Source organism: Sebastes umbrosus, chromosome 5 (assembly GCF_015220745.1).
Source record: "Sebastes umbrosus isolate fSebUmb1 chromosome 5, fSebUmb1.pri, whole genome shotgun sequence".
NCBI lineage: Eukaryota > Metazoa > Chordata > Actinopteri > Perciformes > Sebastidae > Sebastes > Sebastes umbrosus.
The window spans coordinates 19,161,197-19,449,554 of record NC_051273.1 but is presented as its reverse complement, the minus strand read 5'-3'; the positions used below and the strand labels follow the sequence as shown (position 1 = coordinate 19,449,554).

General features: G+C 40.2%; 9 protein-coding genes across 26 annotated transcripts in view; 6 read left to right on the top strand and 3 right to left on the bottom strand.

Annotated features, from left to right (window-relative positions):
- Positions 1 to 16,965, top strand: part of ncanb (neurocan b) — a 217,655-nt gene extending 200,690 nt beyond the window's left edge. For all 4 annotated transcript variants that reach the window (XM_037768872.1, XM_037768870.1, XM_037768871.1 and 1 more), the window contains 4 exons: positions 278 to 360; positions 803 to 947; positions 9,746 to 9,928; positions 14,092 to 16,965. In XM_037768872.1, coding sequence (XP_037624800.1) covers positions 278 to 360; positions 803 to 947; positions 9,746 to 9,928; positions 14,092 to 14,219 — 539 coding nt within the window. In that variant the 3' untranslated portion in view covers positions 14,220 to 16,965. The remainder of the gene's footprint in view (positions 1 to 277; positions 361 to 802; positions 948 to 9,745; positions 9,929 to 14,091) is intronic.
- Positions 16,966 to 32,878: 15,913 nt separating this feature from the next.
- On the bottom strand, positions 32,879 to 45,211 carry hapln4 (hyaluronan and proteoglycan link protein 4). The gene is given in 8 exon segments (XM_037768862.1): positions 32,879 to 34,142; positions 36,840 to 37,026; positions 38,189 to 38,304; positions 38,484 to 38,619; positions 38,621 to 38,657; positions 38,937 to 39,126; positions 43,561 to 43,693; positions 45,009 to 45,211. Coding segments are annotated over 8 exon segments (1,188 nt in total). The 5' UTR covers positions 45,012 to 45,211; the 3' UTR covers positions 32,879 to 33,756.
- A 7,027-nt stretch (positions 45,212 to 52,238) lies between these two features.
- Positions 52,239 to 66,974, bottom strand: tm6sf2 (transmembrane 6 superfamily member 2). The gene is made up of 11 exons (XM_037770443.1): positions 66,903 to 66,974; positions 66,551 to 66,671; positions 63,324 to 63,427; positions 60,334 to 60,431; positions 60,134 to 60,237; positions 59,368 to 59,450; positions 58,829 to 58,953; positions 58,249 to 58,350; positions 56,577 to 56,669; positions 53,985 to 54,104; positions 52,239 to 52,599 (listed from the first exon to the last, which is right to left on the bottom strand). The coding sequence occupies exons 2-11, from the start codon at positions 66,628 to 66,630 to the stop codon at positions 52,363 to 52,365; spliced, it is 1,146 nt and encodes a 381-aa protein (XP_037626371.1). The 5' UTR covers positions 66,631 to 66,671; positions 66,903 to 66,974; the 3' UTR covers positions 52,239 to 52,362.
- A 5,763-nt stretch (positions 66,975 to 72,737) lies between these two features.
- si:ch73-63e15.2 (protein strawberry notch homolog 2) lies at positions 72,738 to 155,204 on the top strand. Of its 4 annotated transcripts, XM_037768897.1 has the most exons (32): positions 72,738 to 72,904; positions 93,426 to 93,656; positions 96,237 to 96,325; positions 104,741 to 104,864; positions 127,537 to 127,710; positions 130,215 to 130,301; positions 131,741 to 131,846; positions 131,955 to 132,115; positions 132,230 to 132,363; positions 132,996 to 133,086; positions 133,261 to 133,404; positions 133,515 to 133,632; positions 133,726 to 133,831; positions 134,022 to 134,175; positions 134,285 to 134,461; positions 135,803 to 135,900; positions 136,519 to 136,601; positions 136,905 to 137,087; positions 138,112 to 138,233; positions 138,423 to 138,554; positions 138,681 to 138,816; positions 141,158 to 141,270; positions 143,509 to 143,580; positions 143,757 to 143,865; positions 143,966 to 144,037; positions 144,985 to 145,128; positions 145,571 to 145,665; positions 147,262 to 147,354; positions 147,526 to 147,657; positions 149,568 to 149,644; positions 149,982 to 150,172; positions 150,796 to 155,204. In XM_037768897.1, the coding sequence occupies exons 2-32, from the start codon at positions 93,549 to 93,551 to the stop codon at positions 152,013 to 152,015; spliced, it is 4,845 nt and encodes a 1,614-aa protein (XP_037624825.1). In that variant the 5' UTR covers positions 72,738 to 72,904; positions 93,426 to 93,548; the 3' UTR covers positions 152,016 to 155,204. The 4 variants fall into 4 exon arrangements, with proteins under 4 accessions (XP_037624825.1, XP_037624828.1, XP_037624826.1 ...); XM_037768900.1 differs by lacking the exon at positions 130,215 to 130,301; XM_037768898.1 differs by lacking the exons at positions 72,738 to 72,904; positions 93,426 to 93,656; positions 96,237 to 96,325 and adding an exon at positions 103,988 to 104,104.
- Positions 155,205 to 157,406: 2,202 nt separating this feature from the next.
- Positions 157,407 to 189,845, top strand: tjp3 (tight junction protein 3). 4 transcript variants are annotated; one of them, XM_037770702.1, is made up of 30 exons: positions 157,407 to 157,627; positions 170,804 to 170,860; positions 171,438 to 171,556; positions 172,753 to 172,855; positions 172,958 to 173,243; positions 173,331 to 173,434; positions 173,540 to 173,729; positions 173,934 to 174,009; positions 174,931 to 175,028; positions 175,219 to 175,309; positions 175,581 to 175,763; positions 175,888 to 175,991; positions 177,849 to 177,933; positions 178,632 to 178,720; positions 178,950 to 179,046; positions 181,532 to 181,620; positions 181,727 to 181,799; positions 182,887 to 182,960; positions 183,161 to 183,224; positions 183,310 to 183,466; positions 183,843 to 183,951; positions 184,047 to 184,266; positions 185,183 to 185,388; positions 185,504 to 185,599; positions 185,719 to 185,801; positions 185,976 to 186,186; positions 186,308 to 186,408; positions 187,446 to 188,042; positions 188,969 to 189,030; positions 189,126 to 189,845. In XM_037770702.1, exons 2-30 carry the CDS (start codon positions 170,813 to 170,815, stop codon positions 189,250 to 189,252), a joined length of 3,942 nt encoding a protein of 1,313 aa, XP_037626630.1. In that variant the 5' UTR covers positions 157,407 to 157,627; positions 170,804 to 170,812; the 3' UTR covers positions 189,253 to 189,845. The 4 variants fall into 4 exon arrangements, with proteins under 4 accessions (XP_037626630.1, XP_037626628.1, XP_037626629.1 ...); XM_037770700.1 differs by lacking the exon at positions 157,407 to 157,627 and adding an exon at positions 163,855 to 164,244; XM_037770701.1 differs by lacking the exon at positions 157,407 to 157,627 and adding an exon at positions 166,214 to 166,506.
- Positions 189,846 to 193,591: 3,746 nt separating this feature from the next.
- arhgap45b (Rho GTPase activating protein 45b) lies at positions 193,592 to 219,254 on the top strand. Of its 2 annotated transcripts, none has more exons than XM_037770208.1 (24): positions 193,592 to 194,270; positions 195,763 to 196,015; positions 197,531 to 197,713; positions 202,416 to 202,559; positions 202,854 to 202,938; positions 204,676 to 204,748; positions 206,668 to 206,743; positions 207,231 to 207,362; positions 207,985 to 208,046; positions 208,978 to 209,088; positions 209,238 to 209,318; positions 209,431 to 209,598; positions 209,859 to 209,996; positions 210,146 to 210,342; positions 211,348 to 211,469; positions 212,189 to 212,275; positions 212,438 to 212,539; positions 213,395 to 213,558; positions 213,674 to 213,862; positions 213,957 to 214,094; positions 215,177 to 215,448; positions 215,541 to 215,778; positions 217,220 to 217,325; positions 218,243 to 219,254. In XM_037770208.1, the coding sequence occupies exons 1-24, from the start codon at positions 193,926 to 193,928 to the stop codon at positions 218,773 to 218,775; spliced, it is 3,999 nt and encodes a 1,332-aa protein (XP_037626136.1). In that variant the 5' UTR covers positions 193,592 to 193,925; the 3' UTR covers positions 218,776 to 219,254. The 2 variants fall into 2 exon arrangements, with proteins under 2 accessions (XP_037626136.1, XP_037626137.1); XM_037770209.1 differs by lacking the exon at positions 193,592 to 194,270 and adding an exon at positions 194,384 to 195,303.
- Positions 219,255 to 220,218: 964 nt separating this feature from the next.
- polr2eb (RNA polymerase II, I and III subunit E, b) lies at positions 220,219 to 224,425 on the bottom strand. Its single transcript, XM_037770382.1, has 8 exons — positions 224,132 to 224,425; positions 223,082 to 223,256; positions 222,774 to 222,889; positions 222,528 to 222,608; positions 222,381 to 222,439; positions 222,078 to 222,156; positions 221,510 to 221,582; positions 220,219 to 220,384 (listed from the first exon to the last, which is right to left on the bottom strand). Exons 1-7 carry the CDS (start codon positions 224,186 to 224,188, stop codon positions 221,517 to 221,519), a joined length of 633 nt encoding a protein of 210 aa, XP_037626310.1. The 5' UTR covers positions 224,189 to 224,425; the 3' UTR covers positions 220,219 to 220,384; positions 221,510 to 221,516.
- Positions 224,426 to 225,117: 692 nt separating this feature from the next.
- Positions 225,118 to 231,326, top strand: gpx4a (glutathione peroxidase 4a). 3 transcript variants are annotated; one of them, XM_037770383.1, is made up of 7 exons: positions 225,118 to 225,304; positions 228,732 to 228,826; positions 229,004 to 229,148; positions 230,062 to 230,213; positions 230,362 to 230,386; positions 230,810 to 230,869; positions 230,989 to 231,326. In XM_037770383.1, the coding sequence occupies exons 1-7, from the start codon at positions 225,212 to 225,214 to the stop codon at positions 231,019 to 231,021; spliced, it is 603 nt and encodes a 200-aa protein (XP_037626311.1). In that variant the 5' UTR covers positions 225,118 to 225,211; the 3' UTR covers positions 231,022 to 231,326. The 3 variants fall into 3 exon arrangements, with proteins under 3 accessions (XP_037626311.1, XP_037626312.1, XP_037626313.1); XM_037770384.1 differs by having other exon boundaries at positions 225,120 to 225,277; XM_037770385.1 differs by lacking the exon at positions 225,118 to 225,304 and adding an exon at positions 228,216 to 228,385.
- Positions 231,327 to 234,536: 3,210 nt separating this feature from the next.
- pip5k1ca (phosphatidylinositol-4-phosphate 5-kinase, type I, gamma a) lies at positions 234,537 to 287,357 on the top strand. 6 transcript variants are annotated; one of them, XR_005207026.1, is made up of 20 exons: positions 234,537 to 234,977; positions 256,240 to 256,271; positions 257,434 to 257,520; positions 257,769 to 257,899; positions 258,082 to 258,199; positions 261,315 to 261,467; positions 266,528 to 266,827; positions 268,672 to 268,880; positions 270,343 to 270,426; positions 271,002 to 271,050; positions 273,857 to 273,941; positions 275,343 to 275,504; positions 276,207 to 276,348; positions 276,801 to 276,833; positions 277,122 to 277,241; positions 280,504 to 280,780; positions 284,066 to 284,134; positions 284,313 to 284,338; positions 285,230 to 285,319; positions 287,087 to 287,357. XR_005207026.1 is itself a non-coding variant. In XM_037770601.1 (18 exons), the coding sequence occupies exons 1-18, from the start codon at positions 234,842 to 234,844 to the stop codon at positions 287,087 to 287,089; spliced, it is 2,211 nt and encodes a 736-aa protein (XP_037626529.1). In that variant the 5' UTR covers positions 234,537 to 234,841; the 3' UTR covers positions 287,090 to 287,357. The 6 variants fall into 6 exon arrangements, 5 of the variants coding, with proteins under 5 accessions (XP_037626529.1, XP_037626532.1, XP_037626533.1 ...); XM_037770601.1 differs by lacking the exons at positions 284,066 to 284,134; positions 284,313 to 284,338; XM_037770604.1 differs by lacking the exons at positions 284,313 to 284,338; positions 285,230 to 285,319.
- The last annotated feature ends 1,001 nt before the right edge of the window (positions 287,358 to 288,358 follow it).

Genomic DNA, 288,358 nt, shown 5'->3' with positions numbered 1-288,358 from the left:
GCATTTTCAATTCGCACTTAAAAAACCCAAAGAGGAAACGCTGTAGATATGAAAAAAAAAAAAAGTTGGAAAAAAGTTTTAAAACTTGGCTGAGGTGGAAAAGTTGTGGTATCGATAAAAACGAAATGTGCTCAACTCCCATATTTTTTTCTGTGTTCGTAATAGATTGTATTATGTTTATATTTGTTTTAGATGCTATTTCTTGGACTACCTTATGTACTGTATGTCCATGCCTGCTTTCTTTCTCTGTATTGATTTCCTCTGTTACTTCCTGCAGGTCTGAGCCATGACAACACCTGGATCGGGTTAAATGATCGTACAGTGGAGGACGACTTTCAGTGGACCGACAAGATGGACCTGGTAAGGAACCGGCTGTGTCTGTTGTGTCTCTTACTCAGCTGTTGATCCCGGTGGAGTTTAAGGCTCTAGAGAAACTGAATACATTTGGAGGCGCTCAGCCTGTGTTCCATTGTGATCCCAACAACCTCTGACTTCTTTGCAATACAGCTTTATCTACTGATAGTCACAACATACCTTCAGCGTGCACTTAGAAAACACACAGCATGCACTTTGTTGTATTCTCATTTTCCATCATCACATACAAAAACATCACAATATCAAAAAGAGAACATGAAATTAGGGGAGATAAATAAATAATGTTCTGCACATAATTGATTATTGTGAAAACATAAGTAGACGTTTGATCAGTAATTAATGTCCGATGTCAAGAAAATTATGTTTAATTTGAGTTTAAAAAAGACAACAGTTATTTGTCTAACTGTGTGTCTTGTTTTTTGTTCAGCAATATGAGAACTGGCGTGAAAACCAGCCAGACAACTTCTTCGCCGGAGGAGAAGACTGCGTGGTTATGATTGCTCACGAGAACGGCAAGTGGAATGACGTGCCCTGCAACTACAATCTGCCCTACGTCTGCAAGAAGGGAACAGGTGAGAACAGCGAGGTGGATGGAGGGAGACGGGAGGAGAGAGTGGCACGGAGTATGATGCAACTTCAACAGGTGATTAAGATGATTGACAGAGAGGCGAGGAGGCAGGCTGAGAGTAGCAGGATGTAAAAGAGGAAGAGGCTGTGAGGAGACATCGGATTTAAAGAGTGAGACGGTGAGGAATCGGACAGGAGGAGGCAGAGTGAGACGGAGAAAAAAGGGCAAAGGAGAAACAACCTCGCAGCGCTGTCGGTTCTTTAGTTATACATCCTACAAATTAGAATCATAAGTGAGAAAAAGATGACAAAATGTTCTTAAAACTGTTTTACTCACAAGCTCACAAGTGTTGCAGCCTATTTCTGACAGCACATGAACCTCCGGGGGGATTGTGAACCCCGGCTATGTCATACTTAACATTATACACGTCTCTGTGCAGCGGAGGAGATTAGCACCGAACCTCTTCAATCAGTACACGTACTTCAGATTCACACTCATTACTGCTCACCAGCACTCCTCCTTCTATCTCTCATCGTCCTCCAGCACGACTTTAAAAAGTCCTCCGCGTACCCCTCATATCACGGCTCCATTTCCTCTGCCAAATGTTCTGTTTTAGTAAGCTGAAGCACATCCTGGGGCAGAACGTACTTTCTGCTTTATGTTCAGGAAACTTAAACTCAGCAAAACGAGGTGAGCAAACTTGTTGGTTGGTTAACTTCCTTATATACGCCTGCTACCTCCGCTTTATGTCCCCTGTTGCAGCTGGCCCTCCTTGGCGCTGGAGTGAAGCCACTACATGCTCCTCTGAGAGCCCATCAGAGCTTATTTTTGCCACACATTTGCATACAGGTCAAACTTACGACCGATGAAAGACCTAAATGTAGCTGGGTGGAGTTTAGCAGGAAGGTTTAGAGAAATACTGGGACAAAGGAAGCCACTAGTGGCTGTATCTCTAAAGCTTCCCCTGGAGCTTTGGATGGGAAAAGCTTTCTGTTTCAGCTGTAGGCGTGTGGACGTATCCTTCACTTTTACTCACAAGCTTTTGAAGAAAAGCTATTTATCATAGATCACAGATGACTGCAGTATAGTGTATAGTGTTTTGGAGTGACTGTACAAAACATCATTGGTTATGATGTATAATATGTTAGCTGAAACAATATGTGTGTAAGTTTCATCCCACTATTTGCATTAGATTTGAGTGGATTTTTTTTATTACATTTATCAGGCATTCAAAAACTAAGAAAAAGTCAGCATTTATTTTATTTAGGATCTCTTCCCATGGGGTAAATCCTTGTGTCTGATTGGTTAGTCCTGCTCTGAGCATACACATCAGCAATTATGCGATTACTTGAGAGCTGCTCTTAAAGGTTTCTCTTACACTTTGCTGTAAGTAGGTGCAAAGTTGCTTGATATATGTTGTTATTCTTCACTTCTTTCTTTCTTTCTTCATGTTGACAGTAGATTGAGGGTATTAGTCAGCTAATAAAATCAATCTTTACAGGGTAAGTTTAACCTCTGAGGGTCCGATGACCGACTTTACTGTCTTTCAGAGGCTTGCTGTAGGTTCAGGGTTTATAGCTAGAACTAAAAAAACCGAAGGAATCCACTGGTACCAACCATGTCATGATAGATTGTTGGAAAGGAGGCTAAATAACGCTCCAAAGTTAGGCTAAATTTTGGCGAGGAAAAACTGGCATGGCCATTTTCAAAGGGTCTCCTTGACCTTTGACCTCAAGATATGTGAATGAAAATGGGTTCTATGGGTACCCACAGGTCTCCCCTTTACTGACATGCCCACTTTATGATAATCACATGCTGTTTTTTGAATGCAGTATAAATGTGTTATATTACTAAACAGTCTTGAATTACATAAATTGTGTATCACTGTAAAGCTGAGACTCTTGTGGAACCACTGAGCCTAACTGTATTCATGTGTGATGATGTTAGTCCCCATAGTAGCCATTTCATATAGTGAGACCATTTTTTTAAACTTGACCTCACTGTATAAAATGACCTGTGGTGACCTCTAGGATAATCACAGCCTCATGAAACTTTACAACCACAAACTAGAGACCTAGAGCATTCAGAGGATGGATGACTTTCTTAGGTAGACTGACAATAAGGGGGTTTCTGAGCAGTTTCCAGAACAGAAGTGCTCGCCATCCAATCGCCGAAAAATGCAATTCTTGCAGAAATCTCCAAATGTCAAAAGTTTTTGACACCAAATCACAGCATTGCTTTATGACTAGAAAAAATATGGTGGGTCTCTTAGGGTTAAAGTATTTCCGGGAACATTTCCGACATTTTGGTTCTTGGTTGTCAATATGGTTTTCATCTTAACCCCTGAGCTATGGGCTGCTGAGTTTGACCTATACTTGTAGAACTAATAAAATAGCTCCCCTAATCGTCCCTTGTCATCACCGAATATTGGATGAGCCTTAACATAAAAGCCTTAAAGGCTTTACTGATGGTCATTATGTTAATTTGAACTAGTTATTTGTGCTTTAATAGATGGTTTTCAGGTCATCAGAGGCCACATGCCTAGAGAACGTACAGTCCTTCTAAAGCCTCAGGCGACGAGCTCGTCTCCTGAACCACCCGGCTCTATTCCTCTATGAAAGGAACGGTATTTCCCTCACAAGCAAAGTGTTGCACCACCTCTGACGCACACTGTCACAAGTCCCCAAGCACCCAGCCCACCTCTGACCTTAATCAGTCGGTTACAATCACCAGCGTCTTTTCATCTCCCCCGCCGCCTCCCCCGTCAGCCTCTTCTCCCACTCTAAGTAACCCCCATGTAATGTCTTGTCTTATCAGTGGAGTTCGTCAGCTCCGTGCTGAGTATTCTCCACCCCGATTTCAAACGCTCGCACCTCATGTGATCCGTTTTTGTCTGCTCACCCTGGGATGGATTCGGCGATAACGACACCATGTGAGCCTATCGGACACCTCAATCAGTCGCCCAGGGGGCCAGTCAGGGCGATGTGTCATGCAGATGGTGACGATATTTTTTGTCATATAACGTAAAAGAGGTGAGACCGCCATCTGATGAGACGTGATCAGATCTCGGGGAAAGAGAGCCAAACTCATCACACATATTATTTGTACAACCCACTCGCACAAGCCTCTAATCATTAATCACACATATATTGAACCGTGTTAAACCCGCTGCCTCTGATTTCCTACAAAAATCTTTACCTTGAGATATCTAGCCATCTAAATATCTGCATAAACTGTGTTGCTGTGGTTTCCTCTTCTGTTGTACAAATATCTTTCAGCTCATTAAAACATCTCGTGAGGTCTATAGGCCATATTTTCATCATCGTTTCATCATTCCGGATCAACATTGTATAACGAAAAAAAATAGATTTAATGGAAAACAGTAGCACAGATGAAGCTTTACACGTACAGTACATTTGGATTCAAGCAACAAGAGAGTCACGCACTCTTCTGCCTCGGAGCTCTTCCAGCGAGGACAAGAGGGAATTTACCCACAACAGGACATGTAAGTATTATGAAATTGTTCCATTATTCTGATGGGTTATTATGTACAGAGACAGAAAATCTAATTTTGCATGACATACCCAGCGCGCTCTCAGAGTGCTTTGGGAGATGATAGGCTGTCGTCACTCACTGCCTTTAGCAGTTGATGTGTCCAATGGTGTGTAATGTAATCATTGTTGGGGAAATGTATTTTGAAAGTAAGGAGGAAAATTTGTATTTCTATATGAATTACCCAACTAGCTACAGTGCATGTTTGCAGTTATATGTCTGTTTTAGCTAGTGTAGTGCACAATCCCCTCAAGCAATTGACATTTTAGTTCAGAAGGGACTTGGGGGGAGGAAAGGTTCACTGGTGTGTGAGGACGCCACAGGGGAAGGATGCTATATGTGTGTTTGTGCTGAAAAAGTATACGCACTCCCCTTGTGTTTAATTGAGGCAGACATGTTATATACTGTATATTTTCAATGTATTAATAATCCTTATGTTTAGTTGTGTTTAGTGCTGAGGATGAATCTGTCACAGACAGGAAGGAAATGAAGGAGGAAGGAGGAGATAAAGATCCTCTTCACCAACCCCACCTGAGCAGCCACAGACTTCCCCACAGGGACCCTGTCTTGTCATTTTGCAGACATCGCTGCTACAGATAGTTACATCCTCCACAGGGAGACGTGTGCAAGGACCCAGCAGAAGTCCACGACCCGGGAGACCTCCAAGGAGCTGCTCTCTCACCACATTACTCTGCTCACTGGCTCACATACATCTCCCGTCTCCAAAATTGTAATTCTTTACATAGGAGGACATTTTAACTTCACAGATGCAACTAATAAAATCAAAGGAATAGTTTTGTGGAATACACTTCGCTTTTTTTTTGCAGAGGATTAGATGAGAGTAGGAAGCTGTCCTCACCGGAAAAACGTCCGTACACGTCGTCTGTGCATCAGCTTATCACGACCCATATGCTTAGTGACGTATTTAATTGAAAATGAGCCATTGATAATGTTAATAGTGACACATGTGCTTTTGTTGTTATGTCAAAATGTGTGATGTGAAAAGAGCTAAAAGAGTTAGTTTGCTCTGTGATTTGAATAAAGTTTGGAAGAATCCTAAATATATTTTTTTTGTTTTTCTCTTTAATAAATTCCTATATTTACAACAAGCTGCGTGATATCCCTTGTTTGCCGATGTACTTCAGAAGGTAAAGACACACTGTGGTCTATGCAGTATTTTTGTACTGCATGGTATACAGTAATCCAATACAGCGCCATTTTCTGCCTTTCCTGTCTGTCAGGTGGTCTGGGCTGTAGGTGGCACCGTCAGCAAACATCCACACAAACAACTCCTGCAGTTTGTTATTTAATAAACAAGACTGAATCCGTCCACATCTACTGTTTCCATGCGAGACTCGCTCCAGTAGTGTTTCAGTACCAATGCACACACGCTTTGATGTCTCTCTGATTCATCCTAACAGGATTGCCAGTAGGTGTGCGGATGCTTTGAGGCCACGGAGGAGTGCTGAGAGGAACCAGCATCTAACTGTTTGCAGCTCTCCCCATGCCGCTAACACACACTGACTACCCCCTGCAACACAGACAGAAGCACACAGCGACAGAAAATACCTCTAGAAACATGCTGCGTTCAAGGATACAGCTAAAGCACCCACCTGCATGCAGGAGTACCTTCCTCCTATAGCTTCTAATGTCGGCTAAACTAAAGCTGTATAACACCTACGCCATCTGTAAGCTTAGTGCACAATTCTTTATTCTACATTTCTCTCCATCTTCAGTCTTCCTTCAGCCACCCTTCTTCATTTTTTTATCTTTTTATGCCTCCGTGCTGGCAACAGCTGTGGCCGGAGGCATTACGTTTTCGGGTTGTCCGTCCGTACGTACGTGCATACAGCTGTACGTACGGTCCATTCTTGTGAAATCTCAGAAAAGCCTGGAGGGAATTTCTTCAAATTTGGCACAAGTGTCCACTTGGACTCAAGGATGAACTTATTAGATTTGGAGGTCAAAGGTCAAAGTCATTCCAGTTTATTACTTGATTTTCTTCCAAGTTATGAACCAGACACTTTAAATGAGCGTCATTTTTGGCTTCCTGCTTTCTAATACCTAGTTCACACTACACAACTTTAGCCCTGATTTTCCACTCGCCGACAGTTTTTGGAGCTCCCAGAAAAAAGCCCCAGATCAGACGGAAATCTGCGCTCGCAAATCGTCATTGGCTCGACGCTCGCAAATCAGCGCTTGAGTGCTATGTGTGAACTGTTCAAAGACGGAAGCTCGCCGATGCATCGCAGACGCATCCAAGATATCTAGCATTCTAAATATCTGGACTTGTCGGGGACTCTGGCCACGAGCTACAGCCAATGAGAGCGCAAGATACTGGTTGACTGTAACAATAGGAACTTTACTGTATGTGTTGCATTTGCAACACGGACTAAAGTTATTGTTGCACCTTGAGGACACAGGCTGTAAATACTAAAGAAGTGGGGGAGCAGGCTATTTTGTGATTAAGCATGATCAACAAGCATTGACTACAAGGAAAGTTTCGCAGATTGCTTGAGCGAAAAATCCTATCTCGTGCATGGTATTTTGTCATTTACCGTGTCTCATGTGTGTTTTGGTGACAAAACGTAGTTTGGGGACCTCATCGGGGATTCCTCCTGGTGAAAGATCTTTTAGACCTCCTGTCGCCGGGCCGCCATGTAGGGTGAAAACCACAACAACTTCAGTGTGAATCTGTCTTAAGCTGGAACATTTGGAACATTTTTATGTGTACGTGTGTGAGAGTATCGGGAACTTAGTCTGCCTTTTCAAAATCTGCCTGTACACAGAAAGCAACCCACAGCAGGAGAGAGTGTAGATATTATAAGCCAATCTAATCATGTAAACAAAAATATTGTCTGACAGTGTGTGTGACTCATCTGCTATCAGACACATACAGAGATGCCAGGAGTGGCTGACTGTTTAGTCTTAAACAAAAAGTGGTTTACCAAAAATCCTCACTTGTATCTCAACGGTTTAAGTCACAGCTTAAAAGATTGAGAAGCAGCGTTGGAGTATTTTGAAAAGTACATTTTTCACAGTTTTTTTTTTTTTAAAGAAACCCAGTTCCTCTCTCGATGGCAGCCCCGTACGTCCTTCAGGCTTTATTCTACAAAAGACCTTTTCTGACTTAAAGCGTCGCCCATAAAATCACAGCTCCATTTGCTTTTTCTGAGTTTAGTGACATTTTCTTTTATCCCTACTTCAATACATTGTGGCTTCGCTTGCCCCCGCTGCAAGAAATCATTCAACAGTGTACATAGGTGAGGGCTAATGGAAAACTACCTTTTAGCCTTCCATTTGTGTTGAGTGTGTGATCGTCTCAAGTGAGGAGGAAAGTGCTTTTTGCCCCATTCCTTCCACAACACATTAAACTGTAAATGTGGCATTAAACCTTTCATCAGAGTTAATGACATTGCTTTCCCATATTAAGAATTTAAGAGGTATTAGGACAAGGACAAGGGAATTAAGAGGGTTTGTAAACATTTTGTGATTGCTGATTAAGTCCTCTCGTGACCGATTTTAGCACTGAAGTGTGTAAATCACATTCAAGGGTGGAATCAATGGTAGTTACCGTTGTTGGCAAATTGGAAGTTTTTCCGCCTCAAACTAATTTCCACAACCTTTAACCCATCAGACTATTAGCCAGCTCTTAGTTTTCTCTCTGAAAGGAGTTCAAGCTGGGACTTAAAAAGTATGTGAATTGTTTCTGGACGTCATAACCGACCCGTTTACACTCCAAACCCGTCAAATACTGACGCTTGGACAGTGCCCCTCAGCATCCGAGGCATCCTTTAGCATCTATATGGGACACACCGGGCTTTCAACCAACTCCAATGTAAACGCATCCGCATCATTATTAGACTCTCAGAGCAACTGACGTATATAAAGAGCGAGAAAGTCCGTGAAGGGCTGGAGGGGAGGTTGGATGTGTCAAATAAACACAGGACTATCACACAAGAGGCCGCTGTTCGTGTTAAACCAAAGTCAGCGTTGACTTATTTCACCGTAGTTTTGTTACGTAACTCACGTACTTAAGTAACACAGGTTATGTTACAAATCTACTTTTTTTTTTTTACATAACAAACATTCTTATTTTAACCAAAATCACAATCTTTTCGTTACGCAAATAAACCTAGGAAGTTTATTTTGAATTGAGACTGTATGTATGTTACGAGTGGAAACTGACACGCCGTCCCTGACACGTCCAAAACTGATGCTAGAGGGGCACCTAGAGCGTCATAGTTTGAAGCGTAGGGCCACTGACATGTAGGGCATTTGACTAGTTGGGAGTGAGAACATGTTGTCATAACTATTAAAACCCAGATGATACACATTTAGTGGATAGTTGAGTGTGATAATCAATGTGAATACTTGGTGATGATATACAGTATCTCATACACAAAGCCTAATCTTGTTGCTGCTAATTGCTTTGTTCCTAATTGTTCTTCCCCCCAAATAAAGTTTGATAAAAAGGGACTGACAAATAATAGACACGGGAACTTTAATCCAATGGCGTAATGAATTAACGGCCCTGCAGGAGCCTTGATAAACTGTCACTCACCGACGGCGGGCTTGGTGTGTCAGGGCCTTTAGAGCTTCTTCCACCTCTGACTATTTGATAAAAGGTTTAGCAGTCGTGCTCTGCTGCCTGATATGTCTAAAAGAAATGACTAATAACAGCTATATCTCATTTTAAATCAAAGATTATCATGGATGAAATGGCAATTCAACGTGGTGACTAAAAACTTTCCCATGATTTTGGTGCACATTGTGTTTGAAGTTCCAGCACATTCACCTGCTGCCTCCGCTGGAGAGACTGGCACCCTCTGACAGCAGAGTTAGAATATCTGTGAAGTTGTTTGAGTGCATCCCTGAGGCTTGTCCATCCTGTCAGTCTCTGACCAGAGTGTCAATCCTCTCTCCATCTCAGCTTGTGAAAACATTTTTCTGACTCTCCTCTTTCTGAAACGCTGTGTTACTTTGACAGCCGCCCACTCACTCTCAGACACGCTGTCCTGAGGACACTAAATCCACATTTTGATGTTTGTGCTGTGGGTGGTTTTCTAAGAGCAGTGGATGTGTATTCCTTCAGGACATGTAACTGTTTTAATCACGATATCACCGATAAAGGTGAACCCAGGTAAAAGCCATTATTATTAGGTATATATTCATCACACAAGAGGATATAAAACAGAAGTGGACTGATTAATATTCTGTGTTGTTCCGTCTCTTTCCTCTCCCCTGCAGTGCTTTGCGGAGCCCCACCCACTGTGGATAATGCCTTCCTGATTGGTCGTAAGCGTTCCCACTATGACATCCACTCTGTGGCACGCTACCAGTGCGCCGACGGCTTCCTGCAGCGCCACGTGCCCACTGCTAAGTGTCGTGCCAACGGCAAGTGGGACCGACCTAAAATCATCTGCATAAAATGTAAGTTTTACACGACAGGATTTTCACACAGCGGGACGGCAGACAACAAGACTTAAAGCAGTATTTCCATTTGTTAGGTCATTTTCACATTTACATGTTCTTATTTTTAGCACGCACAACCACCGTAGGTGCGTAAGACGAAACCTCCTACAGTAACTGCCCCCCGGGAGCTGCTGTCACCGCGCACATTCAGCCTCTCCATCCCTGCTCATTAATAATAATTGCGAGCGAAAAGATTACTGTGGTTGCACACTAAATGAAATCCCCTGGGCTTACTTAGAAGTGGTAGGGTCTCCTTTGAAGTGCTTTATGCTTGAGGTAGAGGTTTTTTTTTTTCAGACTGTTCAAAACAACTCTTTTGCAACTGGTTGACCGTTTATTAGATACAAAGGATGTGCATAAAAAACGTTCAACCAAAGTGAAATCCGACCTTTATACTCTCTATCATGCATGAGCTTTTGTGCATAAAGAATAAAACACTTGAAAGTGCAGCACATGTTCTCATATTCATCCTCATAGAGGTTTTTATGGAGGATGGAGTGAAATTATGAGACGGGTCTGGTTGCAGAGCTCCAGGCTCGGGCGCACCTCCGCCGTCAGACCCTCTCCGACTCTGAGCTTGGAGAAGGAAGTGACGTCTGAAATTTTCTTCGCCAGAGTCGATCATCAGGATACTTTAGCATTTGTTCATTAGTTTGAATAAGCCACACAGCCACGGTAAACAATACTACCAAAATAATCATGTAAAGTTCAGAAGTGAGGTTAATCTACCTCTGTGGTTTTATCAACATTTACCTCAGTCTAAGTCCTCCTAGCTACTGATTGGTTAATTCAGTCACATGTGAGTTTGGAACAAGGAAGTGTTGTTGTTGTGAAGCTGATGAAGTGTGAGGAACAGTAAAGTGCTGCTTGAGAAAGTTATCCGTCTCCATTCGGCTGTTTCTCCTGAATAAGAGTGATCCAACCACCACATATTGAACACTCACATTACACTCTATAAGGCTAGTAGGCTACACGTTACAGTATTTGCTGCTTAATGCTACGTTAGCTAACTTTATAAGATGCAGTTATATCGAAATATTAAGGTTTTATTGTGTATTATTGGTGGGTGTCGTGTGACATGGAGTGATACAATGGACGTGATACAATGTATTAAATATACGCTCAGTAGGCTACTTTAACACACATCATTTTCGACCTTAACACACGTGATACCATACTTGATTTTCCACCTTAACACGTGTGATCTAACACATTATTTTCGACCTTAACAGGTGATAACACATGATTTTCCAACTTAACACACGCGATAAACACGTGATTTTCCACATCAACACACCTGATTTTCCACCTTAAAGGGACTGTTTGTAACTTTTTAATCGTATAAATGTAGCGGGTCGCCACACATGCGCGTTCGCATATGCGCGCTCGCTTGTGGCCGGAGCCTCGTCTCCGCTGCCTGCTTACCTTCACTCAGACAGAGCGCGCGTGCTCGCGTACTCGCTCCACCTCTACTAGACGTGAACGCGCGCTCACTCCACACTGCAGAAGAGTTAGTTTAGCTCTGAGATTATCTAGTGAATGTAGAGTGGACGTTTGTGCAGAAATAAATGCTGCAGCTCCTCCAGACCAACAGAGGTTTTCCGTGTCTTGTGAATTGAAGGGGCTCCTCCACGTGTTACGTTGTCGTCTCGTTACCGACCGGGTGCCGGTGTCTCCCTGCGGCTGCCGGCTGCGGTCGGGAGGCGATAACATAGCTCGTTGAGGAGCCCCGCTGCCCGAGCCTGCGCTGAGGCAGGAAAAGCCAACACTAGGATCAGCAGTGATTCATGGAGAGACCTTCGTCTGGTCAGCTAACATTACTGCCAAGCAGCTGAAATATAGAGTGATATTGTGCTTTTAGCTGACGTGTGTCGCCTCACTGTTTTGAGCGATGCTCGTCCATGTCTATGTAGAGCGAGCAAGCGCGAGCTTGACGCTGACTTTCGTTGACTTCAAGGCCACAGGTGTCGCTGTTAACAAGCATTTCTGAAAGTTACAAATAGTCCCTTTAACACATATAATAACATATATGATTTTCCACCTCAACACGCGTGATAACACACATGGTTTTCTACCTCAACACATATGATTTTTCCAACTCAACACGCGTGATAACACACGTGATTTTCAACCTTAACAGGTGATAACACACATGATTTCCCACCTTAACATGCATGATAACACACGTGATTTTCCACTATGGGTCCTGGTGATGGAGTTGGGTCCCAGCGCCAGAGGTGCCTGAGCCTGGAGCTCTGCAGCGGGACGCTATTGGAAATAATGACATCGCAGTTTTTCATTCATTCATTCATTCATTCATTTTTGAAGCCACCTTATTTTAACCCAGTTAAGCATCTAAAATCTATAATAACCATCCGTTATTATGCAACTTTCCCACGCCTTATCTCCTTTGAGCCTTAAAATAAACTTTATTTTTCCTACACTGATTTTAAAGGACTCACTCCGACTACGACAGAATAAATGTCTGAACTTTTCAGCATAATTTCTTGCTTCTTCAGAGGCGATATAAAGGGTTGATATATATATAAATATTCAACAAACTGTGCCTTGTATTCCATTTCACTCAGCTCACAATGTGACAGTAATGATGAAATACTGAAATAATGTAGCTTCTGTTGAAAGTGATAAAAATGATTTTCCTTTCGACTCTTTAATCTTTGGACAGAGTTGTTTTTATGGCCCAGAGTTATAGTGTCATTATCACTCATTGCAGATGACATGCCTTCGTTGGCAAAAAATCCAGAGAGGGACAGAGCAACCTAATTTGGCAGTACACCCCAGGAACGAGCGTATATACTGAGGCTGTGAGTGGGTGGCTAGCTCAGTGTGCTCTCGCTAAAGGCGCCCGGTCGACTAAATGTGAGATAAAACAGATTCCCTCAGTGTGGTGGAAACAAGCTAAACCTTCTACAGAGAACGTGGTTTTGACCTTCCTGCTTTTTGATCTTTTTCCCTCGTCTCTCACCTGTTTTCACCTCCCTCCGACTATCCGTCTGAATGCTTCTGATGCTTGTCAGTGATTCATCTCCCTCTTACATCAGTTTTCCACTCTTTCTGACTCTTTAATAAATCGCCTGCTCATTTATACGGAAGCCCTGAAAGGCAAGCGTGACTTTCTTTGTTCTGGTGATCCATTTTTTCCAAGTCTGATCTAAATTATTTTCTCTCTCTTGTGTTTATGACTTAAAGTGGCAGTAGGCAACAATATTTTGGCATAATTTGGCAAAAATTCCATAATAACCTTTCAGCATATTGTAATTCAAGTGATCTGAGAGAAAACTACACCTCTGCACCTCCTCATGGCTCTGTTTACAGGCTTTAGAAAATCTTGCCCGTGACGGCAGACTTTGACCAATCACAGGGCATTTCAGAGAGAGCGTTCCTATTGGCTGTTCCACAAAAGGAGATGCGCGTTCACGTCTGGTCTCTGCAGATAGTGAAAGCCTCGGTCAATGGCGGAACAACCTACTGGAAAGCTTGCTATTCCAGCATTGGCAGCAACTGCCTACACCTCAAAACAACCCAAAAAAAGAAAGACAGACTTTCAAAAAGACAGTCCAAACTGTTGATGTCGTTAGAAGGTAATGCGTAGCTCGCTGCGGTAGCCTCCTCAGATGTAGCGAGCACGTATGAAGCGCGTGCATATGCCCGTTCTCGTGTGGGGGGAGGGGCTTCGGACAGAGAGGGGAGAGCGGAGAGAGGAGAGAGAGGAGAGAGCAGCTCGAGGGGATGCAGGATTTTGCGTTTTCCGGATTTCTACGCACTGCAGCTTTAAGAACAGGTGGAAAGAATGTTTTGCCAGGATCATTTTTCTAAGTTAGTCAATTTTATTTGTATAGCACAAAATCACAAAGCACAAATTCGCCTCATGGGGGCTTTACAATCTGTACAGGATACGACATCCTCTGTCCGTAAAAAAACGTTTTTTTCTGTGAAACAGGTGGAAAAATAAATTTAGGCAGATTCTTCGAAGTTACTTTTTTTTCATTAGTTCCCCAAAAAACAAACACTAAATCACAAAAAATTCTCACTTGCCTTTCAGTGCTTCCGTACCTTCCTTTTAACTCACTCTCTCTGTTTCGCTCTGTTTGCCCCACCAGCCCGACGAGCCCACCGCTACCGGCGCCACCACCACAAGGGCAGGAGGGAGCGCAGGAAGCATAAGAGGCACGGCCACAGAGAGGGAGGACACCACGGGGGAGACAACCACAACCACGCCCACGTCTGAACCAAAAAAAAACACCCCTTTCCGTTTCTCCTCTGCTGCCAACTTGCCTGTCTCCCTGTCGTCCCCTTCCTCTCGCCCCCGTTTCCCCCAAACTTCACACCTTACCGCTCAAAAACTCTCCGCCCAAGCCCCCCTCCCTGCACCGCACCGCCCCGCCCTTAGCTCAACCCCCTGGCTCTCTCCGAGTCAGCCTGTATCATAGTCAACTCTGAGGCCTGCCGAAATGCTGCCAGGCGTCACCGGGACAATAACAAATCCCTTTGTACTCTTTTTACTTTCTCTGTTTTCCTTTCTCGTCCTAACTTGTCTGTCTCCCAGCTATCCTCTAACTCGACCCAGTTACTCTCCCTCCGAGCTCAACGATGACCTGAAACATGGGGCTACGCTGACCTGTTTTTGAAAAAAAAAGAAAAAAATACCTTTGAGATCCACGCCGAACATTCTTCGGAGAGAAGTGGTTTAGTACAAACTATAAATAGGGACGACATCACTGAAAATGTCGTATCAAAATCAGACGAGTCAAGGAAGACGTCCGTGTTGTTGACTTGAGCCTTTTTTGTCTGTTGAACACACATTATTTTTTACAGTGTTTATTTCTTGACTCTGCTGCTTTTGGTTTGCTCTTTGGAAGACATTGTACTTGACTTAAAGCGACTTATTCTGAAACAGATTTAATTGATTTTCTTTGAATCAGAGGCAGTTGTAATTGAATTATTTGATTGTTAGCGTTGTATCTTCTTGTCAGTGTGAGACAGTTACTTTAGATCAGATGCTTAAACCCCCAGAGGAAAATGGAAAACGCATCTCAATTCAGTTTCATCACATCACGTCACACATCAGTCACTTTTCAGAAGTGTCGAACGATCTCAAACAGCTCGCGTTGTGTCAGACATCCATCCCCGTCTTTTTCAAGGGTTAATCGGCATCCTTTGATGTCAGTTTGTCTCAACTCACCTCAGCAATCCCACATCTGCTTTGCCTTTTCTTCTAGTCTGTGTGTCGCTGTGAGAATGTCTGCTGTGAATTAATGAAGGTGATGCAGCAGGGCGAAGTTCCTCTCACTCATCAACAGTTTTGCGTCTTCGGTCTGATGAGGAGAAATTATTCCGTCAGCCGGAGAGAGACGGAGCACGTTATCTATCCAGCAGCGCCCTCATATGTCAAAGTCCATGAGCAGAGTTTGGATACACAAAGAAATATGTCATTACAAAAACAACTCTTAAATTTTATATTCAGCCTTTCAAAACCTTTTCTTAAAGGGGACATATCATGAAAAACTCTCTTTTTCAGTGCTTGCGCTCATACATTTGGATATCTGGAGTACCTACCAACCCACAAACTGTGAAATAAGACAACCCAGTCAGTTTTTGTGGGCTGCCTAGTTCAGAAAACTCGTATGAACCTAAAAAGAGCATGATATGTCCCCTCTAAAACAAAACTGATTCTGCAATCGGGGTGAGATCTTTGCCTGCTTTTAGTGCATTTTCAATCGTGTTAAAATTTTTCTAGGAAGCAGGACAGAATCCCTGTATTAGTATAAAGAGTAAAAGTAAGATTCTTGAAGAAAACAGCAGCATTGGTGTTTTGTTAAATGTGTGTGGATAGAACCAGCTCTGTAAACCAGGATGAGTTGGGGAACAGGCATGAAAACTAGCAGAGACTAATGTTGATGGCTGTTGGATCATGAATCAAAGCTGTGTACACGGGGTATGAAAATATGAATATGAGGCACATTGGGATACGTTGAGCTCTCGTGTATGTACAGTATGTGTGTGTGTGTGTTTATGATTGAGGATGTTGACAGTGGCTGAGGTCCCAGAGGACGATGATCGAGAGGGTCAGCAGAGATTAAGGCTTCCCATTTCTGGGGCAGACCGAGTCCCTCAGCTGCTCACACCTGTGCTCGCTGCTGCTGCCGCCGCGCGTCCTGCTTTAAAGAGGGGATTGAGACGGATAGAACAAGCGATTTGCTCCCTTTCCCTTCCCTTTTACTGCCAGGTTAAAATGGTGTTTTTTTAAAGCCAGCACTTGAGGTTGGAGCTTCTGGGATTATGTCCCAAACACTGACTCCAGCATTTTTATCCTTTATGTTTCTCCCTCTTGTTCTGGCTTTCACTCTCACTTTTCATTTATCTTCCTCGCTCGTCATTCTTTTCACCGTCACTGTCTTTTTACAATAGAAACATATTGGAGGACCTAAATTCAGTTTAACCAGCTCTGTTTTCCAGCAGCCTATCTCATAAAAAGAACACTAAAGCACGAAACAGGTTATAAAAAGTCACCTGAGGTAGGAAAATCCATCCTGTGCACATTAATTCTCTGCCTTTGTTTGTCTCTTCTCACCTTGGCAATGACAACACCTCCGCACGGAGGAGAAAAGTGAACCTACACCTCTGTATCAGTTTAATTAATCTACTGCATGCCTAATTAACAAGTTGCATTATCTGCAGAACAGCAGAGCTGTGATGACAAGGGAGGGGTTAGGTTGACGGACAGCCAGTGGAAGGTTTAGGGTGACGGACAGGAGACCCAGAGAACTGTGACAGCCGTCAAACCGCTGTCGTATCTTAGATGTCAGGCTGCAACGGGCCTCTTTTTTCTATCTGTCTGGGAAAATGGATTGAGCACGGGTGGTTGAATGAAAGGGCAGACAGAAGCCCCTCACACAGTAGTACAGATCAGTCGATGTCCAGAGACAGTGTAATTACAGCTGTGTTCAGCTGTGTGACAGGAGTTGAAAACTTTCTAAAAAATGATGAAGCGAGGAACTTCATTTGGGCCGTAGAACAGAGAGCATGACGGGATGTGATTAGACAAAATTTAATTAATTGAGGGGCGCGTTCACACCAGCCTTGTTTAGTCCGGTTGAATAGAACGCTGTAGCGTGTTGTACACCCTCGGTGCAGTTCGTTTGGGTTGGTGTGGACGTCGGACTCAAACTCTGGTGTGGACCAAACAACCGCATTCTGGTCCGCCTCGAAGGGCTTGGTCTGGGACCCCTGTCAAGTGAACTCTGGGGCGGTTCGTTTCTAATGTGAACACCATTCGACCCAATCACAAGAAGCGTATCATTTATGTGTCATTTCATTGGATAAAAAAACATATTTTTTCCTGTTAGGTGAACTAGTAGCCTATTGGCACGTTTGCTACCACTGAATAAATGAGACAATAATTAGCCAGCTAGTGCTCCCCGCGTCCCTCCGCATCACTCCCCGCCACTAGCAGACTAGTTTGCCGGTAAGAGAGCGGTCGGCAGCTCCGAATCAAAGAATGTACAGTATATTGCTAAGAAGTGAAAGTCAATTCCATTGCAACGTCAGCGCCCAGCAGCAAAGCTACGCTTCTGCCATTTTGGACTGAAAGCGACTACCGGACGCCAGTAAAACGTCCACCTGTAAAGAGCCGTACAAAAGGAAAACTGAATTATTTATATACTATTGTCATATTTAATGTCTTTACTGAAATTACCTGTGTTGAACAATAAAATATCATAAATATAATAAGCGTTTTCAGTCCAAAATGGTTGCAGCGGCTGTTGTCGAAAAAACACTGGAGTTTCGTCTCTTTGCTTCTATACTCTTTGTCCGTAGTCTCCTGGCGGCGGCTGGACAGACGGACTGTTCAGACCCAGCTCTACCGCGGGCCAACAGCCAACTGTTCGGCTCATTTTCTGTAACCAGTGTAGCATGAAAGCATGGTGGAATTAGCAAGTAGCCAGCCGCCAAATGAATAATATTTAACAACTTAATGCTTCATCCACACTCTCTGGTCACAGCGTAGGAAAGCACATTGATGTGAGAGTGACAACTTTTTTGAGCTCATTTTCTGTACGTTAAGCAGTGTAACATGAAAGCACGGTGGAATTAGCAAGCTACCAGCCAGCCGCTAGACGAGTAACATTTAACAACTTTGCTTCCACACACTCTTGTCACAGTGTAAGAGTAAGTTAAATTACATATTAACAAATTATCTATGTTAAGGTTAGAAAAAAAATAATCCGTCGAACTGTTTAATCTGCCGTCTTGTCTTCTTCACCTCTGCAGAGATTTTTAGGCCCACCACAAAAACACCACAGATTTATGTTGAACCTTGAAGTTTAACATAAATCGTTGAAGTTTGAGAAGTCTGACTTCTTTCACTAAGCAAGTGTGAGTGTTTGTGTGCGTGTTGTGTATGTAAGTGGACAGCTTGCTTTTGGCCCGTCCTCTGGGACTGGCCAGTTTTTGCTCTCTGTCGCTCCTTTTTGAAGGTGCCAAACTTCCTCACAGCTCCTCTCCGACACTCTCACATAACGCTTTTAGTATAAAATTCATGCAAAAAAACACATTTTCACACATTTTTTTCCTCTTCAAATTTCAAACACATTGACCCTCGCTCTCAGAAGTGTCTGTCTCTCTTTGCTTTTGACTCCCCCCTTTTCATCTCCTCGGCTCACACCCGTCTCTCCTCCCCTCGCTGCTCTTTCTAGTGGAAGCCCTGAGGGCAGGCAGATAGATGGAGGCGAAGCTTTATAATTGTGAACCTTAATTGTGAAGATGAGTGACTTAACAGAGGTTGCTGCCAACTGTATCTTGGCTCAGCAGCCTGAGGGGAGAGCAGCAGGCTGAATGTCTTCAGAGCCAGCAGGCCTCTTCTCATAACTCAGCCACCTATCGTAACGGTGACCGAGTCATTCACCTCAGTCACAGCTCGCAGCTCAAGTCTTCAGCAGAGATCAGATGAGATAAGAGTGCATCTCTTGTAGCTGTGGCTGATTGCATTCTGTCTAAACAGTAACGGCGGAGCACAACTTGTTTGAATTAGTTGTTTATGTTGTGAGGAAGAGTGTCTCTGGTTGAATCAGCGTGACAGAAGTGATACAAACAAGTCAGAGGAAATTGACTTTGGGCGCTTGTGTTTCAAAGGCAACAGGTGATTGCATCCAACACGTTCTCACTCCCACTTTGTCAAATACCGCAGCTTGATTAGTGGCCCTACACTTAAAACTATGATGCTCTAGGTATTCCTCTAGCTTCAGTTTTTGATGTCAGGGACGGTGTGTCAGTTTCTACTTGTTACATGCATACAGTCTCTTTTCAAAATAGACTTAGGTTTACCTAGTTTTTAGGTTTACTTACGTAACAAAACTACTTGTTTAGGCTGAAGAAAAGATCACGGTTGGGGTTAACATAAGTACGTTTGTTACGTAAAATAGCTACACTTGTTATGAAACTGGCGTAAGTAAAGTACAGAAGTTGTGTAGCAAAACTACACTGAAAATAAGTCAAACATATTTCCCGTGTAAAACTTCTTTCACACGGGACACGAACACCGGCCTCCTCGGTGAAAATCCTGTGTTTGTTTGACACGTCCTAACCTCGCATCCCCGCCGCCCTACACAGACTATTACGCTGTTTATACTACATCAGTTGCTCTGATCGTCTAATAATGACACAGATGGGTTTACATTGGAGTTACTTCAAAGCCCGGTGTGTCTCATGCAGATGCTACAGGCGTGCATAGGTATCAGACGCCGAGGGGCACTGATCAAGCTTTGCTATTTGACAAATTGGGAGTGACACCGGGTTGCTACATACATGCTGTCATGCTACAAGGCTAAAGCTGCATGCCCCAGGCAAAACGTTAGCATCCTCACTAGTTGATGATAAGACATGGAGATAAACAAACTGCATTGCTCTTAGCCTTAGTATTTATTAAGAGTAAGGAAACATATAAGACCAGACTTTTATTTCTTTCTGACATGACCCTGTTTGGCTGCTTAGCTTACACACTTTGACAAGCAAGACAGAAGTTAGATTTATGCGTTATCGTTTGCATTTTGCAACAGCATGTTTCACTTTTACCATTATAAGAGAAATGGCTTTTAAGAAGAGGACTAATGTGTTTGGAGAACGTAACGCCGGGGTTGCTGGGATATAAACTGTCTCAAATCCAATAAAACAGGACAGAGCAATATAGTTATCCATAATATTACACGGTCAATGTGCCGTTCAGGAACACTCAAATAATGTGGTTTAAAATGCCTCTGGCCTTGGAAGGAACGCTAGGTTACTACTGCTGGTGTGAGATAGCGTGACATGTTAGCGAATGCATCTCATGTTCGAGAAAACACATTGTTTAATCAATTTCTGACATTGTGTTTTTCATTTTGAAACTATTCCATATTTCTTTGTGAAGAGAGTCAAGTGACAGATGAACAGTTCTGTGTGTGTCTGTGTGTGTGTGTGTGTGGGCGTGTTTGCAACCAGTGTGACAGCAAACTGAGAATCTCTGCTCCTTACATGTACTGTAACAACTGTCACTGTAAAACTGATGCATTTAAACGCAGCGTTCGTCAGCAATGACAACCTGATAAGAGCGGTAGAGGCTGTTGTCGTCAGTCGCACACAGACAGACTATTGATTTGGTGATTAGGCTGTCTGTCTTGGGTTCCTATTAGGTCTGTCGATGGCATTGACGGCACAATGACCGCTGGATGTTTTCTAATTGACATGGAAAACGGACTGCTGTTTTTTTGCATAATCTGCATCATTATCTTCTCCTCATTGGACTTTTTAAAACTCTTTTTCCAGCTGTGGACTTCTTCTGCATCGCTTCTTCTTCACGGTTCGGCATCTAATGCACAGGTACAGCCCGGGTGGTGTTTGCGTGACATTGCGTTTCTGTCTGATATTGAGTTGAGACAATTCATCATCGTCGAGAAAAAACTGGCTGTTGGGATGGATGAATGGAAAGATGTTACAGTGAGAGGATGAGAAATGAAAGAGACAAACGCAGAGCAGAAATCAATGACAAACACTTCTCCTCCTCTGTGATGTAAATACTCTGAGGTTTTTCGTTTCCTTTTTCTAAAATCCATTTAGACTCTGGGTGTGTTTGTCGCTTAGCCTCTCTGGACCATATTCATACAGCCTCAATGGATCCAAAAAAACCCATCTCCCTCTTTCAGTTTCCCCTTTCTGCTCACGCTCACTTTTAAACTGCTGCATCAGAAAAACAGAGACGCTCTCCGGTCTGCAGACACTCTGCAGGAGAGCCAGAAGCGAGGTGATACTTCACCCTACAGAGAAAATCACTCCTGTGGCTCTGTTCCCTGCACAGCACTTCAGTTTGCAGCTACCTGTGTGTTCATGGTGATACAATATAACTGAGCCCGTCTCCGGCTGTGTGAATGTGGTCCACAAGTATTTATCCATATTTATTGATGTATGTTCTTATGAATTCCAGTCCTGTCATTGTATTATATTCTTTACAAGACAAATGATCATTAAAGGAAACCCTTGTTTGGATCCGTTAAGTGTCTTTGTTGGAGTGATTATTTGTGTTCATTTAGTTAATTTAAAATGTAGAATTTTGTATGTGATTAAACCTTCCTGTAAATTATACTGATGGCATACAGTTGTTTTTCTTTTTTGGTAGAAAAATTATATTAAATATTTGTATGGTACTTTTCTTAACAAAGTGCTTCAACGAAAAACGAGAGACCGTAATTAAAATATAAAATATATATAAAACTGGATATAAAATATACAGTAAAAAATCAAACCAGACAAAGAAGATAAAATAATAAAATATTGTCCGGGAGGTAAAAAAAAAATTATATAACTCACTTAAAAGCCTTTCAAAAAAAAGAAAAGAAAAGAAAGAAAATTCAAGTGCACTATATAATGTCTTGTTATGACCTTACCAGAAGTACGTATATGACATAATATTTACTGATAAATGTCAGCAATCATAAAACATTCCACCCTCTAAGCACTTAGTAAAGCAATAATTTGACATTTAGGGAAATACACTTATTTGCTTTCTTACCGAGAGATAGATGAGAAGATTCATACCACTCTCTAATGTCTGGAGCCAGCAGATGGTTAGCTTAACTAAGCATAAAGACTGGAAACAACTAGCCAACAATCCACCAACACCTCTAAAGCTTGTTAAATATCACTTTATATCTTGTTTGTTTGATCTGTACAACAACAAAAAAAACATGAAAACAACAATTTGCCATGCAACAAGCGGGGACTCCAGGAAGTTACTGGTACCAGTCAAGACAACCCGTTCTCACTCCCAACTCCTCGAATACCGCCACTTGGTCATTACCCCTGTGCATCAGATACCAAAGCATGCATACGGGCACCCTTTAGCGTCTGTATGAGACGCACCGGCCTTTCAACTAACTCTAATGTAAACCCACCCACGGCGTTAGACCGTCAGAGCGACTGATGTAGTATAAAGAGTGTTGGTGGGTTTCTGTCGTTAGTGTCGTGAGTTGTTAGTCACGTGAGTCGTTAGTCTCTCGGTAGTCACGTGAGTCGTTAGTGTCGTGAGTTGTTAGTCACGTGAGTCGTTAGTCTCTCGGTAGTCACGTGAGTCGTTAGTGTCGTGAGTTGTTAGTCATGTGAGTCGTCAGTCTCTCGGTAGTCACGTGAGTCGTTAGTGTCGTGAGTTGTTAGTCATGTGAGTCGTTAGTCTCTCGGTAGTCACGTGTGTCGTTAGTGTCGTGAGTTGTTAGTCATGTGAGTCGTTAGTCTCTCGGTAGTCACGTGAGTAGTTAGTGTCGTGAGTTGTTAGTCACGTGAGTCGTCAGTCTCTCGGTAGTCACGTGAGTCGTTAGTGTCGTGAGTTGTTAGTCACGTGAGTCGTTAGTCTCTCGGTAGTCATGTGAGTCGTTAGTCTCTCGGTAGTCACGTGTGTCGTTAGTGTCGTGAGTTGTTAGTCACGTGAGTCGTTAGTCACTCTTTAGTCACGTGAGTCGTCAGTCTCTCGGTAGTCACGTGAGTAGTTAGTGTCGTGAGTTGTTAGTCACGTGAGTCGTTAGTCTCTCGGTAGTCACGTGAGTCGTTAGTGTCGTGAGTTGTTAGTCACGTGAGTCACTAGTCAGGGAAGTTAACATGATCATTTCTTAACCCTGACTAAGTGGTTGTGTTGCCTAAACCTAACTTCCTGTGAAAACAGAAGTTTATTTTGAAAGGACACTATGCATGTAATGAGCATTTATCGACACGTCGTCCCTGACACATCTAAAAGTAACATAAGAGGGGTACTTAGTGCATCATTAGCCGACGCCAAGGGGCACTGACTTAAGGGCGGTGTTTGACGAGTTGAGAGTGAGAATATCAGGACCATGTAAACCCCTGTAAAACAGCGAATTGTCATTTTTATACTTTGTTTTTTGTACAGATTAAACAAACAAGATATAAGATATACTTAATTAGTGAGCTTTAAAGCTGCTGTTGGCAGATTTTGTTAACTTTTGGACAGAGCCAGGCTAGTTGTTTCCCCTGTTTCTAGCCTTTATGCTAAGCTAAGATAACCGTCTTCTTCCTATGAGATAACATTTACATACTACACCCTTGAACAATCCTACTTAAAGCTACAGCTATCCGTACAGGAGGATGAATCTTTATGAAATGTGCTGCTTTCAATCGTAAAAGAAAAATCCTTGAAAGTTCTCAAACCTTTTCAAACTCAACAACATAAACATCCTAAATGGGCCTCTTTGTATTTGCTGTTGCAATGTTTGTTAATGACAGGAAATAATCTTGGAGCGAAGCTGTTGCCCTAGCAACAGCATGGCAATGAAAAGGCCTATTCAGTTTACTGATCCAAGTTTAAAACCCGGGGCAACTAGAAGGCCTACCGTTTCAAATTAATAAGTGCTGAAAAAGGAACACAGTGATCTCGCCAAAGGCAGTAACTCATCCACACTCATCTATTTGCGTAGAATGATTGTTTCGACCAAATTGTTATTCTTTCCTGGAAATGTTCTCTCCGCCATTCAAAAGTGTCCTCTCTCGCTATCATCCTGATCCTCGGCACATTCAGTTTTTGCTCTAAGCTATAGCCGGAGAACAATCTGCGCCTCTCTGACCTTCACGTGTTGAGGAGATGCATTTCCAAATCTCTTTGGATTAGGTAAAACATTTCTCCACAGCCACGATATCAATAACACAAAAAAGAATTTTGCTTTAATACTTCAAAATCTGCTGCATAGAGTTTAAACTACAGAGTAGGTCGCCAAGGGCAAATCCCTCAGCGGCACGAGTGAGAAAGAGTAGGAGGCAGCGAGGGAGAGGAAGGAGGAGACAGAATAAGTGAGAGGGATCAAAGGTGAGAGGAAGGAGTGAAAGGGGAAGGAGAAAGAAAGAGAGAGATTGTGTTTTGGCAGCAAATAGTTAGTGAATACGCCTACTGTTGTACCGTCTCACCTCAGAGACCTTCACTTCACCTGAACTTCCTCTGATGAGCTGAATATGAGAGTCCTCTCTTATCAATGAATGGTTTCATTGCCTCACAGCTCTGTCTCCTGTAAAAACACAACTTCCCCTCTCTCTCTCTCTCTCTCTCTCTCTCTCTCTCTCTCTCTCTCTGCCTCTCTCTTTCTCCTTTGATATGTGACTCACTCATTTCATTATTATTCCGAAACACCGGAAGAAGCCACACTAGCTGGTTCTGCTCTCCGTCGACAATCAATCACACTGAATATAGCATCTCTTTTACATCCTCTTGCTCTGTTCTGGCTGGCTGAGTGATGTTTTCGCTCAGCTCGCTGAGTTCCAAGGACAGCGCTCATTAGTTTCTCTTAAATTCACGGCTGAAAATGACCTTCAGCTCTCCTCTGTAGCTGTGCGGAAGTTTACAGATTTGTTACAGACACTTGGAGCAAACCTTCAAATGATCACAGACCAAACATTTACGGGGACTCCGTGAGAGGAGCTGCCCCCTGGGGAGCTCCCCGAGAACTACATACCTCAAGGGCGTTTTTTTCTGTTTGCATTTGCACCGCCGCCGCCGCTCGCACATATCTCCAGCTGGGAGATCGGCCAGTGGCGAATTTCTCTTTCTCTTAGCTTTTTAGTAATATAAGAATGAAAAAACAACTCTGTTACACGGCACGCCACAATCATATAACCACAAGCAAAATAGCCATCATGAAAGTACCTTTTGTGATTTCAGTTGGAATCGGCTATCGTTCTTAGGTGAGTGAGTGAGTGTGCTTTGTGCTACTGATTAAGGTTTTTGGTACCTTCAAATGAAACTCGTGAGCTTGTGTTTACAACATGGGAAGTCGTGTACACGATATGCTTGGCGTTGTGAAGAACACCGTTGCTCAGCAACGGCAATATTAACGTTACTGTCGGTGTCTAGAAGCCACAGAGGATAACAGCTTAGAAAGCTAGCAAGTGGGTAACATAATGCAGTAAATGCAAGGGCATAATGACAACATTTTTTTTTCCTCAAACCTATTATAAAACTATGAAGAAAAACAATATACGACTAATATTACAATATATTAACTTACTATGCACCAAAAAATTAACTTCCATGACCTCTGCCATTTCTGACAACGTCAACAAACACGTCACAACTCGTGAACTCGGAGCTTTCAGAAACTTTACACTTACGAGGTTGTGAATACCACAAGAAAGAGGGGGGCGTTCATATGGACTCTTCTCGTGAACACGGTAAACACAACCCACATTTGAATGCACCATTTGTGCCACTGTGTTAGTTTTTGCGGCTACCGAGTTAACCTCTGACCTGCCTGACGACCTATCCTAACTATAACTATTCAAGGTCAATGCCTAACCTTAATATCTCGCGAGAGTTTCCCAACTCATGGGTTACCTTGCATGCTCTTGTGCCCTCATAGTGGAGTGTCCATGAAGCTTACATAAGCATACCCAAGCATCTTTCTTGCAGAACTTTCTCATGATAACCGATGAAACGGCTTAAAAACAAACTATTTATACTCCAGATCTGTCCTGATTCCTGTAACTTTGAGATAAGCAGATAAATTAGAGGCGTGAAAAGACTGCTCATCATAACCTTGTTCTTGGGTCGATATCAGGCTCATCTGGCAGGCATGGCCAATCGATGGGGATCTCTGGTATTATCCTGCATTATCTCTTAATGACGCTGTCAAAGTTCAAGAAGATTATGAAAAGCAACAAGAGGTTTAGCATCATCTTACGGCTGACAGTCTCTTACTTAACCCTGAAGCCGCTCTGCCTCTTCTCCTTCCAGAAATCCTTCCAGTCTTTATCTCACACATAAACATAAGAGGCTGCAGGCCAAAGCACACTTGTTTTTTTTCTTTGTCTCCACACAGGCACGCCTATGCCGCTTATCCAAATGAAAAAAAAAAGATTAATGTGCATCTTAACCCCGTTTATCTTCCGCATCTTTATTGCAGCCAGGTTGTTGAATAGCTTCACCCATGAATCTGCATTCACGTCCGTCCTAATGACGGCTGCAGATGGCGCCGCCTCGGCTCACTAACAGCTTCTTTTACAGTCGTCTGTGAGTGTGTGTGTGTCTTTGTGTGTGTGTGTGTGTGTGCGTGTGTGCGCGTGTGTGTGTCAGACCTGAGGAGCAAAGCCAGCACAAACATCAGCCTGAGCCAGGTCTTTCATACACCGTCGCTCTCACATTCTGCTCTGCCAGCTGTGTGTATACTGTGCAGTGTTTTGTTACATGACCCCGACTGACTATCTGAAAATCTGGCTTAAGCTGCTTTTAGTACAAGTAACTTGAGTACATGTACTCAAGTACTGTACAATTTTGAGGTACTTATACTTTACTTGAGTACTTCCCAGGCGGCAACCTCCGGGTCTGAAAAGTGAAGCTTCTTATATACAGTTTATGGTATTTAATTTTTACATGACTTTATACTTCTACTGCGCCACATATTTAGAGTGACATACTGTACTTTTAACTCCACTACATTTATCTGACAGTGGTTCCCAATCTGGGGGTCAGGTCCCTCCAAAGGGTCACAAAATAAATCTGAAGGGTCGTGAGATGATTTACATAAATTTATATTCATTTTTTAAAAACGTTTCTCTAATCTTTAGTTTTTGTGAAAAATTGGATGATGTATATACATATATAAAAAAAAATATATATATATATATATATATATATTTATAAATATATATATATAATATATATGTGACACAAAAAGGAAATTTTTTATTTTGGCCAGTAAAAAATATTGCTTGGCATCTACCAGTCCCCTTGGCCAGTGAGTCAAAAAGTTAATTTCGGACACTTCCTTCATGAACTGAAAACACTGAAAGCGTTAAAGTTGTGAGATGAAAACTTGGACAACTCCCAGACCGGACAATGCCATGGTATAGCGAACTGTCAATCAAAAGGTAGCCACGGCTTAGCCAGCGTTACCGTATCCACACAACAACACAGTATTATCTCAACAGTTTTAAAGGTCAGCCTCTTTACCGCGGCGTCCTCTGAGACGTCACTCAAAGTCCCTTAAAAGATGAAAGTGCACACAAACCATTAAGTGAATTGTAGGCGTTGTGGGACGATGGGTTTTGTGACCGAGGTGAGGAAAGATTCAGCAGTTTGTGTACTTCTGGAGCCACTCAAGTCCTTCTCTCCACTGCAGGACGACAATAGCTCACTGACCAGTTAATTTCCACATGCCGGTGCAGAGACAGATACCCTTGAGTCTTCCTGCATTCCCCAGCACTCTACATTCCAGCTGTTTTCCTGCCTTTCCCTCCATTTTCCTCTTATCTCTCTGCCTTCATTTTATTCCCTCACACCCTTTTCTCCCACCTATCTCTCTTCCACACATCTTATTCTCTGTGTCGCTTTCCCTGCCTGCCTTTCAATCTGTCCTTCCCTGTGACTTTGTGTTTCTGCTGAGGCTGTTTCCTTCCCTTCATCTCTTCCACACACACACAAACACACACACACACACACACACACACACACTCGCAGAAAGGTTTTTCATTTACCTCCCACTATTCTCTTTCCACCAAATCGGGGATTGTTGAAAGAGCCCAGCGAGTAAACCAGTGTGACGGCTACCAAAGAGGAGAGCTAATGGGAAAGATGGAGGCCGGACTGTGGTAAAAACTAAAGCGAACTTTTTCCTTTCGAGGCATCTATAGATGACAGGGCAGACTCTCTCATTCATTAGCCACAGTGCACTCCATTAGATGGTTAACACTTTCAATTACCGCAACACTGCTGCCTGTTTAATATGCCCCGCACTCTGGGGGAAACCTCTCACAATTTGGCCAATTACCCGTCTCCACAATCCGACCGCTCTCAATGCATAATATGTATCGGCAGCAGCATGCTCCGGCTGAATTACACACAGAATGCATGAGGCATTAAGGGAGATCATTTAGGGAGATGGGGTAATTTCAGAAGCTATTTCCCATGGGCTAATGCTGTATGGATATGCCGTCTGTTTGTGTGTTCAATCATAACAATGCTGAGGTCTGATGCAAAGTAAAACTTAATTCCCGCGGGGATAATCTCCAGGCGTTGCATTGCTCCAATGCTGCAATGTACACAGTCAACACATGAATCGTGTGCTTAGACATTTGTGGAGGAGAATGGAGGAAGGAGGATATTATTTATTAAAACATTAATGTGCTATGAATCAATAAATTATTTGCAATGATGTGACAAGTCTTACATTTCTATATACATAGTATTACTCTTGGCGCTAGTGAGGTTATTTAGATACTGAAATGTGCCTGTGGCTTAATGTATGTTAAAATAACAAGACAACAACTGGAAATTCAGCCTTCAGATGAAGTGCGGTCAGGAGACAGGACTTTTCCTTATAGCAAAACATTTGCTGGAGCAAAACCATTTTTGTTTTCAAGGCTTATAAAAAGTGAACCACCATAAATGAGGTGGCAATCTGGAGTAATAGCTTTCCAAGCGGGAAGCATTTTAGATACATAAACAAAGAGCTACATCTCAGGGTAAGTTTGGTTTCATTTTGGCGTAACACACTTTTATTCTCTATCGGCTTCTCTTTTGATTTACAATGAAATGCACCAGAAGCACATGTCACCGTGTGGCTATAAAATAGACCACAAGATGGTGCTGATACGGAGAAAAACAAAGTGAGGACAGGCACAGGTGAAACTAGTCTGATTACTGAATGATGCAGTTCACCTATTGGATGCTTTGTAGAAATGTATATAAAGTAGCTTCCGGCCCATCCCTTCTGTTTACCCATAATGCAGACCTGGGCTGAAACACTGGGCTTTGATATGAAGTTAATATAGAAAGAGTGAAGTCTTGTGTTGTAGGTCACCTTCTCCAGTTACTGTTGTTCAGTTCAAAAAACACCGGCGGCAGCATAAATCTGTTTGGGTTGAGGAAATCAATGTTTACTCTTTATTCTCCCAGATGTCTGACATTATTGACTCAAGGCTAATAAAGATGCCTGTCAGACAAGTTGTGGGACAAGAAATTTTGATTTACAAGTGAAGTCAGATGTGCTCATTATTACCTTCTTTTACCCAGTAAACCTAATATGTGAGAATCTACCCCTCGGGCATGTTGCATAGCTGGACTTGGGAAATCTAGGATGGGTACCCCGCAAAGAAAAATATACATACATTTTATTTAGGGCAGTCGACTGATTAAAATATTTAATCGCGATTAATCGCAAATTAATCGCACATTTTTTTATCTCTTCAAAATGTACCTTAAAGGGAGATTTGTCAAGTATTTAATACTCTTATCAACATGGGAGTGGGCAAATATGCTTGCTTTATGCAAATGTATGTATATATTTATTATTTTAAATCAATTAACAACACAAAACAATGACTAATATTGTCCAGAAACCCTCACAGGTACTGCATTTAGCATAAAAATATATGCTCAAATCATAACATGGCAAACTGCAGCCCAACAGGCAACAACAGCTGTCAGTGTGTCAGTGTGCTGACTTGACTATGACTTGCCCTAAAACTGCATGTGATTATCATAAAGTGGGCATGTCAGTAAAGGGGAGACTCGTGGGTACCCATAGAACCCATTTACATTCACATATCTTGAGGTCAGATGTCAAGAAGGGACCCCTTTGAAAATGGCCATGCCAGTTTTTCCTCTCCAAAATTTAGCTTAACTTTGGAACGTTTTATTTATCCTCTTTTCCGACAAGCTAGTATGACATGGTTGGTACCGATGGATTCAGTACCTTCACTCTAGCTCTAAAACCGATCCTGCTACAGCCTCTGAAAACTTCTCCTCTTTGCGTCCGGCCTGTTTTGAGGCCCTGACCTCTGTCACAAGCTGATAAATGAGAGCCAAGCGAAAGCCACCGTGATCACATCTTTTTGTATTTACTGTGGCAGCTCTCTGTTGTTATAGGGTCATCTAATTTCATTTCATGCTCAGACGAAAAGGCGACGAGGAGGCCTGATGAAATGAAGACAGCACTGTCATCTTCTGAGCAAACTAGTTTAAAGGGTTCAATCACATTTCTGCAGTGTGTCTTTGCACCTGTCTGTCTCTTCTCTCTCTCTGTGTCTTTACGTCGCATGTTGTTTCTCTTGTCATTAAGTAAAGGGAGTGTGGAGAAGCTTTAATCAAGGCCAGTGCCTCTCTAATGTTCTGCCTCATGAGGATTTTCTACTGCCTGGCCTGTTGAGCTCACCATCTGTGGAGCGTGTGCTTTCTTTGAGCTCTCACTTGGTCCAATATGTAGCTATATTACCGTTATTATTCTTGTTAACAAAAGCATACCGCGTACAGATCTGTCATTTCTGTTTGCCAGTCAAAATGGGAATCAGAGGCTGCTATTTATGATGACCTCGCTGTTACATAAGATGCATGCAAAGTGAATTTTAAATGGGTTAGCATCACAATCCTGAGCACATAAAAAACAAATAAATGACTTCCAATGCGGAATACATAATCCTTTATAAATTATAAATGTCATAGTGCATCAAGCGGGACTTTGCTTATTAATTTAGTGGCTGTGACTCCAAATTCGCACAGTAGCACAGACTAATGGGGCTGGTGAGAGTACACATCGAATCATTAAAAACATCAACTTTGATCATCGAGGTCATTTCAGAAACGCTTTTTGCTGAAAATGAAAAGAACAAAAATCACAAAGCTGTCAATAAAATCACAGACGTGATTTTTTTTAGAAACAGATCAATTCCGTCACTTACGGCTATTATTTCATGATGTTGGACTTGCGATGAACCTGACTTTAATGACATGCTGCCGGTTGCTATGACGATGACATGGTTTGTTCTGCCGTGTTGGCACAACACCAACATGCTCCCACTCAGAGCCGGGTTCAGCGCTCAGCAGTTTCTCTCGCTGGCAAACACTCGAGCACACGAGGCAGAGCGAAGCACATAAACTCCAGAATGAAATATTCATCACTGTGATTTCTACACACACAATTGATTCATAACTATTAATAATGATTGTTACATGTAGCCTAACACAATGGTAAAAGTGTCATGAAGCTCATTCAGTATCTTAAGTGTGCAAAATTATATTTCCAGAGCAGTAATATAGCAGCAAACAACTATTTGCTATGTAAAAAGATATAGTGAATCAACCAAAGGGTTAAATGCAGAAGTCAAATTTCATGTATGTACCTGCATGTACAGTATATGACGTATCTAATAGTAAGTAATAAACTTTAAGTTTTAAGTAGCGCTGTCAAAGTTAACACGATAACGCATTAATGCAAATTCATTTTAAGCCACTAATTTCTTTAACGCAACTTGCGATTTTTCGATCTCAGCTCAGTTTAAAGCTAGAATGAAGATACTGCTATCATATGAAACTAGGAAACCTAAAGAATCCATTGGTACCAACCATGTCATACTAGCTTGTTCCAAACTTACGCCAAAGGAAAAACTGGCATGGCCATTTTCAAAGGGGTCCCTTGACCTCTGACCTCAAGATATGTGAATGAAAATGGGTTCTATGGGTACCCACGAGTCTCCCCTTTACAGACATGCCCACTTTATGATAATCACATGCAGTTTGGGGCAAGTCATAGTCAAGTCAGCACACTGACACACTGACAGCTGTTGTTGCCTGTTGGGCTTCAGTTTGCCATGTCATGATTTGAGCATATTTTTTATGCTAAATGCAGTACCTGTGAGGGTTTCTGGACAATATTTGTCATTGTTTTGTTTTGTTAATTGATTTACAATAATAAATATATACATACATTTGCATAAAGCAAGCATATTTGTCCACTCCCATGTTGATAAGAGTATTAAATACTTGACAAATCTCCCTTTAAGGTTCATTCTGAACAGATAAAAAATGTGCAATTTATTAACAATTAAGCGTGATTAACTATGGACAATCATGCAAGTAATCCCGATTAGATATTTTAATTGATTGACAGCCCTAGCTTTAAGTGACTGTGGGGATGTTAGCATTTAGCACAAAGCACCACTTACTGAGCCTGTTGCATGGCTGTAGACTCTACAGTCCTCTACATGAACTTTTTAGAGACACTGCACTGCAGGATGATGGTCCGGGCGGCTGTGGCTCAGCAGGTAGAGCGGGTTTTCCATTAAACTCCGGGTCAGCGAGTCGATTCGTTGATCTGTCCTGCAGTGGGAAGATACTGAACCTCCGATTTCTCACCGCGGTTAGGCCTGCGCCTTGCATGGTTGCTCTCTGCCATTAATGTGTGTGAAAACTGCAAAGTGCTCTGGATAAAAGCACTGTATAAATGCAGTCCGTGTCCATTAAACTCATCCGACCATTTAGTGAACGTTCGTATCCCGTATGGAAGTGCATTTGCTAGATTTCTCCGCTCATTTAATCAAGCTTTTTGTCCCCCATCAGTCTCTTGATATAGGAAAAAACTGCATCAAAACACAACAATTTCAAGACTTTTATTTTTTTCCCAGAACATTCATCCATAGTGGTAAACATACTCTCTAATAAAGGTTGTTGCATGTAACATTTATTGGTGGCCCAGGTAGCTCAGAAGAAGTGCAGTATGTGAGGTAAATAGCAATTATTGTAGCTTTGTATTTGTGCTTATTCAGCCTCAGCAGCTACTCAGCCAAGCAATACATGCTCGCTTTAGTCTAAGCTAAGATGCTATCATAAAATAAAGCTCTATGTATTTAAAGTGCAAATATTTTAGTGCTAGTGCAATATTTACTACTTGTTCAGCTCCGACGATGAGATTGCCAGGTCTTGGTTAATGAGAAAAATGACTCCCATTGTGCCAGAGGGTTACTAACTAAGCATGGCACCCGGATACAGGCAATTACACTCGGCACAATCAAAACGTACAGGATTTTTATTTTCCCCATACAGTTGAGCAGATGATCCCGTCTCACCCAGTAATGAATGTGTTCACCCTGCCACTGGGTTTCTGGCTCAGACTGGAGAGCTCAGGAGCCACAGCGGGGGCCAAAATATGATCCGCACACACTCACGTAAACATGGATACTCATGACAGACTCTCTGATCTGATGTGTGCCTGATGAGTGATGATCAAGCTGCTGTTTAACCTCCGACAGATGTGCTACGCTCCTTAAGAAGATTGACTGACTGGAGAGACGATAGGAAAATCATCCTAATAAAGATGTCACCCTTAATTTTACACAGCCTCGCTTCTTCTCTCTGGCAAATGAGCACATCTTGTCTGTGAGTGTTTTACTTTAAAAGCGATGAATTGGCTGCCATGGCGACAGTTGTTGCTGTCAAATCTAAAGTTGCATCCCCCCCTCTCTTGCTCTCCACTTTAAATCACCCTCGTAGCGTTCACAGGGATGTCGTTGCTGCTCTTCCTCCTTGTCAGACTATTTGCGGTGCTTTTTGTCGTCTCACCTGCCGTCTCGTCCTTGTTCTTGCGGAAACAGTAGACGCCATAGAGGCGGAATTTTTTATCAGGGAAGCCTAGGTGTCGGATGCCTGGCTGGGATCCTCCGCAGCGAGAGCGGGGGTTGACTATGGGGTAACGGATGCTGCCGTCCTCCAGCCAGCCGGCTTCGCAGCGGTCCAGGAGCTGGAACTTCCACGCAGAGTACAGCTGACCCACTTTGGCCACCGCTGAGCCGTCTCGAATGCAAGCCTTCATCGCCTCCGCATAGTTCACCTTCTTAAAGCGTTTGAGGAAGTACACTTTGCCTGAGGGGATATAGAGGGAGAGAGGATGCTTGTTGTAAGAACAACTGAAAAGGTGACAGAAAACAGAGCATTGTTCAGGAGGGCAAAAGGAAAGGAAGAGAGAGGAGTGAACGAGAGAGCGAAGCCCCCAGAGACAAGTCGAGCCCTGAGGGAAGATATTCTCAGTTTTCCCGGCTCCGCTGTCTGACTGTGTTCAGAATATCAAATGGTTCCAACAACCGTCCGGGCAGCTGCTCAAAATCGAAAAGGCAATGCTCAAAATTACTCTTAAAACGCTTCCATTTTTGCTTTCATCTCACCTCTGGGGAGACTTCCTCGCCTGGCAGTATTAAAGAAATTGGTGTCCTGATTGGCTGAGTTGTTTCAACTGAACTGAATTACAAGTTCTCCAAAGAAAGAAGCGAAGGATAAAGAAACCTAACCAAGAATAAAGAGGTTGACGGTTTCTCCAAACAGCAACATCATGAAAATCACGTCCGCAACCTGAGGTTCGCACTTGGCTCAGCTATTGATTTTATGCTTGCTTGTGTGACTGCTGGCTATTAGAGAGGCAGAATATTGTCTCATATTTCCCCAGGGGACGCTCAGTAAATACCTTCCAGCTGGACTGAGCAACAGTATCGGTCACGACCACTGCTGAAGCCTCCTGCCCACAACAGACTGTCCGCAATAATTAACACACAGGGGAAGCCATGAGCAATCGTTTAAGGTTTCTGTCATAGCCTACTACCTTTTTTCCCTCACGGAGGAAAAGCACTGATTCTTTGCTCCAGTTTAGACTATCCCATAAATTGTTTATGATTCATTGAAGAGCGTTTTCTTTTATCTAGATAATAAAAAACTATTTAGTTTTTACAATGCATGAGAAGTTTTCAATTCTCTTTCAAACTACAAAGAGGGACAGGCAGGATGGAAGTTATCCAAAATGAATTTTTTAAATTCCCTGTTAACCAATGGTGTACTATGTGTTTCACTAATATGGACAATGATTGAAAGGAGTATTTAGACACTTCTTGCCAAGAATTAGATGAGAAGGTCACTACCACTCTCACAGTGGTATCAATCTTCTCATCTAACTCTTGGCAAAAAAGCAGATAAAAGTATATGTTTTTACTAGGGCTGTCAATCTATTAAAATATTTAATCGTGATTAATCACACATTTTTTTTCTGTTCAAAATGTACCTTAAAGGGAGATTTGTCAAGAATTTAATACTCTTATCGACATGGGAGTGGGCAAATATGCTTGCTTTATGCAAATTAATGTATATATTTATTACTGGAAATCAATTAACAACCCAAAAGAATGAAAAATATTGTCCAGAAACCCTCACAGGTACTGCATTTAGCATTAAAAAAAATGCTCAAATCATAACATGGCAAACTCAAGCCTAACAGGCAACAACAGCTGTCAGTGTGTCAGTGTGCTGACTTGACTATGACTTGCCGCAAACTGCATGTGGTGGCAAGAGAACCCTAGTATGACATGGTTGGTACCAATGGATTCTTTAGGTTTTCTAGTTTCATATGATGTCAGTATCAGTTCACTCTAGCTTTAAAACTGAGCCCGCTACAACCTAAAAATCGCAAGTTGCGTTAATGTGTTAAAGAAATTAGTGGCGCTAAAACAAATTTGCGTTAACGTGTTATCATGTTAACTTTGACAGCCCTAGTATTTACCAATATAACAAACTATTCCTTTCATAACCAATGGTTTAATATTGATTATCAAAACACTGATTGCTGGTATCTTTCAACAGTAATCAAGTGATGGAGTAAAACCTTTTATTACACCTCAACGTCTCCTCAAACAACGGTTCGTATGATATCTTACGAAAAGTTTTTCCTCAGTTTTACGGAAGTCACATGACAAAAACTATTATTTAGGTTTAGGAAAAGATCATGGTTTGGGTTAAAATAACTCCGGAAGTGTTACGTGACAAACAAATCTACGTTGACTTCTGGTTTCACACGGGGTACGAACAGCGCTCTCCTGGGCAAAAGTCCTATGTTTTTTTTACCCACCTATACCCCCCTGACCTTCTTCCCATGTGGCCTTTGACACTCTTTATATTTACTGGTTCATGATTATGTAGATTACGTAGTAATTGATTTTGTGGGATATATACGAATTACAGTGCATTACTTTTTGTAGGTATAGCTACGAACGGTGTATGAGAACAGCCTGACATGTTTGACTACACCGATACTACAGATAAGTTTCATGATGCAAGAAACAAACCCAGCGTCTGACTTCCCCAAGTTTTGAGTCTGTGAACCTGGAGGTGTGTGACGGAGACACTAGCACACTCCCTGTGGGGATGATGTAAATCAAAAGAACTGGGAGATGAAAGGCGATGCTTGGCACCCAGAGGACACTGTGGCACCTAGCAGGGCCGAATCGACACACGCTGATCTAAATCCAATGGCCTTAGGCTGGCGAGATCACAGGCAGAGATCAGAGACATGGGCCTATTATTTCCCCACGGTCCAACACTCATGATGTATCCTCTTTCTATACAGTAGCACAACAATCCAGCTCCACCACCGTCTCGTTCTCTTCCAATCAGATTGTGCATGTTTGTATTTATTTGTATGATCATGTAGATGGACTACAAAGTGCTTCTGATCTTCAGATACACACAAGCCTGTGCACACAACTATGTACGCCATCCCACGTCTCTCCCTCTGTTTCTCACCATTGAGCTTGGAAGTGAAGCAGAAAGCATCATAGCGCTCATCCTCCTTGTGCCTGTAGCCATAGTTACGCACGCCAGCGGGGTTGTCCTTGCGGCCGCACTGGTCTCTGGGATGAGAGATAGGGTACTGGACTGAGCCGTCCTCCAGCCAACCAGCATTGCACCAGTCTAGTCCCTCCAGCCAGGCCTGTGGAGGGAGATAATGTACGTCAGCGGGTCATACTGAAGGATTAAATACATTATTAAGAGGTTTATCTCTTCTGACATAACTCCATTACTCTGAACTTTAATGCATATGTTTTTTTTAAATAAGAGGATGGGCCTGCAGTAAAATGTCTGGACTGGTCATATACATATTCTTAATTTCAGATTTACTGCTGCTATAAAGCAGTTTATGACTGAGGGTTGTAGCCAGTAGGTGCATTATTACAACTAAAGCCCCATTTCCACCGCAGGAACTTTCCCCCAGAAATAAGAACCTTTTGAGGAACTCATTGCGTTTCGACTGCAGGGACCAGGGTCTAAATTAAGTTGGAGTTGGAGTTTGCAGGGATAACCGTCACTGATTAAAAGTCGGGCTGTCAAAGTTAACGCAAATTTGTTTTAACGCCACAAATTTCTTTCACTCATTAACGCAATTTGCAATCTTTAGGTTGTAGCGGGCAGTTTTAAAGCTAGAATGAAGATACTGGCATCATATGAAACTAAAAAACCTAAAGAATCCATTGGTACCAATCATCCCATAATAGCTTGTCGTGAAGGAGGCTAAATAACGCTCCAAACTTGCACCAAATTTTGGCAAGATAAAACTGGCATGGCCATTTACAAAGGGGTCCCTTGACCTCTGATGTGAATGAAAATTGGTTCTATGGTTACCCACGAGTCTCCTCTTTACAGACATGCCCACTTTATGATAATCACATGCAGTTAGGGGGCAAGTCATAGTCAAGTCAGCACACTGACACACTGACGTCTGTTGTTGTCTGTTGGGCTGCAGTTTGTCATGTTATGATTTGAACATATTTTTTATGCTAAATGCAGTACCTGTGAGGGTTACTGAACAATACTTGTCATTGTTTTGTGTTGTTAATTAATTTCCAATAATAAATATATACATACATTTGCATAAAGCAGCATATTTCCCCACTCCCATGTTGATAAGAGTATTAAATACTTGACAAATCTCCCTTTAAGGTACATTTTGAACAGAAAAGAAATTTGTGATTAATTTGTGATTAACTGCGATTAACTATGGACATGTCTCCTTGGTAGTGATCTGTGCCTTCTACCCTTGTCATGTCTCTCATGACATGACAAACATTTGAACCACAGGAAAGGCATGAACTCACCTTGTGCAGTTGAGAGTGAGAGGCCAGAATGGCGTCCTGTTGTTTGCAGGCATCCTCCCCCTGATGGTAGTTGAGCTTATAGCGCCCCTCACGGGGGTAGTAGGGAAACACCACTCCTACAGGTGACAGAAAACAGACCTCAGACAGTGTGAGCCTATAATGTTATGAATTTCACTTGAATCTCATGTGAACTGGTCTATCTCTCTGGCCAACACTTTATACAAGAGCCAGTCGAGCGTTAGAAATGTCTAAAGCTTGAACAAAATCCCTTCTGGTTGCATCTTTAATTCCTGACCTTCAAGGTCAAGGTTCACGAATCCCGTATCATCTTCCATGTCGTTTGTGACTTCACACTCAAAGCGCCCGTAGTCCTCCAGTGTGACATTTTGGATGATCACTGAGGCGTCACCTGGTCCCGCCTGCTCCAAAAAACACACGGCCTTTGTACGATCCAAACACACGCTGCTGCCTGGGGAGATTTGACAGAAATGTAGAAGTATGTATTATTGGCCTTAAAAAAGGTGGACTTTATGTGGCACCCCTTACTTTACAGCCTGCTGAAAAGAGCAATGTATGTTTTTATGATATATGAGTGGGTTCGTGAAAATGAAATACTACATTGTGAATGTGTGATGAGCATCTATAGTATGTAGCAGTGATGTAAATCGAAAATCATTCAGTCAAATCAACATTTGTTGGACTGGGCCCTCTAACTAACAATAGATACAAATCGATTGAAACATTTTACCTTCCAAGTGCCACAAAGACGTCCTCAAACTGCAGTGCATCAGTCACTTTGGTCCATTTAATCCGAATGCGATCAGGATCGATGTTCTCCGGCTCATGGTGGAACCTGCAGGGCAGAGTGATGGAGCCACCGCGATGTGTCACCACTTTACCAGGAGCCGTCTGCACAATCACCGCTCCGGTGTCATCCTCTGTGGGAAGAAAAGCACTAAATGATAATTATCTAACATTTTCTGTAATCTTGCTCGTCTGCTTTCTCACTGTTTTTATACTTTGCAAATGATTGATGTTTTATAACTCTTATGATTGTCATTGATACAGCACTACCGTCATGGACAGAAATCTATGTTTTGAATCATGACGGTGAAAGAGGACCTATTATTCTCATTTTTAGGTTCATACTTGTATTTTGGGTTTCTACTAGAACATGTTTACATGCTTTAATGTTCAAAAACCCTTTATTTTTCTCACACTTGTTGTGATATCACGGGCTGTACTCTTACACCGTTTGTAGCTATACCTACGAAAAGTAGGCACTGCATTTCGTATGTGTCCCAGGAAATCAATTTAATCAACGTCATTGTGAATCAGGAAGTATAAAGGGCGAGAAACGCTGTGTAGGGAGGAGGTCAGGGTGGATGGGTGGCTCCAAAAAACACCAGACTCTCCCAGGAGACCGGTCACGTAAGTTGGGCTACGCACTCCCGTATTTGAACCAAAAGGTTGACTTATTTGTCACGTAACGTCCGTATTTAAGTAACGCCCCTTCAACGATCTCTACCTAAACCTAACCAAGTAGTTTCCTGTGAACACGGAAGTTTATTTTGAAAAGACTGTGTGTTTGTAACGAGCGGAAATTTTTACATGTTGCTGGACATTCGTAGGAAAACGCACGAAAAATGAGGACTATCTTTTTGCAAGGTATCAACTGTTGGACATTACAACCTTACAGAAGTCCTGCCTGCACACATAAAGGCACAGTTTCTGAATGCTGTATGCATTTTTACTGTTGATTGAGTGTTTTGACACTTTTATGAATAATCAAAAAAGACATGACAATCTCACTTTCTACAATATGGGACCTTTAAATTAAGGGTAAATAATTATAAAGTGGTGGATACAAGCGAACGCATAAGGAATTCTCCATTGCCATGCGGTTCGCAATCACCCTCGACACAGCCAATACTTGTAACTCTTATTTTAATTGTAAAATCTTTCCATCTCTTTGTGAGGGAAACGACACGCAGTGAGGCGCCCGCAAAATAGAATAAAGCGTGTGCTGTTTATTTGTGCTGTCACATTAGTGACTCAACATCCAGCATATCAATAGTGGGGGGAAAGTGTTGGTCGCTCCTCTGCCCAGATCTATCACCAGATTACCCCTCTCCAAATTTAAAACCTCAACCTCTCTCAAGAGCAATTCACCAAAATGACCCCAGACTAATGGTAACCAGAGGCCTCTTCTCCTAATGGGCATTAACAAGACCTATTTGCATTTTTGGCAGACATTTGCTCAGACGCTGTTTTTGTGTGTGTGTGTGTGTGTGTGCCGACTAGCCAAACACTACACACACACACAGATGTGGTGTAAACATTAATGAGCGGCTGCAAGAGGTTTTCTGCTATGTTGTGACCAGATAAAGGCACCAACTATTATCAATGCCAGCCAGCAATTAGTCATGTCACTGCTTACCGCTCTCTGCAAAGTTGTTTACCACCAGCAGCCATGAAAGCAGAGTGGTGTTTAATCAAAACTTTAAGAACCATTATTTCCCAACGCATTAACAGGCTGATGTTAAGACAAAGAACACCATGTTAACTGGTGACTCCTGCTGTTTAGTCAGAGTGCCTGTGTGAAGGGGGGATCTTTTTAACGCATTAGCGCAACTTGCAATTTTTAGGTAATGTTCCAAGCTTGCACTAAATTTTAGAGAGGAAAAACTGTCATGGCCATTTTCAAAGGGGTCCCTTGACCTCTGACCTCAAGATATGTGAATGAAAATGGGTTCAATAGGTACCCAGGAGTCTCCCCTTTACAGACATGCCCACTTTATGATAATCACATGCAGTTTGGGGCAAGTCATAGTCAAGTCAGCACACTGACACACTGACAGCTGTTGTTGCCTGTTGGAGTTGAGTTTGCCATGTTATCATTTGAGCATATTTTTTATGCTAAATGCAGTACCTGTGAGGGTTTCTGGACAATATGTGTCATTGTTTTGTGTTGTTAATTGATTTCCTATAATAAATATATATATACATTTGCATAAAGCAAGCATATTTGCCCACTCCCACGTTGATAAGAGTATTAAATACTTGACAAATCTCCCTTTACGGTACATTTTGAACAGATAAAAAAATGTATAATTCATTTGCGATTACCTATGGACAACCATGTAATTAATCGCAATAAAGAAATTTAATCAATTGACAGCCCTAATTATAACCTTTTTGGTCTCCTAAAAATGTCTTATTCAGCGTTTGGTTGTACTTAACTCCACCCTCTTGTGACACGCTTCAAAATGGCAGTCCACAAACCAATGGGTGACAACACGGTGACTACGTCCACTGCTTATATACAGCCTATGATGCTACCTGCCAACCACCTAAGCATCAAAAAGAAATGTATTTTGAGGTACTTTACCTAACTTTTTCCATTTTATGCAACTTTATACCTGCAATCCTCTACATCTCAGAGGGAAATACACTTTTCCACTCCACTATATCATTGTTGGAGCCATGTTTGTATTGTGTTTATTATATGTGTCTGTATATGAAGTAGTATGTAGCCACTAGTGGTAATTCCCCTTTTGCACAGTAGGTGGTATGTAGAGTACATGGAAAGTATGAATAGGTGAATCAGTAATCACAGACCAGGTGTGTTGTTTATCGGAAGAGACACACAGTTTTTGACCGTCATGTGTAGCATCCCATTGAGACATTTTTTCGTTTGCATGCAAACTCGCCGTCAACGCTGTGGATGGACCTGATGGTGTACAAATAAATACACTTGAGTTACTTGGCTGTATGGACGTTTGGGAATGTGGATTATTCAACCGATATGCTACATAAAGGCGACGCGTCAATTAGGCAAGTACCGGTATAGCATCTCCTCAATGACTTGTAGGTTTCTTGTTTTTTATCCAATGGCTGTTGTTACTAGTTGCAAAGTATCTGTAAGAATGTATACAAAGATTACATATAATGCATACTAGGAGTTCAGTCATTGGAGAATATCTTCTAATACCAGAGCAGATGTCTATTAACCTCTACATTGCAGATGAAATGGACAGCCAGGTCTCATGCAGTCGATTAATTTAATCCCTAATGTCATTAATTTTCTGAGTAGGTAAAATGTTAGGAATGTATTACAGTCCTCAAGTGAATACTTGGTAGTAGTGCTATGGGATATTAACATCTTTGATAATGTATTAATATTCTAGAGTTACAGCAGCGTTCGCTCCCAGAATACTGTTGGAAATACTGTGCGTGTTTCTGTGCATATTCCTAAATACAGTTTAAAAATCCTTCATTGGATTCTTTTGAAGGCTGGAGCTGGTTTTGCTCCTTTCTTTCTTTCTTTCTTTGGATCGTTAACGAAAGCGGTTTTCCTGGTGTCATCTCAATAACTCTAAGGTGACCTCTGCAGACTGTGTATCCTCCATATTTTCTAGCATATGCTGTAACAGCAGATCAGTGCATAATGAAGAGCTCCTGACTTTGCTTCTCTGAGCTATAAAAAAAACCATAAACTATATAATATACGAAGTATATAATAGAAGTCAGCAGACCTGATACGGCACCCACCTGTCACTCAAAGCAGCCACGCCCTCATTAGGCTTAACTCTAAAGGTACATGTCCACAGGGGGGGTTTTTATCACGAGGGATTACCTCACTTCCCAGCATTGGACGCTTGATGGGCTGCTACTAGACACAAGACACTGGGCACCTGATTTGAACGAACGCTTTCCATCGTGGGCTGCTGCTCCCAGCTTTCAAACCGGAAGCACCATGGCGGCTCGTTTGGAAACTTTCTTCTCTTATAACACGAAAATAGTTCACCAAAATGTTTCTGAAAACATTTTATGTGAGAAATAAGCCATGCAGTTACTGAATCAGTAATCAATACAGTCTTTATTTTGGATCGACAACGCTTAGTTTAAAGTTTCTAGGGAGTTTCCAGAGGCGGCGAGTCGCGCCGGACGCCCCTGATTTGCATAAAGAAGCCTAGACCTCAACTTTATGTGACACCCCGTCTCTCGAATCATGCCTCCACGCTACCAGAATGCATTGCATGGCTGTTTACATAGACAATTAATGGGAAGCTTTGAAAGGATGGAGGTACTGGACACGTACCATTAGCCTTAATTAATTTAAGCAAGTGAGTTCTATGAACAAATCCTCCCCGACCCCCCCGGTTGTTATGAATGGAGGCTGTAAACATGTTTATTTCTGCTGTAGAGTTGGACATTTTAACCGTCTATGGGGATTGACTCGCTTTTGGAGCCAGCCTCAAGTGGCCATTTGAGGACCTCTAGTTTTTGGCACTTTAGCGTTGGCTTCATTCCTCAGCACCGGAGGTTGCCGCTTGTAGGACACAGGAAAGAAATATATTTTTCCTTACCGAGCACATGCACCACCTTCCTCCTTCCCTTGTCGATGTCAGCAGGCAGGGAAGTCACTGAGAGGGCAGAAGTCAGGATGAAAAGCACAAAGGACATTTTCCCAAAGGCCAGAGGCCGCAGCTGCTTTAAGAACTGTAGGAAGGGACACAACAGAGGATTGTGGTTATCACAGGTTAAACGGAAATGGAGAAACCAGACAGTTGCCTTCCAGGGGCACAATCGAGACCTAAAAATACATAGGAGAAGAGTACCAGGGACAATAGCTTCACATCTTCAGTGTTAGAGACTGGGGGCTTAACTTAACGGTAGTGACAACATTGGTTTGAAAATTCTGGTAGAACTTACTGCACATACATACTGATTATAGACTGTAACCACACATATAATATATCCCATGCAACTTGGGGGGGAAAAAAACATATATGTGTCCTGCCTCTCAGTCATGCTGAACCTCTACCAGAGAACTCATACTTTAGGTGTTTAAATGTTAGCAAGCAAAACAAAGAGCAGCAGATAATTGATTGGTTCAGTTTTCTCAAAACAAGAAAATAAGGTTAGCCGACTGTGACTTGACTGTGTTCGGTTTGAGAGTCGTGCTTTCAAGTCACAGTCTGCCGTTTTAAACTGCCTGCTGTGTAGCTCACAGTCACAGTATGAAAAGAGGAGATAGTCCTCACTGGGAACTTAAAGCTTGTTTGGCACTTTTTTTTTTTATCTTTTCTGCCAAGTGGCGGTTGACGGAAAAGGAAGTATTTGGAAAGTTTTGAGTGAAACAGGCTTGTCTCAGAGGAGGCCAACAGTAAACAAAGGAATATATGCAGACATGGAGCCATCACAATTACTGAAAGAGACTACAACACTTTCTGAAACTCTCATCAGAGTATGTGAACAATCTCCCCTGGCAGTGACCAATGGAGGATAAAATACTCCTGAAGCCACTGCTGCTTATTCTGGTCAAGTGCTAATTATCTTTACAAGCTCTCTCTGGTTTATGGATGAGTGTGCAGTGGTTGCTCAGAGCACTGCAGTTGCGGACGTGTGTGCATTTTGACCCATGATGGATTGCAAAGCCTTGTGCAAAATGCAAACTTTCAGCACATAGGTACATGCTTAGATTGGGCTTCATTGTGGATGAAATAATGTCATCATAACAAAATACAGGAGTCAGTCTGTGCAGTATGCTGCAGCTGTGTGCACTGCTATCTGCATTGTTAGACCTGTGAATAATCGTTTATATGTAACAGCACTGCTGCTGTACATAACGTGAACAGGCCCCGGTGAAGCAGAGTTACTAAAGCAGCCACTTTACATGCACATTGCACACTATAAACAGCCCATGCTGCATCATTTTTCTCAAGGTTAGTCCAATGAACATCCCCACAGTTCCCACGCAGCACAGAGAACTGCAGAGCAGAGCCGCACTAATGGAGCACAGAAGTGAACTTACCATGGCTATCACAACAGGATTAATGCCTGGATGGAGCAGATGTGCCGCTGCGCGCCGTTTAACTCCTCAGCCAGGCTAAATGTTGTTCTGCAGCAGCACTCACCTCTCTCCCTCCCTCCCTCCCTCCCTCTCTCTCTCTGTTCCCGGTCCCATCGCTGATCTCTCGCACTGCAGGGGAACCATCGGTGTTTGTGGGTCCCGCAGTCCTCCGATGACGCAGCACACATTTGACTGTGCAGGCTGTGTGGAGAAGTCAATCACAGCAAAGATTTCACACTGATTTAATGTTTGCGATTGTCTTATTGAAGCCCATTAGAGTGTCACTTATTGGTGTGAGTGTCACACAGTTTGCAGCAGTTAATGCAGTGAAATCTCATTAACTTTCAGGCGGAACATTCTTGCTATTAAAGACCAATTGAAATAATGGAAGTATTGAGACTACGACTGCCGATTAAGACTAATTCATGTCATCAAGACAAATCAAATTCACCCAAACAACTTTATGGCTGAAGAAGAGTAATAAAGAATAGACTTTATCTCAGATGTTCTTCTTGTTACACATTATAATAATGGCACAGTAATTCACATTAATAAACAACTAGAGATGTTCCAAAACCATTTTTTCCTTCCCGATAGCTATTACCTGAACTTGCGGTATCGGCCAATACCAAGTATCAATCCGATTCCAGCATAATAAAAATATATATATATATACATACATATAAATATATATATATGTATATATATATATAATAACAACTATATTTTTTATTATGCTGGTATATATATGTTATGGTATGCTGGTATATATATATATATGTTACCGTTACACTCTCCATTAGCACCGCACTGTTGTTGTTTGCAATTGTCATGTGACAAACTGCAATCAGTTCTTCTTCACTGCTCTGAAACAGTAGTTGCCAGTGGCAGCCATGATACATCCAAGTAACTGTATTTAAAGGCATATTTGAGGTATTACTTGCTTCTACTCCACTACAGTTCAGAAGGAACTAATATTTTTGCTTGTGCTGGCCTTTCATCAAATTTTGGCAAGTCTGTTTATGGGTTTCTGTAACCCTTAGGGATGTTACTAATTAACTGTTTACCGAATTTTATTAAAAATTAAATAAAAAACATGAGCAAAACTCAGCAGAGCAACTTGTCACTTAAAGGAGAATAGCTGGTCCACCTTAACAGCCCACCTTAAGAGCGTCTGAGCCGTTGCTGTAGGTAACTGAGGCTAGCCCCCCTCACTTTAATCAGCAGCTGGCTGGCAAGACACAGCAGCTTGGCTTGGGTCTTGAGGAGTTGTAGCATTTACTCACCGACAAATAAACTGTACACACAATGCACTGCTATGTTCACAGCTATAATGTTACTGCTAACTTCATATTCATCGTCGTCACACACACACACACACACACACACACAGAGTCTATCCGACACTCGCTAACATTACACCGGTGCTGACAGAGTACGCCAGGCAGACACACAGCTGACAACCTCACAGCTAAACTAAATGATGCGATGGAGACGTACTGGGAAAGTAGCTGCATGTGTCCATGACAATACACGCAGCATCGTGGCTGCTACAGTAACTCTCCAGGACGGGTGAACTGAGGACTCAGTTGTCTGTTTTGCTCAGACACTGCAGCTGGTGATAAATGATGGATTTAACCTGTTTGTGCATCGGCTTATCATTGCAGCTGGGCGGCTTGTTAAGCACTTCAACCACAGCACCGCTGGATGCAACGCACTAATCTTGACGGTTAACGGTTAATGATCGGTTAATGAGGGTCGGCTATCGGTCCGAAAAAAATGTCAAAATTAGCATCCCTAGTAGCCCTACACTCTCTTTTTGCTCATCATGCACTCACCAATGGAATAGAGTATTTACGACAAGCATCACTGATCCGTCTGACACTGAAGTCTCTCTGAAGCACCATATGGGGATGTGGCGGCGCAGACTCATGGAGCCTTCCATGAGAATGGCGGCGGAATAAGAGAGGCCCTTGAGATGATAGCAGCCAGCCGACAATGAGAGGATACAGGACACTCAGCATCAGGCAGCTGCACTTTGTGTTAAACTTTAAAAAGAAAATGAAACTGCGCTGATGGCTTCATTATTGCATACTGTGCTGCTGAGATTCAACTTGACTAGCAGCGTCTTGTAGAACAAGGAGGTGGACCTGTCAGCTGCTGTGCAGCTGCTCGACTTACTGCAGTCCTGTGTGGCGTCAGTGTGAGTTTCCAGAGTTTGAGGGGGCTCTCCCTGGAGCATCCCAGACCTATAAGCATGAGACGCAGCACCAAAGGAAAAAGGAGGGACACTGTTGACAATTAAGTGATGCTTTGTCGGAGTGAGAAACTCAAGGTCAACGTTAACACTGACAGCTTGCTTTCAGGCTTTAGCCAACAGCTTGATCATGCTTCCAAAGACATTAACAAGTTAGTTAACGTCATCTTAAATGATGCATTGGTTACTCTAAAATGAGCTAAGCTACTCTCTGCCCTGCTTCTACAGGATTTAGACAAGGTCTTTGCAGAAGACTTGCTCCAGTTCAGGGACCTTAAGAGCTCAGCAGAGAAAGATTATCCTCCTACAAATCTTGTATAAGTGGAGGAATACCCTCCAGGCAACTTTCTGCTAATATTGTTGTAGTGCTGAGGGTTTTTCTAAGATTACCTGCTACCTCGGAGGGAGGTAATTTTCTCTAATGAAATGCACAAAAAAAGAACTGGCCAGAGATGTCTATCAGCAGTGATTCAGTGGGCTGGATATTAATGATGTAAAAGCAGTTTTCCAAACAAAATTAAGAAGAAGGATTGCTAAAGTTAGGGATCAATTATTTAGTGTTTGTGCATTGGTGTATAAAAGTGTCCAGTATAGATTGGTAGAGTTTAGTTTTTCCCTGGAGATGCATGGATGGACAGAGCTGGTTATGTTGGCTAAAAATCAATGAATGGAGCGTCAAGTGGTTCAGTGTTAAACAGATTTTCACTGCCTACGGATGTATGCTGATGTGTTGCCTACCACAACATTGTAAGATACAGGTAATTACATGTCAACATGCATGTATAACCATAGATGTATATACATAGATACTGTATATGGGCCGCTTCAGCCCATTGCTGCAATGCGTCAGTATTGCCATCATATTGAGGAGGTCAAGACTGGCCTGAAAACACATACAAGTGAACAGGGGAGCATGTGAGAAGTGCCAGTGCGCAAGACAAAGTCACGGTACACCAAGGAGAAAAATGTAGTGCCGGCAAGTGCCGGCATTGCATACCGGTGAGTACCGGCCCGCTTCGAGCGCTGAATGAGACATGAAGTCGTTGGATACGGTTAGCGATGTCAACGTTGCGCGGCGCTTCTCTCCCCAATGCTCAGGCACTGTGCATTCATGTGTTTTGGGTGAGCGGCTTTGGAGGGGAGCTTGAAGGGAAGGGCTGGGGTTTTTACTGGGGTTGGATACTTTCAAAATCTAGCTTACTTTTCCTGGTTTCTCCAAAGTCGCCTTCCCCAGATTTAAATTATGAAAATGTTAAAACTACTTTTCTAAAAGACAAGGCCTCAAGATTAAGTCATAATGCTGGAGCTTTAGTTGTCACTTCAGTTGCTTTCGTAATACTGTGGTGCATATTCACAAAAAATACCACAAACCAAACACACAGTGAACCTGGGGATTTGGGGCTTTTTACAAGTGGTTTGGAGCTAATTGGATCCCACAGGTTAGTAAATAATTACATACAATGATCAATGTGTTTTTATGTAGTACATGAGAGGCCAATACATTACACCTAATAGCTACTTAGATACTACTAGATAGATAGATAGATAGAATAGATACTACTCATACATTAATGTGGACCCTCGTGACTTCATGATATGTCATGCATTAATACTTTAAATGAAGACGATGTAATGCACAAGACATTTCATGATAAAGCTCTACCTCTTCCATCACTGCAGCGTGAATAGTTTAGCTGTATTTTTCAGAGCCACAGCTCTCCGGGGCCCGTCTGCACAGCCGAGCAGACATCTGCAGCAGAGATCCCCCTGTGACTCCCATCATGGGATTACGGAGCCGTTTGGAGCGGCCACATTTGATTTAAAGCCTCTGTCACACACACAGACTGCACTGCTAGCATGTGCAAGCAGGGGCGATGCCACACTTCAGCATGAAAAAGCTGCTGAGTGAGAGTGAATTAAATGAGTCTGCCTCTCTGTGTCTGTCGGTTGGCCTATTGCTCAGCGAAGTACGAGGGATAATTACTTATGAGAGGGCTGCTGTTATTGATGGGGTGGGGATGGAGACAAGGGCTACAATGCTGTTTTAAAATGCTTTATCTAACCACGTAAATAACCCCCTTTATCTCTGTCAAGAAAACACTCTGTGTTCATTTAAATGCATCCAAAGCAGCATATTATTGAAAAGGCTTGGCAGATAGATTCAGTATTTGTCGACACGTTACATTGTGTGCTGATAATCTTCTTTTTTACTTTGCCTTTCATACTGAGAATAGTCCTCTCAGTACTGACAATAGTCGCGGCCGTCTTTATTCTAATTAAAAGCGAAAGAAACCTCTTACACACTGCCTGGTGGTCATTTCAGTTTGTGCAAACAAACAAAAGCCTAAGTCATTCATTTGATGTCTTTGTAAAAGACAATGATGAGAGCGGCGGCAGACTATTTACCGGGCCGCCCACACAGAGCGAGCACGGCATGCAGCATCACTCTGCAGAAAAAGAAACAAACAGGATCAAGGAATGTAAAGTGGAGAAGGGATGAAACACTCGCAATTTGGGCACACAGGATCAGACAGAATGCAGAATGGCAGGGACTCGTCTTGTTTTCCTGCTTAAACCCAGAAAGAGAAGCTGTCTTTTTTAAAACTGAGATAGGCTGGCAGCCGACAGCAGCGGCGCGTGTTCGCCAGAGTGAGTGAGTGACAAGAGCTGCTGTTGAAGTATACATTACCTTCTGCAGCGCATGTTGGCACATCCTTGCCACTCAGCAATGAGTAATGATCTGTGGTAGCTCCAGTAAGAAATGGCAAGCATATTGTGGATTTATCAAGTCCCCCTCCTCCGTACTCAAACCTTCACAATGTCAGTTTCACACGTGTGTGGGCTACCTGGACATATTCAAATATTACAGTTATATAACATACTGCAAGATATCTTCCTGTTCTCGTAGCTATACCTACGAAAAGTAATGCATTCTAATTTGTATATAACCCATGTAATAAATTCGTATGTAATCATGAACCAGAACATGTGACGTAGTTTAAAGAGCGACAAAGTCTGCGTAAGGAGGTCAGTGAATCCAAAAGCACCAGACTTTCACCCAGGAGGCCGCTGTTTGTGTCCCTTGTGAAACCGGAAGTCAATGTTGACATATTTGTCACATAACTTCCATACTTAAGTAGTACCTCTAGCATAGTCATTTTTAGGTCATGGCTAGAAGGTGACCAATTCCTTAACCAAACTCTTGCGAGATGATGAAGGTTAAGCATTGACCTTGAATTAGTTAAAGGAACAATATGTAGTACTGACAACTAGCGTTTTAAAATGGGTCAACAGCAGTCCAAAGTCAAGACATTGGAGCTTGCACAGTTGCACTTATTACTTATGTTGTTGGACATTTGTAGGAAAACGCACAACCTTCCCCCGGTGCTCCGACCGTCTAATAATGATGCGGATGGGTTTACATTGGAGTTAGTTGAAAGCCTGGTGCGTCTCGTGCAGACTCTAAAGGGTGCATCTGTGCATAGTCATCAGACGCTGAGAGGCACTGATCAAGCTGCGGTAGGCCTGCTTGATGTGTTGGGAGTGAGAACGGGTTGCAACCACACACACTGAATAAATAGAGGCCTTGTTATGTCATTCACTGGTTTGTGTTGATGCATTAAAGTAAAGAGTCACATCCCATTTCATTCATGCTCACGAACTTCAGCACAGAAAATTGCCACATGCTTTCCTGTTGGGTTGAATGCACAGAGGATGCTTTGCAGTGTTTTCATTAGCTCCCCTTGAGACTGTTCATGTTGTTAAAGCTCCTCTGGTTCAGTCATATATATGGCTGTGGGATTTATTCTGTTACCTTCATGGCTGTATGCCATACAGTATAGCCAGCCACTGCTACCCAGCATACTCCAAACTCAACCATGTGCATTTATTTTGTGTTTTTGTGGAGCAAAACAGAGGTGTAGGAACAAGTGTAAGGGGGGAAACTTGGCATATGTGCACATTGTCTCTGAGTACAAGTCTAAATAATAAATTGTAAATTGAAATGGTTCCAATGTCAGGTTAGATATTTTAAATATTTATTATGAATCAACGTTAACTTGCAAATAGTGAGAAAACTGAAGCCTCAGATTTGCACACAGAGCAAAGTGGTTGTATATATATTATATAATATACAGAATATTCAGCACTAACCTTGGAAACACAATTCCTGCTATTGGCTTTTATATTTCTTTTATTATTAGTATTCTGCTCTGTGTGCACTTTTGTTGATTTGTGTACATCATAATAAGACATTTGTACTGTTTTCTAATTGTCTTGATGATGTTTTTCTTATGGTGCAATCTGCCCACTTTTTAAAGCTCCCATCCACACGCCGTCTCAACCATCAACATGCAATATGCTAGAGTCCTTGAGGCACAAGGTTGTGGAGGGGTCCAATAACTGATGTTATATAATGCTCATTCATCTCCTTTTTCTAACTGATTGGCTGAAAGGAACAAGAAATAAGACTAAGAGTCTACATCCAAGTTAGTGTCTCTAAGCTAAATAATGACGTCAGCATGCTAAAATGCTCACAATGACAGTGCTTACATGCTGATTTTATAATGTTTACCATGTTCACCATTTAAATTTAGCTTGTTAGCATGCTAACATTTGCCAAGTATCATAAACCAAAGGACAAATTATTATTGGATGAATTCAATTTTGGACCTGATGGTGGCGCTAGAGGAAAAGTCAGAGGATCACCAACATAAGTAGGATTCGTCCTCTGGGGACCATGAATGTCTGTACAAAATTGTATGGCAATCCATAAAATAGTTTCAGTCTGGGCCACATTACCAACAGACTGACAGACTGGCCGAAATCGCCATTGCTACAAACATTGCTATACAAACCAACTACACTGACCAATCAGCTGTTTCAGTGTTAATGCATGACATAAGGAATCAAAGTGTTGTAGGCAAACATTTAAATAACCATTAAATCCAAAGATGTTGAGCAAAATAATATTGTATTTTGGCATTTTGAAATAAAACAGCTCTTCATGAATCATCAGATAAGTATTTAACTCCAAAGGTCAGAGAAGATGAAGAATGACTATTTGTCTTTGTACTTGGTATCTTTCTCCTCGCTGTTTGGCAAACCTGTCTGCCCAGGAAAGGGGGCGATCTTCAGGAAGAAATAGGGATTACTGTGAACCCGCAAGGCCACCAGGATTGGAGTAACTGCGTAGAGCAAGTTAGCCGCCAGCACAGACCAGAAAACTTCATTTGGGATACGAAACGGAGCCGTGGTACGAGGGTGGAGGGACGCCCCGATGTGGGTCCACTGGCACTGGAAGAAGACACAGACAGCAAGACAGACGTTAGACTACATTGTCATATACTAATACTGCATATTGTACCTGATACTTCCACTTCTTTGTTCTATAGGCCTATTCCAACACATTCTCACTCCCAACATGTCAAATACGGCCGCTTGGTCAGTGCCCCTTGGCATCGGAGACTGACGCATGTGGTACTCCTCTTGCGTTACTTTTGGACGAACCAGGGACGGCGTGTCGATATATGCTCATAACATGCATAGTGTCCTTTCAAAATAAACTTCCGTTATCATAGGAAGTTAGGTTTAGGCAACACAATCTCTTAGTTAGAGTAAGGAAACGGTCGTGGTTGACGTTAACTTCACTGACTAACGACTCGCGTGACAAACAACTCACGGGACTGACGATACCGACGAGTTATGTGACTAACCACTGACGTGACAAAATAAGTCAACATTACTTTCAGTCTCAGACGGGATACGAACACCAGTCTCCTGGTTGAAAGTCTTGTTTGTTTGACCCATCCACCACCACTCTCGCACGCCCTTAGTAGACGCTCACGCTATTAATACTACGTCGCTTGCTCTGACCGTCAAATAACGCTGCGGGTGGATTTACATTGGAGTTAATTAAACGCCTGGTTTGTCACATGCTGTCACCAAAGGGTGCCTCCATGCTTCAGTTTCCGATGCCAAAGGCGCTGCCCAATCGGTGCTGCCCAATCGGTGCTGCCCAATCGGCGCTGCCCAGATGGCCAGTCGGCGGTATTTGATGAGCTGGGAGTGAGACCGGGTTGTATATTCACCCTCATTTGAAGCCTCAATGTTTCTTTCCACAAACCCTCCAGCGGAAGAACTTGGAGGTAATGAGTTACCTCGAGTCTCTCTTCCACATTCATTAGTCCACTGTTAAAATATACAGAAAAGGATCCTAAAAGGAAAGATAAGCCGCTGCACAGGAGATGCACAGACTTAAGAAGTAGGCTGTTTCGAAAACACATTATCTGCAACCTCTTATAAACAGTAAAACAGGGCTTTAATCAAGTGCTTCCTCATGGTTCATGGCTCCAATCTTTCTGTCGGGTTAGTATGGGAGAGAGCACGAGCAGCTTGTTTATTAGAGAAAATATGCTTCAACGGATAAATGTGGTCCAGGAGGTTATTAGCAGAATGAGAGCTCACTACAAGGAGTTTAATTGCAGTGACACGTGTCAGACCTTTTTGTGCTGAACGTAAACTTTACTTTAATTTGACTTTCATCAATCAGAGGCAGTAATTATCCCAATGACTTAACAAACTGTCAGCGCAACCCACTTCGGTATGCAATCCCTGTGCGATCCTAAACTATGTATTCAGCACCAGTTTCACATATTGACTGTTTGTCTTTGTGGTGTTACCTGGATCATGGCTCCAGCTAAGAACACAGTCCAGTCTGACATCCATGCGCACCCGGGCTTGAGGAGGCCGTAAACGAATGCACCCAACAGAGGTAGTCCGTAGAAGAACAAGTGCAGCATCTGTAAAAACAAAAGTTGATTATTTCTTGCAAAAGTGAAAAACTCTGTGTTGTCCGTGTTTTCTTCTTAGAACTTTAACTCTTTCACAGTGTGTTTTCCAGTTCATGAAAGTTGAAACACATGTGTCACCTAAAAATGTCCTATTCAGCGTTCGGTTTAACTTAGCTCCACCCTCTCATGTCACTTCTGGTTGCAAAAAAACAAGATGGCGATGGCAAAAATGACAAACTCGAGGCTTCAAAACAGCACTCCACAAACCAATGGGTGACGTCACGGGGACTACGTCCACTTCTTAAATACAGTCTACAGTTACATACAATTGTTGGTGTATATATTCCAGCCAATAGAGATTCTGGAACCACTGAAAAGTGCCTCCCATAGTTCAGAAAGACTTTCCCCTCCATTACTGTCAGTCTATGTTGTTGTTGTTGTGGTTATTGGGGTGGCTCTGGCCCAGAGGTAGAGTGGGTCACCCACCAATCGGAAGGTTGGCGGTCCTCCAGTCCACATGTCGAAGTGTCCTTGAGCAAGATACTTAACCCCGAAGGCTGTGCCATCGGTGTGTGAATAAGCATTTAGATTAGATCCTGATGGGCAGGTTGGCACCTTGCATGGCAGCCTCTGCCATCAGTGTATGAATGTATGTGTGAATGGGTGAGTGCTGCCAAGTAAAGCGCATTGAGTGGTCGGAAAACTAGAAAGGCGCTATATAAATACAAGTCCATTTACCATTTGTTGGGCCTTGACCGACAATCCAGCAGACAATTAATGCAGTACATCCTCCTTCTCCTCTGGCCTACACTGCACCCCAGCTACTCTTACTGAACACAGAAAAGAGTTGCTCATCCTCAGAATAAAAGTTACACTACAAGTGTGGAAAAATACTTAAAAGCAAACATGTAACAGCAGTAAAATGTAGGTAAGTATCAAAAGTAAATGTAGTCAGCTTTTTCCTCCATCATTAAATTGTTAAAATTTTATGAGAATTTGTATAGTACTTTGATGCTGTATATGGTCCAGGTGTTCCTCAGTCCGGCTATGTCCAACTAACATTTTATCACCTTAATGTAATCTCATGTTGAATGTAACATTTTATTCTGCAGTGCGCCGACAAGAAACTGCAGTCATAAGATAAATGTAATGTGAAATGTAAAGAAGTAAAATGAGCTCTCATAAAATGGAAACACTCAAAGTCTCAGTTATTCTAAATTGTTCTTAAAGGACCAGTGTGTAGCATTTAGAGTGCAACTTAACAAGACAAAGGCGACGTGAGGCGACGCAACTGGTGTGTCTGGGCCTTAACATTTTATTCTGTAGTGTGACTCGTAACTGCCATAAGATAAATGTAATGTGAAATGTAAAGAAGTAAAATGAGCTCTCATAAAATGGAAACACTCAACTAAAGTCTCAGTTGTTCTAAATTGATCGTAAGTGCAGTGCTGGAGTATTTCGCCACATCTCAGCTCTTGAGTCTTTCAAACACAAATTTGCACCCTCAGCACAAATTACTGTTCCCACACAACGGTCATTACACAGGCTGTCCTGACCTTCAACTTAAAATATTTGGCGCATGAAAGCCAGTTTCGCACTTAAAAAAAACCCCTCAAATTATACCACTGAACAGTTTCTTTTCATTCTCGGTCTGAGGTCTAGATGAATTCTAATGAATTCAGCCCAAGGCCTGAAAGCCAATCATATATGCCCTTCAGTCTTTTGTTCAAATGTCTTTTTAGTGCTGCCACGGTAATCTGTCACATATCGTTCATCAACATAAATGAATAAAGAGGTCGGTCAGTGCAGAAACAGTGCAACCCTGTGCAACAAACCAAACTTCATTTCATTTCCTCGCCCCCGCACATACACACAAGCGCCCATGAGCCAATGCTACACACACACAAACACAGATTTTCAAAGGCCGCTACCCGAGACATACTTTCACATGCTGCACACACACACTCCCTCCTCCCACCCAGTGAGATGCTGATGGGGGGCTTTGGGAGAGGGATTAGCTTATCAAGTTCTCAGCATGCGGTTCGTCTGTCTGATCAATGACTTGCAATTGTGACTGGACTGCAGCCCCGACAAGGTCTTTGGATAACCTATTGACAAAGCTGTGTACGCCGAACAAAACACAACAAAACCCGCAGTCGTGTAGGGTCAGGAGGAGAGGGAAAATAAAAGAGAAGCAGACCCACCGCCAGTCACGGTAATAATCTGTTATCCATCTTACGCAAATGAAAGAGCGAGACAAAGATGCGCCGGCCTCTCAACCCTCGCTCATTGTTGCTGTAATGATGAAAAATGGCTCTGTAATCAGCCGCGAGCTCAAAGAGTGGAGGAGATAAGGGCAAGCCTCCAGCACGCTCCAGAGTGATATCCATGAAAGCAGAGGTCCATTATGTGGCTGGTTATTTAAAACGGGTTGGAGAGGAGCATTCAGGTGCTGCTGACACACAGGCATAAAGTACTCACCATCACTCTGGGGTAGCCCACAGGATCCTTCAGGTAGGGCTCATAGTGCCTCAGGTAGACGGAGCAGGCCTCTAGTGGAGAGTCCAGAGCCACCTAGAGGGGGTGGACAAAATAACAGGAACACCTCATAATATAATGCAGTTCAGTCTGACAAAACCACAAACTACAACTGCAAAGTACCATAGATTTGAACATCTTGTCTGAGTAAGAAATGTCCACGTAGTCACAAAGATTTTCAGTATCAGTGTTGGTATTTAAACACACTGAACATGGTCAAAGGAATATGGTACCTTCAAATGGGGTCGTGTTTACCGTGTTCACAAGAAGAGTCCATATGAACGCCCCCCTTTTGTGGTATTCAAGACCTCGGAAGTGGAAAGTTTGTGAAAGCTCAGAGTTTACGAGTTGTGATGTGTTTGTTGATGTTGTCAGAAATGGCGGAGGCCATGGAAGTAAATTTTTCAGTGCAAAATAAGTTAATATATTGTAATTTTAGTCGTATATTGTTTTTCTTCGTAATTTTATAATAGGTCTGAGGAAAATGTTGATATTCCCAACGGCCTCATCTTTTTCCTCTGTCATTATGCCTTTGCATTTACTGCATTATGTTAACCGCTTGTTAGCTTGCTAAACTGTTATCCTCTGCAGTTTCTAGATGGCGACAGTTACGTTAATATTGACGTTGCTTAGCAGCGGTGTTCTCACGACTTGAACGCCAAGCGTATTGTGTACACGACTTCCCATGTTGTAAATATGAGCTCATGAGTTTCATTTGAAGGCACCAACAGTTTGACATTTTGGGAAACATGCTTATCTGCTTTCTTGCTGAGAGTTGGATGAAAAGATTGAACTTTCATATCTGTACAGTAAATGTGAAGCCAGCAGCTTAAAGACACAGAGGTAAACAGCTAGTCTAACTCTGTCCAAAGCATAGACTGTATATAAGAAGTGGACGTAGTCACCATGATGTCACCCATTGGTTTATGGACTGCAGTTTTCAGTTGCCCCCTGCTGGCTATTAGAAAGAATGCAAGTTCAAGGCACTTCTTTGGCTTCACTTTTCACACCCAGAGGTAGACAACAAACAAACAAAATCCGCTTACCGCCTCTTCTAAAACTCACTAATTAAACTACAACATGTCTTTTTCACACTTTGGCTTTTATACAGTACGTATTAAAGAAACCAGATACAACATGTTTAATTGGTGAGCTTTAGAGGTGTTGGAAGGCAGATTTGTATGTTTGAACAGAGCCCCGCTAGCTGTTTCTCCCTGTTTCCAGTCTGAGCTAAGGCTGGAGGTAGCTTCATTTACTATACAGGCACATTAATCCTCTCATCCAACTCTTGGCAAGGTTGCGAAAAAAGTTTCCCAAAACGTCAAACTATTCCTTTTCATTTAATAATATCCGTACTATAGTAATTATGTTGAATAGACAATTCATATACCATTGCTCATTAAAACCAGATTGGAGAATAAATACATAGCGCTCCTATATAGCTCATTAGTTGAACGTATTGCTTGTTAAAGCAATACAAAGCAAGGTCCTCAACATCCCTAGAACAACCACTCTGTATGAGCAAGATTGCAGGCTACATTAAACATGATTTCTTTTAAAACTACCATTACAGCCTTCCCCTATATCTGTCCATATAGATGTGATGTACACTCACCAAGCCTCTGAGGGTGGTGAAGGCCATGGCAGCTAACAGGATCAGCACCAAGATGAGATCCAGGGGACGCCAGATCAGCTTCATGCTCTGAGCGTGCTGGGCCTGTCGGGAGAAGCCACAATAATGTATAGAGCTGGTTAGTCAAGGTCAGTGTTTCAGAGCAGAATGATTGTATGTCTCTACAGGTTTTCATAAACCTACATGAACTAATTTTTTTGCCACTTTGGGGAACAGCAAACAATCTATAAAAATATTGACATATGACGAAGCCTCGGTATTCGACCGATGGTGAACATATTGAAATTCGGTAAAACATTGTAGCTTCACAAACTCCGATGATGTTGCAGATTCAGGTGAGTACACCACAATATGCTAATATCACACTGACTACTACACCACTGGAACTTACCACTACTAATAAATATAAATGACTAAATTGGCTGCCCTTTGTCATCTTTCATGGCCTGGATCATATTCAGCTGGACTGTACTGTTATTGATTAAATACATACAGCAAACACTACTGCTCTAAACCTCCCCACGTTTATTCCAAGGTCTAACCATTCATGCGTTAGACTTACATTGTATCCACCGATTAGTGGTCTGTCCTTGGGCCTCGTGAATAGTGTGACAGCGCCCCATACAGGCATCAAAAGGAAAAGAAAGTTGAGCCAGAAAGCTGGACGGATCTCTGACCCGTATTTACCTGCCACAAAGAAAAATAACTTTTATCAGTTTTTGCTCAACCCGTAGAAAGACACGCTGTAAACATGTCAATGTAAATCTGTAATTAAGCTTCCAAATAAAACGTCTACAGGGTACGTCAGGCATACGGTGCAGGATGTCTATGATAACACAACAGAGAACAACACATTGCCTGTAGACGAGTTTGATCTTGTGACACTCGTGTATGCAGTTTGAAATGCCAACAACAGATGCTTTAAGTCTGTTTCCTGCTTTGTTCTGTGGGTTCGTGATGGCAGGCGATGCATGGAGCGGGTGTGTATGCTGTTGGCAGGCTGAACTGTGACACTGATGGTACACGGCAGTGCAGATGTTCACTTGATTAACGCTTGTCATCACAGGACTGGTAGAGGAGGGAATAGGAGATGAGGCTCACCTGCCACGATACCGGCGATGAACACACTCATGTTGGCACACAAAGAGCCAGCCCAGAACAAGCCCAGGGTACGGTAGGCTTTCCTGGAAGGGAAACCAAAAAACAAGGGTGATTATACTAATGAAGAGATAGCGATATAGGAGGTACACAAAGTTTGATAAGGTCAGTTGAGATAACATACACTCTTAGAAAAAAAACGTTGCCATTGCAACCGTTGTAGCGGGCTAACTTCCCTGTAAACCGACTTGCGGCAAGTCGCGGACTCACTCATGCCGGCGTGACGTGTAAAACAACAGCGTCGGCGTCTAGTGTGCGTGTGTGTGTGCAGGTAGGCCATGTAGAATGTCCCTTTTACAAGTAAGTAAGAAAGAAATTATGAATTGGCCTTAACAGACGTTGAATCGGCACAATTCGGCAATTCACGGCCCCACTGATGTGTGTTGTCACCACAACAACTAACAGCATTCGCCATTTTCATGGTTCACAATCACAGTTTTATCAGGAATTTTATGTGATAAATGCAACTTGTGAATCTCTATTTCTTTAAGAAAATCAAATATATGAAAATAACAGGTCGGAATTTTTATCTTGGTGCTGAAATGTTCTGTATTCCTGCTACATTCAGACATGCAGCTTCCACAAGTAGTTGTTTGCTCCGTTAGATATAGGGCACTAATAAATCTCTGTCATTTGATGCAGGCATTTTGTGATAGAGAGCAAGATGAATGAGCTTGACGTGATTTGAACTGACTTGACCATCACCTACCTGTCTGTTATCCTGCTGATCATCACCAGGTACATGATAAAGTGCGCTATTCCATCCCAGTAACACATCATGATGGCATAGGCTGTTCCCAGATAGGGCTCTCCCTAAAACACAGACAGACAGTGGGTTAAAATGGAGCTGTCGTTTTACTTGTTGTATTATTAACATTAGCATTTTAGATATGAGGATAGGAAACCTACCGTTTTTTGGTAGAACTCCATGAAGCCGGAGATAATGCCGTCATATTCCAAGGCACTCGTCAGGTCAATGACACAAGTAAAGGAAAATTCAGCAAAAACTGCAAAAGCAAGTAACAATACAGGGAAATTAAAAACATCTACCTGATACTGGACATGAAAAAAATGCCTCTTTTTAAAATTAATTTAGTTTCAAGTGCCACTGTACAATATGAGCTTCAGACCAAAAAGGAAAATTTGCAGGACCCAGGAAACCTTGACATATTAAGCAGCTTTTTCAGCTTTGAACAAACGTCATTCAGAAGCCACTGTGATTTTGAAAGTTTTGTTTAATTACTCAATCTGCTTTGACTCTGAAAATAACAAATACATACAGAGTATGTGGTGTAACAGTTCAACACACCCACAGTTCGTATTATATTGAGGTTTTTGGGTCACAGTTTCGGTTTCAGTTCGTATTACACAGAGAAGAAAAACATAATAATTTCCAATGTGTGTGAACATAGTCTTAGTCTTAAAGTGAAAATACTTATTAGTTTTAGTTACATTTAAGTCATTTTTATCTTTCAGCGTTATCCATCTAGTTTTAGTCGACGACAACTCAAAACGTTTTAGTTCAGTTTTAGTCACCAAAAAGTCATTAGATTTTTTTATTATTTAATCTTAGTCATGTTTAGTCATCAGATTATATTGAACATTTCTGTATTTTTAGTTAAACTTATTTCACATACAATTTAATCTTATTATCTGATGAAAAACGCAGGTTAAATGATTTAGAAGCAGCTTTGCAGTTAGTTTGAGTCCTCCTGACAGCGTTCATTAATGATGCGCGGTCCAATCTGCCCACCCAACATGTAAAGATATGCGTTTCTCAACCACCCGACCCGAATCCGACCCACAAACTGCCAAATTTATGCATTATAGTAGTACAATTGTTAGGATTGAGGCGTGAGACAAGAAGGACCGAGACAGACTTTTTATGTTTTTAAACTACATTTTAGTCTTGTCTTTTTTCGTCAACGATATTGCATGTTTGATATCGTCACTGTTAGTGTTCAATGACGTCGGTGCCGTCTCGTCATCGTCTTAGTCATGGAAAAAAAGGTCGTTGTTGAACATATTTTGTCATAGTTTTAGTTAATGAAATTAACAGATACCAAAATATATAGAGATTGATTGATAGTAATAAATGATATTTCTATATTCTATGAAGCCATAACATTGATTTTATACCTGAAATAAGGCAGGCTATTTAAGTAGGCCTATGTTCATATAACTGCCTCTTCTATGTCTCTGGTACATCATCAAATCATTAGCAGGCCTGTATTTAATAGTGGTGCAACGGTTCAACAAGCCCACGTTTTGTTTTGGGTTTTTTTTACGTCATTGGATGGTTCGTGTTTTTACGGTTCGGTTTTGCATCCCTAGTGTTTTAGCAAAGAATTCAAGCCTGAATTGGCAGAAAACCTCATGTCTCCTAAACTTCTGTCTTTTACTCCCAGTCTTTTTACCAGCTTTTTAATTCACTATTTTTGAGTGCAAGCTATTTCCCTTCAACTGGCTAGTCAGTGATTTATGGGACAGCGTGGGGAGAAAATTAAGTCCTGAGCAGTGAGGTGGGCTGGTTGCATATTTATATCGAGTCCGTGAACAGCCTTCCTCTATCCTCAGGTTAAGAGCCCAGCGGAGCTGAAAGGCCATGTCTACAAGACCGAATTTAAAGTGTGGAGCTGTACACACACACGAGTGGCATATGGGTCCTACTAATACTCTAAACTAAAAACCCCTGACTACGCTGCAACAATGGCTGTAATAGACTGTTTTATCAATAGTTCTACTCCCTGTGGGCTGTCTGCAAGACATTTTGAGAGCTACAAATTTAACTTTATACCCACAGACTTTTCTTTTTTCCCAGATTGTCATTATAAAGGGAACAACTGTGTGTTGTGACACGGGCATCTCTCTGCAGATACGGCTTAAACCGCTGTATCACATCCTTCCTATCTGTCCTTCACACACTCTTTGCACACACACACACACACACATACGAGTGTCTCTGTAATCCTCAGGACAACCAGGTTTATCTCTGGCATCTAACAGGTGAGATAGCAGGGGGGATTATGGCTCTCTATCATTGAGTAGAGCCTGCCACAGCTTTTGTCCTCATTGTTGTGGTTCTACAACACCAGCATCGCTCATGGGTACCGACTACCCATATATCACCATCTTGTTTCTGTCTCACTAGCGTAGCCCCTGGCTTCAGCTGCAGGCAGGGGTGTGTTTGCTTGGGGGGGAAACCCCTTGGCTGGAAATGGAGAACATATTTGACCGATAGCTATACACATAACGAGGAACTCTATAACACAAATCACTGCAGAAAAGCCATTAGTGTATGAATGTGTGTGTGAATAGGTGAATGCTGACATGTAGTTGGAGGACTAGAAAAGGCACTGTATAAATAGAAATGCAAGTCCATCTGCAAGAAGCTAAGTGATGAGTGAGAGTGTGGTGAAATTGGGCCGGCAAACGCTGCTTTATTTCATGTACGTATCATAACAACAGCTTGTATATCCGCCGTCCTCGGTCTTCCGGTTTCCTTTTTTGAACGACGTTTCAGACAGAGGGTGAATACAGGTATATTCAGGCAGACAATATGAGAAAAATAATGTGTTTTTTGAGCATTAAAGCATGTGAACATGTCCCAGTAGAAACCCAAAATACAAGTATGAACCTGAAAATGATCACATGATGTCCCCTTTAAGTGTTTACAAGTGCCGTGACGGTCCTCAGCTTGTGGGGGGTTTGGGTCAGTCATGCCTCACAAAAGTGCGGCTAAGCTTTGAGCTCTGAGCCTGATCAGTCTAAGCAGCTTTCGACATATCATGATGAAATCACATTGAATGCAATTCATGTTACATACAATTCACCCTTTGTAAAACTCAGTTATTTGGAAATAATATTGCATGTGAGTTGCACACAGTCGTGTTAATTACCAAAGAATAAGGCGTCTTTAGGCGGGTTGCCACGAGTGATGAGGAAGTAGAACAGAAACACGACCACCAGCACAGCAACGCCGATCGCCAAGATCACATAGGGCCTGTGAAAGAAGAGGAATTAGACTGTTATCTATAAGAAGAATAACAATCTCACTGCTTACACTCTGCACTTTGAGACACCAATCTCTGATTTTCTGCTTCGTTCCCTTTACTAATTAGTTTCTCCCGTGGACGTTGTGCCGGTCCTCTCCGCAGTGCTAAATTAGTAAATGATGATGAATGGGAAGTCAGAGAGAATGATAATCACACAGCAACCCAGAGTTAGCAGAAATAATGCAGAAGTGGGGGAGATTTGTGTGATAGATGCACTGCACCCAGAGGCAGCAGAGGGACTGCTGGTGGTGTGGTGGGTAGTTCGTGTGCCTGCTGAGATAATAACGTGTTAACGCAAATTCGTTTTAATGCCACTAATTTCTTTAATGCATTAATGCAACTTGTGATTTTTATCTTGTGAAAAACTGTCATGGCCATTTTCAAAGGGGTCCCTTGACCTCTGACCTCAAGATAATTTGCGATTAATCGCGATTAACTGTGGACAATCATGCGATTAATCACGATTAAATATTTTTATTGATTGACAGGCCTAATACTTGCGCTTTGTCACGGCCGTCAGCGTCACCTTTCGATCGCAGTAAACACGTCCTTAATGTTGCAAATTAAACAAAAACACTTGTTTTGGATTAGTTAACAAACCCACTTAGTTAGGTTTAGGAAAAAACGACATGGTTGAGCTTTAAATTACTACATTTGTACAGCGAAAATGTGACTGAACGCACGAACGCTCAGCTGATTGTAAAATGAAAGTGACGCGTGACGCACGGGACACTAACAGCCTGGATGAAAGCCTTGTGTTAGTAGGACCCATCCATCTCCCCTTTCGCCCACTCTGTGTCTCTTTCCTTCTTTAAACTACGCCACCACAGCACTTTCTCTGAGTGTTTACTGTTGTCGCGGATGGGTTTACATTGTAGTTAATGGAAAGTCCGGTGTGTCACAAAATGTAATCTATTTGATTCGTGTACACAGACACAAATTTTCTTTTTTTTCGTGACTTTCAACAACGTATTTTCCATGCTTTTTCCTACGAATGTCCAGCAACATGTGATGCACGTGTCAATTGCTGCTCTACTTAAAATAAAACTACTTAGTTTTAGGAAAAGATTGCGGTTTGGGTTAAAATAACACCAGAAGTGCTATAATTTAATTCTCCCACCCATCCACCGTGACCTCCTCCCTACATGGCGTTTGCCGCTCTTTATACTCTCAGTTCACAATCACGTGAAGTACATACAAATTGATTTCGTGACCATCACGAAAAAAATGTGAAATCGTCTCTATGTACAGGAATCAATATATAAAATTTCGTCACTATTTCACAAACTGCTGTGCGACTGGGCTGGGTATTAATCCATATTGTATACTTTCCTTTGTTAAACTCTAGATCTGCAATATTCCACCCGTCATACTGCCGTGGTGGTTTGACCACCAGTGGCTTAAATGCACAGCTTTACAAAGGTTTAATCAATCATATAGGCGGAGGTGTGGGAAGCAGCAAGCTAAGGCCATGTTAGTTCAGCTCTGCCCTCCATGTTTACTGGTCAAAGGGGCCGCTGCCTCGCACTGGAAAAGATTAATGTGCTCAAGGTATCTCCTGGTAAACAACATTACATCCTCGGAAAACTCACAATGTGCGCTCACAGACGGAAAACAAATGCTGTGAGAGCAAAGGGAAGCTCCCTCGCTACCTCTCCGATTCAACCGTACAGGAAGATTTATGCACACGATACTGTTTGTTTGCAGGGGGGAAGAGCACGAGGCATATTGTATGTCAAGTGCAATTTATCAAACTCTTCTGTGCAGTCTGTATTGATTGTCAACGTCCACACGCTGGAAAAAGAGCCAGCAGAGATATTCACACAGGAGGTGTGTAAAAGTCTGTCGGAAATGAGAAATATGTTGCAGTAAAAAAGTGTGAAGGAGGAGTGGAGCTATACTGGCTCTGTTTATTTAGCCTATAGGGATGCAGTACTCACTGAGGACAACACTATAAAGGCAGTATCCCAATAAATAGGCAAAACAGATAACCATTGAATAATAAAATGATCCCTTACAACTTAGAAAAGTAATTATGTCCAACATCACATCAGATTATCTCCACAAATTCTGCTCACATTCTTTTCTTTTTGCTCCCTATTCATTCTCTTGACCCTCCAAGAAATGCCAAGTTTAATCATTTAAAGAGTTTACACAACTAAAGACGCAATTGGCTCTGAAAATCATGGAATTAGTTGTGCTCAACATGGTCCAGGATTTATGAGCTAGTCACAGTCAAACCTTGAGTTGTAAGCTTACAGTGTGCTCTAGTGGTGGTAAAGTATACGGTCTGTCCTCCCATGATAGAGGAAGGATCACCTGCACTATTAAACATTTATATTAGAGTTGTCAATCGATTAAAATATTGAATCGCTATAAATCGCATAATTTTCCACAGTTAATCGTGATTAATTGCAAATTAATCGCACATTTTTTATCTGTTGAAAATGTACCTAAAAGGGAGATTTGTAAAGTATTTAATACTCTTATCAACATGGGAGTGGGCAAATATGCTTGCTTAATGTAAATGTATGTATATATTTATTATTGGAAATGAATTAACAAAACAAAACAATGACAAATATTGTCATTAGCCTCCTTGGCAATACACTAGTATGACATGATTGGTACCAATGGATTCCTTAGGTATCTTCACTCTAGCTTTAAAACTGAGCCTGCTACAACCTCCTAAAGATTGATTGTGTTCATGAGTTAAAGAAGTTAGTGACTTAGACAGCCCTAATTTATATTTTTGTAATTCTATAAATGGAACAGTTTTGATTGCATATCAATAAATGTTAAGTTATTAAGTGTATGTGTTGTGGTTGTATAAAATGTGTTGCTGTAATTTTATAGGAATAATTCACATTATTTCCACATTATATTACATTTCTGCCAGTAGATCCCCCTAAATGTTACACACTGGTCCTTTAAGAAGTTGTCTTACACCCCTTGAAATCAAGAAGTCCTCCCGACCTCTGTGAAGCTTTTGTGACCCCTAGTTGGGAACTAGTGACCAAGACTGTATGTAGAAACTGAGCAATAAAAACACATTAAATGTTATGACTTACTCTTGAAACTCAGGGATGGTGTTCATGGCGTAAAGAACGCTGAGGGCAGAAAATGAAAACAAAAAGACGAGGGTCTCCATCTCTTCTAAAGCTGTTCAGCCTCCCTGCAGAATCCACAGCACTGCGAAAAACACAATTCGGTGATCAGTTTTAAGTCAATCTGCTCCAGCACACTAATATTTGATCAAATCCATATTGAAATGATGCCAAAACATCAATATGTTTATAGGAACTGGAACAAATGAAATAAATCTTTTAAGTCAAATTAAATGATATGAATGTCATGAAATAAAATCCCAATATGACATCTGCGATTTTGAATAGAATGGAAAAGAAGCAGAGCAGCTCTTACCGTCTGGCTACCCTTTCGGCGGATTAATCAAATTACTGCTGGCCTGAGGCAGACATGACCTTTACTGGGAAAATAATGAAGTGGAGACAAAGAAGCTTTTGGGGGGGAAAGTTATGCAATTTGGTTTTGTCAGAGATTTACATAAGTCGTATTAGTGAATAGGCCGACATTCCACTTTATGCAGCAACACACTCTCTCAAGTGATACTGATTCCTGTTCTGCAGAGAACTTCATGTTGTGTTCTATGAAATGTTTGCGTTGTGTGCCGTCTATGATATACTCACAAATGGAGATACACAATAAGGTTAAACTGAAGCACTCGTTTGTGCACTAGTCAATCCTAAAATTAAAATGTGGAGCTGAATCCCAGATCAAATATACGTTGAAGGGTCTTGAATATATTATCTTCTGTGATATTGTGTTAAATGTATTTATCCTTGTTTCTTGTCTCAGTTTTTTAGTCTTTGTTGATGTTGCAAATGGAGCTGCTGTGATGCAAGAAAAAAATCTGACTTGATCTAACAATAAAAGTATCATCATCATCATCAAATACTAACTAACTACTAATAGTAATATATCTTTAGAGGGTCAAGCACCAAAGGTGAATTCTTTCTCCTTCCAATTATTCAATCCAGCCAAAGTTATGGACACTGTGGCCTAAAACAGGTGAATCCTAACCTGGGGACCGGATGCCAAAGATCACAGGGGGTGCACCAGGATTTGTCTGCTCTGAGGTTGTCAAAATTAGATTTGCTCATGCAGAACTAAAATCATAATAACACGCTTACTGGATAATTTATGCAAAACTCTGTAAAACTATTTAAAAAGATATATTTCTTGTTTCTTAGTAGGCCACATTCAGTTTAAACCCGGTATTTGTGCACAGTTGCACACAAAGGGAGGCAAGCACCTGTATTAACAGGCGGTCTAGCAACAACCTTACAACACCATAAATTACATTTATTTAACCACAATAACAAAAAAGTTGTTATTATAGGAAATTAATTAAGACGATACAAAAAAAAGATCCTCACGTCATCACTTTATTTATGTTGATGAAACTGACAAGTTATATTCATTAAAGACAAAAGACTAACTCATTTAATACACTGAATCAAGGATTCATCATTTTTATTTTAGGGATGATGACATCAGAAAATATTGGGGGTTGGGGGGCTCTGCATTTTTTAGATACTAGGAGGGGGGCTTCAAGGAAAATATATGAAGTAGCTTACCATAACTGAAATTAAACACTTGTTTGAGTTTTGTAACAAACACTGTTTTGCTTCTTCTGCAAAGTTGATTCCAACAAAGAAAGTGTCTTTGACGACCTCTGAACTGAGAGTCAAGTACCGCACTATTTACAGTAACTAACTTGCGTAAGAGTCACAGTGAGAAGCTGCTGAATAGGCACAAAATGTGAAGGAGTAGTTCTGCAGTTCTGTCAGGAACACGGTTTTTACAGGGCATGTTGGCTGTGACATAGCGGCGGTCAGTGACAGTAACAGGAAGTGAAATATTCCTGCAGTGCTTTCCCAATCACGAGCTAAAAGGCTCAGTGGAGGCAAATCTTCATTGTTTCCGTGTATGTGTAATGGTTCTTCTGTATGTGCCTTTTGTTCAGCCCCTAGAATTACCATTTGCTACTTAAATTCTTGAATGACTGTGCTCAGTCATGACTTGAAAATCCAGTTCACTTCAAACCAAGTGTTTGCAGTATGTTTCCAGCAGAGTGCACCAAATTCAAACTAAAAGAGCAGACTCCTTAAGGAGAGACACTCCAGGTGAATAGGGTAAAATATTTTAACTAAAAGATATCACCATGAAACTTCTCAAGTTTATTACTTTCATTAAGGCATTTTTGTATTACAAGTTTTCTGAAATGTAATGTTTAAATATGCAAATGAGGCATTATCTTATTAAATATGTGCTACATTTCCAGAACATACATCTGAACGTTGGATAAAGTCAGGTTCAAAATTATTGTTTCATTTTGTTGACATATTAGAGTCAAATGTTTTTACAGAGGGGAATTTTGGATATCTCTTTGTACCATTCCATAAATCAGAAAATACTGTCAACAGCCATTAAAAATATCCATTTTCGCCATGTATTTAGGAATAAAGTGTTGTATAAATCAGGCTATAAATGATATATGAACAAACCTCTTTGTAAAAACCTTCAGAATATAGATTGGAATTAAACTGGGAAGTTTGGTGTATTAAGTATTAAGTGCTACTGAAGTGGAGATTTCTGGCTCAGAGTACAAGAAAAAAACGGCCTTAAAATATACTTCAGGTGAATGGGGTGGAATTGTTAACTAATAGATATCACCATGAAACTTCCCCAGTTTATAACTTACATTAAGACAATTATTTTTTGTATTACAAGTTTTTTCTGAAATGTTATGTTTAGAAATGAGGCATTATCTAATGCTAGCTTTTGGTGAATTTAGGAGAGATCTACAGACACAAATAGACCACGTGTAGTAAAATAAACACCTAAATGTGTATTTTGGATGTCTCATTCTCACTAGTCTGAAAGAAGACATGTTATGGAAGCAAATTAGCCCAAAATCTAAAATTGATCAGTGCATTAAAAAACAATGTCTTCGCCTGTGGTCTCTCACCTTTACGAATGAATTAGTTACTTTTGAGATATAACATCAGATATGCTTTTTATTCAAAATATAAAAATTATATCAGAATTGTCTCTGAACATGTTTTAGGGATTGATGCATCACAGGTTTGTGCTTTTATTGTGTTGAACCTATTCTGATACAGTGACGCTACTAAAGATCAAGAGCAATGTTAGTCTGCACTGCAATGATCCTCATTGATAAGTTAACCTGCATTATAAAGATGTCCCTAAAATGTAGCAGGATGCTGCTTTAACATCCTGTATCATCAACCACCACCTTGCTGACATGAGAGACAATATCAGACAAGGAAGACAAAGCACTGCCCTGCCAGTATCTTTCACAAACAGTACCTTAAATGTGAACACACAAACATGCACAGACACGCACTCACACACACACTCCGCCCTTTGCTTCCCACCATCCTCCATTGTTGGGAAAAGGGGGGACTGTTATACCAGGAAAGCAGCGGCTGTGTTTGTTTGCTGGAAACAACTGGAGCTCTTCCAGCTTCTATCGTTCAATAACGTGGAATGGACGGATGGGTGCCAAAGTGAGACAGCGACCTGCAGGAGGAAGATGAACATGTACTCCGTTTAACAGAAATACGCTTCTATACAATAACTGTCTGCAGGGATGTAGTCCAGGTGATTTGCTAAAATGAAAATACCATGTATAAAACAATAACGAAACATATTTGGTTTCAGTTGCACAGAACATTCACCAAAAAAAATACAGAAAGGCTAACATGAGTGAAATCCATGGGTCTTTTTTATTATTATTCTCCTTTTTTTTATAATTTATTCTATTGTGCAATGGTATTACTTTGTCCAAATGCTATTTTATGCAGTTGTGTAATGCTTTTTCTCTGTTAGTTAGTCATTAGCTTTGATTATTACTATCATTAGCAGTGGGAGTGATAGTAATGGTCGTAACAGCAGCCGTGGTGTTGTGGGCTAAATATAGGCCCATGGTCTCTTAAAGTGTGAGAGAGAACAATTGCTAAACCTTGCAATTCCAGATATGATTAGTGAAAGAAAGAATGTAATAATTTGTTCATGAAAATTAAGGTTTTTATTTGTATTAAACTTCGTTCTAAAATATCTGTTTTATCAGGATTTGTTTTTTTACTGAAGGAAACTGAGGAAAGGTTGTCTGTGAAGGAAAAAAATAGAGTAAAAAATAAATGGATTCTCAACTTGAATAGCAAATGGAAAGTGTTTCAGCCGTAGTAGCTCTATAAATAAGTACGAGCATATCAATAATAGTTAATGTCTAGTGAAGGAACATTTATTTATAGGCCTCTTTCCTTGAAAGGTCGCCGGTCCAATCCCCTGAACCAGCAGGATAAATCTGTGTGAGGAAAATGAAGAAGCAGTGCTTGCCCTCCCCTCATTACCACCACTGAGGTGCCCTTGAGCAAGGCCTTTAACTCTAACCGCTCCAGTGGAGCTGCTTAGTGGCCAGCCGATCAAACTGTGGTTGTACTGAGCAGCTTCCAGGTGTGAATGTGTAACTGTATGAACGTGATCAGGGTGTTCCTGAAAAAGAGAGCATTGCTCTCAGTGAACTCCCCCTGAATAAAAGGGGGAAAAGGTCAAATTAACTGTTATAGGTAGAGCTGCAACGATTAATGGATTAATTGTCAACTATTAAATTAAACGCTAACTATTTTCATATCTGATTAATCAGTCTGAGTAATTTTTTTTTAGGGGAAAAAAAGGTCAAAATTCTCAGATTCCAGCTTCTTGAATGTGAATATTTTCTGGTTTCTTTACTCCTCTATGACAGTAAACTGAATATCTTTGAGTTGTGGACAAAACAAGACATTTGAGGGCGTCGTCTTGGGCTTTGGGAAACAACGATAGACATTTTTCCACCATTTTCTAATATTTTATAGACCAAACAACTAATCGATTAATGGAAAAAATAATCGACAATGAAATGAATTGTTAGTGGCAGCCCTAGTTATAGATTATGCAAACTTACACATATACAGTATTGTATAAACCATACCATATGGTGTAAATCAACCGAAACACTGTTTGCCTATTATTTTCATTTGCAGAATAGAGTTTAACTCATATTTTAGTCTTACAGATATGTCAATTAATAAATAAGTAATATCAAGTAGCATCAAGTATTGTATTTTACTAGTCTAATTCTGAACATTAGGCTACATCTAATCATGTTATATGATGTATATATATATATTTTTTTTTATTAATATTATTATTTAAGGTTAAAGGAATACATACACATACTTGTAAAGGGACATACAGAGAGCAGCAACAACAACATATAAACAAAAAAAAAGAAACCTAAGAAAAGGAAAAGAAAAACTACCCGTACTACCCGTTGTAATAGTGCAGTGTCAAGAGATAAGTTAATATTCATATACATACATATTCATATTCATATACATACAACCAACCTCATATATAGATATATATACATATGTCTATATCTACCCGCGCATCCATATACATATCCACTTAGACACATTCGGTTACACAATTATCTATTCTATTATACAGACAAAAAAAGGGACATATTTAAATCCCTTTAGTTGACCTCTATCGACATTATTTATTTATTAATTTTGTTAACTCCAATCCTCACCCTGACTCAAAAGTATCCCACCCACGCTCAAAAATGATATTCTGTTCTTTATTTCTATTAACATCCTTCTCCAGAACCCACTGCTGTTTCAAAAACATTTTGAAACGTTCACTGTTTAATTGCTTTATTTTTATAGCTTTAAATATAAATGCTTTCCCCATCATAATGATGATGTTGTTCAGTTTTTTTTTCTTTTTCATCATCCCTGTAAATACTACTTGTTTCTGACTGTCCACTTGTTGGCTTTTTCATTTTTTTTTTTGTATTCTACATGTTCTGAAACTAAATGTTTTTTTCTGTTCTTATTATTATTATTAGGTCATTATTTAATGCGTTTACAATAACAGAGCTGTAACTGGTTATTTTTCTTCTGCTATCACTTTGTATGTATGTATTCTAAGTCGCAGCATATTGGTTCAGGTGTGACAAACATCTCAGTGATGATGAACTATTTATGGCTCCTGGCTGCTCTGGCTGTTCTGTTCTCTCTCTCTCTGCTCGCTCTCTCTGCTCGCGACAGAGTCGAGCGGCACCGCGCGTGCGTGACGACGACAGCAGCAGCGGCGGAAATATTTTGTTCGCTATTCAAAATGGCGTCGTCTCAATCAGGAAGTGGAGAAAACAACTAAGAAGAATAAGTTGGATAAAACCCCTCTTCTTTCTCGTACTTTGACGCGAGTCTCGGTTCAAAAACAACCCGTGTGCTCGGGGATTGGATTGAGAACAAGAAACATATTAAACGGTAAGTGTAATTTGAGGATATTGTGGGGAAATGAAAGACGAAGCGACACATCGGCAGTTGCCTTTTTTTACAACAAGACGCGTTCAGTGGAAGCCTCTCCTAGGAGCGCACGTTTTTAACCACGGGATACGCCGGCTCTCTTCAGCTTTGGACTTCAGGTAGAATGAGTTGAGACCGAAAGGGAAGTTTAGCGGATTAAAAGAGACGCAGTGTTACGAAACGATAATACTTTAGTGTCAGATAGGTCTAAAAATTGGTTTTGCGTCACATTTACAACATCACAGAAAGGACAAAGACAAGAAAACAAGGATACGTACATTTCAACATTACAATCACAAGAAGACGATATTCAGGGCCCTTCGACCTACATTTGATGTGGGATTATTAGGCTGTAGAAAAGAGTGCTTTAGTCTAACCTTATTAAATTGTGGAACACTGTGTTTCTGATTTGATGGTAACAATTCATATATTCACTGTTCAAAACATGTTGGGATCAGAGATGATGGTGTGTTTGCCAGCCTTAAGATGTTATCATGATAGGCTGATTCAGAGATTTCTCAAGGACCTACAGTCTTTCTTCAGATTTTCATTTGTTTGAGCAGTTTTGACTTTAAAGTAGTGGACAAACTCTTGTACCATGTAGTATAACAATACTGTAGAACAATCATAATAACAGAAGTAAAAAATAAAAAGTTGAATTTGTTTACTCGCCCCAAAATACCTGAGAAAGTCAGGAGGAAGTAAATTCTTTGTTTTGTCTTTTTACAGACAAATTCAATGTGGTCTTTCCAAGATAACAGGTCTATCATTACTCCCACATATTTATATGGAAATACCCGCTGGATTTTTTAGTTACGAATAACAATAGGAACTTTATGAGAGTCAGATGGTGAACCAAATACATGTTTCTTTGTGTTAATCTTTAGAGCGTTACTGTTATTGATACATCTGCTGTTACTTATGCCACCAACACATTAAAGGCCAGGAGCTAACCAACCAAGCTTAGCTACTACGTATCTAGCTAGTAATAAGCTTTGACATTAGTTAACCAAGCAATGTATTGTGGCATTTAAAGATTCAAGAGTTTTATTTGCCATTTGCATTGGAATTCATTGGAGCAGTTTAGTCAGCTTTAAGAAAAAGAAAAAAGGTAGAAAAGGTACAAGTTATAGTACAAAATAAGTAGCACATTCAACTCAACACAATAAATAAACTAAACTACCCTCTGCATAGGAACAATACCCCCAGAATACAAATATACAGTAAATATATGCTTCATTACCATGTTAGAAGAACTTGTAACTCAAAAATATTAAAAAAAATAAATAATTAATATATTTCATAAACATCCCCTGCTATTTCATAACATGCTTGAGTGCTTGCTACACAAACTATTTATCACAGTGTCAGTAAATCATGTTTTTATCAAGCAAACTAACTAGTTAGATAGAAACGTTAATCCAATAACAACGTACAAAACGAACATACCCCAAACTCAGAAAACGGCTATGCTAACCTAGCTAGCACAATCGGCTAGCCGAAGTATGCCGAGTATTATAACAAACTAGTGTATTATCTTGCAGTATTTCTTTCCCGTCCGTGATTGAAGATGAAGTAAACATTTCATAGATGATTCGTAGCTAACGTTAGCTTTCTGTGTGGTGTGAAATGTAACGTTTGGGTTTGTCGAACAGCGAGCTAAAGCTAACAGTAGTGGCTTTAACACTGGTAACGTTGAGCCATGTAGGCTGCCTTTCTTTGTGCTGTGTGCGGAGACACCAACCTGCCTCGGTACCTTTCTTTCTTTAGAAGAAGAAGCCACATTTCGGGTTTACTACTTGTATTGGTTGTGTTGGAAACGTTGCATTAAAGACCACGTAAATGTATGCAGACTTTTAAAGCGTAAACAACACGAGGAGATATTAGCTAGTTGAATTGCAGGAAAGGCAATGTAATGTTTAGTATAAAGCTCAGCACTCCTCCAGTTTGTTGGAAATGAATGTAGTTCTCACAAAGCTTTCAGAGATCTAGTTTCAAGTTTCAAGTTTATTTGTCAAATGCATTTAAAAGTACAGTGAAATGCATTTTACCCTGACTCTCTCTCAGCCCTTAAAATCTATAAATAGTACACTTTTAAAGCGTAAACAATGTACACACGAGGAGATATTAGCTGGTTGAATTGCAGGAAAGGCAATGTAATGTTCAGTATAAAGCCCAGCACTCCTCCAGTTTGTTGGAAATGAATGTAGTTCTCACAAAGCTTTCGGAGATCTAGTTTCAAGTTTATTTGTCAAATGCATTTAAAAGTACAGTGTACAGTGAAATGCATTTTACCCTGGCTCTCTCTCAGCCCTTAAAATCTATAAATAGTACACTAGATAAATACTGCAATAAATAAGACAATACCTGAGAATAAAAATGATAAAACAACCTAAAAACATCCATAAAACAATCCACTAGCATAGCATCATAGATCTAGAATAGCAGTTTCTGCCTGCATGTATTATCATTGCATTTATAAATGAGCTAGGGAAAATCAGCATAATAGTTGTAGGTTAGTAGTACTGTACTTTTTGGTCGCAATAAGTGGTGTAACTTTCATGGTAGTTAACTGTAAACACTGTATGTAACTTATGTATGTAACCCCCACATGTTTTACTTGTACCATGTTGGAGCTGCGTGTGCATCAGCTTAAGAATTAGGCCAAATGCCAAGAAAGAAGTGGCAGTACCTTGTGTAATTAATTGTACCCTGCATTATACCACTGTACCACTATGATGAGACTAATACCAGTGCTTGAAGTGGAAAAAAATAAGTGCCAGTACTCTCTTTATCACATGTTGGTGTGTGTATCTGCCGGTATCAGCAATCTCTAGCGATTAGTCCTATTAATTCATTATTTCTTTTTAAGCAAGTTATACTGTGTCAGTCATAATCAGCTGTGGTTGCTACCATTATACATGGGCTATGAATCTTCTATAGTAGGCCTATAATACTCCAATAATTTTCCAACTGGAACATTACAGGGTTAAGCTGGTGTGTTTAGTGTTAATAGTTAAAGTGCTTTCCTATGTTATTTGTAGCCTGTAGTCGGGTATCATACAGGTTTTTGGAGCAGAGTCCCAGTCAGGATGCTCCTACATATTATACAGCACGATAAAGAGACACATTATACATTTCTACAGTAAATAAAAGTTACTAGGAGATATTGGATTTGAGGGTCCTCCCCCAAGACAATTTGAAGGTTTTTGACTTAAAGCTATGCAATTTAGCTAATGTTCATTCGTCTGAACATTTAATTCTTCTGGAAATGTTAGACTCAAAAGATTCGGAAAACTTTTAAATAATGTTTCATTCATTATATTTGTTCACATATCAAATATAAAGAAAGCTATGACGAACAGTTCACTATTTATTTTACCAAAAGGACGAGAACATTGTATTGATAGTCCAGATGCACGCCACATTGTTTTTATTTTCATACTGCTTATGAGGGGCGGCGCGAATACGCTGGAGCTGCATTGTTACGAATCGCAATTATGAATCTCCCAGAGAAAAGTACGGGCAGCTTGTGAGAAGTGCAGTACGCAAGTAAAAGTCACTATATGCCATGGAGTAAACAGTAGAAGTGCCGGCACTGCGTACCGGTGAGTACCGGCCAACTTCGAGCACTAGTCAGTGCTCGAAGTTGGCCGGTTACGCACTGTGAGTTAAGGGTAAACACGTCACTGATGTTTTCTTGAATTTCATAGCTTCTGTGTTTTAAGATAAAAATAAATATCTGACCTTAAAATATTGTCTTAATATCTGACAGAAACCATACATACTGGGATATTTGGGGTTGACTCAGAAAACTGGAGGAGAGACTTAGAGGAAATGAAAATAGCTCTCACTAAGCTGTCCCCTCTAGTTCTTATTCTTTTCTGCAATTTTCACTCTTTAGTTTCCAATGTGCCTGCAGCCAAGGCTAGACAGCCCTCATGCAAGCCTTGACATAGTGGGTTGCTATGGTGGCTGGCTATTTTTCTAATTATGTAATTTACCCCTAGGATACTATTTGTTAACTAGAAAGTGAATGACATGCTAGGTTCCTGCGTTTTACTCGAGTGCCCTTAACCCCAGTGACACGTTCATTGGCCTTGGTGTCACTTGCTGTCAAATCCCCCTTGCAGCCAGGTATGTGTCTCCCTCCAAATATAGGTTTAAATAGCAACAGGCAGGCTGCGTAACTATTGTATTGTCAAACAGAAATACAGGCTGAAAACCACAACTCACTCCTCCTCGTTTGTTTCACCTGTTCACAACCTAGACTACTAAAAGTTATTAGACAGCTGTCCTGATACATGCAGGAAAATGGCTTCATCACATGGTGCTCTTTTTGTTTTGTCTTTTGTAACCAAAATAATTGTAATTCACAAAATAGTTGACATATTTATTTCACACATGTCATGTAATATTTTAAGGATTTGTGCAAATGCCTGCCCCTGCAGGGCTGCAAGAGTGGTAGTATAGGTCAGTGACTCTCAAAGTGGGATCCGTGGCACTCTGTCAAGGGGTCCGCAAAATAATTGGCTATAAATTATAAAATTGTGCTGTATCATTAAAAGTACAGATGGGGACCATTTGCGCCGATAAAACAAGCATATTTTGTCCATTACTCCCGCCCTCGAAACTCAATCATCAATCCGTCATAAATCAGTCACTTTAATTGAATTTATTTTTATACAGCATTAAATCATAACAGAAGTTATCTCAAGACGCTTTTCATATAGAATAGGTCTAGACCATACTTTATTCTTCACTCACTCTGGCTGCCTGTGCTGCAGGGACTCTGAGGGACACAATACACCGGATCTGTTGATACTGTGTTTACAGGAAGTGTAAGGATGATACACAGAGAACGTGGGGATATTTCACAAAGCAGGATTAGCAAGTTGATCCCATAACTTTGAAAAGTTTTACGACATATCCTCTCAGATATTTAGTTTCATAAATGTTATTAAATGTAATGTCCCTGTCTTGTTAAATGCATTCAGATAATTATCACCAGGAAATAGCATTCTCTGTTTTTGTTTGGGATATTAGCTTTTGAAACACTCATTGGTGGTGTGACCTCAAGCAGCTGTGATCCATGGCTCAATGTGGCTCATGCCCCCTACTCTTTGTGACTTGGCCTCCATTCTCCCTCTGCCTTCGTCTTTGCTAGCCCTTTTTTCTCCCCTCTCCCAATTGGTGCCAGTGATAAATCTAATTTATGGCCCGTGGGCTGATTAGAGTGAGAGTGAAAAATGTTGAGTGGAGGAGGGGAATCGGGGCTAGGTAATACGTTTGATTCAGTTCCTGCTTTCCCGGAATCTGGCCTTCATAAGATAATAGTTCATGTTTAAACATAACATTGGTCAGAAGAGAATGAAAGAACAAGCGGCGGTTGTTGGGAAAATGTGGCCATAGTGTTCACTTCTACGCTGTGACAAGAAACAAACAGGTCCTTTACAATGGGCTATTTGAGTATCCCATGTCCCAACTAGCCTCTAGACCTGGAGGCTATGTGGATTTCTCCCAAGCCACATAAGAGCTCTGTAGGAGATGACTGAAATGCAGGGGAGCATGCCACACTCTGGCATTCCTCACCGCTTTGCCTTATGGTTTTCTGTGGAAAAAATGTGTCCACATCCTTCTTAAAAAAAGCAAACAATGATTTCAAAATGGGGCTCATCCAGGAAGGAAATATGAGAGAAATATTAGTGTCCACATTGATGGATGACTGAATATCTTGTGTGTCATTGTTTCAGTTATCAGCTTGGATTTATAACCAGCCTGTGATGAACAGGGAAGTAAAAAACAATGTTTGAAGGCTGACATACAACCTGGACTGTAAATTGTTTAAAGTAGCATGTGTGATAGAGTGATTAGGGCTGTCGCGGGGGAAGGAATTACCCCTTCGGTGATGATTGGTTCAACAGCGCGATATGTCGTATTATTGCCCTTTTTGTTTTTGCAAGTGATTTAATTTATCCTGATTTTAGTGCTTTATAAATAAGCTTTATTGTTAGGCTTTTTTTAAGTATATTGTTGATTTTTACATGACAAAGATGACAGCAGTAAAACTTGCCTGAGTACTTGCTTTGGATGAAGAGAAGGCCTAAGCATGTAGGGAGAGAGGATGGACTTGCCGGTCTATGTGTATTAATATCTCCTCCGTTGTTGTTGTTGTTGTTGTTGTTTAGCACTTGTACATGCAGGATGTGATGGTTGGTTTTTGTGGTATGTTGTTGGACAGCTGGGTAAAAAGTGACAGTACCTAAAGCTGAACATTTTTCAACTCTTGGTGACCAGAAAAAACACCAAACAAGCAGCGCTCAGCACAGAAGAGATGCTCAGCGCCTTGTCACGTTGCTGGCGTTTATAGTATAGTGTAAATACACGGCACTCCCATTGCAGAGAATAAAAAAAAAAGAAAAATCGTGAACATGGCGGTTGCTTGCCATACCCTGCGGTTGGCTTGTCAATAGCACGGTATTGCAATATTGTGGTTATTGCAACAGACTTAAGAGTGATCATATATGCCACATCCAAAGTTGTGATCGACTAATATTTCCCTACATATGGCTGTCCTGACTACATGGGAGTATTATAGCAGACTTCATGACCCACGATATTCTTGTGTTGCGCCTTTGACACAAGATAAACACATCAAATGTGTATTATCCTAGTTTGACCCTATTTAACAGGACAACCTGTTACACATGCCGGTTCAACCCTGATCTCAGGGTGGGTTGTTGATAGAGGACACTGGACATGGGACCCTTTTCCCCTGATGTTTGGCCTGCAATGAATGTAAAAGTACTAGCGGTATTTGCATGTATGATAGAGGATACGTTTTGATGTAGATATATTGCAAATTAGCAAGCTTTCATCTTTTATTTTTTGTCTCATCACTTCTTAGTGCAAACTTGATTGCAAAGGCCATTTCAGCATTCTCAAAAAAGCTTTTTTACACATCATAGATCATTATTGTTGTGAATACGGTGGGTTAAACTTAGTTTAATGTAAAATCTGTTATGAAATTCGCAACCTAACTGTAGAGTTTCATTACGATACATGCACCTTTCTCTGCTCTGAGCAGTCATGATCAGAGTGGAACAAAACAAGTAGCAAAGCTAATTCTTTATGTGGGTGCTTCATGAACACACTGAGCCTTTTTGAAATGATGCCTTGTCTGTAGCCACAAATGTTGAGCCAATCAGTTTACTGTAACAACAGTTAGCCTGAGTGAGGGTGGAGGCAGTTGCAGACTACGGCCATATTATCACTGGCCGCCGTAGTCCCTGTCAGGTGGGAGCAGATATGATCACTTCACGCCACACCAATGACAAGCATGCTATAATTGTGTAAAATGAGTCACTTAGTGCACTTGCATTTCTAAATGTTGTTGTCCTTTCACAAACCCGTTACAGGATAGCCGAAGGCCTGAGGTAGTATCGGTCAATACAGTATGAGTAAATGTTTGCCATTCTTTGTTTACTAGAGTACTCACAATACATTAATCCCCAGGATATTTATTTTAATGTGTCCGTTAGGGAGAGATAAACATCAGTCAATCTCTATTGGTCAGCCTATTCTGATACACAGCTTCTCCCAGCCAGTTCAGTTTTATTTAAACCCCTCTGACAAATTTTGACCTGCTTCTTCCTACCGTATGTATTTTTACCGTTGGCAGACGTTTTTTTTTTTACTTGTCTTAAAGGAGTAATATGTAGTACTGACAGCTAGCGTTTTAAAATGGGTACTGCAGTCCAAATTCAAAACATTGGAGCCGTAGCTGAGGGGGTTTTAACAAGTGAGGCAACAGTTTCTTGTCTTCAACCCATCCTTCACAGTTCAGGAGGTAGGACTTGTGAGAAGATTAAATGGATTAGAGCCAGAAGAGAATGAGTGCTGGCAAGCATTACCACGCTTGTTTTTACTAGACTAGGATAATGCAGTATTACACTGGAATTCAGATTTCTTATGAAAGTGATATTGTTTACTTGCATAGCCAAACAGGCGACAACAGCTGTCAGTGTGTCAGTGTGCTGACTTGACTATGACTTGCCCCAAACTGCATGTGATTATCATAAAGTGGACATGTCTGTAAAGGGGAGACTCCTGGGTACCCATAGAACCCATTTTCATTTACATATCATGAGGTCAGAGGTCAAGGGACCTCTTTGAAAATGGCCATGCAAGTTTTTCCTAGCCAAAATTTAGCGTAACTTTGGAGTATTATTTAGCATACTTCGCAACAAGCCAGTATGGCATTACATCATTTTTTATTTTTTCTAGTTTCATATGATACCAGTATCTTCACTCTAGCTTTAAAACTGAGCCCACTACAACCAAAAAATAGCAAGTTGCATTGATGCGCTAAAGAAATTAATGGCGTTAAATAAATTTGCTTTAGCACGTTATTATCGTGTTAACTTTGACAGCCCTAATAATAGTTAGTAGATCCTAGGTGATCTTAGATATGTCCTAGACACATCCCAGATGAGATCAGATAAATGGAGGGTAATTAAATGTTATTGTTGGTTGAGGAAGCACCAAAGTGCATATTCTGAAATTCTCTCTAAAACTCATCTGGGACTTGTCTTCCTGTTGTCTAGTGGGCACTTTTCTTTTTCTTTTACTGTTTTTTTCACGTTATCACTTTTACATCATTTTTCTAGAACGAATTGCGCTTGTCTGACTTAACTTCTCCATGGCTTACTGACTTGCAGTGGCTTTAATGTTCAAGAGCATGATAGCCGCCTCAATCAATACCAGACAGATGAACTGAATTGAACTGATGTTAGCATAGCAAAGTGGCTCAGACGGGCAGACACAGATATGCTCTCAGATGCTCTGCATGTGGGGCAATATAGTCCCGCCTGCCAGCCAAGTGAGGTCAATCTGAGTGGAGCAGAGTACTGTCTGGATTTGAACAGCGGTAGGGTAGAGTTCAGAAAAATAAAACACTTATATTGGCAGCTTCCTTTAAAAATGTCACTCTCCTGTGTATTTTTTCAGCACGAGAGCATAATATCATTATTCTGTAGTGATTTGATTTATGTAAGGAGTGCAAGCTATTTAGATTCTGAGACACAGGTTTGCTCCAGTTCCCATTTCAGGATAAGCTTCAGTAGGTGCCCAAGAATACGACTTGACAAATCGACTTATCTGTAACATCACAACATGCATGTTTAAAACCTGTCTTGTGTCCTGCACTCTAGTGCAGCAGTCCTGATTTTGCTTCCCCATGCTATGTTGTTTGCTTGTGAAATGTGCATCTGATAGCTTCTGCCCGGTGTTGTGACTGACTGTGATTCACCACGACTGAGAGGGTTGGGTAGGGGGTGGAGATTCAGAGTCAGGGGACCAGATGCCTCCAATCAGACGCAGAATGCGTCTGGGGGTCAGGCTGGGTGAGAGGGAGAAAGGAAAATGAACATAAGGAAAATGGGGACATGGCTAACACATGGCAAGAGAGGGATTGTGATGGAAATAGGAAAACAAAAGGCTATCACTAGACAGAAGAAAGAGGGATAGTGATTGGAATGGGGAAGTAGGCAATACCGCTGAGAGAACATGGGGCCGGTGATGGCAACAGTATAGAGTGGGAGGGTGACAGAAATGGAGAGGGAGATGGTCCAGATTTTGAGAATAGACAGAGCAAATGTGATTATACTACAACGTAAAGGTGGGAAGTATCTGATGCAGAGAGATGAAGTATACTCTACCACAAGAAAAAGAAAAGAATGAAAAAAATGTAATTGTTTTATTTGAGAGTAAACAGCCCTCGGATGGCACTCTTACCCTTTACCCCTCCAAAAATGGGGGACTTGCTGTTGGTGACGTCACATTCCCTATAGGACTTTTAGGTTAGCACATTACATTTGGCTTCTTTGCTTTCTTTACATCAGCTGAGACAGATGACAAATACACTTTGCATTTATGGCTGTGAGAAAATACATCCGGATATAGAATCAATAGCTTGCACATTAAGTACGTGCAACTATAAATATCGCTATGCCCAGCCTTCAATATTCAACTTTGTATGCAAATGTGTTCAGGTAAAACAAGCTGTTGTCTGTTCACCTAACTAGTTGAACCAGAGCAATGAGGGGTAGAGAGCAGCACTCGGCTAGCATGTGTCGTCATTCCTATTCTGAGGAAATTAGATGTCAGAGGAAAACGGGGCAAAGAGGCAGCTAAGTGGATCGCTCTCTCTCTGATCTAGTCAGCCTTTGATCTATTTCTGGTGGGTGCTGGTAGAAGTAGAGGGATTTGCTTCTAAAATGAGTGTCATCAAGCCAAGGCAAACCAGTGTTTGTGATCTTTTTCCTACTCTGTGCAGTGCTCTGCTACGGCCTTCAGACTCTTTTCTTCCTCACCTTTCTTTCCTCTCTTTATTTACCACAACAAAGGCATCCTCTGAGCCATGAGAGCTTGATTAAGTTCACCCTTTATGGATAAATCTCTTTAATGTCTCATTGAGCTGGTGTTTGTGGGCACAACGATATTCATCATCATGGCAAAATGGTGCTGAATAGCCGCTTGGAGTGGGCTGATGAGAATCTAATTAAGATTAATCGTTATCCCTTTGTAAGTAACTAAATCTTCGAACCCTGCCTTTCAGTCAGACCGAATCATTCAAATGGCTGCCCGTTTGTTCAATGTGTTCCCGTGTACTGTCCCAGTCCAGAGAGCCTCTTTGATAAATATTTGAACGGGCGAAATGCAATAACAACAGGCTCTTAAAACCCAATTTGTTTCCATTTCCCAGCTTTTGATAAGACAGCAGATTCGGTTACACAGTCATTCGATCATTATTCTCCATCCAGTGTCCTACCCGGTCATTGGGCTGTCCACAGCCCCTTCATGGCAATGTCTGTAATACTGAATGGAAATTGTGGTTGTGAAGAGGGGAACAGGAACAGATTGGTAGTTAATGTCTATATCCTTCCATTTATTTGCTTAATGGCAGAGTATGTGTCATGTGTTTGTGCATGTGCACACAGAGGCAAGTACAGGCCTTTTGTGTTGAAAAAGGTGCTAATTAATAATGTAGGCTGTTTTGAATGACGAAGCCCTGCGTTTCCCTAGGAAGTAACTTGTTCCTTTTATGAATATTTCATCACGGTAGCTAATGAATCCAGCCAGTCTGGGCAATCATAACCAACTAACAGCCCCCTTGCTGCTCTGGTGTAAGGCAGCTGGGTCCTGATCATTTCTAACCTGATTACTGGTGATGCTGATGGACTCAGATCAGTGATGAGTGAGTGTTGTGCGTTGGATTGAATGATTATCGTCAGCCGGCTTGTTAATCGGGAAGACAGATGCAGACTATAACAGGAGAGTGACAGATGCCCACAGAGGGCTGTCACATGAGAAACTTTTGTGTACTATGCATTAGGGCTGGGACAATACACCTATCTCCCAAATCGATACTATCACAATACTTGGGTGCCGATTCAATATGTATTGCAATTTTTAAGTCTTGTGATTGTACAAGTATTGTGATTCAATATTACAATTTATTGTGATTTTTGTTAACTTTTTTTTAACACTAGACCATGGGGAAAATTTGAATCATACACTTTTAGGTACTCTTACTTTGGAAAAAAGCAGATACAGTAAAAATGCTTGATTTTGTGTCTGTATGTAGTCGGAGATGTCCTGAAGTCAACTACACATATGTATATCAGTCTTTTTCAGGAATTATTTATTACTTTTTTTTCCCAGCAACCCCAAAATCAAAGAATAAAGACATTTCCCTCACAAATTAGTGGTATTTTCTTTTTCAATCTTATTTCCATATATGTATTTTTTATACACAGTTTCCTTTGTTATCATCTTATTTTGAAAACTGGACGTAGTCACACGTGTATACTTCCGTTAACTTCGCCAAGCCCGTCGCTAGCTCTGCCGTTGGTCCGTTCTCTTTATACATCCATGGTCAGCTCCATCGGGGCCGTTTGAATGCATTCAACATAAATGTCAGTATATGGGTGCTCTACAGTTGTAGCGTCGGCTGATTTGACTACGGAGATGCGAGTGACGGCTGGTTTGAACACACGTTACCGCAATACGATAATGTTTCCTGTCCATGACAGAGTTAGCATGCAGTTTTAACCATCATGTCTAGCTCTGCTATTCCTGGCAATGTGTGAAACCCAAAGTGTTTCCATACTTAACTGAATGTGTAGTGTTTACCACTTTGGATTTAAATTGTGGTCAGGTCGTATCCACGCAGACCCTGCTCCGTTTTCTGCTTTCTCGCTTTCTAATAATACAGCCATGGTTTTGGCTCACTGTGGCGTTGTTTTGGCCTTTGATGGATATGACATCACGTTACTTGGACTAAAACAATAAAAGCAGTAACTTCCTTCTACTTCTGCATAGATTCAAATGAAGCACTTATATCGATTCTGGCATTAAAAAAATATTATTTACATAGGTGAATCGTTTTTTTTCCCCCAGCCCTAACTTTTACTGTACATGCATGTGTATTGAAAGTTCAGCTCCAGTGATTTTGAACTTCATACTGCATCTCCTATTCCTACTTTTTTTTGTCTATGATTCCTTTTTCCTGGTCTTTCCACTCATATCATTATCATGGACTCATATACAAAAGCCACAGCTGTGTCTGCACTGGACTGGTTCAGCCAGTTCTGCTCTGCACTTGACTGAGCTCACAGACACCAAGCTCTATATCTACACAAGTGACATTGACAAGGTTTCCATCAGTTTCACAAGTGTAAAGTGTAAACTGTCATGCAGCTAATGTAGACCGCTGCTTTTGTGAAAATGGAGGTGAGAAATTTTGCTGAAATGCATCCGCTGTGGACACCCTGTGTGCCACATGGAGCTGACTTTTAGAATGTGGTTGATGAAGATGAAGCAGAGCTGCGTGTTGAAGGATTTTCTCTGTACCTTAAGTAGGATTTAGTACGATGCCACGAGAAAAGCAATGAGATGAGTGTGACTGGAAGTAAAGGAATACATGTGAGAGGTGGCCACAAATGTTAATTGTTTGTTGAACCTTCATTTTTCTATGATACCACACAACAGAAAATGTTTGTCCCACACACACACGGTTATACTGTCTTCATAAAGAAAGTGAGCTAATTGTGGGGATACAAAAGACTATGCTTCTGTTAAAAGGGTCTTTTGATTTGATCAGCGCTGCCTAGTTTGACCATTTGATCGGAGTTTGCGAGTGATTGACAGCTGCTCAGAGACAGCAGGCTCCAGCTCGGCTCTGAATGGTTGTTTTCCTCCAGTCTGTGAAATCTTGCAGATGCCATTGGAAGCACTGGAGGACACAGAGGCACATGATTTTTTTCAGATTACCTGTCTCATGCAATACTGTCAGGATATAGTGACCTTTTTATAAAAAATACCTTTTTTTAATCATATTTGCTCCAACCTGCCTACTCCAGCTTTAACCCATCATACGTGCACATACACAAATCATTTTGTTGCGTGTGGAAGTATGATTATATATCAACAGTCCACATGTGAGTTTGCATTAGTCAGTGAGATGGCACACGCGCCAGGCAGGGTGGTGGTTCTCCTCGTGAGCGTTAATCGTGATTTAGCAGCTTAAGGAAGTCACACTTCCCTGGATGATCCCCATGTGCTCTGGCCACCACTGATACTCACACAAGGCCACCAGCAATACAACCAGGCAGTCCTTCCTACCACAGACTGCATTTACCTCTCACCTAACGCACTTGCAAGCACATGTTGGGTGCTGTAATCAACAACGCACGTAGTAAACACACATCTTGTGTTTTTGAAATGACAGAGGAACGCTGCTTATTAACCTCTGTCTGGCTGACAGACAGGCACAGTGACTCACGCGGCCGAAGGGAACCAACTGGCCTAGTATGTGGCCAGAAATACTGTTTCTAAACGTCACTAAATATTGCAGTCCTCCTGCACAGATAAGTCAGTCTGTGTATTTTGGCATGTTCAGCGCATAGTGTATGGGCTTTTTACAGTTTTTAAAGATTTTACAAATACTGCACATGAAATGGCCTAATCTCCATGCAGCAAGCTTTTGCACAAGGCCACCCACAGAGAGAGATGGAGGGAGACACACATGGGAGGGGGTTGTACAAAAACCAGCAGTAACCTTTGAAGTAATTAACAGATTTAACAGATTACACTGCAAAAGAGGTGCTCTCTCTCTCTCTCTGTCTCTCTCTCTCTGTCTCTCTCTCCCTCTGTCTCTCCCTATCCATTTGTTATTTTAAAATGGCCATATCCTTTTCATCATATAAAACATACACATTTTGCTCGGCAGTCTTGATACAGACTATAAATACAGATATAGATTCCTACAGGAATGAATCCTAGTACCCAGAAATCAGTTATCATTTTAGCACTTCCGGTTACCTCAATTGGAAGTCAATGGGTTTTTTGAATGGGTTTGTAGTTGGATGCCTGAAATGAGGTCTCTGGTCAACACAAGCTTAAGAGATTTTAACGTTTTGTCCTACGACATAAAACCCATCAATAAATACCTCACTCATGAATTTTGAGGCCTTTATGTGTCTTAAGAAAGGCGGTTGCTAACAAGTAGCTAAATGAGACTACTAAATGTCATCACGCCAACTTCTTGTAAAGATTATGTTGCTGAAAAGAAATGTGTAAGTATCATAAATGTGTGTTTGCCACAGAGCTTATTTTCTGTAATAATCCAAAATGTAATGGAAATATCCCATTGGCTTTTTGTCCAGGGAACCCAGGGTGATGCTAACTTCCTGGTTGGCCTACAAAAATATGTCATCCCTGTAGCACTCTATTTTAAAATGGCCATATCCTCTTCAGCATAAGACATACACATTTTGCTTAGCAGTCTTGATATAGAGTATAAATCCAGCTATTGACTAAAAGAGACAGACACATTTTTAAATATTCAGGCAGGGTTATAAAAAATGACTTGTGTGTGCTGCTTTTTGATGAATGAACTCCTTGTCTCCCTTGTGCAGTGGGCATGTCTTGTTCTTTATCTTTTGTTTTTCTTTCTCCCATATCTCCAACCCTCTTACCCCTACTGATAGCGTTCTTCATCACCTCCCTCTTCCTCTCTGTGGTGGTTAGGAGTAGTAGTAGTAGGGTTTTTTGCTGTTTTCCGGTAATGAGAGGCCTTACAGGAAGGAGATATGTGGAACCACTCTTACAATGATCAGTATCGATTATCCTCAGAGGCACACTGGAGGGGTGGGGGGTTTGGTAACAGGGGACAGCAAAAGACAGACATGTTTCTGTTGCTAAGAGACAGTAACTGGCATGGTACTGGTGGGTGACGTGGCTACGGGGGATGGAATGAAAGCGCCTGGCTGCTCAGCCTAATCAGGAGAGTGTGTTTTCAGCTGTCACACTTATTGATATAATTATTATGTCAGCTGACAAATGTATTGTATACTACTACTACCACAAATGAGCTTTAATTTACTAAATGTGCATTCATTCTGCTGTCACAGAATAATCCCTGGATGGGCTATAGGAATGAGTCCCAAAAAATTAGTTAGCATTTTAGCACTTCAGGTTCCCTCGTCTGGAAGTCAATGGGTTTTTTTAATGTGTTTTTAGTTAGATGCCTGAAATAAGGTCTGTGGTTAACACAAACTGAAGAGATTTTAACGTTTTGTTCTACGACATAAAATACACCAATAAATATCACACTCGTGAATTTTGAAGCCTTTGTGTCTTAAAAAAGGCAGTTGCTAACAAGTTGCTAAATGAGACTACTAAAAGCCATCACGCTGTCTCGTCCGCCTTTACAGCCTCTTTGTGTATGCTCGTGTTCCTGCGACCGTGGTGTAGTTCGTCTACAGCCTAACGTTAGCTTTTTACTTCTGGCGATTGCATTCACACTTCAAAAATCATAAAAGTTTGTGGAGATTATCTTGCTGAACAAAACGTATGAATATCATAAACGTGTGTTTGTCACAGCTTATTTTCTGCAATAATCCGAAACCCAATGGAAAAATCACATTGGCTTTTTGCCAAGGGAACCCAGGGCAATGCTAACTTCCTGGTTGGCCTACAAAAATATGTCACCCCTGGAGCACTCTATCAGGGTTAGAAATTAGCACCAGCCACCAGCCAAATGCTGGAAAAATATGCAAGTTGCTGCTAGATTTGCTTTACTCAAAAAAGCGATGGTAATCTATTCAGTGGCATTCAGTATTCAGTGGCAATCTATCTAACACTAATCAGTGGCACGTAGACAAGAAAGTTAATTTACAACACTGGATGTAATCATTCAGAAACTTGAGACTACAACTTCAGTTTCATATACATCACTGCTGAACCACAGAATTCAGTAGAATAACACAGATAAAGTAACAAAATTAAGTTTCAGTTTTGTTTCTCTCTCCCGCTCATCCACTTACATGCACACTTTCTCTTTCTCTCTTTTTTTCTCTCCCTCACTATGCTCTTTTTATTTTTAGCAGTCGGGTATTCCATTACATTAATAGTGTTTGGTTGAACAGTGATACATCCAGGTAAACCCAGATTGAGGGAGGGTTGTGAACCCAACTCAGATACTGCACATTGACCTATTCAGATTGCATACAAGTTAGGGCTGTCAATCTATAAATTTTTTTTAATTGGGATTAATCACATGATTTTCTATAGTTAATTGTGATTAATTGCAAACAAATCACACATTTTTTGCCTGCTCAAAAATTTACCTTAAAGGGAGATTTGTCAAGTATTTAATACTCTTATCAACATGGTAGTGGACAAATATGCTTGCTTTATGCAAATGTATGTATATATTTATTACTTGAAATCAACCAGCAACACAAAACAATAAAAAATATTGTCCAGAAACCCTCACAGGTACTTTATTATCATAAAGTGGGCATGTCTGTAAAGGGGAGACTTGTGGGTACCCATAGAACCTATTTTCATTCGCATATCTTGAGGTCAGAGGTCAAGGGACCCCTTTGAAAATAGCCATGCCAGTTTTTCCTCACCAACATTTTGTGGAAGTTTGGAGCGTTATTTAGCTACCTTTACAACAAGCTAGTATGACATGGTTGGTACCAATGGATTCCTTAGGTTCTCTAGTTTCATATGATGCCAGTATCATCAATAGCTTTGAAACTGAGCCCGCTACAACCTAAAAATCACAGGTTGCGTTAAAGAAATTAGTGGCGTTAAAACGAATTTGTGTTAACACGTTATTATCGCCTTAACTTTGACAGCCCTAGTACAAATACACATTTGACCTGAGTCACCTGTGGCCTGCATGTAGGGCTGAAAGGGGATTAGGAATATAGCAAGACTTTTGACCCAGATCAACTGGCAAGATGCTTAAGAAACCTTAAATGCATCCAAGCTTTCAGCCTCCTTAGAGTGTTGCATTTTGTACAATTCTGCAACACCAAAGGGGCCTCCCAAGGCTCTAGAAACACACTCCCTGACTTGCTTTCCTGTCGCTGCTTTCACCTGGACCTCGGAGGCTAGAAGCTGTCCATACATATTCTGAAGGTATCTAATATCCTTTTGCTTAAGACCTCCTGCCTAGAAAGTTTGCCAGTTGTTTCTTTGCGTTGGGCATCCCCACATTTGCTGCACCCTTATCCAGACAGTATCACACTGGCACCTTGAGGGTAAAATGGCCTCCCTTTGGGTTTATTGGCTATGCGAGTGGTGAATATGTTGGGTCAGGTCACTGTCTCTCTCACACACATTGACATGCACACACACAGCCACACAAAGGCCCTCTTATGTGTACCCTGATGAACTCTATTAGGATTTATTACCTCAGCTTTGTCCCCAGTGAACATGCCTGGCCTATGCTCCAGATTGGGGGCAAACTGGAGGAAGAAATGAAGGGGAAAGGAGGGGAAGGAAGGTAACAGTTTGATTAGTTTGGGGCAAGGGACTGCTACTGACGTTACACAGACACGCATTGTGGAGTGCTGAGAGATTGGATTGATTCAGCAGTCAAAATTGTGAGTTTTGTGGGATATTTGTCAGGTTTTCAGCCTGGAAGTAACATAGAATTCTGTTTTTTAATAGCTGCGACAGCAATGCTGGTATTGTTTTCACCTTGTGAGTGTGTGTCGTCATGGCAAAATGTGGTCCTGGAGACACCTACTATAGCGGGAACTACCACAGAAGTGGTTTTGAGTTTTTTTTGTTTTTTTTCTAAGTTGAGCCCATGCCAGGTGTTTATGCGTCTGCTTGTTTTGTGACTGTGATAGCGTCGCAGCCATGCAAGATGCAGTCACAAACGTTTGCAGCTGTGTAGTTGAGATCAAAATTAAGGTATAGTCCGAAGATAAGCGTGGTCCAAGCAAGGGCACTGGAAGTAGGGGGGTAGGAAGTTGGGATTTAAAAAAAAAAAATTAATTGTAGGAAAACTGTCATAGTATAAAGAACACACCAGATATACACCATTTTAGAATAGGCAAAAATAACACAGTTATACTGCATGCAAAGAACTGCATGTGATTATCATAAAGTGGGCATGTCTTTAAAGGGGAGACCCGTGGGTACCCATAGAACTGAACCCATTTTCGCTCACATATCTTGAGGTCAGAAGTCAAGGGACCCCGAAAGTTTAGCCCAAATTTGAAGCGTTATTCCTCATAACAAGCTAGTATGACATGGTTGGAACCAATGGACTCCTTAAGTTTTCTAGTTTGATATGATGCAAGTATCTTCACTCTAAAACTGAGCCTGCTACAACCTCCTAAAGGTCGAATAGTAGGTCGGATATTTAAGAGGTTAATTAAAAATCTTGAATAGTTAACGTTAGGATAGGTTGTTGGGCAGAGAGTCTTGTGAGAGTTTTTTGCAAGTTTTTGACAGATTTTGCAATTTGTGTGTTACCTTCTAGACGTGACCCACTTTATGCCCCTGGCCCGATTTGGCAAATTGGAAAAATTGTAGTTTACGATTTGTGCACCTCAGAGAAACAGATCTGTCTAAGCACATACAGTATATAGTGATAGTGCTAAGCTGATAATGTTTGGCAGAAGAAGTACAAGCTGCAAGCTTTTTACTCCGAGTTATTTGCTCTCCATGTGAAATCATATCAGAAGAAAGTAGGTCATTGTGGTCAATATCCTAATTAGAGAGGAGTTTGTCTAATTTATTCAGTCCGATTAAAGAGGGATAGCTGTAATGTAAATGTAAACAAAAGAATAATTATAAAACTATAAAAATCATAATATTTGTAAACACTATTATAGCTTGCCCCCCCCACCCCACCCGCCCCTCTGTATGTATGTTTTAATTTCCAAAATATATTTCTATACTGTATGTGTGTGTGTGTGTGTGTGTGCATGTGCGTGAGAAGGAGAGCGAGACTGCAGCGGGGAGCTTGTTAGCATTGCAGGAAGCCTTCTGTTTGTGTCCAGACAGTCTGGTCTAGCTAGTCTAACCTGTCATTATATAGGACACGAACAGCTTGAGCTGTTCACACACACACACACACACACACACACATATACACATAGTTGTGTGTTTGTGACAGAAACGGTCCGGTGCTGCCTGATTATGCTTTATGATTGTGAAAATGAATATTTGTGTGCAGCTTGAGTATATCAACATTTAGTCTAAGTTTTCAACATACTGTATATAATAAGACAAAATAAAACAATGAGCACTAAGTCGTGCCAGTCATAATATTGACTGGATATTATGTTAAATACCATTATACGTCGATAATGAGTTGCTATAATTTAGAATAGGCCTGTTCCTCTGCATCCCAGCCTGTTTGCACTGTGGACCTCATGCTGGGATTTTAATTGGTCCTCTGATAAATGTTGAACCTTCCGTGATGTCAGATGACAACCAGCTAATGAGGGCTGTCAATCAATAAATATCAGCTCACGCTGCATTATGAATAAGATCTGAATTCAGTTTGTGTGGTGACAAAGGCAACTAGAATCAGTCTTGAGGATGAAGACCAATTATTTGTCTAATCAGCTTCATATTATAGTTAATGATTTAACAAACACTGTATATTCATTACCATTTTATTATGTTCTTTATTTTCATACAGTTTGAACTCTTCAGGAGTGTATATGTCTGAATTAATGTCTTTTTGTGAAATTAACTGCACCTGTTTATATTTTAATGACAGACTCATCACACTTTCTAAGGTCCCTTTTATGTTGTTGTTTGCTCTATGTTTACTGTTTGTTAAATTGAAAGTGTTTCCAATACTTTAAATTCAGCCTATAATAATCAGTTTACATGAGCACATTTTTATCTCCTTTCCATTGTCGGCCAATGTTACAGCTCTTTCACTGTGTGTTATTTAATGAGAGCATTGCAGGTGGAAAAGTTTTTAAAAAAGTGAAACCTATTTTCAGAGGCATTTGTCTATTTCAATGACTTTTTCCACATGCTTTTATTCACATATAAATGTTGATGTGGTATATTGATGACTTCTAATGTCTCTTTGTCCTTCTCCCTCTCCTCTACATCTCTCCATATTATCTTCTCTACTTCTCAGGTCATGGAAAGCATTTGCCCTTGTTAGAACGAAGTACTATCTCGGACACAGCCAGTGCGTCGGTGGCGGTCGGAGGGTACATTGCCTAAGTCAGCTGCTGGTCATGTGTGAAGCTGTGGTCTGATGCCCACCCTCCCCTCAGCGCTGGCCATGGACGGGGAGAACTACCTGCATCCAGAAGGCCCTCAGCTGGACAGCAGCTTGTTCTCTGTGGCCTCCTCTAACATGGAGGTATGCTGTGGGATTTTATTTAGACGCCATATGCATTTTCAACATGGGTTGTTTTTTTCTCTTAGTCATGTCCATGTGCCTGCACTATATATTAGGGCTGTCAATCGATATAAATAATAATAATAATAAAAAATAACAATATTAATTTGCAATTAATCGCATGATTGTCCATGATTAATGCGATTGATCGCAAATTAATTGCACATTTTTAATCTGTTCAAAATTTACCTTAAAGGGAGATTTGTCAAGTATTTAATACTCTTATCAACATGGGAGTGGACAAATATGCTTGCTTTATGCAAATATTTCTATATAGCTTAAAATGGCTTTAAAATCGAGCCCTCTACAACATCCGAAAGATTGAATTGTGTTAATGCGTTAAAGAAATTAGTCGAATTAAAACAAATTTGCTTTAACGCATTATTATCGCGTTAACTTTGACAGCCCAACTATGTATACGAATGCATTTCAATTTATTTTTTGTCACTCCCAGATAAATCCCTTAAAGTAACCTGCGATAGTTTAATTTACCTCGTGCCCTTGCAGCATATGTGAAGCATATGAGTATTTTCTATAGTAGTGCTAAGGATCAATCCCAAAATGCTGTGTTTTAAATGTATTAATTGTAAATATATATAATATAAATTGTAAATTGTAAGTATGTAATCAGCTCAGAACAATGCACTCTTACATTAGAGTGTTAGCCGAAACAGAGTTTAATCACATACGGACAAAGTTTAAACTAGGTTGAATGCATTGGCCCTTTGCTTTTCACTTTCTCCACTATCTCATATCCAGCATCATGGGTAAAGACACTTCAGCCGTACCTAAACGTAAAGACACAACACCTCAAATATTTAAGCAATAGCTCACGACAGGAAATGAGCACTGCTCAATCCACTCCTCCCTAGAAGTTAACCTTAAATGTTTCCTTTTCGTAGCGGGTTTTGGCAGCTAACTTTGTTACTGACAGACGCTGAGTGATACTGAAAGTACAAAGGAAGTCAAATGTCAAAGCACTGGTATGTGGATATTATATCACAGCTATGACCCGTTTTATAATTACTGTTAAAGATCTGAGCACTGGTGTATGTGTGTGAGAATAGGAAGTGGCCCTACTTGTGCTATTAATTGCCCGGCACAGCTGCTTATGAATTATTTGCAATTCCCATTTAGATGAGGCCAAATATTAACGTGTCATGTCATCCAAATTTTCTCGCTTATCTCCGGTGGTATCCAATGGTGTCCACATTGTTTAGTTGTATGTTTTAATTTGAAGTTATCTGCCCTCTGAGATTCAGTTTTAATTGGAAATGATCTGTACGAAAGAAATTGTCCCAATGGTCTTATAATATAAAATTCCATTCAGCTCCATTGTAATGGAGTAGCAACAGAAATACCAGAGAATTTCCCAAAGTTTCAGCTCATAAAACTGAAACTATCGACCTGTCTAGATACCACTAGGGATAAGTAATGAAAATATGGCTGAACTGACCGCTTAAAGGCTCATACAGTTACACTGAAACAAAATTAAATCAACGTACTCTCTGTCATCAATTACATGGTGTGTGTAGTTTCGAAGACCATGTGGAGTGAAGATATGGTTTGATGTTATTATGAACATCCTATATATAGTTCACTATTGTGCATGACAAGATGCACAGGTGTGATAGTTATGATAGTATTCTTTTGCACTAAATTGTAAACATAACAAATGAAGCTTAATACAAGGCCATTTTTGCTGTTAATTTTGACAAAACATTCATCACTGAAGGGATGTACACATAGAACCTGTTCTTTTTTATAATTATGAGAAAGCTCTAGTGCACTTAAAGGGATAGTTCGGATTTTTTGAAGTGGGGTTATACAAGGTACAGTGTGTTACCTACAGTAGGTGATGGTCGACACGAACCCAGTTTGGAGAAACAGGCAGTAGTACCAGCACAGAAGCAAAGCAATGTACTGCTGTGGACGGGGGCAGCAGCAAAATGTATTTTAGCCACATAAAAGAAAGGCCCATCTAAAAAAGTCCATATCAGTTTAATTATAAGCTATATTTAGAATATTTTCACCACTTTACCTTGCTGTCAGAAAGCCCTTTACAACGGGGAACTAAAACCATTATATCCATCTATGCTCTCCTCAAAGCCACCAGACTCCTTTGACAAACAGTGATTTTACCTCGCAGAACAAGGGAGTTGCTGGTCTACCGTTGCCCCGATCAGTTAGTCTGTGTTGTGTGTTATTGTGTGACTTTGGTGATTCCAATGAATCCAAACTAACTTTGTAAAAAAGTCACACAATAACACAAACAAATTAACCGATCGAGGCAGCGGTTCTGTGGGGGAAAATTACTGTATTTGTCAAAGGAGTCTTGTGGCTTTGAAGAGAGCAAAGGTAACTGCATTACTTCCCCATCGAAAAGGGCAGTCTGACGGGAAGGTAGAGCAGTGAAAATATTCCGAGTGTAACAAACACTCAAACTGATATAGATATAAGAGATGTTTATGTTTTTTAAGATGTACAGTGTTATATTTCAATGTTTTTTTCATGACATATTTTCATTTTGTTCTGTTTTAGAGTTCAATATATGCCTCCTCTGGTTCCTGGGGATCCTACTCTCAGCAGGCTGGATACAGCATACACTGCCCTATGCAATCTGGAAACCAGTAAGTGAATACAAACTCACAAACACGTTTGAAAATACCTTAATGGTAGCTGAGAATATTGAAATTGGGCAATAACTACCGACAGGAGTTTCAGACAAGAGCTAACAAAATGCCCTGGGACTCTAAAGTATTACACAGTTATATGCAATTATTATGAGTGATTAGTTTGTGTTGAGGGTGTCTTATGAATGTTTTGCTAATGATGTGTTCATACAGTATTTGACTAATGTATTATTGTGTGAGAGACAGCCACATCCACATGGCAAACAAACACACTATATATTTAGATTCAGAAATAGACGTCTAACTGTGCGTCAGTGCTTGAACTGGAATGTGAGTGATGCTGCTTCACTCTTAATTATGTAAATTTGGGGCTATATTTGTGTTCAGTTATTAATGTGATGCTCTCCACTGTAATTTTGTGCTAACCCTAAAGGTCAAAGTTTTATCCTTTTTATGAAATGCTGTAAAGTGTTTGAACAGGGTCTAACGTGTTTCAGACACTTCTCATGATTTATTATGAATTATTAGATATTATTGGATCCTATTATTCCATTCGTGACACCTGAAGTGACCTAACACAATCAGGCCAGTACACCACTTTTAACCTGACACTACACCACCAGTTCACGTCATAGGGGATGGTCTCTTTTATCAGACCTCCTTCATTTCCTGTAGCGAGTGGCCTGCTGTGACAGCCTTACTAGGGGGGTTAATCTCAACATCTAGCAACTCCGCTCTGTTTTAATGACCTCGCCGCTAAATGAGAGATGTTTGTCTCTTTCCTCCTACGTGTGTGTTCGTGTGTAATTCAAAGGCTGTGCAACACCTTACACCTCTACACCAGCCATTGATCACAAGCAGCACGTCAACAAAGCAGAAGCAGCTACTGCAGACCTTGTCTGTGTATACATTGCATCCGTCGAGCCACAGGATTGCTGTGCACTCAAATACGTTTCGACAGCGATCACAGTCCAATACACTATCAATGCAGCTGAAAGATTCACCTGAGCCATCTATCTGAATTAGTCCACATGCATTTTCTTACACAGCTTCCGTTTAGCTTCTGTGAATGGGTGTGTTTATTAAGATGGATGTTTAATTTAATGTTATTGACATTGAAACTCAATGTAAGAATCAGAAATTGCTTTTTAACAGTGACACCTGTGGCAGTTAAGTCAACGACAGTCAGCGTCCTGTTGGTTACGCTTGTGCTCGCACTAAGGACACACACAAGACTGAACGTGATCGATGTTCACACATTGGCAATAAAAACTAGTTATACATGTAAAAAAGTTACATACAGTTCCTTTTAAACGACATGTCAGCGACTCCATGACTAGAGATAAAGCAAGACCAGAGAGCACAAAATATGTAAGCAAAAGAGACAGACTAAACTGAAACTACTGTCATGTAGTTCTTGTGTGTAGCAGTGTCTGAGAACAGCCAAGAACAGGTATTTACTGTTATAGCAGATTCATATGAATCGGTCATATGTGGGTTTTCTGTAAGCGTGTCTGCATTCATGCTTGGCAGTAACTCTGAACCACATATCACACTTGTGATACAGGTTTCTTTTCTTGTGCCAGAAAGCCCTACCATGATAACTATCAGTGTCACGGTATTGTTTTTACCAAAGCATACACAAATGGATGTGTGGATTAAATTTGAGATTTGTGTGGGTTAGTATATCTGCATACAGTAAGGACTTCTTGTTTTAAAGACCAACGAGTCCAAACTTCTAAAATGACTTGGATTTAGTCATCACTAAACCCGTGTCATACTAAACAGAACTCAGGAAGTGTTTGTTCAAGTAGTAGTGGTGTTTTGTTTTGTTCTTGCTGTCCGTGCAGCGTTTCTTTGAAAGTTCAAGCAGCAGATGACGTGAGAGCACGGTCTGTGGTTTTCAGGCTCACTCAAAGCAGAATTTTTTTTACAACAAGCTGGTTTTACAAGTCCCTAATCTCACTCTCCATCTTACAATACATACATGTCATGATCAAAATCATGATGTGTCTGTGGTTTTAAACAAGATCAGTGTGACTGAATATCATCTTGTGGCTTCATTAGTGGGTCATAAAGGTCCTCATCTAGCAAGAGCAATGGTTTGAAAAGGTGTTAATTCAGCATAATTCTCTTGTCAGTAAATGTTTTGTCCCAGAGCGACCAGACATGTTCGTTAAGAAAGAACCATGACTCTAATCAGGAGGTCACTCTCTGTAATCATTTTTGTTGCAGCACTTCAGTAGTTTTTCATCTCTGCTCTCACTTCACCCAAGTAAACAGGACAGACAGTTTAAAGCTCCAGCTTTAGCATCTCTTCCTAGTCCTGTTGTTCAGTATTTCTGATATTCAGCCAGGTTCTTTTTCACATGATGCTCCTCCTTTTCCTCCATGATCTACAAGCTGCTGCTCAGTACAACTGACTTGCACTATACATTCATGATGCAATTGATTGAACTTTAAAGCCTGTTATTGTCTTCTCGCATGGCCTTTGAGAACAAGCAGAGGAGTGAATAGATCACCAGTAAGGAAAAATGTGAATGGGCCATTGCTCTGCTTGCACTGATTGATGCACTGACTGACTCACTCACCTCTGCACAGCAGAAACTATTCTCAGAAGTAGTGACAAAAATGTCACTGAGACTATGTAGAGTTAGCAGAACAGGAACAGGTCTTATTATAGGTCACAACACTGGAGTTTACAGAGCATCGATGTCATAACAGCAGCAACTCCTGTGCAACATAATGCAATCCAATACACTAGCCTTCTGAAAGATGTTATTTATTATAAAAACTGATCAGTTTTTGTTGGGACTGTGTCAAAGTGGTGTTGGTTCTTTTCCATATGGGTATCACTTGGCGCCATGTCGCTGTTCTGTGTTGCATGATACAAGGCGTTTTTTCCCAACTTGGGGTTAAGACCTCACATGGGGTCACTTGATATTCTTGTTCCAAGACTGATATATTGTTAATTCCATATGATTTTAACACCCATAATCCTCTGTAAAATAACACAAACCCCTTTTATTAATATTTTGCTTATCTTTCCACTTTCGATCTATGTTCCTCAACCAGCTGACAACGCAGGAAAAACTAGGCTACAGTTTTATTTTAATTATGACGTTAATGTCAGTGACACAGAAAGATTGATGAGTGATTGTGACACCTTCTGTCATCCATTATCCACTAACCGCTAGTATCGCTCGCTGATGACCTTTCTTTTACCCTAGTGACTCTCTTTCCGACCATCTGAAGGCAGCATGTATTTGCTCTAATTGATGATGTGCACTGTCAAAGCCACAATCACGCGCAGCGGATCCACTGGTTAAATTTTGTGGAACCAGCACCAAACTGTTGGAAAATAACCACAGAAACTTCCGTGCTTATGTGAACATCAAACTTGGCGGTTATGATTGATTATTCTGTACAGTTTCCACTGCAGGCGTGTTGGAAATTGACCTACAGTTACATGAAAAAATGTAGATCAATTAAAACTTCTCTCTTCATTACTAACTCCCTCGAGACCATTCGCTCCTACCAATCCTTCTCCTGGTGTCTCCTGGTCTGGATGTCAACATCCTCAAACACGCTCAAAGCTGAACGTCAGCAGTTCACCCTCATATTCGCAATCTCTACTACTTAAAGACCACATTGTACACACCTGAAAAATGGTGTAATTCAGTAAAAAGCTCTGCACTGTTTATTATGTTAATGAACTAAAATAGGTTGAGTTTTCCTGTTCTTATTCTGTTTTGAATCTTTTTTTCAAACAACAGTGACAGTTTGTGGTAGTATGGTTAGGTCTGTCCCGTACAGCTGAGTCTGGGTGTTTGTTTACAGCAAACAGACCAGAAATCTGCTTCTATTTTTATGTCTTGTTTATTTCTGATTGTCTATGACCAACTCTTAAGTTATCAATCATGAAAATACTGCAAACATTGTGTGCAGTATTTAAGGTTTACATTGTTCTGTGAATAAGAACTACGTTATATTACTTGATAGTGAACATCATTTCCTTCTCTATTATAGACTACATTTAAAAAAAAATTGTCAGAAAAAACATCAGCGCTTCTGTCGTTTAACCATTTTCTTTTTGTCGCACCTCGACCATGAATCGAGTTGAGCTTTTTGATATCCTTAGGCTGCGTTCACACAAAATCAGGCGTTTTTCAAGACGTCAAGCCACCATTCATTTGAATGTGGGTTGTGCGTTTGGGCCGCGGTGGTGGGGACCGCTAATCTTGCACGGCAGCTGGATTCTAACATTGTCATGAGATCACGCGAGAATCGCAGCATCAAATGTCACACGAAAATTTTGTCAGGCTCCAAGTAATGCGCTTGTGTCCGGCTCTCCAGACAACGGACCAATCAGCGTCCTGTTAGTTTCGCTTTCGTTAGTTTGATTGACAGATGGTTCATCCAATCACATGCCAAGTATTTTTGAAAGTACCTTCCGTTTTCCAAACAGTTTCTAATGACGGCTTCTCAGATGGTTCTGTGAAACAAACCATCTGACGGGCAGGTTAAGGGATCGCAGGGGATGCAGAAAAAGTTGAAACGGAATCAACTTTTGGAGAAACGCAACCTGACGTCATGCTGCGGTGGCCAATCACATAACCAGCGATCAATGGGCCATTCAAATCAAATGGGTCAATCGAATGTGTGTCACTCAAATAGGCCATTTAAGTGACACTCCCACACCACCGCACAACCCTGTTCTAATCTCCGCAAGGCCTTATTTGGTGTGTTATCTGGTGTAGTGTGGTGTGGTGTGGTATGGTATGGTATGGTATGCAGCTTTACTCCAAAATTTGGCTTGAACTGCTGCCTGCCCGTTCTCCGTTATTCACTGTTGTTACTGTCTGCAGCCAGACTGAAGTGTTTCCCAGTGCTATGAGTCAAAGTTCACTTACTTCACACTGTTGATGGCATAGAGAGATTGTGTTGGCTGTAAGGAAGAGTTCTTCCTAGGAATCTTAGTAGTTGGTTATTGTAGGATGTCATTGTTTACTGTATAGTCTGAGTGTCCGGTTAAATCTTTGATAAACATGTATTTCTGTGGAAGCGGCAATATATGTTTGTCAATCTGATGGGCGTGTTTCCTCACAATTTACTGAACCTTTGTCTTTTAATGACTACTTTTTAGGTCTGTTTAAATTACAGAAAAATTGGAATAGTCCTCCTGCTTACTTGAATACAAGGACATGGTAGCTATAAGTCTATATATATTATTTGAAAATGCAATGAGCGGTCAGTGGCTCAATTTTTTTTTACTTCTTTGTTGCTCATTTCTAAATCGTAATTTTAACAGTTTGAGTTAAACTATGGGAGTTAATGGCCTTTAAAACCGCAATTAATCTAGATCTGAACTCTAAAACACAAACTTAGTAAAAAAAATTTAAAAAAGCAGTGGAACATGCAGTGTGTTGCATACATGGGGTAATTCTTATTTTTTCTTAACCCACAAAAGCACTAACACAGTGCTCTTTCCGTTATTCTCCTTATCATAAAAGTTGTGGTTTTGGGTGGAATTTTGATCTATTAGGGTATGTCTGTCTTTGTCTTAACAGTACTTGTTCAAGACCTACATTTATGCATTATACCTGCTAATATAAGGTATAAAGAATTATTTTTCTTTTCAATTTGAGCTTTATTTTCCATGTTATTGCAAGTTCTACTGCAGTTGATGTGTTGAAAGGATGTTGGTTAATTGCACGTTAAGTGTGTTTTGAAGAACAGTACTTCCGATGAACCCGCAAGATAAAACTTTATGACTGGCCTACATTATAATGTATGAATCATAAAGTGGTTGCAACACTTTAAGTCCCCTTATTATGAACTTATTATGAAGAAATAAAGCAGACCTTTGTAAAATGTTTTTAAAGTAAAATGACATTGTTATATGCCTGGCTAGTATGTTTTTAGCCTCTCAAAGTGATTGTGAAACAATGACACGGTTCAACAGATGATCTGTACACAGCTACAGGCTGCGTAGTATGGGAAGGCTCCATGGACACAAACAGTAAGTCAATCAGATCCTTTGGCTGGGAGCCCCAAACCGGCTTTGTGTTGTTGGAAAGCAGCTAATGTCATCCTGCCAAGACTTCTGCTGTAATAATATCGCTGTCATATCACTGTTGGATGAAAGGACAGGAAGGGGATTTCCAGTGTGGATGATTGTTACCATTCTCAGCGCTATGATGTTTCTATACAACCTCATGCCTTTGAATTTATGTTCACCGCTCATCATGATTACAATAGTTAATCTGGCGTTTTTCAATTCCATTGTCTCATTTAACTTCAAGGTTCACGGTTTTCATATTTGTCAATTCCAGCAAAGCAGTCATTGGCAATAAAAATCTTTGGTTGTAGGTTCCTTCAAGATTACTCATAAAATATGTACATATATTATAATATGTATATATAAAAGGGGAGATGACACAAGTAAAGGCAAAAGCAAAATGATAATCTAAGGCATAAAATAGTGAAGTTAAATTATAAGGCTTAAATATAAACGTAAGTAAATATAAAATGATAATGTAAATGTAATTTTGTAATTTATTGGGAGACAGTATTTCAGATGGGAAAACTGAATGTAAACGGGATGAAGTATGTACTGAATATGCATATTGAGAAGTAATATATGTACATAGAGGTGTAAAGAGGAATGTAGTATGTAATGAGAAGTACTAAAAATATATATACAGAGGTGTAAACAGGAATGTAGTATGTATAGAGAAGTAATAAATATGTATTTATACTGTGTATATATATTTATACATAAGCACAGAGGTGTAACAGTTTGTAAAGCGATGTGTAAAGTATATAAAGGTTCTTATTTGCTTGCAGAAAGCAGAACCATAGCAAAAATCCCCCCAAAAGTTGGAGTTTTCCCAAACATTTGTACATTTATGATCACTATTCCTTTATTATGTGTAAAAACCTCAACAATAACCCTGATGAAGACCTATGTCAGTCGCAACACGTTGGTCATTTTAAACAATTGTTACCATGTAAAATAAACGCATTTAAATTTTGTACAAACCCTACAGTGTGCCTTAGATCATTTTTGAAGGAGACTTGCAGTTTTTTTAGATCATAATCTACCCATGCAATGAGCCTTTCACAAGACTGAATAAGCACAGTACACCCGAAAGATCCAAAGAGCACCTGTATGTGACTACCACAAAGTCCCAGCAGCACTTCTTCTCAGTTGTCTACATGTCCCAATGAAAAAATGTTGTTTTCATCTCAACCCAGTGATATTTATGGTTATCTAAAAGATGATGCTGAATTTTGAAAACAGATTCTCACCAAAAATAGAACATTTGAAACATGGACACGGTTAAATATCAAATTTTGCTGGATGTTGTTTGGAGAATTCAACAAAAAAATCACAGGAACCATGTTTTCATAGACCTGCTTCTATTGACTGTCTAAAGGCTGCCTTTTTCATCCTCTCGGTGTGTTTTGAACTTAAATCAATCAGTCTCACTGATCTCTGGCCCGTGCTTGAGGACCCAGAGCCAAATCCTGTGAATAGCTTTGGCCAAGCTCAGTCCCTCTGAGCCTGAGCCCTGCCACATGATTGGATGAGAGGAACATGGGAGGTTACAGTTCCACCTTAACACAGGTTTAGTTTTGCTTTCATTTTGAGTGAATGTCCACCACTTTCAGCGAAGTTGGTGGTTACTTTATGATGACTTGTACTCAGCAAGAAACTGAAAATATCTCATGTTGGGAATACAAGGTGTCGGATCTTAACATTGGGCTGAGGTGAGAACGGTTGGTAATAATGATAGTTGATCCTTGGATCCTCACAGCGGGTAGGAGCTGTTCCTGTCCTCCATTCTTTCTCTCTCTCTCTCTCTCCCTCTCCCTCTCCCTCGCCCTCTCCCTCTCTCCCTCTAACTCTGTCTGCCTGTCTGACGTGATATATGTGTTTCTATTATCCCTCTTGTATCTTTGACAGTTGAAGTTGTTGGATTTGAACACCTGGATTCTTAGACACTTTGATTTAGAAAGACAAGAGTATATTGCTTCACTCCACTGGCATCAGTCCATTCCATAATTACATTTTCAGACCGTCGTCAACAAACAAAACTGAAAGTGTATTCACCCGTTAGGTCTGTGTGACGTGTTGGAATTGCTGATAACACCATGACGCAGTAGAATAGTTTTAGATCAGTAAGTATTACAGTACTAGGTTAAAAAAAACCTCATCCTCTGTTCTGACTGTGACGCTCGACCACTTGATCACACAAGATGCTTTTCAGTGCTCAACTCAAGGCTCTGGTTGTACTTGACAGGTGTAAATGTGTGTGACTGTATGAGGGTGAAGAAAACAGCAAGTGTCAGTGTGACTTGGAGAATTAGCTGTGAAACAAACTAAATCTCTTTTCCACCCTCTAGGCAATACCACTTGAACAGCAGCACTACCACCACCACTCCGGATGTGCCCATGGACATGTACTCGGGATTCCCTGACGTGGACTTTTCCAGCCTCAACCTCCCTAGGAATGGAGACTTCCCCCAGGTTTGTTTCATATATCTGTTGAACCTGACAAATTAAAGTGCTTACAAGAGCCATTATGAAAACACTGTTAGGCCCTGTTCAGACCTGGTATTAACATACGTCCTGAGTGATCGGATCACAAGTGGACAGCTCCAAGCACAGGTGTGAATGCACTCAAGACGCATTGAGATCTGAGCGCTCTTACCACATTCAGAAGTGGTCTGGGCCACATATGATCACATTCTTTTAGAAGTGTGTACGTGAATGTGTCCTGAGCCACATTAGGGACCGCCTACTCAACGGGTCTCACTGCGCTCCTCATGTGAATAGCCAGACAGACGCAAGCACTTGTCTGCCTCGCAGCATGGAAACAGCCTCTTTGCTCTACTATATTCTGTCGGTACAACAGTATTTTATTAAAATATATCTTATTTATAGGCTACATAATCTACAGACTAAGCACGGGAAGTGCATTATTATCATACTTTCTGAGATGTGTTTTTGTTCCAGTGCTTTGCACGTGGCTTATGCCCGCCTGCTCGCTCGCTCTCTCTCATCTCCGGCTCTCTGAAGCTCTGTGCCCCGCTGTTGCCTGGCAAAGGCTGCAGTGCCGGTGGCATGGAGGTACCCGGGACCGCCGGTATAATAACCGTATATTTTGATGTTAATAAAATGTACCTGAATTCACAAATATGTAGGATATTACTACTGACATTCATGTAATATTACGTCACAACATCTGCTGTATTAGCCATGTATTTACTACGTGTTTATTTGCATATAGAGCAGGGAAGCGAGGTTGGATCACAAGTGGTCACTCAAGACGCATGCGGAGACGCATTCTAATGCCAGGTGTGGACAGATGTATTTAAAGCTGTCCACTTGTGATCCGATCATCACTCAGGACGCATGTTAATGCCAGGTCTGAACAGGGCCTTAGATTCTAGTTTTTCTATTTTTTCTCCCATCTGTCCCTCTCTGACTTGCTTATCAGAGGCAAGAACCGTGCCTCCCACCCACTTCTTTCATCCTGTGCTCCATGTGTATTCAGCTCTGCTTAGTTTACCATAGAGCAGCCTGATTAAAGGCTAGTGTTGTCTAGACGACTGCAGCAGTACCTGCCCCATTCCTGTCAAGGCATGTCATTAATAAGACACTGTAATTTAACGTCATTCTCCACTTCCGCTCTGCATCTTCAGAAATCACTGTTAGGTAAACCCAGAATCTCTTTGTAATGTTCAGTCATGCTTGAAATGAGTACACAAAGTGTGATATGTCACCTGAAAGTTATTTTTTAAGTGAATCATTTGAGTGGGATTATCCCCAACCTGGGGAGATACAGCTATAAGACTAGGACATTCATTTCAGGATGCGTAATTGTAAAGCTGTATGCTTCAACTCACTCATTTATTTACCTCACCATTCAAGATGATTACTATCCATCATTTGCATTTTCTATTTCTGTGCACTTGTGTGTCCGTCCAGCCAATTCCTTTATAGTTAGAATCATATGAATAGGAGCCAATTGTAATAACACAGGCCAGTGAGTTTCTAATCTGAGGCCTATTTGGGTTGAGCTGATGAGCGCCATTATGGAACCATATTAGAAAATATGCTATGATGATGAGTTTTAAAGAAGGGCAGTCATGGGTTACCAAGCAGACTTGCAGTATGATTAGCCTGTCTGACAGTAGAGAGGGCACATCTATCTGGGTTTCTCTTGGTTCAACATGAGGCCAAAGCAGTAAATAATAAGGGATGCGGTGTGGTGTGACAGCAACGGCAAGGGAAAAGGCATTTCTTAACCTGATATGCGTTTTTAAGGCTTTTCACTGAATAATACAGATGTTTTATGGTATCGGTTTAAACTGCTGTTGACCTGGATTTTATGTCGTCTTATGTATTTCTTTTTCAAAGCGGAGGGTTGAGTTTATTTTCTATTAATATGCACATGATAATGAAACCCAGCGAATATGGAGCAAAAAAGAAGGCTGTGACAAATGATGAAAAAAATTATAGTTTTTCTTGCAGGTTGCTTTATTATTTAATACATGTAATGCAGCATTCACAAGACTACAATGCAATAAATTCATTCTAATGCACAAGGGAATACCATTTGTAAGACAAACCTCATACTACTATAAATGAGCCAGTTTGGCATTGAGGGGTGTGTTTTTCCTAAACTGCTGTGTGCTGCAGCTCAGTAGAGTTTTTTTGTCTCTCTGGAGACTTCCAGCCTGAGGGTTTGATAAAAGCTTAAGGTTACATTTGACAGTTTATTTGATGTTAAGCAAGGTCTTGCCAAATTAAGTTAGATCCTTACAGGTGCACATTATAATGTGGCCGGCACAGAAACGCTTGCAAGTTGTGGATAGGAGTGTTCACTCATTCAAGTGTCAAGGGTCACTTCCATTAAAGAGGACATATCTTGAAAACTCACATTTTCACTGCTTGTTTTCATACATTTGGGTATATGGAGTGCTTACCAACTCACAAAATGTGAAATAAGACAACCCAGTCAGTTTTTTTGTGTGATGTCTAGATCAGAAAACATGTGATTCAATAAGTCATTCAGATTTGGTTCCCCTTCCTATGTCACATGCAGGCTCATTAGGCTCCGGTGTTTTTTTGACAACAAATCCTCCGCCATTTTGGACTGAAAATGTATTATATTTATAACATTTTATTGTTCAACACAGGCCATTTCGGTAGAATATGACAACAGAATAGAAATAATTTTGTTTTACTATTGCATAGCACTTTTCAGGCGGACGTTTAACTGCTGTCCGGTAGTCGCATTCAGTCCAAAATGTCTTTTCTGCTGACTTTCACTTCTGGGCGATATTTGTTCTTTGGCTTGAGAACTACCTTTGCAAAGATGCACCATATTTTTCTTGCAAGCCAATCGGAGCAGACTGGGCTTTTTCAGGAGGGGGTTTTAAAGAGACGGGCGCTAAAACGGAGTGTTTCAGGCGGAAGGTGAATACAGGTTTATTGAAACAGACAGTATGAGAACAATAATGTTTTTCTGAACATTAAAGCATGTAAACATGTTCTAGTAGAAACCCAAAATACAAGTATGAACCTGAAAATGAGCATAATATGTCCCCTTTAAAAAGTCATAGGATATTTCCATCTGATATTAGTGGTTTGTAAGCTTTTTATGTCCATTTTGAGGCTATATTAGACTTGTATGTATTTGCTGATTTTGTTTCCTTTTATTAACCCCCTTAGTAGAAAACAAATTCCCAGAAATCTCTGGTAACATATTCTGTGGTTTACAATAAGCAACAGTTATTATTACACATAGACACAAAATCTACACACAAGTTTCACTTCATGTTTGTGTCAAGGTGTGTGGATGAGTGAGATGGTTCTGTGGGAAAAAGAAGAAAAGTTAAATGAAAATGTATTTTAAACTGTGGGGATTTCAAGAACAAAGGACATGCATGAAGGCTTTTATATACAAGAAAGTGATGTGTCATCCTCATCACGTGCGTTGTGGTGCTGGCATGGATTTTGTGATTCAAGTGGGGTTTCCCTACTTGTTTTCCATGTGCCTGTTTTAGCCCGTCTGGCTATAGCTTTCTTCCTTACACGCAGTTAAGAGGGTTCATGATTATGTGATCCCAGTTGGATCTACTCGTCTGTCTACATATTTAGAAACGTATGGCCTCACAGTGTAGTTAAGTTTAAATGAACTCCTTCATCGTTGTTGCGTTCACGAGCAGCAAGTTTGGTTTCCCGGCAGTGGAGACGTGGAATGTTATGATGCCTGAGTGAGACAGAGAGGGACGTTTTGTGCTTGTGTTGTGCTTTCTCAGCTGTTCTTTCTGGTTTTTGGACACTCCCTACCATGTGAGGCATGCAGAGAAAATGTAAGTCACGGGGTCATCATGACTAATCCACCACCTCACACTCAGACCCCTTTTTCACCCCCCACTTTATTTCCCACCATGGCCTTTTTTTTTCCCCTTCTATCAGAAAGCAGGATATCTTGTCTTCCTCGCACTATTGAACCATGACGTGACAGAAAACGTTCCGGCATGTGTGACTGGGTGGAATAGTTGAGGTGATTGTTTAGTTCGTCAGGTGACCGCCATCTTTGTCTCAGCCATTTCCCTGTTTCACTTACAGCTGTGGAGTCATTAGTGAAATCTCTGTCGGTTTGCACGGCTTCCAGCAGTGTTACAGTTTGTTTATGCAGTTCACCAGAGCTCTGTTGGAATATCCTCATATTGTAAGGAAGCACACTGTTGGAACATGTGGACAGGATATCTATCTCTAGATGTTTGTGTTTGTATTAGAATTAATAGACTCCCATTTGAGACTTGATATCCTTCTTAGATTATCAGTCAATTACAGTATGTCACTAGCTGATAACTGAAATGGAATACGTGGCCACTAGACAATGATGTGGATGAAGTTGGCGCCTCACATTTTTAGTAACATCTATTTGATTTGGACAATTGAATTGTGCTTCAATGGCACCAGAAAATGTCCCAGTTATGTCACAATAGAAACTTCCACTGATGATCCTATATTTTTTTTTCCCTTATGGCATCAAATCTATGATAATGTAGTAGATGACATTGCAAGTAATTCATACACATCATAAATAAATAATCCACTAATTTAAGTGAATGACATACATTCATCTAGCTATTTGTATGTTATTTATTTTCTATTTTGTAGATATTTTACAGATTAAATGGATCTAGATTATGGCTTTATGAATAAAATTTACAGCATACAGTTATGGATCATTTGATATTTTGGCACCAAATTGCACAGTCCTCTCCAGGAAACTTCCCCAAAAATAGCAGTCACACATTAAACCCTTTCTTGGGAGTTACTGGGAAACTAATGACCCCCTAAAATAAAGTATTATCAAAACACTCAGCTTGGGCACAGTGGAATTAAGATAAACAGTGGAAACTCTGACAAAACCAAATTGAGGCTTAATCATATTTACTGATCTACATTAACCTTTATTCTGTACAAAAAATAATGGCAGACCCCTTGTACTGTGCTTTCAAAGAAGTTGAATCTTAAAACTCATTCAGAGAATGTGCACACCTGTCTTAGCTTGGGTCATTTGTGGATCTAAAGCCTGTGAACTTTTATGCAGAGCATCAGACTGAAAACAAGACTTACTGGAAGACAAAAAAGCAGAGCTCATTCACTAACCACTCTGGCTAACCTCAAAGAGTGAACAGCACTTTGCAAGCGCACAGATTAACACACATACTGTATTCTCTATATGTACTGTAACTGTATGTACACGTGTACACGCACTAAGGCACGTTTAGGGATACTCACAGTGTTAGTCTGTTACTACATACTCTCGTTCTTTCTCTATGCGGTTCTTCTCACTATTACACATTCACACTCGTGTGCGCGGTGCACTTCTAGGAAGAGTTGATATGCATTAAGTCTGCTTTTACAGATCTTGCTAATTTTGTCACACCCCAAATCCTGAACGTGTCTTCAGCCATTTACCCATCCTAACTAGGGGGAAAAAGTGGGGTACAGTAAAGTATGGAAATACTTTGAAAAACCCAATCCATATCCAATCGGCACCCAAGTATTGTGATAGTGTTGAATCGGGATATAAGCCTCCCAGCCCTATTCCTAACTGTAAGTAGTAGCAAGGGGTACAATAGACCAGCTAGAGATTTAAGGTCAGTACCTTTGTCAAAGGCGAGACAATATCCCTAACATACTGTATATGTATTTAAAGTGGGAGAACCCCAGGGAACCCATGTGGGCATAATAAGAACAGGAACTTCCATTGCAAAAATACAATTAGTCTCAAACTTGGTTAAAAATGCTAACCACAGAGCATAACACCCACTGATTCCAGGGTTACTTTCATGCATTTACTTTTGAACTTTTGCAACTCCACAGACTTTATAGCTGATCTATAATTATTACATCCTTATTTTGCACTGACAAGAATAGTTCAAACACAATAAACTTAAAATTCTCTTCAGAATCCAATTGCTTCTTAAGATACTAAATGTGCCATGCTGAATTACAAGGAAATATTTCTTAAAAAAATATGCAGTTGCTATAATTAGATTACTTCATAAGAAGATCATCTTGTTTTTCTAGACTTATTTCTTGCGGCAAGCCAATCATGATATAAATCAGTTGGTATTTCTCAGTTACTTCCTTCTAAGGTGCTCCAGCACTTCATTTCAATGGCCTAGTTTGAAGGAGGAAGTTAAAGGTTAATTTAAAGAGTTGTTAATAGTTGCACTGTTTTCTTTGGGGAGTGTGTGTGCTCCACCTGATCCACTTTAGTTTTAGAGTAGCTTTGGATGGTTCAACCTCTATTTAGCCTGTTTTTTAAACAAATAACTGCAGTTCCTCTAATTCCTAAAGCAAAGTTTAGACCTACTGCACCTTTGTTTACATTGCCGATTACGCATTGTGTCAGTGCACATGTTTAGTGTTTACATTACACTATGCTAGCACTTACGAAAGATCTTAGTGATACAGGAAAATATAGTGCAAAAACAATTTCATGCAACAGAGGAAGTTCATCTAACAGGGCAAAGCATTTCCTGCTGCACGTGTAACATTTATCATAACACGTTATAATCATAACAACCCAGGATGAACTGATGCGTCTGAAACCAGGAATCAATGAGAACCATATGAGAATAAGAAATTAAATCAGAATGACCAAAATCTAAACGATAACAAATTCTGCTCATATGTGGTCTCAAGCAGCCACATTACAATCATCACCAGGATTTTGCAAAACAGCAGAAGTGCATATGTGCATGAGACGATGAGACTGCATGTCACAGTGTCTGCACGCCAACTCTATGTTATGTGTTGTCTGTGAAAACAGGCATGGATCATACCTTCTTTAGGCTGTGATGCAATGAGGTGTGTTTGAGAAGTCAAAAGAAGCTCATCAATGATTAATTCCTCCCCATTGACCCTCTATGCACCACTAACCCACACACATACACACACACACACACACACACACACACCGCGCACACACACACACTCACACATATTATTAAGAGGATTCCCACTCATACCATGATGACACCATGGACAGGCGCCGCTCCGTCTCTGGGAGTCTGACTCCCCTTCAGTCCAGCAGAGATGGACATTACAGTACCTTAACCATTGCTGACATGATATCACCTATTCCTGGAAGCTGGGTGTGCAAATGGACTCCTCTAGTCCATTCATGAAGGAGATAAATCACATTATTTCTGTTTTGAAATACCACATTTTCTTCATTCGTGACTGGCTCTTAAACAGTTAACGTGTAAATGTTACGACACTGTCTTTGATCAGCATCTTGAATTTGTCGAAATAATCCACTTGCCACCAGATTCCCAGAATATTTTTTTTTCAACAATCACGGCCCCAATTCCAGTAAGTAAGTGGGAATGACCATTTATGATGAAGCACAGATAGAACGCCTGGAAGACACTGTGGATATGCAAATTTGCAGCCTGCACTTGATCTGACCACTTCAGCTGCCTCCTTCTTACTTAAGCTGTCTGTTTTGTGAGCTGAATTATTAGGGACCTGTTTTGACAGGCTAACTGACAATTTAATTCTGCTGGAAACCCCATTCTCAGAAGTGGCACACTGCTCCGAATAATGAGACAACACTTCCTTCTAGCTTTTACACCTCTAGACTAAAAAGCATTATATTAATCAGTAATCATTACTTGAACAGCAGCCTTGAAATTGAGCCTGTGCAGACAACTAGAAAGACAAAAAGCAGAGTATGAAGAAAGACAGGCAGCCAGGCAGCGAGTCTGTCTCTAAATATAATAATCATTAAATAGTGGTCCAGGCCCATTAAACATAGCGGTAAGCAGCGGGGTGTGAGGAGCGGCCAGGTCCACAGCGCAATACTGTTTACACTACAAATGCGGTTGAGTTACACCATGTACAGTAAAATGGGCCCGACTGCCAGTAACTCTAGTCACTTACCAACAAAAGCATCATTTCCTGAAAGCTCCTCCCTCCTCCCTCCCTCTTCTCCCCACCTCTCCCCTCCCCTCCCTTGCTCTCTCACTCACTCTCCAACCACCTTTTTGAGCTCTGAGGAACTAGTCCACAATCACTATGACTAAGCCGTCCTATGCAAATACCTGACTGTCCCTGGTGAAGCAGGAAGCATGTTTTAGACGTGTTTGTGAGAGGAGCAGAGTGTGTATGTGTCAGTTTGTTGCCCAGAGCGTACCTGCGGTAGAGGCAGATGTGTGTGTTGAGCCAGAGAGGAACTGTGAAAGGGCTAGTGAGAGTCCACTGTTTGGTGGAAGGGCACCAGCTGTAAGGTGAATACCAACACTTTGAGCTACACATGGAAGAGGCTGTCGCATTCAGGAATTCAAGGTGAAGCAGGAGTGGATGAGTGTGTGTATTTTACCCCCCTCCCATACTGCAGCGTTTGGACCCATGTCTCTCATGCAGCTCTGGACTAAATTGTATTCACAGCTGGGACGACCGCTTCCCAAGGTACTGGTACTGTTTGCTTCTTTTTTTGTATATATTATATCAAGTCTGTTGTTTTAAGACTTGCTGTTATTTTGTTGAAAACTCTTTTATTTTTTATGTCACGGTCAGTAACTGAAAACCGTTAGATAAGGAAATGTGACAAACTGAAAGCTGCTTGTGTGAAGAGTTTTATTTTTATTTTCAATCTACTTCTAGATATGATTGCTAAGCACTTCATTACCCATTTATGACTGTGTTTTTATTTTTAACTTCCTTGAGTGAATTTTGAAAATACTTCCTTATTATCAGAACACTAATGGGGGCAGGCCGGGGATTTTTCTTTACTCTGTATTTTCTGTTTAGAGTTTGGCCTCTGTTGGAATTGATCTGTTGTTATTAAAATAATATTACACTTTATTGAAATGTTATACAGACCTAAACTGCATAATGTCAAAACCTACAAAGGCTGGTTTCCTGGAGAAAGACTGAGCCACAAGCTAGACTAAGAACATTTGTAATAGAAATATCCATTGCACTTTGTTTTAGAGTAGGACCAGGCTTAAATCCTCTTTAAAACAGTAATTTAGTCTCCTTCTTTATTATCTGCACACAACACTAATCTGTTTATTGAAAGAGAAAATGCCAAAGAAGGTAACCCAGGTTTACCCAAGTTAGTCCATCAGCATTTCAGGCTGTGAATTTTGTTGCTGGCAGGCCAGAGTTGCCGGTCAGCCACCCTGTGCGCCTTTGAGACTCTTATTCCCAGCCAGGAACTATGACAAATGATTGTCTGCCTCACTCCTTGCTGTCTTCCAGTAAGTGCGAGAACCTGATATCTTGTCAGGCTAAATAGCACTCTTGTCTGTTTACTGGATGGCTATTAAATATGGCCATTGTTTGACTGCACTATAAAAAGAACTGCATCGGGTTTTTTTTATTTGTAGTTCAGTAGACTACATAGCTTTAGTGGAAATGTAGTTCAGATCAGTTTAATGTCTTTTATTGGTGCGAGGCTAGTATCAGGATAAATTGTTAAACCTGGAGGGGAGGTTTTTTACTATAAGCCATCTGGGGTTTCTTACCTCTCTTGCTCAATCGGTGTTGTTTGTTGTTATATACTTCTGTTTTTTATCCCTTCCTTTGTGCTAGTAAACTAAACTTCAGGCTTGCTCAGCCCCTTTCCACTGAATTTCTGATTAAGTTGATTGGCTAATCTCGCCACATCAGCATTTTTTTAATTCACAGAAACCTGAGAAATTGAACAATCAGTGGTTTCAAAACTATCTTGAAACCAGGTCACTCTTGGAAAAGAGATTTTAATCTCAATGAGTTTTTTACCTGATTAAATAAAGGATATATATAAGTAGTGTATGCGCTAAACAAAGTTTACATAGATGAAAAAAGTACACAGCAGGCCGAAGTCGGACAGTTTATTCGTTGTTGTGTTTGACATTAGCTTAGTTTCTCCCTGACATGACTGGCAGGTCTCTGTCCACAACATGTGTACACGGTATCCATACATCAATATCATTATCAGTGTGTACTTATTACCTTATGTCACAAATTCTACACCCTTTAAGGATAGGTTCACAATTTTTCTCAGAAAATTCTTTTAGGGCTGCACAATGAATCAAAATTTTATGGAAATCGCAATATGACCGACTGCAATTTTCAAATCACAGGGTACGCACTAATTGTTAAAGGCAAAATGTGTGTCAAAATACCATTTTAATTAAATACTGTGGTGCTGCAGAGCTGTCCTGGCCTACACATCATATTCTACAGACTTATTAAAACATCTTTGTTTGGTACATATCCCCGCAAAAATAACACTATAATCATTTCTATATGTTTTTTTAATGAAAATGAGAATAATGATGTAAAAATGATCATACTCTCTAATATCGCAAATCATATCACAATTGTAATATCAGTCAAAATAATCTTGATTTAGATTTTTTTTTTTTTTTAAATGTTCGGCCCTAATTTCTTTTTAAAAAGCCTGATGCCCATAATAACATTGAAAGAGGTTTCATCCCTCCTGTTCATACTGGATATTTAGAGATACCTTCCTAATGCACTTGGGGGACAAAATCCAGTCCCGTTTCCATACAAAAAATGTTCTCCAAAGTTTATCTGAGGCTAATCTGATGCTTCATCAGTCTGAGTTAGTGGGCTTTCTTTTACTTCTTCTTATTTTTCTCAATCTTTTTAGTGCACATTTCCTGACTTCTGTTTTAAGATAGACCTTTAGAAACCTATCGCTTAAGACCAGGGATGCAGCACGGCAGCCTCTTGGTGGGCACATGTTGTCAGCTTCCTGGCATTACACTAAAACCTCAAGCATGACCTAGGCGTGCAGCTTACGGGAAATGAATAAACAATGATGCTGAGGATGAGTGAGAGCATGGGGGGTTGGACTGATGATGAGTGGTGGTGGAGAGAATGGGGGAGCGAGAAAATAGAGCATTGATGCCAGAAATGCAGGTGTCTTATGCTGCAAAGAGAAATTAGAGGTTGTCGCCTTGCTTATCTTGCATATCCTCTTAACCAATACCTAACTATGTCAGCAATAATTAAACCTATTTCATGAGCATTCTGGTAAATCTATCACACATCAGTGCCAATTATCATAGGAATAACTCAGGGTGATGCTACAGTAGGTGAAAAGACAACATAACAGGGTGATATCCTAGCTAGTTATTGCTGGTCGTTAAAAACAATTCATGCAGGATACTCACTAAATCTATCAGGTCTGACAGTATTCAGAAAGCAGTCAGCTGCTGCAATAGGATGAAGATGGCACAGTACATGTTTACGGATCATCTAGTTTTACTGTTAACAAGTTATTTCAGTTTTTATGCATCAGTGGTCGCCTGTAGTGGTGGCAAAATGTGAAAATTTCCCTTAACAGGCCTTAATGCTTTATTGTTGTCATTTTCCCATTTGACTTGAGTTTAGAATTTCAAAGAATAATCAGTTGGGTATGTTTTTGAAATTTCACCAACAAGAACTATTAACCTGTAAAGGTTAAGACTATGAAATCAAAAGCTTCCCAGTTTGATTTCAGCCAGGGACATTTGTTGCATGTCATACCCATCTCTCTCTCTCTCTGCCTTTGTTCTTGTCTGTCTCTATATTTTTAGCTATTAAAAAGGATAAAAAATGTGAAAGAAAGAAATCAAGGTTCAGGGGATCTTATAGTGTGCGTCATAAGGTGGTCATAGAAGTGTTCAGTACATTTGTTTAAAACAAGTCAAGTCTTCTGTAGAGCTAATTTGTTGTTTAGTTGTTCACAACCCACTAAGTGCCTTCTCGGTGGGATGTTACACTACTCTGTTTGACTTGTGTGATGAAAATCTTTTTGGACCACTGTGTCTCTTACCGGATTGAATTAATATTGAAGCCCTTTCTCCCCCAAAGTGTGAAACGCATCCAGTCAATATTGATTGTAACTGTTTTTTTTAGAGGATTCTTTTAACTTGAGATGGTTCGCAGGATAATCAGGATAAAAACTTTGTAAGGGGTCGTTCACATGTTGAGTTTAAAAATGTGTAGAAAACGCCAGCCGTGCCGCTTTCATCCTTTCATCCGCGCCTGCCGTTACTAAGCAACCAAAACATGCGTGCTGCGATGACAACAATGATGATGAAGTTGCGGAAATTTAGCAGGAAGCCTCAATGACTAAACTAAATACAAACAAAAGAAAGATAAATGCATTCCCAGCATCCTAAATCCCTCACAGTAACATTACTGCTAGATTTCTCTGTCAGTTTGGCTCACCTCTCAACTGGATGTTGTAATGTTTTTGGACAGAAAGGGTGAAGCAAGTAAAACAGTCCGTGGGACAGATGGTAAAGCTCAGGATAGTCCTGCACTAAAATAATTAACTTCTCCTCCATATTAACCATAGACTGATATTTATGGAAGAAAGACAAGATACCTGCAGGCTGTGATTGATTGTTCCTCGTCACATGACATGCGCTGTGCTGTTGAACTATTTTCATCTCTGTGTGCAGCCATCATGCCCTGAAAAATAGGTGTTTGGAAACGCTTGCGCGTGGCGGCGGCGGCATCGCCCTCGCATCGTTCCCACGTTTGAGCGTACCTGCCGTGCATCTACAGTTTGAGTGTGAAAAAACGCGGCATGTAAATGCCCCCTAAGTTTGTCTGTCAGCCAGAACGCAACTGTCATGACGTGGGAAGTTTAGTCAACTAATCATAATAGTGAGAGTGGCTGGTGTCCAAGCTCTTGGTTGTAAAAGAGTAAATGCCCTCCCCAGTTTGCAGTTGATCCTTGGCTAAGAACCAAATAAGCCACTTACGGGCAGCAAGCCCACCATCTTGAGTCACAGCGTGATAGTATTCCACTGACCGCAGGTGTGTGAACGTGTGGGTGGGTATGTGTGACAAATAGAGAGCAAGGGTATTTGAGGTAATACAAGAACCTATGAATATACACTTCAGATGTTTGGTTTCATACAACTTCAAGCACTCTTGTCATCTAGTATTGGTCTCCCACAATAGAGCGAGTAGACTTCAGACTATAGTAAAAAAGTTAATTTCAGAGTACTAATGTACTCAAGACTCTTAACAGGTCCCTATTAGAGCATGAGCTCGCAGAGGTAAAAACATCTGCATGAGTTTCTGTTTTTGTCCTCTATAGATAATATAATCTTATTAACCATATGTAACTAGTGTTCTTTAAAATTATGACCAGTTGACACAGTCAAATTGTTTCACTCAGAATTGAATAATATTCTCAGTTATTCTCAAGGCCACGTTGCATGTGACTGTAACAAATGACAGCGTTTGCCCACTGTTGCAAGTGCTGTTTGGTATGTTGAAATTTCTCCCTAACTGAGACGTCATCTTGCGTCAACACTCCCCTCACATCCACTTTTCTCAACGTCGAGGACGCAGGCTCACACATGCAATTTGCTTATCACACACAAAAAAACACACACGTAGATGAGACTAGGTGAGTCATTTTTCATGTTCTTTTTTCCTTGTGTTATCTTTGTTTCACAATCACAAATCCTTTTCAGAGGCCCAACATATGTTTGGGATTCATATCAGCTCTTTTTAGTCTTTTTTTTTCAGTTCAAGGTGTAGGTTTAAACTATTGAGACATGCCTCTGCGCATGCCAACTCATCCTCAAGGCACCCGTGTGTGGGTGACACTTCCTCTTGGCACTGCCCCAAATACATAACAGATGAAATCTCTCTCACTGCTGTTCTCTCTTTCCTCTGTTCTCTTATTATTTTCTCAACTTGTGCTACTTTTCACTTGTTTAACTGTGCTTGTCCTTCTTTGCTGGACTAAGAATCTGAATTTGCCAGATAGATTTATTTGCTGGCAGCACCATGTGGATCGTAGAGTCTTGTTAGTTCCTAGTAGTCAGCCCAGTGCAAGTTTCAGGCTCTCCTACACACACAACTAGCAGAACAGTTCTTTGAACCAGCTCCGTCATTCGGCTGCTAGCTGGGACACTTGACATGGCATCCTTTTATTTTCCAGAACATATGAAAACACTGGAAAATTCCAGGAGGCTTGTAAGCAGCTAGCAGTCCCTGGCTTGCTTTACTCAGACTTGGCGCGACATGAAGGCTTGCCTGTCAGGAGGTTGCTGGACTTGCTATGTCACTATGATTTGCTTTTTTGGTTGAGGATAGGCTAGACTCTGTATTTCTCTTTTGACCCCTCAACTATAAAAATGTAAATACAATGAAAATTGATAATCTCTTTTATTATTTCTCAGAACATCCCCTCAAAACATTTGCTAATTTAATTTCAGCACAGCTGTCAAGAAGAGGCAACCTGGGTTTTAGGAACAAACTCATTAAAGTTTCAGTAGAAAACAGATTTAAATAATATTGTCAGTTTTGGCTTGGCAGGGGTCCTGAGTGGAGCTCTTTGTGGTCAGTGGAACAGCTGGTGAGCAGTTCTCTAGACTTGTAGTTGTCTGTGAAGGACTTTTCAAAGTGTTTGAATGTATTTTTTGGCTGGAGGTTGTTTGACTAAAGGGTCCAAAACAAGATGTGAAACTTTCCATGTGTACCCATAAAAATACAATGGCTTTTTGACAAATTGGCTCCTTGATCAAAGCGCTGTGACAGGATAAGCTGATTTATGTCTGCATGTCTTTGAGAGTCACTTTGGGATACAGAGATGGCTTTTACTGTCCTCAAAACACTTGGTGTGCTTAACTATTACACAACACAGAAAATCAGTTTAATACTGAATTCAAAAGGGCTCTAACTGCTACCGGTCTTGCCAAAAATTCAGTGTCTGCTTCAAGAAAAGGAAAAAGCTTCGAGCTGTTCTATTAAAGTCACAGCCCAACAGATATGTCAGGGATGTAGGACATGCAGACAGCTTGGCATAACATAATCCAGACAGAAAGGGAGACACCAGTGGTGGCTTTTCAATTCCAGGCCCCAGACACACCAAATGAAAAGACACACACACTAACACACACACAGGCCATCAATCAGGCTCTGTTGACTGCATGAACAAGGTCAAACAGCTGACCCTAGAGGAGAGAGCCTGGGGTGGGGGTTGTTTTACTCAGCTGATCAGAAGTGTGGGGTAGTGTGTGGTTTAATAACCCTCTATCCCACCAACCCATCCACATACACACGTCACAGAAATTGACAGATAAGAATGCAGCTTTCAGTGGAACTGCTCGTCACACTGACAGGGTTATGCTAGGTTACACTCTCATTTTGCATTACCTATGTTACAAACAAGAGCCATGGCATTTTATTAGCATTTATAGCCCTCAGATTCGTGATTGTGATTTGACTCACACACCCCCATCGTACTGTTGTCACAGCAACATTTTCAAGCTCAGGCAGCATTTACAGCCATAAAGAATGTAGGGATGGGGAAAAAATGTATTCACCTATGTATCGTGATTTTCTTTCTTTTTTTACGATTTTGAAATCAATTTTTTTAAAATGACAGAATCAACATATTTGCTTCATTTGTGTCTATGCGGGGGTGGAAGGAAGTTATCGCTTTTACTGTTGTAGTCTGAGTAACGTGACGTCATATCCAATCCGTATTTGTCAAAAACCAAAACAAACAGCAGCCAGCAGAAACAAAAAAGTAGAAAACGCCGAAGGATACGACCTGCGTCCTCACATTTTAAATCCAAAGTGGTAAACACTACACATACAGTAAAGTATGGAAACACTTTGGGTTTCACACGTTACCATGAAAAGCAGAGCTAGACATGATGGCTAAAGCTGCACGCTAACTCTGTCATGGACAGGTAACGGTATCGTATTGCGGTAATGTGCGGTCAAGCCAGCCGCCACTCTCATCTCCGTGTTCAAATCAGCCGACGCTACAACTGTAGCGCACCTATATACTGACATTTATGTTAAAAATGCATTCAAACAGCCCTGATGGAGCTGACCATGAATGTATAAAGAGAACAGAGCTAGCGACAGACTTGGCGAAGTTAGCGGAAGTATACACGTGTGACTATGTCCAGTTTTCAAAATAAAGGTGATAACTGTATATACAAAATACATGTATTGAAATAAGATTATATTCACTAGAAGTATAAAACATTTCATGTCCCTTATAACTTAAAAAGAAAATACCACTCATTTGTGAGGGAAAAGTCTTTCTTTGATTTTTGGGTTGCTGGAAAAAAATTTTTATAAATAATGCCTGACAATGACAAATATACAGTATTTGACTTCAGGGCATCTCTGACTACATACATGCTGAAAATCAAACATTTTGACTGTATTAATTTAGATATTTTCCAAAGTAAAAGTCCCTAGAAGTGTATGATTCAACTTGTCCCATGGTTTAGTGTTAAAAAAGTTAACAAAAATCAAAGTAAATTGTAATATCGAATGACAATACATGTTGGGAGATAGGTGTATTGTCCCAGCCCTAACAGAATAATAGAGATGTTGGAAAAAGGCCCAGTCGGTAAAGTGTTACACTTAAAATGCTTTTAAATTTTTATTTACCTCGGCCAGTAAACACTGCAGGGTACAATAGTAGGCATTGATTTATGTGTACATTTACTTATCATTTGGTGCATACTGGTGTTTGTAATATAATGCCATTTTGGTCCTCATTTAAGATGTTGAACTACATGCAGATTAATATTGGTGAAAAGTAAGTGCTGGGTTAAATAGATCATCTTCCTGCCGCAGAATTCTGTGGGAAAACAAAACTAGGATAAACACACGATGAGAGGCTGAAAGAGCAGGGAGAAAAGGTGACAGAGACGGGATGGGAAACAAGTGGGGACGGAGCTTAAAAGACTGGGAGAAAATAAGCAAGAGATGACAGAAACGTTATGGGTGAGATGATGAGGTCATTTGAGGTGTGTGTTTGTGTACATATGTGGGTGTTTGGGGTAAGTGGGAGGACAGGGTGACTTGTTTCCTGGCCCTGGAAAAGCTGGCAGTGTGTAGGAGGGGAAAGCCCGGGGCCTCGGCCTGGCCTTGCACTGAGGCAGGTTATTGAGTTTAACAGGATGTGGCCTAGGACTATATACAGTAGTTCTTACTTGACGTTTGCTTTTTGATAGCAGGGGGAAATTTTAGCTTCTAATATGTAGCAGTGACATAAACTAAAGGGCAGAAAAAGTCACTTCTTTCTTCACAAAATTGTCAATTTGGCTCGTTCTTAAACTACATCAAAAATTCCGTAAGGAATCATGTCATTGCACTAGCGACAACATGTTGACATGTCAACTGTTGTCAACATTTCCAACATGCCAAAGAAACTTCTGGTGAGAAGTAGCAGCTGACAACACCATGTGTGTAACAGGAGGCATGTGGCTGTCCATATATTCCCCTGGACAACACTGGAGTTAGCAGTGACAAGAACTACAATACAGAGGATGTGACCACAGCACATTTGGAGGAAAAAGGGTCAAACAAATCTAGTAACAAACAAAAACAGTGTACAGTATAAAAAGCTGCATCTTTTCAATATCCGTATCTGTGTGACCCACCTCAGTACATAATCATTACAAGAACAAAACATAAATTCTTCTGCAGTGCATTACAAGTGTGCTGTAATCTACAAAAATACGTTTTTCTTGTCATATACTGTCACTCTTGTTTCTCTCCTCTCTTTTTTCCCCCTCTCTCCTTTCTCTCCCCTCTGATCGCTCTTTGTCACCCATGGGTGTCAGCGAGGGCGGAGGCGGAGCTTGTGTGTGCAGAGCTGAGAGACGACACTCAGTAGTCCACAAGCTTGTTGCGCTCTCTACCAATATCAGCTGCTCTGATTCATCAATGTTGAGCTGAAAAGACGTGCATGTAGGCTGAAATTGAACAGTGTTGTTGTTCTGTCAGGAGATGAAGTGACTAAATGTTAAACCAAGTAAGAGTAGAAGAGCTATGAGTAAGGAAACTAACTAACTAACTAACTCTGCTAGCAGCTAGGCTAATTCAAGCAGTGTAAAATGCCATAGTTGGCCTACATTTCCCATCATGCCTGCCTAGTCCCGAGTGCTGGACTAAGTAGTTTAAGTTTGCTGTTTTATGTTCCAAAATGCAAATAGTTTTTTGTTAGTGTTTGTTATGTAATCTGTCTGTTCAGAACATGGTGGCTTATTGTGGTAATTGTTATATTTGTACTGGTTTATAGTTTTAAACATGAGTTAGAAGGTGTTACATTTCTCGAGTCCAGCTGTTTTTTTCCCTTCTAATGCACGCGAGTAGGCGGGAGCTGAGAGAAACAAAGTAATCGCTGAATTATTCGTAATTAGATTTGAGAGGCTATATAAGGGAACACAAGCTTCTTCTACTGAACTTATTCTTTTAGGGACATGTGCTTATTAAGAAGGGTTCCTATCTGATAAACCATAGATATATTTTAACCCAGGTGGTGTATGTCATGATGCACACCTATCATTGATGGGGTTTGTGATTAGAAACCATTTTTCCTTTAATAGTAATGAGCAGCATTTACAGACAAAGACAGGTACATACGCCATGGAAATAATAAGCTGACAAAAGATATGGCTGTTGGACTTCCTTGTATGGTAGTGCCTGAGCTTATCATAGGTGTCATAACCAGTGTCATTGTTGTCATTATATCAGGAGCTGCTGTTACTCACCTCTTCTGAAGCAGTTGTTGAGGCTGCACGACTAGCACAGATATAAATGCCTTTTCACTGTAATTGCGAATATTTATTTTAACCTGAATGTACTTTGTAGCAGTTACCTCTCATGATCATGCATTCACTTATTTTGTGAAGCTGTTTCAGATTACTCCTCACACTGTAAATACATCAGCGATAACAGATGATGAAGCCCAGCTGTTTGTGGGCGGTTTGTGTTTAGAAGTGTATTTTTCCAGTTCTGATTCTTAGAGCTGATAACCACCGCCTTCAACTGCAACCATCAAGTTGCTCTGCAGCGCTGCACTGGAGGGGATTGTTGCTGTGTGCCTCCATTAATCATCACCAGGCAGACAACTGTCATTATCCAGACACTCAAATACAATTTACCGCTTCTGTGGATACACCACGCGATGAACAATACATACATATTATGTCTGTTAAGCTTCTCACACGCGTAACCACAATGTGATTCTTTTCCTACCTATTCTCAGAAATTACAACTAAGATTTCAAGCAGATTTAATTCCCTGAAAACAATTTTAAAAGAAACACACACACACACACATATTTCTTTTTATTGCGCAGCAGAGAAAAAGAGAGCAAGAGAGAGTGAGAGGCAGGATTAGTAGTTATACGGTTGTGTGGATGTGTGCTGTGGAGGGAGCCAGATTACCATCAGAGCAGTTGGAATTCAAGCCTTATCTCTGCTCGGCAGGGCCCAGTCTTAGGAACAGTAGACGAACTAGCCCTCGGTACGGGCCTGCCGGGGGACAAACACTGCTGCCTCTGTTACGCTCTGCTTAACAACTCGATTAGCATGGTGCTGAGGCCGGCCATGTCTTGGTTAGCACCAACCAACCTGCTGCAGTTTTCTGTGATTCCTCTTTATCAGAGTATCAGGACTGTTGGTCCTCTTAATAACAACACTGCACCAGCACAGCATGCTCTGTTACATGAGTTCACATGATGTGGAAAACCTGGAAGTCACAACACAGAGCAATGACCTGCAGGTCTAAATACAAATCACATATTTGCAGAACAAATTTAAAACTAGTTTCAGCTTGAGCTTGAATTAATACAGTGTGATTCAGCACATTGAAGTCATTACGGGTTTTATAACCAAAACCATTTTTACAGTTAAAGCTATTATGACAGCTCTTAACTTTAATTGTAACCCAAGTTAAGCTGTATTTTCATATAAAATCGGATTAAGTAGTTTGTTTAATTCTGTTTTTTAATCAAATTTATGTTTGTATCAAATACTGAATACAGATACTGGCATCATATAAAACTAGAAAACCTAAGGAATCCATTAGTTCTAATCATGTCATACTAGCTTGTTGCGAAGGAGGCTAAATAAGGCTCCAAACTTACGCTAAATTTTGGAGAGGAAAAACTGGCATGGTCATTTTCAAAGGGGTCCTTTGACCTCTGACCTCAAGATATGTGAATGAAAATGGGTTCTATGGTTACCCACGAGTCTCCCCTTTACAGGTATGCCCACTTTATGATAATCACATGCAGTTTTGGGCAAGTCATAGTCAAGTCAGCACACTGACACACTGACAGCTGTTGTTGCCTGTTGGGCTGCAGTTTGTTATGATTTGAGCATATTATTTTATGCTAAATGCAGTACCTGTAAGGGTTTCTGGACAACATTTGTCATTGTTTTGTGTTGTTAATTGATTTCCAATAAATATATACATACATTTGCAGAAAGCAGCATTAAAGCAGTATTAAATACTTGACAAATATCCCTTTAATGTACATCTTGAACAGATTAAAAAAATGATTAATTATGGACAATCGTGATTAATTGTGATTACATATTTCAATCAATTGACAGCCCTAGTTTGTATCAAAACTCTTCTACTACTATTTTCATCAATTGTTTGTGACTTACTCTGCATCAATAAAAACAATGCTGTTTTTTCGCATACTGCGAAATACTATACATGTGTCTATCTGTGCTCCTCTGGGTTTTTCCACAATTATGCTTCTGTGGAATGATGGCCCTGGTGACACAGTGTCCCTTTTCCGAGCCTTGTTGTTTACTCACCACTCCTCAGCCAGTACAGCCAAAAAAGGAGGGAGGAGAGCAAGGGGTGGGACAGAATAGGAAGACACGCAGCTGATCGGATAAACAAAGAAAAATGGAGAAAGGAAACGTGGTAAAAAGTGACAGGTCATGTGTTAAGGAGTGGTGGTGATATTCTACAGGGACCCTCCCTACATCTACCCCCCTGTCAGCCTAGAAAAGCTGTCTGCAGGCAGAACAACTTTGGAGAGCCTGCTTTCAGAGCTCATGCCTGATCTTGCCCTCGGGAAGCACACACACACATACACAGGGAGAAAAAGAGGTAGAGAGAGAGAGAGTTAAAGAGAGGCATTCTCATTGAGCTCCCAGCAAACACTGATAAACTGAGTGCTGTACCCTTGAAAAAGCTCTTTCTAATACTCCACACGTTACGGTCAGCGAGTTGTTTCTCTAACGTCAGAGGGCAAAAATATACACATGTATCTGTGAGGGGTGAGCCTGTGTTTGTCCAACACCCCCCCTAATTCCCACATGAGTTAGTCATGTTAACACTAAGAGCTCTGCGTCTTGTCTTCTCATGCCGGTGAAACATTTTCAGCTGAACTGTGAGTAATGGCTAACATGCAGGTATGACAGAAGTCAGCACAGCTTTTCAGCATTAATCAGTAGCATATTGTTGAGATTGAGGTGGCATCCCGACTTATCATCTCTGTTTCAGGACAGCTTTTACTTTGGGTTCTCACAGCATATTGTGCTTTAACCCCACTTATCGCTGCTTGTCTGTACAGTATTTTTTATCTGAAAAGGTATCACTCTGGAGGTGCTGTAAGCATGTTTGAATGCAGGACAGTCCGAGTACTGTACAGAGATGTGTAAAGGAAGTGTATAAATATTTGCTTTGCTTGGATGTTATTTAACACAGTAGTTTACAGCACAGACAACCAGGCCTTAAAGGAAAAGTTCAACATTTTTGGAAATTCGCTCTCTGTTCTGTTTCATCTCTTTGCTTCTATACTCTTTGCTATACTGGTTGCCTGGCAACTGTTTGTGCTAAGCTAATTTAGCCGGCTGCTGGTGATAGATTCATTAAAACAGCACTGACATGATCATCTAAGTGACTAAGCATGTTTCCCGAAACGTGAAACTGTCCCTTAAAAGCATTACAGTGTAGTATTATAGTCTGGTAGTATTCAAGGCTGCTTCATGGTCCTCTGGAGGGTGTAGTTGGAACATGGGGGTGTGGGAACTTCCACACATGATCCACAGAGTATAAATATACATGCACACACAATGAGGACTACACACAGGCAAACACATACAATAAAATAGAGATCCATACTCCCATTTCCAAACAGTTTCTCCTCTGTTCAGCTAGTCCTTGTGTACCATGTTCTTTCCCCCCATCACTCAACCCCTATCTCCCCACATCCATGTTTATAAGTCTCAGGGGGCCGAGGGGCTGCCTGCCTGTGAGAGGCTAGTTAAAGAACATGGCATGCTAATGGCTTGGAGAGGATATGAATAGAGGGGCGACTGGAAGGCAGCCATAGCTGAAATGACACACACATACACACACCGACACAAGCGCTCTCATTATGCCCGCCCCTCGCTTTCTATTTTACGTGCTCGCTCTCACACATCTGTGTGTGATTAGATTTTGTTTGGGCTACTCGTGTTACTCCCAAAAGAGTGCAGCATTGGCTGAAATCCAGAATGAATGGGCCACCTTTATTGTCTGTGGTTCACTCCCATCCATGCATCTTTTGTCTTTCTTAGGTATACACTTATTATTCCTTTGCTGCTCAGCCTATGTGCTGTGTCTGCTATAGGATTAGGATTAATAGTCCTTTATTTTCCCATGAAGCTTGATGATAAAGGGAGTCTTTGGAAAGGCTGGCTGTGGTTGCATACATTTGTTTTGATTTTGGAGTCATTTTCACAATATTAAATTCATTTAAGCTGAAGAAAATCAGTGTGACTCGCTGCTCTGACCCTCTGTGTGTGCCCTGTTTCAGTGGTTGAACTTAACAACTCCTCTCTTTGTCTGCCTTCAGGACCTGTCCTGCATTGATGACCTCTCCACAAACTCTCTGTTCTCCTCTCCGGCTGACTCACTGTCGGAGTATGCTGATGCCCAGCCCTTCATCAGCCCTGACAACCTGACCACGGTGCCCACCCTCTGGGACGTCAACACTAGTACCACCACACCAGCACAGAGCCAGCTAGAGGTCAGTAGCAAGCACTCACACACATACACACACACGGCATTACCAGAAACACTGATTACCACACCAACAGCTCATCTTACAGCTATTATGTAATGCAAACTTAAATCCACACACGCATGTCTTTACTGGGGAATGTGGACACCACACGCTAGCAAGCAAGGGTCAGATAAACATTAGTGCTGCCGCCTGCTCTCATGGGACTTTAATGGTGTGGCTGTTCATTCTTCTGAACACCATCTACGCTACAGCTCTATTTCAACCAAGGCTTCAGTGCAATCTATACACAGGAAAACAGCTTTTATTAATATTTAATTTGATAGTACGCAGGGCAGGACCATGGTTGAACAAGGGATTTTCCTCTTGTTAGCCACCCATTTGTTGTGTAATGGATTTAAGCCAATTTGTATCAATTATCTCCTTGGGAAGTAACAATGAATTGCCCTGATCAGTTACTGAATATTTAAACCATGGCTAATGCTCTGCCCCCTCAAATAACCTTTTTAACTATTAGACAAATATTGATTCACTGACACTTACTACAATAGCAATAAGTCTTTATTTATGCAGGTGTAACTCTCTCTTCAATTGTGCTTTCACTTTTGGGGAATCTGTAACTTCCCGGAAGTTTAAGTTTCATGTTTCAATATTCGTCATATGCATATGCACAACAATTACAGCAAGCAGTCGCACAGCAAGCAGTGGTACAGCAAGCAGTGGTACAGCAAGCAGTTGCACAGCAAGCAGTCGTACAGCAAGCAGTCGTACAGCAAGCGATCTCTCCCTTCAACAACACTCATTAAAAATGTATATATATAAAACAGGAAAATCACACAAGTAAAAGCAAAATGAGAATCAAAGGCAAAAGAGTGCAAGTCATAAATATTAAATAAGTAATGTAAATATACATTTGTGGAAGGCAGTATTTCAAATGGATGAGTTTAGTTTAGTTTCGGTCGTTTTCAACTTACACAACTCAAATACACATATAAAAAAATAATAATAGACAATAATAAGTCATTACGTTTGAAATAGTAACAAAACAAAGCAAGTTTATGCTGACTTAAAAGGTGTAGGCTGAAACCTTAGCTTATTATTACACCTGCCCTTTTTACATCAATTATTATGTACACTTGTCATTAGATTTACACACTGAAAATGAAAGAAGCAAAATAAAATATATTTATATTACATGTACACAAAAAGTCCCAAACAAAAAATCATACACACTAGTGTTCATACCTCAGTTTTATATTTTATAATCATCTTAATTTAAAATATATATTTAAATGTATTAAGTGTATTACACATTTTCATTTAATTTTCAAAACTATTCCACAAATTACCTCCTTTGACTGTTATACATTTTTCTTTTGCGTTTGTTCTAATCTTTGTTTTTGTAAACCTGCAAATTCCTCTTAGTTCATACTGGCTCACTCTAATTTAGAACAACTTCTGGATACATTCTGGTAGCAACATATTTTCCAGTCCACCAAATATTAAATTTGAGAGTGTGTTTAAAAATAATGTTAGTTGGAAAACACCAACAAATAGTATCATTACAGAGACCTGACAACTTGATAAAAATTATCGTGTGGAATACGGTTACAACACTGTGAATAGGTACTGTAGTCCTTTGCTGAGCCTTTAAACACACACTCTTTTCCAGATATTTTTTTTTTACTTGAAAATCCACTTCAGTGGTCCATTATTCTCAGAATGTAAATTCTCAAATAAATTGAATGAATGTACCCATTTGTTACCAGCTATTTTGACAATGCAGGCAGAGCACTTCAGGGGACTCGATCACATTGGTTCCACATGACTGACCACTTCTATAGTTGCACATAGACACTGCACAGAAATGTTAAAACATTTTTGAAAACATATTTTTGGTTTATTATTTCTTATACAAGTTGATTTTGTTCATTGTTTTCTTGTATCTCCGCTACAGAGAGCCGTATGAGACTGTAAATAATAATCATCTTTGTTTCTGATGGACTTTCCCTTCGAAGAAACTCATTGAACTGCAGTATATCATATCTGAGAAGAGCAACTTTGTTGTCGAGTGTTAATCCTCTATCCATGCTCGTGTTGCTGTTGAATCATTTCTGAATTAGATGGGTCCAAAGATATCTTTTTGATATGAATCAGAGTACATTCATTTCTCCTGTCATCTGAAAGCCTTTTATATTTTCCTTTTCATTCTGCCCTCATTTCATCCATTATGTTTCCCAGACACACACGGCTTTATCTGCCTTTTGTTGTTGTTGTCGTTGGCTTTTCACCGCCAGATGACAAATTGCATTTTGTTGAGTGCTGCTCCATCAGACATCCATGAAGTGCCCACATGCTCTCATGCACATTCATATATACATATATATGTATACACACACAACAACACACATACAGTGATTACTCTTGTTTTTTTTGTTACTCTTTTCTTTTGCATTTGTCACTGTTTTCATTTCTGTTTTGTATTTCTTCATTTTATGTTTTGTTGACAGCTGAATGGCACCAGCAGGTTTCATGGCTTGGCCAGTTTGGATGATATATCTGCTATTATCAGCACCCCACCTTTAGGAGGATTCCAGGTAGCCACACCAACCTCTCCAATCTGATGTTAAAATGAAACCAAGCTCTCTAACTAGACGAGCCTCACGGCAGTTCTCAGTAATGCGCAGATATTCAGTTTATGTCTAATGTGCAGCTGTCATTGCCCTGTGTGTTCGCAACACAAGATAAGGCTTAAGATTGTTTTACATAGCAACATATCATGCCTCTAATCTGAGTCAGAAGGCCCCATTTTGACAGTGCAGTACATGAAGCTAGTAGCACGTAATGCTTGTGCCTTCTTTACATGTCTGTATTACCACAGATGATGAAAGCATTGCTGCATGTTGAATGTATTGGACATTACGCAAACCTACATTGAATAGAGAATGGATTATTCCATACACTGCCTTGTCTTTTTGAGTAGACCATTGGACAAGAATAGAGTGTAATATTAATCTGTTTGTCAAAATGGGACCCTTTTGCATCTCCAGTTTCTCAGATAACATAAATCAGTAACACTTTCTATGACGCCCATGTCTATAATGAATTATAAACATAAGTGTAATGTGTTATAATCTGCTTATAGCACTGTATAATTATAGTTGTAAGCGTTCATACATACTCATAATGCTTTAGAACAGTAATCATAACATATTATAAAGCATTTTATAATAACTTATAAGGTCAGGTGTCATAATACTTCATAATTGCACTGTCTGACAATTAGTTTTGCAAGGATCATGGTGTATTATAATTCCCATAGTTTCATAACACGTAATCACTGTTGTAATGCATTATAACGTAACTATAAGTTACTATAAGTTACTGTAAGTGGTTATTGTTTGCTTTACGTAAAGTAAAAAAACATATCTATGCAAGAACAACACACAAAACATTATAAAATATGTATTTACTTTACTTAAAGCAAACAGTGACCACTTAGAGTATCACATTATAATGATTAACAACTATGGAAATTATAATACACTACACACAAAAAATGTCAGTGAGTGACCAGCAGTTATGAAGTCGTTATGAAGTGCTTTGTAATGTGATTATTGTTATAAAGCATTATGAATATGTATGAGCGCTTATAACTATAATTATACAGTGCTATAAGCTGATTATAATGCATTATAAGTATGTTTATATTAATACATTATAGACATGGGGGTCATAGAAAGTGTTGCCCATTAATCTGACGTGTCTGTTTGTTGTTGTTTCAAAGCTCTCATTCATTCTGCTTCGGCTGGTTTTTACCTTTCAATATCATTTGTTATTTTTCTGGTGCACTGGTTAACATTCCCTGATAAGGAGCTCTGCTGTGCTAACTTTTTTACTAACTGCTCACCTGCTTCTTGACTTTCAGCTACAGTCTCTTTCCTAACTTCACCTAAGCTGAAACAAGAAGCATAACTCCCACATGTGGCTGTTATTAATGTGAGTTACATTACTGAAGTCTCTTTGGTGTTCCCAGCCTCAGAGAACCCAGTCGCCCCCGGAGGAGGAAGAGGATGCTGAGGAAGAGGAGACAGAGGAACTGGGACATGTAGACACATATGCTGAGTACAGACCTTCCAAATGTAGGCCACTAGACTGAACGTCAACATCCAATTTTTCTTCGTAATATGGGATGATGCTAAAATTTTCCCTTCTTTAAACTGCTGTTCTGTTTTTTTTCCTCTCATCAGCCACTATAGGAATTTCTCATCCTGACATAGTGGTGGAGACCAACACGCTATCCAGTGTCCCACCTCCTGACATCACATACACTGTGTCTATCCCTGAGCCAGCTATTAACGGTGGCCTGCTGTCCGCTCTACAGCTAGAGGCCATCATCTACGCCTGCCAGGTATAGACACACACACAGTACATAAAGCACTTATTAATTTTATAGCTATGAATGATTTATGTTTTGATTATGCAGGCATCTTTGTTCATGCATTTGCTCTTTGTGCACCCTCAGCAACACGAGGTTATCCTTCAGAACAACCAGAGGGCAGGCTTCCTGATCGGAGATGGGGCAGGGGTCGGAAAGGGACGCACTGTGGCAGGAATCATCCTGGAGAACTACCTTAAGGGAAGGAAGAAAGCACTATGGTAAGAGCGATTTACAACTCTAGTACACCTCATAGAGGGATCTTGAAACCTAAATAACAACCTATGGCTGTACCGTAATAGTTTGAAGCTTCGAAGCTTCATTCATAACATTGTAAAAATAAATTAACATTCGAATGCTGCACAGCTCTTGTGTTTCACTGAGTGTGGGGCTTAATCCTCAGTTATGCTTTCCACATGGACATGAGCTGATGCTGAATCGTAAACGTTTGGATCTTTTATACTCCGTGCGGATTTGTTCTCGCGGCAAACCGATATTCCTCACTTCTGCCACCAGCAGCTCCTTAAAGTTCTCTATTTTCTCCCTCCATCCGTATCCACGTAGTTAGAAAATGTTGGATGTACACAGGCAGGGGCATGCACTGATGACTTATATTGATTAAAGAAAGTTAATTTAATAAAAAAAGACTAACTCGTTTAATCTGATGAATCACTTCATTCAAATTGAGGATTTTGTTTGAGGATTTTTGAACGTAAAAAAATTACTAACAACCGCAGTTTCATTGGGTTTCAATAATTGATTTTTATGATTGTGTTTTCATCCAGTTGAACATGTAGAGGCTTGTTTGTGCAGAAGCTGACTGAATTACTGACTCTTCTGCTCCTGCCCTCAGGTTCAGCATATCCAATGACCTGAAATTTGATGCAGAGAGAGATCTCAAAGACATAGATGCACAGAGTATTCCTGTGCATGCCTTAAACAAGGTGAGTCCAGGTGGAATTGGCGTGACAAGCTGAGAGAATGAGTTTTGTGCTTGGCAACTGTTTGAGTTATACGTGCATCCGAGCAGAAAAGGCAAAATATTTGTGACTCTGTAAATGTTCATACATATCTCACGAATACTCCCCTTTTTTAAAATTTTGTATTTGTTGTTGTAGATTAAGTATGGAGACACAGCTACCTCAGAAGGAGTCCTGTTTGCAACTTACTCTGCGCTGATTGGAGAGAGCCAGGCAGGAGGGCAGCACCGGACGAGAATTAAACAGATCTTAGACTGGTGCAAGCCAGACTTTGATGGAGTTGTATCCTTTCATTTAAACAACCTTCACTTAACCTTACATCTAACAGTTTTCTAGAAGATACTGGTGTTCCATGTCTGCGTTGTTTGCCCCTTGACCTTTCCCCACTACAGATTATTTTTGATGAATGCCACAAAGCCAAGAATGCCACATCTACAAAGATGGGCAAGGCAGTGCTTGACCTGCAAAACAAGCTGCCGCGGGCCAGAGTGGTGTATGCCAGTGCCACAGGTAGGCTGACACGCAAATAAACACACACTCAATACACGTAATGCAATACAACTGAGGATTTTCTAATATATGTTTTTGTCACCTCTGCCCCAGGTGCCTCTGAGCCAAAGAACATGATCTATATGAGCCGCCTGGGAATCTGGGGTGAGGGCACGCCCTTCAGAGCCTTTGAGGACTTCCTGCACGCCATCGAGAAGAGGTTCGTAGGGTCACACGCTGCAGAATTTTCTCAAAAGTTTTATGTTTTCCGGGAGCCTTTCAATCATGTGGATCTATATCTCCAAATCGCTGTGTGCCGACTAGAAAATACCGTACAATCAGTTTGAGGTTATGGCTGGTTGATCTGTGATTGAGTTATGTTGAATAATTTATATGCCGTTTGTAAACAGAGGTGTCGGTGCCATGGAGATTGTTGCCATGGACATGAAAGTGAGCGGCATGTACATCGCCAGGCAGCTGAGCTTCTCAGGGGTGTCTTTCCGCATCGAAGAGATCGGACTGGACAGTGACTTCAAACTGGTCTATAACAAAGCTGCCATACTGGTGAGCATCATGCCAGTGTTTATTATAATGGTGTATGCTTATGGTAGTGTGTGTACGATTAAAAAAAACTACTTTAAAATGACTATTCACATGTTGAATCTGCGTCCAGTGGGCGGAGGCGTTGCAGGTGTTCATGCGTGCAGCTGATGAGCTGGGCCTGGTCAGCAGGAAGTCTCTGTGGGGGCAGTTCTGGTCGTCTCACCAGCGCTTCTTCAAATACCTCTGTATCGCTGCCAAGGTCCGCTGCCTGGTGGAGCTGGCCCAAAAAGATTTGCAGGCCGGAAAGGTCAGTACCACACACTCTTGAACACTTGAGTCACATAGTATGTATAATCTGAAGGACTATAAATGACCCAGAGGAAGATCCGAGCACGAACTGTAATTCTCTAGATGTTGCGTCAGTGGGGAGAACTCCAAGGACAGAATACCTTTTTCTTTCTAGTAAGTTAATGCTGTTTTGAAGCATAGCTTTGCCAAAACTTTGCTTCGTCTGCCGAGTTTGGGATGTAATTTGTTGGATCTACAAGCGACTTCCCTGTACACAGGTTGAGTCGAGTGCATTTTAGTTGTTTCCACTAAGGAGGACACGTTACCAGAAATTTAGTAATCAATACCAATGCGAGTGAAATTCCATGATTCTCAATACCCAATTTGAAGGTTTTTATTTGTCATTTGTCAATTCCAGCAAAGCAGTCATTGACAATTAAAATCTTTGGTCTCAGGTTCCTTCAACAATGCTCATAAAATATGTATATATAAAAGAATTCACACAAGTAAAAGCAAAATTATAATCTAATGCATAAAATAGTGCATTTAAAATAAATATAGGGCTTAGATATAAACATAAGTAAATATAGAATAGTAATGTAAATTTATAATTTTGGGGAAGACCGTATTTCAGATGGGGAAACTGAATGTAAACAGGATGTAGTATGTATATGCATGATGAGAAGTGATATATGTACATAGAGGTGTAACAGTTTGTAAAACAGTATGTAAAGTATATAAAGGTAAAGTGATACACAGTGGAAAAAAATCACATGTACTTCAATATACACTCCTTTATTACCATTTGCATACTGGTTTTTACAAATTTATTATTAATTCCTGATGATCCGCCTCAAGTTTCTTGCCAAAAAACAATTTTTTTTCAAGATTACATTTGAACACAGATACCGTTATAATTTACCTTCGCTTAATATTCATTTTTACTGAGTAGAGCTTGAACGTATCACAATGTTACTCAATGTAACCTCTGTACGTTAGCCGTTTTATTAAGTTAAGCAGGACTGTGCTACCCACCGGCTGCTAACAGCTAACGTTACTCGCTCTCCTCCTGCCGATTTCAACACAGATTTGTTGTTCACAATGTAGCATTATCAGGGAAATTGTCTATCGTCCCCGGGACGCTGTTAGTCTTGAGCCCTGATCCTGTACCCTAGTGTATAAAAATGAGTATGTCACGTTTTCACCAAAGTATCGCTTCTCGTGACATCCCTAGTTTCCACAAGGATGTTATAACTTGTGCCATCATGATGCCAGGGATGAGTCCACAATATAATGTACTTCAGGTAACACAGTAGAACTGTTTGGTTGTTGATGTGGATTTGTTTCACCTCCACCACAGTGCATCGTTATTGGGCTGCAGTCTACTGGAGAGTCCCGCACCAGAGAAGTCCTGGATGAGAATGACGGACAGCTGGACAGATTTGTCTCTGCAGCAGAGTGAGTGAATATTTTCTCTGTTGGTTTGTTTCTATGTTCTATGTTAATAGGTTTATTTGAAAGAACATTCACTAAAATGACAAAATGTTTTCACTGGGTTTCAGCACTTTCTGAACACCTAGTGTTACTGTTTGTTTGTTGGAAGCCATGTCAGTCTGTGGGTTTCTTCCACTTCATTTTGTTGCTTCATCAAACTGTCTAATGATTTGTAAATCTTAAGGAGAACACGCCTTCACCACATGCATTCTTTAAAATGATTGTATAAAAGTATTCAGGTCATGCAGTTAAGGTCTTCACCATTCATCCTCAATTAAACAAAACAATCACTTAAGTTATTAGAAGCTATTTAATTATGATCCAAGAAAGAGATGGTACAGGCGCTGAGTGCTCTGAACCTTTTTGACCCTAAACCTCCCACAGCAGACATGCCTGAAGGTTTGAGTATATTGGATCACCCATAACTTGTTCATCTGCCTGTCAACACCCGACAGCTATAATGAGGCCAAATCAGGAATGTATTGAGTGTCTAACTGTCTCAACTGTCTCAACTGTCTGGTGTTGTCCTGAACGCTTTGCAGTCAGAATAAAACTTTCTCCGTCTCTTCCTCTTTCCTTTAGGGGAGTATTCCAGTCTCTTGTAACGAAACATTTCCCTTCAGAGAAACAGAGGAGAGAGAAGGCACCAGGGAATAAGAGAAAACGTAAGTGAACACCATGCCAGCAATAGTACTGGAACAGTTCCCATATTATGTTTTTCACTCTTATTGTATGTAGCCAGTGCTCAGCTGACATGTCAGCTGTTTGCCCTGCAGTTTAATTTAACAGTTAACAGAGTGTTGTTTATATGTATTTAGATAGTTGTGTGTATCTGGTTGTTTCCACCATTTTTTTTTTCTACTTCTATTTCCTGGACTCTAATTGAGTGATACTGCAAAAAGTCCCTAGTGTTGTTGAGCTGTACTTCTTGTTCCTTAATGTAATATTATGTCGTGGCTCCAAATCAGGAAAGCCTCGAGGTCGCCAGACCAAGGTACCCAAACACACCGTGGACAGCGGTGGTGTGATCAACATCAGCGATGACAGCAGTAGTGATTCCGATGGCATGGACACGGACTCCAACTCCTCACCAGACTCCCTGCTAGACAATGATGATGTCATATTTGTTAACCACACTAGCTGCCAGACAGGTAGGGAGATGTTTGTTTGTTTTATCAGTAGGAAGATATTTTAGCCTTAGTAGGTGTGTCCAATCTCGCTCAAACAACAGCATGTCTAGACAGTGAAACTACCTTCCATGCACTGCTGTTTTTGTGAGTGTTGTACGACTCCCTATTAGGACCATTATAGGTAAAAAAAAAAAAAAAAAGATAAATTGTGGAAATTGATAAATAGCTGGGGAAGGGGGTAATATTCTGAGAAAAAACTAAAAAATGTTTAGGAAAAAATGTGGGTATTCTCTAAAATGATAGTCACAAATTTACAAGAAAAACTGTGTCTTTTTTTTTTGTCAAGGAACCACATCGCTTCACTTTTTAAGTCCGGATCAATCTCATCAAACTATAGACGCAACCGTTAAACAGTGCAGTAACGTGAGCCGCTGAGTGCAAAATATATTAATTATTTTAGTATTTATTTATGTTCATAAAAGAACAACGAAAGAACATGAAAGAAGATGCGTATATGTATCTTACAGGACCTTCGACTCACTCAGAAGCTGTACGTCGGAGAGGACATCGTAAAACAGCAGTCTTTAGGATTTATGTGATAACCCATTGGCAAAATAAAACAAACAGGTCTAACGAGCATAAAGAGCATGTCAGCATTATGTTCATAAAATAACACAGAAAGAACATGAAAGAAAACGCTTATATATGTATTTTCCAGGACCTTTGCCTCACTCAGAGGCCGTCTGTATTGTATTAAGAACACTATTTAAGGTGCAACAGAATTAAGAAGGCAGCTGGCATTACCACGTTTTACACAAATATATGACTTTATAATCTCAGACAATATTTCTTGTAAATTTGTGACTTTTTTACTTGTAAATTTACCACTTTAATATTGAAAATTCAGAGTTTTTTTCTTTGAATATTACCCATATACCCCGGCTTTGTAATTTAGTTTTTTTTACCTACAATACCCCTAATACACCGTCATACTCTTGCCTGTCAGGGTTACATGGTTAATGTCCTCTCTGCTTCCTGTTCACAGCCAGGATAGAGGAGATGAAGCAGAGCCTCCTCAACAAAATATCCATACTGGGAAAAGAACTACCTCTCAATACCTTGGACGAGCTCATCGATAAGTTTGGAGGACCCGATAAAGTCTCAGAGGTACGAGTCTGAACTAGAAACTCCCTGGCCACGTCTATCTAATAAGTTGGATTCACATGTTCTCCACCTGTCACCACTTAAATAAATGTCCACACAAAAGCAAAAAAATAACATGAATGTTAATTTTTGTAAGCAGAGTGTTTTTAAAGACATGCATTAATTGACAATATGATGAATTATTTTCTACAGATGACTGGTCGTAAGGGTCGTGTGGTGCGGCGTCCTGATGGCAGCGTCCGTTATGAGTCCCGGGCTGAGCAGGGTCTCACCATCGACCACATTAACATCAAGGAGAAAGATCGCTTCATGGGGGCAGAGAAGGTCAGACATAACAATAAAATAATTCATGACTTGGCTGCAAACAATCTGTTTGTTAAAGTAATGTACTGCTTTATAAACATTGTTCAATAAGATCTCCACTAATAATCCCAAACCTCTTTCCTCCAGTTTGTGGCCATCATCTCAGAGGCAGCCAGCTCTGGGATTTCCCTGCAGGCGGACAAGCGAGTGAAAAACCAGAGGCGTAGGGTCCACATGACCTTGGAGCTGCCCTGGAGTGCAGACAGGGCCATTCAGCAATTTGGTGAGTCAGGAAACGTCATCTCCCAACAGTGTTTCCCCTAGGATGGAGTTGTAGCAGCAGAGGTGGTGTTTTTACATGCGTGTGAATTTTTCTTTGTGCGCTCGCATATATGTAATGTAATTTTCAATGATAAAATAACTTACATTTCTGACGTTTCTTTAAAGGTAAGGGGGAGTAAATGTTTCAGGATAAAACACAAAAAATATATATTTCTTCTTTCCCATTAAAAGCAACTGTGATACAGAAGAGAAAGAATATCATGCAATTGACTGGGGTACTTTTTGTACAAATCCTGGGTCTCTCAAGCTAATTTCAAGTTGTTGTTGCTGCTGCTTGTTTGGTGTTACATGCAAGTCAGTATTATTTTCCATATTCATAACTTGACTTAACATAGACAATATTATAACTCATGACATAGTGTCAACCAATATTTTTCTTTTATCAATGACCGTCTTTCAACAATAGCCGTGTTTCCATTCACATAGTTTTATTCGCATTTTGAAGTACCTCATTAGAAAAGCTGTATGGAAACAGCAAAATTCAATTAAACTTCCTCATTTGCGCTTGATTGCCAAATATGTTGTGATGTAGGGAAAATTTAACTCTCATGACTGATCAGCTGTTTCTGCTGTTGGTGTCTTCTCAAATATTCCCATACTATGAGAATGCTTGTCTTCGTCTCCAGACAACATGAAGCATGACCAATACTAGCTGACATGAAGGAAACAATTAAAACTTGCCCAAATGCAACAAAATCCTGAAGACCTCTCCATTTTTCTCTCTTAGATGGGTTGAATGGCCAAGGCGACTTATTTTGTTTCCGGTTCACAGCCTCTACTTCTCTGTTTACTGGCTGATTACAGTCATGCGTAGCCTTTAGCGCCAACTTCTGACAAAACTACGCTGTAGAAAACTTTATTCGCTCCAAACCAGTTGATGGAAACGCACGTAATTCACATTTCTTTTTTCATGACGTTTCAACAGTTTTTTTTCGCTGTTGCACTTTATGATTTAACAGGCTGAAAGATGGTCTGTTTTTCTATTTGTCATGAATATGTCAGCGTTGTAGTATTTACTGCTTTCTGCGTATATGCCTGAAACGTTGGGGTCAAAGGGTATCAGGAATGTTAAGAGAAACTTATTGATGAGTAGTTCCTCCTTTTAGGTCAGCAGAGGGTCACTCCAAGGAGCACGGCCTAGTTTTATCGCTCACTCTCACGTTTAGGCAAAGGATTACCGAAATAGGACAAATGTTGCCTTGTCTCACTGAAACACTACTCGTAATATGAGGTTGTGGTTGCTTTCAGATTTTTCACGTTATGGTCTAAAACATTTGACCCTTTGTACCAAAAAGGGTTGCAGTTGTAGTTTTTATATCAGTTTGCTGCAAGGCACAAGGATTTAGTAAAATAGATTCTCTGTATCTGCATCAACTAGGTGATATTTTTTAATGCTGTAACTCTCTCACACACAAACACACACACACAAACACACACACACACACAACCACACGCGCACACACACACACACGCACACACACAATCACAGAGAAGTAGCTGAATCAATTGTTGGCAGTCATTAGCAAACTGCTTAAATAAATCTTGTCATTAGCAGCCTTCCTGCTTAGTGTGAAACTCTTAGCTTAATTCTTGTTTGTTCTTACACACACACACACACACACACACACACACACATTGTACAAATACACACAGACAGCCATATTTATTTCCTCATAAGAGATTCTAAGGAATTCTTTTTGGGGGGTTGTTAGTTGTTGGCTGATTAAGCAGGGGGTTTTCTCTCAGAGTGGAAATATCACATTTACTTCAGATCAGAGCAGGTTTGATGTTGCATATCTTATCATGTCACCAAGAATATCCCCGTCTTACTTTTCTGTTCCTAATAATTTACCGGAACCCAATCTTTGTTAAGTTGAAATACGTAACTCGTTTTTCATGTCTGGCCGGGTAATGCCAGTAAAGTCTGTTGAAACCAGAGAAACAAAGAGACATACAGATAAGTCGGTGTGAAATTACTTTCATATCTCTAAATCTACTGTTGTGTAATTTAAAACCTTACAAAAGGCTTACCTTGTTTGTCATTGATATGTTTATTCAGTTTGTTCATTTGGCTAGATATCTGTTTGACAACCTCACAATCATGACACTGGGTGCTTTCCATCTTTGTTGTTGTATTGTAAAATGATGTATTGTAAAATTATGGCTTATTTCTTTTCACCCTCCGTCTGAAACGCTCTGTTTTTAGATGTGAGAGATTGTCAGACTTTAGTAGTGAGTTGTATAAATTCTGTCTTATCATCGTCTTTTCCTTGTCTTTCCAGGTCGCACCCATCGGTCCAACCAGGTGACAGCCCCAGAGTACATCTTCCTCATCTCAGAGTTGGCTGGGGAGAGACGTTTTGCCTCCATTGTGGCTAAGAGACTAGAGAGCCTGGTAAATGCCTTATACAAGTGTTTGTGTGTGTTGCATTTGCTCTTCTTATTTTGTCCCACAATTACTTGATTTTTCCTTTGAACTAAGTGAAATCTGTCTCATGGGAAAATAAACCTTCTGATCTTGTTGGAGTGTTAGGAGGATTGTTCCACTGTAAACAGAGAGGATCTGTGTTTTGTGTTTATTGATTGTGCTCTCGGTTGCCATCGACTCTTCACCCTGCCCTCACCCTCTGTCCTTCCTGTTAACTTGGGTATTCCCTCACCTAGAAGCTTTCCACATAGAGCCTCTTTTGTTGTTGGTTCGCTTGAAGTTAAATCAACTTTTCTCCACAAACCTCAGGAGATTCTGGGTCTTTCCCTTGTCCAGCTCAACACTGGAAAAATGAATAAGCAGAAAAAGCAAAAGTAGCTTGCGTGGATAATTTATAACTCAAGGTTTATTTTCCGTAATTATCAGTGCTTTTCAGCACTACTAGTCATTTATTTCCATAGTGACACAGCATGACAGTTCTTTTGGGAAAACAGCTAGGAGGGTGCCACGGGACGGCGGTTCCAGAAAGTCGTTCATGTGTTTGCCATCCGTGTTTCGGTAAATCTGTATCAAGAATAGGTTACATATCGTCTGCCTGGCTGAACCCGATACAACACACACACAGTCACTTCAACTTAGACTGCTGAAAACCTTTGCGACCGACTGACTCCAGATCAGCAGTGATGTCATATTTGGCTAAGACATCCCTTTGTTTTGGTATCTCAAGGCATTTTTCTGTGTGGGCAGAGCCAGCAGCTGGCAACAAGACTGGTCTGCTGTTAACTTTGCTTCTTGTAAATGTTCCTTCACACCTCCCTCGCAGTTCATTTGAAATCTTGTATGTGATTTTATTGTGAAAGATAAGAACGGAAGGAGTGTAGCGTAGTAATGCGCTGCCGTTGACAGTGTTGGAGGCAATAAAGAGTTTGACATCATGGTTCAGACTATAGACGTAGAAGTGGACGTAGTCACTTCTGATTTACACTGATTTGTGGACTACAGTTTTGAAGCCTTGCGTTCGGCATTTTTGGCGCCATCTTGTTTTTTTGCAACCAGAAGTGACACGAGAGGGTGGAGCTAAGTACAACCAAACACTGAATTGACATTTTTAGGTGACCAGAAAAGTTACAATTAACTTTCATGAACCGAAAACACACTGTGAAAGGGTTAAAGTTGTAGGACGAAAACACGGACTACTCCCGGACAACGCCGCGGTAGCAACCTGTCAATCACAAGGTAGCCACGACCTAAACCGTCCCCTGCTTTATGGTCTATTTGACTCTAAATGGGACCATAATTTACTAAATGAAAATCATGCTGTATTGAAGAAGATGTGAAATTAGCAATTGAGACCATAAACTGAGGTAATAAATCAAGTGAGAAGTAGGGCCATTTTCTCATAGACTTCCACACAATCAGACTTCTTTTTGCAACCAGAGGAGTCGCCCCCTGCTGGCTGTTAGAAAGAATGCAAGTTTAAGGCACTTCCACATTGGCTTCACTTCTCAGAACCAGAGGATGCTGCCTGGTTCAGACGAGGAGCCTTGTATTGTGTTTGTCTTATTTCTTTGTCACTTGAATGTTGCTTGAAGTCCTATTGATGTCAGTAGGCAGCTGAAGAAAAAAATTCAGTTTCACACCTCCGTTTCCTCTTGACATCTTGGGCAGAGACTAGTGTAGTCACACTGTCTGGTGTGTGTGTGTGATGAAGCTTTCACATGCTGCTGTTTGATGCAGAGTGAATGTACCTGCATTTAAAAGTTTGCCCTATTAGACTACTATCACAGGTTAAATCTGGTTCTTCATGGCAAACATTCATATGTAGTGATGTCATTTTAAAGGATTTCTGTATTTTGCCAAATTATAAAAAGTTAATGCAATAACATACACTCCACAATCACGTTAAATACTGTATCTCTTCTATTTAAAAGAGCAGGATTTATGAATGAGAGGGCTAGAAGTCCACGCTATTATCTACTGTAGGGTTGTAGTAATCCTATAATGACTTTTTAGTATCCATATATACGTAGTTGATGCTCACCCTAGGCTGAGCAGTGAAGTCAGGTTGTGTAATGATGATCAATAGCAAACACAGATTCATCCCACGTCACTTTGTCCATCTGTATTAGTGTGATGATGCTCTGAAGGCTGTAAACCTAATACCGCTAATACAAATAATAATACTGTTGCTAATCCACTTTGCAGGGTGCATTAACTCATGGAGACAGAAGAGCCACAGAATCCAGAGACCTGAGCAAGTACAACTTTGAGAACAAGGTAGGCAAATTTAACAACCATTGTGTGAATAGAGTGTGAAAACCAGATTCTTTTTATCTTAAACTATTAAATGTTTTTCTCACTTTTAGCTGTATACAGGAACTGTTAATTTGCATTGCTAAAAGGGCCTTCTGAGAGAATTTGTTTATACTAATTACATGTCTCTTTTCTTGCAGTATGGTACCAAGGCTCTAGATAAGATCACCAAAGCAATCCTTGGCCACATAGAGAACAAGGTGCCCCCTCCCAAAGGCTACCCCGGGGGCGAAGGCATATTCTTCAGAGGTACGTTTGAGCACCAGTATCTGTAAATGGAGAACAACTTCACCACCACAAAGTTTACTGTGATTAATTTGTAAAACAACTGTGTTTTTCTTTATTTCAGACATGAAACTTGGAATGATGGATGTGGGCATCTTTTGTAGGGAGTCTCGCTTTGGGATCAATACTGAGAAAGGTAGAGTACCCAAGAGGCATGCAGGCATATTGTATGCAAGTATACTTAAAGGGATAGTTTGGATGTTTTGAAGAGGAGTTGTAGAAAGTACTTTCCATAGCCCACAACTTGGAGAAACAGACAGGAGTACAGACACGGGTCCAAAGCAATGTCCTATTGTGGACAAGGGCAGAAGCAAAACACATTTTAGCCACCAAAAAACAAAACTATATCATTGTAAGTGTAATTATATGGAATTTTTTCACCACTTTACCTTGCTGTCAGATAGCCCTTTCTGATGGGGAAGTGAAGCCGTTATATCGCTGTCTTCAAAGCCACCAGACTCCATTCACAAAAAACATAATTTTTACCTCACAGAACACTGGGGGTTGCTGGTCTACCGCAGCCTCGATCTGTTAGTTTGTTTGTGTTATTGTGTGACTTAAGAGTTTTAAACGGTTAGCTCAGATTCACCAAAGTCACACAATGACACAAATTAGATAACAGATCGAGGCAGCGGCAGACCAATAACTCCTGTGGTATGTGAGGTAAAATTACTGTTTTTGTCAATGGAGTCTTGTGGCTTTGAAGAGAGCAAAGATGGATATTACAGCTTCAGCTCTCCCATCATAAAGGGCTGTCTGACAGCAAGGTAAAGCAGTGAAAATATTCTAAATATGGCGTACACTTAAACTGATATTGATTTTTGTTTTGCTTCCGTGCTGGTACTCCTGTCTGCTTCTCCAAACTGGGGGTGTGCAGACCGTCATCTACTGTAGGTAAAAGACTGACTGTGGATAAGTACCTCATACAACCCCACTTCAAAACATTCAAACTATCCCTTTTAATATGAATACGTCGACCCAGGCCACCTACTTCAAAATTGAACTCAGCTGTGTTCTTTGTTCATCGGTCACCACAAAATCAGATGCTTTAACGGTTCTGTGTTGTCGTGTCTTTTATCCCAGACTGCAGCATCACCAAGTTCTTAAATCGCATCCTGGGTCTGGAGGTCCACAAGCAGAACCATCTCTTCCAGTACTTCACCGACAACTTTGACTACCTAATCGAAAAGGATAAGAAGGAGGGCAAATATGACATGGGAATCCTAGGTATGGAGGTCAAGTGTTACTCAAAACACGGCATGGCTTTAGGTTTTACACCAATTTAATTTGTGATCCGAAATACAAAATGTAACGTAACCCCAACCACCAAAAGAAAAAATACAAGATTAGAAGGTACGCCTGAATCTGCTTGTGCAGACATACCAATTTATGTTAAGGTATATTGTATAACAATATGATATTCTTTTCTGTCAACATGAACTAATAAGAAGTTGTTCACAAAGAAGATTAGAAAAGACTATATAACAATGTTAGTAATTAATCAATGACATCAGTAATGTCATTGTTCCTTTCTTCAATTGTCTGTCAGCACATCTTAAATTGGATTGCGATTGGCCTTTAAGGGATTGATTTTAAAGAGAAAGACGGTTCCGGGTTCTTAATCTTCTAATGTTAGTAATTATTTTGGTTTTCCTTGCGTCTCTGACAGACCTTGCCCCGGGTAACGACGAGATTTACGAGGAGAAACAGGAAACGTTCTTGACAGTTGGAAACCCTCAGGATGGACAGGTTGTTCTCTATAAGGTAGGCACCTCATCACCTCATGTCAAGTACTATATATTGTCAGATGGCTTCCTGTGTTTTGAGATCATTACTGTGGGCAAAATATCATTATTGTATCATATTTTGAGACATCCTGCAATGCCCAGCCTTATTTTAAAGGAGCCAAAATAAGAATTATGTTGCACAAACTAAGAACAGATCAGCAATACTGTGTGTGGTCTGTGTGTAAGATGTAGCGGCCACCAGAAGGACAACAGTCTGGTGAGCATGGGCACATTTACAGACCCAGGCTGATCGCGAGGCATAACACGTCACGAACCAGAAGTGATTCTATGAATATACATAATGCCTAAAAAAATGCAAATCTTGTGCTCTCTCTTTTGAATTAAATCCAGTTTGGCTTCTAGGCTCCCAATACACCAAAACAATGAAAAGTATAATGGTAGCTCAGCAATCTTCACAGATTAGGTAGCAAATACCAACGACTATAAATTCATGCAGATGTTCTGTGACAAGGTTTGCACTGTGCAGTCAACAGTATTTGCATACAAAGAGACCCGGTACAAGTGTGAAATATGTTCCACATGACCTGCAGGCCCAGAGGTAACTCAAGTAGCTATCTCTGCACTATGTGATGATTGATGTCACTTTGCCAGCAGTCAGACTGTTATCACACAGGCTTAGCCCAGGGCTGAGGAGCCTCTGTGGCAGGTGGGAACAGGATAATTACAGATATCTTCTGCTTTTAGCTGTCGGCTGCAGGCTAACCTGCATTTGACATTTTAAAGTTGGTAGCCCGGCAGAATGCTGCACAGATAGGACCAGTTCAGCAAGTATAGAGAGAGAGTGTCGGGTGCATGCATGACTGTGGTAGACACTGATTCTTATTCACTTAGACTGGATATCTTTGTGTTTTTAAATGTTAGAAGTACTTTTGGGTTTCTATTTGGGCTGTCAAAGTTAACGCGATAATAGTATGAAACTCAAAAACCTAAGCAATCCATCGGTACCAACCATGTCATACTAGTTTGTCGCAAAGGAGGCTAAATAATGCTCCAAACCTACGCTAAATTTTGTCGAGGAAAACTGGCATGGTCTACACTTTGTCCACTTTATGTTAATCACATGCAGTTTGGGGCAAGTCATAGTCAAGTCAGCACACTGACACACTGACAGCTGTTGTTGCCTGTTCGGCTTGCCATGTTATGATTTAAGCATTTTTTTTATGCTAAATGCAGTACCTGTGATTCATTGTCATTGTTTTGTGTTGTTTATTGATTTCCAATAATAAATACTGAACATGCATACATTTGCATATAGCATATTTGTCCAATGTCCACTGCTAAGTGTATTAAATACTTGACAAATCTCCCTTTAAGGTACATTTTGAACAGATAAAAATGTGTGATTCATTTGCGATTAATAGCTATTAATCATGGACAGTCATGTGATTAATTATATATTTTATATTATATTATATTTTTCGATTGACAGCCCTAGTTTCTATGCTAGAGTCTGTCTCACCTTCGGGACAGCAGTGAGTGTTTGCATTGCTGCTTGGTTTTCCCTCTTTCACACATCACATGCTTTAGCCTCTGATCCTCTTTGCCCCTGTAGATCAGTGTGGACAGAGGCATGCCCTGGGACGAGGCCTTCAACAGGTCACTGAAGCTCAGCGGTCCTGACGACGGGTTCTACTTGTCCCTGAAGGTTAGTCAATGCTATAATAAGCAAATAAAAACCTGAGGTACACTGCAAGAGGCAATATATGTACATGATTTATTAGTTAATACAGACCTCACAGAATAGCAATGCGATGACACAATGGATGTCCACAGAAAAGATTTTATTAAGACGGTGCACATAATTCACTTTCCACAGCTGCGAGGTAACCACCCATGTGTGCTGCTAGCTGAGCAAGGACGAGGAAAGAACCTAATCGTCTACAAGCCCAACATTGGCAAGCAGACGCACCCTGAGAGCCTGGACAACCTGCAGCAACGTTACCGGAAGGTAATTGGCTCAACTCTCTGTTGATGAATCAGTTAGGCTTATACTCTGTATACCACTGTCTATATACCAGGGTTATTATCGTAAACTAAAACTGAAACTAAAACAAAAATATTCTTAGTAAATTGAAACTAAATAACAATTACTGCATATCCTTTTGAGGAAAACAAAACTGAACAGATATTTCCTGGGTAAAAAAAACTATTAAAATAAAATAATTTCAGTTTTATTTTTTTTAACTGTAATATATCACAACTGAAAAAAATAATTTCCATCTACTACATTGAACCACAGATATTGAACAGACTTGACCTTCCAGGAGATGGCGCTATGCTGCAATTGCTTCACATTAATCATAATTGTTTTTCACTTTCAGTCCTGTCTTGTAGAATTGAATATCAAGAACATGATTTAAATATTGTAGTAGATCAAATGCCATTTAACCACCAAGCTCTTCAGCTCAGGTCTGATGTTAACCAACTGTGGTTGTTCTCTTCTGAGTGTGGCAGTGAAAGAATACTCAAGTTGACTCCCAAATCAAAAGATTTAAACATTATGGCCATTCCTACACAGTACAACCATGTATGTACAGTATATGTAGCTACAAACCTACCTTACAAAAACAAACTAAAACTACTGTAAAACTAAATGTATAAAAACTGAAACTAAACAAAAGCTAAACTAAAATGAAATACAAACTAATTGAAAATCCAAAATTATTATAACCTTTCTATATATTAAATAATGGCTCCACACAGTACAGGGTAAAAAAATCATTTTTGCTTTCATCTTAATATTATAAAGGTCATCTTTGAGCTTGCTTATATTTTCACAAATATTGTCTTTTGAGTTTATAGTTAGATTTTTCCAAATGGCAATAAAAAGGCATACAAATAAAAAAATATATATAAAAACATTTTCTGATTATGGGGAAGGTTTGACCGAAGACAAAGCTTGACATTTTCAGGACATTTTCTGCCATTGCTATTTGGAGTATATCTGGAGTCTGATGCCCCCTTGTGGCCATGGAAGAGTACTGAACCAGGCAGTGTTCAAGTACTCTAGAGCAGAATAATGTGGCAATATATTACAGAACTCATTAACAAAAACATGATCGATGTTAGAATTAAAAGTGTCAATGGGGATAAAGTTCCTTTATATTCATGTTGTTCATTAAAGCTGTAACTGTTTCCCTTCACTACATGAACAACAGGGTGATGATTACCATAAACCCACTGAAGTCATCTTTTTGTTTTGTTTTTTATTCATCTTTTTATTGGGAATACAAAAAGATTACATAAGTATAAAATTAAAAGTCTTTTCACATTTTTGTTGTGAAATGAATATCCCCATGGGCCTTGAAGAGGGACCTCCATCCACCCGACAACAAGAACAACAAAACATTGACTCTGTATAGAAAATATCAGTACTATTCGTAATTGTAGTGTGTATCAATATTTAAAATATAGAAACATACAAATAATTGTGAATAAATAGATAAAAAGTGAAAATTAAATAAAGAAAATAAGAATACTTAATACAATTTTAAAAAAAATAATAATAATAATAATTTACTTATTTATTTATTGTTTTGTTTCCCGCTGTCCTTTTTTATTTTATTTTTAGTTATTTATTTATTTTCTCTCCTTCCTTCTCCATTATAGACGTGGGGGTGAATTGATGACTGATGTTGTTTGTATTGATTATATTGTTTCTTTTGTGGAAAAATGAAAATTTTAAACATATTGTTTTAAAAAGAATGTAAAAAGAAAAGGGGAAAAAAAACGTGAGGAAGATAATAGTCCTAACCTTATTGACAGTAATTATAAACAAGATTAAACTATGATCTGACTTTTGTTTCTGTGTTAGTAAAGTTCTTTGCTGATTTTTGTGTTGTACATTTCCTTTTCCAGGTGACTCCAGAGGAAGCCAGGGACAGCTGGGAGAACCAGTTCACCTTCTCCTTCAAGAAGTGTAGCCATGCCAACTGGTGAGTAGGAATCCACAATATCCCTCGGGATTAATGGCTCAATGCACCCAATCAGGCTGGTGCTTATTAGGATTCAGTCAGGGTGGTTTTAAGGTCAGATGCCATTCCCAGGGATTTGCTGATCACCTGAGAATTAGTCATGAAGAAATAACCTGCAAGTCTCACATGTGCACTCGTCACCGGATGACCAGTGAGCTGTGTTTAAACACTACGATGGATAAAAACATCAGCCCCTCAACCTGCCATACAGTCCTCCTGAAAGAGGGATATGCAAGAAACTTGTGGGCTCTTTTTGCTGTCTGCATTTGACTTTTTTTCTTTCCTGTCCTTTTCTTAGGAATGGGAAGTGTAAGAAAATAGAGGAAGGTCAGGAGTGTCTGCAGGGTATGCGCCTCCGTCAGTACCACATGCTGTGTGGAGCTCTGTTGCGTGTGTGGAAGCGCGTATCCGATGTGGTGTCTGACATCACCAGCTCCAGCATCCTGCAGATTGTCCGCCTTAAAACCAAACAGCACAACAAGCAAGTCGGTCAGTACATCCTCCTCATACTAATGCAGTTCACTAACACAGTGCACATTATTTACTGGTGTTTAGAATAGCTGTCCCACTTAACACTGGTAGGAATATTCTGTAAACATTGATAAAAGAGACAAAGTGAGTTTGAATTACCAGATTGTCAGTGAGTAGTTTCAATGGTAAAATATGCTGTTAAAGTGCTGACATTTCTTTATGACAAATTGAGGAAACGAAATTGTCGCTCACATTCTTTATGTGTCTCCTATGAACTCCTGTTGAACACTAAATGACACTTATGAAACACGCAACATGTTGCAATTGAGTTTGACATCCATGAAAATCCAGCAGCATGAGGACGCTCGCTGGAGATTCAGTGTGTGGTCTGTTTTCTCTGTGCACCACACACAGATTTTATAAATATTATTAATTTGCGATTAATCACGATTAAATATTTTAATTGATTGACAGCCCTAGAATATATATATTTTAGTCGGCCGATAGGCAAGTCCAGGTATCGGTAATGGGAAGGAAAAATTAGCATGAGAACATCTCTATTGAGGGTTTAGTTAACAAAAGTCTCTGAGTATTTACCTCACTGATAACTGTGGCATGACCGTACTCCTCGTCTCTCCCAGGTATCAAGATCCCAGAGAACTGCGTGCCCCGCGTGCGCGAGGAGCTGTTGCAAATGGACGAGGAGGTAAAGAGGAGACGAAAGGAGCGGGAGCAGCAGGCCGCGGAGCAGCAGCTGGCTGAGGATCGCATGCGTAAGATGGAGCAGGACAACAAACACCTCCTGGCGAATCTGTTCAACCAGAAACCCATGCTCAACCAGTCCCTCGTTCAGTCCCTCGCCCAGAGCCAGATCCTCAAACAGAAACTGAACCAAAACGCTCTACAAAGGACACAAACTGGGAGCATCTCTCAACTGCAGAGACTGCAAGCCCAAGCCCAGTCCGCTTTACAGCAGCCCTCGCAGAACTTACCCCTGTTGTCCTTACAGAGAAACCCCAGCCAAACCCAGCAAAGGACCCATAACAGCTGGCCCAACAATTCCACCACCCCCAACCAGGGCGCTGTCCCCAACACAGTTAGCATCCGCTCCAATTACTCCAATTTTTTCCCACCGTCCTTTTCCCCTTTCCCACAGCGGAAGAACCCATCACTCCCACTCCATCAGACCACACTGTCCCACAACTTGTCTTCCAAGAATCCCCTGGATGAGATCTTGGACCTGACTGTGGGCTCGCCGTCTCCCTCCCCGGACAGCACGGAGGTCGGGCTGAATCTGGACAGTCTGGCAGGACACGCTGCAGCATTCGGAGATGACTTTAATCTGGAGTCTCTGATCTCTCAGACTGCACCGAATGCCCAGCACGCGGCACAAATTCAGCAGCCTCTTTTGCTGCAGCAGCAGCAGCATCTGCAGGCAACACAGCAGCAGAACCTGAACCTGCTGGCCAACAACCACCAAGACTTGTTAGATTTATTTGACTTGCCCCTGTCCCCGCAGATGCCCACACAGAAAGCCAGCCCTTCATCCTCTACCTCCTCCTGCTCTTCCTCCACGTCCTCCAACTCAAATAACCTGGTCCCACACGTCCCCGCCGGCCTCCTGCCCGCATCTAGCCTCATCCCAGCATCGTCCTCGTCCTCTCTCTTCTCCAGCCCGTCCTCGTCCTCATCTTTGTTTTCCAACTCTTCCCCTCGCTTCTCTTCCAACTATCTCCTCTCCCCGTCAGACTCGCTACCGTTACCCAACGGCCACTCCGTCGCTCTTGACGTACGCGAGGCTCTGAACAGCATGCTACAGGAACCGGACCGCAAATCTGTCATTAAATACCGGCCAGAGTAAGAGCTCGAACAGCAGCAGCTCGTCTGGACTTTTTCGTTAGGTAATTTAGTCTTTTAAAAGCAGATTTTGTCTTGTTTGCTGCTGTCTACGATCGCACCCTCGGACCTACTCCCTCTCCCCTCAGGGCCTATAGTCACGTCACTGCCTGTCCTGCGCTCGGCTCACCCTTCTCTTTACCCACCTGTAGCGTTCACCTGCTTGAGGCTCTTTAGGCGACAGCGGGCTCCATCAATATCAGATTTCTGCACCAAAGTGTGTCCTCCACAGTGAAAGGCAGCTGTTAAAAAAAACACAAAAAAAACATGTGATAACTGTATTTTATTGAACATACGAGCTGTCAAAACAAAAGCTCATCCATTGAGGTGTGGAAATCTTTTAGCTGCTGATTTTACGAGGTATGATTGGTGAAGTTGCTGGAACCTCTAAACGCCAGTTAAAAAACACGCATCTTTTTACACTTTGCTTTACTGTTACTTCGCTTCATGGCCGTTCGTCTTGACTAAAACAAGGCTGTATGCAAGGCTTGGGTTTGAGTGAAACAAAAGATAGCGTCGAACTGGAAGATGAGGATGAAAGAAAAAAAACCCAGATGAAATCTTTTAGCTGATAAGCCATGAAATGCCTCAGTTTTTTTTCTTCTACATGCTCCCTCTTGTTTCTCTCCCTGCTTGTATGAACACTAGTGTGAGGAAAAAGGGAGAGGAAGAGCAGTCTGCTGTTGCAAACAGTGCCTTTTGGAGAAATCTATAAATGCAGTCTTTAAAAATCCATGTAGCCTAATGTATAGATTTGTACTCTTGAGCGTTGGTTTTCATTTTAATTTAAACATGGTATATTTGTATTTAACTATTAGCCCCTTCAGTCAGTCATTGTTTGTGTTACACTATGCTGGTGGTGGGCTTCAGGAAGAAGCCTCCATTAAGCCTGTACGTGCTCGTATGATTGTCTGTGTAGCTGCTCTTAAAACAAGAGCAGACCTGTCCTTTTTTTTCTGTGTCCTTCTGTCCCTGTTGATGCGACGATGTGCTACATGGTCAGTATGGCGCGGATTATTGAGCAGCATGGATAAAAAAATTGTTTCCAAAAATTTTATCACCACCCTTTTTATTTTTAAAGCTGACAATAACATTTAGTGATGTGACTCCTGGTTTGATCTGATTTTGAATTTCTCAGGAAAGTCTCGAGTGCTTTGTTGTTGTTGTTTTTGTGTCATTTTGACCAACAAACATATGAATTTGTTTTTAAGTCTTTAAGTACGGTGGACGACAAAGAATTTTATTGTCTTCAGGTCTGAAAACGAAACATCGAAATGCGTTTCCATTTCAGGCGTCGAGACTGTAAAAACATTTGTGTGCAGACTTGTGATGTTCACTGTGTATGATATTTAAAAACCTGTGAGATCTGGCCATCTTTGTGTGAAAACGATGCACTGTAGTTGGTTCATGACAAAAATGCCGGGATAAGTTCAAGTGATCAAAAAGCAATAAAACCATATTCTACATTTGTTGTGAAACAGAAATGCCTAAGTACTGTTTACGCTCAACAGGCGAAGCTTTGTGGTTACCTTTGCATGGTATGAATCTTCTTATTTCTGTTGTGCTTCATGGTCTTTTAGTTAAAACAGATTCTGAAATGCATACAACCTTTGTATAGTACGTTTTCACGGGATGAGCGCAATGCGTTCTTGATGTTTTAGTCATCGTTATTATAAAAGTTATTGTTATTTATATTTAAGGGATATTTAGATTTTAGATATGTTATCCTGCTTATTAGAATAGTCAACGAAATGTTTGGTCAGGGAAGTTTCTAGTTTTCAAGATTACTATAAAACAAATTCTATTATAATCTGCCACCAAATAAGATTGCACTGTTCTGTACTGCTGTACAGTGTCTGGATTGATTTCTGCTCATGTCAGTTTTGCTTTTTCTCAAATTGTTTCTCCAACTCGTAGACCTTTTGTCGGGCCTTCAGTTTGCAGAGAGATACCAAAGTATTCCACAGACACCCCTAAAGTTACTGGCTCTAAAGATATCAGACCTTTTATCAATCTCAGGAAGAAACCAGAGGTGTAACGGCGGGGCGTTAGCAGAAATATATCATTTCCCCTTCTAACAGTGGTGAAACTAACCAGTACATGTGCTATTTTGTTCTTAACTCTGTGCTGTGACTCTTGCTGTATTTATGTTTTAGACTTAATGTGATGGGTTTGTTGTTTGTCCTTGTGAACATGTCAGTGATTCTAAGTGTTTATGCCTTCTTAGGGCAAAGATCAACAGCTGTTTCTTTTTAAGGAACATTATTTTTCTGTTTTATTTGTGTTGGACATTTAATTCATGTTAAAGCTGACAGATTTTTGAGTCGATTCGCACCTGGGTTATACTGATATGTGCAATCTGTCGAAGCCTTCACCCTCCCTCAGTGTAACCGATTTTAGGTTTAAGTATCTCAGATTCTTGTTAACGCTTCTTTTTACTTGCAGCATCTTAATATATAGCATGCTTTCCTGGTACCCTCATTAATTTTGCTTTGAATATTCCTCATCAGGCACATTCCCAGACAGCAGTCTGCAAAAAGATTTGCCTTCGATCCTGTTTTATCGTCACACAAATAAAGCTTTATGCATTTGAGGGATATGGACCGCGTTTTTAGGAAGAACAAGCTTTGTTTTCTTTTTAAGATTCGTAGTAATAGTGTAAGTAGGCCTTTTATCGTTTTATCATCATTTTGCACTAAGAATGGCATAATCAAGTTACTGTTCTCTTGTGGGTTATGATTGAGCGTTGCAAGCTTGTTGTTTTTCCGATCTTTGATGGATAGCTCTGTGTATACTGTAACCATCCTTCTCGTTTCTCCACCGTTTGCATATTACATTCATGTTATCACTCTCAAAAATAATTTATTGCTAACAAAAAATGAAACAAAAAACATGCTACTGATTGTATGTATTTTTAAACAAAGCCTATTTTTTCTGTAAAAAAAAGAAAAAAAAAGAAACTGTGTTCAGCACTTTTATTCTGGGTTGTGCTTTTGTTTTCTATATATTTATAATTTAGATCCAAATGTATATATTGTAAAATTTGTGCCTTTCGACTAATTCTTTAAAAAGGTTTTCTACTCATTAAAGGAAGGACTATATGAAATTGCAATCTTAACTTTGTAAACAAATAAAAACTTGAAGATTGCTGAAACTGAGTGTTTTGCTCATTGGGAAAGGTCTTTGGTCCCGACTCCTGGAGGTTTACTGTGGACTTTTAGGCATGTGTGCATCGGTGTAGTGGTGGAAGAAGTACTCTGATCTTATACTTAAAGGAACAGTGTGTAGGATTTCGGGGAATCTATTGGCAGAAATGTAATATAATATTCATGACTATGTTTCCATTAGTGTATCTGAAACTAAGAATTGTTGTGTTTTTGTTAGCTTAGAATGAGCCGTTTATATCTACAATGGGAGCAGGTCCTCTTCACGGCGTCCGCCACGTTGCTCCACCATGTTTCTACAGTAGCCTAGATCGGACAAACCAAACACTGGCTCTAGCATGAGCCATTCATGTTTTTACTTTACCTGAAGACCACCGTAGTTCCCCAAAACTTTTGGAAAGAGAGGAGTGAACGGAGGGTGACTCAGTTGATTGCAATCTGCAACCTCACCACTAGATGTCACTAAATACTACACACTGCATGTGTTACAAGTAAAAGTTCTGCATTCAAAATTTTACTTTTAAAAAAAGTGCAAAAGCATTTGCATCAAAAAATACTTATAAGTTTCAAAAGTAAAGGTTTTCATTAGAGTGAATGGCCCATTTCAGAATAATACATGTTATTGGATTATAATTATTTATGCAGTAATGTGTTCATCACTTTAATGTTGCAGCTGGTAAAGATGGAGCTACTTTTAAATAACTTATGTACTAATTACTATATATGGGGAACTCTGGGAACATAGATTTATATAGTGTTCTTTGTTAAAATATATTTGTATCTCAAGTTCCCTTCATATAACAATAAAGCACAATAAAGCACAGGGGAAATATGATATTTAATGAAGTAAACTCTCATAAAATAAAGTTCAGTGGTTTTACTGTATCATTTGTAAAGTTTAGGCTGCCCGTTGTACTTTCCTTTTTTTTCAAAGCAAAACAAGTCAATATTAAGACATAAATTGACTGTGACAATCACACAAAATGCTTAGTTTCGCCCGAGAAACACTGCACCTCGTATTCATTTGTGTTATATTAATTTTACTCAAGTGAAAGACATCTGTTATTTAAGGGGAAATTAATTGGCAGAAAATGTGGCTAGTTGGGGACAAATTGTGTGTCAGTAATAAAGTTAAAGCAGTTTTCTTTAAAATATGACATTGTATATATCCAACAAAAAAGACACTAGAGACATTAGAATTGATATATTTTGCACTGAACTAAAAGAAGAAACAATCTATGATATTTATTGTTTCACCGTATGTATACCAGAATTTTTGGCATTGATATTCAACATTACTTAAGAAGGAAAACTGGGCAAACAATTTGATTTCAGGATAAATACATTTTTATATGTTTTGAAGGTAACGAGAAGGAAAATATTTTTCCTTTTTTTTTTTGTACATTTAGATTTTTTTATTGGGGAAAATTCCACATTCACAAGAAAAGATGAGCGGACTCCAAACCAAATTTTGGACATTTTTTTATCAAGAACCACAAGAATAAGAAAGCAAATAAAATGAATTATGGGTTTGATTGATTTTTTTTATGGGCCGCTGATACTTTATTTTTATCTGCATTTATATTTCAATTTAATTTTTCTGTATTATTATTATTATTATTATTATTATTATTATTATTATTATGTTTTTAATTTGTGTGTACATACTGTTAATGTACCTATGTTTTCTTAAATAAAGAAATGAGAGGTGGGGAAAATAGAAGGAAAAAAACATAAAAATTCAATTTCAAGATAAAGACATTTTTATTTGTTTTGAAGGTAATGAGAAGGAAAATATGTTTTCCTTTTTTTTGTACATTTAAATTTATTAGTGGGAAAAATTCCACATTCACAAGAAAAGATGAGCGGACTCCAAACCAAATTTTGGACATTTTTTATCAAGAACCACAAGAATTTTTATGGACCACTGATGCTTTATTTTTATTTGTATTTATATTTCAATTGAATATTTCTGTATTACAATTATTATTATTATTATTATTATTATTATTATTATTATTATTATTATTATATTTTTACTTTGTATATGTACCATTGGTATGGAGAGTACCTATGTTTTCTTAAATAAAGAAATGAGAGGGGGGGGGGGAAAGAGATCTTTTCGCAACCAAAACTGGGTGGAGGATTTATTTATGAGGCGGACCAACTTCCTGTCGGTGACGCGGCTGCACTCGCGTGATGACGTCGTGAAACTCACCTGTACTTACCTGAGCCACTCCTCCTCCTCCTCCAGTCCTCACCTGTCTTCAGGAAGATTGAGGAGAAGGTTTTCAACCTCCTGGAGAAAGTCACGCAGAGCGAGTATAACTTTTGAAGAGGAATTCGACAGTTTGAGTTTAAAAGTTGGACAGACAACAAACACAGTACAGACCGGAAGTTCACACCTTTACAGGTAAGTTATAGATTCTCTGCTTGTTTCCTTGTACACAGGTAAAGCATGGCTGTCAAACAAACATCAGCAGTCTGAGGAGAGGAAGGAGAAGTTCAAGTTTTAACAAGTGAAACCTTTTACTGAACTAACTTTAAAGAAAACATTATAATTTGTGTTAAATTAGACAGCCACAGCTTTGATAAAACTTTATTTATATAGCACCTTTCAGACAGGGGCTGTATTTCACTATGATTAAATTAAATTATAAATATATAAATAAATAAGATTAATAATGTTGGCTTTGATAAAACTTTATTTATATAGCACCTTTCAGACAGGGGCTGTATTTCAAAATGATTAAATTAAATTAAATTAAATAAATAAGATTAATAATGTTAGCTTTGATAAAACTTTATTTATACAGCACCTTCCAGACAGGGGCTGTATTTCAAAATGATTAAATTAAATTATAAATATATAAATAAATAAGATTAATAATGTTGGCTTTGCTAAAACTTTATTTATATAGCACCTTTCATACATGGGCTGTATTTCACTATGATTAAATTAAATTAAATTAAATTATAAATATAAATAAATAAATAAGATTAATAATGTTAGCTTTGATAAAACTTTATTTATATAGCACCTTTCAGACGGGCTGTATTTAAAAATGGTTTAAAGTTAAATTAAATTAAATTAAATTAAATTAAGCAAATTAAAACAAGTGCAAATACTGCGCGATAAAACAATATATAAATAAATAAATAAATAAGATTAATAATGTTGGCTTTGATAAAACTTTATTTATATAGCACCTTTCAGACAGGGGATGTATTTCAAAATGATTAAATTAAATTAAATAAATAAATAAGATTAATAATGTTAGCTTTGATAAAACTTTATTTATATAGCACCTTTCATACATGGGCTGTATTTCACTATGATTAAATTAAATTAAATTAAATTATAAATATAAATAAATAAATAAGATTAATAATGTTAGCTTTGATAAAACTTTATTTATATAGCACCTTTCATACATGGGCTGTATTTCACTATGATTAAATTAAATTAAATTAAATTATAAATATAAATAAATAAATAAGATTAATAATGTTAGCTTTGATAAAACTTTATTTATATAGCACCTTTCAGACGGGCTGTATTTAAAAATTGTTTAAAGTTAAATTAAATTAAATTAAATTAAGCAAATTAAAACAAGTGCAAATACTGCGCAATAAAACAATATATAAATAAATAAATAAATAAGATTAATAATGTTAGCTTTGATAAAACTTTATTTATATAGCACCTTTCATACAGGGGCTGTATTTCAAAAATGTTTTAAAGCTAAATTAAATCAAGCAAATTAAAACAAGTGCAAATACTGTGCGATAAAACAATAAATAAATAAGATATATTTAAATACCACCTTTCATACAGGGGATGTAACGTTAGTTCAGAACGCTTTAAAATGAAGTTAAATTAAACTAAGAAAAATAAAACAATAAATAAATAATAATAATAATAGTAATAATAAAACAACAAAAATAAATAATACAAGTAAAAATAAATAAATAAACCAAATGAATAAAAAAAAATAAGCAGTAAATAGCAACAACAATAGAATATATAAAAAAATAAAACAAAGGAAGAGTGACAGTTAAAGACAATGCTGAATAAATAATGTTGCTTAAAAATGTTAACAGGGCAGCTTATGACTGGATGTTTACAGGACTAAAAGCCTGATAGCTTCATTAATTATGTGGATAAATATAGGCCTAAATGTCAGCTGTGGTTGTTATCATGGTGTCAGGTTCATTAAATAGCATATGTTGGTCTGTGGTTTACAGAATTTACAGGGTATTTGATACTGTAACATTTCTGTGTGTATCCTGTTTTATAAGCTATGTATTTGTGTTGGTGACTGTCAGCTGCAAGTCCAACTTTCCTCACCTTTCTGGTTCTGCCACACATGCAAGTTTCTACCTGCCTGCCAGGAAGTTTCACAATAGTTTCGACTTTGCATTCCCGAACATCTGCGTCTTCCTTTCCCTTGATTCCAATCAGACTATATTTACTGATTTACAGCTTGATTAAGGACGATGAGTTAATGCATTCAGACTGATGGCTCACTTGTTGTGGAAAGTTCCCTTTGACTTTAGAGTTGTTTTTAAGATCTGAGCCCCAGATTTTGGCTTTCTCTCCTTAAAGGGAGCTGTGTGTTTTTGTGGGTGGTATGGAGAAAAAATGATCTATTGTGGTGTAAGCCTAAGTATTATCAATTGAGCAATTGTTGCCATGTAAAAAATATATAATATTGCTATAAAGTAGTCATTTTTGTTGATACTAAAGGGATGGATACCTATGAACACTGTGCCAAAAACTCAGACTTTTAACAAATGTCATTGTCTCACAGTATATATTCATCATATCGCTTAACTCTAATTAATATAGATCATTAAAAAAGTCAGATTAATTTATTTTTTCTTATTTATGGAGTGATAACTTATTAAGTGGTTTGATTAATTCAAAGCTGATTTGACTAAAGCAGTTGTGATATGATGAAAACAGCCATTTTTCATCATTTTCACCATCTTACATTCATCATTCGTCATTCACAACATAAAATTAGCATTTATCATTTAAGGAAAGTGGCCTCAATGGTAGAAGTAACAAAAAAAATTGCAATGCTTATGAATTTATAATGGAAGTGAGGAAAATGTATGTGAATTGAAAAATAGAGTGATAAATTGTCAATTGTTGTGAGAAAGTTGATTGACATTTTATTTTAAACAGTGTCGATCTGGTAATCAACTGTCGACTATTCATCATTCACAACACCCACCTGACAGTTATCGTTCACAGCACGCAATATTTGTTACTTCCGCCCAAAATGTCAATCAAAAACACATTTTGTGTTGTAAATGATGAGTGTAAGATGGGAAAAATTATGAAACATGGCCCTGTTTTCATCATATCACAACTGTTTTAGTCAAATCAGCTTTGAATTAATCAAATCACTTGATAATTTATTGCTCCAATTTTCAATTAACATGCATTTTCATCACCTCCATTTTTATGAATTATTCTTTGTTACTTCCACCCGTCATAATTTAACAAGCATTCGCCAACTGACAGACTAGAGGTTATGTGCTTGAGACTGTGAACAACATGCTCCATTACCCTCCAGGCAGCTTTACGTTGCACACAATGCACATGTTGTTGTATTACATTTCACAGTCCACTTAGTTGCATTTCTATTTGTTCTATGTATCCTTTTAAGTTTTATTCATAATGGCATTTTTGATAAAGACATTTTTTGCATTGACTTTCAATTGTTAAAGTGGCAAACTCAAAGATTTCCATTTAATATCTGTAAAGTGAGTCGCTATCTATCGCTGAATCGGATAAGTGATTGAGCCTATGGCCCACTGATGAAAGTATTTATACACCGATCAGCAATAGCATTAAGACCACTGACAGGTGAAGTGAATAACATGGATTATCTCGTTACAATGGCATCTGGCAGTGGGTGGGATGCAGCTCTTGTGGGATGTTCCCGGTCTGCAGTGGTCAGGACCTACCAAAAGTGGTCCGAGGAAGGAAACCGGTTAAACCGTCGACAGGGTCAGACCCGAGGCTCATTGATGCACGTGGGGAGCGAAGGCTCGCCCGTGTTGTCCGATCCAATAGAAGAGCTACTGTAGCTCAAATTGCTGAAAAAGTTAACGCTGGTTCCGATAGAAAGGTGTCAGAACACACAGTGCATCGCAGTTTGTTGCGTACGGGGCTGCGTAGCCGCAGACCGGTCAGGGTACCCCATGCTGTCTTAATGTTATGGCTGATCGGTGTATATTTGCATTATTATGAACTGGGTGTCTGGGGTGACCTTCCTGGAAAAAAATGCTGAATTGCAGTTTTTCTCCATTGTATACACACTAAAACTGGAACTATGCACACAATTCTGAAAACCAGAAGCTCATGTACATGGAAAAATATTTTTTTTATTCTATTTCTATGCTCATGTATCAACGAAAAGACTCCAGACTGCTAAACTCTAAGCACTGATTTCACTAAAAGATACATTCTAAATCAACCAGGACCGAAATCTTAACGATTGTCACTTTAAGGAGTGAATCAAAATTCATCTACGAGCCAGTTTTCCGTAGTGTGTGTTTGTGTGTGTGTATGTCCACATAACCTAAGTGAAGACATCTGTATGTGAGTCCAGGTAGCTATAAAGTGGGTGTTTGCTTTGCAGTACTTAAACACTGTTGACAGTGCATGCCATGAGTAACTCCACTGTGAGTGGAAACTACAAAGCTCTGGCCGCCCGGCTGTGTAATTACAGCCGCTCTGTAACCCTCCGGAGTATTTGTCTTTCAAATCGCTGAACATAGAAGGAGGAAGCTTTGCTATTCCTCATTAACCACTAACTGCTGTACAGTATGTCGAAGCCCTCTCAAAGCTTTACGTCTGTCTCACTCATTAATGTTTACTAGAGTAGCCTGTTTGCTTGATGCACGGTTGAAGAATTCCAGCTATGTGTGCGTAAAAGTAGGCGTAGGTGTATTCATTTGGTGGAACATGGTACAGGTGGAGTTGTAAGTTTGCATGTTGCTCGGCCAACAGGAGTGGCCTCAGCTTAAAATGACAGATTGTCCTCTGAGGTGGTTCTACTGCTGGAAAGCCTTGACACAGGAATGAGTGTTTATTTACCTACTACAGGGGGCACACCTTCACTGAGTGTTTGTTTTAGTAACATTAGTGGTTGCCGGCCATTCTCTGTTTTCTTCAGGCCGATTAATAATTCAGCAGTGGGTGCCCTGGCTGACCGGAGGCCAGCTGTTCCACCTGGATGAACCCAAGCCGAGGATCATTTGTCTACCATTTGTTTTTAAACTGCCAATTTTTGTGTAGTCCAGACACCAATCTGTGATTGTCGTTCTCTGGTTTACGATTTGATAAACTGAAATTTAAACTTTATCATATTTGTCATAGCAACACGGTCTCATGGTAGTTTGTGAAATAGTCATAAAATGTAATCTATTTGATTCGTGTACATAAACTCGAATTTCCCTTTTTTTCGTGACGCTAAGCACGACTTTCAACAACATATTTTACGTGCTTTTTCCTTCAAATGTGATGCGCATTTCCATTTCTGCTCCGGTCTAACTACTTAGTTAGGTTTAGGAATAGATCATCTTGGTTAGGTTAAGGCAACAAACTACTTAATGAGGTTCAGGAAAAGATCGCAGTTTGGGTTAAAATAACTCTGGAAGTGTCGTAACTTAAGTACGGAAGTTACAACTAAATCAACTTTGACTCGTGGTTTCACATGGGACACGGACGCCGGTCTCCGGGATGAAAGTCCTGTGTTTTAGATCCACACATCCACCCCGATTTCCTCCCTATGCGGCGTTCACCGCTCTTTATATTCCCCATTTCACAATTACGTGGATTACATACGGATTGATCTCATGCTGACCCTCACGAAAACATTTTTTTTATTTGTGTCCATGTACACGAATCAATACATCAAATATCATGACTATTTCATGAATTGCTGGTCATATACATACAGGTACATACATGAAAGTTGACCTCTGCATTTAACCCATCCTTAAAGCGCCCGGGTAGCAACTTGGGGTTCAGTGTCTCGCTCAAGGACACGACGACATGCAGACAGTAGGGATCGAACTGCCAACCTTGCGGTTAAAGGACGACCACTCTACCCTCTGTAGCTCGCTTACGGCTGTAGCTATAAGCTGTTTGATAATGTTTCTGAACACCCTTCAGGTGCTAAACTGCTCCTCCTCTTTGTGTCTCCTCCTGGTAAAAAACAAGTCAAGTACAAGTCACGGTGACTCTTGACTAGGCAGGGCACTGGTAATCAGAGTCAAACTGAAAAAAAAAAGATTGCAGCACACCCATGCTTTGGGGCGTGCGCTAATGTCAACCATGAAGGAGAGATGCCATCGAAGCTCTGTGTCGCCACAGTGTCATTTCCTGGTCCTGAAAACACAGCAGGGCCTGTGTAGGAACCCAGGAAACTTTACTCAGGACAAGCAGACCTATAGTGTAGCAAACAGCCCGTCAATTATTAACAGCCCAGTGCTCTCATTCCCCCGACGTAACCATAGCAGCCAGCAGACTGAAACTCAGCCAACAGCCCGGGACCTGCTGCTGCTGCGGTGGGAAAGACTACAAGTTAACCAAGACACTCACATACCACTGACAGTGGGAGCAAGTGGACCTATTTGACTTTATGATCCCGTCAGAGAGGGAATAACTGAGGATACACATCATTGGACACATGACATGACCCGTCTGTTGGAAGCAGAGGAATGTCAATTTATTACTTTTTCATTTTCTAGATTTTAAGTTGAACACTTTGAAGTGTCCTGTGGCCTCTTTCTGTGGATTATTGCATGCATCAGTGACCGTGTGTTGCTGAGATACGGACTACATGGTCAGACTAAAGTGACTGAAATAGTCAGCGGGTGTTTATTTTAGCAGAAGAAGAAGACAACAACATCATGAATCTGACGCAGCGAATGAAACTACTGAAGCACTTTGGCTCTCTGCCCCCGGAGTCTCCACCACCACCACCACCGCTGCTGGTGGTGCCTGTAAGTGGATGGATCGTAAACCTGTATTCAACTTCCTAATGTCTGTGCTTTTTGGGGGTTTAACGATTATTTTGACTGATGCTGCAACAAATATGTTTTCTTTAGTCTGTAGGATATGACGTGTAGCCCAAAACATCTCTGCAGCATGACAATATTTAACTTAAAATGGTATTTTGACACACATTTCAATATTGTGCTTCCTGCGATTTGAAAATTGCAGTAGGCCATATCGCGTCTTTGATAAAACTTTGATCAATTGTGCAGCCTTAGTGTTGTTATAGTCCATGTTTGTGTTAATTTATTTGTATTGCATCAGATCAGTTTGCAGTTTATAGTTACTACAACAGCAACGGTGATGTTAAAGTATTTTAAACCCTCCACAGATCCTTTGGCAGGTGCATCATGACAAATGTTTGATTTCTAGCCAAGCTTTAGTCAAGCCCACAGATCTTTACTTTCAATTTTAGTTGAGATCCAAAAGTTTCCATTTATAGACTCCAAAGACAAGTTGTTGATTAGTCAATTAGCTTAAATATAGAAAGTCACTAGTTTATATAAGTAAAACTACGAATCTTTGCAGGTTACAGCTTCAGAAATATTAAGATTGTAATGCGATATCGATGAGTTCAAAGAATCTGATGATGATCTTCTAGTATTTATGTTTTATATAAATGTGTAATAGCAATAATGTCAGTACATTAATATCGCAATATGCAATAATGTTGAATATCGGGATAATGATATTACTTGCGATAAATAAACAGATATTAAAGTGTACTCAGTTCTGCCTAATCTGCCGCTTTCAGTATGCTAAACTAAAATACAACAAATTGCTTGTTGAATTAAAAAATGAAAGGAAATTATTTCCAACATTCCTTTGTTGAACAAACTGAGCTGAACACAAAAAGCACCGATAAAAAAGAATGATAGTTGGATAGATTTTAAAGGGTAGTTTTCTGCTGATGCTCTCTTTCAACTGACTAAAAAAAAAAACTTTAAAAAAGTGCAATACGAATCGCGCAAGTTTGCATTGAGACGACAATAAAAAAACACAATATATTGTGCAGCCCGAATGTATTCAGATTTTCTTCCAACATCTATGCTGATAACAGAAGGATGAGCTATTTGCAATAAAACTGGCCCACCAATCTGTCAGCCTGCCTTCATCAGACATACTGCAGTAGGATTTTGGCTGCTTATCAGACTGAGAAATCTTTGTCATTGTCATTATTTTAGGGCTGCCCCCTCTTAGTCGATTGGACTTATCGGTCGTTTTGGTCTTAGTCGACTAAGATTTTCTGTAGTCGATTAGGTGTTTTGTATGCTTTTTTCACGCTGAATGACTTATTTCCTAGAAACGTATGAGCTCATCTCTGGTAAACACAAGATTCAAAGTGGTGCTTTTGTGTGATTCTTTGTGGAGAAACTCAGTTTTACAGATCTGTCGATTAAATCAACTATTCGATTCTATTATTTGGTCGAGGACAGTCTTACATTGTTATGCAATTTATTGACTAAATGAGAATAAATATAATTTGCAGCCCGACAAATAGGAAATGTGTATAAAGTTTTGCATGATACATGATTGCAAAATTCAGTATAATTCCAGTTGAGGGTTGGAATAAGCAGTGGCAGAATATGTATTTTTTATTTGTAGAAAAATATGTTTTTCTGACTTGAAAGCAGACAAATTTTGCAGTTCAGTGGGTCAATAACTGATGAAATTTGTCTCTTGCTTGTATTTCTTTGTGTGTACCCTCGAATTTCTGATGTCATGTTGTTTAACATCTGGAATCGGCTAATATTCACCACTCTCTTGGCCGTTCTGATATCAGTGTATGGGGGTTTGTGTAAGGAGGCAGTGCAGCTCCACCTTCATGTTTGTCACAGGGCACTGGAGAGTCGCTGAGAGAGTGGGCAAAGGTTGGGTGGGGGAGGAGCCCTCAGGTGAGGTCTCTCCTAGATGTTTCTTTCTTCTATCCTCCGCCGAGAGAGAAACACCACAGCTGGTCATATTACACATAATTTCAGCAGGAGGAGATCAGGTTTCTTCTGGACAGCAGGAGCCGTCCTTACAGAGCAGATGTGAGAAGGAAGTAACGGGAGTTGGATGACTGTGTGGGATCTGTGATTGTTTTGCTTTTGGCGTTGCCGTATGGAATATAAAGAGCTGGCTGTTCGCTGAGCACCGAAGGCCACAGGTGTTTTTGTACAGCTTAGAGATCCCAGTGGGAAATGGAAGTACGGTTCAAAGACCATGTGGTAAGTGGAGAGGGGAACACAAAGCATTAATGGCGTTAGAGTATACCACTGCCTGGAAGTACCTAGCTGTTAAAAATGAACATAAATGATTATTGATGTGTTCAAACCTCTCAGCTAAATGTTACCTAGAGCTGGCAGGTGATCCACCTAAAGGTGCAGGAGGTTGTGAGCCTTAAACCAGGCTAACATCAGTGGACAGTAAATCACTTCATCTGTCTTGACCTTTCATATTTTTCTGGCTAAATTAAATTAGTTAAATATCAGATTTTTACAGGAACTTTTGCAATACAACTATATAGTTCAAGGACTTTGTTTATGACAGTGTGATTCATCGAAACGCCCTGCATGTGACTGAGATAAATGATCTTTAGTGCAGACAGACATTGCTCTCCTTTGTTGAATTTGTTTTGGGAAATTTCAGCCTATTTTTAGGAAATTCCCTCGACTGAGGACTGATAGCAGGACAACTATTTGCATAGTGGTGGATGAGTATAATAATACAGCCATAATTTCAGTAGTATTTTGATAAAGATGTCCTCTTCAGTTTTCTCAGTAGGGCGGTTAAAGAAGTTGTTTTACAGACAAATTTGTTCATCATTTGATTCAGTTATTGCATCTACAAATTCTGGTTTATGATCCTTTTGTATTTACTGATTCACGGGTTCAAAGACTTTAAAACGAGCTACTGCTTGACTGTTTTATCTCCCACTTTCTTGTGTTTTTAAATTGACATATTTGTGTTTCTCATTGTGCTGTCCACATTCAGTTGCTCTGTTTCAGTGTGCAGTGAAACTACAATATCAAACATTAACCTCTTTAGTGTCATTTTAGTTTAAGAAAACCCACAGCCAGCTTTTTATTTGAGCAATCAGCTCAGTAGCTGTGTTTTTTTTTCTCCCCTCAGGTTTATTATTAACTTGGTCAAACAAATGTCCCACTGTTCACAGGTCACGCACTGTACACCTGTGCTCGTAGTTACATCCACCAGCGAGTTTGAGATTTTTGTGGTGATCATATTTGAGATATCTGCCCTTTTAATGATTAGTGTTTTTTTGTTAAACTAAGATGGACTCGATCAATGAATTCCTGTTGTATTTAGGTTATGTGTTTGGGTGTGACAGGACATTAGATAGAGTCATTAGATAGATTCAGTTGTAATTGTTGCACTGCCAGTGTTGAGACATGTCACTTGCCTTGCACTGGTTGTGTGACTTGCATATTCTACCTTATTGTTTGAACAAACTCTAATTTGTTTTTATCATGTAACTACAACAGTACATCTCTGTGTCTCTGACTAGAGTAGCTGGCTTTACCCGTTCTCACCGCAACTCAGCAGACTATGAAATGTAGTCCACTGCCAGCCCGCGCTTTGTTTTAGTTTGAATTTGAAAAAAGCTAGTATGTGGAAAATGCTAAACACGAGAGGCATGTTGGCATGTAGTGCAGCGAGAAAAAGTCTGTGGTTTGTGGTGTGTTAGTTGGTTAGTTTGTTAGTTTGTGTAAAATCCTGTTATGAAAACAGAAAGTTCTTTTGGACTGAAATGTGAAGATTTGCTTAAGACTGATTGCGGAGTAAAGAGGAGCGTTTATGCAACAGTGGGAGGTTTCACAATGCAGTCGTGACACCTGTTCTCAGGTGGTTTCATAACAATGTGCACCTTAAGTTGTGTGACTCTCAGCTGGGGTTAACGACTCCCATGTGAAATGAAGGTATGAACTAGGGCTGCACAATTAATCAAAACTGTATGGATTATTGCAATTTTCAAATCACAGGAGGCGCAATATTTGTGAAAGGCCAAATGTGTCAAAATACCATTTTACATTAAATATTGTTGTGCTGCAGAGATGTCAAGGCCTACACATCTTATTCTACAGACTTAAGAAGGCATCTTTGTTTGGTACAGATCCCTGCAAAAAATCACACCATAATCATTTTTATATATGTTTCAATGAAAAGAAGAATAATGATGTAAAAATTATCATTCCCTCCGGTATCGCAAATCATATGGCAATTGCAATATCTGTGAAAATGGTCGCAATTAGATTTTTTTTTTTTTTTCAAAACCGTACAGTATGAATGACCCGCATAGATTAAACAGGGAGTCCAGTTTCGGCCTTTCACGATAACTACATTTGTTGGATGATATATTGTCCTAGAAATACACCGATAAACGATATTATTGTAAATCTTATCTTCTTATTTTAAGACTTATTATTTTTATTCTTGCCATTGTATGCCACTGATGTAATGATAATATAATAGCATAATAATGCAAGTACACCCTTTTTAAAACAGCAATGAACTTTTAATTCTTCTTAATATTCAGACATTGGAAGTGGAATGTGACATTTTTTTTTAAATATCCTAAATAAATAAAATAAAACCCTGCTGTTTATGCTGGCATCATGTTGGCTAAAGTGGTGGTGACAGTCTTATTTAAACAAATATGCATATAAACACAACGGGCAATAATGAGATCAGCAAAAATGATCGAGGTCATGTCCTTATATCGTACGATAAGTCGGTAAAAAACTGTAACTAGAATGGCACTCGGAGAGCGCAGACCAACGCCAAGCTGCCCGGGTACGATTGCCCCCGCTCGCCGTTCAGCTTGCGCCATCACCCACGTGTATTTTTGTTTATGTTGAGATCAGCTGTACATAGCGGAGCATCGTAACACACTTAATTCAAACTGGACAGAAACAAAATAAAACTCACCTAAACCGTCGTCGTTACTCTTTCCAACAATCACTAAGTGTGCTTTGGTTGAACTCAACTGTAATTTCACAGAGTAAAATGAGAATAAACGCAGAATCTACAGTTGCCCCACCCCCGCTCTCTCTCTGTCCCTCTCTCTGCAGGGCGATGCTCCATGAACGCGTCTTCAGTTACACTGAGCATGTCTTAAAGCCTGTGTTAATGCACAGGCTGAGGGAAAAATATTCCCGAAGCCGCATCATGATCCAGATCGCCACCAAAATCTAATGGATTATCCATTGTGCCACACCCCACCCCTCCAAGCAATTTCATTCAAATCCATTGCAGACTTTTGGAGTAATCCTCCAAACGGACAAACCAACAAACCAACAAACCAACGGCGGTGAAAACATAAACTCCTTCCTAGGCCTTTGGCCTGGGCGGAGGTAATGATAGTGGATAGGAATAGCCCAGTTTCCTTATTGCTCTTAGAGAAACAGTTTCCAATAACCGAGATGACCAAAGCGTCTTAATAGAAATAACCTGATGGTTTAGAAAACATTTCAAAAACAAGTGCAGGACTGAGAACTTGACTGTCTACAATGGCTCTACTATTTCAGCCTCCAGAGCCGAGTGATCTGACTGTGAGTGTTGACAGAGTCAAACGTGGGAATGTGCTGTGTAGAACAGGCACAATGTGTCAGTCACTAAAAGAGGAAATATTTTGTCTCTAGAGCTGCCACGATTAATAGATTATTCAATCAACAGAAAATGAATTGGCAACTATTTTGATAATCAAATAATAGTTTTTTTCTACATTTTTTAAAATGTCAAACATTTGCTTTCTCCATTTTCTCATGTCAGAATGTGATGCTTTTCTTTGTCATATATGGCAAATAAACTGAATATTTTCGTTGTTTTGAACTGGTGGTTGTACAAGACAAGTCACCTTTGGTTGTGGTCAATTATAATGGGTGTTTTTTCCAAATTTTTTTTGTTACATTTTATAGCGATTCATTGATTAATCGTGAAAATAACTGTCTGAATAATCCATGATAAAAATATGTATTTGAATTGCCGCCCTACTTGCCTCTATACTATACAATGTTTTTCTGTGTATACGCTTACTGAACAAGCCCCGGGTGTTGTCATATGTTGTCAGTACTGCAGGGACTTACGAGTGTGTGTGTGTGTGTGTGTGTGTGTGTGTGCGCACGCACACACGTGCACACGCGCGCACACACACACACACACACACACACACACACACACACACACACACACACACACACACACACACACACACACACACACACACACACACACACACACTTGCTCACACTCACACTAACACTCACATAGCAGGTAGCCCCACCTCCTCCATACCGGTTAGGCAGGATTGAGAGACAGGTGAGAGCATGCTGAGATCAAGTTGAGTCATACACACACTCTTCCTGCTTGGTTTGTGCACAACTGTCCTCCCTGTAAGGACCTGGATTATGTATTAGGATTAATTACTTGTGATTTAGTATTGTCAAAGATATATATTCCTTTGCTAAAGCATACATTTATTATGTGTTGTTTTTTTTTCCTTTACAGAAACCAGGTATGGAGGAGCTCACAATATGGGAGCAACATACAATAACACTAAACAAAGTAAGTGGTTTTGTTAAATAATCAATACATGACGTGGTTAAAATTGTATGCAATTCAGACGTGAAGGTTTGAGGGGTTATGATGAAGACATTGATGTATTTTCCAACTCCACATGTAACAAAAAATACATGAAATTCACAAGAAACTAAAGTAAATTTGAAGTTGAAACCACTTCTTTGTGCTTGGTCTGTGCTGAGTGGCTGCACAAACACAGAAGTGAAAGTCGATGCTCGATATATGGCACAGAGGCAGCATCAGTATTGGTTCTATTGTGAAACTGCCTTCGGGGGTTGAGCTGGACCGTGCTTCAGAGCTCTCGGTTTCACTGCTTCAGACTTCAGCAGGAATTCAGGTGGACACACCCTGCTGCACCCCACAGCACCGGCTGCCTCCTCACTATCAGACTGAGCGCCGCTGGAATGTGCTCTTCCTCCCTCTACCTCTCTACACATGCTCATACTCTGCATACATACTTCCCTGCATTCTTTCTCTTTGATCTAATCTGTCATGTTCTTGCTGTCGTTTTCTGTCCGTCTAAAAGCCTTTTTTTTTTTATCTCGTTCTCTCATAATGGCAGGATTCCAAAGTGGGATTTGGCTTTGCCATTTCAGGAGGCAAAGACAAGAATGACGGCGGGGATTCAGCTGTGGTGGTGTCGGATGTGCTGCCAAATGGACCGGCCATTGGACGACTGTTGTAAGTTGACCACCATGGCTCTGACGTGACTGTTTACATAAAAAAACACACCAAGGGCGCTCTCACAAGCCAACATTCAGTCTGTTTTAATCAAACTATGGTGCGGTTCATTTTGGCGGTTGTGAACACAGTAATCGTACTCTGGTGCCGTCCAAAACAACCGGTCCACTTGTAAGAGGTGATCTCAGACTGTTTCAAAGCGAACCAGAAAGCAGGCTGCCTGCGCGGGCATTTGTTGAGATGGACACGGGTGATGATAGGTTAACATGAGTGGGAGAGGACTGACCTGGACTTCTGCGGATATCCAATATTTGCTTAACATCTGGGCCGATGAGAACATACAGTATGAGTATGAGGGGTGGAAGTAACACAAATTAAGTGATAAAAAATGGAGGTGATGAAAATGTATGGGAATTGAAAAATTGACCCGTAAAAATGGATGTGAAATGAAAAATGTGATAAATTTATCACGTGATTTGATTCATTTATAGCTGATTTGACTAAAACAGTCGTGATAGGATGAAAACAGAGCCATGTTTCATCATTTTCACCATCCTACATTCATCATTCACAACACAAAATTGCCATTTATCACTCCCCTTTTCTTCAATTACTTTTTGTGACTTCGAACCCTTGAGGTCACTTTCCTTAAATGATAAATGGCAATTTGGTGTTGTGAATGACGAATGATGAATGTAAGATGGTGAAAATGATGAAACATGGCTCTGTTTTCATCATATCACAACTATTTTAATCAAATCGGCTTTAAATTAATCAAATCACTTGATAATTTATCACTCTATTTTTCTGTTCCCATGCATTTTCATCACCTCCATTTTTATAAATTAATTTTTGTTACTTCCACCACTCATAGCGGAGAAGGGATTTGTGCGCACAATAGATCAGTGGCGAGTCAAATTTGAAAAAACTTCAACAGCATTATATCAGAGAACGAAAAAGATAAATTCGCTCCTTCGTACACGTCCTCAGAATATTTTTTTTTCTATTTGGTCTGTTTTAATTTGTGCATTGTGAAACTTAACCACACTAAATAACAATAATAAACCAAAAGTATCAATTTCGCTCTGATTCGGACAAACCAAACCGACTATGGCTTGTAAAAGTGCCCTAAAAGTTTATGAACCCACCAATAGAACAGAACCAGACTCACGTGTGCGTTTGCTTGTGCTCTGCAGCACCAAAGACCAAATTTCCATGGTCAATGGAGTATCCATGGAGAATGTCCACTCTAACTACACCATTCAGATTCTCAAGACATGTGGCAAGACTGCAAACGTGGTGAGTATGGAGGAAGCACCAACCCAAAACACCACATCTACAATGCATCACCGCCCACTCGTGTTTTTAAATCTCTGCCCCTCTCTATCTTCCTCTCTCCAGACAGTGAAACGCCCTCGCAAGATCCAGATCCCAGCAACCACCAGACCGACTCGGGCTGCCTCCCATTCCAACCTGCTGGAAAACGACCCTCCCAGACGAACGCGACGCTACTCTGACGGCAGCGACAACCGGGACCACAACCGTTACCGCGCCCGCAGCGCCTCACCCGACCGCAACGGGCATGGGAACACACTACCGTTGTCGTCGGGGTACAAGAGGCTGCCGCCTCAGGACGTTGTAGAGAAACCCATCAGAACTACACTGCTTAAAAAGAGAATCACCGATGGTAAGACTTCAGGAAGTTTGTCCTTACGTACTCGCGGGGAGAGCGCTGATGTCTGACTGGACTCTTGTTGTCGTCCTCTTTCTGCAGAGTATGGATTGAAGCTGGGCAGCCAGATCTTCATCAAGCACATGACAGAAACAGGCCTGGCTGCAAAAGAAGGAACGCTGCAGGAGGGAGACCTCATCCTCAAGGTGAAAATTAAGATTTGGATGATTAATCTTAAAACCACAGTGTCAATACACAACAACTCTCTCTTTTTTCCCTTTGTGTTAAATGATTTGTCTCCTTTCAACCAGATCAATGGCATGACGACGGAGAATCTGTCCCTGCTGGAGACCAAGCACCTGGTGGAGAAGAGCCGGGGCAAACTGACCATGACGGTCCTCAGGGACGACCGCAGGTTCCTGGTCAGCATCCCAGAGGTGGAGGACAGCGCCCCCAACAGTGATAACGACCGCCGCCGAAACAGCAGCTCCGAACTTGAGGGTGAGCGATGGAGGTGGAGCGGGAGGGAGGGAGGGAGGGAAGAGATGTGGGGTATTAAATGTGAGCGTGCTCGTCTAAAGCACAGTGTGTCAGAGGAAAGACGTGAATGAGAGAAAACAAATGTGGAAGTCATTGATGAAGGAGTTTGTCTTTGCAGAATTTGTGGCCTCACTAATAGAAGTCGCTTGTTATGTTTCTCATCAGACATTTCGGACCTTGACGAAGATGCCCCGACTCACAGAGCATCACGTCAACCCAACAGAGAGAAACGGACACGCAGGTACACACAACACCCACCACCACATATTAAACGTAAAGTAGAAGTAGTAGTAGTTGTAATCTTATAGTAGTTTGAGTATTTTTTTATGTTTTCTGGTTGTACGTCTGTCCGTATGTCCGTCCAGTCCATCCTTGTGAACGCAATATCTCAGGAACGCCTTGAGGGAATTTCTTAAAATTTGGCATCAAGGATAAACTGATTAGAATTTGGTGGTCAAAGGTCAAGGTCACTGTGACTTCACAAAAAGCGTTTTTTGGCCATAAATCAATTATGACAATTTCACACAAATGTTTACCAGGATAAAATGAAGTGATGATATTTTGGACAGACATGGATTTGAACTGTAAATTGAATGGTTGGCGGAGGCATACAACCGCAAGGCGGTAATTCTAGTTTCTAATGTTTCTATTGTGAAATATCATTTTCCAAGATAACAAAACATGGTATTGTCATGTTTCTTGTCAATATAAACAAACATAATGTCAAAAAACGCAAGAAAATCAATACATAAATAATTATAATAATAAATTAAATAATTTTAAGAAACCAAGTTATAATAATGACAATAATAATAATATGCATAAACTTTTAAAAAAAACTTTATTTTCATTTATTAATTTATTTTATTTTACTTCAATAATGCTATTACTTGGGTAACTGCCTACAAAATGTTCTTACCTACACTTGTACAGTGTATTTTTTATTTAATAGTTATTTTTGGTATGGATTTATCTCAGTCTGTCGGCTATAACCCAAAACTTCTCATCTCACCACTGACATGCTAGTTCTATCATCTAGCCACCAGGCCATCTGAGTCTGAGTTAATCAGTTTATACATCGTTTTTTTTTTGGAAAATACTGCATATTATACCTTTTAAGAATAAAGGCACTGAAGAATTCTTGTATCTTTTTTTCCCGCAGAACGAGAGCTGAAGCTCCTCCAGCCAAGTCTCGGGATTCATCACCGATGCGCTCCACCTTGACTCGGCCTCCCGTAAAAAGCTACGCCTCTCGCAGAGGTCAGTCCCGCCGAGAATCACTCTTTTACCAGAACTACACATAAGCTGTCGATCACATACTCAGACAAACGGTGATGATGGAGAGCGATATGAAGTTTTATTGAAATCCAACAGATGTAGGTGAAATTACTCAGTCGGACAATAAATAGACAATAATGATGTTTGTTACTGTTGATTGTTGTTTCTTCAGCTCCATCTGAGTCTGAGTCGGACCGCAGTGCCTCTCCTCCTCTTGTCAGGAGAGAAAGTCCGGACATGAGGGATCACTCCAGCAAATACAAGTCAGTTAACTGATTAAATGTTCATCAAACTCATCACGTGTGCCATATATTTCGATTTCAAATCTGTAGATATACAGTAAAGTCCCAAAGAATCAATAGTTATAATTCTTACGATTCTTTCTACCAGGGGTATTATTTGATCACCTTGCAACTTAGCAACAAAAACCTGATTCATGTTTACAGGACAACAATATCCAGATTACTCAAGGGCATGTAAACACAACAAATGTCAAATATGGAATAAATATTTTTTTTATTGCTCTTTCTCCAGATCTCTGTCTGGTATGTCCATCCTCCCCAACCCCCAGTCCTCTCCTGTGGCCCCCAGCTGGACCGCCTCTCGTGCGTCCTCTTCCGCCTCACGGCCTCGCAGGCCGGTGTCGGACTCCGACTCTGACCGCAGCGGTTCCCCTCCGCCACGCAGACCGAGCCCCCGTCCAAACAGCAGATACAAGTAAGGACAACACTTGACTCAACGCCAAGCTTTGATTAGAGAACCTGCTAGTGAATCACAACGCTGATAAACATCATGAGAAATGTTTTTTCCACCAGGCACCTAACTGTGTTTTCCTCCCCAGAGTTCTTCCTGATCTGGCCCACACAGGACTGAGAGCCTCCCCCATCAATGTTCGCAACGAGCCTCACAGGAGGGTCAGCTCTCCTCTCAGAGTCCCGCCCCCAGGTCAGTACACACACACACACACATAAACAGAAAACAGAACAATCCAACTTCCTTTTTTATATAATACATCCCGGACTTCTCTGACACCGCTTTGACATTTGCTAAACACGTGTAAACAGTCAAATAACGCTAAAGCCAGAGCAACCATGAAGGGAGCTCTGTGCAGTATTTTTAAACCATGGTGGAAATAATCAGTAACCTCAGTGTGTGGCAGTGTTTCTTTGATTTGTATTACAAATCAATCCCGCAGTTTGTCTGTTAAACATGACATGGTGTGACATGTTAAAGGTTCAGTTCATCTGAATCATTAAAAAAAACATGTTTGATTGAAAGGACTCTAAAATGAAAGGTTTTACTAATTATTAAACACTACATATATCAACTTTTAAGTGGCATTAAAGGTGCAATGTGTAAGATCTGGCCAAATGCTCCAAAAAAAAAACGGGGGCAGCACTACTGGGTCCATACAATTTAAATTGAATTTGACCAAACTGCTGAAACTCTGAGAGACGGTCAAAATAACAGTTATCTTATAATCTTCACGTGTGGCGTGGGCCTATATTGCGTTTACTGTGCCACTAACCGGGGGCTTTGCGGTCCGTGTACACTTTGATAGTTTGTTTATTGGATTAAATCCAAAGTGGCAGAAATGACTGAATTTTCGTTTCGTCCTCCCCGCCACCAGTAGACCACTTCACCGGGAGGGGAGCTTGCAGCAGTTCCAGGAAATGGACCTTCAATTAGCGGTTAAATGTAGTAACTCACATTTAGCCAGCGCTAACCTCAGTGCTGGGGTCTGATCCCGGGGTTCTGCCCTGACTTCCCGCCGGATCAACAAACTTTCTGTTGCTGCCGTTACACAGGTTGGACCCAGCTGCTGGCCACAGTCCGCTGTGACTTCCGGCACTGAGGTTTGCACTGGTTGAATTTGTGTTACTACAGCTAACCGCCAACTGGAGGTCCATCTCCCAGAGCTGCCGACCACTCTTCTACCGTCGAAGTAGTCTCCTGGTGGCAGGGAGGACGAAATGAAAATACAAGTTGTTTTCTCGTTCCTGCCACTTTGGATTTTATCCAATAAACAAACTATCAACACCTACACAGACCCTGTACCTTTAACGTGATTGACCAGCCCTCGGGGCTGCGCTACTTCTTCGGCCTCTCATGAGGGCAGACTGGACGCTAAAGTGACTCACTATCACCTCTCAAAGTACAAGTGGTATAACGAAAACAGGATGGGCCGGGGCTAGCTGGTTAGCATGCTCATTTCAGTAGATATCTCTGCAACAAAATACATAGATGTCTTTGAAATAACGTCAACACTGTAACCTCTCCACATTCTGTTGATAACAGGGCTGTCAATTAATCGATTAAAATAGTTAATCGTGATTAATCACAAACTAATCACACATTTTTTTATCTGTTCAAAATGTACCTTAAAGTGAGATTTGTCAAGTATTTAATACTCTTATCAACATGGGAGTGGGCAAATATGCTGCTTTATGCAAATGTATGTATATATTTATTATTAGAGGTCAATTAACAACACAAAACAATGACAAATATTGTCCAGAAACCCTCCCAGGTACTGCATTTAGCATAAAAAATATGCTCAAATCATAACATGGCTAACTCAAGCCCAACAGACAACAACAGCTGTCAGTGTGCTGACTTGACTATGACTGCATATGATTATCATAAAGTGGGCATGCCTGTAAAGGGGAGACTCGTGGGTACCCATAGAACCCATTTTCATTCACATATCTTGAGGTCAATTTAAATACTTGTGTTATGCTGCAACACAGTGAAAGTTGTTGCTGTTTTAATCTGCCATATCTTACGTTTTCCTTATTTCAGACTCTGATTCTGATTCGGAAGTCGGCCCGGGGCCTCCTCAGAGGCAGAGCACCACCTACAACCAGGACTCCCTCAGCAGATACAGGTACAGATGAAGGTCCTCCCAACACCTCACACCCCCTCCCCGAAACCCAACAAGATCTCACGGACTGGGACACTGAGCAGACGCCTCTCCCGTTTTAACTTTAGCTAATCACATGTTTTTATTTACCTTTTTTAAATCTTAAATTATCCCTTTCTGTCTTGTGATTTTGATTGATTTGCTCATTTTGTGCCTTAAGTCTCATTTTATAGCCTTTTGATTTTGCTTGATTTGTGTTTTTGACTGTGTACCTTGTGTTTTGTGTTGACATTTTGTTAACCAATGAAATAAAAGTGACTTACACTGAACATGTCCCGCTCCTGTATGTGGCTAAATGCTGATTAAACAGAGGTCACTTATCATTGAAGCAACAATATTCCAATCAAATATCTGTAGAATAGGTCCCCTGATTGCAAATCTGCATGTTTTATTCAGCATGTTATAAAAATTGATAGCAAACACGACATTACAAGATCAGGAAATACTACTAATGCTACTGAATGGTTAATTTTGATCAGTTACAAAGCAGTTTAACCATCAAAGAAAGAGCTTCCCTCAGAGACACTAAGGTGAATATTCAACATTTCAGTCTCATCCTCTCATCAATAATCATGTTAGCCACGGTCCCCCCCTCTCCAAACGTAACTGAGATTTGTTGTCTTCCTCCTCCCTCACTCCCTCATCCCTCTCTTCTCTTCCAGAGTCCTGCCAGATGTTGCCCTGCAGCCCCAGATGGAGACGCGGCGATGGAACCCACCCAGCGTCACTACCAGCAATCCGCCGCAGAAAGGTGTGTTTGTACATCATGTTTCAGTTGAGTTTTATTTGTGGATTAAATATAAAGCACATTTTACGTAGTGTGAAAATTTTGAATCAATTTTTTCTTAATGTGTTTTTACCGACATGGTTATCCTCATTTTTTTTTTTTTAGTTACTGGCCATGAATATCTTGCCAAATTGGTGTGCTGATGTATGAAATTGTTTTCATAATGGTAGCTTTTATTTATTGATCTTCACAGCTCGTTCAGAGTCTGAATCAGAGGCCAGTTACGCATCCGTACCTCGCAGGGAATCTACAGGCAGCACAACCTCCAACAAGGCAAACAACCGATACAGGTGAGAGACGTCTGAAAAATCTTTTGTCTGAAGTTGACTCACTACAACATGTCAGGCGTCTACAGACAAGTTATTAGTATTGTACCACGCAGTAGTCGAGTCTCAAGTGCTAAGAAACACATTGCAATGTTTCAAAACTAGGGCCGTCAGTCGATTAAAATATTGAACCGCAATTAATCGCATGATTGTTCATAGTTAATCGCAAATTAATCACATTTTTTTATCTGTTCAAAATGTACCTTGAAGGGAGATTTGTCAAGTATTTAATACTCTTATCAACATGGGAGTGGGCAAATATGCTTGTTTTATGCAAATGTATGTATATATTTATTATTGGAAATTAATTAACACAAAACAATGACAAATATTGTCCAGAAATCCTCACAGGTACTGCATTTAGGATACAAAAAATATGCTCAAATCATAACATGGCAAACTGCAGCCCAAAAGGCAACAACAGCTGTCAGTGTGTCAGTGTGCTGACTTGACTATGACTTGCCCCAAACTGCATGTGATTATCATAAAGTGGGAATGTTTGTAAAGAGGAGACTCGTGGGTACCCAGAGAACCCATTTACATTCACATATCTTGAGGTCAGAGGTCAAGGGACCCCTTTTGAAAATGGCCATGACAGTTTTTCCTCGCCAAAATTTATTTAAAGCGTTATTTAGCCTCCTTCACTCTAGTTTTAAAACTGAGCCTGCTACAACCGAAAAATCACAAGTTGTGTTAATGCATTAAAGAAACTCTGACAGCCTTATTCATTACTCAATAAGTTTTCATAAACATGACCTGCTTTGGGACTGACCAGAAACCTAACTCTAAACTTAGCAAGTACATCTGAGGGCCTAAATTTAACTTCAACCAACACTGTTGACGGTAAACCAGCAGGCTATTGATAGTAATCTGAGCAGGTGAACCATCAGAACTAGATCACATACTGTATGCTGTATTGATAGTCAACTGAAAAGTCTTACCTTATTGGTCTTAAATATCTTAGCATCACTTTATTCTGATAATCTACTATTTACTCTGTACTACGACGGGGTCTTTATCACAAAGTGAGTTCAGGTCAGGGTTATAATAGGGTTTTTTTTTGTTTTAGTTTTGACATTTTAGTTGTAGTTAGTTTTCAGAGTGTGTTTCATAGTTTTAGTTTCAGTTTTTATATATTTAGTTTGTTTTTGTTAGGGCCATGTATAATGTCTCAGAAGTATGTAGCTACAGATAAATACAAAATACACGGTTGGAAAACTGTGTAGGAATGGCCATAATGTTTAATCTTTATACTACTTTTGTGATGCAATTGCAGCATAGCGCCATCTACTGAAAAGTCAAGTCCATTCATTTTCTGTTGTTCAATGTCACCAGAGTTGATAGTTACTTTTTAGCTCTAATATATCACTACTGAATAAAGGAGTCAGCATGAATTTCTAACACCGAAATTAATTTAGGATCACTTTTATTTTATTTTTGTTAGCTCTTTACCCATATTGTTTCGATTTAGTTTGAGTTTTTCTTAAAGGATATAGTTTTTATTTTGTTTCGGTTTACTAAAAATATTTTTCACTGCTTATTTTTGTTTTAGTTTCAGTTTTAGTTTTACTATAATAACCCTGGTTCAGGTCAGTGAAGACTAGAAAACTTGTTTAAAATAAAAAAAATAAACCGACTTAGGTTTACTAGTCCTGGTTTGAGCACATTTAGAAGAAAATATTTAATTGGAAATAGAATTAAACTCTTGATCCTTGAGGGGTACTTGTTGCACAGACAAAAGTAATATAATCTAGTGCTCGGATTACGGCCATGTTTAAACTCAGCCTTCATTTTCGATCTCAACTACACACCTGTAAAGTTTCGTGACTGTATCTTGCACAGTTGTCGCGTTGACAAAATCTGTCCACAGACAGATAGACATATAAACACCTGGCAAAGTACTCACAAGGTGAAAACAATACCAGCGTCAGTGTCACGGCTGGTAATTAGTGTTATATAAATCCAGAATACAGTAGGCTAGCTTATTAAAAGCTAGATCTTTTGAAAAATTTAATAAACAATGAGTCCACCAATAAACATTTGCAGTAGGATTTGGTGCAGAACACACAGTTGAAAATGTTATTTGTTAATGTTGAGAAATGTGAGTGCACCTTTTTAGGTAACTGCTTCACTGTGGTGAAGATCTGTGAAATGAAACTAACAGATTGAATCATCTGCTTAACACAAACACAAATGTTGTGTCATTGTAACACCCTCTGTACACACTGATGCACATGACGGGACTTCCCGCAGGGATTGCATCACATAATGTTTCAATTCAACTCCTCGTGTACAAAAAGATTTTAGTTTCGATGAGATATTTGAATTAACAATCTCACCTTTGACATTTAATACACTGTTTTTATTTCTTACTATGTATCACAAGATGACAAAAAAAAAGGTTAAATGACGTATTGTAGTTCATCGCATGTATTTGTCTTTCAATCAGAGTCCTGCCTGACATAAAATCCACTTCAGTCGCCTTGAAGCAGGAGCCTCCTCGTCGCGCCCCTTCACCCACCAGACCTCCTCCTGACGGTGAGTTCACTCTCCTTCACTCATCCTCTCCTCCTCTGTGTTGTCATCTTATGTATTAGAGCAGAAAGGCTATAAGTCAGTCCTGACCACAGTCTCTGTTGTTCAGATTCCTCAGAGTCGGACCAGCTTTCACAACTCAGGAGGTCTGGGAGCTCTGAGCGGGACGAGACCCACCGCAGGTACGGCTGAGCACGTAGCAAGCACTTCATTAGTTGAAAAATCAAATCAATCAAATTTAATTTTTATAGCACATTTCATACAACACGCGTAGACTCAATGTGCTTCAAATAAAAACTAAAAACAGGCAAAGATCATATATGACAAAAACATATAAACAAGAACATACTGTATAAGATAAGAAGGTATTACATATATAAAACATTTTAGATAAAAAGCAAACAGTTTAGTTTAGTTTAGTAGTAGTACATTAGAATTGTAACATACATATACCATGCACTATGTTTAGTGTTTGTAGCGAAACACTAATTTACACCTTTCCACAGGAGGCTTTTTTTTTAATATAAAAAATAGTTAAAATAGCAAAATAAACATTACATTAAAATCGTGTTGCATTGTTAATTCAGTTGGTAGACGGTTCCATCATTTTGCTCCTTTAACAGAGAAGACTGATCTAGAGACTGTCTAAATGAGGTTTTGCATAATGCAAAGCAGCACTTTTTGTTTAATGAGTGTTTACTCTACTTGTGATCAAAATCAAATCAGTATCATAAAAACTCTTTGTGTGTTATTGAAATGTGTTATTACACAAATATCACAGATGATGCAAAGCCCAGATATAAATCAATTCAAGAAGATGTGCAAAAAATGTTTTTTGGGAGGTATAGGGATGAGGAAGGGTTGGTGGGATCAACGTGAGGTAGTTGTTTAAGTTATGTCTGGTTGACGACAGGTGGATATTTGGGTTATGCATGGTAGCATTGGGTCGTTGTTTGTGACTTGTATTTAAGATACTTATTGGGATATTTGTTTGAGTTATGCAGAAACATAACTCAATTCATCTAAATAAATTGAAAATAACTGTACACTTCTTAACCTGCTCCTTTTTGAACATGTAATATGTATTTATTGTTTTTTTATATTGTTTATAAGAATTTGTATATTAAGAGTTTGCTATACATTAACTGTTCATTTTATTTATTTTTTATTTATTTATTTATTATTCGATAACATGTTCAAAATAAATAAAAGAAATATATGTAAAAAAAACAAACAATAAAAATGTAAAAAATGTTCTCTGCCTCACAGAGCTCCTCGTCCTGCTAATGGAACTGGCACCCTCAAGTCTGGGATTTCAGTGAAGAGCAACCCACCCACCTACTGTAAGGCCCAAGACTTGAACTACTGCTTTAACCTGATTGACAGCAAAATACGTTTTGAGTTTGATTATTGATAAATTCTTTTTTTGTAATTTATACTTTTTTGACATTTTATAAACTAAATACTAAGATTAACTGACAACAAAGAAAATGTTTATTAGCAGCACCAGCAGGGATTCTCACCATTTCCGTATCTCTTCTAGCAAAGCCTGTAGAAGAGCCGATCTACTCCCTCCCTCCAGACTCGTACCCAGCACCTAATCCAGGGTGAGTACTGCTCACTTATTCATATGCATCTTCGTCTTTGAGCTGGTTAACTCATCTCAACAGATTCTTCTTCTCGCTCGCTCAGGTACAGCTCAGACCTTCACACCGTGTCGTTTGAGAAGGAGGGCAGTGTGGGCCTGAGGCTCGTGGGGGGCAACGACGTCGGCATATTTGTAGGTGGAGTTCAGCCAAACAGCCCGGCGTACATAGAGGGGATGAAAGAGGGAGACCAGATCATGCAGGTGAGACAAGGACGCCTTACTTTAAGTTGTACACTGTGCAGTAGCTCATTATTAACTTTTTAAAGCTTAACAGCAATGAAGAGGTTAATATTTATCTCAACATCTAGAACAGGAAACTCTATTTAAAGCTCAATTACAGCCCCTATTTTTTTGGGCTTGTCAGCTAATTTTCACAGGTCATCATGAGTCAGCACAATTTATCTTGTTCTGTGCTGTTCAGTGCAAGGAAGAAAAACAAAAGACAATAAAAAAGAAAGAAACAAGAAGGGATATTAGATAAAGATGTCTTTTTACAGTTTTTCGGAATTTAAAAGTCCTCTATCTTGTATCTGGCTTAAGATATCTTATACCTTAAACTTGTCTCTCGTTTGTTCAGGTAAATAAAGTAGATTTTGGTCAATTCACACGAGAAGAGGCAGCCAACTTCCTCCTGAACATCAAGACAGGACAGCGGGTTGAAATCCGCACTCAGAACAAGATGGACAGTAAGTTTATCACTAAACCTCTCAGATGATAATCATGGGTAAAGCGTCTGTCAATCAGTGACTGAATGGACTGATCTTAATCTTCCCCTCCTCAGTTTATAAGAAGATCATCAAGTCCAACCTGGCAGACAACTTCTATGTTCGCACCCACTTTGACCACGAGGCAGAAGGCCCCATTGGTCTGAGCTTCACCAGAGGAGAGGTGTTCAGGGTGGTGGACACAATGCACCGCGGGAAGCTGGGCAACTGGCTGGCCAGCCGCATGGGGAACGACCTGCACGAGATGGATAAAGGCACCATCCCCAACCAAGCCAGGTCGGGAGGAGATAGGAAAAGAGATTTAGATTTCTAGTTTAAAGGGATAGTTTGGTTGTTTTGAAGTGTGGCTGTATGAGGTGCTTATCCATAGTCAGTGTACTACCTACAGTAGATGACAGTCAGGACGCCCCCAGTTTGGAGAAACAGACACAAGTACCGGCACAGCAGCAAAGCAATGTATTGCTGTGGACGGGGGCAGCAGCAAAAGTATTTTAACCATCTAAAAGAAAGGCTCATCTAAAAAACAATATCAGTTTATATGTATGCTATATTTAGAATATTTTAACCATTTTACCTTGTTGTGTGACAGCTGTTTTCGACAAGGAACTGAAGCCATTGTATCCATCTTTGCTCTCGCCAAAGCCACCAGACTCCATTGAAAAACACTGTAATTTTACCTTGCAGAACACGGGGGTTGCTGGTCTACAGCTGCCTCGATCGGTTAGTTTGTTTATGTTATTGTGTGACTTTGGTGGATATGAACTAAGGCCTTAAAACTCCATAGTCACACAATTACAGAAAGTAGCGTTGGACCAGCAACTCCCGTGTTCAGTGAGGTAAAATAACTGTTTTTTTCAATGGAGTCTGGTGGCTTTGGTGAGAGCATAGAAACGGCTTCAGTTCCCCATCAGAAACATAGACTGTATAGCTGACGGCAAGATAAACTGGCGAAAATACTCTAAATATAGCGTACACTTGTACTGATATTGATATTTTTAGGTCAGCCTTTCTTTAAGGGGCTAAAATAGGTTTTGCTGCTGCCCCTGTCCACAGCAGTACATTGCTTTGCTGCTGTGCTGGTACTCCTGTCTGTTCTGTAAGTACCTCATACAACCCCACTTCAAAACACCCGAACTATCCCTTCAACCAAAAGCCACGACTCAGTTCTTACATCTGTCATTATCTCCTGCAGGGCTGAGACGTTTGCCAGCATAGAGCAGTCGCAGCGGGTGAGCGGAGAGAGGCAGGTGTCGGGGCCTAGAGCCGAGTTCTGGAAACTACGGGGGCTCAGAGGGAACAAGAAGAATGAAAAGAACGTCCGCCGGTCTCGTGACGACCTGCTGCAGCTCACCATTCAGGGAAAATTCCCGGCCTATGAGAGAGTCCTGCTCCGAGAAGGTTGGCCTGTTTTTCACCCTCACACACACGCACACACACAGATGATGTCATATAGATTCATGTCCGAACTTGAGTCGAGCAAGTTTCAATAGCCCTGAATTGTTTGTGTCTCCAGCTAATTTCAAACGACCCATCGTCATTCTGGGTCCTCTTAATGATATCGCCATGGAGAAGCTGGCCAGAGAGAAGCCTGATGAATACGAAGCGGCAGGTTGGTTTCTTCATTTTCACGAGACGAGAAAATTCTGTCCTATCGTTTGAGTTTTAGTAATTCTCTGATCTGATGATCACATTATAAACACTGTTTTTCTGCCTCTTGCGTTATGACAGACATGGTTCCTCGCAGTGGAGGAGGAGGAGACGGCGGCTCCACCGTTATTAAACTGGACACTGTGAGGAGAATAGCAGAGAAGGTGAGCCAGGCTTCAGTTAGACAAAAGTAGTAGTCACTTTTTTTAACAATGTTTTTTTTTTTTTATCATCCAAATTCTTAAATGTAGATATTTTGTCACTTTTAACAACAGTCTTGTTTTGTTTGCGTTTTTGTTTACCCCTCACACCCTGTTTTTGCGCTCTTCTTTTCCCAGGACAAGCACCCTCTCCTGGACATCACTCCCACTGCAGTGGAAAGGCTGAACTACATCCAGTACCACCCGATGGTGCTGTTCCTGGACCCTCACAGCCGCAAGGACGTCAAGGCCATGAGGCAGAGGTACAGCCCCAACTCCAACAAGAGCTCCAGACGCCTCTACACCCAGGCCCTTAAGATGAGGAAACACTGCAGCCACCTTTTCTCAGGTAATAACACCTGAGCAATCTGTCCCTGTCATATGTTATCATTGAACATACAACAGACAATATAAACAATGTATATACTTCCCACTTTACATTATGTTTTTTCTCCTGACTTTCCCTCCAGCACGTATTGACCTGCAGCCCAGCTCCAATGTTTGGTATGAGAGTCTAAAGGATAAGATCCGCCACCAACAGTCAAAACCTGTCTGGGTGTCTGAAGTGACGGTACGACACTCGGCAACCACACACACAAACCTGATTAAAACAAAGAGAAAAGGGTTAAATGTTAAATAAAGGAACAGTTTGGGTCTTTTGAAGTGGGGTTGTACGGGGTGCTTATCCATAGTCAGTGTATTACCTACAGTAGATGACGGTCGGCACGCCCCCTGTTTGGAGAAACAGACACAAAAGACGTAAATTAAAGTATCTCATGATCCCTTTTGGGCTGATAAAATGTCATAATCATTAGAACAGTAAATGATTTCCAACACTAATCATATATTTAACTTATCATATATAAACTTAATTGTATAAGTAGCTCATACAACCCCACTTCAAAACTTCAAAACTATCCCTTTAAGTTAAGTATGTTGCTACAGTTTAATGAAAAATCTTCTGCAAGGTCAACCTTCAAGAAATAAATTTACAACCATGCATGTAATAATGCATTTAAAAAAAAAAAAAAGTTTAATATACTGTATGATTAGTTTTGGAAAACATTTACGGTTCCAATGATTATGAAATTTGATCAGCCAAAAAGGGACTATGAGATACTTTAATTTACGCACTTAAAATTCACCTTAAACTGAATTAAGTCTTTGTGTGACAAACGTATTAACATAAAAAAGTGAAAGTTGCTAAATTGAAGTTAATCTTTAATATGTAATTGGATTTTAATGCAGGTATATACAGATTATAGATAGATAGATAGTAACTTTATTGATCCCGAGGGAAATTCAAGTTTCCAGCATCACAGTTCCATAGTGCAAAACATGTTAGTAAAAAGACACAAGTAAGTAATACAGAGTATAAAAAAATATACCAGATATAAAAATAACAGGAGATGAAGAAACTGTTAAAAATTAATATAGTGCAGGTTAACAACTGAGACTTACATTTCTTACCAAAAAAAGAGACTTTTATTTTTTTTAAACTTAATTTTAAAGAGTTAGCACCTGTGTTATCTATCTTACAGTTTGTTAAACGTATCCTGCTGTCCGTCCAGTGGCAAACTAATGACTAATTCATTTTTTTCTGTCCAGTTGGAGAGTGGTGGAGAACAGGACTTGGATGCTCTGGATCAAACCCAGTCGGACTACCTCAGTGCTGCCAGTGACCTGGAGGACACTGACGGGGAGCCCTTCACCGACGGAGAGGCCTACACCGACAACGAGGACCTGGAGGAGGCTTACGCCGGTCAGAACACCGACACGCTCCCCAGAGGCTCCAGGTTAGCTGGAGCTGCTTTAGCCCGATCATCTGAGCCCGCGTATGGGCACCACAGCCCCTCCGATGACGAGGAGCCTCGCGCCTTCGAGGAGCCTCGCGCCGACAAGTACTCGCTCAGAGAAGTCCCTCCGTTAATGAACGTGCCTGAGCCCAGGGTGCCCCGCCGGGAGAGTTACAGCCCGCCTCACAGCCCTGCCGAGGAGGAAAACCCCTCTCATCGCAGTTTTACAGACTCAGACTTCAGTGCGTTTGATCCCATTACACCGACCACTCCCTCAGAAGGACCCCCAGATTTTATAGCCCCCGACCCGTCCACCCGGTACTCCGTGACCGAGCCTTCATACGCCGAGGCCCGGCCTGAGAGCCCTCGACATGCCAGCCTGTCTTTTATCGAGGATAAACTACAACAGGTACGGCTCTTATTTAAAGGACTATTCCTGTGTTTTTATGTCTTTAAGATCATTTACCTTGAACCAAGTGAAAAGGAACAATTAGCTGATTAATTGATTGGTCAGTAAATTGACAAAATACACAATTTTCATAATCACTTATGTAATTTTTTAAGCAAAAATACCCCAAAACACACGCAACATTACCTGGTTTTAGCTTTTCAAATGTAAATATTTGCTGGTTTCTTAGTCTTCTATGATGATAAATATGAATATCTTGGGTTTTTGCACAGTTGGTTTGATAAAACAAGCAATTTAAATATGCCAAATCGCACTTTTGAGAAACTGTGATGTGATGAGAAACAATTAATCGATTATTTGAGATAGAATTGGCAGATTAATTGATAATGAAAATAAGCCCCAGTGTACTTTATATTACTGTTTCTGTACTGTTTATTATAAATGCTGGTGGAACAACTTCCAACATGTGAGAGTTGGCTGCCAAACAGTAACTTATTTTAAAAAACAAAAAGCTACATTATCATTTTTCTTTTTAATTGTTTTTTCCCTAGTTTGACAGCCTACTCTGTTGACAGTCTAATTTTCCCACCAGCAATTGAATGCACCAGCAGTGGAAGACTGAGGCGTTTAAAGCTGCTTTCTTGCCAAACAACATCAATCTAATTTAAACCCAAACGTAAAGATTATAGTAAACTCTTTAAGCAAGTTTAAAGTCTCTATATGTTGACTTTCTTGCCTAGACAGTTATTAGTTAAAGCCAGACACTATAGACAAAATCAGTACTGTAAAGGGTATTTCATTTGTTGTAAATACACTTAAAAATCCAGAAACACCAGTGTAGTCATGTTTATTTAGTTTAAACCCATTCTTCATTGACAAGAACCCTGAGAAACAAAGTTTAAAACCCATCTTGTCGTCTCTTCTAGGCTCGCTCTGCAGAGCCACAGGCTCAACCTGTGGAGGAGAAGAAGGGCCCTCAGTTCATCGTGTAAGTCTTCTTTTACTGTCTTTTGGGGTTTCAGAGTGAAGCCACACTGAGGCTTAATGTGCTAATTTCCACCCTTTTCTCCTGCTCTCTGATAGGCTAGCACATCATCACCAAGCAGTTCAGTTCAGACGCACGCAGATCCGAGGCAGCGATAGCTCGGACGATGACGAGGAGGAGGAGGAGGTAGATGACATTGAATGGGGTCCTGCCACAGAACTCTAGAGTCTGCATCGAGGATTAAAGCTGGAGTCGTCTGATCTAACGAGGACACGGAAACTATTTCACTCCCCCAAGAATCTCTCTTGGATCGTTTTGTACATTTTCTCTGCAGAACCAAGAAAGTTTTGTCTGAAGATGTTGGTCGGCCTTCGCTGAGGGCCTTGTTCAGGTGTGGGATGTACTAACCCTAACCTTTAACAGATTACTAGGAGATTTAACATCTAAAGAAAGGTTCTGGGTGCCTGAGTACCTCATATTTTTTATTTAAATAACCGCATGTCAAACAAATCAACTCGCCCTTTGTTACAGCTGCTGTATGTAACATATAAACAAATTCTAGTTTTATTAGAAATCATACCAAATGAGTCTTTTCATAGAAATATGCAAGAACATTTATGAAATGTTTGGATGCCTCTTTAACTTTTTCTACATTAAACTGTTTTCCTGATTTCAAACGTGGGTTTGTTCAATCGTACAAAATGGAAAAACGCCATAACTCTTATGCTTTCACATAAGTAAATTAGGGCTGTCAAAATGAACGTGATAAAAACATGTTAACGCAAATTCGTTTTAAATTAAATTCTGGCTAGGAAAAACTGACATGGCCATTTTCAAAGGGGTTCTTTAACCTCTGACCTCAAGATATGTGAATGGAAATGAGTTCTATGGGTACCCACGAGTCTCCCCTTTACAGACATGCCCACTTTATGATAATCACATGCAGTTTGGGGCAAGTCATAGTCAAGTCAGCACACTGACACACTGACAGCTGCTGTTGCCTGTTGGGCTGCAGTTTGCCATGTTATGATTTGAGCATATTTTTTATGCTAAATGCAGTACCTGTGAGGGTTTCTGGACAATATCTGTCATCATTTTGTGTTTATTGATTTCCAATGATAAATATAAACATACATTTGCATAAAGCAAGCATATTTGCCCACTCCCATGTTGATAAGAGTATTAAATGCTCCCTTTAAGGTACATTTCGAACACATAAAAACTGTGCAATTAATTTGCAATTAATCACGATTAACTATGGACAATCATGCGATTAATCATGATTAAATATTTGAATCGATTGACAGCCCTAAGGTAAATACAACCCTGATCACTGATAATGCAACACTTTCTCATCTCAGTCTGTTGTGAATTAAACAAAAACACTTTAGGTTAGGCAACAGAACCACTGAGTTAGGTTTAAGAAAAAACAACAAACGCCGACAGCCGTGACAAAGCGTCGGTATTTGACGCTCTGGGAATGAGAACGAGCTGGATAATCACTAATATTAACTATTGATGTGAAACTTACTTGTATGGACAAAAAGTGATTTGACAATGAAACTTTAAAGCCAGCTGTGACACTGAGTGTAACTCATTATTACACTCGTCTCCCAGGCTGGATGTAGAAGGCAATCACTCCAGACCCTCAGGGGCCCCAAAGGCAGCAGGTTCAACTTGCTGCTATCATTTTGTGGATTATTTCATGAATTGCATTAACATATACCACTAACATGCAATATAAACAGAAATGTACCTTATCTTGTACAGGGGCCCTTTGATTTCAAACATTTAATTTATATGTAAATTGATGTTATGCTCACATAAATGCATTTGCATGTAATCAAATTATCACAAACCCTTGTGAGTTAATCCAGCCCCCCTCTACATTCACACTTCACTACTGTCATGTTAAACATTTATTCTTTCATTTAATGCTTCAGATTTCATCCACCCTCTGGTGGTCAGAGGAGATAAATGTATATAAGCACCAGTTTGATGTGGCTCCCAACATTTCAAAGCCAGTTCATATAAATATTGAATTGATTTAGTATTTTTTTTGTGAGTCCACTCAAGAGATGACGAGACCAAAACGTAACCACTACTGAAAACTTAATGTTGAACTTTAAATACCATTGAATTCTTTTTTGCCCCAGGTTCAAGTGTTAAATCCAAGTCAATTCTTTTCTGTCTGAAGGTTCAAGTTTTATTTAATTTTTTTCATCATGATATTTTGGTGTATGAATTTAACATCTAAGTTTAGTAACTTTTATTTTTTTTTAACTTTTTTTTTTTTATATTGTACAGATTTACTGGTAATTATTTACTAATCTCAAAGAGGGGAATTTCATCTGTACATCTGTACAGCCTTTTTTTGCTTCCATAAAAACATATATCAAAACATACATCAGAGACAAGTTTTAAGATCTTTTAATTCATCAGTTTTTGAACAAAATCCACAATAAAACAAAACGAATGGGGAAAAATAGAAATACAAAATAAATATAAAGAACCTTTGGTCCAATATTTTCAGACCTTTTTTCTTGTGTGGTTGTTATGGGTCTCTGCTTTTGTCCTTAAATAATGAGTCAGCTTTTCCATGGAGTATATTTCCTCTATAATGTCCAACCACTGTCCTGGTCCTGGAGGGTCACATTTCAACCTGCTCCTTGTGCCTTTTTACATGCAAGTATCTGGATTTTGAAGAGATAGATGTCCATCTTTTGAATATCACTGGGTATCAGTCCCAAACATATATGTATTTTTACACATCACCAGAAAATATGTGAGTGTGATTGGCATCCATCTGCCCACACTGTTTACCCAATTGTTTACTTTTTTTATGTGGGGTGCAATAATAAAAGAAAGCAGATTCAATTCCTCCCTTCATCGGACGCCAATCACTTTTTGACAGATTAATGTTCAATTCTTGTTCCCATTTCAATTTTACATATAGTGAATTTCTTCTGTTTCATTTTTGTAAACTACTGTACAGTTTAGAAACAATATTTGAGGGGTTTATTTGTATGGCTGCACAACAAACAACACTTCAATCACTTCATTACCTTCTGATGAAATTCTTTTTAAATTTCTCTATCATAGAAATGTAGTTGTACATATTTGAAGAGGTCCCCATTTTCTAAATTAACTTTTCAAAAGTTTTAAACGTTTATTTTTGTTATTGATATTATTAATATTATTATTAAACCTTTTTTCAGGATAGTCACATTGAGATCTTTTCCAAGGAAGTCCTAGTCGGCAGCATAAAAGTTTCACACATAAAAGCACAAATAAAAGACAAAAAAACAGAAAAAAGTTTTAAAATTACAAAGTAAATAAATAAAAAAGGCACATATACGAGACAATTAGCCTAACAGACTTAAAACAAACAAAAATTACATCAACCAATGAATTAGCAGTGTTGTTCAGCAATAGGACATGTACTGTACATTCAGTGTTCAAATAGTCCTTAATCCTGTTTTTGTTTTTTTAAATAGTGTATGCTTATAAAATAATATAGTTTAAAGTGTCTGGTGCAAAAATTAAAAAAAACACTTTTATCTCCATCTTACAAATGTATTAGATATCCATCTCTCCAGTTGTATATATTTGTATTATTGTCAGGCTATTTGGTATCTGGTGCAGGTGCAGGCGGAAGGATACCATCAAAAGCTTCAGGTCACATTTTCTAAATTAAATTCTCCTTTGAGTTTTTCAAAAGTTTTCAAAATTAATTTTTTCTCTCTATGAGCTGTTATTTTTTTTTAAATTTATTTATGTTTATTTAACCTTTCATTTATCGAGGATAGTCCCATTGAGATTTAAAATCTCTTTTCCAAGGAAGTCCTGGCCAAGACGCCAGCATAAAAGTTTCACACAAAAAAGCTTAAATAACAGCCTGGAAAACAAAACAGCAACAAACAATAAAAAAAATCACATAAATGAGACAATTATTATTCACAGCAGCCCACAACGCCTAAATGCTTAGGATGGGTTAAATGCAGAGGTCAAATTTAATGTATGTACCTGTATGTATGTGACGAATGTAATAAAGTTTAAAGTTTTTGTTTTGAAGTTATCAAGATTTAAAGTTTAAAGTTTTTGTTTTAAAGTTTAAAGTAAAGTTTAAAGTTTTTGTTTTCAAGTTATCAAGTTTTAAGGTTTAAAGTTTTTGTTTTAAAGTTTAAAGTAAAGTTTAAAGTTTTTGTTTTCAAGTTATCAAGTTTTAAGGTTTAAAGTTTTTGTTTTAAAGTTTTAAAATTTAAAGAGACTTAAAACAAACAGCAATAAATTAGCAGTGTCATTCAGTAACAGGACATATAGGCTACATTCAGTGTGCAAATAGTCCTTAAACTTGCATGCTTATAAAATAATCTAGTTTAAGGTGTCTCTGTAGCTCACACCAAGATGAGGGTGCAAAAACTTAAAAAGTGCTTTTGTACCTCCATCTTACTAATATGTTATCTATCCACAGTATCTCTCCAGTTTTATATTTTTATTATTATCAGGCTATTTGGTGTCTGGAGCAGGTACAGGCGGAGGGATACCATCAAAAGCTGCAGGTCACATGTTGGAAACACACACGTGTGTCAGGATGAAGTGATGAACTGATTACTGTGAGTCTGAACAGAGAAACAGTTTGTTTGTTTGTTTGTGCGTCAGGACGCATTTCATTCTCCATTTAACTTAGTTTTTAAGTTATGAGGAAGTTTAAAGTCTGGGACACAGTTTCTTTTTTCAGTGTAATTTAAAGTTAATTAATCTTCCTAAATCACAGTGACAAGTATATATATTTAACCACCCACGTGTCCCTCCGCCTGTTGAGGAAACTGTGAAGTTGCGCGCTTGGAGCGGATGCCAAGAGTGTCTGTGGTGCGTCAGTGAGCCTGCGCGGCTCGATGTGCGACAGCGACCACAACAGCAGCAGCAGCAGCAACAGCAACAGGAGGAAGATAGACGCACAGTTAACGTGGCTGCACGTCGGCCTGGATGGCACCGAGCAACCGCTGAGCTCCAGCAGCACCGGTGGAAGAAGAAGAAGAAGAAGAGGAGGAAGAGGAGCACCCAAGTGGCGAGTCGGGGGGTGGGTGGGGGATCTGTGCGTAAAACTCAAAGAAGTCAGCATGGACGGCAAAGGCACGCTGAAGCTGTTCACCAGGAAGAAACGGGAACTCATCAAGACGCACTCCATCTCGAAGAAGAGCCGAGCAGGAAGCCCTGGGCCGCAGAGCAGCAACCAGTCGGTGAGTAGAGGAGAGTAGAGTAGAGTAGAGGAGAGTAGAAGAGCATCACTTCTGGTTTCTGCAGCCTGACGCACAGCTCAGTCTGCTGCTGCTCTCAGTCTGCTGGCTGACTGCTGACCTTCAGGCTGCACAGACAGGGCTCTGGACCAGGGTGATAGTGTGTGTGTGCATGTGTGTGGAGACAGGTATACGTTTTGTTTAAGCTTTAATGGCTGGTGTGGAACTACTTTGACTCATATAGGAAGTAGATCTTTTGTGTGTGAGTGAGTGTGAGGTCAGTGTCAAAAAGTTGCCTTGTGCTTGTGAGTAGAAGAGCATCACTTCTGGTTTCTGCTGCCTGACTGACACACAGTCTGCTGCTCAGTCTGCTGGGTGACTGATGACCTTCAGCTGGAGCTGGTGGAGACAGGCTGCACAGACTAGGGCTCTGGACCAGGGTGATAGTGTGTGTGTGTGTGTGTGCATGTGTGTGGAGATAGATATAAGTTTTGTTTAAGCATTAATGACTGTGGGCGAAACTACTTTGACTCATAGGAAGTAGATCTTTTGTGCGAGTGTGAGATCAGTTTCAAAAAGTTGCCTTGTGCTTTAGTTAGAATGGGGATAGCAGAGCTGTAAGGGTGGAAGGAAGGAGCATGCTGAAACCGTTGCTCTACGAGTACGAGAGTTAAGAAAGCTGAGGCGAAAGGCAAGGACAGGCTGAACAGACAGGGCTCTGGACCAGGGTGATAGTGTGTGTGTGTGAGTCAGTGTTTAAGCATTAATGACTGGTGTGAAGCTACTTTGACTCATAGGAAGTAGATCTTCTGTGTTTTTGTGTGAGTGAGTGAGATCAGTTTCAAAAGTTGCCTTGTGCTTTAGTTAGAATGGGGACAGTAGAGCTGTAAAGGTGGAAAGAATGAGCCTGCTGAAACGTGGTAGCAAAAGCAGCTACAACCCTTACTCTACGAGTACGAGAGTTAAGAAAGATGAGGCCAAAGGCAAGGACAGGCTGGACATACTGCCAAACAAGCACAGCATATGGCTTAAGCAGGTATGTCTTGAGTATATATGCATGTGTGACGGATAATATACATATAAGAATGCTTTTCTGCTTTTTGTTGAAATGTTTTGCACTCATTGTAGCAGTGAGTATAGGCCCAAAACTGTACCTATATAAGTGGGGGATGAGATGCACTAACCAGGCAGAAACAAACCTTTTTACGTGACTTTTAATTTCTGTTTTGTAGGCAGATGAGAAGGTCAAAAAAACAATATCACTGTTCTTACTCCAAACAGTAAATGACATTTCTATACCCGGCTCTGTTTTGCCACACCCGACCCGACAGCAGCTTGGAGTCAGGAAGTGTTTCACAACGCAACACAGGATCTTGTGAAAGCCTTCACATGTGTGTTTACCAACAACAGCGCTGCTGCCGCCTTCATGCCGTTCAGGTCGAGCTGGAAAGAGTGAAAGTGATCGTCTTGACCTTTTTGTTTTCCTCTCTCTCAGCTGTCCATCCTTCAGGAGCAGCCTCGGAAAGATGCAGGCGATGCCACCCTCTCGTCTTCGCCCTCGTCCTCCTACTCCTCGTCTTCAACTCTGACCCCGACCTCCGCCGGGCACTTGGACCCGTCCCTGTCCTGCCCGGGCACCCCCAGCCCTCAACACTGCAAGCTGGCGGGGATGCAAGGAGTGGGCTGCCCATCTCCTGTGGGCACCCTGAAGAGACCGACTGCCCTCAGCAGACACGCCAGCGCTGCAGGTCAGATTCAGAACATCTGTAATTATTCATCACCCTGTTGAGTTAATGAAGTCTTCTCAAAATCCCACACCCCGGCTGAAACAGAAAGCAAAACCTGGAGAGAGAGACAGCACACGTACAGTGCACAACATATTTAAAAAAAACACCATCTACCTACTTGAAGTTTTGCAAGCAATCTGAATGTTGTGTTTTTACTATTATTGCCTTTTAAATTCACTTCAGTATGAATAAAACGTTTGAGAGTGTAAAGGTGGATTTTGAAGCCTCGAGCTATGGAAAGATGAGAGTCCCAGTTTTCATTACTGATTGATTTGTTGGTTTATTCTTTTCCAACACATTGTTTAGTCTCAAATGTCAAAAAAAAGATCCATCACAATGTCTCAGAGACAAAGGTGACATTCTCAAATTGTTTGATTGGACTAATATTCAAAGGTATTTGATTTAAAATGATATTAAATAGATAGATAGATAGAAACTTTATTGATCCCGAGGGAAATTCCAGTTTCCAGCATCACAGTTCCATAGTGCAAAACATGTTAGTAAAAAGGCAGTAAAAAAGTTAGTAGTACAAAGTACAAAAAGAGAACAGCAGCAAAGCCTCACATTTATAGGAGTAGTTTCTATAGGAGTAGTTTTTTTATTTATTATTATTACTGCCACTTTAGGACTTAGACAATTGTCATGTGTTGTTGAGTTTAACGCCTTAACGCAGTCGGAGGCTTTAAAGCTAGAGTGAAGATACTGGTATCATATGTAACTAGAAAACCAAAGGAATCCGACAACCATGTCATACTAGCTTTTCTGGAAGGAGGTTAAATAACGCTCCAAACTTAGGCTAAATTTTGGTGAGGAAAACTGTCATGGCCATTTTCAAAGGGGTCCCTTGACCTCTGACCTCAAGATATGTGAATGAAAATGAGATCTATGGGTACCCACGAGTCTCCCCTTTACAGACATGCCCACTTTATGATAATCACATGCAGTTTGGGGCAAGTCATAGTCAAGTCAGCACACTGACACACTGACAGCTGTTGTTGCCTGTTGGGCTGCAGTTTGCCAAGGTTTTATTTGAGCATATTTTTTATGCTTAATGCAGTACCTGTGAGGGTTTCTGGACAATATTTGTCATTGTTTTGTATTGCTGATTGATTTCCAATAATAAATATATACATACATTTGCATAAAGCAGCATATTTGTCCACTCCCATGTTGATAAGAGTATTAAATACTTGACAAATCTCCCTTTAAGGTACATTTTGAATGATAAAAAATGTGTGATTAATCGCGATTAACTATGGACAATCATGCGATTCATCGCGATTAAATATTTTAATCGATTGACAGCCTTAATTGTTATGTATGGTGTGTGTTGTCTTATATGCCAGTACCAAGGACAAATTTCCATTTTATGGAAATCTAATGAACAATAAAGTAATACATTTTGGGAAATAGGCTTATTCATTTTTTGCTTGATAAATGACTTAAACAATGCATTTGTCTCCTATGTAACCTCAGGTTTCCCGCTGCAGTCGTGGGTGTTCACTAAAGGCCATGGAAAAGGGGCCTTGACCCCGACTACCCCGACTGACGTTCAGGAGAGCACGGCCATCGAGGTTGAGGACATCCCGGCCCTGCTGAGGGACGTGGCGCGCTTCGCAGAGGCTGTGGAGAAACTGAAGGATGTCGTGCTGGCTGAAGGTACAGTAACAGATTTAAGTTGTTTAAAGCTTCCACCAGACACAAATCAACACACAGAAACATAGACCTGATGTTTGATTTGAAATATGAGTTGAACTCGTGTCTGTCTTGTCAGCTGGTGCATTTTTACCAAATTACAAATCACAGAAACGGGTTTGAGGACATGTGTTATGGGTTGAGTTGGGTTTGAACCAAGCACTCTCTGTACTGCGATCACAGAATTTAAGACTTGAATCTTGAATAATACTTGACCCCGTTTTAAATTGAGTTTTGGGCGATTGGATCATAAGTGGACAGCAATAAATACAAGTGTAAATGACCACCAAGACGCTCTGTGATCCGATCACTCCAACCTAGGGATGCACCATACAGATATCAGGCTGCAAACTGACTCAAATAACTGGATCGGGTATTGTTGACAATAGGGCCGATCTATTCAATTAAATTCTGTGTTTATATACTATATACATTATATACTGGAATTTAGATTCCTGTTTAAGTTTTTAATTTGTTGCTGCATTAAACATTTTTACACTTGAATTGTAATTTCCGTTGAAGATTTTTCACCAAGAAGCTGGTGTACAAGTTATTATTTTAATAATAAATACAAATTCCCTAAATTTATATATTTATTTGTTGCATTTTTTTTTATGAAGTTAGGAAAGCTAATGTTACCTTACACATAACAGAATGATCCCAGTCACTTCCACACAGTGAGGCATACAGCTTATTAATTAAACACTGGTATCGGATCAGTGCTCGGTATCAGCAAATACCAAAAGAGGAATTGGTGCATGCCTACTCAAACCACTTGCCGAGGTCATCTGAGACACATTTGACCACATATATATCTTTTGTAGCGTAAATGCTGATGCGACAAGAATGTATACGTCATTAAAGCCGCCGCTCTCCTTTTGTTTCTCCTTTTTCTCCAGTTTGTTCTCACATAAGCTGGCTTTGTCTAAGATGTCTGAAAATTTAGAAAAGTCCATAGAGATTTATAACGAGTGCGTCAAAAATCTTGGGACGATTTTGTTTTCCTGGATCACACCAAGGGATAGACCCAGTCTGTGTTTTGATTTCTTCTTCTTTTAATTAGATTAGACATGGGGAAGTGCATTGCTGCCTCCCGCCGGTTAAAAACAACCCATTTGGTCTAATAGAAATGATGTACGTGTTTTATTAGTGGTCACTCGAGACGCATTCTAATACCGGGTGTGAACTGACGTACTCGGAGCTGTCCACTTGTGATCGGATCACCCAAGACGCATGTTGATGCCAGGTCTGAGCAGGGCCTCTGTTCTCTTTGTGTGTGTGACCAGTTATGATTTGTATCTTCTGGCTTGTTGGACAGTATGTCATTGTTTCTTTTTGTGTGGTCAAGTCAATTTTATTTGTATAGCCCAACATCACAAATTTGTCTCTGGGGGCTTTACAATCTGTACAGGATGCGACCACCCTCTGTCCTTTACAGTACGACCCTCTCATCTTTCCTCATCTCATGAGGAAAAACTCTCCCCAAAAAAAAACCTTTTAACAGGGAAAAAAATGGAAGAAACTTCAGGAAGAGCAACAAAGGAGGGATCCCTCTTCCAGGATGGACAGATGTACAATAGATTTTGTGTGTATAGAGTAACAACGTAATGAAAATACAACACAGACGATCATTATGAGGACAGAGACAGAGAAGCATCCAGCAGTGCTTGTGGGACATAAACAACAGAGGGTTATGAAGAGGTAGTGGCTTAAAGTTAATATCTCATCGGCAGGACTACCATACTTGCAGATTTTCCCGGCAGACTCACGTTTTTCATTGCCCTCTCCCAGTTTCCTCCTGTGGTCACACTTCTCCTGTTTTTCTCCCAATTTATGACACATTTTCACACCATTTTTCCTTTTCCTTATCTCAACCCGTTTCTGGCACTGTACAGCGTGTATAAGCCCTACTGTTTCCAACCGGACAACAATAGAGCTACACTAAATGTCTTTTCCCGGCGGAGGAGGGCTGCAAAGCCGTCGTGGCGCGCCGCAAGCCATTGGAAATAACAGGGTTCAGAACGCAGTGGTGCCGTTGTCACATTTTTTTCTGAAAGGGTCTTCAGTGAGTGAGAGTACCAAGAGAAAGAAATACTCAAGCAGGGGCAGGAAATGAATGAATGAATAAAAAACAATGAATATTAGCCTACTTTATACCAGAGATTCACACAAGTTCACACCAGAGGGGCGAATTATTCAGTTTTCTTTCCTGAGAATGAAAATAAAATTAAAAGTTGGCCTATTTAACATTAAAATGCTGTTGTACTTTATTGTATTGTTATATTAATTATTTAAAAGTCACCAGAATGCATGAAACAAAGTCTTTGAAACTCAAATTTTTCTGGGGGGGGACGCCTAGACCCCTCGCCTTGGTTTTGAAATCCTCCCTATTTCTGAGGTCTCAAGGTTGGCAAGTATAAGTACTACAAGGCTTAAATTATACATTGAGACTAAGCCCGACCCACTAGCAGAAGAATAACTAACTAATTGAATGTTGGGGCAAAAAGATGGGTTTTGAGTTTGGATTTAAAGGCCTCCACAGATTCAGACTGTCTGGAGCCAGTGCAATGAAGCTAAACTGGTGTAACATGGTCAAGTTTTCTAGTTTCAGTTGTTGTGTTCGTCTGTATTTGTAATACGTTTGCAGACAGAACAATACTGTTTGGCCTCTCCTCTTCCCCTTTGCGTTGCATGCTCCAGAGGCTCAGTTGCACAAAGAGGACATGAGGTATCATCAGGTTTACATCAGTCCTCTTCACCGACACGTTTGCGTAGTGCATTGGGGGGGAGGGGAGGAGGGAAAACGAGGGCGGAGCCACCTTGCACAAGCACTTGCTAGCAAGTTGCTGTGAGCGTCCTCTCTCCAAGTGAAGGGCTGCGTTTCCGCTGCGCCCTCAGAGTCGACCGCACTCTTGTCTCCAGCAGGAAGCCAGTTTCTTGTTTACTGCAGCCTCATACACGCACTCTTCCCCTCCTGTGCAATGAAGCCAGGCTTAAAATGGCTAAACACCTATACCTTTCCTCAGGGGAGTAAATTGCCACTACTTCAGAGTTGACTCCACCTGCTGAACTAACTGGAAGTTTGAACGAAACGGGTTATTGAGTGTTGAAGGTTTCACCAGAGAGTTCTGTGGTTCAGATAAAAACAGAAAGAGCTTTGTTGTTTCTGTCTGCCGTTATCTGGCTCTGTTCTGTCTTGTTCTCCACCCAGAGTGCGCTTTCTAAACAGGAAGCCATGATGGATAGCCTCTGACAGAAGGGCCTCGTCCACACTTCCTCCTCCGATAGGCTGGCGGCATCGCCGCGACGCCTCTTCTTAATCAGCAGCACAATCAGAGTTTTAGCCTCATCTCTCCTCCCCACTGCGATCCAGTGCACACTACTTAATCTGGAGCTCCTCGTTGCTGTTAGGTTCCACTTTATTTCCTTAACACCTAAGTGTAGGGTAAAGGGATTTTGTTTTCATGAGCCACAGAAAGCAGATGTAGCACCTTACCAGAATTACTTTCTAATCTTGCTAAAGAACAGTTGACCACATCCTCTCTGGAACGGTGTTCAGGTCACTCTGTTCTTATTGTCTGCTGCTGCTGCTCAGACACTCTGACACACATTTTCAGACAGACTGTGGGAGGATGGAGAACCGGCTGCCCTCTGGCCTCCTCCCTGAGCGAGCTGCCTCGATTTTTAGAAAAAGGGTTTAGTATGAGGTTGCAACATTGGACAGAAACAAGTTAACGAAACCAGTCTGTGTGTGTGCGTACGTGTGTGTTAGGAGGATATGAGGATGCAGCCTGCAAATGTGACATCAAAGCAGAGGAGCTGACACTGTGTACCCCTTGACCCGACCTGTCTGACACTCTGGACCTGTTCGCCCATTACCTCCGACCTAACTGTCTGTGCTCAGACTGTCTGTGCTCAGACTGTCCGTCTCGCTGCCGTCTCCATCCGCTATGCAAAAATCGTTGAAACACTGATTTTCAGATAAAGGAATAGTTTGACATTTTGGGAAATAGGCTTACTTGTTTTCTTGCAGCGAGTTAGATGAGAGGATCGATACCACTCTCGGTAAATATGAAGCTGCCATCTCTAAGGCTCACTAATTAACACATTATATTTTGTTTGTTTAAACATAAACTGTTTCAGCAGGTTGCCTGGCAAACACAAGAAAAAGCATGTCAAAATGTCTGTTCCTTTTAAAATATATGAAAATTTCTCTTCAGTAAACATTCATTTATTTTTGGTCCAACACCACCAACAAGTTGTAATGCATCTGCTAGCATGGACTGAACTCTCCCTTACTGATGCATTCAAGTTGCATTTCCCATTTTGTACATCCTCGATTCCTTTCCTCGATTCCTCTCCTCGCGTTTTAGTCCTGGCAAACGGGAGATGCGAGCAGAGGAGGGGAAGAAGGGACGCGAGGAGAGAGGAGTCGAGGCAACAGACATTTAACAAAATGAGACATCATTAATTTAACTTTGATGTGATGGGTTGTCTAAGTGTAAATGCCTCGTACTTTATGGGATAAAACCGTGGTATGTTTTTGTTTTTTTGTTTTTTTTAAGCCCGTTGAGGTATTACTGCATTCCTCTTGTTGCTCCTCTCACTCTCTCAACCTCTCCTTGTCTAAACACTCCTTCCTTCCTCCTTCCTCCGTCTCGTCCAGGTAAGAAGGAGAATCAGCGGCCCGTGGCTCACGAGTGTTTGGGGGAGGTCCTACGGGTGCTGCGTCAGGTCATCAACACCTACCCTCTGCTCAACACCGTGGAGATCCTCACTGCTGCCGGCAAGCTCATATCCAAGGTCAAAGGTCAGTCAGGATATGCTTTCCAAAACTACTAACAGTAAACTAAACATTTTGTCTTTATCTGGTGACAAATTTGGTTTAGATGGAAAGATTGTAATGCAAGAACAAAATACATGTTATTTTTTAATTGTTTTAAACTAGTTTGTTTGAAATGACTTCCTCAGTTCTAACATCCTTTGGTGATGCTGTACATGTAGTTTGATGTAACTGATGTGCAGGTGTTGGAGTTAATTTGGTCAGCAGTGTATTTCAAACCACGACTGAAACCTGAACACATGCATGGTTGTGATTTTTCAGGTTTCCACTATGAGGCTTGTAATGAGGCCGATAAAAAGGACTTTGAGAAGGCGATTGAAACCATTGCAGTTGCTTTTAGCAGCAAGTGAGTATCTGATACACCTTCACACAATATGTCTGATTATCAAATTACAATCTTTTAATCCTAAAGTAACCCGATAGGGACTACTGCTGGTATGATATAGTTATCATCCTTGCTCCAAAGACTGATAGGTATCAGTGTTATCTAACCAGGTGTTACCTCTTTAACAGACAGAAGAGTCAGGTAGTGTGTACGTGTTAATGCATACAAAGTAGTCTGTTGTTGGGAATTTGGAGAGAAAAGTGCAGCGATGGTGACACATTTGCATGAGGCACAGCTGAAAACAGGAAGTGGTTCTTTTTCTTCTGTCGTATGACACAAAACCAAAACTTGAAATTGCTGTTGACTACCTGGCTGCTAAGTGAACAGATTGTTTATAGACTGAGGAGATAATAAATCACAAGAACGTTCTCTTGATTTGAGAGTACTTGAGACACATTATTATATGTGGCAACTATGAAATCATCAAATCTGTTTTTCTGAGATTAATGTTTTTTACCTGAACGTTTTCAGTCCGTTAAAAGATAATATCATAATGAATGAAAGTAAACCCAGAGTAGAAAGACGTGTCAGTTTTACGTGTAATTGGAGTACATTGCACCAACAGTTTATCACATGCTAGTCTGTGCCATTTCGGGGGTTTAGACATCTGTCACAGAGCGTCAGGAGGAAGTGAGCTGGCAGAGACAGTTGAAATCTGTCTGACGTGTCTGTTTCCTCATTCTCTCCTCCTCTCTTCCTCTGTTTGACTCATTTTCATGTCACAAACAGAAAAACACCAAAATGGAGATGCTGCTTTTTGTTTAGCTCGTGTTTCAGCAAACATTTCAACCAATTGAATTAAAATGTGGGAGGATTTTTCTTGAGTGGATGAGGGATATGTTGAAAAATGTCTATATGCATTACATCATTACATTACATTACATTATATCTCTTTACATTGCATATTCTTTTTATACTTCATACTGTGAACCTTTGCACATTCCTTGGAGAATTTTGCACATTTCTGCTACCAATTCTAAAAACTGCATGTATTGCAGTACATATTTTTATAGTATTATTTTCATATTTTCTTTGTAAATTTCCTCTATACAGCTTTCATTTTAATTCAGATATTTTACATTTTTATAATATATTCATTGTAAATTTCTTCTATACAGCTTTTGTTTGAATTCAGATATTTTACATATTTTATAGAATTGTTTTCATAGTAAATTTATTCTATACAGATTTTATTTAATTCAGATAATTAACATATTTTATAGTGTTTTTTCATATTTTCATTGTAAATTTATTCTATATAGCTTTCATTTAAATTCAGATATATTGTACATATTGCTATAGTATTTTTTCATATTTTCATCATACATTTCTTCTATATTGCTTTTACTTTAATTCAGATATAGTGTACATCAGAAATAAAATTAGTTATTTGACATTCAGCATAAATGTCAGAGAGTAAGATCATCCCAGGTACCTAGAGAACAGTAACTCAAATTAAACTTCTTTTTATCACTTCCTGTCTCCAGCACATTTGTACCTGTGGAGACGTCCTACAAGGGCCCCTTCGTCTTTTTAAAAGCTGCCATTTTCTGTCATTTTTCACACACAGACAGATCATTATTACTGCCTCGTTCTTCCCACTGTGACCTCTCATCACATCCATATTATATTTACAGTGTATTCTTATTTCTGTGTGTAAAGGTAATGTAAAGGTGTCTTTGTTGTGTTCCTCCTCAGTGTGTCTGAACTGCTGATGGGAGAGGTGGACAGCAGCACGTTGCTCTCTCTGCTGCCCACTGAGAGGAGCAGGGTGAGTTTATCACACAGCTACCAGTATCTTCCTGCCAATTGTGCGTTTCCGTAGAATTGGTGCCTTTTCCTTCCCCAGGACATTTCATGCATAAATATGCATGACAAATATCTGTATAATACATTATATTATCAAGCAAAATGTACTTTCACTTTGTCCGAATTGCAATTTGAAGATACATCATATAAAACCTTAATAAAAACTACCTAGAACACTGAAAAAATTGGATTTCAGCCCCTGACCACTCTAATACTACTTTTCACCATGAAATATAATGATTAGAATCCTTCAGAAATCTTTTCTTTTTTGTAATTCAAGTTTTTATTAACTTTTTCAATACATGCAAACATAATGCTACACAACCAGTTGCTACAGTAGATCAATGAAAAATAAGTAACAAAACAAATAAAATGTGGGCACACAAAATTAAAGCTACAAGTACAGTAAAAAACCTGTGGACCAGTGAAAAATAAAATGTATAAAAAATATATATAAATGAGGGGCACCATTAACAAAACATATTGAATATTTATTTCATGTTAGGTTCCTTCCTTTATATACATCAGAAACTTCATTAAACATTCCTTGGTAAATATTAGTCCTTGTGATTAGAACTTTAAAAGAGGCGATGTCTGTCATCAATTTTAACCATTTAGCAAGACCTGGTTTTCATGTCTTGCTAAAGTTGAAGGTGCAATGTTATGTAGTACTGTATGTCCCAATTCTACGATACAGTACTGCATGCAACAGTACGTGCTAAAAATAAAAATAAAAAGTGATTTGGAACGCAGCCTAAGTTCTCTCGCTCTATTTTCTGTATTTTTGATCACATTGTAAGTATGACTGAGAATGTCGATCTCAATGTACAGTCCTTTTACCTAGAATTATTTCTTAGACTTAGAATTTCTTGTTTTTTTTTTAAATAGTTTTGGTAAAACACTAGAAGGTGCTAAGTGTTCTCATGCTATTAGCCTAGCTGTGATGCCATGTGGCTACGTTACATGTAGGGCTGTCCTCGAAAGAAAGAAACTCTTAGTCAACTAACACTCAAGCAATTTTGTTAACTAATTGATTAGGTGATTTAATGGACAGATAAAGTAAAACTGAGTTTCTCCACAAAGAATCACACATAAGTGACACTTTATATCTTGTGTTTACCAGAGATGTGCTCAGAAGTTTCTTGAAAAAAAGTCATTCAGCATGAAAAAAGCATAAAATTGACTAATCGACTAAAGAAATCTTAGTCGACTAAGACCAAAACGACCGATTAGTCGACTAAACGACTAAGAGGTGGCAGCCCTAATTACATGTATTTGCTAATGCTTTGCCAAAAACTCAGTCCTGGTATTGTCAGTCCTGTTACTCATATGCAACCATCTTCCATTTAGAAACCTAGTAAAAAAAAATCACAATTACACATTTTGAATAGTTAAATGTGTGTTATTAGATACTAGGGCTGCCCCCTCTGTATCGATTGTTTGACTTTTTTCATGCTGAATGACTCATTTCTAAGAGACTTATGAGCACATCTCTGTTAAACACAAGATTTAAAGTGGTGTTTTTGTGTGAATCTTTGTGGTGAAACTCAGTTTCACAGATCTGTCAGTGAAATCAATTAGTCTCCAAAATTGTATGAGTGTTACTTGACTAAGAATTTCTGTTGTTGAGGACAGCCCTATTAGATACAGAGCTGAAAAAGAATGAATGAAGTTTAATTTTGAAAAGTTATAACATGCAAATGGCACCGATTCGGCAGAAAGACAAATTGTGCACCAGTTTTTAACACCTATATCAAATACATGAGGTGATTTCCACTCCCAACTTTCCACTGGATGAAGAAAAAAAAAATCCCTCATGATGTTGATGACGAGCCTTGATGTGTGTTTGTCAGTAATGACTCATCTTTGTATTTCGTGTAGTCGATGGAGAACTTGTATGCTGCCACAGGTCAGGGAGCAGACGGGGGACAGTTAAGGAGCGACCTGCAGGACATGGGTAGGCCGATCAGCTGTTCCTCCACTCTCTGCTTCTACACCTCTGTCCTTCCATTCACTCTCTATTTTTGGGAAAATGCTACTTTTTAATGATATTTTCATATGTTTGTGTACTCTATCATCCGTTTACATTAGAAAGTACACACACTGGCTGTCTGGTAGGTCACCCTCTGCTGACGTAAATACTGTAGTACATCAACGTGTTTCACAATAAGAGAGCCAGCTACAGAAACTCAGTCTTTATCACAGAAAACCAAAGTTACAAACAGTATTGAAAATTACAGTATTGTCCACAGTGAGTTAAATACAACAGTGACAAACAAACACAGGATGTTGGAGATCATCTTTAGCTCTGAATCTTCACACCTCGGCTGCAAAACCTTTTTTGCCTCCCACAAATCATAATCGGCAAAAACAGTTAATGTTGTCACAGCAACCAACTGTGCTTGTTCCGGTGTAGTGACCTGTGTTTGTGTGTTGATGCGTAGGCAGAGCTGAGGAAGTGAATGTGATCCTCCAGGACAGCGAGGGAGGGGTGGACTCCGCTCTGCTCTATGCCAAAACCATTTCCAAGTACATGAAGGACCTGATGAGCTACGTGGAGAAGAGAACTTCACTGGGTGAGTAGGAATACCCGAGGTTAAGTTTATTATCGGATTAATCTAATTGTCAGTTAACATAATTGATGTTATTAATGCATTAAGAAAAGACTTGATTACAGCTTCTAAAATATGAAGATTTACTTGCTTAATCTAGTTTTATATCATTTATGGGAAAAAACCAAACATAACACAGGTAGCATATTGTGATTGGTATTTGCTATTTTGTGGACAATTTATAAGCTTAATGATCAATCGTGAATAGATATAGATTAATCAGTGATTAAAGGAATATTTCTTCCACAAAATGACCATTTGTATATCAACTACTCACCCCGTGTTACCTTGAATTCTTGAAGAAAACTGTTTTTCTCGCATGCCTACATGGTGAACGGAGAATCCAAAAACAGAAAATTCTTGATGAATGAATGAATTGTGTGAGAGTTTGTAAACCGATGTTTTGCTGTTGTTGAAACGCGGCCCCAATTTACTTCAATTCATCAAGATTTTTCTCCATTTTTTGATTCTCTGTTCACTGTGGAGGCCTGTGAGAAAAACAGTTTTCTTCAAGACTTTAAGGTAACACGATAATTGCAGCCATAGTAAATGAACAACTGTTTCCTCTTTTCTTCTATTTTACCAGAGACTGAGTTCTCCAAAGGCCTCCAGAGATTGTACCAGTCCTGCAAACACAGCATAACACATGTAAACCTCATTTATTTCACCTTTGAACATCCCTCACTGGTTATCTGTGATATTGAATGTTAAATGATTTTTCAACCTGGACCCTATTTTCCTAGGTTTTTGTGTTTAAGGAAACATTTTTGAAATTGGTCCAGTATTGAGGGAAAACGCTGCAGACAGCAGCCGCTAAATGGGCTGCAATGTAATCTCTCGGGGCAACTCCTCACCGTCAATGTACGTCCACTAACGGTACTTGTTTTTGCCACTGACAGGCTCAGATTGTTATTAGAAGAGACAACGTTATGGAAAGGACCCTACAGAGAAATAAAACCTTCTTTACCGTTCGCTTGATCCGGCCTGTTTGTTATTGTGTGTCTCACTCGGAGAAGTCTTGTTCTGAAACCTAACATCGCCTCCACATTGTCGAAATCATCTAAATATTCAGCCATGACATTGAAAATATTTTAGACAATACTAAGCTACGCTTTCTGTACTCCAACACGACAAACTCTGACAACACCGGCGCTCCTCTCTCCAACTCTCACTCATGTTTCCAATGTTGTCTTCCGGCAACAAGTCACATGACACATAACAAACAGAAAGGTAAAGAAAAATATTTTATTTCAGTGTAGGTACCGTTCTATAATGTTGTCAGACAGTTATAATAACAATATGAGCCTGTCAGTGGCAAAAACAAGCACTTTTAGTAGACGTACGTTGACGGTGAGGAGCTGACCTGAGTGATTACATTACAGCCTGTTTAGCAGCTGCCGTCTGCAGCGCTCTCCCTCAATACTGGACCAATTTCAGAAATTGTTGTCCACATTAGCCAAAATAGGGTCCAGGTTGAAAAATAGCAAAGTTACCCTTTTAAAGCAATACGGCATTTTGTCCCTCTGATTGTGTTGGATATTAAACCTCCTCTTTCCGTCTTTGTGTTGGCTCCCTCCAGCCCCAAATGCCCCTCTTCTCCATCTACTCTCTGGCTCTGGAGCAGGACCAGGAGCAGAGTGTGGGGCTGCAGCAGGCCAACACCACCCTGCACAACCAGACCTTCATCCAGGTAAACTTTACTGAAGTTTGTTGCAACGTGAACACTTTAACAACTTCTGCGATTTCTTGAATCACCCTGCGACAGTCACTCATGCATGCTGCTGTTTATACTGGAGAGTTTTGCCTCTGTACACATGGTGTTGATCTGTGTCTGTGCAGCCTCTGATGCAGCGTAAACATGACCATGAAAAGAGACGGAAGGAGATCAAGGAGCACTGGATTCGGGCTAAGAGAAAACTGGTACGACCTCCTATTTTGTACACGTGAGCCCACGTTAGCAGTAGACTGTTTTATTCATTTCTAAGTAACAATAATAATTTATAAGGACCAACAATTATTTATCTTTGTTCAGATGGAGTGTGAGGTGAACCTGCGGAAAGCCAAGCAAACCTACATGGCCCGCTGCGAAGAATACGAGAAGGCCAAAACGGCAGCCTGTCGAGCTGAGGAAGAAGGAGGAGGATCGACAGCAAAGTCTGTGGAGAAGAAGAAACGATCAGAGGAAGAGGCTCGCAACAAGGTTCTTATCATTATTTTATTTTATTGCTGTAACTGTGGTTTCAGAGATTTATCAACTGTGGCATTAAATATGAAAATAATTTGCATGTTAAGAGCTAGATGTTCTTTTTTGGTGACATGTGGTTGTGTTGAAATGTTTATCTGGCTGCCACGTTTACTCTTCATTTATCTGTGTACTAATCTGACAGATTAAAACAGAAAAAAAACTGAAAACGGGAAGTAAATTGAAGATCTAAAAAGTTTGTGTGTATGTGTGCGCAGTCAGACGAGGCGGAGGCCACCTACCGGACATGTATAGCAGATGCCACCACCCAGCAGCAGGAGCTGGAGCACACAAAGGTCACAGTGCTGAGACAACTGCACGACATCATCAAACAGAGCGACCAGACCCTCCGCTCGGTCAGAACAAACCTCATTGTTACAAAATGGTGTCAAACTTGACTGTATAGCCCTATATCCTATACTCTAGTTAGGTTTTGAGCAATGATAGAAAGTGACAAATGGAGACTCTTTGCTGATCCTTTTGATGTAATTCTTTCCTCTACCAGGCCACTATCTCGTACTACCAGCTCATGCACATGCAGACGGTAGCCTTGCCGGTCCACTACCAGACTCTGTGTGAGAGCAGTAAGCTGTATGACCCAGGCCAGCAGTACGCTGCCCACGTACGAGAACTGCAGCTGCCAGGGCAGCCGGCTGTTGACTACACATTTGAGAACTACTCTCCCTCCAGCTCATCGTCACAGTAAGAGCTTCAGTCAGAGCCACTATTATCAAGGTTTTCAATTGAAACCTTTAAGGGATAGTTTGGATGTTTTGAAGTGGTGTTGTATGAGGTACTTATCCATAGTCAGTGTATTACCTACAGTAGATGGCAGTCAGCACGCCTCCGGGTTGGAGAAACAGACAGGAGTACCAGCACGGAAGCAAAGCAATGTACTGCTGTGGACGAGGGCAGCAGCAAAACATATTTTAGCCACCTAAAAAAAAACATTATTAGTTTAAATGTACACTAGATTTAGAATATTTTCACCACTTAACGTTGCTGTGCGTCTCCGACGAGGAACTCAAGCCGTTATATCCATCTCTCTTCAAATCCACCAGACTCCATTGACAAAAACGGTCATTTTACCTCGCAAAACACAGGAGTTGCTTGATTACCGCTGCCTTGATTCATTTGTTAGTTTGTGTTATTGTGTTACTTTGGTGAATCCGAACTAACCCTTTAAAACACCAAAGTCACACAATAACACAAACAAACTAACCGATCGAGGCAGCGGTAGACCAGCAACTCCCGTGTTCTGCAAGGTAAAATGACTGTTTTTGTCAATGGTGTCTGGTGGCTTTGAGGAGAGCAAAGATGACTGCTTCAGTTCTCAGTCGGCAAGGTAAATGCGGGGAAAATATTCTAAGTATAGCTTACTTATTTAAACTGATATTGATTTTTTTAAATTTTGGTTTTAGGTTTAGCTTTCTTCTAGGTAGCTAAAATATGTTTTGCTGCTGCTCCCGTCCACAGCAATACATTGCTTTGCTTCGGTGTCTGTACTCCTGTCTGTTACAGAAAATGTTTAATATTTTGGTATATATTCTCATTCGCTCTTGTGCTGAGAGTTAGAAGAAAAGCCCGATACCACTTTCACACCTGTACAGTAAATATGAAGCTACAGCGTACAGCTGGTTAGCTTGGCACAAAGTCTTTAAGAGATTTTAAAATAATAATAAATTGTCTTCTAATTCCACATTGTAGCCATGGCCACAGACCAAGGAACGACAGTTTCAACACAGAGCAGTCGAGCCACACAGACAGTCCTACCAGCAGTGTGGATACAGCAGCTGGAGAACACAGAGACACAGAGGCTCACCGCAAGAGTAAGTGATGCCTGCTGCTGCTACTGCAGATATTAATGAGCTGTAGTTTTTATAAAGATTAGATAAAGATTATTATTAATGAGACATCAGCCTGTTTTTGCCTGTGGTTCATTTGCTCATTTCCTTCAATATTTCAAGAGTAAACAACGGTAACAAGAGAACATAGGTTGTGTCTGAAATTGCATACTATGCACTGTGTGTATACTATTGTTCAACATACTTTTGTGTAAATGGACATCATTACACAACGTAATTTACGTCGTCACTTCCTGAGAGCCTCCTTGCTGGTTGTGTAACCATGGTAACCAAACTCATGTGGCCCAAATGATGACTTGGTCTGAACTAATTTAAAAAAAAAAAAATTACACTTAAATTGAAACCTTATTGTCTGATTGTTATAGAGCTGTCCGTCAATGTCTGTTATGAACATTGTCGTCACTGCTGCATTGCATTGTGGGATACTTATGCCGCCGTAGTGTCCAGCGTTGCATACTGTAATATTTCACTGGAAATAGTATGCAACTGGCGTGCTATTGGTTCAAACTAAGCTTTCGGACATACTAACAAATCTCACATACTGTTTTACCGTACTAAATAGCAATAGGAATTTCAGACACAACCAGTGACTTGACAGTAGACAAAATGTCTCTCTTTAGCCATGTAAACCCATTATTCTGATACCGACTATTCACATGTTCTTGTCCCTTCGTTATCCCCAGGGCTGGGCCACAAGTCGTGGGGTTCAACAGTGAGCGACGACAGTGTCGTAGGAGAGGGAGGCCTAGAGTCTCCTACTGCCAGCTCAAGTGAGTGAAGTGTTGTTGAAACAGATTCACAGTAATGTACACCAGAACATCTCATTTATAAATAACCATAAGGGACATTTATTTTTTTTCTGCTTAATGGCACACAGTATGTGTGTCATTATTTATATGTGAGATGATACTTAAACTGTATATTAATTCTAGGTGACATCAGTAAAATTGTTCGGACATCATCCACTGGAACAATGTCGTCCAATGAGGACGCAGATGACAAAGACGGGAATGTGACCTCATTTGAAGCGCCAAGTAAGATTTAAAGATTGTAATCACTCTGGATGTGACTATTCAATAGAGAGGCGAAGTCCCTCCCCTTCCTGTGGACCCCATGGGACCTTATTTCGGAAAAAATATGTACGGTTGTCAATGACGAGAGACAAATCATTTTTTTAATCCCATTTGAATTGCGCCATGAATCACACATATGTTTGTCAATTTAAAAAGTCTTTACACAATTTTGTGTAAAACCGCTCAGTGAACTACATCTCTCGTCTCACACAAAATACATCACCAACACTAGCTAGCTAGGTAACTTAGCTATGTTCCACGCACAAATGAAACGTTATCTTACCTGATATGTTTTATCCAGCGACTCCTGGTCTTTTTATGAGCTGGGAAACGACAGAATGAGTAAGACCTGTTGCTGGTGTGAGTCCATCCCAGTAGGAAACACACAGGCGTCATAGCCTCAGCGAGAGAGACGTCACATACACAACTTTTGGGTGTCTTTCTAATTACGTATCTTGACAGTCTTATACTTCAAAAGTTTTACCACAAACTGCGACTTTTTTGGCTTGCAAAATTATCTTTTAAATTGACAAACATATGTGTGATTCATGGCGCAATTCAAACGGGATCAAAAAAATATTTGTCTCTCGCCATTGACTACCTTCCATATTTTTTTCAAAATAAGATCCCATGGTGGTCCACAGGAAGGGGCGGGACTTTGCCACTCTATAACATGGCCAGACTGAGGAAAAAAAAAACGCTTGGGATGTATCATCTTGTTTTCAAGGGGGTCCCATTATTATTCTTTAAATTGTTGGCTGTGAATCTTGTATGAGTTTTCTGGAGTGTGTATGACATGAGGGTCTTTGTCTTCAGACATGAACGGCATGGATCCTGATGTGGTGGTGTCCACCAGACCTTTCCGTAACGTTGGCCTGTCTAAAGCAGCCCTGACCCACCGACTGAGGAAGCTACGGACTCCTTCAAAGTGCCGCGAGTGTGACAGCTACGTTTACTTCCAGGGGGCCGAGTGCGAAGAGGTGAGTTCCCTCATCTTCGTCTCTTAACATCCAACCTGCAGAGGGAGACTCTTGAAGCATCTCACTGATGATCAGACGGGGTTCATGAGGCCAACACCTTCTTCTCTGTCCTCAGTGTTTCCTGGCGTGTCACAAGCGCTGTCTGGAGACTCTGGCCATCCAATGCGGCCATAAGAAGCTGCAGGGCCGTCTGCAGCTGTTCGGCAGGGACTTCTCTCAGGTAGCCAGCTGTGCCAGTGACGGCATCCCCTTCATCATCACCAAGTGTATCTCCGAGATAGAGCGACGGGCGCTCAAGATGAAGGTGAGAATTTATACTTTGTGTTAAAGCGAGTATTGCTGGATGTCTTGAATCTTTGCCACAGAGGTATTTTAAACCGTCTTCTTCCTCCTTGCAGGGCATCTACAGGGTGAACGGGGTCAAGACTCGTGTGGAGAAGCTGTGTCAGGCTTTTGAGAACGGCAAGGAGCTGGTAGAGCTGTCCCAGTGTTCACCACATGACATTAGCAACGCCCTCAAGCTTTACCTCAGACAGGTACACGCATATAAGCCAGCACATACAAGAGTAAAACACAGTATGCTTAAGTGTGGGCCTTGGGAACAATGGCATCTATCGTGGTGGCAGCTAATGGGGATCTAGTAAACAAATGTACCTGATTAAAGTAGTTTATCTTCTACTTATTAAAAGTTTGATATAATAAAGCACTGTAAAAAGACCATTGCATTAACATCAATATGTTTAATGGAATTTCAAATTTAAGGTTGTTTTTCTTTTTTTTCTTTCTAATATAATAATTAAAATCAGTCAAGTCTAGTTATTATTATTATTATTATTATTATTGTTATTGTTATTGTTATTATTATTATTATTATTATTAATATTAATAATAATAATAATAATAATAAATCTAGTTCATTCATTTATATTTTATTGGAGAATTAAAAGAGAGATTAATACAAAACGTAGGTCCATTATCAAGTAAAGGAAAAATCCAATTAATTAAAAGCAAACTAATGGAGCCCCTTAAAGCTGGAATTTGGGACTTTTACATACAAGGGCACGTCCGTTAAGGCCCTGACACGCCAAGATGATGGTCAGCCGTCGGCCAGTTTCAGGCTGTCGGTGAGCGTCTGTCGTCCTAGATTTAACAACGTGTCCCGCACCGTCGGCTCTAGTCTGCCCATGTCAGAGGTTTTTCGGCCGATTCAGCATGTTGAATCGGCGGCGGAGCCCGTCAGTGAGAGAAATTACTCTGATTGGCTGTTCAGCTTAAACAAATCGGTGCAGAAGTCAAGAGGGCGCACACAGATGGCTTTTTAGTAAATCAGTTTGGTAGCTGAACTCACAAATGGGTTTGGAAATGAGTCAAAAAGTGAGATTTGTTTAGTAAAAATTGCATTTTATTTTACCTGAAAAAAGCAATCTCACAGGCAGTTACCTGAACTTCTTAATTTTAATAATCCTTCTTTTAATTATCGGGTTAAATATAATTACTCAAAATAAAAATAGCTTTGTAGTCATTTACAGACCTCTCTTGCTCCTCCATACTTAAAAGGTTGTGTGTTCATGCTTAATTCAGCCCCTCTAACGCTCTTCCTTCTTCCTGTATCCGTCAGCTGCCAGAGCCCATCATGCTGTTCCGCCTGTACAACCGTCTGATGGGTTTGGCGAAGGAGAGTCTGCAGGGTGACGCAGACACACCAGAGGGAGAGGAGGCCGAGTCGAACAGTAGCATCCCAGGCATGGGCAAGGGGCGGGAGCTGGTGGATCTGGGCCCTGATAGCGACCCAGAGGTCCTGGTCCTGGTGGACAAGCTGAAAGAGCTTCTGAAGGACCTGCCCAAGGCTAACATGTATACGCTGCGCTACATTATTCGCCACCTCCGGAGGTCAGTAATAAAAAAAACAAAAAACAGTAGGAAGATATAAGACCAGGCTCTCTTATTTATTCTTGGTCCTTCCACTGTCTTCCTCCCTCCAGGATTGCAGAGCTAGAGGAAGACAACAAGATGAGTCCCAGTAACTTGGGTATTGTGTTTGGTCCCTCCCTGATGCGTCCCCGTCCGACCGGGGCCACGATATCCCTGTCCTCTCTGGTTGATTACCCCCACCAGGCCCGCATCGTGGAGACCCTCATAGTCTTCTATTCAACCATCTTCCAGTCCAAAACCTCTCAGACCCACAAAACCAGTCGCTCTGCTTCCGTCTCCACTCAGCAGGTAGGACTCCCTGTGTAGTGTGAGTGGAAAATCATCTCCTTATGTATTTGCAACAGACAGTATGTCTTAACCCTTGTGCATCCCTTTTAAAACAGTTGTTCTGATGTCCTGCAGACAAAAATGTCCACGTCAAAAAACTGCCATAAACACAGGGGGAACTCACAAACATTGAATTTAGGGCTGTCAAAGTTAACGTGATAATGCGTTAACGCAAAATCGTTTTAACGCTGCTCATTTTTTTTTTAAACGCATTAACACATTAGATCTTTCAGAGGTTGTAGCAGGCTCAGTAAAGCTAGAGAGAAGATACAGGCGTCATATGAAACTAGAAAAACAACCATGTCATACTAGCTTGTCGCAAGGGAGGCTAAATAACGCTCCAAAATAAAGCAAAATTTTGGCTAGGAAAAACTGCCATGGCCATTTTTAAAGGGGTTCCTTGACCTCTGACCTCAAGATATGTGAATGAAAATGGGTTCTATGGGTATCCACGAGTCTCCCCGTTACAGACATGCCCAGTTTATGATAATCACATGCAGTTTGGGGCAAGTCATAGTCAAGTCAGCACACTGACAGCTGTTGAGAGCATATTTTGTTATGCTAAATGCAGTACCTGTGAGGGTTTCTAGACAATATTTGTCATTGTTTTGTGTTAATTGATTTCCAATAATAAATATATACATACATTTGCATAAAGCAAGCACTTTTGCCCATTGAAATATACCGCTGAGCCTTTTGGTGGTGTTGTGGGCCCTATAGGAAATTTGAAGGCAATGAATGGGACTACTTGTTTTATGCTCCTGTAGATTTATTATCACAGGGAAATATTTGGTAATTCCTCATTTGCATTGCAGCTTATCATTCTGTTGATCTAAACTTGGTTGCTATGTGAGGGCACACACCAGAAGAGACAGTAGCCATGTCCTTTACACCACTGTGTCAAAGTACAGCCTCCCTCAGCATCTAACATGGCTATTGACTCTTAATGTAGTTACAAATAAATATGTATAACCACTAATTAAAAGTCTTACTAGGGTGTGAGAGCTTGCTAGTTGACAGATCTTTGAATACAAAGATTTTTACCAAAGATAACTTGATCCCTTAGGAATCATTTGGCAAATATCCGTTCACCCCAGAGAAATGGCAACCTGTTTTACTCTAACAAATGAAAGATGGTCTTACAGAGAAGCTGCCAATAATTTATGAGCATGAACAAAACCTGGTGTACCTCTTCCTCTGGAAAGGCAAGAGGCAAAAAAAACCAGAAGCACTAAAATGTCAACACATCCATTCCCTCATCCAGAGTTATGGCCTACATTCATGATTCATTTGAATACAGCTTTTCCATCCTGATTTGCATGTTTTGTTATGCTGTCCATGATAAAAAAGACTTTCACTTTGTTTTTCTTGATAACAATCTCAAATTAATTTCCTGGTTCAGGATAGTACTGCAGATGATAAGATAGAGAGCTCTGCTGATGGTGAGGAGGACGGAGGCAGAGAGGAGCCAAATAAACCAGAATCTGACAAGATGGAGGAGGGATGTGGTAAGTTGTTACAAAGCCTAGGTTGTATTGTACTGTTGTAAATGAACAAAGTGTAAATTAAATCATTGAGTTTATGGTACTTAAGAGTAGCTGGAATACACATATATCACTTCTAAAAATTAGGGCTGTCAAAGTTAACACGATAACGCATTAACGCAGATTGTTTTAACGCCACTAATTTCTTTAACGATTTTTAGGTTGTAGCAGGCTCAATTTTAAAACTAGAATGAAGATACAAGCATCATATGAAACTAGAAAACCTAAATAATCCATTGGTACCAACCATGTCATATTACTACTACTCGTCACGAAGGAGGCTAAATAACGTTCCAAACTTAGGCTAAATTTTGGCAAAGAAAAACTGCCATGATTATTTTCCTTGACCTCTGACCTCAAGATATGTGAATGAAAATGGGTTCTATGGGTACCCACGAGTCTCCCCTTTACAGACATGACCACTTTATGATAATCACATGCAGTTTTGGGGCAAGTTATAGTCAAGTCAGCACACTGACACACTGACAGCTGTTGTTGCCTGTTGGGCTTGAGTTTGCCATGTTATAATGTGAGGGTTTCTGGACAATATTTGTCGTCGTTTTGTGTTGTTAATTGATTTCCAATAATAAATATATACATATATTTGCATAAAACAAGCATATTTGCCCACTCCCATGTTGATAAAAGTATTAAATACTTGACAAATCTCCCTTTTAAGATACATTTTGAACAGATAAAAAATGTGTGATTAATAGCGATTAACTATGGACAATCATGTGAGTAATAGCGATTAAATATTTTAATCGATTGACAGCCCTCCTAAAAATATAATTTATCTAGAAAATTTAGCCTTCATTTTTAACTACAGTCAGTTTTTTTTTCACCCCTGTGCAACCCTTGGCCTCTTCATCCCCATTTAGGAAGTTCTTTGGGGTCGCTGGGGTCTAGCGAGCAGCTCCCCGACTCCGACTCAGAGTTGGACGAGAGCGGTCAGAGGACTGCACACTCCCGCAGCCTGGAGAAGCAGGAGAGTGAGGTGAGCATGGACGAGAGCGGTCAGAGGACTGCACATACCCGCAGCCTGGAGAAGCAGGAGAGTGAGGTGAGCATGGACGATGACCATCTGAGCTACAGGGACAGCCTGGACCTGTCCAGTCAGTCTGCAACCCAAACCGACCCGGAACAAGAAGCTGATCAGGACCACGACGACAACCCCGACGACAACCCCGACGGAGCAGAGCCCCCCGCACTGCCAGACAGCGGGCCCCCAGATGACGAAGCAGGGGCAGAGCAGGACCTGAGCACCTCTCTGGCCGAGCTCAATGTGAACCAGTCCAACAACAACTACCCGTGCTCCCCCGTATTAAGCTTGTCGGGGCATCCACTGGCGCGTCTGTGTGGAAAGAAATTACCCCTGACCAGAAACAGGGACAGTGAGCCTGAGTTTGTCTGATATAATTATTGAAATCATTGTGTGTGTGTGTGGAGTCTGTTAGTTTGAGTTGACTGACAGGATGATTGTTTTTTATTCATTAAAATCCAGCAAAACCTGCACCTGAGAGGGCTATTGTATTGTGTATATCTTGATTTATTTTTTAATGTGTTTGCAACTGTAATGATCTATCCTGGCAGTGAATCCTCTGCACGCTAAATGCTGTTTGATACAATTTACTCCCGTCATTTCAAGAGGTTTTGACTCCAATGATTTAAAAGTATTTTTTTCAGTTTGTATTTTCAAGTGTTTTACTTGTTGTTCTTGCAAGCTTGAGCAAAGGTGGGTAGCAAGCCGCATCAGAATGTGCAAAACAAATTTAAAGTGCTGCTGGTTTTATTTCAGCACTAAAATTTTAAAAATAAATTTAGCAGTCTCTTATAAATGTTGCCTGTATTTGCCTTGATGTTTGGTCTATTTTAATAAACATTTTATTTTAACATGGTTTTTAAGATTTGTTATTCCGTCTGCAACCGTGTTTTTATATCATCTTTGTGGATTTTACAGGTCAAAGTAAAGAAAAATGGGGAACAGTTAACTAAAGGTGAGCAGGAAGAAAAATACCCAAATGAGTTTATTTACTATCACTGAAACATTCACTTCCCTGGTATTGGGGGAGGGCACTAGAGGAACAGTTTACTGCAGTGGGTCAGTCTAAAGCAGCGGGTCAGTCTAAAGCAGCTGCAGCATGGCTTTCAAAAGGAAAAAGAAGGTAGGCTTCTAAAACCACTACAGCATGCTGTAGATTTGTAGAGTAGATCATTTTCAGGTTCATGCTTGTATTTTGGGTTTCTACTAGAACATGTTTACATGCTTTAATGTTAAAAAACAAAAAAAAAGTCCTCATACTGTCTGTCTATACCTGTGTTCACTCTCTGTTTTAATGCCTGTCTCTTTAAGACACCCCTTCTGAAAAAGCCCAGTCTGCTCTGATAGGCTTGCGAGAAAAATATATTGCACCTTTGCAAACGTTGTCTAAAAGGTAACCCACAAGGTGCGAAAACTCTCGTGAGACTCGCTGCCCGACGACTTATCCTAACCTTAACCATTCAAGGCCAATGCCTAACCTCAACCATGTCGTGAGAGTTTCACAACTTGTGGGTTACTCAGATGGGGGGCGAAATATTCTAACGAGTCGGCAAGTGACATAGGAAGGGGAGCCAAATCTGAATGGCTTGTTGAATCATGTTTTCTGATCCAGGCAGCCCACAAAAAACTGACTGGGTCGTCTTATTTCAGTTTGTGGGTTGGTAGGAACTCCAGATACCCAAATGTATGTGCACAAGCACTGAAAAAGTTGGTTTTTCATGATATTTCCCCTTTAAGTTAAAAACGTCTAGTTGTCTTTGATGTGTACACAAAGGGTGAGATTATGTGAACTAAATCCATCTTTAGAAAACAATATTTGATTTATTTTTAATAGTTTATTTTACAAAATCGTTAATTACAAGAAAAACAACAATTTGAACACAAGTCAAAAGCAGAGGGGTAATCCAGGGATGAGTAATAAAAGATGGAACATCGTCAGTTTCCTTCACTGGTCCTACAAAATGTTGAACCAGAAGAATATCTGGAAAATAAAAACATACAAAATATGTTTTATTAAAAGCAGCTAAACACTCATGGTCCACACACACACGCGTATTATGGCTGGTTAGATATGTTGTCGTGACTGAGTGGGCATCTACAGATGGCGTCTGACATCTCTGTGAATTTCCTGGTAATTTTATTGAAACTGTTTGGGCAGGTCAACTTAACCTTTATCAGTCTTATTAATGCAGCAGTGTGGTGACCTCATGTAAATTCCAGGATAAACTCAACTTCAACCAAAGTAACAGTGAATCTTTCAATGTTAAAGGGAAATTTGCCACCTTTTATGTCCAATCAGTGTTGATGGTAAATGTAGTCAATTGAAACAATAAATTCCTTAGTGAGTGCTATATTGACCCAGAAAGCCGAGTTCGCATCGGCAAAATCTGTTCTTCCTGCATCCAGCACCGTCATGTGACTTAACAGTGACGTAGTTGGATGTAAAGAAAAACTACCATCTATTTCAGCAAGGATTTCTGGTCAATTCAATATGCTTTATTGGCATGAATGTGACAAGGACGATATTGCCAAAAGTCTAGTCTAGTTTCCGTCTCTGGGTAGCCATGGGGCGTGCGTGCTCTAGATGCTGCTAAATATCTGTTGTAAATAAAGTAAAGTTTGCTTGTATTACAAACTAGCTACATTGCCAACCGCGAAAATGGCATCCCAAAATATGAGTGCACAGGATGTTATGGACGAGGATACATTTTACAGTGTTTTGGCTGACTCGGATATTCAGCCATATTTATTTGAATCAGAGTTTACGGCTGAAGACATGCAGCGGCGAAGGGCTGTGGCTGCATTAGCCGTGCAAGGGGATGTAGCTGGCGAGGACCCTTCCGCAGTAAGAAGCTTGTACGCAATGCATATAGCATGCACTGAGGAATATATTGCTTCAATTGGCTACATTTACCATCAATACTGACTGGACAACCAAATAAAAAGGTGGCAAATTTTCCCTTTTAATGCTTTACAAAAACTAGAACAACAAAAAATGTACCCTGTGCAGAAGTATCTATGCACTTAATATCACAGGCTGAATTTAATCAGTGCGACTGTCGCAAACTTTCATAACACACTGCACATTTATCTGTAACACACTTACATGTCTGTCACTGCACCAGTCTGTATGTGATGTACCTCCCAGCTGTTTCACTAGGTCTGATGATCTTTACTACCTGGAAAAGTTGTAGAAAAATAGCAGAAGAATTACTGGGAAAACTGAACACAAATTGTGTGTTTCTTGTATTTGCATATGGGTAGGCGTTCATTTAAATAACATCTGCTATCACAAGTTGCATGCAAATAACTTTCCTGTGTGTTAAAAATAAGTCCAGTTAATTAAAATGTCATATTTTTTAGTTTTGGCTACCACTCTTATCAGTAGTAATAACTTTCTATTTACCAAGTTAATTGATGAGATTTGGAAACATGCAACACTACTTCAGCAAAGTTCTAATAAGACCCACATTGTAATGAACCAGATTTATCCTTTAAATGTCTTTATAACATCATGTCTTTTAAGAAGTAATGGTTCTAAAAATCAGTTTTAAACGATCACAGTCCTTTACTGAAAGGACCAACCCATGATCAAATACACAGCACCTTGCAGTTATGTAATAATGATAATATTATGCATTATTATAATTAGAAGTGTCTTCTAGATGTGTTACCTGTCCTCTTTTCAAGCCAAAGTAGCGAGCCACAGGGTCTCCAGCCTGGATCCTTGGCAACTGACTTTCCTTTAATTTACTGAGGTAAAAATGTTATGGATAACAAATACATATTTTCATGAAGAATTGAGTCTCATAAAGACACTAAATACAGTTTGATGGTGGTCTTAAGGTAAATCAACTGCTATTTTATACTTTATTACACATAACAAGTTCTCTAATGACTGCATTTTCTGCAGGCAAATCTGATCTATACATTGTGCAATTCAGTTACTCTAAATAGTGCGGTGTTTGTAAGGATACTATCTTGCCAGAAGTTCAACAACTTCCTCTTTTGTCATAACAATGTGCTCTGGAACAAGCTGAAAGACAAAAAAAAAATTTAATTCTACATCTGTCATTAGTGACAATGGGATTTGAATACAGTGGATTTATCAGTGTGTTGTTTACCTCATGCTCTGTGATGTTAATAAGCAGCTCCTGTTGTAGAAACTGTTCCAATATGTATTTGGGAGCCATGTCAACTAGAGACTGTGAGGAGACATTTCATTAAATAAGTTTACAAAGAGCAAGATCCAAAACAGAAAGAAAGTGAAGATAGTCACAGCATAAATACAAGAGATGTTCAGAAATCACATTCTTTATCCCTTTCATATACATTTGTGTTGGTTTGGTAAATCTAATGAAGGTGTTTACCTGTTTGGCTGACGGTGTCATGCCCATCTGAACAACAATGATGGCTCGTGTGATGTTCTCCTCCTGCATCCTCTGACAGTACATCTTTATTGTCTTGATTCCCACCTTGGGCTCCTCTGAAAAGTAAGAAAAAGATGAGTTAATATCACACAGCTGCGTGTGTAATAGGCATAGCCATAAATCCAATACTCAACACATTTTCACTCGGCATTAAGGATTTTATACTGGTCTCATCAAATTAGTTCCAGGATAATTTTGAATATTGGGACAGCTATCCACCTAGTATCTAATAATAAGTATCAACCTACCAGGAAAGAAAACAAACATCTGGTCGGTGGGGTCATCGTTGTGTGCCACCAGCACAGTGAGGTCTGTGCGTCTGGGGCGCCCCTCGCTGGGCTTGTCTCCAAACTGACTCTTGAACTCATCCAGTGTCTGGTCCAACTCGTCCTGTGTCACCAGGTAGCCTCTGTCATGGCACAGCTGAGGGGTGTAAAGGTGAGACCATGAAGTCAGTGAGTGTACGGAACAAATGTTTAAAAAGAAACAAGATAAGATAAGATATTCCTTAATTAGTCCCGCAGTAGAGAAATTTGCAGTGTACAGCAGCAAAGGGGATTGTGCAAAAAACAAGGAGCATCAGCTAACACAGTAAAAAAAAAAAAAAAAAGAGCTAAACAAAGTGTAACAAAATAAGAACCATTTAAATAGAAGGAAGTATAAAAATAGGAGCAGTATATACAGTATTGACAATAAACAGACTATTAAAAAATTGCACAAGTGTAAAAATGATATTGCACAGTGAGAATGAAATTAAATTCCACCTGAAAATATTGCAACCTAGAAAAGACTACAGCTGTCAGGCAGCTCTTCACTACCAGTCTGTATCCACCTCTAACAGCAATTACAAGGCAATGTGTAGATGAAAAATGCAAAAAAAACAAAACACATTGGACCTGGTGCAGATCAAAAACCACTATACTTAGATTGCTCAAATCTGGACAACATTATCCTAAAGAAGCCAGATACTCTTTAAAACACAGTTTCAGATTTGTGAAACCTTTATTCTATTTGTGAAAGTGCCAAAAAGGGGATATTTCATTGCTTTTTTTCCACATCTAGACGAGGTAACTGTATTGTTTCACAGACTAGAGAGTTTACTCCGATGCTCTGCTGTTAACTGACTAAATAAACAGCTAGAAAACACATAGCTTGTCAATACTCACCCCACAAACTACCCTACAGTGACGATAAGAACAACAAAACCCCCAGTACCCAACATTACAGTGTGGTGGTTTAGCTTAGCTACATGCTAAGTTAGCAGGCTAAAAAGAAACATATATTAAAGATTAACTCACCTGCATGATGGTTTTACGAATCTTCCACAGCCTGTATGTTTCCTCCTCGTCATCCATATCGTCTCACAATGTTTCACTTGCTCTAGATTTAATATAAAGTTTATTTTTGTTTTGCTAATTTATCACTGTAGCTCCTCTGCGGACATGCGACGCACGTTTCCGTTTCCCCGACGCAAGATGATGACGTTAGTGATGTGTTGTTCGCGAACGAGCCGGTTCAAAGAGCCGGCTCTTTTAAGTGAACGATAAGAGCCGGCTCCCGTCCGAGAGACGTTTTTTTTTTCTTTTTTCTTTAATTAATTCAATGAGAGGACGAACTTCTCCGCACCACAGGCATTCCATGCACTGACTGTGACTGAATGTTGTGGTAATGACGTCTGTGCGACCAATCAGGTGATAACAGACGAGGATCATACCATCAAGCAGGGATGGGTGGGGGGTACGCGGCGCGCTGGCGGTCTACAGGTACAGAGCAGGAGGGAGAGGAGGAGAGAAAGAGAGAGAGGAGTGCGGCTCGCGAATAGCAGAAAAGAAAAGTGATAGTCGGAAACGAAGCAGCATGTAAAATTATGGTATTCTGGAAATTATAAGGTTTAGTATAATTATATAGATTAATTTAAGTGATATATGTGCACACATACTAATCATAGGTCAAAACAGCTAAAGCTAAATTTGGCTGAATTATAAAAGGCAGAAGTGGTACAATGAAGAGCCGTTTGGGAGCCGAAAGAACCGGCTCTTCTTGGTGAGCTGAACCAAATGATCCGACTCACTAAAAAGAGCCGTAATTCCCATCACTAGACGTCAAGGCTAGGTGTGTAGGTGTAATTTGACAAAATATAATTATTTTTATTATTTATTATTATTATTGGTATAATAATGATTGTAATAGCAATTATAATTATAATTATGACAGTTTTAATAATAATAATATTAATACTTTTTTGAATAGTTTTGATCCTTCACTTCCGGCCGCCCACTTCCGGCCGCTGTGTCACAACAACCTGCAGGGCGGAGCTGCAGCAGCTACAGACAGAGTAGCTATTGATTAAAATAAATGTGGCCTCTCTTATAACAACAATGAAACCGTTATATGTTATATTGACACTTGGGGCTGTGGCGTGCAGTGGAGTGCTACTGGCGATGGTACTGTACTTTGTTTTATCCCCAACGGTAACGTACACCTGCACGGTATTTGGTATATTTGGTGTTGGTGCTCCGGTGATTTCCAGTTCGCGTTAACAGTGATGTCTGAATCAGGTTATAATGGACCGCTGTAACCGCTGTTTACCCTACAGAAATCCTGCATATGATGTGTTACTTCTGTTCAAGTCTGTATGTCAATAGGCTACTCACTCAAGACTTACACGCTTTCTCATACAGTTCATAAACCTTTCTTGTGTGTCAGCCCTTGAGCATGATTATAAACACTACACAGGCAGTGTATTTTTGTACCTGCATATATTACTTGATTGAGGGTGTTGGGAGTGTGACAATAGGACAAAGGTATAGGCCTTCATATGAATGTGGTTTGTAACCTGGAAACCTGCTTGTTTTATGCAAATATATGTATATATTTATTATTGGAAATCAATTAACAACACAAAACAACGCCAAATATTGTCCAGAAACCCTCACAGGTACTGCATTTAGCATAAAATAATATGCTCAAATCATAACAAACTGCAGCCCAACAGGCAATAACATTTTTTATCTGTTCAAAATGTATCTTAAAAGGGAGATTTGTCAAGTATTTAATACTTTTATCAACATGGGAGTGGGCAAATATGCTTGTTTTATGCAAATATATGTATATATTTATTATTGGAAATCAATTAACAACACAAAACGACGACAAATATTGTCCAGAAACCCTCACAGGTACTGCATTTAGCATAAAATAATATGCTCAAATCATAACAAACTGCAGCCCAACAGGCAATAACATTTTTTATCTGTTCAAAATGTATCTTAAAAGGGAGATTTGTCAAGTATTTAATACTTTTATCAACATGGGAGTGGGCAAATATGCTTGTTTTATGCAAATATATGTATATATTTATTATTGGAAATCAATTAACAACACAAAACGACGACAAATATTGTCCAGAAACCCTCACATCATAACATGGCAAACTGCAGCCCAACAGGCAACAACAGCTGTCAGTGTGTCAGTGTGCTGACTTGACTATGACTTGCCCCAAACTGCATGTGATTATCATAAAGTGGGCATGTCTGTAAAGGGGAGACTCGTGGGTAACCAGAGAACCCATTTTCATTAACATATTTTGAGGTCAGAGGTCCACGAAAATAATCATGGCAGTTTTTCTTTGCCAAAATTTAGCCTAAGTTTGGAGCGTTATTTAGCCTCCTTCTTGACGAGTAGTAGTAGTAGTATGACATGGTTGGTACTAATGGAGTCTTTAGGTTTTCTAGTTTCATATGAAGCCACTATCTTCGTTCTAGTTTTAAAATTGAGCCCGCACAGCCCCTCCCATCATCTGGCTGCTGGTATCAGCTGATATGGCTTATCAGTCTGAGAAATACAGCATGTACAGTCATTGAAAGGTTTTACAACACAAGGTCCGTTACAGCGGAAATTGTATTATATAAGCAATGAAAATTGATTGTAGATTACCAGTATCCTTTAGGCAACTGAATCTCACAGAGTGCCATAATAGAATATTGATCTTTAAAAGTACAAGGCTATATGTGAAAAGAAATGTAGTGGTATACAGTTTAAAGGTCCCATATTGTAAAAAGTGAGATTTTCAGGTCTTTTACATTATAAAGCAGGTTTAAGTGATATATAAATACTGTTAAACTATGATAACGCTCAATATACGGAGAAATACACACAGCCCGTATTCAGAAATTGTGCGTTTGAAATAAGCCCTTAGGATCCTGTCCTTTTGTGATGTCACAAATATCCAATATTTAGACTATTACGCGTTTTTAAACGTAAACATTCTAAATGTGTCCCAGCTTATTTCCTGTTGCAGTGTATGTAAATAACATCAGCTGACAGGAAGTGAACATGGACCCAAACTGTTGCCTAGCAATGCAATTCCGTTGCAATTCCGTTGAAATGCACTAAAATGGAGCGTTTCATACAGAGGGTGAATACAGGCATATTCAGGCAGAAAGTATGAGGAAAATAAAGTGTTTTTTGAAAATTATAGCATGTAAACATGTTCTAATAGAAACACAAAATACAAGTATGAACCTGAAAATGAGCATGATATGGGACCTTTAAAGTAATCTAAAAATGGAGATACTCAATTACAAGGCCTACTGTGAAAATACAGTTTGTACTACCTCTATAAATCTTTTTGCCTCCATTCCATATCTCCGTAATAATACTAATAATAATATTGAATAGTTCCCTCTCGAAACATACAGTATTTAATTTGTCATTTTCATTAATTTTTTTTTGGCTACTTTATTGCATATTTTGAATCATACAGTAAAGTATATGTAAAGATTTTCTGGAATAGGGCGTATTTATTGTAACCGTGAAGCATGATTCCCACGTAGACTTGCCAGAAAATTGTGTAATAATCTTTCAAGAATCCGATCAGTGTGTTGCCTAACCAGTCCCTTTATTGTGTAAAGCTTTGCCTGGTGGTACTACTCGTATTACCGGATTGTAATTGCAGGCAGGTTGTTCTGGCGAAGTACATGATTAGTATTTGCTGAAACAACAACTCTCTTGTTTTGCCAGATTATGATTATTTGGTAGAATAAAAAAGTGTTTTGGGCTCAGCATTTGTGAGTTTTATGTTGGGGTGAGATTTAGGAGGTTATAAGTGCTGATTCACTGTAACTTTTTTTGTTTTTCGTTCCGATATTAAGCTCATTACATAATTATGTATTTCTTCAGACTGTTGTCCTTTGCCCTGGCCTCACGAGGCTCAACCACACATGGCCTATTTTTTGGGGCTTTTATAATGAGTCAACTTTCTTGAGTTGTGATAATGTTGTGGACTGTGGACCGCAGTACATCCACATGTCTGATGTGGATTTATTAGTCAGCTGCAGTAGCAGAGAGTGACCTCTGTTAATGATCACCCGCTTCCTTTACATGAGGACACTTGGTCGTGTGCTCTCTCTCTCAGTGGTGGGATTGTGGTCTGAAGCCACCTGGGGGTTTTAGAGATTTGATTGCTTTCTGCCTTCAGAGGACCTTACTGAAGGGCAGACATGCGTCTGATAGGGTCCACTGTCCTTTTCTCTGTCCTGCTGCAGGCAATGGTAAGAAAAATAAGAGTAGGACTGAGACTCTGGTTTATGTTGCAGTACTGGAGCTTTCGGACATTGTCAGGTTTTGTTGAACTGAATTGATCATTGGATGTGTTTATTTTTACTCATTTATTTTATGTTATGTTTGAAGTATTGATTATGTAAGATGTTTGTATATATTTTAAATGATTTGTAGAAGAGATTCAACCCTTTGTACGGTCTTTAAAGATACATTTTCAGGGGAAATATCTGCTGGAACATAAAGTAGATTTCTTGTTATCTAATATTCATTAAGCAGGATAAAAGTGCATTTTGAAAGTATGCTCCCATCACTCAAGTTGTTTTTTTTCCCTTACAGGCTACTCCGACAGAGGACTGGCAGACGGCCACGTCTATTTATGACTTCTCAGCGACAGATATTGATGGCAATTTGGTTCCCCTAGAAAAATACAGGTAATATATCTATGAAATACTCCATTCCATATCCCATTCCATAAGTCTACCATAACTAGGTAGTGTAACTAACGATTTACACAAGTAAAGCACAATTACCTACTTACTTGAGTAAATGTACTTAGTTACAGTCCACCATCACTAAAACATTATACATGTTTCTCTTTGTATTTTCAGGGGGGATGTTGTCATCATCACCAACGTTGCCTCTAAATGAGGTAAAACCCCAGTAAACTACTCTCAGTTTGCGGAAATGCACGTCAAGTACATTGAGAGAGGTTTACACATCCTTGCCTTCCCTTCTAACCAGTTTGGGAACCAGGTACGTAACACATGAGTGTTTTATTAAAGCACAATGCTAGAACAGGAACTGTCACACAGGCTTGTGATCTGAAAATGTCATATCACTGGAAATGTGAAACAACAAGTTACAAAACAGTCTAGATGAGACCCTACAGTGTATTCTTTACTGATAAAGATGGAAGAGTTTAATCCCATTTTCTAACCATAGTATTTGCAAAATATGTATCCAAGGGAAAGCAAGATCATATAGTAGTACATTAAAGGAATACTTCACCCCCAAAATGACCATTTGTACATCAGTTACTCACCTCGTGTTACCTTGAATTCTTGAAGAAAACTTTGTTTTTCTGGCATGTCTCCACGGTGAATGGAGAATACAAAAACGGTGAAAAGTCTTGATGAATTGAAGGAATAATGGAGGCGGCGTTTAACAACAGCAAAACTATCCAGTCGTATGCTCGGTACTTCCCAAACACCTGCATCTTCACTAAATCTTTTAAATACTTCCGCATAAACAGTGCTACTAGTTCATGTTAGTCCGAAGTGTTTAAAATTGTAAGGTTTTAGCCAAAATGCATGCATTTGGGAAGTAGTGAGCATATGAAATGAGACATGAATTAAACTGCACAAGTTGTGTGACAGTTTGATATAGTTTTGCTGTTATCAAACGTGGCCCCCATTTACTTCCATTTATCAAGACTTTTATCCATTATTGGATTCTCCGTTCACTGAGGAGGCATGTAAGAGAGACAAAGTTTTCTTCAAGAATTCAAGGTAACACAGGATGAGTAATTGATATACAAATGATCATTTTGGAGGTGAAGTATTCCTTTAAGGCAACTTTTGCTTTATCAGCATTGGTTTCATAGGGCATATTATCAGCTTGGGTCTGACCTGTTGTATTATTTCTCTCAACTTGTTTTACTTTGAAGGAGCCTGGTAATGAAACCCAGATCAAGCAGTTTGCTCAGTCCTACAACGCTCAGTTTGACATGTTCAGTAAGATTGATGTGAATGGGGCCAGCGCTCATCCTCTGTGGAAGTGGCTGAAAAGCCAGCCCAACGGGAGAGGCTTCATGGGAAAGTAAGTGGTGATATTATAACAGGTATATTGATACTATAATGACATGATACTTATCCACAAGAGTCAGATCCTCTAAATCAGTTATTGATCATCATAGTGTTTACTCAGTTATTATTTTCTAACATGTAATTTGTTTTCATTTCTGCAGTAGTATCAAGTGGAATTTCACCAAGGTAAATATTTATTTTAATCAGTTATTTATTATATATTTAGACATCAACAGGGTTGATAGAGCTCACAATTAATCATCTATTCCTGTATTCTTGTGCATCAATGCTAAGCAGCTTCCCTTTCTCTATAGTGTGTTTACTATTATGAGGGTACAGAAGAAGAAGAAGCCTGTAAACACAAAAAGTGTTTTATTCTAAAAGTCAAACAATGTAAAGTGGTTGCACACATCTAAAACCATAGTAGGCCGGTGCTGGACCAGTAGAAGACAGCAATGAAAATGTAAAAGAAGATCTGCACACTGTAGCTCCTTTTAAGTGCAATTTATTGGCACATCTTATTCTAAAAGTCAAACAGAAAATAACTCTTTGTTCATAAATGTCATGTTCGCTGTATTTGAGTTTTCTCCTTTTCCTCTTTCTTTCTAGTTTTTGATCAACAGAGAGGGTCAGGTGGTGAAGAGATACGGACCCCTGGATAATCCAAGTGTATGTACACAAAAACACAAATTCACAAAAACAGTGCTATGTTACTATAGCTGTAACTGTACATATGTGTGTATTGTTTTGTCTCTCCAAGTGTTAATATAGTCCTGCTTTCTTTCCAGGTGGTGGAGAAGGATCTTCCCCAATACTTGTAGCTGTCTAACGGATGATTGATGCCTCACTTACTGATCCTCTGTCAGTCCTTTTAGCTCCTTTCTCTGCCTCTCCAAGCACCAGTGGATATAGTTTGGTTCCACCCCAGACCAGTGACGGTCTGTTCATAAACCCGCATGGCGGACAGAGCAGACCTGATGAAAATGGCGTGCAAACCTCCTGGGAGGATTACCAAGCTTGCATTCATTTGGTTCTCTGGAGAGAAGGAGAATGGATCCCTAAATGGATCAGTAGATTTATGTGTGGCATTGTTTTCATAATAAAATGCACAGAGATTTTGCTCTAATGAGGTTTTTTTTTCTGTGATGTTTGTCTGTCAGGAACATTGACATTTGTCAAGTTATATTATATTGCATTATATTGGTGTTGCTTGTAGAATAGATTTGTTTTATCCCAAACTGTTGTTGTGCACAAAGATCTATCATGCTGTATAATGGAAAAAAATGACAGAAAATCCATTTCTGTCACACTGAAAAATGCAAGTGTGTGTCACAAAACCGTTCATGTGTGAGCACTAGAGCTTAAAATGAAACTGAGAGATTTGTTCCTCTGGATAGAAAAATGAACAATGTCACAGTTTTATCTTTTGGACATTTAATAATTCATAGTATACAGCAACTCAATACTTAGATGACAGACACAGTTATAATATGCTTTGTAGGGAGGCAAATATTACCCACATCTCATCTTCTAAAGTTCCAAAACAATAAAGATAGTTGTAGAGACACAGATTAACCATTTAGACTATCCCATACAAACTTTAATCGCATATACAGTAAATGAAAAGAAAAAAAAAAAAATGTTTTCGTTTACCTGGTGAAATACTGTATAGTTCAACCTCTTCAGGCCACTAAGAATAATTCAAATTAAATAATGTGAGATGAAATAGCACTTTGATTGAACTGCTCACTAGGCAAGGCAAGGCAAGGCAAGACAAGGCTTTATTTGTATAGCACATTTCAACAACGGCGATTCAAAGTGCTTTACATAAACATTCAAGAACATTGCGACAAAGATTAGAAAATAAAAACAAGCTAAAAATAAAAGCTAGGATAGAAGCTAAAATAGAATAAAACACAAAAGAGTAAAAGCTCTAGTGCAGTATCAGATCATTATCTGGTTTAATTAAAGACAGCAGCAAACAGGAAAGCTTTAAGCTTTGTTTTAAAAGACCTCAGAGTTGTAGCGGTTCTGCAGGTTTCTGGGAGCTTGTTCCAAATATTTGGTGCATAAAAACTAAACGCTGCTTCTGCATGTTTAGTTCTGACTCTAGGGACACTAAGCAGACCTGATCCAGATGACCTGAGAGGTCTGGATGGTTCATAACATAGCAGAAGATCAGAAATATATTTTGGCCCTAAGCCACTACTCATGGACTTGTGGCAAGGGGTCACAAGAGGACATGACTTTGTATTAAAGGATCACAAGCAGAAAAAAGAGGTTAGGAGCCACTGGCCTAGATTAGACTAAACTTTAAGTAGCCTTATAAAGCCATAAAAGTATATATTTAATGATTTTAGCAGAGAATTAATGTAGCTATGCATGTTTTTCACCTGGAAAAAATAGAATAGAATAGAATGCCTTTATTGTCATTGTATTGTTTAAAGCCATACAACGAAATTTGGAGTGCTACTCCTGTAAGTTGCCGTAAATTAAAAACACAACCTCCACTCTTTCATTCATACATGTACCACACAATAATAATAATAATAATAATAATAATGAATACAAAATATTGCACATATAAAAAATTAATTAAAAAAAGCATTCACTTTGTATATTTTTGTCCGTTCAAGATGCGTATTGCTGTAGGGAAAAAGCTGTGATTGAGTCTGTTTGTCCGGGTTTTAAGTGTGTAGATGACTGTCAATAACTCTATATTGGGCTATGAGAAAATAAAGTATGGCAGGTTTAACCTAGAAACGGGTAAGAAGGAGTGTCTTGGGTTTCTGTTATAGTGGTGTTTTCTGCTCTGCATATACAGTAATGAAAAGAAAACAGTAGTTTGAGGGTTTAGTCAAACTGCATGTTGATATTTTGAAGAGATTACACCAAGTGTTATGCACATAAATACCCAATAATCTGATAGTATGAATGCCTTAGTTGTGTGCCATACAAGCAGTACATTGTCAGCAAACAAATTAGGGATGCACCAATACCAATACTGGATCAGATATTGGGTCAATACTGACTCACACAGCTGGATTGGATATAGGTGACAATGGGACAGATCTATTAATTTCAATTCTATATTTATATACTATATACATTATATACTGGAATTTTAGTTCCTGTTTAAGTTTTGACCAATTTTTTGCTGCATTAAAACGCTTTACACTTGAATTGTAATTCCTGTTATAGTTTTTAAGCTTTTTTTTGGCAAGTTGTTGGTGTACGATTTATTCAATAACTATTCACCTAATAAATATCTGTCTATTTATTTGTTACATTTTGTTTTACCAAGTTAAAAAATCAATAGGCATACAGCTTATTACTGGTATCGGATCAGTTCTCAGTATCGGCTGATAACCAAAGCCCAGGTATTGCTAATTGAAGAATATTGATTCATGTTTGATCAGCGCTGCCTAGGGTCAGTGTATCTTTTGGTCATTCGATGTTCCTTTCACAAATGGATATTAAAAACAAAAAAAATTGTGGTTATTTTATTTTCGTTTTAAAACACAAAAATTAATATTGAAATACGAGTCGTTTCTCTTTATCGAGGTCAAAAAGGGATGAACTAAACTTAAAAAACGGGTTGATTTTCATTTTCTATTTCTAAAAACAGAAAATTAAATCACTAGATGACAGAAACGAAAAAAAACGCCCCATTTTTTCATATTCTGCGACCGGAAGTTGCCATTTACAAAGTAAAGTAATTAAGAAGAGTGTGTCTTCTTCCATGAGACACACTCTTTTATTGTTTAAAAAAACTACGTACCGATCCATGTCCATCACCTTCAATTACACAGCAGCACCGTGCTTCTTGTTTTCTCTCATACACATCACCGTCCTCATACGCGCTCTTACTTTGTAAATGGCAACTTCCGGTTGCAGAATATGAAAAAATGGGGCGTTTTTTTAGTTTCTGTCTTCTAGTGATTTAATTTATTGTTTTTAGAAATAGAATATATATATATATATATATATTGTTTTTCTCCTTTTTTTCTGATAACAAAATAAAATAAAATGAAATATGGATAAAACACAAGTTTGACCTATACAAAAGTTTGACCTATATATATAAAAATATTTTGTATTATATATATATATATATATATAATATATATAAAACTTTTGTTTTATCCATATTTCATTTTATTTTATTTTGTTATCAGAAAAAAAAAAAAAAAAAAAAATATATATATATATATATATATATATATATATTTTTTTTTTTTTCAACACGTCTGCATGTGATTCAGAGCATCCAAAGAGGACACGCTCGGATGCTCCTGGCTGCAGTTCCCCTCAGCCTCCTGCAGAGGGAGCCACCTCCTCCTACAGAACCTCACATTGTATCCAGCACTAGAAACCAGCAGCAGCTCAGTAGCAGCAGCAGCAAGTGCGGTGCAGTTCGACCTGAGCGGACGCTGTTCCGCTTGTCGTGAGGAGAAAACACCGCACAGATGAAGAAGGGACCCTCGCGGATAACTATCACTATCAATCCCTCCGTTTGATTACTTTGCTAACATACATCAGACAACAACACAGTCCTCCTTCTTCTCACACCGTCTGCTGTGTCTTCTTTCTTTCGGAGAGGACTTGCCTGTGCTTTTGTTGTTTCCTCCGGGAGGCTGAATGGAAGCAGCAGCCGAGGGAGCGGTCGGGCTGTCGTCGGAGGCCGGGGACGGGAGCCCTCTATCCGGGGCCGAAGCATCCGATGATGGGGACACGGTGGTTGGAGTTAGCTACGGCATGGACACCGCAGACATGGGTACGTTATCACCTCTCAAATAAAGCGTCTTTAATGTGTCTTTCACCCTGACATCCATCTCCATCTGATGCTACTGTGTGAGGCAGAAAGCCCCGACTCATCTTTGCTAGCAAGGAACTGGTAAGCTAACTATTCATGTATGTATGTCTAGTCATCAACACAACACACCATGACGAGGACATTAATCAACATTTGAAAGGGCTATATGATGTATACAGCTAGCTGTAGCTAATATATATATATATATGAATATATATAATTAGTTGACAGTTGGTGTAGCTATAGGATTTATGACCACCTTCTCCATAGCAACCACATTTCTCTCTTAGCAACCTTCATCTTTAGGCAACCCAGAAGTAACCCCACCTAAAGAAATTAAAACCATTAGAAATTAAAGACTATTAAAGCCTCAATTTGGCTTTTACAATTTGCCACCATCTTGGCATTTATGGAGGCAGAAAATCCATATTTTCTGCAAGGAGGACTGTGTCTTTATAATATTTTAATATATATATATATTAGGAGTGGTCTCTTTAATTGGAGCACGTTTTTTCTCATCAGCTGTTTTATAATTTTTGTCTATTTAGTTGACTTGACATATAGAAAGAGCCAGGGGTGTAGCTATAGGATTGATGACCACCTTCTCCTTAGGAAACAGCATTTCTCTTTCCATGCCATCTTTAGACACCCAGAAGTAACACCACCTGTCACCTACAGGCTGTAGAAAAACAGCCATTATGTTTCTGAAGAAACCATTAAAAGCCTCAATTTGGGTTTTACAATTTACCACCATCTTGGCATTTACTGGAGGCAAAAAAATCCACATTTCTACAAGGAAACCATGGCTAACTGTCTGTGACAGGCTGAGACACTTAAGCAGTTGGACCAGACTTTTATAATATTTTAATATATATATATATTAGGAGTGGTCTCTTTAATTGACACACATTTTTTCTCATCAGCTGTTTTATAATTTATATCTAATTAGTTGACTTGGCATTATAGAAAGAGCCAGGGGTGTAGCTATAGGATTTATGACCACCTTCTCCTTAGGAACAACATTTCTCTTAGCCACCTTCCCCATCATTGTGTTTTTCCATCCTTAGACACCCAGAAGTAACACCGCCTGTCACCTACAGGCTGTATAAAAAAACAGCCATTTCCATAATGTTTCTGAGGAAAACTCTAAAGCCTCAATTTTGGGTTTTACAATTTGCCACCATCTTGGCATTTACTGGAGGCACATTTCTGCAAGGAGGAGGAGGGAGGGCAGCCACCGTGGCTAACTGTCTGTGACAGGCTGAGACACTTAAGCAGTTGGACCAGACGTTATCATATTTTAATATATTTTAGGAGTTTGTAAGAATCAGAATTGCTTGTTAACAGCGACACCTGTGGCCGTTAAGTCAACGAAAGTCAGCGTTGGGCTAGAGCTTGTGCTCGCTCTAAATAGACATGAACGAGCATCGCTCAAAACAGTGAAGAGACACACGTCAGCTAAAACCACAATATCACTCTATATTTCACCTGCTTGGCAGTAATGTAAGCTGACCAGACGGAGGTCTCTCCATGATACACTGCTGATCCTAGTGTTGGCTTTTCCTGCTTCAGCCTCCCGACCGCGGTCGGAGGGAACAGGGGAGACACCGACACCCGGTCAGAGACGATAACGTTTCTCGCTGTGGAGCCCCGTCACTTCACAAGACACGGGAAACCTCTGTTGGTCTGGAGGAACTGCAGCAGTTATTTCTGCACAAACATCCACTGCACTGTCACTAGATATTCTCAGAGCTACGAAGTCTTCTGCAGTGTGTAGTGTGCGCGCATGCACGTGAGGTGGAGCGAGCTGAGTGAAGGCAGGCAGGCAGAGGAGCAGAGGAGCAGAGACTCCGGCCCTGGAGACCAAAGCTACGGTCTCCCCCGCGTCCTCTGACCGCAGCCAACACTGTTTTGCAAGACGGGCTTCACTAGATATAACTTTGCGGTTTTGGTGCTTCCGTGTAGTTTGTGTTGGAGTCTTGTCTGAACAGCGTAGCACCACGCGAGCGCGCATATGCGAGCGCGCATGGGACACCGACCCGGGTGTTTTATACGTGTAAGAAGTTACAAACAGTCCCTTTTAATTGACACACATTTTTCTCATCAGCTGTTTCATATGTCCTAGTAGGACAAGCACAGGTGTTAATAACATTAAAAATTGCTCCTATAAGTGTCCCAGTAAGTCATGACAGTGAGCCGTCATAGCACAATACCAAGACCCTGAAAATTGACACCTGTGTTTTTCCTATTGTGACACAGCAAAATGTCATTCCTGAAAAAAAGGCCTATTAGCAGTTGAGGCCATGATGCATTGTGAAAACCAATTATTATGATATAAATCGTCAAGGCTGCTGTATGAGCTGGTTTTCTTTTTCTAATCATATATTGGTATTGTGGTTATACGGTATGTTGGCTGATAAGTAACAAAGTAATAAATTGCAGTATAGAAAAGCCAGAGAGCACAAGTCTATTGCTCAACTGTAAAATGTCCTGCTCTTTTGTGGCTGTTTGTGTCATAAGGTTACAGGCTGTATTTGTTGTGTGTGTATCAGTGATGTGCGATATGTGAAGATATAAGATTAATCGCATTTTTAAATAATTGTTGTAAATTATTCCAGGAGGATGGAGCAGCGTGTGCGAAAGTAACGCTTTCCAAGTTCTGTATTTATTTTGTGATGCTGAAATTAATCTGTAGAACGAGTTTGATTCTGTTAAGATTTCCTTGTGAGAAGAGAAGTTAGATAAAAAGAGGTGGACTATTTAGACTGGCTTTATGAATAAACTAGAGTCAATGACGACCTCTTCCTACAGAGATAGTTGGTCACATTTTGATAGTGATGATTCAGTTTTTGTTTTGGAAATCATCATAAATTTAGTTTTGCCTGCATTTAAAACAACATTATCTTGGGACTGTTCAAAGCAAGTTGCAGTTGTTCAATAGCCAATCCAGCTAATACATTGAGCATTATGATGAACGACTGCATCATCAACATAGAGATGGACGCTAATGACTCAATGTTATGTGATATAGAGAAGTGTTGACTCTAAAGTATACTAATGGATGTGTCTGTAAATACATGTAAGAATGCCTGAAGCTAAATGTTGGGCTCTTGAGTGAAACAGCAATCAGTCATGCTGCACTACTGGTCATGTTCACTGTACATTTCACAGTTTGGGGATTTTCATTGTCCCTGGTGAGGAAATTGCTGACTTTGACAAGAGCTCAGGACAGGCTCATGAATCAGAGGGCTGTCTGGCGAGGGTTACTCGTCGAGCTCAGCTGTGTCCGAGGGTGAAAATGGACGTCTTTCTTTGGACGCCTTTGGCTGCAGATGCTTTTTTTCTACCATCATGCTTGCTGGCACGTGTCACACAAACCCGGGGTGATTTAATAAGTGTGTACCTTCTCAGTCAGTGCACCTTCACATGCAATGGAAACACAGACCGCACTGGAAAGAGAGTGTGAGCTTGCACGTGCAGACGAACAGCATTAAACAGATGCATTATTGAGTATGCCTCTACCCTGCCAAATGTATTCAGGTTGATGGTTTACGGGCAGTTGGCAATCACTGGTCTGTATTGTATTTTGAGGGGCTTGACATTGGCTGAGAGAGCAGCGAAATATATGGTTTATAAAAGCAACAGAAGACTAGTATGATGTGAGTACACTGGATAGTGTTGCATCCTGAAAGAAACTGCTGATTGTTTAAGCTTCTTGTTTTTAACACACCAACATTACCCCATTTAACCTCAGCTTTATTCATCTCTGAATCGAGTAATGCTGTAGGTTGAGTTGGTTTTAAATATTACTGAGGCAAGGCATATTTCAATTATGGCCATCATCGATGCGGCACTGCCGTGATATGCTATTACGGTAGCAGCATTTTGTGAGTGCTTAATAAGTCCCATTAAAGAAAAAAACAGTCTAGTCGATACCTTGCAACAAGTCTTCCAGTGAAACAAACAAGGAGTTATACAGCTTCCAAAGCTACTCGCCATCACATTCATTAAGTAAAATAAACAGAAAATCATTCATTTTCTAATACAAACTATTCAATTCAACCATTGGATTAACACACTTTAATCCATTATTCTATAAAGTTGTAATTCCAAACATCTGCTATGATGTAATCAGTATTCCTGTGCTGCAGCAGAGTAAATAAACAGGCTACTACATCTGTGTGATTTCACTTATTCATATTGGTCAGCTTGCTTCCTTAAATAAATTCCTCACCAAAGCAGTCAAGGTTGTCCCTGAAAAATGTGAGACCTTAAAGGAGCTTAATTCAATATCCAGAGCATTAATATAGCAGTAAACAACTATTTGCTATGTAAAGATATAGAGGAGTAATGTCTACCTGAGCAGAGAATTAAGTCAATCTCCCTCTGTGTCTGTAGTAATCCGAGCTTCTCCTTGCTTTGTTGACATCGCCGGGCTGGCTGCTTTTAGTACATGTGAGCGTGCCCCACTGGCTAGCTCACGGCCAATAGAAATGCTCCCAATCCCATATTAAGCACCTATAAATCCCCCAAAAATATGACACAAGTCACGCAGTTTGAAATGCATCACTGCCTTGGTGCATTGTAGGCTAATGGAGGGGAAACTCTCTTAAAGTCTGCCTCTTTTCATCCCAATTTAAATCAGAGAATAGATGTTATCAAATTCTTGAAGCAGACCTTCAGCATATGGTCGTAATCTTAATCTATATCAACAACAATGAATGTGCGAACACATCAGCTCCAAGCGAAAGATATTATCAGACACCACACTGCACTATCTTATCTTTTTATCAATGTCTGAGTTAATTAGCACAGTAAAGGTGAACCTGTGTTTAACTTGTCGATCTTATTCTTTGTATTGCTAATATAGCTGTGAAAGTCTCCTTCTCTAATGCAAAGCTTTTGAAGGTTAAGCTAGTTCGTCTGATAAGCCCTGCAGCAGGGAGGGGTAGGTGTGCATCACACTGTGACTCCCATGCATTATCCGTCAGTGAAGGGTCTTAAAGGGAGAGTCCACTAAAGGCTATTCAGCTAATATGTGTTAAACCAGGGTATTGTGTTCATTTCTGTGGCAGTGTAACAACAATCTTTTATCAATAGGAATGAATGGAAATGTCAGCTAAAGAGCTGAAGTCTTGCTTGATTCTCACTGGCTCCTGGAGATGGTAAATGCTCACGTAACACTTCAAAGTGCTCAACCTGAGAGCCTGGTTAACGTCAGATCTTGCGTATGTGTAGTTGTAGGCTGCGGTGTTCTGCTCAGCTGCTCTGAATGTGTGAATACGACGCTGTGTGTGGGTGTCACAGCTGGCTGTTAAATATCTGTCTGAGCATTTAGTCCCATTCAGAGCTCCTCATCCTCAGGCAGTCGTAATTTGTCCCTAAAGTCTCCTACTGTCAGCAAGACAGCATTAATCTCACTTATCTTCTGCCCTCACTTGTACTCAACTCCTCTCACTAGTAGGGCTGCATGATATATGGTTTGGTTGTATTCAGAACAGTCACATTGCAGGACGTGCGATGTCAAGGAAGGCAAAATAATTCAAACACGTCATGCTACAACTTTTTTGCTGCTTGATACGAAAGGAAAACACTCACATCCTCATTTTCCATAAATCTACAAGAGAAGTCTGTCTGATATAACATAAATTCCTCTGATTTAAGGGTTCTTGGATACACAGTTTTTTGCTAGTGAGTGACATGCAGGCTCTGCATGCACAGCGAACCACAAATCACAATCATTCTTGATCAGTTTATCAAAGAACCAAAGCAGGCCCCGCTATTCGTCGACCACAACCTGAAAATGAGCGAGGAACAGGAGAAAAACACAGAAAAGGAAGATTTGGTTGCAGAGAGGATGATGTTGACCAAAAACGAGGACCAAAAAATTCCTGTATTTTTTTCATATCGCAATGAAATCGCAAAAATTAAAAATAAAAGTATATATATATATATATATATATATATATATATAAACAGGGTCAGCAGTGGCATAGCCTGTTTCTCACTTAAAATGTTGGTTTGGTGGTTTGTTTAGACGAAATAACAGAAAGTTTATGAGCAGGCCGCCACGTTGTTTCCTGTTTGAAACGGCGAGCAGAAAACCAGGGACCAGTCAGGTGCATTCAACAATACTGCACGTCATTGCTTGAGCGGCAGGTTGAGTGGAGTAGCGCGTCCCCTAGTGTCCTCGCCGGACCTGGTGGACATGTACCGCTGGATTTAACATTATAGACATGACCACTGACTATTTGTATAACAATTTAGCCACAATGACCATACACTGTCCAGCCATATACTTGGTTTTGACCGAGTCTTGTTTACAATATTGTGCAGCCCTACCTCTCACCTTCAACCTTGGCTCTCCTCTTCTCTCCTCTCCTCTCCTCTCCTATCCTCCCTGAATGATTCCCTTGGCCCAGCCACTCATTTGTCACTATCCATCAGTCCTTCCCCCTCCGGGTTTTTCCTCTGTTCTCCGCTTTAGGCAAGGCATGTCAGAATTGCTGACTGAGGCACAAAGGGTGGTTGCCTTCTGTGGAATTTGCCATCTATTTGCTTCCTCTCTCCTTCTCCCTCTGTGGCTGTGTGTGCCAGTATCAGTTTGCATCCCGGTGGCCAATGCACATGGCTCGTATAGGATTTTGACCCTCTGCCAGGTTATTTGATGTCATATTATTTTACGTAGACGGTGACGCAGTTCAGTGCTGATTCTCTGTGCAAGTGGGGGATGTGTGCTACAGTAGCTATTTTAAACAGACACCACAGCGTTTGCTGCTGTCTGTCCTTGTGCTGCTTGGCCAGGGTTTTTCATTTTCAGAGTGATAGCTGCTGGGAAGATGAGAGAGGGGAAGAGTAAATACAGGAGATTGAGACACGGATAGAGAGGCGAGACATAAAGAATTCAAGGTTGTATTTTCTTCCGTTGTGACGACTTTGCAGTTGTAAAAAGGTTATATGTGCCACTGGTTGAGGCTCTGGCTCCGTTTTACACTTGCATGACTGTGGTGTCATACTGCTCTGGCTTCCCTCAGAGGGGAAATAAGGCCCGCTGTTTTCAATTAAGAGAGTTACTTTGCCCACTGTGCAGGCTATTATTATTTCATAATCAGCACCAGGAGCATGGAGCTGTCAAACTCATCTTAAACACCCACATAGAATTCGTGTGCTGCCTGCTTGGAGCTTCAGTAATTGCACCTATTCTGGTGCAGAGGAAATTAAGAGGGATGTTCACTGCAGCAGTAATAAACCGTGGAGCTGCTGTGATGGTAGCAGTACCGACACATTATCAGTCAGGGGAGCTATCCTCTGGGCCATGCGGTGGGTCAGTAGCACTGTCGCCACACAGCAAGAGCGTCCTGGGTTCGGACCTAATCTAGCCAGCTGGAGCCTCTCTGTGTTTGCATGTTTACTCCGCCGTGCCTATGTTGGTTTTCCCCATGCTTCCCTCCACAGTCCAAAAAAATGCTACTAAATTGCCCACAGTTAATGTGTTTGTGTGTGTCTCAGCCCTCTGATAGACCGGTAACCTGTATAGTATGTACCCTGCTTCTCGTGCAATGGATGCTGAGATAATCTCCAGATAAGCTTTTTAGAAAATGTATCAATTAACCAACTACTAATTTAAATTTTTAAACCGTGTGGCACTAGTTGACAAAAAGTTTCTGTGTTGGATTTACTGCTCTGGTTGGTCAGATTTGTCTCTCTGTGAATGATTTCCTAGCGTTTTGCAGCATTTAGTGTCTGACGCACTCTACTGTAATAATGTGCATTTTATTCATTAAATAGGCATACTGACAATGTGGAAGTATAGCTCGCCTGAGGCACATCTTACATATAATCAGTAGACTACTACTACTACTACTACTATTGATACATAATGACTACTTCTATTTCAGTATACATTTTGATTTTCTTTTCCGAGCTTGCTGATGTCAGTGCTGTTTAAACCATTGGATTTAGATTTTTACAACTGTTATAAATTAATTCTGAATACATAATAGCTTTCTTATAAGCAATACAGTCATATTGTAAACACTAATGGAAAGAAAGGTGCAGTGCAAATTTTGTGAAATTCTGGCCCCCAACATCTTCTAGTTTGTGACGTCACAGTTGCAAGGTTGTGTTGCGTCCAAATTGTAACATGTTCTGCTCCAAAATCCCATCAGAGTGTGATTATTGCTTTCCCTGCACTGTAGGGAAAACACTTTCTTCACTCCTCTCCAGGCTCTCTCCACAGGCCGATATCTGTTTCCTCCAGGTTTTGCCATTCTGGCGGCAGCTTGGTGAAGAAGCTTCATTTTCTATATTGAGCTAGATCAGCAGCTGCAGGCTGTGTTATTTGCTGCATTGTATTTTACAAAAGGCCAAGGCTGCTGCTGTCTGCCTATCTGTTTTTCTGTGGGTATTCATCTGGACCTAATAGTAGCTGTGGAAAAGATTTCTCTTTGAAACCACAGGCGGCTGCAGCCTCACACTGTGCATAAGAGATAGAGGCAGCTTTCTGTAGGTAGGACGGTAAATGATAGAGTACACCTTGCTGAATAACCAACTGTATAACTGCATAAAATGGGACAGACCCCACACATAACAACATTTTATGATAAATCTAACAGTTTTGTTCCTATAGTGTGTGATGAGCAACGATTTGGCCAAAATAGCGCACACTATCTGATTCCATTCATGTACAACAAGAATCCCGACTAAAAAAAACGGAAATCTCGCAAAATCACTTGCGATCAAACGTGACTTTAGTGTAAACAAACATGGCGGACGACACGCAGGAAGAATTAGCGATGTTAGTTTTTACACTACTTTGTACTAAAAATTCCCGAAGGATGGATGATAAAGTCATGTTAAATAAACACTTGTGTTCTTACCACAAATGAACAAGTTGGTCCTCGAATTCTGAGGTCCATCTTACTAATACTTTATGACTTTCTGCCATGATGGCAGTGATTGTCCTTATGCTTTAGTCAGCTTGGTTCTCAATTGGCTATTGTTCTTTCCCATGTGACTGCATCATCGGATGTCCTCGGGGTTCCCCACACACAACAGGAATATCTGCTTTGCTGACCATTGTCGGAAGGGGGAATTGGGCCCAAAATCAGCTTGATTCTCGTGTAGTGTGTAAGGGTCATGCTGGGATAAATGCAGTGCCACACAGCATTTGGACGATGGTAGACTGAGGTACATGGTCAACTTGAAGCAATTTAAGTCAACATTGCTGCCGTTGTTTAAGCAGCGAGTGACAGGGGCAGAACTCTGAAAAAAACAGCCCTGTGATTCATTTGCTCCACAGCTTCGTGACAGCTAGATAATGTAATACAAATGCATGACGCATATATATAGGAAAAACAGCTCACTGTGTGCTTTGAGCTTTATATTGCCTTCCTGACTGACACGAGAGTTTTATTTTAAGCGTGAGTTTCAGCTCTGCACTGAGCCCCAGATGTCGAACTAAATCTGCAGGTGTGCGTGTAGATTGTTCTGTACAGGTATGAGCAGCATTTACCCACGCTGTTGTGCAACTGTGCTCCCTCTGTAGTTAGTACAGATTACCCTCTACTGAGTCACCAGTGTGCAGAAGATGCTGCTCTCAGCAAAAACAGCATCACACAGGAGTCAGGCTGATCCCCACCCTGTTTATTTGTATGATCTACTCCCATGACTCCCTACCCCTCTCCTCTCCTCTCCTTTCCTCTCCGTAAAAGGTCTTTTTTCTCTCTGCTTTGACTGCATTTTCCAGGATCAGCGAGGATCACTAAGCTCGGTTCTGATCTGGGAGCTCAGTAATGAAAAACATACTGAAATTGCATAAGAATTTGAGCACTTGTGTGACATTTTGCTGGGAGGACTGAGCTGTTTTTAGCTTTGCCCAGAGAACCGGGTGTAGCTACCCTGCCAGTCTCTGCGGGAGCAGCAAGACCTCCCTGAGGGAGTATAGGGCACTCTTGACATATCAATCCAGTGGTAATACAGTAGAAACCGCTTATAGTGATCATGGTTACAGTGATCAACCGCTTATATGGATCAAAAATCTTGGGACAGAATCATTCCAATACACATGCTGTTTAAATATTTTTCTTACAGTAATCAAATAGTCCGCTCACAGTGTTCATTTTGGGGTTCTTTCAGACATGACAACATATGGAAAAAACATTTTAAAACTACGTTAGACTAACTATATTTAATTTTTGCTTTGTTTTTTACTTTACTCCCTTGATACTTTGCCTTGAGGACCGCCTGCTTTCCGGCTGGATACTTGTGGCTGATGCTGCATGCACATTGATATCATGACGGGAAAAAGAATAATTTTCTCTGAATGAAAAATTAATGCGCAGGGGGAAATCGCCCTCGTCAAGTAGATTGATAATGCCCCCAAAGTGAAACTTTGCCGATCCTAAGCCGGCTCTTCATCACACATGCAGACCGCCGCCCGTCTCCCTCAATGCCGCTACTGAGTGAGTGAGTGAGGAGCCCCGGCAAAGGGGCGTCGTTCTGCATTCACACTCACGCTGCAGAGCCGGCCAAAATCGGCAACGCCTCACCCTTGGTGAGGGAAAAGCCAGAAGAATTGGCAGCGGGCCTGTAAATTGCAAAGCGGTCCATTTCATTACTTTGTATTCATGTAATAAATATACAAATGTAAATTAGAGAATGATAATGATGCACGATAACAAAGATTTGGTTATAATAATCATCCAATAAGCGGTTTCCACTGTTATAACAAGCATTCCATGACATTGTGAATATTACTACAACTCTTCTCCTGATATGTATTCGTACTGACTCAGACATGTTGACTCACTGTGGTCAGGCATCACATTCCCACAAACACACACACAAGCAGACGTCTGCGTAGCTGACGGTCAGGAATTGCTGTTGTATTGACTTCTGAAAGGTGTATGCACGTGTTTGTGTCCCTGTGGTGGTGTGTGTAAAAACCAGCTACTATCGCTGTTCTGTCAGGACTTGGCCGAGCAGCTAGACTCCTCTTCAGTAAAGACACCTCTTTTTGCATCTCCTCACTTTGAATTTCCATTTCAAAAGCCTGCTGCGCTTTCATGCCTCTCCAAGGAAAAATTACACTTTCATACCCACCTGTTCCATTAGTCTGATCCCCAGTGTGAAATGAAGATGGAGCTGCCACAGCCTCTCCTGAATGTCGGCGAGATTTAGGCTGGAGTTATTAGCTGCTGTCAGTAGCTGCCAAGCCAGTCATTTCATCCACTTCTCGTTGTCAGTTTGAATGGTAAATAGATGGATGAGGGTGGTGAAGGCAGACGGTAGATGCAGGCAGGTGTGGCATTTTAATGATGTTTGCATTTTCATCCGAAGATGAAATGTGGAAAATGTGCCTGTTAATTATATAACAGAAATACAGCCATCCCCTGGAATGAATCATCAGTGACCGTCTCTGAATTGTTAAAGAAATAGAGTATTTTTTAAAAACATTATTCCCTAATGCTGAAGCAGAGCAGAGACACCCAGCAACCCACAAAAACAGACAGACGGTCTCCTGACTTCCACCTGTCCTTGCATTGGTGCAATCTTATCCTGATAATCCAGACAGATAGTCTAGTAGCCTGGAGAGAATGGGATTGGGATTAGGGATAGTAAAGTAATAGTGACCGTGATTTAGCTGGATTTACATCTAGGCTTCTGTCTGCTGGTGTGTCTGGGTGAACCACAGTCAAGTCTGGCCAGTCTGTGTGAAGTGTTTCCAGCTCTGAAACGGTGTAAAAAGGCCTGAGCTCAAAATGAAAGTTGTCGGTCTGTTTTGGAATATAGTTTGTTGTTTTACAGCTCTGCAAAAGTTTGTTATCTTAAGGAAATCAGTGTGCTTGTTCTGTTTTTATCTGATTTTACCTGAAAAGGTATTTGCCAAATTTCTATCAGTGGACACATCTCTGCCATTGCACTGTATACCATCATATTGCCCAACCCTACAACAGATTAACCAATAATGAAAATAATAACTTGCAGCCCTGTAGTATTTCTTAAAGACTCCCTTTGTAAATAAAGGTACTCGGCAGCAGTTTGCCTGTATGCAGACTGTTGTTGCTGTGCATTGCACATCATCTAGCTTCAAGCTAAATGTCTCCAAGGGATGTTTTTTGAGCCAGCAGAAGGCAGGAAGCTTTTTATTATTAAGCCAGCTTGCTTTTGCTTGACGCCATTGATCGTAATGGATGACTTGGCATAGTGAAAAGCTGTCCTCTCCAGCCGCTGCTTCCTCCACACATTCACTGTATTATACAAAGTGTATGATATGCACTGACGGCAGAGGACGGAGCAGCTTGCCCCCCCTTTGTGCACACCGCTTTGTTCAGTAAATCAGAGGACTGCTGAGGGGAAATGTATTTCAGGGAGACGGTTGTGGATGAGTGCTGGCACCACCACGCCAGTTTAAGACTTAGTTCAACCATACTTCCTACTGCAGTCTGCAAGTAGCTGGCATTACCATGTGTGTGTGTGTGTGTGTTTCTCTGCCTGTGTGTTACTGTGTGTTGGCTTCTGTGTGTCTTTCCATGCAGAAGCAGTAAAGATAAGCTGCAAGGATATTATTCTGCCAGAGTGCCGTAATTGCGAGAAACGTTTAAAGCCTCTTTGAAAAGCTTAGCATTAGGAAGTTGATGACTCCTTAATTATTAGTATCGTCTATAGCCCTGTGTACTGATCGAGGAGGAATGGTCAGTTTGCAGGAATTATTGATAAACATAGATGCACACATACTATATCTACACAGGAGTAGTAAGAGCCACGGAGTATGTTTAGACATGAAAGTGGTATTGATCCTCTTATCTAAGTCTTGCCAAGATTCGCAATTAAGCATATATCCCCAAATGTTGAACTATTCCTTTAAATAATATAAAGATTAAATGTTGAACTGAAAGTATCACATGTCTTTATCTCATCAGGAGTAACGGAGAAGCAACAATTCTTGTCCAGCAGACAGATCCCCAAAATGTCACACCCTGTTGCATTAACACATTTTAACACTTGGCAGAAATGGAATATAATATTCATAACTATGTTTTTCATTAGTGGTTAATCAACCATGTTCCTACAGTAGCCCAGAATTGATAAACCAAACACTGGGTGTGGCGAGAGCCTTTCGCGTTTTTACGTTACCTGAAGGGCACCGTAGTTGTGAAACTGTTGTAACATGAGCTACAGGGTGCAAAACCGTGGTACCGCCAGCCACTGTCTGACTTCTGTTGCTCCTAAAGTAGTGTTATTATGGTAAGGATGAGCCACAGTTTTGCACTCGGCGGCTCACGTTACCGCAGTCTTGGAAAAGGGAGGAGTGAACAGAGGGTACTCAGTTGGTTGCAATCTGCAACCACATCACAAGATGCCACCAAATGCGTTAAAGCAACAATAAAACAAAGTGGGTTCATTCATCAACTGTTGGGCGGTACAGAAATGATCACTGTGGAAGAACTGTGCAGATGTCAAGGTGTCTGAAAATAATGACACCGAGAACAGAGAGTTATCAGAAGCCTGGAGATCAGTATATACATGTGTGCCAAGTAAACATATAGATGAGACTCGTAACACTAGTGTGCATCCAAACGTCCTCAGTTGGGCCTTTTTACTGCCTGCATTTTTCCATTCTGGGCTAGAGACAGAGGATGAGGACCACACTGGCTGACTGGTGTGCTCATGGAAAAATACACAGCCCGCTGGCTACTAACTGAGATCAAGGGCTCAAGGGTGGAATGGCCTGATGAAACTGATTTAGGATCAGTTTGCCTTCCCTCGGTCTAAACTGCAGCCATCACTGTTGCATAACTCTCCTGTGTGAAGTGAACTAGGCTGAGGTTAACCATGAATTAACATATTCTAAAAAAAGGAGGTCCTCCAGGCGGGTCTGTCCGTCTGAACTCAAAAAGAGAACAAACGACTCTCTCCTCTAACATTCATCTCATCCTCACGCTGTTGTCAGAGATAATATTACAATCCCACAGCATTGTTTACCACGCAAAACACTGACACAAGAGCTGACTGTATTTTACCCCACTTTGGATTGAGCAGGTTGCCTTGTTAATTTTCCTGACAGAGTTATGGATTTCTGCTTTCTATAGGCGAGGTCAGATGCACTTTGACACAATAAGCAACCGCAGCTTTGTTGTGGCATGAAAAATTAACACCCAATCAATAGCGGCGCCATCACTTAGCCTCTGTCAAGATAACAAACAATCATCTCAAAGAGTGCCTCTTACTTAGCCCATCCTCAGGGAGTCCCAGTATTGATCCGTAAGACACATCAGTGCTGCTTACAGTGTGTGATGTTAACAATTAGGTGACACACCCAAGTCATTATTTGTTTTTGATTAGTTATGTTGCTTGGATGCACTAAGCCATCATATAGACCTGCTGTTTGTTTTGTTGATGTAGTTTAAAAACTAAAATATTAAATTTAGCAATAAATTCACTATATAACCTAATAAACTGTAACAGGATGTATTTTCTTCAGGAATGTCACTTCTTGGGTTTGTTTGATAGTGTTTTGTTTCAGTGAATGTTTTTTCTCAGTTATCCTTTGTACGTCATATGAGGCTGCTGCTGGTTTTATTTAGCCTTTTTTTCTATCATGAATGTTTTATATTAATGAGTAGTTGTTGTCTTTATGCATGTGTATCTGTAAGTTGGATACTGTATTGCGCTGAAGCTGTGCTAATGCCCCCTTTACCAGCATGTGGAAGGCAGCATCTGTCTGTTGATTCCAGGCACGCGTGCGTTAGTCATAAAAATGCTGGTTGACCTCAATTGGGGCACCATGGAAACAAGAGGGAGAAAAAGTGCATATGTGAGGGAATAGAAACACGGGGCCAGAGCAGATATTTTTTTCATATATGTTTACTGTGTTCTGCCCTAGTCCAGGTCACAGTTAAGTGACACGGTCAAGTATAATGAAAATGGGCCATGGATACTGAAAAGTCCCCCGGAAATCATTGGCTTGTGATCTATATGTTTTTTTCTAAGAGTAGACCTCTTAGGATCTGCAGTATCCTGCACTTCGTAAAGCGAGCTTGGACAAGAATTTGGTTTTAAGTGTCTCTTTTTAAATGACTGTGTTGCAGATAACTTCATTCATAACATGCTGTGTGATTAAGAGCCAGTACACTTGAGAAGAAACAGGACCATAAAGAGTGTGGAAGCAGAACACATGGTGCAGACTGTACTGTTTACTGTACTTTTGTGCATAGTATTTGAACCAAACCATTTTTTAATCTCGTGTTAACACCACGGTGTCAATTTTAATGAACAGATGAAGCTCTGTGAAGCAAATATACAGAATATCTGGTATAATTCTGTGGTTTAGCAGCGATATGTATGAACTGTTTTATGTGAATTGGCAACAACCAGGGCTTAAGCTGGTCTCACATGAACGGGTCAAACGTGGGTTGAACATGTGATCTTATACCCTGCATGAACCACAGGGTTTTGTGTGTGAGCATGATATAAATAAGCCTATGGTTTGCTTCATCTCCCATGGCTCCATCACCAGCTGTAATGGACCCATCTCTTAAGGGTGTAAGAGCGGGCCATTAAATCAGCACATAGCAGTCCGGCTAGGCAACAGTCTCACCTAGAAGCTATTTATTTGTATGGGTCTATTTGTTGTTCCATCCCCTGAAGAACTCTACAGACTGCTGCAACAGCGTGATGGGTGGAGTAGGACCTATTTTTCCTCATGTCCTCATTCTGAAGCCTCTTTACATTGTCAAGGAGGAAATTACTTTGGTACCTGTTGAAGCTAAATGGAGGGATGTAACTGATAACATGTTGTCACGTTAGACTCCTGTGCTACTGGGTAGAGGCATATTTCTGAAGATGTTTTTCACACAGTTTTTACAGGAAAGTCAACGTGAAATGTGGTAAAAATAAAAGAAGCACTCCGTAGTCCGTACCTTATGAACGCTCCCCTTTTCCTATCCAATCATAACTGCCTCCTCTGCTTTTCCTCTATACGCTGTAATATACTCTCATCATCTTTATGTCTCTCCATTTCTGTTATGTTATCACTCTAGCACGATAGTAATAGCCAACAGGACATCAAGGTTTTGTCACTTGCACTCACAGTTGTTTGCTTGCAACCATAATGTGATTACAGTTCAGTCTGGAGCACACATAAATTAAATGGCTAAAATTTAAATGTAGTTTTGCATGGCTCTCACTCGAGCGTTCACACATCTCTCTTCTTTTATGAGCCGTCTCTGTCCTCCCATAATTACATTTATAGTAGTGGTGTTCATGTCTGGGTTTTACTTCATGCTGCTGAGGACAGGGATAATAGATGAATATTAAAATATATTACGTGAATCCACAATGGTCATATAAAGGTCAAATAAGTGCTGCTGTGTGCTCTTTATTTCAAATGGAAATGTTTGGAAAAAATGAACGACAGAATTATCATGATATTTAAGGCTGTTAACAATTGTAGTGTTAATATTAATATATATATATATATATATATATATATATATATATATATATAGAAAAATATATATGAATCAAAGTGTTTTTTGTCGTACTTTGTTATAAGGGAGATTAACTGAAGAGAAAGGCAGCCATCTAACTGTATGGTGTGGATAGGCCTGTCACAATAGCTACTTTTGTTGGACGATATTTTATCGCTGAAATAATTGCGCGAAACGATATTATTGTCATTTTAAGACCATTTTATGCCGCCGGTTTAGTGATGGTTTAGGGGCCGTACACATGCCGCGTCTAAAATGCGTGGAAAATGCCAGACGTGCCACTTATCCTTTTATCCAAGGTGCTTGGGAGGTTGCACTCCTGAAGCGCCTGCCGTTACTAAGCAACCAAAACCTGCGCGCTGCAATGACGATAATGAAGTTGCGGTAATAAAAGCCTCACTGACTAAACTAAACGAAGTCAAACTAAGATAAATGAATTTCCAGCACCGAAAATCCCTCACAGTAACATTACTGCTAGGTTTCTCTGTGTCAAGTTGGCTGACCTTTCAACCGGATGTTGTAAACTTCCTCGGATGGAAAGGGTGAAGCAAGTAAGATAGTCTGTGGGACAGATCATAAAGCTCTGGGTAGCTCTGCACTAAAATGATTAACTTCTCCTCCATATATTTACCGTAGACAGATATTTCCGGAAGAAAGAAAAGATATCTGTCGGTTGCTTGCGCGTCACTCCCGCGTTGCTCCTGCGTTTGAGCGCGCCTGCCCCGCATCTACATTGACAACAATGGATTTGAGGGTGCAAAAAACGCGTCATGTATACGGCCCCATAAAAGCATAATAATGCAAGTACACCCTTTTAAGAGCAACGAACTTTGAATTCTTAAGTATATTCAGACATTGGAAGTGGAATTTGAAAAAAAATATAATTCAATATTCAAAATAAATAAAACGTAAATAAATAAAACCAAAGCAAATAAATAAAGTGGACTCTTGGGCTCTGTTAACAAAAATGTGCAATGTCCAAATCTTATGATGATAGGGAAACCCTGCTGTTTGTTCTGGCATCATATTGGCTAAAATGTTGCTGAGATTCTTATGTAAACAAACATGCATGTAAACAGGCAATACGGGCAATATCGAGGTCAGCAAAAATAATTGAGTTCATGTCCATATATTGTTCGATAATTTGAAAATGTAATTAGCGTGACATGGTCCAAATCAGTCCCAACTGTCACGGTGGTGGTGTGCTCAGAGTCGAGCAGGGAGAGATGGCGCACATGCTTAGACACACACAGCCTGACTCATTCACTGCACACACACTGCACACACACACACACACACTGCACACACACATACTGTGCATTAAACCTGTAGTCTCAGCTAGCAGTCACTCACTCACCCCCTCACACATACCTACGCATGCATACACACTCTGAGGGCAGTCTTAACAGGTGCCGACATGCAGAAAGGAAGAGATGCGGTTGCAGTAAGACACATGACATACACACAGACAAATACATGCACACATAGGGAAAAGGCATTTGGAAATGACAGAAGAGATGTAAAAGAACCACACTTAGCCAGCCAATCACATGCATCCACACACTTGGACCTACAGACACACATAAATAGCATGGGATGGTAAAAAAGCAGAAGAGCCTCCACTTTAATTATCGCCATTGCAAACATTCCTTCACCAGCAAATTTCACTCCCTGGATGTTCCAGCTTGTGAGCGTTGCCTTGGTTCACATTGGCACGCTTCGGCTCGCTCATCCAAATGTGTGCATGTGTGACAAAGGGAGAGAGATAGAGACACAGAGCAGGAGGAGGGGTGGCAAACAGGCTATTCTGTGGCTCAGTCACATGGGCGTCCACGAGAGGCAGGCAGGCAGGCAGGCAGGCGCACAGAGACCAGAGAGGCTGGCTATCAATTCAGCTGTAAACACAGAGTCAAACTGTGAAGATGCTATCCCACTCCTGAGTGACACGGGATTATATAGGTTAGCTGTCGGTGCCTCAGCTGGGGAGGGAGACCAATTCATTTTATACCGGTTAGAGGTTGGAGCCTCCAAAGATTACAGCCAGAAAGTCATGCTTCATCTCCCATCACCCTTATTTGGCCTGTTGGGAATTGTTTTTATAGCAGACATCTTGATATGTCATAGTAGAAGAAGCACAAGTGTAACTAATAACACTAATATTTGCTGTACATCATTTAGCTACGTACAGTATATCAGTCCCGGTGTTGTGCATGCTGGCTCAGTGGTGTAACTTATTGGGACACTTACTGGAATAGAGTCATCGTTGATGTGATTTATTCCACCTGTACTTTTCCTGCTACGACAAGTCAAAATATCTGCATTGAAAAATGTTCATTGTGGCTTTTTTACTAAAAAAGTTAATATAATAATAATAATAATAATGTTAATAATACTGTTAATTAAAAACTGCTAACCCTACATAATTTGCCTGCACAAGCTTTAGTCAGTTGTCAGCTGACTGTATGTTACTAATAGATTCTGTGGACCATTCAGGTATACAGACTATGAGTCTGTATACCTATGAGTCCATGTAGACTCATTACTTTTCTGCCAAAACAGCTTGCTTGAGTCAGCTGTCAAAAGGTGGTTACTAACAAGTGGCTAAATTAGACTATAGAGGTTGTCAGGGACATTAAACATCATTGCGCCCACTAGTCTGCCTTAACAGCCTCGTTGTGTATACTCACGTTTATGTGACCGTGGAGTAGTTTGTTTATAGCCTGTTGTTTATAACATTAGCTTTTTACTTCTGCCGATTGCAGTGGTGTTCATTTGTGGGGATTATCTTGCTGAACAAAACATATAAGTATCATAAATGTGTGTTTGCCACAGAGCTTATTTTCTGCAATAATCCAAAACCCCAATGGAAAAATCCCATTGTTTTTTTTTGTTGAGGGAACCAGGGCGATGCTAACTTCGTGGTTGACCTACAAAAACACATCATCCCTGCAGCACTCTATATATGCCAAACTTTATGTCTCTGACACGTGAGCTGTGAGTAACCATTCAAAACGTAAGACAACCTGTAACATGAAAATACTTTAGCAGCATGCAATCCTCTCCTGAATTGCATGTAGCTGCTTTGGTTTCAGGGTCTTGGTATTGTGCATGCAGGCTCACTGGCAGGCTCACTGTCACACTGCCATGGCTTACTGGGACACTTGAATAGAACAGAGCCATTGTTAATGTTGTCTGTAACGCCTGTGCTTTTCCAACTAGGACAAGTCAAAATGTCTGCTGTGAAAAAGAAGCCCTTTATTTACTTTTAAGTCTAATGCATGTGCAGCCGTGAGATATAAAAGTAAATCCATCCAACCAAAATCAAAACAATTGCAATGTCATAAACATCTTCTGTTAAGAAGAAGTGAAAGAAAAAATGGAAAGTAAACACATGAATAAAACTTGTGTCTGCCCAATTAGGATTATTTTATCTCATCACTGATAGGGCTGCCCAGTTAATCAAAAATGTTATCGAAACCGCCATTTGGACTACTGCAATTTTCAAATCACAGGAGGTGTGATATTTTTAAAGGTGAAATGTGTGTCAAAATACCATTTTAAATTAGATATTATCATGCTGCAGAGATGTTATGGCCTAAACATCATATTCTACACACTTAAGAAAACATCTTTGTTTGGTACAGATCCCCACCGTAATCATTTTAATATGTTTTTCTGTGAAAATTAGAATAATGATGCAAAAATGATCATTCCCTCTAATATCTCAAAACATATCGCAATTGCAATATCAGTCAAAATAATCGCAATTACATGCTTTTTCAAAATTGTGCACCCCTAATCACTGATATTTGTATCCTCATTTATTTATTCACAGAGAGGGAATTAATCTGCCTCTGATAGTGTCTCAAACCCTCTCTCCCCTCCTCTCTCTGTCTCCTTCCACTCTTTCATTTGCTCATTTTGTGTTCTCTCTTTCCTGCCCTCCTGAGCTTAGTCTCCATTATTATGCCGAGTGTTATACGTCTATAATTATGCATCTATTTCAGGCCTTCCTGGTGAAAACAGTCCTCTGATTGCCCTTCTCTACTGCCTTCATCCTGTTATTAGAATAAAAAAACATCACAACATAACAGATGTAAGACTGCTGTACATCTGAGATTTGTTAGATTGCCGTTTGTAATGTGTGCCGTCTGCATTTGTTAGTCTCTTGGTGAAACATATTTCGGCTTTGATAATATTAAAGCCTGCTAAAGAGGGAGAGCGTGTAGTATCCTCCCACTCCAGCAAACTCATAGCAGGTTTAAACTTTGCAGAGCTGTGTTTCCATGTTAGTTTAAATTTAAAATGAAGACCAATTTGAGTAAAAGGGTGTCTGAGCTTTTTTCAGTCAAGATGTATGCATGTTTATGTATGTTTAACCCTTTACATTTGACAAGTGGTGGACCAACCAACAGACGGACAGACATTGCCATCTCTAGAGGCGCTAGCATGGCTAAAATGTATTAAACCTCACGTACACGTACAGGAGGGCTTTAAAAAGGACTTGGTGCCCATGTAGCTGACGTTACTCTTTCCTGCAGTTCCTCTAGTTGACAGGCCCTTACTTGTGTTTGACACTGTTATTACATAATGTTGGATTGCCGTGTCCACCCTTTGGTATTCATCTTTGTCCCAGAGAGCTCTAATGATGCTGAGTAATGGAGCCTCTCCGTCTCAGAGCGACTAACACAGTCATCTCTGTCTCTCTCCTTTTTCTTTCTCTCTCTCAGATGCTGCTGCTAGGAAAGCCTTCATCACAGAGGTGAGCCACCATCTGTCCCTGTGATCATCTTCTCTGTCACGCTTCTCTTTTCACTGAGGATCTCAGGCAATTAATATTTGGGTCAATTAATATTTGCTTTACATAATTTTTTACTCGCTTGCTACATGAAGACTGACACAAAAGTTAGTACAGACTACAAATTGAAATATCACTTTAGTAATCTTTGTCTTTGCTAGACAACTTGGCTAACGTTTATCTTAATCCTCCTAATTTAGTAAATCCCATCCATCTGCTTCTTCAGCTAATGTTCTGTATGTCAAAGCAAACATTAGGTAGGAGGTATTGCACAATTTGTTTGAGTTTGCTGAGGACATTTAATTCTGCTTAAATGCCATTTAAACCAAAAAGGTCAATGAACATTACTTAGAACAGCACCACAAATATTTACGTCAGATGTCCGGCTTTGAGATCTAACATATCCTCTGCAGCTTCTACCATTAAATCACTTTAAATCACATTAGATTACAAACTGTTCTATCAGACCTCATGCTATGCACAGTTTGAATTACATTGATGAAGGAGTCAAAGTTCTACTAATTAATGATCCTTCGAACAGAGGAACCAAAGCATTTTGCTTCAGAATGAACACCAGTGCTGTGTCTCAATTCGGATACTTCCGTTAGTAAACTTCCATGTAGTACACTGTATACACGATGTACTTACTTGCGTAGAGCGTGAATTTCAACAGGGTATTGTTGTCTCAAATCAAACACGGCTGTTGTGCACTTACTGGAAGTGATGATTGCAACATTTGACCACTTCTTCTTATTCTTTTTAATGGCAAATTGCAACCGGACAGAGCATTACCGCTAACATTTAACTGCAGCTTCCTCGGCCGCGAAGAGTGTAGGGAGGTGGAGGGAGTCTGTAACCATAACTGTGTATATATAAAATGATTTAAGAAGCGCTGGATTATTTTCACAATATTATCATATGTGTATTATTAACATGATACCAGTATTATATTTTTTGAATATCACAGTTATCGTCAATGCTGGTATATCGCGACACCCTTTTTTTTGCACTCAAAATAGCAAAGTGTCTGCTCAGTGAAAGTCAGTTCATAACATCACAGATAAACAAGTGCCCATCTCATCTGTCCCCGTAATACAAGTCTCTATCTCCCTCCTTGTCTCGCCAGATGCCCTCATCCTCAGGCCAGCCTGGTCAGGGGAAGAAGATTGGCCACAGAGGGGTGGATGCATCAGGGGAAACTACTTACAAAAAGGTACTGTAGACAGCGCATGCATAGGCCATGATGTATTCCCAGGTTTACACAGAAAAATAGAACACATACTGGATTTCTTTTGCATTTAAAAGCGTCCAATGGTAAAACCATGATGTTTTTCTCTTTACAATGATCTGCTCCAACTCAGAATAGGACCGTTCATCGACTGTGAGGGTTAAAGAAGGGCAAATATTTAACTCACCACATCTCTCTCTGCCTCCCTCACCCCCCCCCCTCTCTCTCCACAGACCACATCCTCAGCCTTGAAAGGTGCCATCCAGCTGGGCATCGGTTACACAGTGGGCAACCTGAGCTCCAAGCCTGAGAGAGATGTGTTGATGCAGGACTTCTACGTGGTGGAGAGCATCTTTTTCCCCAGGTCTCTACTGCAGCCAAACACATACTGTATACATGCAGTATGTTTCCAGCGCACATATGGATAATACAAAATTAATGCATGCCTGATAGGTTGTTCTTAACCTACCTGTTTGATGTTCACTCAAGAAAAATATTAATTTGATTTCTATCTTCTATTTGCTTTGATATTTTTCTGTACTTCAGTGAAGGCAGCAACCTCACTCCAGCCCACCATTTCCCGGACTTCCGCTTCAAAACATACGCTCCCGTGGCCTTCCGCTACTTCAGAGAACTGTTTGGCATCAGGCCAGATGACTACCTGGTAAGATTTTACTGTGTCTGTGTCCCTAAATCAGGGGTCTCCAACAACTCGCTACCCGTTTCTTAGTGGTTCAAATAATATGTACATAAATTTCAGTCGGTAAAAGATGTAATGTCGAGTGCCACTTCACCAAAGTCCACAGCAGCTTTTCATGGGACTTTCTGTCTGGTAGCAGTCTACCAACAGAGAAGGTAAAGGAGCTGAAAACAACGCTAAAAAGACAACAGTCTCTATTTACCAAACTGACGAAGAAGGCCAACACAGCAACAGAGGCTTCGTTTAGTGGCGCACATCCTAACGAAACACAAAAAGCCCTTCGCCCTAGCTTTGTATCACCTCAAATCAGATAGACTTGAACAGGGAGCAAAAGAGAGCAATTGTGAGATATGTAAGTAGAAAGGGAAGTGAGGCAAGACCAGGAAAAGACAATGAAACACAGAGTAAAAGAACAGAAAGATGTGAAGACAGAAAATAAAAACGGCATTAATAAAGATGAGAAGTGGGACGACAGGAGGGAGCTGAGAGGGAAAGAAAGAGGACGAGAAGCCATGAAACGGCACAAGAGAGGAGGAGGAGAGAGGATGGTTGAAGAGAAGGAAGGAAGATCTGCAGCTTGTCACCCCTCATAAGCGTAGAGGATCTGGAGGCTGCATGATTCACCGCTCTGCCCTGAGCAGTCTAGCGGAATATACATACAGTGCTTAGTCAGTGTTTCTGCATGTTCCATGTGCACATATCTTTAATGTATCGGTCCTCCAACCACATAGAAAAACCCCATCCTTCCTTGTTTCTGCCATCTCTCTCAGCCAGCCTGTTGTCACTCATCACCATATGTCCACACAAGCCATCTGGGGACTTGCATGTTATCAACAACTTGCTACTAGACTCATTTTAAGTCTGGTTACACTGAAGTTATGCTTAGGTCTGACCTGGTTTATTAAGAAACATAATCTCTTTCTTCTTTCTTCCTTTATCCTGCTTACACTCATGTAAATGTACTCACTTGTTGCTGCTAGGCTTCTCTCAATCAAAACAATAACAAAAGACAGTTTGGTGACGTAATGAAGTAGCATGGGATCATGGGAGTTGTGTTCACCACCATTGCCGTCATTTGCAGTCACCATCTTCCGGTTAGGGGACCTTCAGTGTTCATTGTTCAGGAGGTTTTAACGGGAGCCGAATTATCCGAAGAGGTCTCCTCCTCTCCAAAACAAACAGACCTGGTTAGGAAAACCGGTAAAAACAGTTTCATGTTAAAAATCTGTGTTTCTCAAGCACAGTTCGGCGGACACAGGATGTCCTTTGACGTGCTGCGAGCTGCAAACGTATGCTCAGCTTGTTTCTCTGATAACTTAAGATCCAGATGTCCGATGACTAAAATCCTTCATCCGGTTAAAATATTTAGTTAAAAATGACCCAGATCTAAAAAGAGTATCGTAAAAATGTGGCTCAAAATCAGTCTATTGTCCAGGGTCCTGGCCATTTCACCGCTGTTCTTCACAGCTGTTGCAGAAATCTTGTAAAAATATGTAGGACTCCAGCTAACAATTTCTTTCATTAGCGATGAATCAGCCAATTGAGTTCTCTGTTAAATATTTTGCCTAAAAATAATGCCTGTCTTAATTTCCCACAGCCCAAGGTGATGTAATAAAATTATTTGTTTTATTTGACCTACAGTCTAAAGCCCAAATATATTCAGTTTAGTATCATATTTATCAAAGAAAAACATTAAATGCTCACATTGGGGTTGCTGGAACCAGTAATTGTTTTGCTAAATGGCTAAAATTATAAATCGATTATCAAAATAGCTGCAGAATAATTTTCTGTCGATAGACTTATTTGACTAATTGTTGCAGCTCTAGAGATAGTTATGTGATTTAGGTCATATTTGCATGATTTAGTGTTTATGGGGCAAAGCACTGGTTAAACACGCTCTCATATTTAAATAATCTCTTTAGCATTCCTTTTTGTGCCAATTTCTTATTGGCTACCACGGGACTTTGGTCCTAACAGATGAAACATATTCATCCTTTCCTTTCATCCTTACATTTCTCAACCCAACCTTATCACCTTTAAGGTTGTTTAATCACATCTACAAAAGGACTTTCCTGTCGGTTAGATTGGCCATCCTGGTGTGAAGATAATGAGAACATCCTTTTACGTGCCACTGTGTGTGCATGTTACCATTTTGAGTCAGTCATCCAATTTTCACATTTTTCCTCTAACCCTGCTCAGCTGTGTTTTGATGTGGAAAGAAAGGTATGAAATTAAATGTCAGGCTCTTATGAGAGGAAGGTTTGAAAAGTGAGCCATTAGCAGAAGGCAGGCGGAGGCAGCTTCACCTTTTTCAAAAAATGATGTCTGTCATGAGTTGCTTTTAAGCAGCGGAGAGAAAGTGAGAGAACGGGTTAATTGGATGAGCTAACCATCATATCAGCAGGAGCCTGACGTCTGTATTAAAGAGCTAGAATTTAAAAGCAGTCATTATTTGACATCTAATTGTGTCTAATCTATATTAGCTTCCTCTGTTCTACTACAGTATGTAATGTTCTTGTTCCTCACTCTTTTTGTTTCTTTTCTTTGTCACCCACAATCTACTTCATATCATCATTTATTCTCATAATTCTGCCATAATGTGTTTCTGCATGCCTCTACATGATGTGTGTGCTTGTGTGTGTTAGATTTATCTTTTATCAGCGACACTTTGCTCGACACTGCAAGCATTTGGCTTCATACTGTATATGAGTGAAAATTCAGAGTGTGGAAAAGTGCAAAAATATTTGGTCACACCGCGGATTGCCTCTGTTCTGACAGATTCTCTTAAGCTCCAATGCTGTCATCTCTTATCTCTCTTTCTCATTAGCAAAGAGCAGAGTACAAAACATCTCTTTATTTTGGTTAAATAATCAGAAAATGCTGTTAACATTGTTTTTTTCAGTGTTTTGGTTAATACCAGAATATTGGCTTCTATATAAGTGTTAAGATTAAATAATGCAGGCTAATCCACAATATCAGATCATTTTTTGTAACTGTCAATTTGTTTAAGGTTTTCAATAATTTGACCAGTACTTCTCTCTGCCTGTGTGTGTTTGTATGTCTCTGTGTGTACCTGCAGTACTCCCTATGCAATGAGCCTCTGATCGAGCTGTCCAATCCCGGAGCAAGTGGCTCGGTCTTCTATCTTACGAGGGACGACGAGTTCATCATCAAGACTGTGATGCACAAGGAGGCTGAATTCTTACAGAAACTGCTGCCTGGATACTACATGGTAAGCAGTGTGTGCGTGTGCGTGTGCGTGTGTGTGTGTGTGTGTTTTTGTTAGAAGGAACGAATTTATCTTTTTCGTCTCGAGAGCTATGCAGGGAATTGCGGACTTTGATGGATTGACAGTCCTCTCCCACTCATGTTAACCTGGCAGGCAGCTTGCGTTTGGGTTTGCTTGGAAGCAGTCCGAGACCACCTCTCGCAAGCTGTTTCGGACCGGTTGTTTTGGTCCGCACCAGAGTACGATTACTGCGTTCACAACAGCAAAACACCCGTTTACAAACTATCACACAACTTGTGCAGTATAATCCAAGTCTCATTTATCCAGTCGTATGTACACTACTTCCCAAACATATGCATCTTTGCTAAAACCTTACTATTTAAAACACTCGTACGACGGACGAGCAGCGTGCCTGCGCAAGCGTGAAAATGTTTAGGTGGAAGTGTTTTAAATAGTAAGGTTTTAGCGAAGCTGCATGTGTTTGAAAGTAGTGAGCATATGACTGGATAAATGAGCCTTTGTAAACGGATTGTTTTTATCAAGAATTTTCTCCATTTTCGGATTATTGGTTCACCGCCATTTGGGGGGTGAAGTATATCTTTAACACTTGCTTTCAGTAGTTTTCCCCTTTTTTCTCTTCATGGTAGGCATCACACATGCAGGGTTATACATGGTGAAAAAAATATTATTCATGCGTACAAATATACACACAAAACAATAAGCCAGTCTATCCAGCTATCAAGGCACATGCACATATAGTGAACACACAGATTCATACACACTGTTACAAAGGTGGAGAAGTCGGTGTTATCTCACTGCACACATGTATCCTTCGCACTTTCATTTAAATGCCAACCTCCAACTCTGATGTTCTTATTTTGAGTCATATTTTTAGATATCGGGTTTATGTAAGACCTTGAAAATCACTCCTCCTAGCGTGACATCCCTTTCATATAAAGCAGACATAACAGCTCTATCATCACAGACTGAAACCTTGGGCCATGCTGTTTCATAACTGGTCGGTGTGTTTCATATAAGCCTAACAGAGCCCGACTTGCCAACAGTACCCCCCTCCCACCCACGCCACAGTCTGCAGGCTCATTCTGAATGAACTCAACCAGCAACAGCTCCATGTATGTCCATGCTACTACTCCAGCCTCTTGAGGTTCACGGCCTTCAGCCCTGTGTTTATTCATGTGCCGACAGCCGTGGCCAAAGACCACTGCAGGAATCCATTTAATCATTTAGGGACGTTAAAGGCTCAGCGCATTTGCTGTGACCTTTTCCATCGGTCTGAAATGCTCTGAAGCTTTTATGCAGGTATAATTGGTCTAGGAAAGAGGTTTAATGAAAGCAGAGAGATTCAGACTCATGTGGGATGGCTGTAGCCCGAAGCCAGAGCAGGTGGACTGAGGAAATGAGACAGAACAGCACAGATGGACTTGCAAATCAAACCCACGGCAAGATCAACACAGAGTAGAAATCAAACAACACATAATGGAGATGGATACAATTTTATAGACTCATGGAAAAATCGACATAATACAATGGTGTATTAGGGGCTAATATTCTGATAAAAAACTAAAAATTTCCAAGATTAAAGTCGTAAATATCCGAGAAAAAACTTGGAAATTCTGTGAGATTAAAGTGGTAAATGTACGAGAAAAATATTTACGAGAAAAAAAACTTGAATATTCTCTGAATCATAAATTTACAAGAATAAAACTCAAATTGTCTGAGATTCTGAATACTTGATGTGCTATCAAAAGGCATTGCATATCTCTTAACTGATACAGTTAAATGTTAGATTTTTGATGTATGTAGTAACAGATGTCCTCAACTCACATGTATCAATCGTTGTCAGGATTTTTTTCCCTCACAATTTAGTAGTATTGGGGGACACAGGTAACATATTTTATATTTTATACTTGTGAATATAATCTAATTAATCTTATTTACATAAATTATGTATTTTGTATGTACCCTTTGTTAACACCTTATTTTGAAAAACGGACGTTAACACACGAGTGTCCTTCCATTAACCTCGCCAAGTCCGTCGCTAGCTCTTCCCATCAGTTTGAATGCATTTACCATAATGATCAGTATATTGGCAGTATATGGGTGCACTGCAATTTTAGCATTGGCTGACTTGACCACGGAGATGCGAGTGACGGCTGCCTTGTGTGATGAGGTTGATCCAACCTTGCAAAGTGAAGCGATATACTGTAGTTCCTTGACAAAAAAAACCCCCACTATTTTTCTGAGTTTTTTTTCTGTTGTAAATTTGTGACTTTATAATCACAGAGAATATTGTTGTTTTTTTCCGCATGAATTTGTGAGTTTCTTCTCGTAAATTTACGATTTATAATCTCAGAAAATAATCAAGTTTTTTTCCGTAAATCTGTGAGCTTTTTTCTCATACATTTACAAGTTTAATCTCAGAGAATTTCTGAGTTTTTTCTCGGAAATTTATTATTTATAATCTCAGAATATTCAAGTTTCTTCCCATAATTTTGTGATTTTTTTTTCTCGTAATTTTATGATTTATAATCTCAGTGAATATTCAAGTTTTTTCCCATAAATTTGTGAGTTTTTTTTCTCATACATTTATGATTTATAATCTCAGAAGATGTTTGAGTTTCTTCCTGTAAATTTGAGTATTGTTTTTCTTGTAAATTTACGACTTTCTCAGAATATTACCTTCCTCCCCGGGCTACATAATTATTTTTTTTTGCCTACAATGGCCCTAATACGTCGTCATAACATAGAGATGTGAGGAACAAAATAACAAAACAGCAAAGCGCTGCACATGTAACAGCAAAATGTAGTTTCAGTGGAACCAGCTCATCTGTATTTGTAGCAACCATAACAGACAACATGCAGGCTGTCATTGGTGGAGCTCGTCATGTCTTCCACAGCTGACTGGCTGATGGTAGTGGGCTGGCTGAAGAGTCTGGCTCTGGGCAGCATACAGATCACAGTGATGTAACCGACTCCACTGCTGCTCCTTCTCTCCCTTCTGTGTATTCGCCATTCTATTATACCCTTAGTCTTTCCATCTTCTCTCTACGTTTTAATGTCTTATTATCACTCCGCCTGCTGCTGTGACATTCTCAGTGTAATTTATTTCCCTTTATGTCTCACTCTGCCTGCCTCGTGTTTTAATCCACTCTTTCTCCAGCCTGTCTTTCATGCTCATATTTGCTCTCCTCTCTCTCCTCTCCCTCACGTGTCTGTGTTGTTGGCTCGTCACTGTGCTGCCCTCTTAACATTGACAGAAGGGTCATGTGTGGCTGAGGGCAGAGGATGCTCTTTCTTTCTCTCTTTCTCTCTCTCTCTGCAGTCGCTCTCTATCATTTTTTCTGCTCTCTCTACTAGTTTCTCTTATCTGAAGGTCACTTACACAAGCTGAGCTTTTTAGCCACACTTCCACATTCATCCTCCATCCCTCCTCTGCCTGTTCCTCTTTCTTTCTTCTCATTTTTACTCTTGAATGCTGTGTGTTATCGCTGTATAGACTACACTCTCTCTTTCTCTTCCCTCTCATTTCTCTAATGGGACTGAGCTGGCCCAGGTCCCAAGGTCAAAGCAGGTTTTTAACTGAGCACCCAGCCAGACTATCCTCATTTGTTTGAATTGACTAGTGAAATATTCAGCACAGACAGATTGGTCTTGTATAAAGTAATTGCAGAATCATATAAAAAAATAAATAGAGAAAAGTACTTAGTTAGAGTATTATTTAGAATATTTGTCCAAGCTGTTTGAGCCAATTGTGTTATTGAATTTGCATAAGCTGACAATTGTATGTAAATTAGGTGCCTTCTTGAATAACGTTTCCCTTTCCTTTAATTATTTCTGTTGCAATTCATTCCTACGGGGAGTCATTGTATTGTATATGTATTTGTACTTCATACTATAATAAAGGGACAGTTCACCCAAAAATAATCCATTATATTTGAGAGAAGGCAGACATCTCTACGGCAGATATCTCCAAAACAATCTAGATTGATAAATAGCACTACAGTAAGAGGGAAAATATGTATTTTTGATTTTGGGGTGAACTGTCCCTTTAACATGGTCCTGAGTTATGTCTCCTGTTATTGTTTAAAGACAATAAACATACTGTATAAAAAACAAACAAACAAAAAACATGGTCCTAAAATAATAATCTGATTCTAAATATTGAGGTCTGTAGTAAGTCTGCAACAATTACTTTCTTCATTGAATAATCAGCCAGTTATTTTGTCTAATAATCAATTATTTATTTGGTCAATAAAATGTCAGAAAATGGGTAAAAATGCCTCAAAGTTACCTAAAATCCAAGGTGACGTCCTCAACAGTCTAACTCCCAAAAATATTCAGCTTACTACTCACAAAAGAAAAACATCAACACCTTTACAACTGAGAACCAGAGGTTTGGCATTTTTGTTTGAAATAAAAATGACTTTGACTATTAATCATTTATCAAAATAATTGATAATAGTAGAATTGTAATCACAGTTTGAGCGTGAACACGTCCTTGTTTCATTATAGCACTGTGAGATCTTGACTTCTGTTCACTCTCTGTTATGTAATTCTTCCTGGTGCGATCAGATGAATAAATGTGTAACTGTAGCCAGTATGTGTACACTGAGAATTGTTTGTTGTTTATCAATGAACTGAATGTATCACCTATCCTATATCGAATGGATTTTTTAACCCCTAAAGGTCCCATGAAATGAAAAATGATTGCATCATGTTCCTGGGTGTGTTATATTTCGTCTGTCTTTGTACACCAAAACAGAGCATTTTCAGATATTTTACTTTAAAGTGCCTTTTCTCCTCTTGCTAAATGTCAAAACAATTTTAGTTAGCACATCTTGGTCTTGGGCATTTATAAAAATTAAATCCTGTAAAATGTTATGTTATTGTGGTGACACGGCCAACTTTTTCCCACAATTAAATCTCTCAAATTAATTCCCTCCAATGTAAAGTCTTGCCTCTACATCCTGTCAAAGCGCAGCAGCACAAACTAGTTTATGAGACCTTTTAAAGACCTTTTTCTTTCTCCCTCTTTTCTCCAGAACTTGAATCAGAACCCTCGCACTTTGCTGCCCAAGTTTTTCGGCCTTTACTGTGTCCAGTCGGGCGGGAAGAATATCCGCGTGGTGGTGATGAACAACGTCCTTCCCCGCATAGTCCGCATGCACCTCAAATTCGACCTGAAGGGCTCCACCTACAAGAGGCGAGCATCCAAGAAGGAGAGAGAGAAGGCCAGGCCCACTTTCAAAGACCTGGATTTCATGCAAGACCATCAGGATGGACTGATGCTGGACCAGGACACTTACAACGCGCTGGTCAAGACCCTACAGAGAGACTGCCTGGTGAGTTGGATGGAGGGAGGGGACACATTACAGCTGCTATGTAAAGACTCCACTTTTATTTTATGTTGAGATGGACAGGCGAGAGAGATGGCAGGAAGGAGCAGAGTCCTGCACGGGTCCAGTTTTGCAAACCCGAACCGACAGGTTAATATAAGACCCGCAACCCGACCATGATTACACATACTTGCTGTAACACAGTTACTCCCCTTTAAAGTGCTTTATTTTTTTACTGTGGTTTAAAGCTGGGCTCTCCGTTCTTGAATAACAAATCCAGCCGAGGAAAAGTCTCTTTCACTGGCTGCGCTGAGTTTGCTCCATGCCGGTGTCCGGGATGGAGATTCATTCTGCGCTATCAGTGCCAGGCTTTCAAAATAAAAGCAATCTTGGCGGCTGTTAATGCTCGATAATGATGCTGATTTAGATGTTAAGATACTGCCCAACCATTTTCATTTCTGATTTCTCCAGATAGAAAACAGCAACATATTTTTGTTCTATGCCTCCATTTAGTTCATTTTTACCTGTTTTATTTGTTTCACACACACATAAAAAGACAGTAAAATACAATTCACATGAAAGGAATGTAAAATATTTGTGAGGGTGTGATAGAAACCTATAATTGCTTATATAAAAACCACACCAAAGGGACATATAATAGGTAAAAAAATATTACCATGAAAAAAATCACCAGTACATTTTAAATATTAGTGTTCAAGAACATATAAAAATAAGTGTAGGAGTAAAGTTCAAACAAAAAAAAGCAGAGAAGCAGGAGTAATTGCCGTATTTACAGTATGTACAACAGTTTCTAAGAGTGATAATTTTTTTCCAAATCAAATGTTTTTGCCAGCAGAGCATTTCTAAGTCTCTTTTTATACATTGACAATGACACAGAGGAATCCATTAAATGGACATTTTCATTCCGTAAGATAGCTCCACGAAATTTGATAGAAAACTGACAATGGGATGGTTTATACAAAAGAAGATGAAGATTCTCAGCCTGTACCTGTGCCCATACCCGTGAATTTATATGTATGTATTTTTTACCCGTTACACAACTCATTTGCGGATTACACAGCGCATACCAGACCCCGTGCAGGATTCAGGGAAGAAGAGAGAAGAGAGAAGAAGCCTAAGAGGAGAATACGAGGATGGTTTACTGATTCTGAAGGAGGATTCATATAACACCCTGATCAAGAGTCTTCAGAGAGATCCTCCAGAGAAAGAGAGGGAGGGGTGTGATCCTAGGCAGTAATGGTTAGCGGGAAGGATTAGAGGGATGGTAGAAGGAAGGATAAAGTGATGCCATAATGCAACGTCTCAAAGGGAAAGATACTGTAGATAAAGAGTCATAGAGTACAAATTCCACAAAAGGGAATGGAAAAGCGTTGGAAAAACCAGAATACTATGGTGCCCTGATTAATAAAACAGGATCATGGATGGGAGTGTAGAAGGCAGTGAAAGTAAAAGCTATTTATGAGAGTGTTCCCATGATCCCTCACTATAAATTAGAGCTTTGTTACGAGCACCAGGTTTAACAAGGTGTCTGGTCTGGTAGTAGGCCTGCCCTTGTCTTGTAAATCACCACCTCATATTTACTTTTATAGTGCATGTGTGAGAGAGTATATGTGCACACACTGGATATCTTATGCATTGTTTATTAGTGTGTGCATCACTGTGTATAGCTCCTGTATAGCATTAACATCTCCAGTGTTACGGGTCTCATTCCCTCTGGTGCTGACACTGCTATGCACTCTGGATAAAAGCTTTCACCCAGATTTATACTGTCACATGTCTGTCAGCCACTGCACACACTTACACCTGTCCTGTACGTGTCCTCTGCTCAGGTGCTGGAAAGCTTTAAGATCATGGACTACAGTCTGCTGCTCGGGGTTCACAACATGGACCAGGCGGAGAGGGAGAGGCAGATGGAGGGCTCCCAGGGCGACAGCGATGAGAAGAGGCCCGTGGCCGCGCAGAAGGCCCTGTACTCCACAGCCATGGAGTCCATCCAGGGAGGAGCCGCCTGCGGAGGGTCCATCGACACCGACGACACGTGAGTTTAGCCAGAGAGACAAGAGGATGTTGGCAAAAGAACCGGGTGATAAATGTGACTGTTGGCACTTAAAAAAAGGGAGAGTGTGTGTCTCAGACTTGTCCTTTCATGCCATATCGATTATAATCAATAAAGGGTAATATACTGTAAATGAACAATAATAAACTCTTATTTATTAGAGCACTTCCATTCAATTGCTTTCATCCATTACTCTTCTCCTGACAGTTCAAATACTTTCAGTGTTTACACTCTCCTCTCCCTCACCTCTTCAACTTTTCTCAAAAAAGCTTCTTCAAACTCTAATAATTAAACAATTTTCACTCCTTTTAGTGCTCACACTTCATCTGACACTTCACACCAACTACCCATCCAACTACCATCGATATTTCAAACAATTAACCTTTTTTTAGACTTTTTAACCTGTTCCATCTGTTTCAACACCTGGCATTTTCAGCACAAGTGGGCACAAATATTTCCTGTTAATGTTGCCTTTTTCTAGTCTAAAAGGGCTGGAAATTGGTGATACTGAAGCAGGTTGCTCCACTTTCAAGTGACCCTGATAGCAAAATTGAGATTTACTCATCAAACAGTCAGTCGTGTCAGATGATCTCATGCTGTGCTTAGGTTCAGTGTGTATTAAAAGATCGCCAGTATATAGGCCAAAACCTGCTAGCTATGAAATTAAGACAAGAGTGAAGGAAGTTGCCATAGTCTAAGGTAGATTAGATGAATTAGTGAATGTAGTCAAATAAAAACACCTTAATTCTCTTTAACATCTTAGTTAAAAGAAACAGAAATGTCCTACCTTTACCATTAGATCTCACGAGTTAGATTGCTGGTGAAAACATCATCTCAGTTTTGAGAACCACATCAAATGAAAGCATTTGCTTTTTTTGTCAGCAGTTTAGAAGGTTCAGTAGTCTGGTTTCAGCACCTTGACTGTAGTGAAACACAGTGGTTGTGGGAATATTGATTATTTGGTCGAAGTTGAGCGTGTACTGTCAAAAGGAACGGATCAAGAATTGACCTCTGTAGGATGGTGTATTGATGTTTTCTTAACAGGGCAATGTGTTGTCAGATGTGGTGGAGAAAGATGAACCAGAGCAGATAATGATATTCCAGTCTGTAAAGTTCCTGTCGCCAGTCATTTAAACTAAGAGTACTGATTAGAACTGGCTTTAAATTTAGCCATCTAACTGGGACTTATATACACCTTCAACATCCAATGAATGCAATCATTAGATGGTGCTTAGCTTGTATTAAATAATGCTTAAAAATGTCACAAAAAAACAGAATACTTCCTGTAGCTGCTTCATAATAAAAACCTCAATCTACTCTCTCCACTGGGCAGTTTTTACTGTGAGTTGCCTGCAGGGAGAGTTGACTGTACATTAATAACATCCAAATGCACACATCTCATGACATACTTTTCATTTCAGCTTTATTTTGCTTTTCATTTCAGGATGGGCGGTATCCCAGCTGTGAATGGAAAAGGGGAGAGACTTCTTCTCTACATCGGACTCATCGACATCCTGCAGTCTTACAGGTGATCATCACAGTATAGTCGTGTGATTACACGCGAGCGCCACAGGTCATCAGCTATACATCTTCCAGTGTGACAGGCTGGAGATGGAAGTCGTATAACCATATGTACATACTGTGCCTGTACCCATGCACTGAATCAACTTAATCACTTCAGACAACACATTTAAAGGGATAGTTCACCCCAAAATCAAAAATACATATTTTTCCTCAATCTAGATTGTTTTGGTGTGTTTTGCGGAGTGTTTGAGATATTCTGGAAAGAGACAATGCTGTTGAGTTTTTCAAATGTAGTTATTCAGCGCTTTGATCACCTCAAGTCGAGTGCCATCTAGTTCCGATATATCGGAGAAAAGGCAGACATCTCTACAGCCGATATCTCCAACACTCCGCATCTCTCACCGAAACAATCTAGATTGAGAAATAACACTAAATGTAAAAGATTTTGGGGTGAACTGTCCCTTTTAAGGTTCTCAGCCTACAGGCATGTCGCCTATATTGATTTTTCTTTGATCCTAATATACCATAAGACATGTTTAACATCACCGTGTTAAACTGTGCTTCTCTTTGTTTCCGCAGGCTAATCAAGAAACTGGAGCACACGTGGAAGGCTTTGGTTCATGATGGGGTGAGTTTTTAATAGCTTCATACATAGAGACACAGCCAGTCAGTGCAGAAACATAAAGTACACGCACACACACACACTCATACAGGAGCTCATACTCAATACGTATTTCAGCAAAACACAATGACTCTTTTTTTAATCATTAACAGAAAATATCAAACTGTTTTTGTCTTGACTCTCTCCATTTTATGTCGTATGACTGGTTTTGTTTACACACAATCTGACCTTCTCAGTTACATTTAGCGAGGCCCAGACCCCATAAACAATAGCCTCAAGCATTTTTTTTGTTTTCGGATGTTTGTGTCTGTGAGGACTTTATTAGCTTCAAGTCTGGCAAACTTCATTGTTTTGTAGAACATCCTGTCTGTCTGTGTATTTTCTGTCAGCCTGTCTCCTCCCTTATCCGACCATTTCATTGTCTTTCAACCTGTATGGCTAAAACTCCTGGCCCAGTAGCTCTGCCCGTCCTGTACTTCACACAGTTATTGAAGAAGTTACAGGTCTATTGAGACACATTCAAATCTGTGGGTGTGTTTATGTATTAAAGCTTATTATACGTCAGCTCTAAGGAGAGCTAGGGGTTATTCAAAAGTGAATTACATACCTATCAACAGCCACAGTTGTCTTTTATTGAGCTAATCTTTTAATATAGCTGTGTACGTGACCGAGTTTTGCTTGTATTAAATCACCTTTATATGTCAGCCTTTATTGAAGTAACAGAGACACAGTGTTGTGTGAATCTGAATATGTTGTTGTTATATGAATGAGTCTTTGCTTTCCCTTTGTACATATTGAAAAACATGTGGGCATCAAAATGCAACATTTAACATCATTCAAATATTTGAATATCAACAAAACACGATCACATTCATTTTGTGTATACTTCCATAAACAAACAAGACCTAAACCATGAGGATTGGCAGCTCATACCAGCCTACATGCAACATGTTGTATTGTGTGCCGCCAGGGTCACAGACAATCTTTGTTGCATAAATGTAGCTGAAGCTTGCAAAGCATTTCAGAATTCCCCGTGGTCGGATAAGCAAAGGGATGATAGAAAAGCTCCTCACATCTCTTCATCAACTCACTGTTCATCATCACCAGATTGTTCTCAAGATAGTATCCGTCCTATCAACCTCTATCCCCTCTTTCCTTACTCACTCCACTCTCCCACTCTGAAACAAAAATCATACGTATGATATATGTGGGAGAGCAAGCAACCCAGTAACAGCCTCCTGGGCTTCACTGCTGCTGATGATAATAGGTACTCCACACTAGGGCTGTACTGAATAGCTTCATTCATAACATTGACATTCAAATTCTAAATCAACATTTGAATGCTGCACAGCTTTTTTTTTTTTTTTTGCATGGCAATTCGTTCTGTTTAAACCCGGTATTTCTGCACAGTTGCAGATAAAGACCCGCTACACTCATTTTATTAGTATTAAACTATTTGTAGAATAGTCAGCACACTGACAAACTAACAGCTGTTGTTGCCTGTTGGGCTTGAGTTTGCCATGTTATGATTTGAGCATATTTTTTATGCTAAATGCAGTACCTGTGAGGGTTTCTGGACAATATTTGTCATTGTTTTGTGTTGTTAATTGATTTCCATTAATAAATATATACATATATTTGCATAAACCAAGCTTTGCCCACTCCCATGTTGATAATAGTAAATACTTGACTAATCTCCCTTTAAGGTACATTTTGAACAGATTAAAAAATGTATGCGAATAATTTGCGATTAATCGCTATTAATTATGGGAAATATTGCGATTAATCACGATTAAATATTTGAATTGATTGACAGTTCTAGTATTATACTATTTGTAGAATTAGATTCAAGTGGCGGCTGCGTAGGATTGTTTCCGACTCATGTGATCCAAACATTTCCCATAACTCCAGAGCGTTGTAAAGTCCATAAGTCAAAATTTACTGAAAAAAGATACATATAATCATTTACAAAATTCACAACATGTAAATATCTAACAAAATATTCTGTCTCAGTTCATATTTGTTTGCGTTTAGCCTTTCAAAAACAAAATTTTCACTGCAGTCCAAAAACTGTTTGCTCTCCCGCTTGCTGCACACAAAGGGAGACGAGCACTGACGAGTTATATTCATTAAAGATGAGAGTTGAAAGTAAGTTGATTTAATATTAATATAAAGAAGAAGAAAAGACTAAGTCATTTTAATCTGATAGGTCACTTGATTCAAATTGAGGATTTTGTTTCAGGATTATTATTTTTTTTAGGGTGATGACGTCATAAAATTTGAGGCCAGACATTCAAAGCTTCATTGTAAAACTTTAATAAAAGCTTTGAATGTAAAAAAACAAAAAAAAAGACATAAGGTACAGCCCTACTCCACATTCTCTCTTTGTTACATGCAAATGACTCAGTAAGGTGAATGCCTTCAAAAGATACTCATGGTGAAGTCAAATGATGCTGATCCAAAAAAGCTAATAATAACCAACCTGCTGTCCCTTCACGTCCTCAGTTGCCTCCATCCCTCCGTCCCTCTATCCGTCTAAACCAAACACCAAGTGTCATCTGTCAGTCTGCTGGCGGTGTGATCTCAGTCTGCTGCAACATAAATAATGTCTGCACTCTTGTCTGACTGTGTTTCTGTCTGTCATTCGTCTTTGTTTCTTTGTGTTGTTCTGTCTGGTTGCCTGACCTAGAGACAAGAACTGACTGAAATGGGACACTAAAGGGACTAATGCAGTTTAATCTACTGAAAGCACTGGTTTGATCATTTTACTCATGCACTGATTGTCTCATTAATCTCTCCCTCTATCCCCCAGGACACCGTATCAGTCCACCGGCCGGGCTTCTATGCCGACAGGTTCTTCAAGTTCATGAGCAGCAACGTTTTCAAGAAGAGCTCCTGTGAGTTCAATTTACGTCGAGACACTGCCTTACATAGTCAGAGCGGGGGCCGTGTGGGAAGAGCCACAGACGCAAATGTCAAATGCCAGGCTTTTGTCTCTTTTACTGCCGAGCCCTGACAGGAAATTCAGATACAGTAGTGAACTGCCCTTATTAGGTGCTGCTTCATGTCATGTGAGAGTTAAACAGCCATTTGATCCTGTTGCAGTTTTCTATTTCATCACCTTCCAAAGACTTTCACACACAAAGAATGAATTCTTTGTAATGGGGCAGGAGGGCCGATGTGAGATTGCGATATTTTAGTTTTTTACTTCAACTCACAATTTAAATTGTCTTATTATACTGCAGTCTCGCAATGTAGAGATCCTGTGAAGCATGTAGCCTCTCAGAAATACATTGCCATTGATTAACAAGTCAAATTCATCCGCTTAGACACTGCGCTGATAGATGTCATCAGTCTGATGTTAAGATTTGTTGTGATTTGTGTGAAAACTTTGGGATTTCCTCCTTGTAATATAACATCAGACTGTAAATCAGAAAAAAATGTATAGTTTATTTCTAAACACAGAACTTCCCCCAATTTCCCATTCCCACCCAGCCCACATGCAGAATTAAGAGCGTTCAAACGCTCAAAAGAGAGAGGAAAAAAGAAACCAAAATTAGATTCAGCAGACAGCTACTAGAGAAGGGGTTGTTGTAATAAAGGTTTATAGAGAGGCAAAATCCCACCCCTTCCAGTGGACCCCCATGGGACCTTATTTTGGGGAAAAAAATATGTAGAGTAGAGACAAATAATGTTTTAATCCCGTATGAATTGTCTCATGAATCACACATATGTTTGTCGATTTCAGTTGGTTGCAGTTTGTTGTAAAACTGTTGAAGTATAAGACTGTGAAATTACATAATTAGAAAGACTACACACCCAAAAGTCATGTAAGTGACGTCTCTTGCTGAAGCTACGACGCCTGAGTGTTTCGTACCGGGATGTACTCGCACGTTCTTAATTTTTTCGCTTCCTGGCTGATAAAAAGACCAGGAGTTGCTGGACAAAACACATCAGGTAGATAACGTTTAATTTGTTCGTGGAACATAGCTAAGTTACCTCGCTACTTAGTGTTGATGACGTCTGTTGTGCGAGACGAGAGATGTGGTTCACTGATCATATGTGTGATTCATGGCGCGATTCAATCAGGATAAAAAAATATTTGTCTCTCGCCGTTGACTAGCGTACATATTTCTTTCCGAATTAAGGTCCCATGGGGTCCACCGGAAAGGGGAGGGACTCCGCCTTTCTATTTAGTCAAACATCTTCTTAATCTTTTATTCTATCAGCACATTATACCATGACATGTCCATGTTATACCCATGTTATTTAATGTGTCAATGTGCATTGTACCTCAGCTCTGAAGTCATCTCCATCCAAGAAGGGTCGTGTGTCGTTGTCGGTGCCCAAGTGTGTTGGTCCTGGTGCAGCCTGGTCAGCCAGCCAGCTGCCCTCTGAGAGAGACGAGAACATCTACGACCTGAGAGGAGCTCGCAGCTTCCCAACGCTGGAGGATGAGGGTAAATAACACCTGTATGCAGTGTATGCAGTGACTTAACACAAAATAACCTGACACAGATAATAGGAAACAGAGGCAACTCACAGATGCAGATTTACCACCATCTGTGGTTAGAGTTTTGACTTTGCCTGCAGGCCGATGAGCTGTTGTTTTCTGTGCAGTTCACTGCATCTCAGAGAACAATTTAGTTCACGCAGCTTCTTTCCACATGATGTGAAAATGTTTCAGAGTCTCCTTTTTGTAAACACTAACACCTCTGATCTAGGGCTGTCCTTGACTTAAGAATTTCTTAATTATCTAACACTCATACGATTTTGTAGACTAATAGATTAGTTGATTTTGCGTGTCCGTCCTTCCGTCCGTTCGCGTGTCACACTTTTGTTTCCGGAGCAGAACTCGGAAACTATTTAACTTAGGAACTTCAAATTTGGTATGATGGTTGACAGTGTGGTTTAGTTGTTATTTTTTGGGGAAAGAAGTCCAGGGTGCCCAAAGTTTTTTACATTTTAGGCACCCATTTTTTCGACTTCAATTTTGTTTCCAGAGTAGATCTCGTTCCATTAGTTCCAAAAGGGCAAAACCTTTGACCCTACTTTCAGAGAGTGGGGGTATGTGAGCCAAGCCCACTTTTGCCTTGTTGACAGGTACATAAATACATAAATAATAATATTAGTGTGTGTCTCTCTCAATCCTCTTCCTCCAGGGCGGCCAGATCTTCTTCCATGTACTCCTCCATCGTTTGAAGAGGCCACCACAGCGTCAATTGCCACCACCCTCTCTTCCACCACCTCTCTGTCCATCCCAGAGAGATCCCCTTCTGACAGCGCCGAGAACCCCCGCTACAGGTCCTAACACACACACACACACTTTGAAACACTTGAGTCATCCATTGCAATCAAGTACCGTAACATTTATTTCATATCATTGTGGCCTGATACGAAAAGTACAGTTGACATTACAATTGATATTACTTCATTGTTTAGTATAAAATGCAAAGTACTGACAAAATCTTTGTCTCATTGGGCTGAAATGAAACATTTTCTTTACCTTTTCTGTGTTTACTTAATTCTATCTGAAAAGTTCTACCAGTATTTTGTGTCATTAGGTCTCGTTTCCACAATAGTAAATCATTCTTTTGTTGTGTTAATCTGACTAAAATCCTTAAATTACAATTTAAATAGAGAAAATTCAGTGCTCATGTGAACATTTTAGGAGCCACAGGAACATGTTTTTATGTCAGCTAGCTGCTGCTGTTGTCATAAACAGCTTGTACTGACACTATGTCCTCTGTCTCCAGGAGGCACACCCAGTCTCTCAGCCACGACGGGAGGTGAGTCGGGAGCATGAATGCTACTTTCTCTTCATACTTCATAAACCTTTTTTAGCAGGATTAACAGAGCTGTTTTTACAAAGTTGTGAGGCTTGCTAGCTTCATGTTTTCACAGCATTAAAGCATTTCTGGGTGTGGTGGGTGGAGAAAATGTGAGGTCAGCCTGTTGGTCGGTGTTTTTATGAGAAGGCCCATTCTTCCTGTTGCTAAGATGTGGCCGTGTTTGTTTTTCATACGTGTTTCTTTTCCTCTGTGCGTGTTATTTTATGTGTGTTTGCTTGTGTTCAGGACCCAGGAGGAGCTGCGTGTGCGTGAGGAGGATCAGCAGACCATCACAGTGGAGGTGGAGTTGAAGAGACCCGACAGTGAGCCCACCATCTCCGTTCCACAGCCTTCACATGAAGAAAGGTACACCAACAACACAATGTTGAACAGAATTGATAATTTCACAATAATGTATAACAACTTCTAGATTCTACAGTTTAGCACAAGTTTGGAGCGTTATTTAGCCTCCTTCTTGACATGCTTGTAAGACAATGAATTCATTAGGTTTTCTAGTTTCATATGATACCATTATCTTCACTCTAGCTTTAAAACTGAGCCCGCTACAACCGTTACGCTTATTATCGCCTTAACTTTGACAGTCCTAATTTATATATATATTTTCTGTGCAGACCTCTGGTGCTCATGTGAAAGACGGTAATAGTATCAAATCCTTCATTACATGACAGAAATCCAAACTTTCAATATTACTTGAATTACTTAAAAAGAAAACAATAATTCAGATTAATATTATCTGTCTCTGTCTGTCTTGTAACATGTTGCCATATTTAGCACACCTTTAAACACATTAACTCTCCATCTCCAATGTTAAATCTACTGTATGTCCATATACACTAAATAGACCATGAATATAACCATGACACACACACACACGTCTGTGTCCTTGTCACTGTAAACAATGAAAACAAGATTCAGTTCCATCATGCATGTGACCCCGATACAGGATGGATAAGCTGTAGAGATGTAATGAGTCCTTCATGACCTCGATCACCAATATGACTCAGTTTGACGCCGCACTATAAATAACCGCTAGTGTCTCACCTGGGCTCAGCCAGCTGTTCGATTAGAACATCTCACACACACACACACACACACACACACACACACACACACACACAGAGAGTTTCTAACATGGTTCACATAAACACTGAAAGCAGCTTGACCTATTTGTTTATTGGACTCTGGGGTCCCCTGTTATAGACAGATACATGCTGCAGGCACTGTGTGGGGCAGGCATCTACTGTATTAGGTTATGAGAGAGTGCGCACATGCATGTAAATTTGCGTTGTGTGTGTATGAGCAGTAGGTGCTCTTTTATGGGGTGACATGGGGGAACCAGTCGGTAGAAGTAGGGCAGTAGGGCAGGAAGCCTGCAGGCCTCGGGCTGCTCCCGTAAAGCTGGGATGACCTGACACTTTGTATATTCTAACCTGGTTTTTAATTAAAGTTCATTGGTTTGGCATTTAGCTTTATTTGAAAATGAAACTGCATCAGAGGAAGAAAACAGCAGGGGAGACATAACTCAGAAAAACAAACACAACATCACATACAAAAACACTTGGGCTGCGCTCGTATAGTCAAAAAATTATCACCACCATCAAACTACACGGACGCGGATAGGCGGTGAAAATGGAGAACTTTGAGGAGCTTTGAAAATGTCTGTTTGCCGTGATGAGAAATCCGCACTGAGTATAAAAGATTTGAGCGGTTTCTTGTCACGATTCCACATCCGCTCATGTCTGTGCGGCTGTCCTTAATGAAAGTGTAACAGAAGCTTTAGAAGGATGTTTTCAATTCATCCATAATGAAAAATTAAACCGCAACAGTGTCTGTTCTTGACAGCTGAATTGTGCGTCGCTTTAAAAATGTTGCTGCTGCAGTGGGACGGTTTTATCTCCTTTCCTTTCATAAAGGATGGTCCAGTGTATCCTATGCTAAAGGAGATAAGAAAGGCAGCATTGAAGCACCTTTCCTTAGCATTTACAGAATTCGACCAGCTGTTATCATGGCTGCTACTCAGATACATCCGGGTCATCTCGATCAGTTAGGAACCTTCCTAAGCAAAAAAGACATTTTGACCGCAGCTTGGTGTAATCCGCATGACATACACTAAATTCAAACAGAAGGGATCATGGCAGTGGGGCTCACATTTATGCCGGGGTTAGGTCAGTGAGGATCAAGTGAATAATTGGGTCTGATGCTGAGAGAAGGCAATGGCTAGACATATGGCCGGGGGGGTCTGGAAGGAGCTGGCGGCGGAGAAGAGAGGGGGATGGTGGGAGCAGCTGAGATAACGACAGGCGGCTGAATTAACCATCTGACTGAGCCGACTCGTCCGAGCTGCCTCTAACTCACCTGCAGCTGGAGAACTGGTTGGATGGGTGTGAGGGGAGCGATGGAGCGGAGAAAGAGAAATGGGAGGACTGATAGGAAGAGAAAGAGACTAAGAGAAGATGAGATAGAAAGAGTAATGTGTGAAGAAAGACTAGAGGGGGTGAGAAAGACAAAAATAGTCTTGTAAATGAGTAATAAACAGAAATATAGAGAAGTAGAACAGCAGCAAATGAAAGACAGGGTGTCTGATATACAGAGAGACAAAGATAAGGTATATGAACAGTTCTGTAAGATATATCTAAATGAAATGAGAGATGGTGGGAAAGAGAGGCGTTCTGTCTTGCAACCACCATCTTATCCCCCTCGTTTATTCAGCCAATCAGTTCTCTCTTTGAGATGCCGACTCTGCTTTTTTGCCACCGTGGCCAACTGCTGGGCTTTTCCTCTGGTGGAGCTTAGCTGGAACACAGAAGCTGAGAAAGCAATGTGGATGCGCCTAAATCCTTTCTAATAGTTGATGATCTGGCCAGGAACAATAAAGGATTGTGGCAACACACAGCCAGCTGGCAAATCTTTGAGCGTAAGCAGCTAAAACCACCAACACCCCCACACACACACACACACACACACACACATCTGTTGAGTTTTAGCAAGAGCCAGTTTTCTCTAATAGCTTGGTCCTGTTCCTCTGCCCTGCTGCAGAAAAATTGGCTTATGGCAAGTGACCCAATTAGTGGCTCTCAATGTTGGCAACTGCTGTGTGTGTGTGTATGTCTGTGTCTGTCTGTGTGTGTGTGTGTGTATGTCTGTGTCTGTGTTTGTAGGTAACCAGGTTTTATATTTTGTCCTTAAACTACACAGAGCCTTTGTAATAATTACTTAACAATATTATTTTAAAAATCGTGTAAAATCGTTAAGAACATGCAGGAAAAACATTAACACACTTGCAGCCTATTTCTGTTTTTCTACACCAGACATGTGGTTAAGATACTGTGTGAAGTGAAATGGACAGATGCGTGTGTTCTAAAAACAACAGAAAGTTAGTTAAACAAAATAAAACTCATCAAAGCCGTCTTTGTTAGTCTCCTCATACTGTTCCAGCGATCATCAACTCTTGAAAAAGAGACTGAATAAATAAGAGATATAAAAAAAAGAAGTAACCACCGTAACATTTTCACTGTTTACTAACCCTTTCCAATGTTAAAAAAAACTGCATATACGTGCTAATTTTGGTGGGAAATCATATAACGATCCCATTTCCACCGTCCCACAGTGAGATTCAGGAAGAAGCTGGCGCAGAGACTGCCGATGCCGCTGCAGCAGCACCCTCCAGCTCTTTGTCAGCACCTGAAGCAGCAGCAGCCGCCGCATCCTCCTCCTCGTCTGCCCCAGATGCTCCCTCTTCATCCGGGGCAACCAATGAAGCCCCGTCCAGTCCCAAGGTGGTGGTGTTGGAGGCAGACAGGGCCAGCCAGAAGTCCGGCTCAGGGTGCACCAGCCAGGCTTCGGTCGATGATGAAGATGACGTGCCAATCTCAGATATCTACTTTGTAAGTAAAACCCTCCACACGGACACACACACATACACACATGGAGACACACGTTTTTAGATTCTTTTAAATCTCTGTTAAGAGGAAATAAGCACATCTCAGAGTAGGACTAGCTCCCATCTCTTTTCATCTGTTTGAGTTTGACATTTTTTATTTAGCCATCAAATCATCTTTAATATTTAATCAGCATCAATGTGTGTTTTGGCTGATACGAGATATATTTATACACAATGTAATTATGATCATAAATTCAAGGACTGAGCTATATGATCTCCCACAGAGACGTTGACAGATGGACCGCAGAAAGGGAGTAGCGACTCAGGCTGGTATGGGAATGGAGTGTGTGGGCGGTTAATTGCTTGCAGTGTGTGGTGCATTCAATAAAAGGAATAGTTTTGGGAAATAGGCTTATTCGCTTTCTTGCAGAAAGTTACATGATATGATTGATACCACTTTACCACCATAGTCTGGCACATAACCCCCTGTTAGTTTCTGTAACAACAAACAAATCAAACATGTTAATTAGTGAGCTTCAGAGGTGTTGGTAGGCAGATTTTCTTATCTTTTCTTCAGACATGAGAGTTGTATTAATCTTCTCATCCAACTCACAGCAAGAAAGCAAATAAGTGTAATTTCCTGAAACTGTTGAACACAGTGTATTGCAGTGTGCACTCTGGTTTGGAGTGTTTGCAGAGTGATAATAATAGCATGTCGACTTCACTTTGGAGTTCCTGTCTGATATGATCGCCAACACGGCCGCAGACACACTCAGCAGCTCATTTTGTGTGAATGAGAAGCCTTTGCAGTTTTGCGTGTGTTACTCAGTCTACAGGATCGTCCTACCAAAAGCGACTACCATCAGATAGTGTTGTGTTGGCAGGTCTAAATGTGCCCAAAAGCACAGTTAGCTATAAATTAATGTATGAGTGTCAGGTGGAGGATGGAGAGCGGAGCCAGTGATCACAGTTACAGATAGAAACGTTTCCACCTGGCCGCGCTCCTACTGGGTTTCTCCTGTCGGGAATCAAACACCCTCTAATGCGGCACGAGAAATCCTAATGGCCAACAGGTTAGTCAAAGAGCTCCCTCAGTTATTTAACAGCCCTCTCATCTGACCAGCTCTGGCTGATGCCCAGTTCATGCTTCAAAAGCCGGACACTCTCTGTAGCAGCAGCAGCAGCAGCAGGGGGTCTGCAGCGCTGCGTGAGGTGACACTGAAGTGTAACTACACATAAACACTGCAGGCAGGGAGTGACCAAGTGAAAGTAAGTTGTTTCATCAGCTGTTAGGACACTGCCAGTGATCCAAACTGAAGTATGAAAGCCTCACTTATCTTGTATATAATAATAAGTTGATCTTGGTGAATTTCCGTTATCAGGATAATCGTGACTCTCCTCACCTGAGTGACTTGAAAAAGCTGTCTAGCTCGCTATCATGGTAGAGCAGTGGTTACCAACCTATTTTCCTTGAAGCCACCCTTAATTGTATCTAAGAAAAGCTGAGCTCCCCGACATCATCAACACCCTAAAAAAAAAATACAAATCCTCGAACAAAATCCTCAATTTGAATAAAGTGATTCAATTTATTAAATTAGTCTTTTTTTAATAAATCAACTTTCTTTAATGAATGGAACTCGTCAGTTACGTCAACATAAATAAAATGATGATGTCTTGACGGATTCGCTAAGCGAATGTAGATACATAATATGATCTTTTTTTGGTAACAACTTAATTAGTTTTTTGTTATTGTGGTTAAATAAATGTAATTTATGGTGTTATTAAATTGCTGCTAGACCGGCCTCCCTTTGGCTGCATCAAGCGTGAGAGCAAATGAAAATGTTGTTTTTGAAAGGCTAAACACCAACTAATATGGATTGAAGCAGAATATGTTATATTATATTATATTATATTATTAGATATATTTTACTACAAAGTAGCAAAAACTATATCTTTTTAAATATATTCAGACTTTTGTATAATTTCACCAATAAGTGTGTTATTATGATTTTAGTTATACATGAGTGGTTTTGACAACCTCACAGCAGACAAATCCTGGCGCACCCCCTGTGATATTTGGCGCCCCTCTAAGGGGGTCCAGGACCCCAGGTTGGAAACCCCTGTGGTGGAGAAGTCAAAAATAGATCCTGATTTAAAAATTACAAGAATTATCATGTAAGAAAGAACAGTTTGTTTGTTTTCCCAAAAAAATGTATATTATAAATATTAAATAAAGTAAAAATATATTTTTTTCTTAACAAAATGTAAGGTAAAGTGATTCCAGTATCTTTTAATGTCATTTTAACAGTTTAAACCATGTTTTGGTGATTATCGGGATAATATCGCAATTATTTTGGCCGGGATAATCATGACATGAAATGTTCATATTATCCCATGCTGAGTCAGCATCTCTGTGCTTCACTCAGTTTGGCCATTCAGCAGCTCAGTCAGCCAATTGATCATCATTTGTGTGCTCCCTGTCTGTTTCTGCCATCTCCTTCATCATCATCATCATCATCATCATCATCATCATCATCATCATCACGTCTGACATCCCACACAAATCACGTTTCTGCATCAACCTCACATGCTGGTCCACAACATTCACACAGAAAAAGGAAGAACCACTGGACAATTTCAGTGTTATCGCCGCTGTATCGCCTCTCTTATTGCTTCTGACAGAAACACATCTCATCCTTTAGCTGTGAGATTGGAGTGATTGCTCAGGACACTGAGGGACACAGGTGTGTGTGTCGTCACTTCACAGGTTCCTCAGAGTGACTCGTGACTAAATTATTCAGCCACCAACAGTCTCCACATTCACTTCTCATGATTCCCGCTCTGCTCTCCGTCACCCCTGTCCTCCACATCTGATTGTTTTTCTTCTTTTGTCTGCTCTCCCTCGTCTCCACTTCTTCACCTCCATCCTCCTCTACCCTGTTCGCACATTTTACCCCCTACTCTTAAATCATTTTCACCTCCCCCACCGTTCCATCTACAATCCTGAAATCTTTCTTCTTCCGTTCTCGCTCTCTCTTCTGCTTTTACTCAGTGCTGTGATCGTCCTCATGAGTCATAATGAAAGTGGTGAGATACTACAGAGTAGCTGCCAGACTTGTTAATCTATCTGTCACCATCTGACTCATCCAGTCTATCTCTGCTGAGTTACACACAATCTTTTTCATTTTCGCCTCAGCATGCTTCTGTTATTTCACTCCTCTGTCACTCTCTACATTACATTTCATCTCTTTTTGTTTGTCCCGGTGCCATACACCCCTGTTGTTGTCAGTTTCCTGATGGGAGGACCTGGGTGGTCTCTCCTTTCCGACTGAGGAGGAAATGCCGGTCTGTTTTGCCAGTAAGTGAGTTAGATGGTGCTATAGACGTGTAGGTGGGCTTTTGTCCTGGTATTAGACTAGATTAGTCCCGAGTACAATGCTGTTGGTTTGATATGAATTACAGTGTTTCAGTATTCACTGGAGGTGTTTTTTGTGATTGTGTTGAAACCAAAAAAACAATACCTTCTCTCCACATAGTGAAGACACTAAAGTGTGGGAGGCAGGTAAACAAAAGACATCTTATTTGACAGTCTGTCTTGCTGTTACTCTCGTATTCGTCTTATTTTGAATCTCCAATTTGTTTCCTCACTCACTCACTCACTGACAGCCTCCCTCACCCCCCATCGCACCTGTGTGTGGATGGCGTGTTAGCTCTGTGTGTGACATCAACCCACGCCACCATACCGTGTTACAGCTGCTTCCCTCTCTTAAAGGGCCGGTACATATAGTAGTAACAGGGAACCTGCTGAAGCTTTTATAGACATTAGGCAAAGAGCGCTTTTGCTTGTTGGAAAAGGGGGAAAAAACATCCCGTTCTTGCGTTTTGCTTTGACTGAGGATGCTCTCTGTGTCTGACTGTCCTGGCATCCTGGCTTTCTTCCCATTCCCACCTCTTACTCCTCCTCCCCGCTCCTCATCCTCCCCCGTTTGGCTGATGCAGCGACTCATCCCTCGCTCTGCACACTTCACTTTGCTTCCCAGGAGGAGTTAGTCCAAATGGGGGCAAAACACCAAGAAATATGATTTAAACACATGTCAGTAAGACCCATCATAATATTTACATGCTTTAACAGCACTTCTCTGTACCGCTACCAACCTGTTATTTGCCTAAATTTTTCATCTCCGTGTTCCAAGTCTGCTAACCGCCACAAAAAGGATTAGCACATCCTTTTACACTCTTTACACCTACTTGATATGTCAAATTCACACTATCCGATGTCTCTCAGCAACATTTCCTCCTATATGCATCCCTAATTTTCATTTCCTGTCTTGTCTTTTCTTCTCCTGTGATCTCCCGTGTCTTTCTCCTGCCTGCCCCTGCTGCTTGTCTCTGTGCCTCTGGCCTTTCCTCTGTCCCTCTGGCCCCCTCTGCTGTGGTGGGTGTGTAAAAACAGCCTCAAGACGACAGGACCTGGGTGTACTCTCCGCTACACTATGGCTCAGAGTCTAAGGCCCTGCCAGATGGGGATTGGGAAGGAGAGACAGTAAGTGAGAAGCATCAGACTAAAATACAAAAAGTACAGGAAAATCTCTTAACTTTACCTACGTGAAAAGCTCCTACAGTAAATGTAGAACGAGCTTCTAAGGTTCAAAAGTCCATGATTACTCCCAAGAGTAGGCTTGCTCTGCATCCAGAAACCCACCCCTACATTACAGCATTCATTCCTCATTACGAAGTGGGTGGAAATGGTCACTTGCAGCTTGCGGGACCATTTAGTCCACGACCAGCCATCCTGTGTCCCTCCAACAAACAAGCTGCTCTGTATTTACTACACGGTGTCACCGCATCGGCACTGTGTGAAGCCGAAACACTCATGCATCACCAGACTCCCACAGCTCATGCTGCTAGATGTTCATACTAGAGATACATTAAAGACACATTTTACAGAACATTGACATCATTTTGTTCAATCTTAGGCAATGTGGGTGATTTTTTTTTATGCAATAATATATTATTTTTTGTTTACTTAGAGAGTTAAGAGTTTATTTTCAGTGTTAAGATTCATATGTTTATTTAACTGGGACAATGGACAGTCGTTGGCTGTCCCTGTGTTAGCTGGATAGCTACATTTCATCAGCAGTTTATATGTTAAATCTTCGAACCCCAGATAGATGTCAAGTAAATCTGACAATTTAGAGTCAAATGAGAATTGCTATCACTTGACTCTTAACTGTTTTCCTTTAGAGTAGGGCTGACCCGAATGCTTCGAAGCTTCGACCTCCAAATCAGTATTTGAATGCTTCTTTTTTTGTGTTTTTTATACATAAGTAGGTAATAATAATGTATAAATCCCAAAATAGCCCATAAAAATAGGAACAAGCTCACAACATTATTCTTACTCAACATTAATTATTAGTTATTCTCAGACGGATATTGCTGTTCGTTGTGTGTAGAGGTGCGTGTGTGTACAGTAGTGTGTCCCAAAGCTTTGAATACCTTTGAATATTTCTCACCGAAGCTTTGAAGGTCAAAAAATGGTATTCGGGACAACCCTACTTTAGAGGTTTTATGAGGTCTTCTCTCGCAGGCTGCTTGTCTAATTTGTTTAGTGTAGCAGCATTTGCCCATACTGCGCTCTGATAAGGTGTCATAAACCATTGGATTTTTTTCCCTACTCATTTTATTTTTCATCTTCTCAGACACATTTTTACATTGCTGATCAAGTCATTTAAAAAACAATTCAGCTTGGGTAGAAACGTTTGCAACAAAAGATGTTAAAAAAAATATTTAAATATGTTCTAAACATTAAAATGTATTTAACGTTATCCCTGTTCCATTTCAACGCGATGCCTTATCATATTGGTCATGATGAAAGTAACTGGCTGTTCTTTCATTTTTGAGTTTAAAAATAAGTGCAGACACTTTTTGAAACACTTCTGCTACAAGTTATAGATGATGTCTCTTTACAACACACATGGCAGCTGAAGTAGAAGGGCCAGTGTCTGATTTGAATTATGTAGCTGATACGGATGAATTAAAATATTTCATATTGGCTTTACAGCATTAGTTGATGCAAGATATAATACATGAAAACATCTTCACTATTCCTGCTTTTCAGTTCACTCATGGGTGTGTGCTTTTTTCTATTTTCCTGTTTCCCCTTAAATGCACTCCGATTAGATGACTCACTGTTTCACTATCATTAGCAAGTAATGCATGACAGAAGAAACACATTTTACACCCTGGGGAAATAAAAAAATGCTGTGTTTAAACTTTGCCTAATACATTCACTGTGTCTGTCTCCCAACAGTAAACCCTGTTCTCTGGCAGAGAGGAGTGAACGTCTCAGTGGAGAGGACTCGTCGATCTGAAGTCCAGACCTCAGCGGTAGCAGCAGGATCTCTGTCTGAACCAGGATTTCAAACATGCATACAGAAACTGAACACACTGAGGGGGAAAGTGACTTGTGTTATCAGAGAGAGGGGAAAAAAAATCCTGAAAGTGATGAACATCACTGATTTCCAACCATCCCTGCCTTTCACCCTTGACAAAATGAAAATAATAAAAATGTAATAATAGTGTGTATGTGTGACATACAGTAGTGCGTATACGGCTGTAGTCTTATATGTTTGACATACATGAAAGACCATCGTAACTTACTGTGGCTATGAGAAGTATTCAGTTTTCAAGGCCACGTTAAATCCCCTTTGATTCAATGTTATAAAACATGATAACTTACAAGTGGGGTGAATACTTTTTATAGGCATTGTACAGTATGTTCTAGTTCACACAAACACAGCCCTCTTAACAAGCTGTACAGGCTGGCACTCTGCAGAGCAGCACACTGAAATTTGCATGTACTTATCAGGATAAGCCCACCAACCCTCCTTGGTACTGACTGTACTCTCACCTGGCACCAAGCTTTCTTTCAACAACTGAAAGAGAAACACAAATAGTTTGATGATTACCTTCATGACATCTGGCGACCTTTGGGTCAAGATTTGTTTTGACTCTCACAATGCGATGTTGCTCCTCCTGCCGAGCTCTCTTTTAGGGATGCACCGATCCAACCTTTTCAGTCCCGATACTGATACCTGGGTATCAGCTGCCACCGAGTACCGATCCGATACCAGTGTTTAATTAATAAGCTGTATGCTTCAGCAGGCAACATCAGGCTTAACTTAAACATTAGCTTCCTTAACTTTGTAAAACAAATAATTACATAGATATACATTTGCTGAATTGTGTTAAAATAATAAATCCTGCACCAGGATCCTGGTAAAATATAAAAAATTAACAGGAATTACAATTCAAGTGTAAATCTTTTTAATGCAACTGGTCAAAACTTAAACATTCCAGTGTATAATATATATATATATACATAGACTGTATATAAGAAGTAGATATAGTCATCGTGACGTCACCCATTGGTTTGTGGACTACCATTTTGAAGCGTCGAGTTCGGCATTTTGGTCGTCACCATCTTGGTTTTTTGCAACCAGAAGTGACACGAGAGGGTGGAGCTAAGTACAACCAAACGCTGAATAAGACATTTTTAGGCAACCAAAAAGTTGTAAATAAC

Coding starts and splice junctions, on each gene's coding strand:
- tm6sf2 (XM_037770443.1), bottom strand. CDS start 66,630: ATGGAGACCCTCGTCTTTTTGTTTTCATTTTCTGCCCTCAGCGTTCTT. Junction 60,432..63,323: donor TAAAGACGCCTTATTCTTTG/GTAATTAACACG, acceptor TTGCTTTTGCAG/TTTTTGCTGAATTTTCCTTT. Junction 54,105..56,576: donor TGGGCTACCCCAGAGTGATG/GTGAGTACTTTA, acceptor TTGTTTTTACAG/ATGCTGCACTTGTTCTTCTA.
- si:ch73-63e15.2 (XM_037768897.1), top strand. CDS start 93,549: ATGCCCACCCTCCCCTCAGCGCTGGCCATGGACGGGGAGAACTACCTG. Junction 132,364..132,995: donor GGAAGGAAGAAAGCACTATG/GTAAGAGCGATT, acceptor TCCTGCCCTCAG/GTTCAGCATATCCAATGACC. Junction 138,555..138,680: donor GCTTCATGGGGGCAGAGAAG/GTCAGACATAAC, acceptor TCTTTCCTCCAG/TTTGTGGCCATCATCTCAGA.
- tjp3 (XM_037770700.1), top strand. CDS start 164,152: ATGAATCTGACGCAGCGAATGAAACTACTGAAGCACTTTGGCTCTCTG. Junction 175,310..175,580: donor GATCACTCCAGCAAATACAA/GTCAGTTAACTG, acceptor CTCTTTCTCCAG/ATCTCTGTCTGGTATGTCCA. Junction 178,721..178,949: donor CAGCAATCCGCCGCAGAAAG/GTGTGTTTGTAC, acceptor TGATCTTCACAG/CTCGTTCAGAGTCTGAATCA.
- arhgap45b (XM_037770208.1), top strand. CDS start 193,926: ATGTGCGACAGCGACCACAACAGCAGCAGCAGCAGCAACAGCAACAGG. Junction 215,449..215,540: donor ATTATTCGCCACCTCCGGAG/GTCAGTAATAAA, acceptor TCCTCCCTCCAG/GATTGCAGAGCTAGAGGAAG. Junction 215,779..217,219: donor CTTCCGTCTCCACTCAGCAG/GTAGGACTCCCT, acceptor TTCCTGGTTCAG/GATAGTACTGCAGATGATAA.
- polr2eb (XM_037770382.1), bottom strand. CDS start 224,188: ATGGATGACGAGGAGGAAACATACAGGCTGTGGAAGATTCGTAAAACC. Junction 222,609..222,773: donor TGACACCGTCAGCCAAACAG/GTAAACACCTTC, acceptor GTCTCCTCACAG/TCTCTAGTTGACATGGCTCC. Junction 222,157..222,380: donor GTTGAACTTCTGGCAAGATA/GTATCCTTACAA, acceptor TTTTTACCTCAG/TAAATTAAAGGAAAGTCAGT.
- pip5k1ca (XM_037770601.1), top strand. CDS start 234,842: ATGGAAGCAGCAGCCGAGGGAGCGGTCGGGCTGTCGTCGGAGGCCGGG. Junction 261,468..266,527: donor TGCTGCCTGGATACTACATG/GTAAGCAGTGTG, acceptor TCTTTTCTCCAG/AACTTGAATCAGAACCCTCG. Junction 270,427..271,001: donor GACATCCTGCAGTCTTACAG/GTGATCATCACA, acceptor TTGTTTCCGCAG/GCTAATCAAGAAACTGGAGC.